The sequence below is a fragment of the Staurois parvus genome, unplaced genomic scaffold, assembly GCF_062004578.1.
Source record: "Staurois parvus isolate SC_StPar_1 unplaced genomic scaffold, SC_StPar_1.0 ptg000137l, whole genome shotgun sequence".
Lineage (NCBI taxonomy): Eukaryota > Metazoa > Chordata > Amphibia > Anura > Ranidae > Staurois > Staurois parvus.
In genome coordinates this window covers 15,320,219-15,595,000 of record NW_028317933.1, presented here as the reverse complement: position 1 = coordinate 15,595,000, position 274,782 = coordinate 15,320,219, and the positions used below count along the sequence as shown (strand labels likewise).

The following is a 274,782-nucleotide window of genomic DNA, read 5'->3' as shown; positions in this document are numbered from 1 at the left end:
CATTGTATGCATGAAGATAAAACTGCTTTCTGTGTGCTGCTCCCCCCACAGCCCCACTAATACTCACCTAGCTCCCTCTAGATCCTGTGATGTGCATGGGAGCCTCGGCTGTCCCAGATCTCCCTTTTCTTTGGCTCCCACTGCTGTCAATCACAGCCAGTGAGCCAATGGGGAGAGAGCTGGGCTTGGGAGTGAGCATGAACCAGTGCCCCCTTAGCAAGCGGTTTGCAGTTGGGGGCACTGGTCAAGGGGGAGGAGCCAGGTGTGACTGTGGGGGACCTGAGAAGTAAAGATCGGGGCTGTTCTATGCAAAACCTTTGCACAACAGGTGAGTATGACATGTTTGTTATTTAAAAAAAAACAAAAAAACTTTAATATCACTTAATTGCTATGCTAAATTTTTGGTATAAATACACCCTATAATGGCCTTCAGGTTAAAGCATATCTGGGAACAAACATACAGTGTATTATATTGTTGCTTACTATTCCTTAGATGAGGAGGCTTTTTTCTTTTCGCCTGGTGATCCTGTCAATAAACACTTTCTGTTATAGGTGTTATGAAGTTCTAACACAAGGATTCTCAATTACGTGTTAGAACTGCATAACACCTCCCCTCTCCTAATCTCTGTAACATATGAGAGAGATACTCTGTTGTTCACAGGAGAAGCCTGTGCAGGGCTTATAAGATAATTATTGGAATAACACTGCAGAAGCTACAGGATGTTACATGCGCTCTGGTTTTATAGCAGGATCAACAGATTCTTTTTTTTTTTTTTTTTCCAGTTCTTGAACACATATGACAAAGCACTTTGAATGATATATTAAGCCAAAAGGGGGCAAAAAAGAAAAGTTCTTTGTTAGGGTTTACATATGTTTTATGAAATGTTCCTTATCAAATGAGTACATTTGCGCTATATAATATTAATCTGTATGAAAAGAATTAAAATGTCCTTCAGTCAAGTGGGAATTATTAGTAGAAGTAGTTATTGAAAGCATTACTGAATTGAAGGTTGAAGGAATGTTTCAAGTGAGCCAATCACTTTCCCATTTAGGGCAGAAAAAATGTTTCCTTCCCTTGTGGCCGGGAAGGTAGATTCATTTTTCTGGTGACCTGTATTTTTGCAGATATGGGTGCTCTTTTGCAAATCCTATGCTAGTTGCCTGGCTGTCATGTTGATATGGTGGCTTCAGTAGTTTGAGTCACTGACCCAAAACCCACACATTGGGGTGGTTACATGTGTACATGCAAACAGTTCACATCCAGAGCTGCTCATACATCCCTGTTTATGTGTAATCTCTACAACTAAGCCTGGGATGGGTTTTATGCATAAGAAGGGCAGGCCTATTTTGGAAGGCGTATTGCGTACCGTTAAACCAGTTGGGCCTGTGATACCATTGGAGTTTTCAGGCCCATTCATCTACAGTGGTGCTCTCAGATATGTGGTTACAGATGTACAGCCACAGCATCTGACAGCCTGTAACATTCAGGTGCATAACTATGCTGTATTCTTGTGGCTGACGCCCAGATGCTTCTGTATGCATGAGCCCTAAAAGAAAATAGTACCTTTTTAAAGGTTGTATTACAAATCTGAAAGGTTCTAGGGAATGTTTATTTAATAATAGAAAATGTTTAGTTAGATAATATTTCCTGTTTACCAACTCAATTTCCTGGGTATGAAATAATAGTCAACACCTGATTGCTAATCCTTCTTCTGAATGACCTGATCAATCTGTGTACTAGGCTATTACCAGAGGGAATGTGGGGGTAATACGGGCAATAAAATAATCTGTTACTGTCACATATCTTAAAGGGGACAGATGGAGGGGTCATTGATATAGGACAAATTGCATTGCCATAAATGAAATACATTCATATAGTAGAATGCAATCATACAGCTGCATTTGCTACACCCAGGATACTTCGGAGGCCTCGGAAGAAGAGCAGAAGATAAAGGATTGGGTGTTGACATCAGTGTGTAAGGCTCAGATAGCTAACATGAAGGGGCAAAGAAGGACTGCTTTGTTTGCTGTTCTGCTGTTAAATCCTAGGAACAACTAGGCAAATATAACCTATAAAATATGAATATTTTTTTATATACAGTTCTTGAAATGAAATCAGCAGTATATCCAGATATAAAGACAGCTAAAGATACAGTATCTCACAGGAGTGAGCACACCCCCCACATTTTTGTAAATATTTTATTCTATCTTTTCATGTAACAACACTGAAGAAATAACACTTTCCTACAATGTAAAGTAGTGAGTGTACAGCTTGTATAACAGTGTAAATTTGCTGTCCTCTCAAAATAACTCAACACACAGCCATTAATGTCTAAACCACTGGCAGCAAAAAGTGAGTACACCCCTAAGTGACAATGTCCAAATTGGGCCCAAAGTGTCAATATTTTGTGTGGCCACTATTATTTTCCAGCACTGCCTTAACCCTCTTGGACATGGAGTTCACCAGAGCTTCACAGGTTGCCACCGGAGTCCTCTTCCACTCCTCCATGATGACATCACGAAGCTGGTGGATGTTAGAGACTCATTGATAGGGAACATTTCATAAAACATATGTAAACCCTAACAAAGAACTTTTCTTTTTTGCTCCCTTTTGGCTTAATACACCATTTAAAGTGCTTTTTCATACGTGTTCAAGAAATGCAAAAAAACCCCTGTTGATCCTGCTATAAAACCAGTGCGCATGTAACATCCTGTAGCCTCTGCAGTATTATTCCAGTAATTATTTTATTAGCCCTGCACAGGCTTCTCCTGTGAACAACCGAGTATCTCACTCATATGTTACAGAGATTAGGAGAGGGGAGATGTTATGTAGTTCTAACACATGTGATTGAGAATTCCTTGTGGTCATCGCTTCGCACTCATAGTAGCACTGCCCTATCAGTACCAACCAGCAGGTAATCTAGTTGAGGGTGCATTTGGGTGGGGCCCATTCAGGAGGCGTTTGGGTGGCATTTTTCATCCACTGGTCTTCGTTTTTTCTTTATTAATTTTTGTTAAATCATTTTTGCCTAAGATATATGAGAAATCCATGGCTGTGTTCACATAACAATTTGTTCTTAGTATTTCCTGGCGGTTTTTACCTCATATAGAATCATGCAGCATGCTTTCTTGAGCACTTCTGAGGAAGAGATTTTTGTTGATCTCGAAACGTGTCAAGTGCGAACCATGCATGATCCATGATTAGATTTGCAATACCATCTCTGATGACACCGCCGCAATATGTATTGTAGCTTTGTTTATTTTTGAAGACTGTAAAATTAAAATTTCTTACTGTTTTTATAAAAAAATCTCTCTTGAATTGTTGAAATTTATCATACAACTAAATTGTGCCGTTAAAGTCCCACCAAAAAAAGAGGACTTTTCCCCCCCTTGTATTCGTTAGGGATGTTGGCACTTGGTGTATTATATCCCTTCCTCTCTCTAGTCTATTTCCCAAAGACAACCTCTGGATATGACGCTGAGCACGTGCACTAAACTTCTTTGGTCAATCATGGTGAGGCCTGTTCTGAGTGGAACCTGTCCTGTTAAACCGCTGTATGGTCTTGGCCACTGTGCTGCAGCTCAGTTTCAGGATCTTGGCAATCTTCTTATAGCCTAGGCCATCTTTATGTAGAGCAACAATTCTTTTTTTCAGATCCTTAGAGAGTTCTTTGCCATGAGGTGCCATGTTGAACTTCCAGTGACCAGTATGAGAGAGTGAGAGCGATTAACACTAAATGGAACACACCTGCTCCGCATTCAATAACGAGTCACATGACACCGGGGAGGGAAAAAGGCTAATTGGGCTCAGTTTGGACATTGTCACTTAGGGGTGTACTCACTGTTGTTGCCAGCGGTTTAGACATTAATGGCTGTGTGTTGAGTTATTTTGAGGGGACAGCAAATTTACAGTTATACAAGCTGTACACTCACTACGTTACATTGTAGCAAAGTGTCATTTCTTCATTGTTGTCACATGAAAAGATAGAATAAAATATTTACGAAAATGTAAGGGGTGTACTCACTTCTGTGAGATACTGTATGTATAATTTTTTTCCTGTAAAAGTTTAGCTTGGCCCCACTTCTAGAACCTTCTATTGGTCAGTGAAACCTCTCATTAAATTAAAATCCCAGTGAAGCTGGGTAAGATCAAGGTCGATTTGTAAAGGGAGAGTTCTTGTTTGCATAGAGCCTCAGATGTCTATATACCTAGATGGGCTGAATATTGTTGTTGTTTCTGCCGCAGGTAAATTCCAATTATGCTTTCATCATAAGCTCGGTTTGACTTGTTCAGTTTTGTGACAAGTTTACTTGAATTAACCAATTTGAAAGGAACACGTGTATTGTATTTGTGGGATTCAGAGCCTTCTGGTATGTTCCTCCTCCAGCAACTTGTTTTTGGAGGGGCCTTATTCTAGTGTCAGGGTTAAAAAGATACGTTCATCAATTTTAACATCTCTAAAACTTCCAGGTGACTGGCTACTTTGCTTTACCAGGAAAATAAAAAAAAATCTTACTAGTAGCAATGGTAGTTTGACCAATTTTCTGGATAAAATCATTAATATCTTAATATCTTTCAGTAGCTCTAACTGTGAATACCATTCATTGTGAGACAATCATTCAGCACTTGCTCCTTAGGCTTCATGCACACTGGGGGTTTTAATAACACTGGTAGCGTTCACTGTGTAAAGTCATGTTAAAAACACAAGTATTTCTGCAGTAGCCTTTAGCCACATCTTTCCGAGATTTTTTCAGGATTTGAGCATTTTTACACCAAAAAACTCCTCTAGAAACCTACTAGTTCTGGGTTTTTTCCTAGCCAAAAAACGCCCCTGCCAAAAAACGTTGATTAACCACTTGCCCTCCTGAGGATTTACCTCCCTTCCTGACCAGGCCATTTTTGCATTACGGCGCTGGGTTACTTTAACTGACAATTGCGTGGTCGTGCAAAGCTGCACCCAACTTAAATTTATGTCCTTTTTTTCCCACGAATTGAGCTATCTTTTGGTGGTATTTGATCGCTTGTGCGTTTTCTTTATTTTTTGCACTATAAAAAAACCTGACAATTTTGAGAAAAAAACAATATTTTTGACTTTTTGCTATTAAACATGTCTAGTAAAAAAATCACATTTCGTCATAAATTTATACCAAAGTGTATTCTGCTACATGTCTTTGCTAAAAAAAAAAAAAATCCCAATACCTGTAAGTTAATTGGTTTACGTGAAAGTTATAGCGTTTAAAAATGGCTGTATATATGCTGGAATCTTTTCTTTTTCCATTTCTACTAGTAATGGCGGCGTTCAGCGACTTATTGCGGGACTGTGACACACATTCTGACACTGGGCGGAACTGACATCCCCAGTGACACCAATACAGTGATCAGTGCTAAAAAAAAGCACTGACACTGTACGAATGGCACTGGGCAGGACGGGCTTAACATGAGGGGCGATCTATGTGCAGGGAGTATTTTACTAAGGGGTGGGGGTTGTGTGTTCCACTGTGAGCACACTGCTCTGGATGGCTTTGCTGTGCACAGCCATCCAGAGCAGTGTCCCCGAGCTGACAGGGAGGAGGACTGTTAGTAAACAAAACATTCCTCCTTCCCATCGGTGATCGTCGTAAATCAACGGGTGCCGGCGAGTAATTACGTGCCGTGAATGGCGGCACAGGTAGGGCACGCGTGGCTCACCCGCGCCCCTACCCGTTCGGGAAGGGGTTAAAGCCTATGTATGCATGGACACATAGGATAAAATGCTGGGGTGTTTACTTGCTGTAGAGTAAAATGCTAAAAGCCAAAAACAGCAGCTGTAAAAACATCCAGTGTGCATGAGGACTTATAGGTAGATGCTAGGCTGACGGCATTCTCATTTACAGAGTTTAGTGCATAAGGATTCTTTAAATATCTCTCCTCTCATGAAATTTGAACAAAGCATATCCTTCTAAGTGTGTACTTGTCTCAATTTAGAGCACTAAGGTGTTGATTTACTAAAACTGGAGAGTGCAAAATCTGGCGCAAAAGTGCAATGTAGCCAATCCGCTTCTAACTTCAGCTTGTTCAATTAGGCTTTGAAATAAACCCTGGAAGCCAGTTGGTTTCTATGCAGAGCTGCACCAGATTTTGCACTCTCCAGTTGTAGTAAATCATCCCCCTACTGTCATTTCTCTCTGCTGCTTTGTTCCTCTATCAGCATGAATCACTTCTGACAGGTTTTTCTGACACCAAGAGATAAATGTTGACAGGGAAAGAACCTCTAGTCGATTGACAGCCTAAGGTCTGTTCCTATGAGCTGTGTGGAGGGGACGGGGAGGGGTGTCCCTTTAATATCTAGCACTTGGAACTGATGTAGAGAACAGAAGACCGCAGATAAACAGGTACAACTTGGAGGCTTTCTTTTATCTTTGTATAACCTGAGGCCAATCACTTCACTGGGTATATGTAAGGGTTTACAACCACTTTAACACCTTTTGTTCTTATATAAAGTAGATCTCAACAAAACTCATTTATATTTACAAAGCTTAATAGACAGATTGTGTATCAGAATTGTTAGGCCTTTATACAAATGCTGTAGGTTTGATGTGTTTCTTTTTCTCAGGGCAAGCAATTAAAGCAACTTCTCAAGAGGCCACTAAAATGAGTCTGGCTTACTCCAAGCCTCCATTGCCATCAGAAGAGGTAAGCTAATCCTTGCGTGTATTAATGGAGATTGGAACAGAGTGCTAAACCTTCTATCTAGATGCTCATTGATCAACACCCATACTAGATCAAGTATACATTGCTAAGTCTCTGCTGGTGTAGTGAGTAAAGCCAAAGTGGATAGTGTCACAGGAAAACCTGTGTAACAAACTGTGCTCATTCCCAGGAAAATATCACCTGTTATTTAAATTGCTGTGATGAGCCCAATAAGGCTCCCCACTATCTAAGTGATTGTCAGAGCCTAATAAACAAATTGTGAAATGATGTGAAAAAGTCAGCGCTCCCAAAAAAATTAGATAAAGCCACATGCAGTGGGCATAGATATACAGCGAACCATCAGAACATACAGCAGGTAAAATAAGTATTGAACATGTCACCATATTTCTAAAGGTACCATTGACATAAAATATTCGCCACATATTGGTAACGACCAATGCAATCCATACATACAAAGAAGCCAACAAAAATAAGTTCAGAAATTAAGTTATGTGTAATAAAATGGAAAGACACAGGGAAAAAATATTGAACTTGCTAACTGAAATGTATGTAACAGTTCACACAAAATCCTTTGTTGGTAATGACAGCTTTAAGACGCCTCCTGTATGGAGAGACTAGTCGCATGCATTGCTCAGGTGTGATTTTGGCCCATTCTTCCACACAAACAGTCTTCAAATCTTGAAGGTTCCGTGGGCCTCTTCTATGAACTCTGATCTTTAGTTCTTTCCATAGATTTTCTATTAGATTCAAGTCAGGTGATTGGCTGGGCCATTGCAGCAGCTTTATTTTCTTGAGAGTTTCCTTGGCTTTGTGTTTGAGATTATTGTCTTGCTGAAATGTCCACCCTTGTTTCATCTCCATTATCCTGGTAGATGGCAGCAGATTTTTATCAAGAATGTCTTGGCACATTTTTCCATTCATCCTTCCTTCAATGACATGAAGTTTGGCAGTACCGTATGCTGTAAAACAGCCCCACACCATGATGTTCCCACCTCCAAACTTCACTGTTGGGATGGTGTTTTTGGGGTGATGTGCAGTGCCATTTGACCTCTAAACATGGTGTGTAATATGGCATCCAAGCGTTAAATTTTGGTCTCATTTGACCAGACTGTAATTTCCCAGTATTTCACAAGCTTGTCTAAATATTGTGCAGCAAACTTTAAATGAGCTTCAACATGCTTTTTCTCAAAAACGTCTTCCAGCCCCTTGAGAGACGTTGAGCTCCTCCCTCCGGGACAGGGAACACATAAGCCCAGAACCTTAAAAGGCGGACCTCCTCCTCAATCTCTGAGGTTTCATAGATAGTCTTAAAGAGGTAATCTACCTCATCATGGGCCAACTTGTACCTGGAACCCCTGGACCTTTTCAGTCATCCTCCTCTGAGCCAGACCCTGCTTGGGAAGAGGCAAGGGACCTAGGATCCTCCTCCCTTCTGATATTGCAGTACCAGCAGACTGGGTCCAAGACCCTAGTGGCATCTGCATTCTATCTAGCAAGGATCTAAATGACTGAAATGTAGTCGTCATGTCATCCTTAATGGAGGTGAGAACCTTATGGCAGGCTGTAAATGACTCATCCTTAACCAGACTATCCACACAACTGTGGCAGAAGTGCTTTTCCCAAACTGAACCCAACTTCGCAGCACAAACTGCACACTTCCTTTTGGGGGCCTGATTCTGTGTCTTGTCCTGGACTTTAAACTACAATAAGCAGAAACACAATACAGGAGACAATCAGCCTGGGCTCCCTATCCCACACACCACTGTGCTGGGGGAGAAACCAGAGGTGTGCCCCACTGTCACCTGGACTCAGAGACTGGGAAAAAGATCACACCCAGGAGTCAGCAATAGGGAACCAGTAAATCCCCAAGCCTACCTGAGAGGCTAGGAACCAGGTTGGAGTTTGAAACCAGTCCCCTTGCCAGGTATCTGATAACCAACCTTCTCAGGTATCAGGAGAAGGCACTGGCTCTATGTGGCCTGATTGGAGATCTGGTGGACCAACGAAACCAGAACGAGGAGGGGTTGGGATTTTATTCCCATGTTTTCGTAGTGAAAAAGCCCTCAGGCAAGTTTCACCTTATCTTAAACCTGTGCCCTCTCAATCAGTCCTTAAGATACAAACACTTCAGGATGGAATCAACCTTCTCTGTAAGAAACATCATTTAGCCAGATTGCTTCATGACTACGCTAGATCTGAGGGATGCGTATCCTCACATCCTCATACAGCTTGCATGTCAGAAACACCTAAGGATAGCGGTAAGGATTGGTGCAGAGATCCACCACTGGCAGTGTCGGGCCCTGCCTTCTGGTCTGGCTTCAGCACCAAGAATTTTTACAAAGGTGCTTGTGGAGGCCCTGGCAACCCTAAGATTGAGGTCTATTATGATCATTCCCTATCTGGACGATCTCTTCGTGGCCAGGTCTCGGCAAGAGTTGACAGAGGATCTGTGGATTGCCCAGGACTTCCTTCAGAGTCTGGGGTGGCTCATAAACAGAGACAAGTCATCTTTAGCTCCCTCCCAGAGAATCCCCTATTTTGGGTACGAGATTTCCTCGGTAGAAAGAAACATCTTCCTTCCACGTGAGAAGATTCTCAAAATAGATCAGGTGCTGGCGGAGCTTCAGAAAAATTTGGCAATTACAGTAAGGGATATCATGAGGTCTCATGACACCATGCTTGCCGGCTGTCCCCTGGGCAAAATTCCACCAGCGCCCATTACAGTCTTTTCTTCTGAGGGTTTGGAATGGGGACAGGTCTGCACTGGAACTTCCAGTCCTACTCCCTTCCAGAATCAAAAGATCCCTTTGGTGGTGAAGACAGTACAATCTAGCCAGGGGTCTGGAGTGGACCACACCATATCCGGTTTTCATCACGACTGATGCCAGCAGCTTTGGATGGGGAGCCCACCTAGGCGACAGAGCGACCCAGGGGTCGTGGTCCTTGGAGGAAGCTCGGAGATCCTCAAATCAGAGGGAGCTCCTAGCAGTCCAGCGAGCGCTGGATGCCTTTCAAGCAGATCTTATAGAATTCAGAATTTATGGACACATTGATATTTGCATTATTTTTATATGGTGACATATTGAAATATACACTATATTATTAATAATTTAGTGCTGCAATTTTTGTATATATGATTGTCAGCTCCTGATTAGGATTGTGAGTGTGATGAAAAAAATGAAACCCTAAAAATGAGCCTGAGAATAAATCAATCAATCCCAAGAGTACAATATACATCTAATATACAATAAAAATATACAAACTGTGAAAAGCAATATGGATATAATATCTAAAAGCGGGTAGCCCAGGTTAAAAAACAGTCCAAAAGCTGCTATAACGAAGAGGGTGCTGCTGCTCAGCTGCGTGGGCTGATGCCGCAAACCTGTGTGAAAATAAAAAGCAGAGGAGCGCACACCCCATAGTGTAGTTTGCATAAGGAAGTTTGTTGGACAAAATTAAATCAATGGTTGCACTCTCAAACAATGGTGGGGTAGAGTCCACAGTCAGTGTATGAGTTATCTCAGATCCCCACCTTGGCCACTGTCTACACTATGGGATGTGCACTCCTCTTTCTCCTTTTTTTTTTTTTCTGCTGGTGTAGTTACCAAAACCACAACACCTTAAACCGTCTTTTATCAACCACCAAGGTGTCAAACCACAGCAACGTGCTTGATCCCTTCCCCTTCAGTCATGCACCTTACCCTGCATGCCTTGTAAATAGCCTTTGTACAATCCATATATTAATGTGACCAATCGCCTCTTTGCTTCTGCACAAATTCTCAGCAGCCATGTGGAATAAACATGCTTCTATAGTGTGACATTGCTTAAAATCCAGTTTAATCATCTCAAAATTGTGCTTACATATGTTTTGGATACAAGCAGTTTGGTTTTCCAATACTCAAAATGGCCACCGCGGCACTTCCGGTTGCATCCGACGCCACATCCAACTGACACGTTTCATCATTAGATCGACTTCCTCCCGATCTCCTTGTCTCTCATGACAATCTACTTGTCTTGAAAAAAAAAAATTTTTTTTAACCAAAGACGTATTTAAATCTGAGGTGCTATTAAGAATGTTTGGAGCTTTCAAAAACTAAAGGGGCTTTATGGCAGCTTAAAATTTTAATATTTTTAACATTGCACTGTTTATCTCCTACTCACTTCCCTGCCTGTCTCCAGCACTGCACTTGGGGACTAGCAGGGAGGGGAGAGAGCTTGCAGTGTGACGAGCACAGATTGGGTGCTCGTCAAGAAAGGGGAGTGTCAGGCTCTCTTAACGCTCATCAGAAGCGCATCTGCTGAGTGAGTAAATGAGGCACTGACCCAATGAGGGAAAAAAAAAAGATTCCTTCAGGTTACCCTCGCACACAGAAGCACTCGGGTGCTCAGTACAAGTGGTTGATGAGCAGTGAAATCAGGCACCGGTGTTCACTCTGTTAAAGTATAAATTCACCTTTTTAAAAAATTATTAAATGCACTTTTTTCAGGTAAAAAAATGTGCATTTAATTTTTTTTTTTTTTTTAGGAGCCTGGAAGGCATTTGACCAGCGATCAGCAGATCATGGGTGAAATGCAGGACTCTTGCACACTGTCAGTGTAATCTGTCTGTTGGGACCTCATATGGGCAAGCAGTTTCACACTGACAGGAAGAATCAATGAAGTACCAGAATGCTGAACAGCACCGTGGTAGTTCATTGAGAACTACAAGCTAAAAGTGGGTGGAACATGTAACGTCTTCCCAAAGGCAAAAGTATTCTTTATCCCTTTCGCTGCAAGAGTCCTTTTTGCGTTATGTACCATACATTACCCGTACTTAACTGGTGCAACACTCATGCTATGTCCAACATACATTACCTGTGATCTGCTGGAGCTGTGCTAAAATTATGTCTACACCACATGGCTCAGACATGGCACTCATACTAGATCCACCACCCAATACATAGACTCTGCTGGTTTAATTACCACCCATTGTCCACACTGCATTGGAAGAGCATTTAGGCCAGTTTCACAATATATTATCCAGAAAGTGGACTACCCATAAATGTACATACCCAACAATGTCGTTGGCAGATTCTCTATGAATCCTTTCTCTGGTGATCCTGCATACCATCTCCTGTACAGTAAAATGATTTATCTCTGTTCTGTAGAAGCAAGAGACTTTTGTATTGGCTGTATTACTGGTCTTTTTCAGGTATGTGTTAATGAGTCAATAGGGAGATTGAGGTGCTGTATTTATATATTATTTCTTGTACTATAAACAGCTTGATTATGCCTACAGTATACATTTTATATTTCACTAAATGATGCGTTGACCCAAAAGTAATATTTTGGTTATAGGTTGATGAAGTCACTCCTTTGGTGGCTTACAGCCCACGGTCACTAAGGCCTTGTTCACACCGGTGTGCAGGGATGTGGCTTTTTCTGCACACGTTTTGCAAGGGCACAAAGAAAACATTTGGTCTCTATGTGCTCTGTTCACACTACAAGACTAGTATCACATTCAGTTTTTCTGTGCAGGAATCTGCAATGTGTATAAAACTCATTGAAGCATGCATGAAAACTGATGTAAATTTGTGTCTCTGCAAGTGAAATCTGCCCGTTTTTTTCCATCTGTTTTTATGCACATGTGGTTTGAACAATGTCGTAAGTGAAGTCAGTCAGTTTCACTTGTTCAACTCCTCTTGTATACTGTAACGATTGAATAAATAAGTCCAGTAAGGATATTCAAAATGTCTTTGGCAGTTAGGTGAAGCTGAAAGCTGAGCTGCAGATGTATCCGCTGAAGACCCCTAAAAATACTTGTAATATACAGAAAATGTTACTTAATATATAATGATCTCTTTCTTAACTTCTCTAGCCATTTTTGTTCTTTTCCAGGACTGCCAGAAGCTAAGTGATGGGCTTCTCAATTCTGTTTTGGCAGCTTCAACTTTATATTACTCGCTCCCTAAAAAGCAAGGTGAGTAGTGCGCCCCCTAAAGTGATGACATTGGGGCATCTTGCACTGAAAGTGGGGTGGAATAATGTCATAAATGTGTTTTCAAAATGTAGTTTTGCTGCAGTTAGCAATATTATCCTTGGAAGTCATGAAACAAACTGACCAATAGAAAACATACCTAAACCACTGCATGAAAAACTGTATTTGTTTGCTTTTTTCTAAGAAAACTTTCTACTACTGAATTTTATTTAGTGGAGGCCCATAAAATCATAGAACAAGAGTGAGTGAACTGTACAAAATATCGAATATAGATTTCATACATGGCTATGATAAAAGGTAAAATTAGATTTACTGACTGTCAGGGGATGAAGCCATTATAGGTAAAGGTAATCCATGTACCTTGTGTCTTACCAAACCTCTTGGAAGGCCCCTATTCACATAGGAGAGGTAAAATAGAGGAAGGGATGTAATAATCAGGTTTTTCTGTTTTAATGAGAGAAGGGAGGACCTTTTCCATCAGTGAAAAATATAAAACTCTCAGTAGTTTCTTGGATAAAGAAGGGACCTGTAGGTCACTCGTCAGCCCTAGAAAACACATTTTAGTGCAGCTAATATTTGGTAAACCTAATGCAGACTCAAATGATTTTTTTGCCCAACATTTTACATGTTTTACATGAGGACAAGTCCATAGCGTATAATATACTGTAAATCAGCCACCTGACCACATCTCCAGAAGCAGAGTGGAGAGTAAGGCTCAATTCACACTAGTGTTGAAAGCAGGCATTTGAGGAGCGTTTTTAATGCTCCTCAAATGCTTATAAAAATGATACACTTGGCAGCACACAGTGTTGTTCACACTGAAGCATTAGCGTCGTGTCAAAATTGACGCCTCATGTCCAGTCAGGAGGAGTTGAAGCCTTTCAACGCCACCCATTCAAGTCTATGGTGACGCTGACAGGCGTTTGCAAGGCATTTTCAGGGCGTTAATACCATTAAGTTCATTATAGGCATTTGTGGTGAGGTTTTAACGCTTGTAAACCGCCTATAAAACGCCTCAAAACCATGCATAGGGCATTTTGGAAGCGTTTTTAACGCTTGTAAAATGCCTGTCTAACACTATAGTGGCGTTAGGGAAGAAGTCAAGTGTGAACAAGCCCTAATATAGTTTGTTTTAAAGCGTCAGAGACATGTAAAAGATTTAATGATATAGTTTGAATTGTAATAATGTGTCTGTAGATAAATTAATTGAAGGCATACAGTGCCTTGAAAAAGAAGAATGGGCAAAAATGTCACTTTCTAGATGTGCAAACCTGGTAGAGACTTGCAGCTGTAATTGCAGTGAAAAGTGGTTCTATAAAGTATTGACTCAGGGGGCTGAATACAAATGCCCGCCACACTTTTCAGCTATTTGTAAAAAATTTTGAAAACCATTTATCATTTTCCTTCCACTTCACAATTATGTGCCACATTGTGTTGGTCTATCACAAAAAAAATGCCAATAAAATACATTTTTGGTTGTAACATGACAAAATGTGGAAAATTTTAAGGGGTATGAATATTTTTTCAAGCCACTGTATAGGTCTCTTCAAAATCCCCCTCAATCCTCTGAACTGTGCCGTTCTTGTTGCAGTTTTGCTTGTACTCAAAGTAGTACTCAATCTGTGCAGCAGAGTTTATACTGCATCAGGGCAAACAAAAACATTTCTTATAATTATTCACCTAATTAGCAATATTCAGTTGTTTCACTAATGTAAACTGTGTTCTCTCTAATGCTGCTAAAGAACAAATTAATGTATAAATCAGCAACTTGAAGATGCCTGCACATATGTTCATATAACTTGTAGAGTGCTGAAAACTGGGATACTCTGATGTCAGTGTCAACTTGAGGAAAAGTGTTGCTGCTGTACCTGTCCTTTTGTTGGGTCCTTTTTGTAATAAATAGACTCAGTGGCCAATAACAAGAAGCCAAAAAGTTTGGAAGAAAGCAAAACTTGTAAGTGCAAATTTCAGTGCGGCTGGTACTGTAGCAGCAGCTCCATTACTTTAACCACTTCATGTCCAGACACTTTTACCCCCGTCCTGTCCAGGCCAATTTTCAGCTTTCAGTGCTATCACACTTTGAATGACAATTTTGCGGTCATGCAACAGTGTACCCATATGAATTTTTTAGCATTTTTTTGAGACAGATAAAGCTTTATTTTGGTGGTATTTATTCACCACTGTGATTTTTATTTTTTTTGCTATGTAAATGAAAAATTCCAAACATTTTGAAAAAGTGTTTTTCTTATAAAAATTTTGCAAATAAATAATCTTTCATCATAAATCTTGGCCAAAATGTATTCTTTTATCTTTTTAGTAAAAAAAAAAATAACCCAAATTAGTTTATAACCATAAATTTTATAATTTTTAAACATATTTTTTTTCTTACATTTTTATTTTATTTTTTTATAATATTTGTTTTTGTTTTTTTACATACTGTCACCCTAGCAGTATAGTGTCACCATGGTGACACTGTCATACTTGTGGGGGGTGATTGAAGATTTTTTTTTTTTTTTTTTTTAACACTGATTGGTTTTACACCCATACATTTTGAAAAACAATCATTTCTCCTCTCTGGCTGCATTCTTGCATCCATTGAGAACTACTGTGTGAGCTGTGATTGGGCACAGCTTGTCACATGGTACAAGGCTGTTGTGAATAGCCTTGTACCATGTGACCTCTGTGATCATTCACAGATTTCACACGTAGTAAGCAATGATGTCAGAAGTATGACCAATCACAGCAGGTCACATGACAGTTGTATACAATGGATGGCTTCATTCATGCTATCCATTGTATACTAGTGTGTCTAGCTGTGAATGGTCACAGCGATCACATGCACAAGCTGGGCCAATCACAGCCCAGCTGTGTCATGTGATTAGCCGTGGCCAAATCACAGCTAAGCACATACAAAAAAAAAAAACCCTGAATAAATCGATGTCATTCAGGTAAATGTTTGCTTATAGCAAAGTAATTCTTTGCTATAAGCAAGTTGTGTAAAAGAAAAATAAAATGCTGATCACTTCCCCAAAGTAGTACAATGTTACTATGGTATCATTGTACTACTTTGGTCATAGTGAAATATGAAAAAAAAAATCTTAAAAAAATAAAAATAATAAAAAAATAAAAATAAAAAAAATTATAATTTTTTTTTCATACTGTCACCAGTGTCCCTGATTACCGCCATGCCAGTTATATGATGACGCTGTACTGTACTGGTGACAGTATGTAAAAAAAAAAAAAATAGTGAAAATAATTTTTTTTATTTTTTCATTTTCTGAAAAATTATGACAAAAAAAATACAACTTCAAAAAACTCGCCATGCCTGTTATGAAATACATCAAACTGTCTACTTTGCAAAAAGGGGTCATTTGGGGGATATCTGTACTGTTCTGACATTTTTGGACCTCAAGAAATTAGATTAGCTGTCAGTACTTCAGGATTGATCAATATTCAGATCTATACCATGGTTTGTGAACTCTATAACTTTCCTACAAACTAAAAAATACATCCTAATTTGGGTTATTTTCCCCAAAGACATGTAGCAGAATACATCTTGGCCTAAATTTATGAAGAACAATTATTTATTTGCAAACTTTTATAACAGAAACAAAGAAACACGTGTTTTTTTTTTTTCTCAAAATTTTCTTTTTTTTTGTTAATTTAGCAAAAAAAAAAAAAAACCCCAGCGGTGATTAAATACCACCAAAAGAAAGCTCTAGTTGTGTGAAGAAAATTATAACATTTTAGTTTGGGTACAATGTTGTATGACCGCGCAATTGTCATTCAAAGTGTGAGAGCGCTGAAACCTGAAAAATGGCCTGGGCAGGAAGGGGGTAAAAGTGCCCTGTATGAAAGAGGTTAATGAAACATTAAGTGATGTATTTGTCATGCTGTATTGTATGTACCTTTTGTGTACAGGTATAACACTTCGAAAGACAGTTAGAGAAGCTGTGGCTGACGTGATAGAGGGCACCATGCAACTCATAGAAGTAATCTTAAATTCTCGTATACAAAGGTATTGTGAGATCTGAAAATCTATACTATGACTGGTGTTTATTATTTATTGTACATACCATATGTAACTTCTCATGTTTCTCACTTGTAGTCTGACACAGGCACAGCTGGTATCTACAGGCAGTGTGTGGGAGGCTTGTGACCAGTTTGAGCAGATTCCTAAAGGTTTGTCTCATTGCCTTTGTAAATGTTCTAGTTTCTAGTTGTTTCATCTGATTTGTTTTATCTACTTTTTAAATTGGGTTCTACTTTTGAATACATGATTATACATTTTACAGTGGGGAAGATAATGATTTGCTCCCCTGCAGGTTTTGTAAGTTTGCCCACTTACAATGAAATGAAGATGATAGAGACATAATATCAACTAAAAATCCAGAAAAAACACGATACAAATGTTATGAATTGAGTTGTAGTTCAGTGAGTAAAAGAAGCATTTGATCCCCAAGCAAAACATGACTTGGTACTTGGTGGAGAAACCCTTGTTGGCAAGCGCAGAGGTACAAGACATTTCTTGTAATTGGTTACCAGGGTTGCACACATCTCAGGAGGGATTTTGACCCACTTTTCTTTACAGGTCTTCTCTTTGGCTGTCGCTTGGCAACTGGAAGTTTCAGTTTTCTCCATAAATTTTTTTATAGGATTAAGGTCTGGAGACTGGCTATGCCACTCTATGACCTTATTGTGCTTCTTCTTGAGGCTTTCCTTTGCTGCCTTGGCGATATGTTTTAGGTCATTGTCATGCTGGAAGACCCATCCACAACCCATCTTCATTGTTTTGAGGGAAGAGGGTTCTCATCTAACATTTTACATTACATGGCCCCGTCCATTGGCCTCTCAATGCGGCAAAGTCGTCCTGTACTTTTAGCAGAGAAACGTCCCTAAAGCATAATGTTTCCACCTTCATGGTTGACTGTAGGGATGGTGTTCTTGGGGTCATAGTCAGCATTTTTCTTCCAAACACGGCGAGACAAGTTAATGCTAAAGAGCTCAATTTAGGTCTCATCTGACCACAGCACTTTCTTCCAGTCCTCCTCTGAATCTTTTAGATGTTCACTGACAAACTTCGGATTTGCCTGTACATGTCCCTTCTTGAGGAGGGAGATCTTATGAGCGCTGCAGGATTTGAATCTATGGCGGCGTATTGTATTACCAATGGTTTGTTGACTCTGTCCCCAACTGTCTTGAGATCATTCACAAGCTCCTCCCGTGTAGTTCTGCGCTGATCTCTCACTTTTCTCATGATCATACTTATCCCATGAGGCAAAACCTTGCATGGAGCTCCAGACCGAGGGCGATTGTTTTTTTTATATTTCTTCTGTTTGTTAATAATCGCTACAACAGTTGTCTCTTTCTCGCCAAGCTTCTCACTGATAGTCTTGTAGCCCATTCCAGCCTTGTGCAGATCTACAATCTTGTTCCTGATGTCCTTTGACAGCTCTTTGATCTTGCCCATGGTGGTGAGGTTTGAATGAAAGAAATGATTCTGTGGACGGGTGTCCTTTATACACATAATGAGTCGTCATTAGGAGCACCTTCCTAAATTGACAGAACTAATCTGTATACCACATGAGCACATAGCCAGTCTGTGGGAGCCATAATTATTTATGGTTGGTAGGGGATCAAATACTTATTTTACTCACTGAACTGCAACTCCGTTTATAACATTTTGTGAGGTGTGTATTTTTTTTCTGGATTTTTGTTTGATATTCTGTCTTTATCATTTAAAATACACCTATGATAAAAATTATAGACCCTTCATTTCTTTGTAAGTGGGCAAACTTACAAAATCTGCAGGGGATCAAATAGTTGTTTTTGCCACTGTATATTGCAGTACATCTTATATTAGCTGTAATGAAAGTACAAGTGTATCATTAATTCCTGGAGTTGAACTTTAGAAAAAAAAATCTATCCTTGCAGAGATCCTACTCCACCCTTCTCTTCATTGCAAGGGTAAATGCTCATTATGTCTAGGTGGTACAGGCAGGATTATTCCCCAATCTAGCACTGCCCTCTTCTCCGCAGAGCTCCAGTCTGTTGGTGGTCCCCCAGAATCATCATGTACAGTGCAGTGCTGTTAACCGTGTAATCAACGTGGTGGGGGGCGAATGTGTGCTAACGGCCAGGGGCACCTTAGACAGGAGGCTGAGGGACCGGCTGTACCTCTGAAGGGTTCCAGCACCCCTAGACTTAAGCATTTTACCCTTGCAGTGCTGGGGGCCCTCACAGCAAGGGTTGATTTATTTTCTGATTCCTAAACTTGAGCTTTAATAAAAACTACACTAACCCACCCTTCCCTGTCCTGTGTTTGAAAGTTGATCACTACAAATGTACAAGTAAGTTATTACAAAGAGTGAGAAAAAATTTCAGCCCAGAGAAGATGAAGGCCAGAAGTATGCAGTGACAGTCCTATTAAGGTAGGTAAGCAGCTGAGGAAGGGATTTTCCTGTTCAGGAAGATTTAGGCCTCTTGCCAACAGTACTGATGTTTGAGCGTCAGCATTTCTGGCCAAATTTTCAGGCATTTATTTTGCCCGTATTCGTGCATATTATTGAGTGCATTTGTGTGCGCGCTCATTCTCGCACACAAAATATTCCTAGGCAAAACAATTAATATTTATGCTCATATGTGCATATTTGTGCACACTGGCACAAACTACTGACCAGGAAAGTACGGTACATTTTTTAGTTTGTTTTTTTTTTTGTTTTACTCAAGAAAATGCAGAGCTTGTTTACACACCTGTGTGTACAGGCACATTGTAAACAATGAGCTGCATTTTAGATCATTAAAAAACCCCCGTTGTACTGAGCTTTTACAAGATGCAGTGTGCAAGAAGCCTAGGGAGGGTATGTTAGTGTAGTTTCTATTGAAGCAGGATGCATTGTACTGCATTGGCAGTGCTGTGGAGCACTGGAGGTCAGCATTGGCCTGCAGTTTCCCATGCAGTTAAAGAACTATTCCACTTTTGTTGAGAACCCCCCCATTGCAGATTCCTACTGTTTGTTATTCTGAAGAATAAGGGTTAATCAAAGGCACTTTAAATGATGGCAGGTGTGTACTGACTCCTATTTAACATGATTTTGAATGTGATTGATTAATTCTGAACACAGCTACATCCCCAGTTATAATAGGGTGTGCATACTTATGCATCCACATTATTTTATTTTTTTATGCTTACTTGCCCCCCCCCCCACCCTAAAAGATTTCAGTTTGTTGTTCAACTGAGTTGTACAGTTTATAGGTTACATTAAAGGTGGAAAAATTTCTGATATTATTTATGTTTGTCTCATTTTTTACATCACAGAAACCTGACATTTTAACAGGGGTGTGTAGACTTTTTATATCCACTGTGTATACTATCCTTAAATCTGTTCACAAATTCATATATTGACAGATAACCAGGCTGCTGTTGTAGCTATTGTATCTGGATATCTGGGTGTAGTCAAGGATGCACTAGAAGAGATGGAACAGGTAAGATCTACTTCATACAATCAATTTAACCCCCCCCCCTCAATAAGACCTACATGATGATATAATTACTTTCTTCCATGCTCAAAACTTTTTCACTGTGTGGCCCAGCATTTGCAAGCAAAACATCTTGGCTGGATGTTTCATGGCCCCATTCCTATGGATTGAACATACATCTTGTGGCTTCCAACCACCCTACATATTATGGCCCATCCATAAGAACGTTTGGAACATGGCTCACACCACAGTGTCCTTTTTAATAATTAGAAATGTCTTTAAAGGGATGTTATGATTTGGGTCAAGTCTATTTTTTGTGTACATTTTTAAACCAATTAGTTCTTACTGTACGAATATAGTCCCTAGCAAATGGGAAACTGCACATTAGTGGCTGCCTTCCTTTCAGTTCTCATTGCCTGACTGAAACTTTAAAGTGGTTGTACAGGCTCAAAGTTTTTAACCTTCATGCATTCTATGCATGAATCCAGCGATGTGCATCGCAATCCAGTGATGTGCATGAGAGCCTCGGCTCTCAGGGGACTCTTCCTCCTCATTGCCTGAGACAGCAAGCAGCAGCCATTGGCTTTCGCTACTGTCAATCACAGCCAGTGAGCCAGAGGAGAGAGCAGGGGGTGGGGCCAAGCCACGCTAGTGTGTGGAGACACAGAGCAGCAGCTCAGGAGCGAGCCTGCTTGAGTGCCCCCATATCAATCTGCTTGCTCTGGGAGCACTTGGTAAGAGGGAGGGCCCAGGAGTCTGTTGGGGGACCTGAGAATAGGAGGATTGAGGCTGCTCTGTGCAAAACCACTGCACAGAGCAGATAAATATAACATGTTTGTTATTTGGAAAAAAAAAACTGCCTTTAATATCACTTTAACTGGAGCTGTCCAATAAGGGATATGACTTCCTTGTCATTCCTTTATATGTTTGCTGACAAAATTACCATTCTTTCACTTACCATGTTACCAGTTTAACTCTTGGAAAATGTTCTCTCACTGTACAATATACTGTGTACAAAATAAAGCATTTTCTCTTATTAGCATTAAGCAAATCATATTAGCATGCTGTCATTTAGTGACGATCATGGAAGTAGGTGAGTATGTTCGTTAGTGAATAGAAAATCCTTAAGTGGGGTAAACACTATGAGAAAATTGGAAGAAAAATTCCATACGAAGAACAATCGTTTGATTTTTGTATAATGTGTGCACAATGTTTGACATCTGATTCCAAGAAAAATCAGATACGAAAGACTGCGCATGATCAGAAACAATAAACAACTATATGCTACGCTACAACGTTTCTGCATCAAACAAAAAAAAGCCTTTGTCATTTGAGAATTTATCATACAATTCGTACCATCCTCGGGTTTGACTTTCTGTGAAACATCGAGGAAAACCGGATGATCGTTTGCTTGATTTTCCTATAATGTGTACCCAGCTCTAAACTCCAGCTGATTCGATAACAATCAACACTTTATCGGTGTATGACATAGCCGACAGTAGTATGACACAGACATAGCATAGTATGGAACAGCCGAGGTTGTCATTCATATTGCTAGATCTGCATGGTGCTCTGGTAAGTACTGAGGGGGTTGGGGGAGCTGATGCACACAGAAAGTTTTTTACCTTCATGCATAGAATGCATGAAGGTACAAAACCTTGAGCCTTTAGCACCACTTTAAGTATAATGGTAGTCTTTTAAATTAAAAAACAATGTAAGGGTTCTGTTATCCACACCAAGTTTTTTATTTTTTTTTTCTGCTCTGAAAACTATACTTAAAATACTGCAATGTGACAGGCTTTGGCAGGTGGTGAGGACCCTTTCAGTGACGTCCTAGAAGATGAAGAAATGGGTGTTCGTGGAAACCAGGATACTTACTGGTCCGAGGCAGACCACAGGGTTATAGCTCCATGCTTGGGTCTAATGAAGGCCTCTAAAGCCTGTCTGAAGAAGGTGCTGGGAGCCCTTAAGACTCATGGGAAGGTGGAGACAGCAGATCAGGTGGCACAGCTGGATGACCTTGCTGATATTACACAGGAACTGAGCCCCAGGTATAAGCTAAGTGCACTTTTCATATATTATTAGTAATGAAAAACTCCATATATTTACAAGACACCAACACAATGGAAGTCTTGCACATAATTCTTTGTATATGTTCTTACCACTCAAATCTTTTGTGTGGTAATCGCATCTTAAATGACTTATGACTGATTTCTATGACTGATTTCAGTTCTTCTCCAATATATGGCTACCATTGCCATCCTGTCCGGTCCTGCCAATTTATAAGTCCTAAGGAGGACATAAACTTTGAAAGCTGTACCTTAAAAAATAAATAAATATATAAATGAAAACTCTCCTTGTGGCTGATATTTACCCATTACTGATATACCTTGTCTTTTTCTGTAGTATGTGTCTGTTTGAAGGCAGCCATCTTGGTAGAGACAGTGCTTTGCATTCTCATGTCAGAGCTGTCCCCCTGATGACTGCCTATCTGATGGCTTGCCAGTGCATATTCAAGAAGCAACAGGAGAGGTGCAGAAAGCACTGATTCCCAGAATGAATGAAGCAGAAGCAGGGAGATGAATGCACTACAAGTCCTCAGGTACAGCTTCCTCTAAAGTAAGGAGGACAATGAGCATCATAGTAGTAATATGACCAAATCTCACTCCAGACACAGTGAAACTAGCAGCCAGAGGCTCAGTGTCTTTGATGATCTCATGTTACAGATGTACAGATAGGAGGCTGAAAAGCACAGGAATGCTTAGATAAGGAAGTGCACTGTTATTTTTCAGGAGGAATTTAAGACAAAAGATGCATTTTTCAGGTTATTGCTTAGGCAAAATTAACGTTTCCAGATGTTCCCTATAAAAGTTGTCTTTAATTTCAGGTCTACTTTAAAAACACAAATGATTGTTATATTTGTCTTAATATATACATTTTTTTTTAACAGTGTGGATGAACTGGCTCTAAGTATGTATCCTCCAATGAACCAAGCAGCTGTACGCCTTAATGTACGTATCTTCCTCCTGATTTCAAATCTGTTGAAATGCGTTGGTCTCTCCATTGCTTCAGTTCATCATGTGATTGCCTGCTCATAAGCCATACTTTAATGTGCTTAAAGGGTCACTCCATCTAAAACTGATATGAGGAGTTAAACCACCTAATCGTTACCTATATCTCTTGGAAACTCTTATTGGTGGGATATGTGTTCTGTTCCTAGGTCTTCACACTTGGCGTTCAGAGTGGTGGGCCGAACAAAGTTCCTAGGTGGTAGTCCGGAAATATTTTTATTATACAGGATTTATATAGCGCCAACAGCTTGTGCAGCGCTTTACAAAGTGACGGTAGTCATTACAGTTACAATACAATTTTGTACAAGAGGAATCAGAGGACCCTGCTCTTTAGAGTTTACAACCTAAAAGGGAGGGTCATTGACATTGAGATCTCTTATGTCATAGGCTAAGCCAGAGGCTGGCTTAGGCTATCAGGCTCAATTTATAACTCAGATACCACTTTTGGATATATTGACCATTTACAGCTGAACTCCAGCCAAACATTTTTGAAGGAAGGTTTAGATTTTCGTGTGTGTGTTTTTTTTTTTTTATTTGTCATGCTGGGGAGTTTTCTCCGTTGTTCCTATCTAATTATTGAGTGTCAGGCAGAACGGGAATTGACGGCAAATTTCCCCAGCAGGGACACAGGGGACAATACATAAATATTGAGATCTCCCCTCACAGATGTCCGACAGGACAGGAAGTGAGGGGAAATCTTTCCAACGTGGACACAGAGCATTTAAATCCTGACTGAGGCTTCAGCTGTTTTCTGAACCTAAAAATAAACATTGGCTGGAGTTTGGCTTAATCATTGTTCATGCTTCTGTCCTATATTTTATGTGTCCTGTTCTTATTTGTGGGCATGTATAGACTCATCACATTCCAATCTGTATTTTAGATTTTTTTTTTACTTATCCCTCCCCTACTATGTACCCTTCAATAGTATCTTTGTCAGGAATTCTCTGCTTCTTCGATCTGTTCATTTGCCATTAGACTTGTCCTTTTTGCCTGTTCCAGTATTGTTGTTCTTCAGTGTGTACCTTCAGTTTAAACCAAATATTTGATTATCTTAAATTTTTCCTGTACTATGTTACAGGCTGCAAAGCTATCCTCTGTATTGAAGAAAGTGCTGGAGATCACAAGGTTTGTGAATTTTTCATTGTTGACTATGGACCACCCACACATACTGTCTTAAATGGGACCAAAACGTTTCAGAAAAATACTGAGCCATTAGGAGGTAGGGTAGTGGATGTGCAAGTGTAAAAAAAAAAAGTATTCAGATGATGCCCCAAAGACATAGGTGCAATGCAGTTGGGTTCTGGTATCAACAGGAATGTCCGGAAAGTGAATGCTGGCTTTGATGACCTTTCATTTCCACAGGACACGTGACTGACAAGCTGTGTGTCTCAGAATAAGATCCCCTTGGCACATGCTGTCTTAATCAGATAGTGCATGTTGCCTTTCAATATCCAGCCATGCTGCCTCCCTAATGGCCATGTATTTTTATATTTTCCTGAAGCGGACCTAAAGCTTCGGTGTGTTCCTACAATGCATGTCATAAAAGTGAGTTTGAGGCAGGCGCGCTAGTCCGAACTAGGTAAAGCTTATCTCATATGATAAAACAGAATTTCACTTACGGGAGAAAGAACATAAATGATTCAAAGGTATTGAGTACTGAACTCCAGTTAAGAAGACTATTAATTGCAAGGAAATTAGATACAAGATGTAATACTTCATAATATAAACGATTTCCAGCAGAGACATTTCCAGACATTTTTGTCTAAGCTCTGCCTTCTCAGCTGTGCAGAAATCTATATATTCCTTATATAATGACTATCTAGCAAAGGGGTTGTAGAGGAGCCATACACTGCTGACTAGGTGCCTGTCCAGCACAGCCCTGTCACTACAGCTGTGCTAATATCAACCCTTCACTTACATTGTGCTTCAGCCATGCAGATATCAATATACTGTTCACATTATCCAGCTACGTCCCACCCCCTTTGCAATCTCCAGTTTTAGTAAATCAACCTCTGCTTGCCTGTATATTCTCCTAATGGTTGCTTTGTTTTGCCCAGGATCCCAAAAAATACTGGCCCTGTAGCCTTTAGGTTTGATTGTATGACTGTGGGAGGAACATAGGATTGGGAACTCCTCAGGGCAAGAACCAAATGCTATTTTATTGTTCTGCCAAGAATACATTTGTTATTGAGCCTTACTTCTGTTGTTTGCTTATAGGTCAAGCCATGTGTGTCCTGAAAGTGAAACCAGTTGGGTGCAGTTTCTCAACAATGCCATTGACCACAACATGAATAAAGTTAAATCTTTAACCCAGGAAGCTCTTTGAATAAAGAACTCCATACTCCTAATTCATGGATACCAAAGCTTGGAGGTGCAACTTCAGCAAATTTCACTGTAGCTTGTGAGGTCAGCTTCCTATGTAAGGATGAGACAGATTTTCAGAAATCCTTCCCAGGGCACAAATGATTCTTCTATTCTAGACTTGTTTATCCAGCAGGCATTGCAAACATGTTTTCTTTGGATGAATAAGATTTCTGTCTACCCAAAACTAATATTTAAGTTGAGGTGTGATCTCTGCACCTGATTTCCTCCTTTTTCAGCTCGCTGTTGCCGTTTAGACAGAGCCTTTCTTTGTTGGATATTTTTCTTTGCTTATACAGTACTCAGAACACAGGGGCAACAGTGCTTCAGCAGTTGTGGGTGGATCAACTCTATATACAGTTAGGTCCATATATATTTGGATACAGGTACAATTTTAGTTTTTTTCAGGTATTTACCAAAACATATTCAAGCTATAGTTATATAATCGATACGGGCTGAAAGTGCACACTCTCGGGTTTAATGAGGGTATGTACATCCAAATTGGAGGAAGGGTTTAGGAATTACAGCTCTTAAGAATAGCCATCCCCCCTTTTTAAAGAAACCGAAAGTAATTGGACAATTGAATATAATCATAAATAAAATGTTAATTTGTAATATTTTGTTGAAAATCCTTTACTGGCAATAACTGGCTGAAGTCTGGAACCCATGGACATTACCAAAGAGACTGGGTTTCCTCATTTCTGATGCTTTGTCAGGCTCTAACTGCAGCTGTCTTTAGTTGTTCTTTGTTTGTGGGTCTTTCTGCCTTTAGTTTTGTCTACAGGAAGTGAAATGCATGCTCAATTGGGTTGAGATCAGGTGATTGACTCGGCCATTGCAGAATATTCCACTTCTTTTCCTTCAAAAGCTCCTGGGTTGCTTTTGCAGTGTGTTTTGGATCATTGTCCATCTGTACTGTGAAACGCCGTCCAATCAACTTTGCTGGATTTGGCTGAATCTGGGCTGACAGTATATCTCTAAACACTGCAGAATTCATCCGGCTGCTTCTGTCACATCATGAATAAAAACCAATGACCCAGTGCCACTGAAAGCCATGCATGCCCATGCCATCACACTGCCTCCACCATGTTTTACAGATGACGTTGTGTGCTTTGGATCATGAGCTGTTCCAAGCCTTCTCCACACTTTTTTCTTCCCGTCATTCTGGTACAGATTAATCTTAGTTTCATCCGTCCAAAGAATGCTTTTCCAGAACTGGTCTGGCTTTTTTAGATGTTTTTTTGGCAAAGTCTAATCTGGCTTTTCTATTCTTCAGGCTTATGAATGGTTTGCACCTTGTGGTGAACCCTCTGTATTTGCTCTTGTGATGTCTTCTCTTGATTGTAGACTTTGACAATGATACACCCACCTCCTGGAGAGTGTCCTTCACTTGTCTGGATGTTGTCAATGGGCTTTTCTTTACCGTAGGGTGTTGTCCTCCATGGACGTTCATGCCTTTTTATGTTGCTGAGCTCACCAGTGTGTTCTTCTTTCCTCAGAATATACCAAACTGTTGATTTGGCCACTCCTAATGTTGCTGCTATCTCTGATGGATTTGTTTCATTTTTGAAGCCTTGCAATGGCCTGTTTCACTTGCATGGACAGTTCCTTTGAACGCATGATGTAGGTTCACAGCAGTAGATTCGAAATGCAAATACCACACTTAGAATCAACTCCAGATCTTTTACCTACCTAATAACAAAGGAGTAGCCCACACCTGGCCATGAAACAGCTTTTGATTCAATTATCCAATTACTTTTGGTCCCTTGAAAAAGGGGGGTGGCTATACTTTAAGAGCTGTATTTCCTAAACCCTTCCTCCATTTTGGATGTACATACCCTCAAATTAAACCTGAGAGTGTGTACTTTCAGCCCATATCCATTATATAACTATAGCTTGAATATGTTTTGGTAAATACTTGAAAAAAACTAAAATTGTGCTTGTGTCCAAATATATATGAACCTAACTGTATAAATAAATCAAATATAGTGGTGGACAGAACTTAGTTAAGGCGCTCCCTGTTTTAGTGTATATATAGGTGAGTTATGCAGGAAAACCAATTTTTTTTTCTTTTTTTTTTTGCATATGCCATATTTTTGTGTCTAGTTTAGCTTCATTGGCAACACAAAGTTCTAAGCTCAAGCAGAGAGGAACACTAAGCTCTGCAAGAGAGGAGTGGTCTCCCTGCTGCAGGGTTACTTGCCCCTCACTGAGTCAGGCAAAGAACTCTGCAATCAGGAAAGCCCAAGCACTGCTACATAGAAACTGCTGCCTGACCCTAGGTTCACACCGTTTTCTGCAGCGTTTTGTGTTTTGCAGAAACGTAGTACAGTCCATTTAACATGATTTCCTATGGGACATGTTCACACCTGTGCGTGTTCACTCGGTGTATTTTTTGGAAAGGGTCAGGGACTTTTTTTGAGCGCAGAAAGTTGCGTTTTTGTCTCTATAGACTTCAGCGGAAATGCTGCAGAAAAGCATGTTTTCCCACGTTTTTGATGCATTTTTAAATCTGCCTAGCAGCAAGAAAAAAAAAAGCGGCAAAAACACAAAACTCAATACAAAACATAATGCAGAAACGGCTCAGACGCAACCTGCTTAGGTGTGAACCTAGCCTTAGTGGTCCTCTCTGCAGCATGCTGTTTGGGCAAAGAACTTTGTACTGCCACTGGAGCTGAACTAGGCGAAAAATAGTAAAACATGCAGAACACTGTTTTTCTACACATTCCTATACTAAAACATAAACCTCAACTGGGCTCCATGGCTTAAATAAAACTGAAGTGCTGTTCACCAGATTTATTGGGGTACTATGTCGCTTGCCTGACTAACTTAAAAAAAAATGTCCATCTGCACAAAGTCACAGTGCTCAGAGATGACACCCAGCCAGTGTGTTTTAACATCTCAAGAGGGAGGATTGGAGCTGCTAATCAGGCCTCAGCAGATCACCTCATCAGATCACACCGCCTAAAGCAGACCTACAGACATACTGCTAAATACTGTACATAGCTGCAATTCATATATGTAAACTCCTTGACCTGCCAACATAATGTGGTTCTGTTTAGTCAGTCTTTTGATTCATTCTTCTTACACTGCATGTGCAGGAGGGTGACCCCACAATATGTTTTAAATCTGCAGCTTCCCTTGTCACCTGCTGGCTCAATTAACTGTTTAAGGGACTTCCTCTACTCTCTACTCCTGTAAATTGTTAAATATCTCTCCCTTAAAGCTCCTGGTGCTTCAGAGCATGTAAGATTGGCAGCACTGTCTAATGCAAAACGTTGCAACAGCTGCAGTGATTTGGCTCAAAGTGCATTACTCAACCTCATTTCTTTTATGCAGGGGATTGTTGGAAGAAACCTTGCAGATGCAGTGCAGGCAGATTTGCTTCCAGTTATTTAAAATAATACATTTTTAAATGTGGATAGAAATGTACAGGCTGCCATTATTGGCTTTCTGCTGAAAAGTATGTCTTTCTTGCTGTCTTTGGCTTCAATGCCTTCTGAGTCACTGACCTGGAACAAACATGCAGTCAAAGTAGATCTAAACCTTAAATAGGTGGCAGTTTGCTAAAGCAGTGTGTATCAGAAACAATATTTTCTTTTCTTTCATAAAATACAGTTGATGCCTTTTTGGCATCTCATTCGAACACATGCCTCCTTCGGCTATTTCCTGTGTACATTCTTTTTTCACAGCATCAGCTGCACACCATTGCTGTAGACTAGCTTCTTCATTGGCAAAACTGGGAGCCAGCTGTCACTTTAACCACTTTCCTACCTGGCACTTGTACCCCTTCCTTACCAGGCCAATTTTCAGCTTTCAGTGCTGTTGCACTTTGAATGACAATTGCGCGGTCATGCAACACTGTACCCATATGAAATGTACTCGCCGCTGGGTGTTTTATTTTTGTGCTATAAACAAAAAAAGAGCAAAAAATTTGAAAAAAACCCCGTTTTTTTTCTTTGTTTCTATTATATAATTTTGCAAACAGGTAATTTTTCTACTTCACTGATGTGCGTTGATGAGGCTGCACTGATAGACAGCACTGATGGGCTGGCACTGATGATGGGCACTGACTGGCAGCACTGCTGGGTGGCAGTGACTGATGGCACTGACTGGCGACACTACTGGGCACTGATGAATGGCACAGGTGGCACTGGTGGGCACAGGTGGTTGGCACTGGTGGGCACCGATCATCAGGGCACTGATGATCGGTGCCGATCCCTCCTCTGACAACTGCCGCTTCTTGGCAGTACTTTCCTCACACTGTGACAGCATGAGGAAAGTGCAGCCGATAACCAGCAATTGCATTTCATGGTGATCAGTGTGTCATTGGACACGGCTGATCATGTGATAAAAAGCCGCTGTGATTGGCCTTTTACCATACTACGTGATCAGCTGTGTCCGTAGGACACAGCGATCATGGGAATAGCCGGGTATGCGCCCTCGGGGGCAGAGAGAGCATTCTAGAAGGATGTTTTTATGACGTCCACCCAGAACTGGCCAGCCGCAGTGAAGCTGTCATTCAGCTATGTGCGGTCGGCAAGTGGTTAAAGCAGGAAGGACCTTCATGGGAGGATCACTGGGTATCATTTTAATACAAGCTTCAAATTTAATAGGATTGAAAACAACTCTTGAAATTACATTGCTATTTTAAAGCATATATGAGATTTTGATTGGGTATAGTCTGCATAACTGTTTCAGGTCGTTGACTCAGAAAGCATTGAAGACAGTGCATTGGCTTGACTTCCAAGAAACTCGTAGAAGACAGCAATGACATCCTATTTATTTTTACCAGTACAGGTTTAATTAAGCAGGACTTCATTGTTAAGTCTTTGAACATTGGTGATAGTTTACACATATGTGTTGGTTGATTCTTCTTTTCACGACTTCATGATTAAGCAGCAGCGGTGTGAGACATGATAGCCATACTGGACAACTACATCAAATATATTTAGAAGTGCATTTGGCTTGTAATGTATCTATGCAGCTAATATTGGTTTATGTAATATCAAATAAAATATTTATTTTTTAACCTTCTGATTTATTCATTTTAACATTCAATCCCTCCACTGCTACCATTTATTATGAAAACTCCAGAGTTCTTCTAGACTCTCATTTAGAAGTCCAAAGAGCAAGAACTGCAGTGTACATGCTGTTACCACTATGGACCTGGAATCCCTCCAGTTGGGTCACTAGACCTCTCCAGCTTTGGAGCTACAGTAAGCCTTGCCCACCCAGTATCCAATCATAGCAGCCTAATACCTCCTGTCTACTGGGTATTGGGATAGTGTATGCACAATATCGCCCAAGGCAAAGAAGTGAGGCCACCAGTAGCAAAGTTAACCCAAGATCAGGGTGCACAAGGGAAGGCTTTCAACATAATGTAGGTAATAAACCATGTGCTTCCTGCTCTTTGGAAAACTTTTAGCTTCAAATGTTTCAAAGGGCTGATAGCTTTTACCAGTAATCCAGCTACTTCACCAGTATTTTAAGCACAGAGGAAAACACATGACACTCCTGTTTTTCTACAGTTCGTATGATTCAGCTAAGTAAAACGTATGCAGGACTTTCAGGCTGTTGATCAGGGCAATGGGAGAGTGCAGGAAAGGTAAATAAGTGCTGAGGAACCTCCTCTAAAGCATACTTCCTGTACACAGTATGGGTAAAATACAGATTCACTTTAAGGAAAAATAGTTATTGGTACAAATGGTAACATCCTCCAAGTGTGTAAATGGATCATAATGAAAATAAAATAGTGGCTCTATATGATCATATGCTCATAGTTTGTTGAGAGTATCTCAAAGTAAACTCATTTGCATCACACCTACCAGGCTCACTGAATAGAAGAAATACAGTAACAAAAGGGATAACCTTAACCAAGACAAGAAACCTTAACCAAGACAAATAAAACTCAATTTACCTGCAAAGATTGTTTATTAAAAGCCAACCCATACCACATCACAAATGTAATGCTTATCCACATAAAAAGACCATATGGCTAGAATGAATGTGTACTTGTTAAAAGGAGGACTATCACCAGACGGAAAAAAAAAATAATTTCACCAGGGGATCCTGTGTGCACTTGTCCACATAAAAATCTGAGCAGTAGAATTTAAAGCAGTAATAAACCCAAGAGCATACATTTATTATATTGCCTCGTACCAATTCCTTGATGTAATGGCTGCATTCGTTTTTTTTTTTAGGTTCTCTTTTCTTTATTTTAACATGGTGATCTGGCCAGTATGTCTGGTTTTTATATTTAAAAGGATCAGCTTTTATTCATGTAAAATCTTTATCCCAAAAGGAAAATAAAACTGTTGCTACAACTGCTTATGACGGAGTTCAGCTTCAATTTGTTAGTGTGTCTAAGTATGCTAGTACATCTAACAGTTCCCTCCCCCCAGACTGACAATGCTGCTGTCCAAAGGAACCCCTGTGCTCCTTCATCCAGAGTGGATAAAGGAGCCATCAGAGACTGCTCCCAGTCTGTGAAATCGGGGTAGGTGGGTTCCTGATCATGTGATTACTGTCACAGCCAATCACCATGTTCATGTGCTTGGAAAGTGCACCCCAGCTTCTGGTGTTAAGACCCAGTTAAAAGGCTGCCAGGAGTGGGCATGAAGAGGTTTAATGTCTGTAGTCTGGGCACTATAAAGCAAATATATGCATTAGGCTCTTCTAGCACCGCCATATTGCATTTCTCTAGGAGACTCCAAGTCTGGTGATAAATTTAAGTCACTATCCACTCTCACTGAATGTTGTGACTGTCCTTTTATTCTGCCCTTGGTTCTAAGTAGCCATTAACACAGATTTCTGATAGGATATAGTCACTGTTCAGCAGACAGTTTTCCAGCCAGCGCCTTTGTTATTTTCTGTTAAATTTGCTGAGCCTGGTGGGGCCAAACGGCAATGCATGATTCAAACTTCATCCAATTTAGCAAGAATCCTCCAACATTTGGCATATTATGTAGCCAGAACAGATCACAGGTGCTATTTACATTCCAAAGGGTGTCAAGGAGATTTGTGAAGATTATAAGCGGACTGAGATTCTGCAGACTCACAGCTGGCAGGGGGGATGAGCAGGTATATAGCAAGCCAGCCAGACAATGTGAATGCATCTTTAGGGGTGCAATACCAATTGAATTACTGCTCAGTGTTCGAACAGTTTGGAATTAGGGATAGCTTGCTTGAGAGGTATTTTTGTTCATCAGGCACATGTAATTCCAAAGATGCTGGTAGGTGAATTGGCTCCTGTCTAAATTGGCTCTAGTATGTATAAATGTGAGTTAGGGACCTTAGATTGTACGCCGCTTGAGGGTTAAGGACTGATGTGAATGTAAAATATATACGTGAAGCACTGCGGAAATTGACGGCGATATATAAGTACCTGCAATAATAATGTAATTAATTTGATGCCCATAGCTTAATTATGGGTTTAGCTTGATTTTTTTTTTTTTTTTTTTTCTAATGACACGTTTGATTTAATAAAAGTTGAAATGTCATTTCATCCCACGCTAATAAAATACGTCCCTAATGGAGTCACAGACAGCAATATAAACTAAAAAAAACACTATCTTCCCAGGTTTATCCAAATCTAAAAAAAAGGTTTTGGCAGGATTTGGCTTTACAGTACTGAGCCAGGGTCAGAAAATTGCATTGATACTGTTAATCTATTTGAATCTCTTAGTGTAGAGTTAGAATCTGTCAGGTTTTTTTTTTTGTTTTTTTATTGCTGTCCCCACTGATGGGAAGATTTCTCTACACATCCTGGTTTCTAGTGCTGCTAGGGACAGGAAATGAAGGGAGGTATCTCCAGCGGAGATCCAGACAACAGTAAACCCACATTAATAGTAGGTTCAGGTCTCAGATTTTTGTTGCATTGTCACATTTTGCTAAATTTTCCTTACTTCCTGTCACGTAGACTGGTATCATGTATCAGGAAGTGGAGAAATATTTCCCTAGAAAAACCTAGCCGGTGGCAAAAACTCCAAAGTCTAACCCTACCCCCTCCTTCTAGAAGTTCTGGATTGACATCCACTTTTAATTCCATATGGCAGTAAAATCCAACAGTTCAGTAGGAAGCACATAGTTGGCTATTTGGATGTCACTGATTTGTTTGTGGCTGTAGCCTAGTCCTGAACGTTTGTACAATATTTATTTTTGGGACTTGCTTGTGTTTTTTTGAATAAATTACTTTTCCTCTTCACTTGGTGAAGAATAATTTAAATGGCTGGACCTCCACACTCTGGCACCGTGTTACTTCTCTGAACTGCCTGCAGTTGAATTTCATGCAAAATTTCAGCAGACCCGTTTGAGTTGGAGAAAAGCTGATGCGGCAATCTCTTTCACTTCCTGGGTCAATGTTATCACATCTGTAATGAAGATAAAAGGTACATTTAGCTCAAGGCTTGCTGTGTTTACTCTGAATTCCAGTCATATATGAAGAAAATAATATTTAAAGTGTTTAAGACGGAAGTTTTTTTTACTTTATTGCATTCTATGCATGAAGATAAAAAATCTTCTGTATGCAGCTGTCCCCGCAGTCTACCTAAATTTATACCTGAACCCAATCTCGATCCAGCAATGTGCATGAGAGCTGCGTTTCTCTCGCCTCTCATTGGCTCTCGCTGCTGTCAATCAGAGCCAGAGTCGTGGGGTGGGCGGGGCCTAGACCTGCTCCTGTGTGTCTTATGGACACACAGAGCAGGGTTCGAGAGCAAGCATACATGAGTGCATGGGGATGGAGCGTGGGACCTGGGAAGCGGAGGATTGGGGCTGCTCTGTGCAAAATCATTGCACAGAGCAGGCAAGTATGATGTGTTTATTTTAATAAAATAAAAAAACAAAGCCTTACAGTCACTTTTAATAGGGTATTAGTCATTACAAATATTATGTACTGTAACTGGGGCTGCACAGTGGCTTAGTGGTTAGTACTTCAGCCTTGCAGTACCAGGATCATTGGTTTGAGTCCCAATCACAACTCTACCTGCCTGGAGTTTTCATTTCTCTCTGCACTTGTGTGGGCTTCCTTCGGGTATCCTGGTTCCCTCCCACACAGGTAGGTTAAGTGGCCCCTTCCTAAATTGGCCCTAGTATGTGTATGAATGAATAGGAGTTAGGGTCCTCAGATTATAAACTCCTCGAGGGCAGGGACTGATGTATGAATAGGAGTCGGGGACCTTAGATTATAAACTCCTCAAGAGCAGGGACTGATGTATGAATAGGAGTCAGGGACCTTAGATAAACTCCTCGAGAGCAGGGACTGCTGTATGAATAGGAGTCAGGGACTTTAGATTATAAACTGTTCGAGGCCATGGACTGATGTATGAATAAGAGTTAGGGACCTTAGATTATAATCTCCTCAAGGGCAGGGACTGATGTATGAATAGGAGTCAGGGACCTTAGATTATAAACTCCTCGAGGGCAGGGACTGATGTATGAATAGGAGTCAGGGACCTTAGATTATAATCTCCTCAAGGGCAGGGACTGATGTATGAATAGGAGTCAGGGACCTTAGATTATAAGCTCCTCAAGGGCAGGGACTGATGTATGAATATGAGTTAGGGACTTTAGATTATAAACTCCTCGAGGGAAGAGACTGATGTATGAATAGGAGTCGGGGCCCTTAGATTATAAGCTCCTCGAGGGCAGGGACTGATGTATGAATAGGAGTCAGGGACCTTAGATTATAAACTCCTCGAGGGCAGGGACTGATGTATGAATAGGAGTCAGGGACCTTAGATTATAAACTCAAGAGCAGGGACTGCTGTATGAATAGGAGTCAGGGACCTTAGATTATAAACTCCTCGAGAGCAGGGACTGCTGTATAAATAGGAGTCAGGGACTTTAGATTATAAACTCTTCGAGGCCATGGACTGATGTATGAATAGGAGTCAGGGACCTTAGATTATAAGCTCCTCGAGGGCAGAAACTGATGTATGAACATGAGTTAGGGACTTTAGATTATAAGCTCCTCGAGGGCAGGGACTGATGTATGAATAGGAGTCAGGGACCTTAGATTATAAACTCCTCAAGAGCAGGGACTGATGTATGAATAGGAGTCAGGGACCTTAGATTATAAGATCCTCGAGGGCAGGGACTGATGTGAATGCACAATCGATATAAAGAGCTGCATACATTGTCAGCATTATATAAATACCTGTAATTAATAACTAATATTAGTACCTGGTCTTAATATTCACCTCCTGTGATCACATGCAGAACATACTGGGAGAGGGAGGGGCAAGCAGCATGAGCCAATCAGGGCGTTACTTATCACAGTAGACATGTGAATGCACTTACAGAAAAAGAGCGCAGGGATAATCATCCCAACCATGTACTGTTCCTTCAATCATGGGCAAGGATGGGTCCCTGGCAAGATTGTAAAGTCTGTTCCCATATCCTGTATGCATTTGTTGTGTATCGTTTGTCTGAAGTTCAGCTTTCCTTTTTATCCCTTGGTCCATCATCGGGAGTGAAAAAAGGAAGCTGTGTGTAAGCTCCCAGTTGCAATTTAGAGCTTACACAGGGCTGAGTACTCTCTTGTACCCCAAGTGTCAGTGCTGTCCTGTTATTTCTCATCATGACACTGAGAGATTTACTAAAGCTGGAGAATGCAAATGTGGTGCAGCTCTGCACAGAAAGCAATCAGCTTCCTGGTTTTATTGTCAAGCTTAGTTAGAAACATAGAAACGTGATGGCAGAAAAAGAGACTGAGTGGTCCATTGAGTCTGACCATTATTTTTTGTTTATACATGTTTTGTATTTTTTTTTTTTCTATTCATGTTTTTGAGTATTAATTGAACAAACTGAACTTAGAAGCTGATTGGCTGCCATGCACCACTGCACTAGATTCTGAGTTCTCCAGTTTTAGTAAATCTCCCCCTGAATGTCCTGGCATTATACAATGAGATGGATTGTCTGGTTCATGTAGCAAGTTTTATGAAAGTGACTGATTTTTATTTAGATTTTATTGTCATCCGGAAATACTCACTTGTAGGATCTCTCTTTGTGTATAAGGCCTTCTCCAGACACTGTTACAGTGCAGTCTTCTAGCTGCTTGTCAAGGGGGTTTGTGATTGTGATTATGGCTGTTATAGGCTTGTACAGCGGTGCTTCTTCTGGCATCTGTAAAAGTGATACAAATATATTTGTCACAAACATTAAAGTCTGACTCCAGCTTTTTGAATTGTTTTGGTATGGGAATGATCAGAGCCTCCACTGGATTATTATGGCTGTGTATATTCCAGTAGGAGAGATTTACCTTCACTTCCTGTCAGCACATACATTGATGGCATATCTCTCCCAACAGGGACGCAGACAAAAACAAAACACATTTTCAGTACAACAAGGTATGGTTAGACTTTCTGTGCTTTTATTGCGGTGTATGCCTTCCTGTCCTGGTGACAACTGCACCCCCAATTTTTTTGTATGGGTGTCACAGGAACAAGAAGTAAGGCAAAATCTTCCCACTGGGATGACAAATATTCATTTTTATTCTTCCTCTCTCTATTCAAAACAGAGTTATAAATGCAACTCCAGCCAAAGCAGCATTTTCTTCTTTTGGCTCGGGTAAGGAAGGGTTAGATTTTTGGAGGCATTGTGTACAGATCACCATAGAATGTCATATTGCAAAAAAACATGCCATTTGAAATTTTGGACAGTTTTAAAAATTACAGAGTCTGCAGACTGAAATGAAAAGATCATCCAGCTGAATGGATAGGTTAACTTTTAGGTAATGTTGTGAACACCCAAAGATAGACATTAATGCCCAAATTCAACTGAAGTCTGCAAATTAAAACAAAATCCAGCAGCCTCCAAGAAAAGGGGTGTCATTTCCCTAATGTGTGTTTGCCATTTTTTTCTGACCAATGCTCTAAAATGAAAAACTGTATATCATGCAATAAGAGTCAGTTTATACTTCTTGTAGTACTCAGAGTGAACCCTTCAATGGTCCCCCTATGGTAGGACCCAGATGTTTTAGAGTTCCCCTTTAAACTCTAACATTTCTAGCAGCCTGTGTTTGTAGAAGAAAGGTTTTTGGCTCATCTTCCCCCCTCCCTTATTTCCTGTGTAGGGGTTTGCAGCTGGTATTTTCTTATCTCTAGTTGCTGCTCAAGGTTATTCTTTAGAGTTTACTTGAGGTGATTGTAGCCTTCTTTCTGCTTTTTTTTTTCTCTCATCTCCTACGTCTAACATTTTGCTAAACATATTGTAATAGTACTGCTCAGACCTTGAAGAAGGGGACATAACCTGAAAGCTTGTCATCAAAATTGTATGTTAGTGCAAATAAAAAATGTGTCACAGACAGTGCTCAATTGTTTCTGTCTTTAGAGTTTAGGAAGCCTTTTGAGTGTATAGAAAGTAGGAAAGGAATGTATACCTTGTAACATAATCATTGGTATATACGCTTGTTTTCTACAACTCACTTAGCAGATGAGAGCGGCTTGCCGTCTGCTGGGTCACTACAGCGCTGTTTTTAATAAATTAGTTGCTTCCTTCAGAACTCCAAGTCTGGAGTTTTATCTGGTTTTGTGGAAATTGCCACTACACCCCTACAAAAGAGAATGCTCACCCAGTAAACTGACATGGAATCTGCCTTCCTATCTAACAGCTCTTTCTAGTCCTGAACCTCTCCAGCCATTACTTCTACAGGTTTTTTTGCTCTCTATGTCCCCAAATGGCGAATTTCCTTTCTGTCAACCCTCCTAGGACACTCAGGAATCATCCAGTATTTGTGGGTCGTCTCTCCATCTCCAATCTCCAATTTGATGCAGTGAATCTGCAAAGTTCTGAGATGAACTCCAAGCATGCATTGTGCCCTGGGTTTTCCTACCTAATGCCCATCTCCTTCTTTTGAAATATATTCCAGGTGCACTAAACAAAAGGTATGAAAAGTCTCACACTTATTTGCAGAGGTCACAGCTTTTAGGCCTTGTTTACACTTGTGTTGACCTCTGAAGAGTGATCTGCATTCAGATCGCTCTTCAGACGGCATTTGTCAAATGATGATGAGATGGTCTATTGCCTCCTCGATGCCCGTTTTAACCCCTTGAAGCTCGCACCAGCGAGCAGCAACTGTGTACATTGCACACAGTTGCAGGGTGTCACCATTCACGTGAGCAGGTCACGCTCAGCAGGCAGTACTTCCCACTGAATGTGAATTTTTGATCTGCCATGTTGCAAAGCATGCAGCTCTGGCATTTGTACACTCCTTTTGCAGCTTAAGGTGGAGCTGTCGCGAGGCTATACAAATGTGATGATAAATTAGGCTTTACATACAGCACAAGCTCCTTCTCTACAGTATGCTGGCAGGGGACAGGCATTTCTACTCAGGCTGATGCTGCTTCTTAAAGAAAATAAAGTGTAAGGCTGGCCATACACTATTCAATTTTCTGTCCAATTTCTACCCAATTTCCTTTAGATTTACCTTCAACTATGTAGTGCAAGAGCCTGTCTAATTGGATACAATTGAAAGTGTTGTTAGGTTTGACCTCCTATTATATGGTTTTTGGTAAATCTAAACCACAAATCTCAAGAAAATTGTATAATGTATGGCCAGCCAAAGACTTTGCACACCATTTGTTTTGGTGCATGTAGAATGCATACAGCTGAGTTACACAGAAACTTAAACTGAGCTTTAATTGTATAGTCAGGGTTACCTTGATGGCAATCTGGGGTTTGTACAGAATCACCATCCTGCTTGAGCAGTATGTACTGGTGATGTCTTTCACAAGACCGGTGAGTCTCACCATGTTGCTCTCCACTGGGGACACTGCGTACTGCAGTCGTGGAATCTGGGTTTTGAATATATGGCCTGATGGCAGAAACATATAATTAATTAATAAAATACAGCTAATCCACAAACCTGGCCTTTAACTTGTTTAATTTGTAAATCAATGAAAAAAAATTATAACATTTAGACAAGTCCCATACAATAAGTATGGCACTGTCATCCCAAATAAATATATGTAGGAAATTGCATAGATGTATTGAACAAAATCTAACATGTATCTATAATTGTTCAGCATTTTATTTGATTCCGTAAAATGTTTTTACTAAAAGAATCAGTGCAATACATTGTGTGCTAATTTCGGAGTAATTCTTGCCACATGCATGTATGAACTCCTGCCTCTGCAGCTAAAGGGGGTAGTGGTGCGGAGGGGGTGACAGCAGGAGTAGACTGAGAACTCATGGGGCCCACGGGCAATAGGGGATCATGGGGCCCCTGTGTCTTCCCCCACACTCAAACCACAACATAAAAAAAGCCTGTGAAAGGTACTAGGGGCATCTCATGGAGCCCTCTACTGACCCTGGGCCCTCGGGCAGTGCCCGAGCGCCCAAATGGTCAGTCCGCCCCTGGGAGACAGGAACACAGCTCAACCCCAGCCTCACATGTGAACAAGCTCTTAGAGATTTCAATCTTTGATTTGTAGACACTTCTGGGGTTATCAATGTATCAAACACAGGACGTTTCCCCTTTGACCCAATAACTTCCCTCCAGATTTGATGTATTCTGTAGGATCAGAACGTGTGACCTTCTCCCTGCAGAAAAGGTCTTGTTATACCCGACACACTTCCATCGAGCAAACAACTCAGGATGCAGAGTAGAATACAGAGGACTGGAGTGACCCATGGCATGGTACAGAGTGGAGACAATCCCTGTGTACTGAATGCAAGAACTTCCTGCGCTAGAAATGGGGCCCTATTCACCAAGCTGCTGACACAATACTCCTTACCAACATGAGTGAATACATATAAATATAAGGTGCAGCGCTATACCTAAGTGCACTAAATAAATAAATATAAAGTGCAAAATAACTTTTCAAAGTGCTCTAAATATTACCACAAGGTACTATACTTTATGTGCAAAAATACTGTGCAACCCGTGTATTACAAAATAATACAAATAAAGTGCAATTAGTGACAAACCTAATCACTGCAACATTTGTTATACATATTAATGAATCCAAATAAATAGTTTTTATTAATAGTTTTTATAAAACTATTTTTATAAAACTATTTTTATTTATTTATTTTATAAAAACTATTTATTTGGATTCATTAATATGTATAACAAATGTTGCAGTGATTTGGTTTGTCACTAATTGCACTTTATTTGTATTCTTTTGTAATACACGGGTTGCACAGTATTTTTGCACATAAAGTATAGTACCTTGTGGTAATATTTAGAGCACTTTGAAAAGTTATTTTGCACTTTATATTTATTTATTTAGTGCACTTAGGTATAGCGCTGCACCTTATATTTATAATCCCTGTGTACTATACCTGTCATTGTGGAATATGGTGTCACCCAGCCACGCTTTGAGGTTCTAGTTATGGTCTATATCAGTGGTGGACAGCCTGAAATTATAAAGGGCTTTCACTATGGACTCCTCCAGCATGCCACACAATAGCAGCATATTTTTGCACCTCACAGTCTAAAAATGTTGGTCCTGCTGAATTGTTTTGCAGTGTATCCCAATGTACACTGTAATATACTGTACTATAGTACAGGATTTATATAGCGCCATCCGTTTACACAGCACTTTACAACATAAGGGCAGACAGTCCAATTACGATACAAACTAATACAGGAGGATTCAGAGGGCCCTGCTTGTTAGAGTTACAATCTAAGAGGGAGGTTCGAGAGATACAAAAGGTAATAACTGTGGGGGATGGGCTGATGGTTGTTAGGTGGGGGCAGGATAGGCCTCTCCGAAGAGCTGAGTTCTCAGGGATCGTCTAAAAGTGGAAAGAGATGGAGATAGACATATTGGGGAAGGGAGTTCCAGAGGATGGGAGTGGCTCTGGAGAAGTCCTTGAGGCAAGCATGGTAGGAGGTGACAAGGGAGCTAGAGAGCAGGGGGTCTTGGGAGGCACGAAGAGAAAAATTTGGTTGGTATTTTGAGACCAGGTTAGTGATGTAACTAGGTGCTGAGTTGTGGATTGATTTATAGTTTGTTGTAAGTATCTTGAATTTTATTCGTTGGGTGAGTGGGAGCCAGTGGAGGGACTGGCAAAGAGGGGTGGCAGACATTGAACAGTTAGGTGGATTAGTCTGGCAGCAGCATTCATGATGTACTGGAGGGGGAATAGCCTATTCAAAGGTAAGCAAGTGAGGAGGGAGTTGCAGTTGTCAAGACGGGAGATAACCAGGAAGTGAGTTAGAAGCTTTGTGATGTCATTGGTTAGGAAGGGGCGTATCTTGGAGAAGTTGCAGAGGTTGAGGTGGCAAGCTTTGGACAGTGATTGGATGTGGACCTGAAAGGAAAGTTCAGAGTCCAGAATTACACCTAGCACCCTGGCATGTGGGGACATATTGATGGTTGAGCCGTTGATTTTGACAGAAAAGTCAGTGGAAGGGGCACAAAGGGGAGGAAATATTATGAGCTCTGTCTTGGGTAGATTATTTTCAGGAAGAAGCGTGATATCCAGGCTGATATGTCTGCTAGTAGATTAGTGATGTGGGAGGAGACTGATGGAGTGAGCTGAAGGGTAGAGAGATAGATTTGGGTGTCATCAGCATAGAAATAGTATTGAAAGCCATGGGAGGCTATCAACTGACCCAGAGAGGAGGTGTAGATTGAGAATAGGAGGGGTTCCAGATGAGAACCTTGGGGAACCCAAATGGAGAAAGGAGAAGAGGAAGTAGAATTGTAACTGACACTGAAGGTGCAGTGGGATAGGTACGATGAGAACCTACAAAGAGCACAGTCACAGAGACCAAAGGAGTAGAGTTTTTTTTTTTTTAGGAGGAGGGAGTGTTTCACTGTGTCAAAGGCAGCAGAGAGGTCCTGGAGTAGGAGTACAGAATAGTGTCCATTGGTTTTAGCTGTTTGTAGATCATATGTAAGTTCAAGGAGAACAGTTGCCGTGGAGTGCTGAGAGAGAAATACAGACTAAAGGGGATCAAGAAGGTTATTCTCTGTGAGGTGGTTGCTCAGTTGGTTGTAGACCAGGCGTTCAAGGATTTTGGCGGAAAAGGGGAGTTAGATGTCTTGTAGGTTGTTAAGATTGGTGTGGTCTAGTGAGGGCTTTTTAAGCATGTGGGTGACTAGTGCATGTTTTAGAGAACTGGAATACCCCAGTATTAGTGCCAGTGAGTGCAAATTAACCCCAGCACTGGTGTTGGTGGAAGCAATAATAACCCCCCCACCCAGCACTGGTGTCAGTGAACGCAATGAAAACTTCCAGAACTGGTGTCAGTGGACACAATAACCGCCAGCATTGGTGTCAGTGGAAGCAATAATAACCCCCAGCACTGGTGTCAGTGGACACAATAATGACCCCCAACACTGATGTCAGTGGATGCAATAATAACCCCCAGCTTTGGTGTCAGTGGATGCAATAATAACCCCCAGCATTGGAGTCAGTGGATGCAATAATAACCCCCAGCATTGGTATCAGTGGATGCAATAATAACCCCCAGCACTGGTGTCAGTGGAAGCAATAAAACCCCCCAACATTGGTGTTAGTGGACACAATAATAACCCCCAGCATTGGTGTCAGCGGACGCAATAATAACCCCCAGCTTTGATGTCAGTGGACAATAATAACCCTCTTCTATCACCTTCCCCAAAACTCAAATCACACCCCTCATTCCCAAAATATCAAAATGTCCATAATAAAGTCCAAAATCCGAAATAGTCCACACTATCCAATCTTCCAACTGTGAGACAAATACACAGCCCATGCCTACCCCTTATATGTGTATAAAACGATTGTTAAATAATAATAATCCTAATTAAAATGATCTATTATAATATATAAAATGGCGGCGGGGCTGTCCTGACAGTAGTCTAAGCAGGACAAGAGGAACCGCCGTCTGGACGTCTGGATCCCTTGAGAAAAAGTCGGAAGTGACGAAAGAGGAAAGCCATCTGGCATATGGGGATTTGTGAAACGCCTGTGCAAGTTGAAAGAGGGTAATAGTATGATATCCTAACGCAGAGTGGTGTTACTTATCTGGTCTTGTACACTTTTTCACTGATCACATACTTTGAATTTGCTGTATTTCACGGATTGGAGTGATTATTTCACTAGATCACTAGTGGAGTTGTGTGGATTCACTTCACATGTTGATTTTAATATTGTTCATATTATGGTTTACATCACCAGTGCTTTTGCATGATACCACATAATATTATATTGTGAAAGATAATGCACTATATTTAGTTTATATTTTTTGAGGTATCTTGGATTGGAGTAAAGAATCGGATATACAAATTTGTCTCATAGTTGGAAGATTGGATAGTGTGGACTATTTCAGATTTTGGACTTTATTATGGACATTTTGATATTTTGGGAATGAGGGGTGTGATTTGAGTTTTGGGGAAGGTGATAGAAAAGGTTTATGTTATTTGCACTTTCAAGGGTGAAAGATTTACTTTTCTTTGGGGGATTTATAGAGATTTTGATTTGAATAATAACCCTCGCCATTGGTGTCAGTGGAAGCAATAATAACCCTCGACCATTGGTGTCAGTGGACACATTAATAACCCCCAGCATTGGTGTCCGTGAATGCAATATTAACCCCCAACATTGGTGTCAGTAGCTGCAATAATACCCCTTGCCATTGATGTCAGTGGATGCAATAATAACCCCCAGCATTGCTGTCAGTTGAAGGAATAATAACCCCCAGCATTGGTGTCAGTGGACATAATAATAACCCCCAGCATTGCTGTCAGTTGACGGAATAATAACCCCCAGCATTGGTGTCAGTGGATGTAATAATAACCCCAACATTGGCGTCAGTACTATTTACCCCCCCCTTCACACACATTGTTAGTCAATGGCATTGAAATGTAACCCCTCCCCCCTGTTCATTGGCTGTGAAAGTTAACCCCTCCTATCCCAGGCACTGGTAGTCATGGCAGTGAAAGTTAACAGCACATCTACACACACATGGGCCCCTGGCATGCTTCCTGAACACACAGATATCAGCTTTGGAATGACATCCTGATCCAGGGAGGGTCTGTGTTGTACCAAATACCTTCCACCTCTTAATGCTAGACTTCAATATGCTTCTAGGCATTGATAAAGCTGTTTGATGTTTTTTTTCATCTCCTGATCTGTGCCTGTCAACAACTCCTGTCCTGGAGATCTTCTGACATTGCCACCCATAGTTGATTGTTTGCTTCAGTTTCCATTATCAGGAACTGAAATGCTCCAGGAAAGCTTTTTTCATGCTGAGCTAATAAAAATGATCACAAGTGGAAGTCTAATGGCTTTGTGTGCATTGAGAAGGTGATTATCTACACCTGATTGAGTTTTCAAGTCATTTTTAGGCGGGGGGGTGATCCTTTTTCCAACTCGATTGTTTTTGAATTAAAAAAAAAAAAATTCTGACATGTTGGTGTTATATCTTTTACTTCAGGCATGTCCAAAGTCCAGCCCGCGGGCCATTTACGGCCCGGGGCTCGGTTTAATACGGCCCTCCAACAGCCCTCCCTGCTCTGTGTAATGTGGCACTCCCACGGCCCTCCCTTCTATGGCAGGAAGTCTTCTGCTTGAGAGCAGAGGGCAGTGCGCATGCCTGACTGCGGCGCGTTCTCCCTGGTCTGTGTAAATGCGGCTGTCGCACGGCCCTCCCTTCTGTGGCAGACAGTCTTCTGCTTGAGAGCAGTGCGCATGCGTGACTGCGCCGCGCTGGGAGCGACAGAGGGTGGTGACGTCAGGGCCGGGCTTCCAGCGTGAAGTGTGTTTCTCTTCCCCTCCCGGCTGCTGAGCAGAGACTTCAGCTCCAGCTACCTTTTTCACCCTTCACATTAGTACAGGGAAGTTTTTTTTAAATTTATTTTCAATACATTGTGAAAACTCAGCTGTCAGTTGATCTTAATGTTATGAAATGAAAAGTATGTCGTTTGCAATTAACTTGGCATAAAATAATTTATTTGCATTTAATTGTAATGGTTCAAAGAATGTTTGGAAAAATGTTCAGCCCTCCACCATGTTCACTTCATCCAATCTGGCCCTCTTTGAAAAAAAGTTTGGACACCCCTGTTTTACTTGGATGTTATAAGTTGCACTGAGTAAATACAGCTGGATAAAAAAAAACGTGCCTGCCTTCATTACAGGCTGCAAGGCAACAGAATGTGATTATTTTAAAGGGGTGATTCTTTTCTATACCCGCTGTATATTCTAGTCTTATGAATGGCCCACATCTGTAGAAGGCTCATAGAAAGTGGTTTTATATGTTTTTTGATACTCCATCCATGGCCCATTATTTTTAATTGCTAGCTTTGTTGCTAAAAAAGAAAGTGATTTGTTAGTTCACATTGATCATCCTTGAGGCCAATGGTCAATCTGTGCCATCAGCAACTAACACTAACCTAAATGTTTTATATTGTTTTCCCTTTTTTACGTGCTTGCTCCGTGTTTTGAATATTGCATCTCATATACAAAAGAATAGCTGCTCCTTGTATAAGTTATATACAGCGGATATAAAAAGTCTACACACCCCTGTTAAATGTCAGGTTTCTGTGATGTACAAAAATGAGACAGTTGAACAACAAACTGAAATCTTTTAGGTGGAGGGAAGTAAAACTAAAATAATATGGTTGCATAAGTGTGCACACCCTTACACTAATACTTTGTTGAGCATCTCTCCAAATCTGTCAGATTGTGAGGGCATCTCCTGTGTACAGCCGTCTTCAGATCGCCGCACAGATTTTTGATCGGGTTCAGGTCTGGGCTCTGGCTGGGCCATTCCAAAACTTTAGTCTTCTTCTGGTGAAGCCATTCCTTTGTTGATTTGGATGTATGCTTTGGGTCATTGTCATGCTGAAAGATGAAGTTCCTCTCCATGTTCAGATTTCTAACAGAAGCCTGAAGGTTTTGTGCCAATATTGACTGGTATTTGGAACTGTTCATAATTCCCTCTACCTTGACTACGGCCCCAGTTCCAGCTGAAGAAAAAGAGCCCCAAAGCATGATGCTGCCACCACCATGCTTCACTGTGGGTATGGTGTTCTTTTGGTGATGTGCAGTGTTGTTTTTGCACCAAACATATCTTTTGGAATTATGGCCAAAAAGTTCAACCTTGGTTTCATTAGACCATAACACATTTTCCCATATGCTTTTGGGAGACTTCAGATATGTTTTTGCAAAATTTAGTGAGTCTTGGATGTTTTTTTTCGCAAGAAAAGCCTTCCGTCTTGCCACTCTACCCCATAGCCTAGACATATGAAGAATACAGGAGATTGTTGTCACATGTGCCACACAGCCAGTACTTGCCAGATATTCCTGCAGCTCCTTTAATATTGCTCTAGGCCTCTTGGCAGCCTCCCAGACCAGTTTTCTTCTTGTCTTTTCATCAATTTTGGAGGAACATCCAGTTCTTGGTAATGTCATTGTTGCGCCATATTTTCTCCACTTGATAATGACTGTCTTCACTGTGTTCCAAGATCTAATGCCATAGAAATCCTTTTGTACCTGTCTCCTGATTACCTTTTAACAATGAGATCCTTCTGATACTTTGGAAGCTCTCTGCGAACCATGGCTTTTGCTTTAGGATGTGACTAAGAAAATGTCAGGAAAGAGCTACTAGAACAGCTGAACTTTATTTGGGGTTAATCAGAGGCACTTTAAATGATGGCAGGTGTGTACTGACTCCTATTTAACATGCTTTTCAATGTGATTGCTTAATTCTGAACACCGCTACATCCCCAGTTATAAGTGAACACTTATGCAATCACATTATTTTAGTTTTTTATGTTTACTTCCCCACCCCCCAAAAAAAGATTTGTTTGGATCTCAATTGAGTTGTACAATTTATAGGTCACATTAAAGGTGGAAAAAGTTCTGAAATGATTTATCTTTGTCTCATTTTTTTACATCATAGAAACCTGACATTTTAACAGGGGTGTGTAGACTTTTTATATCCACTGTATATATTGGGGAATGTTAAAAGCTTAAATTCAGGTTTACTCATCAGTGATGCACAGCCGTTGTGCAGCAGCAAGCAGAGCCTGCAAATGTGTGTAGCAATTATGGTTGCACGTCATTCAATGATCTTGTGAGCGTCAACTTATGTCGGAGAGAAGCCTTCAGTCATAAGAATGTTATGCTGTCAAGAAAATGCATATTATATAGAGTTCAATGGTAATGCACATAAACACATGTAAAACCCACCTCAAACGTGCTGCACAGATGTGTACCAGCCCTTAAACAAACAGTCAGGTGTTCACAATGCTTGACAGGTACAGCACATCTATATTACACAGGCCGATAAGTCCCTGAAGCTTTTTTCAAGAGTCCTGATTCCCAGTCTTATAAAGATTTTAAATCCCAGACAAAGGGCGGCTTTAGCAACCCCTGAAATGCTTTGGCTTTAAAGGATACGATCAGATCTAATAAATAAATACACATTTTTATGCAGGTTAACAAATGTGCATTTACGTTTTTTTTTCTTAGGAGCCTGTAAATCATTGCGCTGCGATCAGCAGATTGCGCATGCAATGTCAGAATCTTGCAGACTGTCAGTGTAGCTGTCTGTCCGTACTTCCGATATTCTGATGCAGGCAGTTACTTCAGTCCAGGAAGCTCAATGGACTATGAGAGCACTTACCTGCACCTTCACAGTTCATTGAGGATTGCAAGCTGTCCCGTGGCTGACGCTGCTTGTAGGTATTCATTCACAGAACCCTGTGAATGAATGACACAGCTGTCTGGCCCTGCAAGGCCACCTTCTTTTCAAATTCTGACAGCGGGTACAGCGAGAAGATCCCCCTGGCCCACTGTCACTGCGAGGGGGAAATCAGGGGGAGGCGGTGGGAGCGGGAACATGTTACATATTCCACCCTAAAAATGAATGGTACATGTAATGCGTTCTTCAAGGTGAACCTATCCTTTAGGCTCCATTTACACTATAGCGTTTCAAATCGCGGTGGAACGCCCGTGTGAAATGGACCCGAAGTGTGAAAATGCTCGATGGTGTATTCAGGTGCTATTCATTTCAATGGCACCTGAACACACAGGGTGTTTTTGCCGCTATCACGGCATATTTTTCTGAGCGGCAAACGTGCGGCGATCGCGTACAAAAACTATCAGGATGCGCGACGCCCAAAAAAGGTTCCGGAACCTTTTTTAGGCATCGTGCGTCTCACGAATTTGCACAATCATGGTGTTTGCCGCTTGGAAAGATGCCCTGCATTTTCAGGAGCCATTGAAATGAATGGAAGCTGAGCACACAATTATGCATTTTTACACTTTGGGTCCTTTCACATGAGCGTTCCGTTTTTTCTTTGAAAAAATTTGACTGATTTGATGAAAAAAACAGATCAGTTTACATCTGTTTTTTCATCAGCTTTTCATCAGTTTTTTACATCCTTTACCAATGCAGAAAGGGACCGTATGTCTGTTTACATCAGTTTTTCATCCGTTCCGTTTTTTTTATGGAAGAAAAATAGTTTTTTTTCAACAGAAAAAGCCTAATGTTAACGGATGCGGACATTAATGGATGTAAACAGATGACAATGCGTTTACATCCACTAGTCCATAGAAATGCATGAGTGTCTGTTTTTCATCTGTATGGGCAGATGGAAAATGGACATACGGAACGCCCATGTGAAATGACCCTTTCACAACACATTTTCAAATCGCGGGCCGAATCACGGCGATTCTGTCTGCGATTTGAAACACCCTAGTATGAATGGAGCCTTAACATCTTGTGTTTTCTTAACTAAGGAATATTACATTTAGATTTCGAGACTCCAACAATTGGTGTGGCACTCACTTTGTGTTTCTAGCCAGGTCCTGCGTGGCAAGTGTAGCTTGAATATTTATGTAAAATTTTATGTATGTTAGGCATTGAGGAAAGATACTGGAAACACTAGAACACATATCAACTACTTTGAAAGTACATATTTGCATGTATCAGGATAATATTATCATAGAGTACCAAACGGTCCCTATTTAACTAATGACAATGCCATGCAGATTTTTGTTTCCTTACCTCCGTTTGCCTGCAAAGACACATCAAAGTTTTCTTGCCAGAAATGTATGCTACCATTCCCATCCTCATCAACATACTCTGCTGTAAGACAAACATAAAGGCTTTTCTGCACTTTGCTTTTGTTAGAGACTTCCAGTGAAAAGGGGATGTCATATCCATAGAATGCTTCGCTTTCCGTGTGGATGCTGAGACTGATGGACTCTGTCTCTTCTGAAGAAGAAGTGGCTTCTGAAAACTTCTGGAATACCTCCCAGTGATGGACAGACCCTGCCAGGAATACAAATGTTTGCTTAGTTATCCCTTCACAGTAGCCCAATATCAATACTTTAAATTATAATTTTGATAAATATATTTTATGTTGCCCAACTGCATTTTTCCTTTTATTTCTCAAATATGAAAATATACAAAATTGGGCAAATGATGGCAAAATATATAAGCAAAGATTTAGGAAAACGTGGTTAAACATTTTTTCTTCCAGATGCAAACATTACCCCTTTGTCATTTTCAGTGACCTTTAAGCAGTATTAAATACAAAAGCAAACATACATTCTCCAGCCACTTTATTAGGTACACCTTGCTAGTGCCAAGAACATATCCGCCACACCATGACACCACCACCACCAGCCTGAACCATTGACACAAAGCAGGATGGATCCATGCTTTCATGTTGTTTACTCCAAATTCTGACCCTACCACCTGAATGTTGCAGCAACCAGTTTGCCCATTCTCTTCTGACATCAACAAGGCATTTTCATCCATACAACTACTGCTCGCTGGATATTTTCTCTCTTTCCAGACCATAGGGACCATTCCAGACCCTAGAAATTGTTGTGTGTGAAAATCCCAGTAGATCAGCACTTATTGAAATACTCAAACCAGCCTGTCTGGCACCAACAACCATGCCACGTTCAAAGCCACCTAAATCCCCTTTCTTCCCCATTCTGATGCTTGGTTTGAACTTCAGCAAGTTGTCTTCACTATGTCTAGATACCTAGTTGCTGCCATGTGACAAGAAGAATAAAGCAACCGAATGCATGTGCTCCTGCGCTGGACAGTGGACTCCACAATGTCAATATCCCCACATGAGTAAGAAAGGAATGCAAGCCTTACTGCCCTCAATGGACCAGGGAAATCCAAAGAGAACTGTATATAAGAAACAAAAAGAGGGCGCACGGGCCTAGTGCATTACCTTAAAAATGAGATTTATTTATAAATTGTAAAATACAAGAGAAATAAAATCAGATCAAAATGAAAAGCATATCGCAAGGGATGCAAAGTGTTCCAGGAACCCCTGAAGGTGGTCTGGTGGGGCACTGTGAACCTCTGGATAGGTGGCGGCTGACGCATTTCAAGGTTGTGTCTCTTCCTCATCCTTGAAACGTGTTAGTCACCAGCTATCCAGAGGTTCACAGTTCCCCACCAGACCACCTTCTTGGGTTCCTGGACCACTTGGCATTCCTTGCTTTTCATTTTGATCTGATTTTATTTCTCTTGTATTTTGAAATTTATAAATAAATCTCATTTTTAAGGTAATGCACTAGGCCTGTGTGCCCCATTTTTGTTTCTTATATACAGCTGCCATGTGACTGGCTGATTAGCGATTTGTGTTACCAAGCAATTGAACAGGTGTACCTAATAAAGAGGCTAGTGAGTGTATATTATATTGCAGCTTACCAATTCTTAGATTTGATGGTTGCATTTGTTTCCTTTTTTAGGCTTTCTTTCTTTCTATTTTTCATCTAGTGATTCAGTAAGAAGCTCTGCTGTTTTTCAGAGGTTCTAGTTCAAACTGCTTGCTTTAACTGTTTATAAAGTGGTAGATGGAGTTTGGCTTCAATTGGTTATTTTATTCAAATCTGCTAGTACATTTACCACTCCCCCCCCCCCCCCCAGAATAACAATGTTGCTGTCTGCTGTGTCCTTTGCTCAGTCCTCCAAATTGGTGTCTCACTAATACAGGACGTGTGTTACTGGCCAGATCACCAGCTGAAAATACAGGGAAAAAAGCCAAAGAAAAGAGAACTGATGCAGCAACCACCACATTTAGTGATGGGTAAGCTGCAATATAATACATTTTTGGTTTTGCTACCGCTTTAAAGTGAACTTTTCACCAAGTTTACTTTATGGACCATTTATGTATTTATATAAGTTGCTCAAACTGTTGGTGCTATATTCTGTAAATCCTTATAATGATAATATTAATAATAGCTCAACCATCCCCCCTTATTAATTTAGTTGCCTTTCAATAAAAATATCCCCAGTTCCAAAACATCCTTTTTTGTGAACTGCTGCTGCTGCCCAAAACTGAACTGTGTATTCAAGAAAAGGTCTTACAAATACTTTGGACATGGGGAAGTTATATGTCTACTTCCGTTGTCTCTAGTTCATGAGGCACAAAACTAATTTGCCAAGCTTAGAAGCCTCCCACTCAGTACCCCAAATGACTTACATTCTTCAACATTGTTAGGTAACACCTCCAAATTCTGAAAGCTGGTGATGAGCTCAAACTTGTCACTCTGAAGCTGCACACAAAGTCTTCTGTCACCCACTTGTGTTGGAGTGAAGGTAAGTGGGTAGATCAAGTCACCTTCTGGCAGAACATTATGACATCTGAAAGCAGCAGTGGAGAAGTCAGTAGACCACATGCAATGCATTATATGCATTTACCATATTTTTAAGATGCATTTGACATGCACCTAAAATATACATAAAGTACGAAGTGTGACAATTTAATTCCAGTAATGCCCATGGCATAGTACTGTGGTTGTGTGTCACCCAGCTATTCACACAAGCCTGTTCCGACATGTTCTAACTTGAGCAGACCAGCTGACTTTCTTTATGGGGTTTCAGAAGAAATGACACGTATGTGGTGAACATTCCATGAAAAAATCAAGTGTTTTTGAATGGCATGAGCAGTTTAAGGAGGGAAGGAAAGATGTCCACAATGACCCAAAAAGTAGGCAGCCAAAAACCCAAAAGACATATACAGTCATGGCCGAAATTGTTGGCACCCTTGATATTTCTCCAGGAAATCATGTATTTCTCACGAAACGTATTGCATTAACACATGTTTTGCTATACACATGTTTATTCCCTTTGTGTGTATTGGGACAAAACAAAAAAAGGGAGGAAAGAAAGCAAATTCGACATAATGTCACACAAACCTCCAAAAATGGGCTGGACAAAAGTATTGGCACCCTTTCACAACTGCGGATAAATAAGAATGTTACAAGCATGTGATGCTCCTGTAAACTCACCTGGGGCAAGTAACAGGTGTGGGCAATATAGAAATCACACCTGAAAGCAGATAAAAAGGAGAGACGTTCACTTAACCTTTGCATTGTGTGTCTGTCTGTGCCACACTAAGCATGGACAACAGAAAGAGGAGACGAGAACTGTCTGAGGACCTGAGAACCAAAATTGTGGCAAAATATCAACAATCTCAAGGTTACAAGTCCATCTCCAGAGAACTAGATTTGCCTTTGTCCACAGTGCGCAACATTATCAAGAAGTTTGCAACCCATGGCACTGTAGCTAATCTCCCTGGTCGTGGACGGATGAGGAAAATTGATGAAAGATTGCAACGCAGAATAGTCCGGATGGTGGATAAGCAGCCCCAAACATGTTCCAAAGACATTCAAGCTGTCCTGCAGGCTCAGGGAGCATCAGTGTCAGCGCGAACTATCCGTCGACATTTAAATGAAATGAAACGCTATGGCAGGAGACCCAGGAGGACCCCACTGCTGACACAGAGACATAAAAAAGCAAGACTACAGTTTGCCAAAATGTACTTGAGTAAGCCAAAAGCCTTCTGGGAAAACGTCTTGTGGACAGATGAGACCAAGATAGAGCTTTTCGGTAAAGCACATCATTCTACTGTTTACCGAAAACGGAATGAGGCCTACAAAGAACAAAACACAGTACCTACGGTAAAATATGGTGGAGGTTCAATGATGTTTTGGGGTTGTTTTGCTGCCTCTGGCACTGGGTGCCTTGACTGTGTGCAAGGCATCATGAAATCTGAGGATTACCAAAGGATTTTGGGTCGCACTGTAGGGCCCAGTGTCAGAAAGCTGGGTTTGCGTCCAAGATCCTGGGTCTTCCAGCAGGACAATGACCCCAAACATACGTCAAAAAGCACTCAGAAATGGATGGCAAAGAAGCGCTGGAGAGTTCTGAAGTGGCCAGCAATGAGCCCAGATCTAAATCCCATTGAACACCTGTGGAGAGATCTTAAAATTGCTGTTGGGAAAAGGTGTCCTTCCAATAAGAGAGACCTGGAGCTGTTTGCAAAGGAAGAGTGGTCCAAAATTCCGGGTGAGAGGTGTCAGAAGCTTATTGATGGTTATAGGAAGCGACTGATTTCAGTTATGTTTTCCAAAGGGTGTGCAACCAAATATTAAGTTAAGGGTGCCAATACTTTTGTCCAGCCCATTTTTGGGGTTTTGTGTGACATTATGTCATATTTGCTTTTCTGCCTCTGTTTTATATTTGTTCCAATACATACAAAGGGAATAAACATGTGTATAGCAAAACATGTGTTAATGCAATACCTTTTTTGTGTGAAATACTTGATTTTCAGGAAAAATATCAAGGGTGCCAACAATTTCGGCCATGACTGTACATTTCAAATATACTTTATGTCTTTAAAAATATAAATCTTCATTTTTGGAATGCATTTACAAATATATGTAAAAATATATGTTAAAATGACTTTTTTATATGTTAAAAAAATCTGAAGAATATTTTTTAAAATTTATATTTTTTAAATATATTCTTCAGGTTTTTTTAACCTATAAAAAAATAATTTTAACATATATTTTTACATATATTTGTAAATGCATTCCAAAAATGTAGATGTGTATTTTTAAAGACATACAGTATATTTGAAATTTATTGTTTTAAATATTTTTCATATATTTTGTAATAAAAACGCATTTCAACATACAGTGTGTGTATGTATGTGTGTATGTACAGTTGCAAGAAAAAGTATGTGAACTCCTTGGGATTACGTGGAGTTTTGCATGAATTGGGCATAAAATGTGCTCTGAACGTCATCTAAGTCACAACAATAGAAGAACACAGTCTGCTGAACATAATACTACACAAACATTAGATGTTGCCATGGTTTATTGCACATAACATGTAAACATTCACAGTGCAGGGAGGAAAAAGTATGTGAACCTTTGGACTTAATAACTGGTTGACCCTCCTTTGGCAGCAATAACCTCAACCAAGCATTTCCTGTAGTTGCAGATCAGACCTGCACAACGATCTGGAGTCATTTTGGACCACTCCTCTTCACAAAACTGTTTCAGTGTAGCAATATTCTTGGGATGTCTGGTGTGAATCGCTCTCTTAAGGTCATGCCACAGCATTTCAATCGGGTTGAGGTCAGGACTCTGACTGGGCCACTCCAGAAGGCGTATTCTGTGCTGTTGCAGCCATTGTTTTGTTGAATTACTTGTATGCTTTGGGTCATTGTCCTGTTGCATCACCCATCCTCTGGGGAGCTTCAGTTGGCGGACAGATGGTTGTACGTTTTCCTGCAAAATGTCTTGATAAACTCTGGAATTCATTTTCCCATCAATGACAACAATCCGTCCAGGCCCTGAGGCAGCAAAGCAGCCCCAAACCATGATGCTCCCTCCGCCATGTTTTACAGTGGGGATGAGGTTTTGATGTTGGTGTGTTGTGCCTTTTTTTCTCCACACATAGTGTTGTGTGTTCTTCCCAAACAACTCAATCTTGGTTTCATCTGTCCACAGTATATTTTGCCAATAGTGCTGTGGAACATCCAGGTGCTCTTTTGCAAACTTCAAACGTGCTGCAGTATTCTTTTTGGACAGCAATGGCTTCCTCCGTGGTGTCCTCCCATGTACTCCATTCTTGTTTAATGTTTTCCTTTTTGTAGATGTGTCCACAAAAATGTTAGCATGTGCCAGAGATTTCTGTAGGTCTTTAGCTGACACTCTGGGATTCTTCTTTACCTCATGCAGCATTCAGCGCTGTGCTCTTGCAGTCATTTTTACAGGACGACCACGCCTAGGGAGAGTAGCAACAGTGCTAAACCTTCTCCATTTGTAGACAGTCTGTCTTACCGTGGACACATGAACATCAAGGCTTTTGGAGCTACTTTTGTAACCCTTTCCAGCTTCATGCAAGTCAACAATTCTTGATCGTAGGTCTTCTGAGAGCTCTTTTCTACGAGGCATGGTTCACATCAGACAGTGCTTCTTGAAACCAGTAAACCCAAAACAGGTGTGTGTTTTTTAAGGGCAGGACAGCTGTCAGCAAGACATCCAATATCATCACACTGATTGGAGTCAAGGTTGGCTCACTCCTGGCTCCAATTAGCTCTGGGAGGAGTCATTAAGCTAGGGCCTCACATACTTTTTCCTCCCTGCACTGTGAATGTTTACATGTTATGTGCAATTAAACCATGGCAACATCTAATGTTTGTGTAGTATTATGTTCAGCAGACTGTGTTCTTCTATTGTTGTGACTTAGATGACGTTCAGAGCACATTTTATGCCCAATTCATGCAAAACTCCACGTAATCCCAAGGGGTTCACATACTTTTTCTTGCAACTGTATGTATATGTATATATGTGTATGTATGTGTGTATGTATGTATATGTATATATATATATATATATATATATATGTGTGTATAGATATGTATATATATGTGTGTATGTATGTGTATATACAGTTGTGGCCAAAATTATTCAACCCCCACTGAAATTGAGTGTTTTGGCCAGTTTGACATTGCTTTTGATCATTCAGTCATCTTGCTTACATTTACATTAAAGAGGCACTTGTAGGTCAGACAAATATAACATAACAGTTATAATGAAATAACCACAAATGTCTTTTCTGTGCTCACAGCATTATCAGTTTTATTCAACCCCCAAGTGACATTCAATCTTAGTACTTAGTACAGCATCCTTTTACAGTTATAACAGCTTTTAAACGTGAAGCATAGCTTGACACAAGTGTCTTGCAGCGATCTACGGGTATCTTCGCCCATTCTTCATGGGCAAAGGCCTCCAGTTCAGTCACATTCTTAGGCTTGCGCACTGCAACTGCTTTCTTTAAGTCCCACCAGAGGTTCTCAATCGGATTTAAGTCTGGTGACTGCGATGGCCACTCCAAAATGTTCCAGCCTTTCCTCTGCAACCATGCTCTAGTGGACTTGGAGGTATGCTTGGGATCATTGTCCTGTTGAAAGGTCCAACGTCTCCCAAGCCTCAGGTGTGTGACGGACTGCATCACGTTTCCATCCAATATCTCCTGGTACTGAAGAGAATTCATGGTACCTTGCACACGCTGAAGCTTCCCTGTACCTGCAGAAGCAAAACAGCCCCAAAGCATGATTGACCCTCCACCATGCTTCACAGTAGGCAAGGTGTTCTTTTCATCATAGGCCTTGTTCTTCCTCCTCCAAACATAGCGTTGATCCATGGGCCCAAACAGTTCTAATTTTGTTTCATCAGTCCACAGAACACTATCCCACAACTTTTGTGGTTTGTCCACATGGCTTTTGGCATACTGCAGTCGACTCTTCTTATTCTTTGGAGACAGCAAGGGGGTACGCCTGGGAGTTCTGGCACGGAGGCCTTCATTACGCAGTGTGCGTCTTATTGTCTGGGCTGAAACTTCTGTACCCACATCTGACAAATCTTTTCTCAGTTCCTCAGCAGTCACACGGGGACTTCTCTCCACTCTACGCTTCAGGTAGCGCACAGCAGTCGAAGTCAGCATCTTCTTTCTGCCACGACCAGGTAGCGTTTCAACAGTGCCCTTTGCCTTGAATTTGCGAATGATGCTTCCTAAGGTGTCTCTTGGTATGTTTAACATCTTTGCAATCTTCTTATAGCCATTGCCCTTCCTGTGAAGAGAAATCACCTCTTCTCTTGTCTTCCTGGACCATTCTCTTGCCTTCACCATGTTTGTAACCACACCAGTAAATGTCTAGAAGGAGCTGAGTATCACAGTCATTTTAAAGCTGCCTAATTGGTGCTTATTATGCTTGATTGCTGCTCGGTGACATCCACAGGTGTTTTCAATACCTGATGGAAAGCACCTGTATGAACCTCTGTTCTTCAGAGTGGTAGTCTTTAAGGGGTTGAATAATTGTGGCAATGAAGAAACCACATAAGAACCATTTACTACTGTATTACATAAACAATTGATGTCATTTTAGTTGCATTTGGGTAGTTACAACGTCCTTGTAGGATTTGATTCTGAATACAATTCCAAATGTACACTATAGTCCCTAAACCCCTTTACAGCATTGGGGGTTGAATAATTTTGGCCACAACTGTATATATATATATATATGTGTGTATGTATGTGTGTGTATATATATATATATATATATGTGTGTGTGTATGTATATACAGTGGGGATCGAAAGTTTGGGCACCCCAGCTAAAAATTTGTATTAATGTACATAAAGAAGCCAAGGAAAGATGGAAAAATCTCCAAAAGGCATCAAATTACAGATTAGACATTCTTATAATATGTCAACAAAAGTTAGATTTTATTTCCATCATTTACACCTTCAAAATAACAGAAAACAAAAAAATGGCGTCTGCAAAAGTTTGGGCCCCCTGCAGAGTTAATATCTTGTACTGCCCCCTTTGGCAAGTATCACAGCTTGTAAACGCTTTTTGTAGCCAGCCAAGAGTCTTTCAATTCTTGTTTGAGGTATCTTTGCCCATTCTTCCTTACAAAAGTCTTCCAGTTCTTTGAGATTTCTGGGCTGTCTGTCACGCACTGCTCTTTTAAGGTCTATCCATAGATTTTCAATTATGTTGAGGTCAGGAGATTGTGAAGGCCATGGCAAAACCTTCAGTTTACGCCTCTTGATGTAATCCCCCGTGGATTTCGAGGTGTGTTTAGGATCAGTATCCATTTGTAGAAGCCATCCTCTCTTTAACTTCAGCTTTTTCACAGATGGCATCAAGTTACCATCCAAAATTTGCTGAAATTTTATTGAATCCATTTTTCCTTCTACTCGTGAGATGTTCCCTGTGCCACTGGCTGCAACACAACCCCAAAGTATGATTGATCCAACCCCATGCTTAACAGTTGGACAGAGGTTCTTTTCATTAAATTCTGTGCCCCTTCTTCTCCAAACGTACCTTTGCTCATTCCGGCCAAAAAGTTCAATTTTAACCTCATCGGTCCACAGAACTTGTTTCCAAAATGCATCAGGCTTGTCTATATGTTCATTTGCAAAGTTCAAACGATGATTTTTGTGGTGAGGACGTAGAAGAGGTTTTCTTCTGATGACTCTTCCATGAAGACCATATTTGTACAAGTATCTCTTTATAGTGGAATAGTGTACCACAACTCCAGTGTCTGCCAGATCTTTCTGGAGGGATCGTGCTGTCAAACGTGGGTTTTGAATTGTTTTTCTCACAATCCTGCGAGCTGTTCTGTCTGATATTTTTCTTGGTCTTCCAGATCTTGCTTTAACTTCCACTGTTCCTGATGACTGCCATTTCTTAATTACATTCCGAACAGAGGATATTGACATCTGAAAACGCTTTGCTATCTTCTTATAGCCTTCTCCAGCTTTGTGAGCGTCAACTATTTTCAGTTTCAGTTTTCTAGACAACTGCTTAGAAGAACCCATGGTGCTGATTGTTGGGGCAAGGTCAGATGAGTCTGGGCATTTAAAACCTTTGAGATTGACATAACCTGGTCTTCCCAGACGATGATTGAGAACAATCCATGACACTGGCAGGTCTCAGCTTGGCAAAGGGGGCAGTGCATGCTATAAATTCTGCAGGGTGCCCAAACTTTTGCAGACGCCATTTTTTTGTTTTCTGTTATTTTGAAAGTGTAAATGATGGAAATAAAATCTAACTTTTGTTGACATATTATAAGAATGTCTAATCTGTAATTTGATGCCTTTTGGAGATTTTTCCATCTTTCCTTGGCTTCTTTATGCACATTAATACAAATTTTTAGCTGGGGTGCCCAAACTTTCGATCCCCACTGTATATATATATGTGTGTGTGTGTGTGTGTGTGTGTGTGTGTGTGTGTGTGTGTATGTATGTATATATATATATATGTGTGTGTGTGTATGTATATGTGTATATATATATATATATATATATGTGTGTGTGTGTATGTATATATATATGTATATATATATATATATTTATTGAAATATAATTTTAAATATATTGAATATGGCTAAAATTTTAGTATTTCAAATATATGTCAATATATTTGGGAAGAGTATTTTTAAAATATATTTGAAATATATTTTTCGTCCATGTGTGTCAGCAAACGAAGTTCACAAATTTCAGACCATTATGAATCAGCAATAGGCAGTTACTGCGTGTCTCCCAACTCACCCACATTCCTATTGGAGGAGGCAGCCCATCATAGTGATAAGCCAATAGGAATGCGGGAGCGGTGAGAGCAGGCAAGCGTAACAAAGAATAAGCGCTACTACAGGTGTGTAGTGTTTTCACTTGATACCTGCTAGCAGCTCTTATTATTTTGTAAGTATTCCCTTAAAGATGTTATTACTGGCCACCCAACCAATTTATAGTTGCCAACTGATTGCCAATGGCAGCTATGATGTGGTTGCCTGCAAGAGGCAAAGGAGCCAAAACAAAGTATAATACTATTAAAATAAGTTACTGTTCTAGTTAGAATGTACCTGTATATCCTGTCCTTATATATTAGACCCTTGCCTGTTGCTCTGATCACAATTTTCTTCAAGGCCTCCTTCAGAGGGTTGGTTAAAGTCAACAATGCAGTGACCGGCTGAAACTCCACAGCGACCTTTGGCATCTGTACAAAGTAAAAATTTTGGGTCAGTTGTCACCATCTTCCCAACTGGATGACTAGGCTTCTCAGTATTAATTAATATCTTCTAATAATCATCCACCCCAGTATAACCTTGGAGCAAATAGGAGTTTATCCTAATCAATTTTCCACATCAGGCTATCTCTCCTAGATGCCTTTTCTCCTGGCAGCGGTATTTTGGCCAAAAAAATGCTTGAAGCTTGTGAACCCGTATGATGCGCTCAGGCACATCAAATGCTTGGATGTTAATTATTTCAAAGGCTAGAATATTAATTTATTCTGGTCATTGAAATTAATTAACGTTCAAGCATTAACACTCATTTACATGCATTTACAGCATCAAAGGGCTTTCCTGCCAAAACACTGCTGCTCCTTGATGCGCTGGCAGTGGTTTTTTTTTTTTTTTGGCCTCTAAACTCCTCTAAGGCTGCATTCACACCTGAGTGTTTTGGACCTCAAAGCTCCAAAACTCTCAGGGAGAAAAAAAATCAATATTACTCTAAGTAGATGGTTCACATCTCCACTTTAAGTCGCCTTAAGCAGAATGCCCTAAAGCTCCAAAAAATTTTTGAGCTACTTTTGTAGCTCAAATTGGTGCAGATTTGCACATTTTTGGCTCATTTTTATTCCCATAGAAAAGAACAGAAATGCGAAATTGGTGCATTTTACTCGATTTTCTGCTCAAATGAAAAAAAGAAAAGAAAAAAGTAATAGTATATGAATAAATAAATGTAAAATAAATCAAATAGAAAAATCATGATAAATAAATAACCTTAAAAAGAAAAATTAAATAAATCAATAATTATAATAATAATAAACACCCAAACAAAAAAATACAATAATCATAATTAAAATAAAGGGTTAAGGTTATGGATTAATTATTATTAATTGATTATTACAAGTATTTATGATTATTTTAATATATTTGTGTATTTATTTTACATTTATTCATTTATTATTATCATTCTTCTTATTATTAATAATAATATCACCCTAACCCTAAAAAAATGAATAAATAGGAAAAAAAAAGAATATAATAAATAAAATACTATAGATAAATAAATAATAAGAAAGAATACATAAAATACAAACCCCAACCCAAGCCCTAACTCTAACCTAACCTTAACTCTAACCCCTTACCCTAACAAAAAACAAAATAATAATAAATGAATAATAATAATAAAAAAACTAACAGCTGATGGAAAAACAAAAAAAACCCAGAAAAACCCAGCAACAAATGATGCAATAGATGATATTTTTCTGTATTGGCTAAAAAAAAAAAAAGCCAAAGCTCAAAAACGGCTATAAACGCAGTAAAATCGCTGTAAATTATGCGTGAAAAACCACTGAAAAATGCTACACTCAGATATGAATGGAGCCTAAATGCCTATGTGTGCATGTACATGCAGGGGTGTTTAGAGGCAGAATAAAAAACATCAGATGTCCATAACAGAAGTATTAAAAATGTCTTTGGTCTTGCCCATGGTAGTAGTCGGCGTCTGACTGACTGTGGGGTGGACAGGTGTCTTTAAAGAGCTCAGACAGGTGCTACTAAGTTAGATTAATGAGTGGAGTAGAGGTGGACTTTTTAAAGGCACAGTAACAGGTCTTTGAGAGCCAGAATTCTTGCTGTTTCTTAGGTGTTCAAATACTTATGTTCAGAAGTGCAAGGCAAATTAATTCTTTAAAAATCATACAATGTGATTTCCTGAATTTTTTTTTAAATTCTGTCTATCAGAGTGGGAATGCACCTACAATGTGAATTTCAGACCAACCATGATTTCTAAGTGGGAGAACTTGCAAAATCGCAAGGTGTTCAAATACTTCTGTTCTTCACTGTAAGTACCTGACCTCACAAATACTCTTTTAACTGAATAGGTATAAATACCTTCAAACAAATTCCAAGCTTTTGTAGAAAGCTCTTGAAGATGTTATCCCTACACAAGGTGGCCAGCTCCGTATTAATGCCCATGGTTTAGAAAGGGATGTCCATCAAGATCATTTAGGTGTGATGGTCAGAAGTCCACACATTTTTGGACATATAGCTTATATATTTTGATACACAGATAAGTGGATGGTTATAGCATGACTATGTTAATTAAAGGGGACTTAAAGGGGACTTCAGGCATACAATCCAGTTATGTGTTCAATAATAAAATATTACATATTTTTAAACAGCTGATGTAATAATGATTTGCACTTAAAATCATCTGTATGGCAGCAATTAGACTAGAAGAGGCAGTACTAGAAGTCTATTAAAAAGTGCAGCGCTCAAAAGATAAAGTTCTAATAAGTCGCATACTATACAAACTAGATAGTAAATACAAATGATTAGATATTCCATAAATATGAAAATCTCTGGTGATAACAGTCCATATAATATCAATATACTGTAAAATGGGGGTGCAGCGCTAAAAAACTCAGTAAAATAAATATATCTCCAATAAATAGTTTATGAATAAATCCTTGAAAAACAGTTCATAAAGAGACTCTTGTGCTTTTGTTATTTCTGGAAGCGGTGTCCGTGCAGTGATATTGTACGTAAGGCGCACTCACCGGACGCGCATTTAAAATGCGCCTTTAATTCAATATTCCAGATGTCATCCAGTGGAGTCAGGAACTAGGTGGTCTACCCTCTAAGGGATGGTAGGTCATCAGACAGGATCCTTAGGGCTTTAAGAATGATCCACATCCACCAGAGTTCCCCTTAAGGGGTTAAACTGGCATTGCTCCCTGGGTGGGAGATTCCCTTTCTGGATACAGGGGTCCATCCTGAGGCAGTGTATCTGAGGGTTAAAGACTCCCCCAGGGGGTTAGAACAAAGGTACGCCCATAGTGTAGTAAGGTTTAATAGACTTAATAAGGCAATTTTATGATAAAATTAAAATGATGCATCAAAAGGTGATTACAATGAGTATGCCCTATGTAAGGGACTGACCGTCCGGTGTTAAAGATAGGCGCCGAAGCTCCACGTTGCTCCGGCGGCGTGACGTCACGGCGTGATATGGCTCCTCCTGACGCGTATCGTGCACACGCACATCTTCAGAGCGGGGTCGCCAACTAAAATTCTTCAGTGTGTCCCACCACCAATCCAAATGCTCTCACCAGAAAGAATTGCTGCACAGATTATAAGCAGCAAACTGGGCTCAATAACCTCCTCCAAGGTTGATAAAACCCTTTTCAGTGGTTCATTTAGGGGAATGACTCTTTGATGATGGCAACAACCAGACTAGTCCCTCAGTGGAAGTAGACAATATGGTAGTGTGACAAGAGCAGCACCACCCAAAGAAAAGAGGTTACTTAAAGATCCACGCGGAGTAATATAGGTTCAATAGTTACAAAGAATACTTTATTTGATCACATAGATCATGGGGAGGTTAAGCATAAGCACGGTGAACATATCAAACAAATAAAATCATTTAAAAGCACTAGGCGTCATAATGATTTCCTTAGAAAAGAGATAGAAAAATACAAAAAAATCTGAAATTTACTAATCAACAAAAGTTCAGAAGGGACCTAGAGGATTGGGAAAAAGGTGAAATATTTGATCTATCTAATAATAGAGGAAGGAGTCGTTCTAAACGGAAGAGATATTTCTCTAGGAATAATAGACAATATTCGTCAATGAGTGAGGATGATGACGAAACTAACGAGATCTGTTAGTTTTTTAGAGGAAAAAACGGAGGGCGAAAATCAGGGTATATTAAAACAGACAAACAAGCAAGTAATTGGGACAAAGGAAGAAAGAAGTGCTATAGTTGCCCTGAAACCACTCAACCAAAATCGAACCAGAAGTCACAAAAGGTAAAAGATAACTTAGAAGAGGGAAGCAACGATCTGAAGGTAATTAATTTATCTAAGTTCGTGTTGAAAAAAAGACATCATGACTTGTTACGTAAAGGCTTGACCTTTTCCCCTACGGATAAAATGGACCTCTTCGAGGTCTATAAAGATCGAAATTTATTTTTGAGAAAGATCCTTCTAAAAATCCCGTATCTATTTAGAGATGAACAGAATCCCTATGGCTTAGACTCAGAAAGGGAACAACAGGCACTAAGTGACCTTCTAAGTCTTTTGGAGGAGACCCCTACTGTGGGTGTGACTGGGGAAAAAGGTGTTTCTAATAAGTGGAAAAGACACACTAGACTAAAAACTTCATCTAGAAGGATGCCTAATATCAGGGAAAATAAATGGCTAAGCACTTTCTTAGACTTGGTACATGAGGACCTTAGTAAAATTAACTGGACAATGAGGGATCCCGATAACCTCACTCAAGGTGAAAGACTAGCACTTAGGGAACTTAAAAACGCTAAAAATATTGTGATTAAAAAGAGCAACAAAGGGGGAAACATAGTACTGCTAGAAAGTGATGAATATGAGAAGGAGGTACTTAGACAGCTGAGGAACCCCAACACATATTGTAAACTCTATACGAATCCCTTTCCTAAATTGGTTGCGGCTCTGAATCAAAAAGTGGAGTTGGCACGTGAAGCAAACCTTCTAACCAAACAGGAAGGTGATATGTTGAAAGTAGATGTTTACCATATTCCCACCTTTTATGTAATCCCAAAAATACATAAAAACCCTACCCAACCACCGGGACGCCCTATAGTATCTGCTATTAAAGGCCCGCTGGAATTAATTGGTAGGTTTGTTGATGATCTTATTAAGGACTTGGTCCTTAAACTGAGATCTTATGTAAGAGATACGGGAGATGTGGTGAAAAAAATTGTAAACTTTAAAGTACCTGAGGGGGCACTTTTGGTGGGCATAGATGTGGAATCACTGTATACCTCTATTCCACATATCTGGGGTCTGAGAGCTGTGGCTTTCTTCCTGGAGATATATTTTCCTGAAATGGAAGCTCAGAATGAATTCATTCTGGACCTTCTGGAATTAATGCTGACCCATAATTGTTTTCAGTTCCTGGGTTCCTTCTATCAGCAAATATGTGGTACCTCCATGGGAGCACCTTGGGCCCCTGCATTTGCATGTCTGCATTTAGGCCTATGGGAAGAAGATTTGGTATATCCATCTACTCCCTTTAAGCAACATGCGGTGAAATGGCTGCGGTACATTGATGATGTCCTCATGGTGTGGGATAGAGGTATCGACCAGTTGGAAAATTTTATGGGATTCTTAAATGAGAACGATAGAAATATCAGACTAACTTATACAGTAGATAGAGAGGTAATATCCTTTCTGGATCTATCAATTTCAATATATGAAAATAGACTAGTCACTAAAACATTTAGAAAGGAAACAGCGGCTAATACACTCCTGCATGCTAGTAGCTATCACCCAAGGAGTTTAAAACAGGGTATACCTATTGGTCAGTTTCAGAGAATAAAAAGGAACTGTACAGAAGAAGCTCAATATAGAAATGAATCTATTCAGCTCTATAAGAGATTTAGGGAAAGGGGGTATTCACATAGAACCCTAAGGAGAGCCAAAAGAAGAGCCTCAGGTAGAACGAGAGAGGAATTAATAAATAAGTCAAAATCAAAAATAGAGGCGGACCCCGTAAACCAACCCGTAAGATTCATAACTAAATTTGGACAACAATGGAGTGAAGTTAGGAAGGCCCTTGACTCTCATTGGCATCTATTAACACAAAATCCACAGATAGCAAGAATTGTAGAGGAGAGTCCCCAAATGGTAGCAAAAAGAGCTCAGAATTTAAATGATATACTAGTACGGTCAGAGTTTCAGAGGACTCCACAAACAAATTGGTTAACTAGGAAGACACGCCTGCGGGGTATGTTCCCCTTTGGCCACTGTCAAATTTGCCCATTTGTGCATAAGACCAACCAGTTTTCTAACAAGGATAATTCTCAGGTGTTTCAGATACGTAGCTTTATTAATTGCTCTAGTAATAGAGTAATATACATGATAGAATGTCCATGTAAGAAGATATATATAGGAAAAACGAAAAGGAACCTTAGAACCAGGATTGGTGAACACCTGAGAGACATTAGGAATGAAAATAGAAATGGAGGCAAGTGGGAGAAAGAGAACCCCCTGGCGCAACATTTTAAAGAAGTACACGGGGGAAGGACAGAAGGCTTAAAAGTCAAAGGGATCTTCCTGCTGAATATTTCAGCTAGACGAGGTGACTTTGACAAAGTCCTTCTCCAAAAAGAGAAATTTTGGATCTATACTCTGGGTGCACTTGCCCCATACGGACTAAACACAGAACTTAATTTCAAAGTCTTCCTGAATTAAGTTTTTCTGTATTTATATCTTTTTTGTGTTATATTGCCCATATGGCTATCTCTGAACTAAGGGAATATAGATTTCCCTGGGTAAAATATAACTTGGGTATGACGGCCCTGAGGGGACTAAATAGAGAACTCAACCCGAGATGGGTTTCTCCTTACCTCGGATTGAGTTTCTATAATAATTAAAATAGTATTAAAACTAAGATTCCTTGATTGACTTTGATGGTCCCTGTACCCCCTCCCTCCTGGTTGCTAAAATCATATTTATCTTCTCCTTTCCTCTATTCTATTTAAGGATATGTTGTTTATTTAAATACGGCCTTCCTCGATTTGCCAGCAGTCAATATATGTCTTTTTAAACTCACTTTGGATTTTTTAATGTAGTGATATCTTTTCAACACAAGAGGGTGACATGGAGATTGTTCTTGGTATGCAAGTGGTGCACTATATAAGGCAATGGAATGAAGTCCCCTCCCAGTTCTGACGAAGTCCGCGGTGATTGGCGGACGAAACGCGTCAACACAATGACGGCACTACGCTCGGTGTCTTCATAGGGTGCGGTGCGCACGAGGAGGAAAGGAGCGGCGTTGTTATAGCTCCATGCTAGGAAGGCACGTGGCTCTGGAAAACTACCATAAGGCTACTATTACAGCAGTCCGCATATGGCAACTTTAAATAGGAGCATACCTTCCACCGGTGGCAAGTTATCTTTGGCTATTTTGCTTAGTTAGCGGCAGTTGCTGTTTAGACTCATAGAGCCTACATGGAGCTGATAGGGAACGCTATAGGTGCTTAGTACTCCTGTTTTTTCAGGGAATTTTTTGGAAATCCTCTTTGGAGGAAGGTATATACTTTTTGTCACACCTGTGCTGTATGCTGTGATATAGCTATATCCTTAAGGAACCGCTTTACTAATCTCAGTTTGAGCAATTTTTGGAAACCCTTCATTGGGTATATAGACTCAGGTATAAAGTGCCTGCTACATATATAATACTCTCTTTGAAATTAATGTATTGAGACCACCTGGCTTCCCACCTATATATGCACTATAGAACAAGCATTAAGGACCTGATCTTATTTCAAGTTGACGTGAGTCCTCTTGATCTTCACTGATGGTAATATATACCTTTATTTTGTCATTTCTTACTATTCAGGGTTTTGCTTGATGTTTATGATCTATTTAACTTTATATATATCTTTAGAATCACCTGTTACTGTGGACTTTGTTTCACTTGGGGTGGTTACCCAGGAAGTCTCTACATTTATCTTGCTGGTATGACAGCTAAGTTACTGAGAAGGTAAAGATAAGTACTAATCTATCTCTGCATGGGGCAGCTATGGTGTGATTTATGTGCTAGTTAAGCTTTTCTATCATTATATATTTTTGTGTTCCAGTTTCCATTTACCAGGGAGCTATTCTACTCATCCTGGCTTATATCAAGAATACGTCTGAAGAATTTATGGCGAATCTAAATACAAGTTTGAACTATATGGAAATTTAGGATCATAGAGCTACATAATATACCATTGCCTTATATGGTTCCCTATGTGCAAAAATCACCCAGATATGAGGACGCCTAGTGCTTTTAAATGATTTTATTTGTTTGATATGTTCACTGTGCTTATGCTTAACCTCCCCATGATCTATTGATCAAATAAAGTATTCTTTGTAACTATTGAACCTATATTACTCCGCGTGGATCTTTAAGTAACCTCTTTTCTTTGGGTGGTGCTGCTCTTGTCACACTACCATATTGTCTACTATGCATTTTTCGGTTTATGAATCCACACTTTTATGATAAGTGAGTCGGAGATAGTATTATGACACAAATTACTTGTGCTATTACAGGTGGCTTTTTTCTATTCTATTTTTGTAACCTCAGTGGAAGTAGCAGATGGATGGCGAGACTAGAATAGGAACAAGCGCTCCCCATAAATCAAAATAATGTACATAGTGTAGTATATTATAAAAGAGATGTGAAATAAATGTGACCTTATGAAAAATGTGTCTATACAAATCTCCACAATGTGCACCACCACCAGTCCAATGTACTCACTGTACATCATGAGAACAGCAAATGGGCTGGATGCTGGTGCATGACATCATTTATGGTCGGTGCTATATCAAGAAAACTTTTCCTTGAAGAGGTGAATTGCGGAGATCTGGTGATTGCTATTGTGCCCATTTACTGTATTGATATTATATGAACTGTTATCACTAGAGATTTTCATATTTATGGACTATTTAGTCATTTGTATTTACTATTTAGTTTGTATATTAAGACACGTATTATAACTTTTTTGAGCACTGCACTTTTTAATCTATATCTTTACAAAGGTTTGGGCGTAGTCACCTTTTAGTGCCAGCAGTTGTTTTATTTGAGTATTAGATGTCTGTTAGTGGACTCGTTATAGAGGTATTCAGTTTAAGGTCATCACAGAGGACAAGGGGGAACTCTACATCTGGAGGAAAAGAAATTTAATCTTCAAATACGGAAAGGCTTCTTCACAGTAAGAGCTTTGAAAATGTGGTTCAGACTCCCTCAAGAGCTAGTTCTGGTCAGCTTAGTAGATTGTTTTACAAAAGGCCTGGATTCTTTCTGTACACAATATAACTGGATACTAATATTTATAGGCAAAGTTGATCCAGTGAATATCCAATTGCCTCTTGGGGGATCAGGAAGGATGTTTTTCCCCTGCAGGAGCAAAGTGGATTGGAATTTTTTTCTCTTTTAATGGTTGAACTAGATGGACGCATGTCTTTTTTTTTTTTTTCAATTGGACTAAGTAACTAAGTTGTATTGCACATGAGATGGCAAGAAACATTCCAACAGGATGAGAGAGCAGAGTGAGCACAGAAAAAGCTCATAACCCATATGGAAGAAAAATATATTTGAAATATATTTTAAAAATATTCTTCCCAAATATATTGCCATATATTTGAAATACTACAATTTTGGCCATATTCAATATATTTCAAAATATATTTCAATAAATATATATACTGTAGGTTGAAATGCATTTTTACTACAAAATATATGAAAAATATTTTTAAAAATACATTTCAAATATACTGTATGTCTTTGAAAATACAAATCTACATTTGTTGAATGCATTTACAAATATATGTAAAAATATATCTTAAAATTAATTTTTTATAGGTTAAAAAAAACCTGAAGAATATATTTAAAAATATATATTTTAAAAAATATTCTTCAGATTTTTTTTAACCTGTAAGATATACAGGTACAAGATATAATATACAGCCACAATTGTAGTATTTCAAATATATGTCAATATATTTGGGTAGAATTTTTTAAAAATATATTTTAAAATATATTTTTCTTCCATGTGGGAAGCACTGCTCTCACATCGTCCATTTACCGGCTGTGGCAAGAAAGTGACCAGACTGTATTGCTTGTCTGCAGGAAAGAAAAGTCAGGTCACCAGTCTCTGCTCTCCTACATTGTTCTGTAAATTTCAGGACTGAAAGGGCAAAAATGTAATTCCTTTTTGCAATTAAAGTAGCCCAGAAATTGAAGTCACAGCTACACATCTAATGGCAGGGCCAGGACAAGGGATGGGTGGGAGGGGGCGGCTGCCCTGGGTGCAATGATTTATTATAGGGATGGAGGTGCCTTTCTTCTGTTACAAGGCTGAGTAGTGACAACGGCAGTGATTTTGACAAGTGAGTGACTGCTGGGCGTGGGATCCTCTAAGCTTGCACATCATGAATGGAGGAGGGGGGTGGGACAGGGGGCATAGTTTGTCATCCAGGCCCTGGGCGTTGGATAATCTTGTTCAGGTACTGTCTAACGGTTTACATAAACTTAAGCTTTGCAAGTACAGAGCACCTACAGATTTCAGATTTGCCTATCACTGCTGCAAAGTGTTGATATGAGAACCCTGAATGACTGCCATAGTTTCTTACTCTTTACACATCACTACTGATGTATGCACTTATGTATGTCTTATTAAACAAGCATGTGTCACCCCTGTGACCACCTCTGCATCTTGTATGCAGTCCTGGCCATTCTAGTAGAAAGCATATTTTGCTGGAAATTGCAGCAAGTGGATTTTTTGGATGAAGTCACAGCACTAAAATGCTTTTTAAATATTTTAAAATTACAATATGTCTGTACAAATCCTGTATAATCTACCAACACCTCTATCTTTATCACCACTTAATTAATATCCAGTCAGCTAGATCCTTGTGCATCAAAGTTGATAGAAAAACTAATGGAGAAACTTAAAGAATAAAAAGAGCAAATAAACTATCCTTTGGGAGTATTGGACTTTATTTTTGCCGACAAAACACTATACAGGGTGGTAAATAATGTTTTTTTCTGGACAAAATCAATTATCACTGAACACACTGGAAAATTTATGAATATTTTTTCATCACTGTTTTCTTTCTATATTGGAGCACTGTACTTTTATTTGGGACTTTTTGGACTTTCATATATATATTTTTCGAATTCTGTATGATCTTTTTTGCATTGTGTTTTATTATGATAATTTTGATGTTTTTTTCTTTGAGCAGCGCATTTATTGATTGTTTTTTATTATTCCTTTGACACTAGTTTTGACATCTACTGATTTTTTTTTTTTTTTTACGTTTGTAAATTCTGGATAACTGTAATTTTGTAATGGTATATACATGATATTCGCATTTGAAGATGAGATCATATTCATTGCTATTCATATTATCAATCTTTAATAAAAAAAAATAATTGAAACAAAAAATCTAATGGAGATTGGACAGTTGCATTGCATTGCATAATACTTGCAACATAGTTCTCTACTACCTGTATCATTAGGGTTGGTTTGCACACAGCCACATCTTGTTCTGCCAAGGCAAAGCTGTTGGTTTGGCCCTTTGGTTCCTTTAATAGAGCAGTCACTCTTAGCAGGTTATTGTCCAGCAGAACCTTCTCATACAGCAAAGGATTAACCTTGCCAGAGACACTTCTCTCTGCAATGGATCAGAAAGGTCAGTTAGGGTCTTTAGTAATAGTGTAATACAGTATTTGTGTATAAGGTATGATGGTGCTTGGCGTTCAAAATACTTTGGAGGTGCTCAAACAGCTTACTTAACTATCCTTAAGCTGGCCATACATAGATCAAAATTCAGCTGGTTGAGCAGGGACTGACGAAATTTCAGTCAGTCTGTGGCCACCAAACTCGACAGAAGTCTGGCAAAGGAACATGTTGGAAAATTTGTCTTGATCAGCAGCTGCTGCCCCTGATCAGTGTATTCTGACATCAGTGGGTGCCCGGGTGGGGGGAGTGGTGGATTCCCTATTCACCCCATTTGGCTGAAAGACATCCACACAATGAGGTGGATGGAGGAATCTCCATCTGGACATTGTATTCTGAGTACACTGAGCAGGGGCTGCAGCTGATTGGCTGTAGCTGCTGATTGAAAAAAAAATATTCCCAGTGTATGGCCAGCTTAAAGCGGAGTTCCACTCACTCAGTAAAAAAATAAAAGTCAGCAGCTACAAAAACTGTAGCTTCTGACTTTTAAAAAACAGCCACTCACCTGTCCCACGATCCCGCATTGCCCGTGCCGCAGCCCGTTTCACCGGCCATCCTGTATTTCAGGCGTCGGCATCTTTAGTGTGGGCACCCGGCTGTGACAACTTGCGGCTTCACAGCCAGGTGCCCACTGCGCATGCGTAAGTAGCGCTGCGCTTCCTGAATGGCCCCATCGTCTTTTGGGACCTGTTACGTGTCCCACAAGACTTCGGGGAGGGAGGGTAGGAGCAGGGGCGGACTGACAACTCATGCGGCCCCCGGGCAATAGGGGATCATGGGGCCCCTGTGTCCTCTCCCAAACTCAAACCACACCCAAAAAAGCCTATGAAAGGTATCAGGGGCATCTCATGGGGCCCCTTACTGATCCCGGGCCCTCGGACAGTGCCCAAGTTTCTGAATGGTCAGTCCGCCCCTGGGTAGGAGAACAAATTCCGCTTCCGATCGCCTAGGCAATTGCAGTGGGAGCGGGGGACCAATCTTTAAAGCGGAACTTCCCCTTTTGGGTGAAACTCTGCTTTAAGTATGCTGCCAATCTGCTGGACTGGGGAAGCAAAGTGACATGCCTGGTACTAATGGGTTTGGGTTACTATGTGACTCTTTTCTACGCAGGTGACAGGTATCGTGATTGGCTGCATGGGTGCCAACCCTGCCACATGAGGGGGGTCCTTAGCAGTGTGTAATCTCAAAGTCTGAGGGCTGATTTTGCAGGAAGGAACCCCCATCCAGGTCCTCTTTGATTATCTGTTCTGTTCCACATACTCTATGGTTTTATTCACAAAAACGAATTACCTTCTCCTGAATTAAGATGGAAATAAAACTTCTCACTCCAGAACTGAGTTCCAGTTATGCCATAGTCATGTACAGGCTGGGCACCAATAACCAGCTCTAGGTCCTTCTCCTCTTCACTCACATTGGTCACTGTCACACTGACATTAACTTCATGCCCATACAGTTGGCCATTCTGGGGTATAATGGATACTACGAAGGGGGATAGGGTCATAGGGTCCTCACTACTGTGCTCGGTTTGCAGCATCAGCTGTTTGGCTCTCTGAAAAGTTTCATATTCTTCCTGACAGCCTGTTTGGGAAAAAATAAGCAAAATAATTATGATTAGGTATGACATTTTACAATATTTGGGTTACAGGACAGCAGTCCATAAAATGACCAATACACATTTATAGTATTTGGAGAGACATACTTGATGTTACCTTTTTATTGTAGGCAGTAGCATTGAAGGTGACAATGTATAGATTGGTTTCTCTCAGTTACATACTGTTGACAAGAATTGTTTTGCTTGTAATGGACTGTATGTTGTCTAAGTTATTGAATCCTGCTACAAGCTGAAAGTGAACATGTGCCCAGATCATGCATACTAACATACTGTATATACATGTTCTGAACAAGCAGTAAAAGCACTTTAAAACAAGTCCTCATTCATCTCTGTTGCTATAAGCATTGTGGAGATATTACTTTTTAGGGCCAGTTCACGCCAAAACTCGTTGAACAGCTTTGCCCATCGCATAGACTAGCCAAAACTTATGTCTAGTGTGCTCATTTGACGCCACCAATTTGAAGTGGTCTGCACTGAAAAAGGGTAGGACATGCACCGAAGGACAGTGGATTTGCGGGCACCAAATCACATGGTATCACAGAGTGTTTTTTAAAAGTAGTGCATGCATTGGCTCCTGCTGCTGTTAGTCAAAACCAGATGCAGAGAGCAGGGGGTGGGACCGAGATGGACTTTGTGCCTGATTAGACAGGAGCAGCTCAGCTCAGGAGCAAGCCCGCATGACTGACCACCATAGGAGGTAGCTTCCTATGGTGGGCACTCAGCAGGGGGGAGGAGCCAGGAGCACCGGCAGGGGACCTGAGAAGAGGAGGATCGGAACTGTTCTGTGCAAAACCACTGCACAGAGCAGGTAAGTATAGCATGTTTGTTATATTAATTTAAAAAAAAGGGAAGCTTTACAACCACTCTAATGCATCGAACGCATTAAAGTAAAAGCCTTCTAGATTTACAACCACTTTAACGCATTAAGGTAAAACACACCCCATTAACTGTTCACCCCCCCCCCCATTCCTAAAAACTCACTTGACTCCTCTACTGATCCAGAGCTGTCCTGTCTGCAGCAGTGCCCCCTCTTCTTAGTCTCAGAGAGACTCTGAGAACAGCGGGGGCCATAGGTTCTGGCAGTCAAATCCAGTGAAGAGGGAGAGGGTGGCGTGGTCAAACTGCCTGGCTTGGAAGTCGGAAGCAAGTCCGCCTGGGTGCCCCCTCAGCACACAGCTTGCTGTGGGGACATTCAAAAAAGTGGGCAATGCCAGTGGGGGACTCCAGAAGAAGAGGTAAAGGCACACTCTTTGCAATGCCATTGCACAGAGCAGGTACATGTAACAAGTTCCCTTTACAATCACTTTAAATGCATTTCTATGATATTTCTAGGATATCTCAGCCTACTATTCAATGTTCAAGGGTATTTCATTACCCTTTGGGTGCTTGTATTCATGGGTGATATCATCTTCAAGGTTGCATCCCACACTCTTTGTGCTCATTCCATCCCCCACTTGTCTTGTGCTGCTGAAAACCTTCTTGAAAAATCCATCTGTATTTCGTACCCAATTCACAGTCTCTGTGACCACCTTGGAATAGATGAGGTTTGTATCATAATTTAAGTCCACAATGCCTTCCTTGATGGCTCTCACCGGAGCTGGTCCATTACAATAAAGGGCTCCTAGAATCAAGAGTTTCATTAGACAATGGGACTTTTAAAACAAGCTTTACTTAAAGTGTTACTAAATCCAGGACCCTGGATTCACTATATCTGGTCTCCCACAGTACACACAACATGGAAATGCAATTATTTTTGTAACAATAAACTGCTAAATACCTTTTCTCATCAGCAGTATATAGCAGTCTTGTGACTTCTATCAGTGCCCAGCTGAGCACTAGTTAAAGCTTGTAGGAGGAGTTTTCATTCTCCTCTGCTTGTCCTATAAGTCTGCATAACCCCTGACCCTCTGTCTGGTCAGTGCCGATTGGCCCTGTGCTAATCACATCCACTCCCTCTAGCACCACACACCAAACTGAGCATGTGCAGCTTGCCCACAAGGATCTGTTCTATTGGCAGATGGATTGGGGACAGTAGAAGGGAAGGATCAGAGAAGACAGGATCAAACATCCTTTTTACACAATGCAGAGTATTAACCCCTTAGGTTCCACAGTGAGTATAGCAAGCATGCTTTACTGCATATACAGACTAATTTTACTGTTGTGGGTTTTGTAACACTTTAGGACCTTATTTTCAATAAACAACCTCTCCTATAATTTCTAAAATTAATATAATCTTCTCTTGGCCACCCTGACCTCTCATACTGTATGTGGCACCAACAACTATGCAGGCTTAAAGTGTAAATCCAGTCAAAATATTATGATTTTCTCTGGCAACAGTCAGTCAGGTAATATTTTTCCACACTTTGAGACAATTAGGTACCACATTTTGTGTCTCTTTGAAACGATGTAAAGGGAAATCTCAAATACAATGATATAAACAGCAATAAACATGAAAACAGTTCCAACCTTACCCATGCCAAAAACATAAGAACTTAAAAAAGCTGCAATAAAACGTTGTTAGAGGTTCTAAACCTTCTATGACATATACAGTGTAGAAAGCTTTGAAATATTAAAGGAAAAATCCCTACAAATAATTATCATTATTTATGACAGTTGAGGAAACCATTGGGGAAGCAGCCTGGAAAATGAATAGGAACCAGGGGCGGACTGACCATTTGGGAACCTGGGCACTGCCCAAGGGCCTGGGGTCAGTAGGGGGCCCCATGAGATGCCCCTGGTACCTTTCATAGGCTTTTTTGGGTGTGATTTAAGTGTGGGCGAGGACACAGGGGCCCCATGATCCCCTATTGCCTGGGGGCCCCATGAGTTGTCAGTCCGCCCCTGATAGGAACTTGACACTCATTTCAGGGAAATATATATATATATATATATATATATATATATATATATATATTTACAGTATCTTATCTTTCATCATTTAGTTTATGTTTCACTATCACTTAAGAGGCCTGAAGAATTGTCAGGTTACCATTGTATTTCAACTGTGCAGTGGCATCTAGGACCTGCCAGCCACCAAACCCCTTATAGAGATCATTTCTTTCCATCCAGCACTCATTCCATACATGGAAGTGCCTGCAATAAAACAATATTCAGTAAGATATAGGAAATAGTTTATCAGAATCAAGTTTGAACAGTTATATGGGACATCACTCATTTATATATAAATATTTAAATCTGAATTCCAAGTTTTTGTTCTTTTTTTTAGTCCAGCTTGGACCAGTGAAAGTATGCATATTCCATACCTGTCCAATCCCTGTGGACACAGTCTCCGCTACTACAGTGATCCTAGTTGTCTTCCAGGTCCTGTGTTGAGCGGCTGGGGTCACTCGCTGGGCACGGGCACCATTAAGAGAATGACTTGCATTTTTCTCAGTGAATACAAAGCATTCTCTGATTGGACAAGGTGGAAAAGCAGGTAGTTCAAGCAAAGAACACCTTGTTTTCACTGAGAAATATACAAGGCAATCTTGCACCCTTGCTAAGCCAGTGAACCGCCTAATTATCAGGACCAGAAACTCCTGATTCACCTGACTGACTAGCTTCTGATTTGCTAGCACAGTGATCAGTCACTGTGAAGCCCGCCCCTGTTTTTTCTCTCTCTGGATGGAGGAGATATATTGCATCTCTCTCCTTGCAGAGAGGAAAAAAAATAACAGTGTGTTAAAAAAATCCAATAATAATAATAATATTAAAAGATAAAATAAAAACAAAGTTTTAGGTCAGTGCCAGAGTTAGTGTTTGGGTCAAGGTCAGAGTCAGAAATTATTTTAGGCAAGATTATTATTATTTTTTTTATTGTTATTTTTATTTATTTTATTATTATTTTTAATTAAAAAGGGCACTAGTGTTTCTGAGCTGCACTACGGGTACAAACAGCAACTAACATACACATATGTGGCATTGCTGCAATCTTCAGTAGCAGGAGGATTTTTTGGCTTGTTCTTTGGTGGTAGGTTATGGTAGTAACAAGAAATATACAGCTATATTTAAAAAATGATTTTTCTTTTTACTATTTTGGACCAGTTTTCCTTTGATAATAAACAAAAATCTGGAGATATCCATTATCATTTACCACCAAATGAAAGCCCAGTTTTTCCTGAAAAAAAAAAAAAAAACAGGTATAATTCACCTGGATGCACAAAGTAGTTTTGATGATATTTATGGTTTGACTAACACATGTTTCAGAATTGTGCTTAGGCACAAATTCCCAAATCCCATTAATTAGCTTTGGATAAATTAAGGATAAGAAAGGAATTCGTGATAAAACCTTTTGATAGGAGAGGTAATGTTGTAGTAATGTCCTGTGATCAATATAGTGCCATGTGCCAGCAGATTCTGCAAAATATGAAATGGTATAAAAAGGTTTCCCAACATCAAGTGGATAAGGCAAAAATAACTTACTATAATATTATCAATGATGCCCTGCAGAAAAATGTCATTCCTAAGAGTACTTGGGAATTCATGAATACTGAATGGACACGTCTCCCTACCTTTTATGCCCTTCCAAAAGTGCATAAAAATTAAAATAAACCCCCAGGTAGGCCCATCATTTCTGGATGTGGTGGGCTTACAGAAAATGCAAGTATCTTGGTAGACATACATTTAAGACACATGTTACTAGTTTGCCATCATACACTAAGGATACGATTAATTTATTATAAATAATCAAAGATATGCAGGTCCCTGCCAATATCTTACTAGTGGCAGGGACCAGATGGAATTCAATACTTTTGTCTTTGAAATTCTTTGATACATTCTCAACAATAACTACTTTACTTTTGACGGTTCCCACTTCCTCCAGGTGCAGGGCGTAGCCATGTGGACTTGTTGTGCCCCATCCTACGCCTATCTGTACCTGGGCGGTGGGAATGCCAGATATTTGGGGATGAGTCTCTCTCAATGTACCTGTGCCATGGTTTGTCATGGCACAGGTACATTGATGACATACTCATCCTCTGGGATGGCACCAAAGAACTTTTGGATGCCTTCATTACGCATCTGGGACCTATTTACTTCAACCTGTCTTTCACAATGATGTGTAATCCTAAATGCATCTCTTTTTTAGATGTGGAGATCTTTATACGGGAAGATTATACTTTAGGGTCTACTCTATACTGTAAAGCCACAGCTGGCAACACCATCTTAAGAGCCAATAGTGGCCATCCATATAATTTAATTAGATCTATACCATATAGCCAATACTTACGCCTTAAACGAGAGGCAGATGCATTAAGAATTAGATTGTTAGCTTGTGGATACTCAAACAAAATGTTGAAAAAAGCATACTATCGAATAAATTTACAGTCACGTACGGACCTGATTTTTCAGACGTTCCAAATACAATAACAACCACTAAATGAATTATGTGGTATAACAAACAACAGCAACAAATCCGTCATATCATCAATAAATACTAGTATCTATTAAAAGCTGATCCTGTTGTAGCTATGTGCATGAAGGACAAAACTGAGATTACTTATCACAGGAATAGGTCAATTAGAGATACCTTAGTACACAGTCATTTTACCAGATCAGGAGTGGCAGATCCATATCACCATAGGGGTACCTTCATTTGTGGTGGCTGTGCATACTGTTAATATATCTCCCAAGGCAGAAAATATGTTCTGCCGAATGGGGAGATGCATGAAGCACGACACTATGCTAACTGCCAAATGGCAGGTGTTGTTTATATGATGGTATGCAGTTGTGGCAGCTTCTTTATTGGTAAAATGCAAATTTTGGAAAATAATTTCTGACCATGTTTCAGCCATCCAAATGAGAGATATCTCATCCCCTATAGGTAGACATAGTACCTGGTACCACTCTAAGAATCCACAATGTGTTAGGTTCTTTGCTCTTGAAAGAGTTCACTTAGACCCTAGGGGTGGTGATTGGGACCGTCATATCTTTCAAAAAGAAGCAAGATGGATACACAAGCTGGCGGCAACACAGCCTCCGAGTTTGAATGACTCACTGAGTTTTAAACTATTTTTGCCCTGATTTATTATTCAATTTTCTTTTCTCTCTTTTTTTCCAGCCATCATATAGATTTATATTGAAATTAGCTATATTTGGTACTTTTGTATAATTTTGTATGTACTTCAAAACGTTGTACTTTATTATTATATTTTTTGATGGATTATAATTTTGGTTATGTATATTTACTGTATGTGTAATTTACATGTTTGTGGTTATCGAAATAGTGAACTGTAAAAGTTAGCTGGTGATCGAAAACTGACTGAGGAGGACGTCTGGAATCGTGAACGCTTGTTTTTTTTATAACACTGTAATCTGGATATATGTATAGATATTGAATCTGGATAGTTCTTATTTTTTTTGTTTGCTAATCCCTTTGTTTGGTATTGATGGTGCAGATTCGTGTCCAGTATTTGGTCCTTCTGTATGGTATTCTTAAAGATGGCCGTGATCACACGACGTCTGGCATCATGGCACATAACGCACTGAAGTCGGGTGCAGGGGCGGACTGACAACTCATGGGGCCCCCGGGCAATAGGGGATCATGGGGCCCCTGTGTCCTTGCCCAAACTCAAAAAAGCCTATGAAAAAGGTACCAGGGGCATCTTATGGGGCCCCCTACTGACCCCGGGCCCTCGGGCAGTGCCCGAGTTTCCAAATGGTCAGTCCGCCCCTGGTCGGGTGTCATGATATCATGTACGTACCTCTATGACTTGGCTGCGCATGCGTTGTATGGTGGAAATGCCGGCAATTTGGCGGCTTAGTCCGCTATTTAAGACATGTGAACTGAGGCATTATTTCAATAACTATATTTCTTGAGAGGACTGTGAGAACTGTTATCACTGGACAAAGGATTGGCTTCTCATTATTAATGCCAAAATGACTCTTGTCTGCTTGGGGCTCTTTTGGACCATATAAATATCTTGTCTGATGCGGTATGTATTTGGGTGATATTTGCAAATGGACCCATATACTATGCTTTTTCCCCTTTTCCCTTGTTTTTGAGGGGATAGTGAGGATTAAATGTAAAATGCTTTAAAACAATTTAAGTATACGATACAGTATTAAGTGGATAGTCTGTTTAGGGATATAGTATATACTTTGTCTTTTTTCTTTGTTGTCCCATTTGTAGGGTTTCAATATATAACTTGTTTGGGGAGCAGGGGTAGAGCTTGTAATGCCCTAGGACACTTCAAACATCCTGATGTGTTGATAATTTTTCAGCTTTCCACTGTGGATTTGTAATTCTGTCCAATTGGTGGACATCTACATTGTTGATTGAGGGACCTCTTCCACTTTTGGAATCCGCTTGGATTCAATGCTCATGCTTTCTCATGCTTTCCACTGGCCTTCTACAGAGTCATTGATGTTACCAATGGGTAAATGCTAATAGAGCGTTTATTAGATTCATCATTACTTTTTTCATCATGCTATATGTTTATCTTTATTTCTTTGGTCTATTTTTGTATAATTTTAGAACTATATACTTTGTCTCCCTGAAGAAGTGGGCTGCGTCCTGTGAAACACGTCGGAGAAACAAAGTATCAACCTGGAATGATGATGCCAACTATGACATTCATGCCATTAAAGGCTATATTTTGCAATATATATTGATTTTGTTTGTTACAAGCAAACTATGTTTTTTTAAAATGAATGTGTTATTTTCTAAAATTTCATTACCACAAGTGTGGTTTGAATTTTAATAATAAAGCTGTAGTTGTTATATTCTTTGAGTATTTAATTTTCTGGTATGCTGCCTTCAAAACCCTGTTAGTTTTTTCTGTTAGAGTATATATTTTTTCTTGTGCTTAGGCATTAACATTTGTTTTACCCTTAGGTGTGAAGGGGTTAACCTTTCTACTTACTGTATGTATAACTTGTCAGTTCCCTAACATGTGTGATTGTGGTTTGCACATAAGATTGTTATCTCCTCTAATTTAGGGACTGGTGTTAACAGATTTATTTTCTCCATAAAACACTGCAGAATGGGATTGTGCTATATAAATGATTACTGTTGGAGACAGATTGATGACTCAATTTCATGTTGTCATACATTTCCAAGGATTAAATACTTTTGAGTGTTTACCATATGCTGTCATTCCTGGACCTGTGAATCCGTGCCCCATTGTCATTGTAATACAAATCCTTCCTGAGACTCTCTTCTGTGTTATGAGCTGAGTTGTAATTTGTGACAATCCGAGTTGGTATCCCCAGACAGCGCAATACTGCAGAAAAGTGCAAGATTTATATTCAGTGTTCACAATCAGGTAAAATATGAGAATTATGTAATAATAATACTTTTATCAGCTTTTTTAATTGACTGTAATACATTCCCCAATTTACTGCAAATAAAATAATATAAATTAATATGTATGTATATTTAAAGTGAAGCCATAGTTTGCCCTATACAGGACAAATCAACAGGTTCACTTTAGTGAGACCTGATGAAACATCATGCTAGTTAGTAAGTCGATGCTGAAGAAGGTATCAAACAGGAAATACTAAGGGAAATGCTCAGTAAAGAGGAGCCATGGCTTTTTGCACCTGACAGACCAGGGAGAGAGGAAAAAATAGTATTTGTTGGCCGTAAGAAACTTTTAGAAAGTGATTTCAGTTTTATGTATTTTGTACTACGTAAGATGTACTTCTGTTTCTATTAGAGTTGTTGTAAAAAAATAGAGCTCATGCATCCACTAAGAGAAACAGACACTAGAGGGGACTTTGGAATGTAGGACATGGACCTTACAAGGAAGGCACTGAAATATGTTCTATGGAAGATCAGAGAGAGTAAAAAGAAAGAAAAACCTCAACGCAGGGCTGACATGACTGGGTGAAAAGGGGGTTTGACATAGGAGGGGTTTTAGTCAGAGGAGAGCTTGCATCAGGACAACTTCCTGCCTTCCCTCCCTTCAGGTTTCTGAAAGCTGTTTTTGGTATTTTGGGACTGATATGGGATTTGTGTAGATATGTCATAGCAGCTGGCTCTGTATGAGGTCCTTAGATGTGTTTTTATGATGGGCAAAAAGGTACGTTTGTAGGGAACTATCTTGGGTATGGCTCCCATTATGCTGGTTGGTGGTACCTCCTTATTTGTCTGTCTCCAAGTTGGTGTTTCTGCAGCTGGAGGCCTAATTTCATTTACATAGGTACTTGAAGTAGATGCCTACAAGGATCTGGTGACCCAGTAATACTGTACAAAATGTCAATATGTTGATATGTCACTATATTATTTAAAATTCATTAATAAAAGGCTGCTATGGCCAATAAACTCCAACCTATGTTACACGTGGTTACTTAGCTGAGAGTAAAGGGTGGAGTGGTGGTCAGGCAGTGTGGATGTCAAGGCATGTCAAGGAGACAGAAATTAAGGCGAAGTTGTGTAAGACAAGTTACTGTGCTTTTCATCTCAGTGATTGATGTTGTTCATGCTCACTCAGTCACTATGAGGTCTGTTTTTTATATTGTACAAAAAACCTGGTTGATCCTGCTGTTCTCTATCTCCCTTGTCTGTTTCATGTCCCCAATGCAGCTAGGGATTTTACAGAGCAGTGTTGGCAGCTCTGCACATGCTCAGTTTTCAGTGAGTTTCTGTGCTGAACATTTCCTCCCCATTACATCTGAGAAGCCCATGTGACTATAGAATCAGACAAGTGGGTGTATACCCAGTGGTAAATGATAGCCCCCTCCTCCATGCCCACTAACCAACCAAAAACAATGGGGGCAGGGTATTACATGTAGTTTGATGGGGGCTTCACCTCCTTCTTATTCTAAGACACAGACTGGAGGAGTGTGACACAGCCTCTGACTAGCAGAAATCCGCCCACACCATGTTGTTGCCAAAAAATAATAAAGATTTCACTTCCAATATGTATCTGTATGACTATTTGAAACTGTTTATTGATATTATTTATTTTTACTATGGATTCCAAAGGCTGTTTATTTTTTTTATTTTGAACATGTGATCAGCAGCAGAGGACTAGAAGCTCCTCCTGCTTATGTTTCCCTGCAGACAGACTGGGAAAGAGCTGGATCATGTGATTGATGTATAACGATTAGGAAAAAGGTACTTAGATGTTTTCTTTTATTAAAATAATTACAGTGCCATCATCTATATACAAAAATAGAAGGGAGAATGTAAATTAAACATGTGCGTACACAGTGTACACTTTAAAGATGGCTTTGGTAATACCTGTACACAGAACTGCTGCAAACACCCAGTGATGTCCGTATACTGTCTGACTCCCCTCTTGGAACCACTGGCGCAGCACCGGGATGCTGCTTATCCATTCATAAGACGGTCTTCCGTTTTCACACATAAAGGCAACTCTGTCCTCATCATCCCTTAGGCCAATCTGCACACAATATATACATATAGCAATGATACAATTTTAGTAGCAAGGGAAATTAGGAATTAATCTTTTTCACTTTCTCACCATGTCTCCTATCATCTGGCAGATGTAGACAGGATCACTTCTCTTGATGTAGTGCTTTTCTGGTGTTTCCTTATAGCGTGGGTTTATGTCCAGGAACTTAATGCCTATTTCAGGTATGTCCTCCTCAAACTATAAATTGAAATTCACCAGATTCAGCTCAGCATCAGCACATACAAAAGTAGAAAGCAAATATATATATATCATCTACAGGAAAATTTACAAGATGGCATCTGTGGGCCTAAGACTTGGGCAAAGGAGGAAATGGGACACCACCAATAACAGCATCCAGTTTTTGTTACATTTTCCATCCACATTCTTCTTATAGGGGAATTTAAATAACAGAACCAAAAAAATGAAGAAGAGCAAGGTCTAAAAAATGTACTATTCAAAGGATACCATGATGTTATAATTACTAATGGATGTGTTGACCAGCGGGTGTTACTAAAGGGCATGAATTATTGTAACACACCTTTTTACATCTTCCAGCATCACACTTCTTTGTGGCTCTTGGCATTTGGTTACATGACATCTCAGAACTGCAAAGGAATGTAATGCTAGACAACGTCCTTCTGCCCTATACTGTGAGTGCATGTCTGCAAGTGGGGCGGGTGGCTATATAATGCCCATCAGGTGTCACTGACTTTGATCCCAGTCTGATTGATGTCTGAATCTTTACTCAGGGCCACAAGCCCATAAAATCCTATTTATACTGTCCCAGGGGGCAAATGCCCCCAAATCATGTCCTACCCTGATAAGACTTGAACTTGAAACCATCTTTTTTTTTATTTGCTGAATATTTCCAGGCAGACATAAAGATCACCAACCAATGTATAAATAATTTGGCGTTGTTTATTAACACACCTATCTGACCAAATTGCCAGGGTGGGGACTGAGCATGATAGCATGCTACATTGATACACCTACCTGACCAAAGTGCCAAGGGTGAGGCTGAACATGACTCTCTGTGCCCAGATAGATAATGCCATCTTCACTGAGAACATACTCTCGCCGTTCAGCTTCATTGTGCAAGTACACTGGATCATCTAACAGACCAAAAGACCATAAAAAGTTTCAGCCAAAGTCAATATTTTACAGGGGAACAATATTCTTTTTATAGGAAACCTGACTTGAGAGAAATGCTGGGCCTGCAAAAGCTGACTTCTTTTAAAAAATGATAGCTGCCTGGCTGCAATGCTGACCTTCTTACATAGTTAAATAGTTAGTCTGGCTGAAAAAAGACAAAAGTTCATCCAGGTCAACCATTAAAAAAAAAAAAGTTATAATCCTATACCCACAGTTGATCCAGAGGAAGGCAAAAAAACCCAGCAAAGCATGATCCAATTTGCTCCTGCGGGGAAAAAAATTCCCTGGGAGGCAATTGAATATTCCCTGGATCATTCTTGGGTCAATGAGTTTGAATCACTAACTCAGAATAAGTATGTTAATAAGTTCTTATGATTTTTTTTACTTTCCTAATCTGCAAATTGATTTTGGATCATAAACTCCAAAAATGAAGCCAGTGGGACTTTACTAATGGATACACATGTACGATCACACATTGGTGCAGCACAAACAAGCAAACTGTATAGACCCAATTACATATCCACAATGTGTGCAAACACACACACATGCATAGACTATAGCAAATATACATGACATTTACTAACAAGTTTGCTATAGAATGTACACCAGATGATCTGTGGTGTGCCTAAAATAAATATGTGATTTTCCCTAATGTATTTGGGTCTATCTATCTGCTGTTGACATTTTGAAATGTTTGTACCGTATAGAAACAAAACTGGATCAAGTGTGCACAGGCATAGCTAAAGTAAACTTTAACTAAACAAACAAAACTAACTTTAAATTTTTTATAATAAAAAGAAAGAATAGGCAAACTGTATATCAAGCTCACATGTGGCCAGAAAGCAAAACCAGGCTTCCCCTTTGTTACTTGTCATTTAACTGGAAAGTTGCAGTGTACAGTTTAAAGTGGTTGTAAACCTTAACATATACCCAGTGAAGTGACTGGCCTCAGATGATACATAGAGATGAATCAAATCCTCCTACATAAGTTGTGCCTGTTTATCTATAGATGTCTTTCTCCTACATCCATTCAAAGTGCAGAATTTACACTGTATCTCTTAGCTATGAAAAGTAGGGGGCGGGGAGCTGAAATTACAGAGAGAGCTCTGAAAGCTGATTGGAGGGAAGTGACACCCCCTCCACCTTCACACATCACATAGGAACAGGGCCAAGGCTGTCAGTCACAAGCTGTGCCCTCCCCATCCCCATTTTTCTCTTGGGGTCAAGAAAACACATCAGAAATGACTCATGTTGATAGTAGAAGAAGGAGGCAGCAGACAGAAATGACACTTAGTACTCTGGATTGAGACAAGTACACTCTAGGATATGCTTTGTTCATATTTCATGTCTGTAAGTTGTCACAGAGCAGGACCTTCTGGTCCTCAGACACATTGTCCTTGTTTCCATGCTGACCTAGCAACTGAGAGTTGTGCTTCCCTGCTTTATGGCATATTACAAGATACATGATGTATTACAAATCTGAGATTCGTGTGTTATTTTTATTGTCCTAAGTTTTAGTCAAGTGTTCTTTACTCAAGCTTTCATAGTTTTAATAGTTCTGATTTGTAGCAGAATCACAGACTGTAAGGCCATAAAAATCATTTACATTCTATTATAAGCCTGAGAGAGCCCACAGACCTTAAAGTGGTATTAAACTCTCATTAAAAAAAATGCTGACAGGGTTTTTATGACAGAAGAGACCCAATCAGTCTCTTTTGTCATAAATGCTTTCCCCTTTCTGGCAGCTGTAATGAACACTGAGCCACGCATGCGCTGCTCAACATTCATTTATGTGACTCCTGTGGGAATGCACGACATTGTGGTCTGGCCATTTAAGCTGCCAAGCGAGTGAATCCAGAAGGAAGACTGGTGGAAGACAAATATGCCTGTGACCAAAGGAGCAGTGACAGTGAAACGCTGGAGGGCTTTGTTTGACATATAAGCCACCTGGGAGCCCAGGTATATTATATATATATATATATATATATATATATAAAATTGATTTTCTTTCTTTATATAGCTATTGATTTAAAGTAGGATAGGGCCAGTGTACAGCTTGAATAAACAATTCTGTCATCTCATAATGCAACCAGAGAATAAAGACAGCTATTAGTAAAAGAGTCTTTATCTCTAACTGTTTATTTAAAAAAAGAACAGTGAAAAAGCTTGTTAATTCCAGATACACACACTTACAGTACCCACACATAATATACACTTACCCTCACACCAAGGGTTAAATAGTATCATGAACTCCCCCAAGTTTTCAATGACTCCGCTGGAGATCTTGATTGACATTGTATAGTATCCAATGATGGCATTTGCTGGTGAGTTGACACACACTTTCCACAAGCCTTGCTTGCAATCAGCTACCCTGGCACTCCATGTCTTCCTGTCACTAAGGCTGGATATGGGAAAACTGGTCTTAGTTCCATCCTTTTTTGAAGGTTTGGGACCTGAAAAACAAAACATTCTGTGTGTTTAAATAATAAGCTCACCCAAGATCATTTGAATCAGCCATTGGCTCAAACTGGTTATACCATGTGGCTATTTGATCAAGAAATTGAACTTTCCATTATATTTTTGGACAAAATTGCAAAGCAATCAAAGATATAAAGCAGTGGTTTTGATCAATTGTGAGGTGATAAAATTGAAATTGAAAACAGTAAAGATTGCTTTTGGTGAAATTTCCTGCTTTTTAGGTTTTGATTCTATTTCAATTTGATCACAATTGAAATTTTGGGCATTAAAAAGTGTTCTCCATTGATACAAGGCCACAATCGAATTCACACTCAACCAAATTCTAGTGGTTGGTCAAGCTCATGGGTGATATATTGTTTAGTTTCTGGCAATTACTTTAGATCATATTTGTGATTCCTGGTGGCCTAAAAGTGGTTGAATTTGACTGAAAAGTGCCACATATATAGGACAATGGTAAAGTATCTCCTGATCAGTGCTGGACTAATGCAGCAATTGTGATGTTGACCAAGGCATTCTTGCTGCATTTTCAGCTTTGTAATGCAAAACAAATAAAAAATACAATGATTCTGAATTGCTACAAATGTTGTTAAACTGTTTACACCCAGTGAATAATAAGACCAATAATAATGAAAGGAATACTTAAGGGTACATATCACCAAAAAAAAAGATACAGATGGCTGTAGATCATCTCATATCTCCTCTGCTGCTTAGTCTTTCTGGATTGCATTCAGTGAACTGTTAGAGCTCATTCACACTGCCTGTACGTTTAGTACATCATTTTAGTGTGTGGATTGCTGTCAGTTTTATTTTTAGTGAGTTGCACTGAGGGGGCGAGATGGTGTGATGCATGTTTCATTGCTTTGCACTGTTTTCTTTTTAAACTTTCTTTATAAACTATTTATACAAAGTGACACGTCATTTGTGTCTCCGCACAGCAACATGCTGTGTGGTGACATGCAAAACCTCTTAGCGAGAATTGGGCACATACAAAACAGCTATATTCTAGGCGCTCTAGTGGTAACTGCCATTTATCCAGTGCTGAAAAACACCAAGCACCAAACTAGGTGTAATCGAACCCTTAGTGTTATCCATAAAATTACAATTATGCCAGAGGTTAAAAGCCCTCCAGCTTTACTGTACTTTGAAATTTATAATGTTTTCTTATTATTTATTGCTTCTAGATCCACTATGGTTTAGATGGGGTCTCCATAAGGAGTTGCAGCATTTACCACATTTTAAGCAGTATTCTTGATGTCTCTAAAGTGGGCCTGAAATTGAAAGGTAAAGATTTGCTATATGATAGGGAACACTGAAATATTAACATTTCCTTTTTGATTTCCTCCTCAAGACTAGCAGTACACTTCCTGTGCCTAGGCATTGTTGTGCCTTGAGCCTCACAGATCTGCAATGTGAGATAATCTAAGCAGCCATTCTCAACCAGGGTTCCACAGAACCCTAGGGTTCCTCCAGAGGTTTCTAGGGGTTCCTTGAGCTTTGGTGGTTGAATAGTTCAAGGTTCAAAACCATGTCCATCGTGGCATGACTGCAAGGGTGACATTCTGAGCACCACCGTAGGAAGAGTAGTCTTCCCAATACCTAGCACCAATCTAAATGGCATTTTCCTCAATAGAGTAATCCTATCAGGAGTTCCCTGGAACCAGACAATTATTTCAAGGGTTCCTCTGGGGTAAAAAGGTGAGACAAGCTGATGTAAGGTATCGTGCCTCTGATTGCTAGTATCACGACATTTGGAGTGAGATCTGGTGATATCACTACTGTGTTGATCACTGTTCTACTTCCTTGAAATGAAGTTATATCTGAAGACCTGCAGAGCAAGTACTCTTCCTGCTTTTGCATCATTCAGTCTGTGGATCTGTGTTTTCTGAACCTTTACTGTAAGGATGAGTTCAATGTTGGTTCAAACACAAAAGCAAACCAAACTTTGGCTGTTTGTCTGAACTCCCGACTTTTTGCTCATTCTGTAGGAACATGTATAGTAGCAATATTTTTACTTAGACTTTAGTAATGTTCACCTGCGTAAAACTGAACCCAGGCGTGCCTGGCTATTTTCTATTCTAATGCTGCTTCCTTAAGTGGAACTAAACTTTGCAATACTTACCATTCCTTCAACAGTCCATTATCACTTGCTGGCTCTGGCATCTTCTACCTGGCTTCTTCTGGGTTCTTGGGCAGTCTTCATTGACTGTCATGCACATGCGCAGAAGATCAGTTATCCCGATACGTAGGCACTGTGAATGTAAACTGAGCTGCGCTTGTGCAACCAATGGACATTCTAAAGAAGACTGTAAGCAGACGGGTATATTTCTCTTATTGCAGAAGAGAAATTGTATGTCTCTTCTGTAATGAAGAGCCTGCCTGCTTGCAGTTTTTTTACAGTGTGACTTTAGTTTTGCTTTAAATATTTTTCCCCCGAGTCGTCCACATAATGTGGGGTAGCTCTGACATGAGGATGCAAAGCCCTGCTCCTCTACCAATGTGGCCACCTCCACACAGTGACACAATGTTGAACAAGACATGCAGGGGCGGACTGACCATTTGAGCACTAGGGCACTGCCCTAGGGCCGGGGTCAGTAGGGGGCCGCATGAGATGCTCCTGGTACCTTTCATTGGCTTTTTCATAGTTTTTTTTGGGTGTGGGGGTGAGCACAGGGGCCCAATGATCCCTTATTGCCCGGGGACCCCATGAGTTGTCAGTCCTCCCCTGAAGACATGATAAGTCAGTAATAAGGGAAAGACCAGCTGCAGGGAGCTTACTGCCATAAATGGTGACTAAGTCTTTGCCCTCTGGTTGTGTTTTATGAACACAGCTTCCGTAGTTCAGGTCCTCCTATAAAACAGACTGTCTGCGCTTTGCCCCAAACGTACTGTTAACTTTTGTTTCATCTCACCTGTTTTTACAATGAGGTTAAATCTGCTCAAATCCTCCTGTCTTAGGGTCTGGTCTCGAAACTGTAATGTGATAGTAAATTCCTGCCCCCGTCTTAGGAACAGACGTGCCTCTTTGCTTAGGCCAATGGTACGATGCTCCCTGTTGTTTCTTGTAACTTGGAAATCACATCTAACAGGTGGTCGACCTGACATATAGATCAAAACATATATTAGCCTTTATAGATCGGAAATAATAACACACCCTCCAAAATAGTTACATTGTAAAGTTTTGCTTAATTTTAAACAAAATAACAAATAAGTTATTGATAATACATATTCCATATTACACAATACAAATGTATCTAGCACCTTAGAGGATAACTGAAGGAAAACATTTTAAATCCCTTACCCTGCTATACTATACGTTCAAAGAGGTCTGCAATGACAAGCCATGGGAAGTCAACACTTTTTTAAAATTTTATTTACATGCATGTTCATATCTTGAAAAAAAAATGTGTAACTGTATGCAGTTTATTATATATATATATATATATATATATACCTAACCAGGGGCGGACTGACAACTCATGGGGCCTTCGGGCAATAGGGGATCATGGGGCCCCTGTGTCCTTGCCCAGACTCAAAAAAGCCTATGAAAAAGGTACCAGGGGCATCTCATGGGGCCCCCTACTGACCCCGCGCCCTCGGGCAGTGCCCGAGTTTCCAAATGGTTAGTCCGCCCCTATACATTGTATGTTCCAGTACTTTTTCAATAAAGCTCTTTGGTACCAGAAAGTGTTCAGTATATGAAATCCTTTCTAATCATGGTGTCTATGATCACCGCCATGCCAGTCCCAGTGTCACTGACCACCACCACAATATTCATATTGCCCCTAATCACTGCAATGCACTCACAGTGTTGCTAATCACCACCACACCACTCTAAATGTCGGAGATCACCGCCACAACAGTCATATTGTCCCTGATCACTGCCACATCAGTCATATTGTCCCTGATCACTGCCACATCAGTTAACCACTTGCCTCCCAAGGCTATTTTGACACTTCTCATATAAATCAGGGTTTTTTTTACTAAATAATTACTTAGAACCCCCAAACATTATGTTTTCTAAAAGCAAAGGTCCGGTGGAAAAAATGTTGGTTGTTGCAATTTTATATGTCACATATTTCCGCAGTAGTTTTTCTAATGCAAATTTTTGGGAAAAATTACACTTTAACTACTTCAAGTCCGGACACTTTCACCCCCTTCCTGCCCAGGCCAATTTTCAGCTTTCAGCGCTATCACACTTTGAATGACAATTGCGCGGTCATGCAATACTGTACCCATATGACTTTTTTAGCATTTTTTTGAGACAGATAAAACTTTATTTTGGTGGTATTTATTCACCACTGGGATTTTTATTTTTTTGGTATATAAATTAAAAAGTCCAAACATTTTGAAAAAAAAAAGTGTTTTTCTTATAAAAAAAATAACCCAAATTAGTTTATAACCAAAATGATAATTTAAAAAAAAGGTTTTTACATTTTTTTTATTTTTTAATATTATTATTTATGTCTTTTTTTTTTAACATACCGTCACCCTACCAGTACAGTGTCACCATAGTGACACTGTACTACTTGTGGGTGGTGATGAAGATTTTGTTTTCTTTTTTTACACTGATTGCTTTTACACCCATAAAGGCTGTAAAAGCAATAATTTCTACTTCTCTCTGGCTGCATTCTTGCAGCCATTAAGAAATACTGTGTGAACTGTGGTTGGTCACATGGTACAAGGTTGTTGTGAATAGCCTTGTACCATGTGACCTCTGTGATCATTCACAGATTTCACACGTAGCAGGCAATGATGTCAGGAAGTGACATCTTGTTTACTAATGTTCCTGTGATCACTGATTGGCCAATTAGTGATAACATAAATCCGGACCTCACACAGAGGTCCCATACAGCAATCGGTGTTCCACTGTGTCCCAGGGAGCGCGCACAGGCAGTGAATGTGGAGGTAGTTTATAAACGGCCACCCGCTGCTGCCCTATTCCCGTCTGGCTGTTTATGTACATGGGCTGGACGGGAAGTGGTTAATGAATTGTACTGAACACAAACACAATATAATACAATACCCTATTATTTGTTAAATAGAAAAGATGATGTTACACCGGGCATAGATACCAACATATCACGTTTTAAAATTGTGCGTGCTCATGAAATAGTGACATACTACGATACTTAAAGATCTCCATAGGCAATGTTTAAGAGCCTTTGCAGGTTACCAGTCTAGAGTTCTGGTGCTAGAATTTTTGCTCTTGCTGTGATGTTCGCAGCAATACATCACATGTGTGGTGCAATCAGTGTTTACATATGTGCGTGGGACCAACGTACATGTTTGCATTTGCGCATGAGCATGGGGAGACACGGTGCTTTCTTTTTTTTTAAACGTTATTGTTTATTTTACTTATTATTTTTGATTTGGTCTCTTGATTATTTTTATCAACTTTGTTGCTATCACAAGGGGTGAACAACATCCCTTGTGATAGCAATAAGCATGACAGGTCCTCTTTATAGAGATATCTGGGGTCTACTAGACCCTAGGTTTCTCCTCTGCTTTCAAAAGAATCTGATTAAAATGATATCGGTTTGATCAGATGCTTTCACAACCAGAAACAGCTTGTAAACAACAAACGGAAACCAGAAGTGACAAAATGCTTGTTGCTTCGGTTTCATAGGCCATGGAGATAAATGGAGAACTTCCATGTACCAGTAGGCTAGGCTTGCTTGGCTTATAGGAACTGAGGCTGCTATTGGTGATACTACACTAAGCTATATTCCCTAACCACTAGTATGCCTCTTAATAAATACCTTGGACTGTCTGCTTTCGAAAAAGTAATTTGGGGGTATTTGTACTATCCTGGAATTTTTACGGCCTCAAGAAATGAGATAGGCTGTCAGTACATTAGGACTGATGAATTTTCAAATATATATACCGTGGTTTGTAGACTCTATAACAAAGACTACATAATATGTAGCCCCCTCCTAGTTTAGCTAAGGGGATCTAAGAGTCTGATTATTAGCTAGGAAGGCTGAGTAGCAGCCCAGGTGCAATAGTCAGAAGGTAACATTTGGGTCAGGAGCTGAGAGGCTGTGCAGACTAGCCTTCGGGAATTTCTCCCTACTCTAGATCTTTGGGGAAAGGTCTAGAGGCAGTGGGTGGATCTGAGGAGTTGCTGATCTGCACTTTTGAGGGATACTGGCCAATCCCCAACAGGAGGCTTGACAAGGGGCCTCGGCAAACCCTTAACAGTGACTGAGCCTGATCAGCAGCAGGAGAGTTTAGGTGGAAGATGGAGAAGTGAGGTTGAGGTACAGGAGCCTGGGAGGGAGCCAAAACTGAAAGGGGCAGAGGGACCTTTAAAGGAGGGAAGCTGTGGACTTCACTGGCCCCCTGAGAGAGGACCATTTGGCAACAGGGAAGGAGCAACCAAGCTTAAAGGCCTGGTAGCAGCCACTGACCAAACAGCGGCACGGGAGAAGGACTCAGTGAATACACCTACGCATCCTTGGCCTGAAAGGGGAGAGAGCATTTGGGTGGGAAACCTAACTCACTCTACAGCTGGGACTATTGCCCTTCTAGTAGTTAATACTGCATCCCTTGTCTAGGGATTCCTCCATACAACTGAATTGAGGAGCATCTGGGGTTGAAGAGATACATTGGGAGATGGTGGATAGCTCTCCAGAAGAGAAACTTTGAGAATATAGAGACTTGTACATAGTTGCTAAAGAGTTTGTCCTCAGTTACACTCCCATTGGGCATCCCGTACACCCCTTACCCAATCCAAGTTCTATATCCTCTAATAAAGCTCAAGGACTGGTTACTGTCTCCGAATGCAAGTCTGAGTAAAGGAAATGTGTGTTGCTGACTATGCGGGACTACAGGGGGACCCAAATCTCTAACGACTCCTAAGGGGGTAGTGCTACAAATATATACTGATTTTGTTTTTTTTTTTTACTAAAAAAGTAGCAGAATACATTTTGTCTTGAATTTATTTAGAAAGATTATTTATTTGTAAAATGTTATAACAAAAAGTAAGAAAAATTTTTTTTTTTTAATTATCTGTATTTTTTAATTTATATAGCAAAAAAATTAAAAACCCACTGGTGATTAAATATCACCAAAATAAAGCTCTATCTTTCTAAAAAAAAAAATGATACAAACTTCATTTGGTTACTACATTTACTACATTATTTGTTCACTACACCATGGGACTAAAAAAAAAAATAAAAAAAAAATGTGTAGATAGGAAGTCGCTGCAAAGAGGATGCAGGGAATTAGCCACGCTGATGTGCAACAAAGGATACTAAAATATGTTAACCGTATTTTATTTATAAAATGGCAAATGTATATGAAACATAGTAATTTTGCAAATGTCATTTATTCTGGGCCCATTTACTTCTTCGTGGTGTGTTAATGTGTTAAGGCAACTCATTGAAATGAATGGGCTGCTACTGCATCCTAATGTGCTGAAAAATAGACGCAACATTTTTGTGCATTGTGGTACGTTGTTTTATTGCCTTAGTGCCTTGCAGTACCAGTAAAATGAAGCATCACCACATGTTGTGGCTAAATGGTTAGCACTTCCGCCTGGCTGTACTAGAGTCGTTAGTTTGAATCCCAACCATGGCACCACCTGCCTCAAGTTTGCATGTTCTCCCTGTGCCTGTGTGGATTTTCTCCCACACTCCAAAGACATGCTGGTAGGCTAATTGGCTCCTGTCTAAATTGGCCCTAGTACAGTCAAGTCCATAAATATTGGGACATCGACTCAATTCTAACATTTTTGGCTCTATACACCACCACAATGGATTTGAAATGAAACTAACAAGATGTGCTTTAACTGCAGACTGTCAGCTTTAATTTGGGGGTATTTACATCCAAATCAGGTGAACTGTGTAGGAATTACAACAGTTTGCATATGTGCCTCCCACTTGTTAAGGGACCAAAAGTAAGGGACAATTGGCTTCTCAGCTGTTCCATGGCCAGGTGTGTGTTATTCCCTCATTATCCCAATTACAATGAGCAGATAAAAGGTCCAGAGTTCATTTCAAGTGTGCTATTTGCATTTGGAATCTGTTACTGTCAACTCTCAAGATGAGATCCAAAGATGTTAAAGCACATCTTGTTCATTTCATTTCAAATCCATTGTGGTGGTGTACAGAGCCAAAAATGTTAGAATTGTGTCGATGTCCCAATATTTATGGACCTGACTGTATATGAATGTAAGTTAGGTACTTAGATTGTACGCCCCTTGAGGGTTAGGGACTGATGTGAATGTACAATATATATGTAAAGCGCTGTGTAAATTAATGGTGCTATATAAGTTCCTGAAATAAATAAATAACATGCGCAGTACTGCGACGTATTAGTGCAAATGGGCCCTTAGAGTTTGCTTCTATTTTAAGTAATATCAATGCCCTATAAGTATAGCACACATGTTGTATTATATTTACTCACAAAACAATACCGAAGCAAGCTATAGTCAAATATAAGTATATGTACATACTAACATCCACAGTTCACTCATCAAGCATGTTACGTATCCTTCCCAGTATCCCCCCTGGTAACAGGTGCCGTCTCACCTTGCCCCATGTTTCCTATGGACTCCGCACTGGTACCTGTCGTCCTTCAGCTGATTGTCAATGCTCTGTCAGTCCTTAGAGCCTTTTCTGAATTGCTATCTATCCCTCACACTGTGTTATCAGCCAGTGCAGCTTCCTCCTGGTATAGCCGGCATAGTACGGAGGTATTGGTGGGGTGTGTGCTCATAAGTGTGTCACAAGGGATTCTCTATTTCAAATGTTTAAAGAAAATAAGATAAAGATGTATTTCTTGTGTCTCTGGAATGTTCACCTCGTTGTAAGAACTGACACCATGGAGGCAATCTTCTCCTTCCGTTTGTGTGGAACTCACTTTTTGGAGGCAATGTTGCTCACTGGGTGGTCATGCCGTGTCGGGCTGATTATTCTATATATTACTATATAGCTGGCATTTGGGTTTCAGTTATATAGTTCTAACCTTAAAGGCCAACTCCTGGCTCAGTACCCCCCCCCCCCCCCACACTTGTTTGCCTCTTCTGCCCATTGGAACAACTCTGCAAACTAAAACAAAATGATGATAGTTTTTTCCAGGTGTTTTCGGTTCACTGACGTTTCGGAGCCTCACAGGACCCCTTCATCAGGCATGTGAAGTGGTGGTCACATGTCTGATGAAGGTGTCCTGCGTGGCTCCAAAACGTTGCTTTTGCTGTAACAATGTGATAGCTAATTAGCTTTAGACCCATCCAGCTTGGAGATCCGTGCTGTGTTGGTGATATTCTTTCATTCTGATCATCTTCAGTTGTAGCTGATGATCACTGCAGCACCTGGCTACATACACAGCCATTTCTACAGGAACATGTGCGTTGGGAATAATATGCTGGAATTTTTGGTCCACTGATGTCACAGGTGCCATTCACCCTCTGCTTCTTTTGGCAGTTGGCAGATCCAAAATGGTGCAGCATCATGTAATGACTGCAGAGAGTGGCATTATTCCATAATAATGCCACTTAATAATTCCATGGGGACATGGGGGGGGGGAGGGAGACCCCTGCTCTCAGGCTCACAGGAATTTTAATGAGGCTGGGTATTATTCAAAAGATACAAAACAATAAAGAAGAGGGCATAGCGGCCCATTAATTCATTTTGATACCTCTTTTCTTCTTCCCTCCCTTCAGGCGGGTGGAGAGGAGTTGAAGGGTCCTTAGGGTATGGCTAACAATATGGTATGGTATATGGGTAGGTGACTGATCATACATGAATATGGCTTTGTAGAAGAGGGTCTGACGCATCAGTAATTTATGGACATTTAGAGGTCTTCCCATATCCTTGTATGGTGGATTTGGAGGTGGTCTCATTAGTATCTGTTGATATCCTCGTACACAACATGTGTTTGTGAATACGCATCTGCTTTTATACATTTTAATAAAAATTAATTTATGGTAATGCATAAGGTCGGTGGGCCCTCTTCTTTATTGTTTTGTAGCTTGTGAAAGGATACCCACAGTTCTAAGAGGGCAGCAAGATCCACATTTACAAGAGTAGCTGAGAGGAGAGTCTATTCTACCCCTAAGCACTACACCTGAGCACAGGAAGTTTTGTCTTGAGTTTCATTTTTTAAAAGAACCAGCTGCGGGGGGAAACAGTTCAAGAGATCTGTTACATACAGCAACCAGAGCTGCTTTTTTGCTTTGGAAATCTGCTGGGGAATACTTATGTGCTTTGCCCAGGGGCGGACTGACCATTTGGAAACTCAGGCACTGCCCGAGAGCCTGGGGTCAGTAGGGGGCCCCTCGAGAGGTGCCTGGTACCTTTTTCAAGGGCTTTTTTGAGTTTGGGCAAGGACACAGGGGCCCCATGATTCCCTATTGCCCGGGGGCCCCATGAGTTGTCAGTCCGCCCCTGGCTTTGCCCCAACTAAAATTGGGCTTTAAATTAGATCTAAACTCTAACTCAATGAAATTTAGTTTGCTAAACCACTATGTAACACAAGCAATTGAAATGCATTTTTATTTCCATAATGTATTGCTTTCACCTGTTTTGTAGCTTTGTTTTGCATCTCAGTGCTGCTAATCTCCTTTAGCCTCTTTTAGCCACTTCATGTCTACATGCACTTTCAGTGTCAGTTGCATGTCATTGCTCTGAGAAAAAGGAGAGAAGCGCCTCTAAGTGCAATAAGTCTTTTAATTCAAGTCTAAATGTAGAAACACTCACATGTGTGAAGTAATCATAAGCTTAAAAACCGTGGTTAACAATAGTTAACGGTGGGGTGGTAACCCGGGTGAAGAGCCGTCATCTTACTGCGATGTGGGGAGGTCAGCTCTCGGCTGGAACAGCGTGGTGGCTGGAGGGGAACAGCGTTGAGGCCGGCCGGCGTGCACGTCCTCCCTCAGAGCCGGATGGAACGCACGCTGGAACGTAGCGGCGAGTGGCCGTGATGACGTCAGATCCCAGGGTGCACTGCAACGCGTTTCGGAGCATGCACTGGCCGTGGCAGGCAGAAGTGCACTCCTTTTTCAAGCAGGGGGAGGTGGATGAACAGGGGTGAATATATAGGGAACGTGAGTCTAATTGATCAATTAACCAATTAATCAGTGATTGACCATTGCTGTCAGGTGAATAGTGTAAAGTCATGGATGTTAAATGGGGGGGTAACGGAAACCAAATGGAAAAAAGAGAGGATGTAATAAATAAGAAAACGGAAGATGAAAGAAAAATGATAAAATGAAAAAAAATGATGAAAAAATGAAAAAAAAAAAATAAATTAATGAAATGAAAAATTACATCCATAAAAGATTTTTGAACAGCTGAAAATCGAAGAAGCTATGTGAAAAAAGTTGATGGGGGTAATAAAAATACAAAAGGAAACAAAGGAAAAAAAAAAAATTATATTCTGGGAGATTAGTGGGGTAAAAGGTTCACCTTGCAGCACTGGCACATCAATTATGTAACAGTAGTGAGCAGATATTTAGTGGTAATACAGCATGATTGCAAGGTGGGATATGGTTATGGCTCTACAGGAGCTTCATAATAATTATAACATATATACATGTTGCTAGCGGGTATATTGACAATGGGTGTTCTCATCTACAGAAGCTGCTACAGCTTATTTAGAAGCCTTGCCCTCAGTGCCACACGGAATCCTACGCTCTTCATACAGTAGCCACGAATACCATGATCACCCCATACTACCATTTCCCAGGACTTTGCAGTGTTTGTGCTGTTACAACCCTTCCTCATTTTTTCTGAAGCATGTCATTGCTCTGGCCCAGCTTCCCCATGGAGACAACAGTGGACCATGTCTTTGAAATGTGTGTCAGACTGACCATCTGTGGTTTCCAACGAGGGAAAATAAGATGGGGTGACAATACAGGAGCACAACTAAGAGGCTGTTGTCATTCCAATACAGGAAGTGCCTAAACAAGGACCTTCCTGGTAGGATGACAAGGTATCTATTTAATAATAACTGCAGATTTGTAAAATTCAGGTCTGGTTTTCACCAATGCATTGTGCCTTTTGTTCGTTTTGCAGTGCTTTTTGCATTTTTGAATCCCTTTTTTGCATGCTTTTACCGCATTTTGCGGTTTTTCTAATTATTTTTGTTACAGTGGAAATTTTTTTGGTTGCTCGGCAGAATATAAATGCAAAACGTGGCAAAAAACATGGCAAAAATGCACTACATGTGTTTCAGCAGCTTCTCCATTGAACTCTATTGTAGCATGTGGTGTATGGGGTGTGCAGGGAGGGGTAGCACCTCTGGTGTTAGGGTAGGTTGTGTCCTTCCAGGGCAGCTTGTCCACCTTTGGTCCCCACCTGTCACTTAGCTCTTAATTGTGGCTCCTAGTAGCTGTAGCATGCGCAGCGGCCACACCCCAGGCAACAGTTTTGACAGGCTGGCCAAACCAGGCTGAGAATAGTCGTTGGTTCATTGACCTTTGGTGAGATAGGGACTTGTTTACCCCGAGCATGTGAAGACAGATTCCGGTGGATTGAGCGCACAAAGCCTACTGGAATAGGACAAAGCTCATGAAGGCAGTCTCCGCAAGTGATGTGGTATGCTAAGAGCATGGCAAGACACAAAAGGCGCCCTGGTCAACTATTGTACCCAGCCAATCTCCAACTGTCTCGATTCTTGTCCTGCCATTGGAGCAAGATGGAATCTGGGAAGAGAGAGTGTGGCTGACTATGCGCACCTCTCTCTCACTTTAATCCAATTCTAGCGCAAGTCTTGACATCCCCCAACACACCGTGGACAGCCCACTACCTGTTAGATGTCAAGGTCCTCTTCGAACATGATAGACAAACATCATCATTGTAGCAAAAACGCTGCTTTTTTGCTTTTGAAAAAGTCCATGACCCTTCCAAAAATGCAGCAGCTCAAAAAACATAAATAAATAAATAGTGTGGCGCTCTAAAATAGATATAAAAATATATATATATAAATATAACCGTTTATAATACGTGACCAAATAAATAAGTGACCAATTCATAAAGTGAAATAATTAAAGTATATCAAAAAATATAAATAAATACCTCAAGTGATCTAAATAATATACCTAGTGTCTCCAAGTCATGTTGGTGCATAAAAGACATTCCATAAAGTGATCATATATAATTATATCCTATATAAAGTGAACAACGTGCTAAAGTGCCAAAAAAGTGTACAAAAACATATATTTCAATTCTTGAATATTCTCAAAACACTCAGTCCATCCAGTGATAACCGAATCATGCGATGTGTAGTGATGAAAAATGGAGATTTGTGCCAAACTCCTCTCCTACAGGTGGCTAAATTGCCTCCTCACCTCCTCCCGGTGACCACTAAGGGCCAGCAGGCTTGCAGGATCACCCTGGATCCTTATTCCACAAAAGACCAGCAGCTTTTCTCCTTCTTTTTTTTGTGAGACTCCTGTTTCTCTCACTCCACCAGGATATTTCTGAAGGACAATGACTCACCAGTCCAGTGAGTCAAAAAAGAGAATGCCCTCTAAGTGCAGTAGTTAATGACTCCTTTATTTTCAAAAAAGTATAGAGTGACAACACTCACATTTTCTGCCAGTCCACCCTCCTCACCGATGTGTGGGTGTACTCCATGTGCATGGGACTTCCTAGGTGTAGCAAGATGGCGTCAAACGCCGGAAATGCGTCACCGCGCACCGGAAACTGCGGACTCGCGAGTCCGCAGTTTCCGGTGCGCGGTGACCCATTTCCGGCGTTTGAGGACATCTTGCTACACCTAGGAAGTCCCATGCACATGGAGTACACCCACACATCGGTGAGGAGGGTGGACTGGCAGAAAATGTGAGTGTTGTCACTCTATACTTTTTTGAAAATAAAGGAGTCATTAACTACTGCACTTAGAGGGCATTCTCTTTTTTGACTCACTGGACTGGTGAGTCATTGTCCTTCAGAAATATCCTGGTGGAGTGAGAGAAACAGGAGTCTCACAAAAAAAAGAAGGAGAAAAGCTGCTGGTCTTTTGTGGAATAAGGATCCAGGGTGATCCTGCAAGCCTGCTGGCCCTTAGTGGTCACCGGGAGGAGGTGAGGAGGCAATTTAGCCACCTGTAGGAGAGGAGTTTGGCACAAATCTCCATTTTTCATCACTACACATCGCATGATTCGGTTATCACTGGATGGACTGAGTGTTTTGAGAATATTCAAGAATTGAAATATATGTTTTTGTACACTTTTTTGGCACTTTAGCACGTTGTTCACTTTATATAGGATATAATTATATATGATCACTTTATGGAATGTCTTTTATGCACCAACATGACTTGGAGACACTAGGTATATTATTTAGATCACTTGAGGTATTTATTTATATTTTTTGATATACTTTAATTATTTCACTTTATGAATTGGTCACTTATTTATTTGGTCACGTATTATAAACGGTTATATTTATATATATATATTTTTATATCTATTTTAGAGCGCCACACTATTTATTTATTTATGTTTACACTGTATCAGGTATCAGCAGGAGAGTGCTGGCAGCTTTAAGGTTGTTTTTTTCACCATTTATAGCGCAGGAGGAACTTTGATCACTCAAAAAAACATAGATGCCTTAGACGAGTGTACCACTCAGTACAATATTCAGCCCCATCCAATAACAGCCTGCCTTAAGGCCCACACACACAACAAGAAAATCATAACAAAATTTTTGTACGTGGAGCGATCGTATGATAATCTGATAATTAGTATACAGCTTTTGAGAGCCAATCACGACAGTTCATGCAACAATAATCCAAGGGACAAGCACGAAAATGTTTCTTCTACAATACCAGATCCTATGATTTTTGTTTAGTCAGTACAGTTTTCATCCAAAAATGCAATACAATTACAATTCAATACATAATTTCCAAAATTCTATTCAGTCGTACGAGACTTTTTGTACGTTGAGTAACCTTTTTATTTTCAATATGGAGACTAGCATGCAAAAAAAAAAGGACAATCATTTGTTCAATATTCTTATCGTGTGTACTAGGCATAAGTCTTCGACCACCAGGAGGGATGCAGAGCAACTAGTTGGCTCCATGTGCAGGAGGCCTTATGCTTACATAAGATTTTACTAATTGTGTTTTGGTCTACAGGCATACCTCTGTTCATGAATTTAATGCATTCTCCGGGACATTTCGTATTGTGCAAAGTTTGTAAACCAAAACACGGTTTCCCATAGGAATGCATTGAAAACCAATGAATCCATTCCGGAGGCCAGAAAAAAGTAAAAAAAAGTCTTATCTGTTCAAAACTCTTTATAAAGTGCACTTTAAAGGCACGGGGCCGGCGCTATAAACCTCCCAGGCACAATGCATCCTGGGGAAACTTACTTAGTATTGCGAAAAAAATTTGTAAACCGAGGCATTATTTTCAATGGATTTTCATTTATAAACCGAAAATTACGTTAACCAAGATATTCGTAAACCGAGGAGCGCTTGTACTTTTAAAGTTTTATGGTGTTTATAAACTTGATAACATTTTAATATTGATTTGAAATTGATTTTGTGCGGTGCAACTAAACTGTTCATAAATGGCTTGAAGCTTTACTTGCCTTTTTTGAATATTTTCTTTCACCTTTGTTTACAGAATTTGGGGTAGAAATCGTTGAGGACTCATTCATACCATGGTGCAGAGATGTCAGTTTTTCTGCATGCATTCTGCAAGAGCACAACAAAATCGATTTTTCTCTAAGTGCCCTGTTCACACCACAATACTAGTATCACATGCAGATTTTTTCTGCGCAGAAATCTGCAACATGTATAAAACTCATTGAAACATGCATGAAAACCGATGTAAACTGCTCTCTCTGCAAGTGATATCTGCGTGTCAGTTCCCATCAGTTTTCTGCACGTATGGTGTACGCCTTAGCCCTGGGTTACACTGGAGCAACTTGTCATGCGATTTGACAGTTTCAAATTGCATGACAAGTTGCAATTGTCACCAATGGATCCATTCAAATTGATGTGACTTCTGCACTATTCTTTGCGATTTCAGGTGTGACATGCATAGACATCTGTGCATGAAGATATCTGCCAAGTTGCACTGATATGCGACTTTGAAATCATGCTACTTCAAGTGAAATTAAACCCTTACAGCCAAGAAAACGGCCATCATATTCTGTTCTGATCTGCAGGTGCCATGGTGCTGCACGTGATCATTTATGACTCCAGCCAATTGATGACTTGACAGTTCAGTTAAGCGTACAAGCAATTGTGCCAGTTTTTATTCAAGGCATGACTTGTATGGAACTCTTTTGGCAAACATTAAAATCAATGGATTTAGTTCCTCTTTAAACCTTTCAAGTAGTTTTGACTGTAAAAGTTCCAGTATCTATGGATTACTGTGATGTCCCTGTGCATCATCGCTGCCTCAAGGGAATGCTGAGTGCATGATATCCCACAGGAATGCGCCCCAGCACTGTGAAGGGATTTTTCATGCAAGGTTTACATTAACTTCTTGCCGACCGCGCATAGCCGAATGACGGCTTCACCGCGGCCGGCCAGTTCTGAGTGGACGTCATATGACGTCCTCCCAGAACGCGCTCTCCTGCGCGCCCCAGGGGGCGCGCACCCGGCGATCTCCGTGATCGCTGTGTCCTACGGACACAGCTGATCACGTGATGTGGTGAAAGGCCGATCCCACCGGCCTTTTACCACGTGATCAGCGGTGTCCAATGACACGCTGATCACAGGAAAATGCAAGTGCCGGTTCTCGGCTGCACTTTCCTCACGCTGTCAGATCGTGAGGAAAGTACTGCCGAGAACCGGCAGTTGTCAGAGCGGGGATCGGCACCGATCATCAGGGCACTGATGATCAGTGCCCTGATGATCGGTGCCCAGCAGTGACACCCGCAAGTTCTGCCCAGCAGTGCGCCCACTAGCCCCGCCCACCCTTTCCCAGCAGTGCCCCCACCTGTGCCCAGCAGTGCCCCCACCTGTGTCACTCTGCAGTGCCACCTACCTGTGCCCAGAAGTGCCACCTACATGTGCCCAGCAGTGCCACCCACCTGTGCCCACCCACCAGTGCCACCCACCTGTGCCCACCAGTGCCACCCACCTGTGCCCACCCACCAGTGCTGCCCACCAGTGCCACCCACCAGTGCAGCCCAGCAGTGCTGCCAGTCAGTGCCACCAGTCAGTGCCCAGGGGTTGTGCCAGTCAGTGCCGCCAGTCAGTGCCCAGAAGTGATGCCAGTCAGTGCCGTCTATCAGTACCCATCATCAGTGTCACCTATCAGTGCCGCCTATCAGTGCTGCATATCAGTGCCGCCTATCCGTGACCCCTAATTAGTGCTGTCTATCAGTGCCGCCTATCCGTGCCACCTCATTAGTACTGCCTATCAGTGCCCATCAGTGCCGCCTATCAGTGCCCATCAGTGCCACCTATCAGTGCCCATCAGTGCCGCCTATCAGTGCCCATCAGTGCCGCCTCATCAACGCAAATCAGTGAAGGAGAAAAAATACCTGTTTGAAAAATTTTATAAAAGAAACAAATAAACTTTTTTTTTTTTTCAAATTTTTTGCACTTTTTTTTAATTTATAGCGCAAAAAGTAAAGCGCCCAGTGGCGATTAAATACCACCAAAAGAAAGCTCTATTTGTGAGAAAAAAATGATCAAAATTTCATATGGGTACAATGTTGCATGACCGCGCAATTGTCAATCAAAGTGCGGCAGCGCTGAAAGCTGAAAATTGGCCTGGTAAGGAAGGGGGTATAAGTGCCTGGTAGGCAAGTGGTTAAAATAGAACTAAAGGCAATTTTTTTTTCATTTTGGAGAGAGTAAGGGAGGGTTATAACTCCTGTCAGTTTATTTTTTGCCAGCTGTGTCCCATTGGGGAGATTTACATTCACTTCCTATCCCATAGTCAAAACAGGAAGTGAGAAAATCTCTGCAAATTAAGGGAATTCCTTGTGGACCCCCAGGTCAACAGAACTAGTGTCCCCATTGGAAAAATTCACTTCTTTTACTTTTCTGGGAACAACCCAAAATCTGATTTTTTTTTTACTTTCACTTTTGATAATAATGGTAAACAGGACAAATAAAGAGGGTGAATCTCCCTAATGGGGTCACAGACAGCAATAAAAACCTGACAGGTGCTCCAGTTGCTCTCTACTCTAAACAAAACTACAAATAAATGTTTTACCTTTAGTTATACAGTGGTACCTCGGTTTTACAAATGCCTCGGTTAACGTAATTTTTGGTTTACAAATGATAATCCATTCAAAATAATGTCTCGGTTTACAAATTGTTTTTGCAATACGAAGCAAGTTTCCCCAGGATGCATTGCGCCTGGGAGGTTTATAGCGCCGCTGGAGTCTGTGGGTAGCATGTGACGTTGAGTGTGGAGGGTTTGATGCGGTTTTTGCATCGAGTTTTGGAGCCATTCTGGAAATGTTTTAATCATGTCCCTGTACAGTATGTATGCCTTTAAAGTGCACTTTATAAAGAGTTTTGAACGGATAAAATACTTTTTTTTTAACTGTTTTCTGACCTCCGGAACGGATTAATTGGTTCTTAATGCATTCCTATGGGAAACCACATTTCAGTTTACGAATTTTTCGCAATAAAAAATTTCCTGGAAATGCATTAAATTCGTAAACTGAGGTACCACTGTACTTTAATTTAAATTACATCACAAACATCTGTTTCTATTTCTATATATCTCCATTGATCAGTGCAAAAAATAAGTCCATATGATACTGCTTCTTTTATGGTATTGTATGATGTTAAAGGTATAAGATGTCTAATGAAAACACTGTAGCCTGGATTAAGCTGATAACATTCATAGAAATTCAGTTACTCCAGCAGAGCGACTACCAAGTAGTAAAGAGAAACTCCCACTGATAGAGCTAGGTCATACTTTTGCAATGTGCATAAGGAAGATAAGATGCAAAAGCATAGTTCAGTTAGGACAGACAGACAACACGTATGCAGAGGTGTTTTCCAAAGTGTCAGATACGTCATACTGGTCACAGCCATCTTCAGTGTAGGTGGTGCCTGGCAAAAACTGGGATCTACACTATATGGCCAAATGTTTGTAAATAGCAGACTGTAACATCTATATGAGTTTTTTGCATATCACATTTCAAAGCCATGAGCTGTAACAGTCTCTAATCTTCTGGGAAGGCTTTCTACAAAATTTTGAAGTACATCTGTGGGATTGTGTCCGTTCGGCCAAAGAGCATTTGTGAAGTCAGGTACTGATGTTGGACCAGAAGACTTTCCAATCACGCCAAGGTGATCAGTCATACAAGATAAGGGCTCTGTGTAGGCCACTCAAGTTCCTCCACACTATAGTCATCACACCATGTCTTCATGGAACAGGGGCACAATCATGCTGGAACAGAAAAGGGCCTTCTCAAAATTGTTGGACATGCACAATTCTCTAAAATGTCCTTGTATACTATGCTGTAGTATTACAGTAACCTTTACTGGGAACACCAGAATTTATTAATTTGTTTATAACTAAGATGTCCAACAAGCTGAAATACATAGGGGTGATGGCCAGTTGTCCCCAAACTTATTGTATGTGCAGAAAAGCGCTGTTGGAATAAAATGAGTTAGCTGCAAGTATCAGGAGTTAAATGAAACTTTTGCAGATTTTCTATTTATATATTATATTGAATGTCTTTCTTTTTTATTGTAGTCATGATTAATAAAAAATAAATTCCTTAAAAAATATTCCTGTTTAGTCAAGTATATATTATACACTGCATATGAATACTGTGTAGTCCTCTTTTCAGCCAACGGGGTCTTGGCTCCATTTCTATTTTGTTTTCTCCTGTCTGTCATTGTCTTACTATGTGTTATAGAAAGTCTGTTTATTTTTACAGAGGTACAGTTCTAAATGAAATTTTCATACACAAGTGAATGAGTCAGAGGAAGTGCAGTCCACAGTTTTAAATGAGAGACTGTGTCTAAAAGGAAGCTTCGTTTGCTGTTGTTACGCTTACCGCTAACGCAGGTGGCCAGACACTATAGCAGGCTTCTGTGTTCTTCACCTATAGCAGCCCCCTTTCCCATAAGGCAAGTAGGCCTACCAGTTCTTGGTTGCCCCCAGAACTTGCTACTGTGCCTGGCTACCATGAAGGCAGGAATGAACTGAGCACAGCAAACAGGCACTTGTGGTCGGCAGACAGGCAGAGTGGTTCAATGACAGTGCAGGTACAAGGAACGCAAGGTAGTAGTCAGGTCCAATCAGAATCAAAAGGCAGGCAGACTTCAGAGAATAGTTGATATCCAATCCGAGGTCATACACAGGAAAATTCAAGCAGCAGGGCAGACAAACAGGTTGCTTTAGCACACATTACAAATGCTATCACAAGCATGAGACTACAGGATTGGCTGGCTTAAATCAGGTTTGGTCTCCACCCAGAGACTGGCTATATCAATCACCTTGCAGGAGGACATAAAGACAGGGAGAGTGCATCATAGCCAAAACCAGGATGATATGATATAACCAGCAGATATGATGAAGCCGGAACACTTCACGCTCCTGACAGCTGTGTTCTCTCTTTAGCTAAACCATAGTGCTCTGGAAATTCTTTTTAAGTAAAAGTAAACTAAGTAAAACAGATTGTGTATATATAGTTAAAATATGAATCAAACAGTTTAAAATGTAGAAACCTTAGAATTAAAATGGGATTGACTATTACAATTTCCCTTTGTAGAGTTGTTTCTGTGACTATGTCTGGCTGTGTATTTTTGGGAGGCAGTGGTTTTCAACACTTCCTTACTTGAAAATGCTGCTGGTGTAGAACCACTTGGTGATTATCCAGAAGCAGCAGAGAGGGTTTTTCTGGAATGTGAACTCTGGAGGGAAAAGCTACTTGCACTTTCATATTGCTCCTCATCATTTCATATAAAGTATTCTTTAATGCCTTTAGGATATCTCTGGCATGTCAGGATATGTTTTGTCATCCTTGTAGCATTTGGAAAAGAATATTTATTATTACTTTGTGAAGATCCCCACACATTTCCTTCCTTGAATTCTGTGACATGTATTCTATGTGAGCAGGCACTACTGTGTCACATATTTCACAGAGCCTGTCTTCTGAACTACAAAGATGCTGAAAGGAGGGGTTTCAGGAGGCGGAGTCAGTACAGGAATCACTACTTTACAGGCAGCAATGTACCATGGGATATGTAGTCCTTAGAAGTCAAAGATAATTCAAAGGAATGAGCAGAAGATAAGCTGCAATGCATGAAGGGAATTCAGAACGTATTGGAAAAAGATGGCTAGTTTTTCCAGTAAGTGCCAAAAATAACTATTGTTTGTATTGCTGTTACAATGCTGATGTTATAAAATTAAAGTGTATGATGTGACTATATTTTTTTTGTTTAGGATGCTTTGCATGAATCAAGTAACCTTCACATTGATGATGTGAATGTACAATATATGTAAAGTGCTGCATAAACTGACAGCGCCATATAAGTAACTATAATAAATAAATAAAACATTTTACCAATTGGAGTCATATAACAAAAAACACATTAACAAGTGGGACTGTGTAATGGATATTGCTGATTATGTATATTATATATGAAAGAAATGTGTATTACATATATGATTCATTAAAATGTGGGTGCTGATTCACTGGAGGAGATTTACTAACGCTGGTTCTCAGAATCTGGTGCAGCTGTGTATGGTGGCCAATCAGCTTATAACCTCAGCTTGTTCAATTAGGCTTTAGCAATAAAACCTGGAAGCTGATTGGTTTCCATTGAAGTAGTGCACGAGATTCTGAGTGAACCAGTTTTAGTAAATAAACCCCACTGATTCATGAAAACTAGAGAAAAGACAATAGGCACAAAAGTAGAGTTGGTATGCATGTCTTAGCTTTGCCATTTTTTTAATTTTTTTTGTTTGTTTGTTTTACCTTTTTGATTTCTGCCGTTCTTCCCTAGGTGAGAATGATATGTCCTTCACCTGCAGCCTCCTGGGATATCCCCTTCACATATCCCAGGAGGCTGCAGGAGTCCTTTCACAGAGCTGTGGGCGGGTGAAACTGCCGCACATCCTTCAGGCTTGATTGCCTGAACCTGGAAGTGGCAACCAGGTTCCTGATGACAAAGTGCACCAAGATGGGACACAAGCTGTGAAGCTTGATCAACAGATCACAGCATGACAATGCTTGATCTTCTTGGCAGGTGAGTTTGCTTTCTAGGATGGGGGGAGTAAAGTTCCTCTTTAAAATTAAATACTGCGTGTAGGGGCGGACTAACCATTCAGGCACTGCCCTAGGGCTCGGGGTCAGTAGGGGGCCCCATGAGATGTCCCTGGTACCTTTCATAGGCTTTTTTGGGTGTGGTTTGAGTGTGGGCGAAGACACAGGGGCCCTATGATTTCCTATTGCCCAGGGGCCCCATGAGTTGTCAGTCTGCCCCTGACTGCGTGTTAAAGTGACCCGACCCAGCTGTGCCACTGAACACCGCTCCACTGAAGAGAAACTGTCTGATGAAGTTTCTTTTGATACCTCCAGGAACGCTGATCTCCTATGTCCTCTGCAATTCTCAGGGATAGGGATCAGTGGAAGAAACTGATAAAGAAACTTTATCTGATTCCCCATCATTGGAGCCACTTTTGGTGGCATGTGTGGCAGTAGAGGTAAGAATTCCATTTACATGGACAGCTCTTCTTGGGGAATTAAGTTAGGTGACAGGGTCAAATTTAATGCATGTGCATTAATGCAATTTATCACAGCAATCTAAATAGGCCCTATATGTTTTCTTCCATTCTTCTGAGTCAATAAAAGCATAAAAAATGCAATAACCAAACATGTTTATGAAGTGGCCACTAAATAACGCACCATGTTCCCAAACCGATGTTGTCTTTGGGGACAGGGCTTCTTCACACTTTTTGGGACTGCTAATTCAACACAGAATTCTCATCATTTGGGAACCTTATACTGTTTGATTCCCGATAAAGAAAAACACAAATAAATAGAATTATTTTATTTCTTAGAATACTAGAAAATCATGCAACTCATCATTATATTTACAAACCATCTGCAATGTTTGCCTGCAGTATCAATTATTTAATGCATTTTCTTCAAGAGATTTACAGGAGTTTTAGAAATTTTGTGCAAGCATTTTTGCTCATGTATCAAGCTTCAGACATTTGTTTCCTGGGCTGGGCAAGGTGTGTGTCTGCGTGTGTGTGTGTGTGTGTGTGTGTGTGTAGGGGGGGGGGTCAGTTCTTCATGTATGAATACATGCGTGTTGCATATTTACAGGCACTTCTATTGAAGTCTATAGGCCAACAATGCCTGAATATGCTGAAAAAAAACACATGTACTTTCAGGTTGAATGAGTGTAAAATACACTAGTGATGCATTTCATGAGTTGTATAACGTCCCAGTTCTTTATTTTTTTGTGCTTGGAATCCTTATGTATATCAAATCAGAACTGTGTAAGAAAACATTAATCTGCACTGGTCTCTCTGCAGAGGTCAAACATGACCCCCCCCCCTGCTGAATCAGATCTAGAGCTCTCCAATTGGAAGGGAACATGAGCTTTGCTGACTGAAGAGCTGTGACTCAGCAGGGGGTGTGTTTGGTGTGTCTGCAGAGGGACCACTGCTTCCGCATAGAGATCAAGCTTGCAGGGGACAGACATTCTTGTTTTACACAGGCTATTGGCTGCTTTACAAATGAAACAAACTGTAAAACTTTGCATGCCTTTTGTTTTGATTCACCTGAAATCAGGGGCGGACTGACAACTCATGGGGCCCCCGGGCAATAGGAGATCATGGGGCTCCTGTGTCCTTGCCCAAACTCAAAAAAGTCTATGAAAAAGGTACTCGGGGCATCTCATGGGGCCCCCTACTGACCCAGGGCCCTCTGGCAGTGCCCGAGTTTGCAAATGGTCAGTCCGCCCCTGCCTGGAATGCATTTAGCTGACTTAAACTGAAAGTTCAGTTTGGCTTTGAAGATGCCTTTAACTGGAAGCCGACTGAGAGGAACATTTGTCTTACTTTCTCTACTCATGTTTACCATATTGTATCAGCAGTTAACAGGATAATTTTACATCTAGTGCTTGCTTTTTAATCATATGAAACACAAGAAGAAACTCATTGTCTTATATACAAATCCCATTCCATACTGTGGTTCATGTACCATACTTGTCATATAATACATTCCTATCAATGTATCTCAAAGATCTAGAGGGCTTTACAAATTTCCCACTCCACCCAACCCCACCAAACAAGTCCTGTATAATTCCTAAAACTGAGGCTGAGCAGATCAAGGGTTGACTATGACAGTCTTGTAGCCTTTCAGGACCTGGAACTTGCTGCTGCTGAAGTTGGCTTGAAGCTGTTTGAGGCCAGGCTTGCACGGAACCAAGTCAAATTCCACAATTGATGTTTCCTTACTCTTCATGGTACCCACACTGATAAAAAAAAGAAAGTCAGCGTATGTAAATGATACAACAATATTTACAAATAAACAACAAGAATCTATTTCTGTACATATACTGTATGCCACCGGGCTGCTGTTATAAACCACAGGGTCCTATACAACCAAACTGACAGCCCCTTCCCCCAAAAGACACAGTTTAGTATTCTTTAGTTATGAATGAACACAATGATCAGTACTGATCACTCATTGTGTTCATTCATGAAAGGAAGGGGTTGGTAAATGTGACATATTTACTGAACCCCTCCCCCAATCTCCATCCTGAAGGATCCTATTGTGTGCTTGCAGCTTCCAGTGGGAAGGAGAGGAGAGAATCCGGCAGCACTGCAGGGTGGGGGCACACAGGAGAGCCTGGGCAAGAAGGGGAAATGTATGGCGTACAGAGCAGGTAATGGGTGTGGCGGGGGGCAGTTACTGGAACCAATGGTACAACATGAGCACTACTCCATGATGACCATTGCTCACTAGAAGTCAACAGTGGAGATGCTGATGTACCAAGAAAGACATAGTGGTGCCACTAATGTGCTTACTGTATCTGATAATTCATAACACTTTTCCAGGCTAAACTGTCACACAAAGAAGTTTGACCATCATAATTATCAATAGTTTGATCTATAATGGTACTTTCCTTTTATCTGGTATCACACACATTCTACAGCCAGTTTCCCAGTGAAGATGATGTTTGTGCAGTCACTTACAGTAATTTAAGCTGAGTCTTCATCAGACCACTGCCCTCGATCACCAGGAGACAGTCCTTTACATCTTCTTTGAGGGGATTGGAGAACATCATACGCACCTTGCATGGTTTGTTCACTACAGGAGATCCCAGAAACTGCATGTAATAAAAAGTAATTATTACAGCAGTCTTATTTTATTTGTTTCCAATATTTCTAAAGCATTGTAATAGTAAGCAGTAATTTACAGATCTGTAGGGCAGTCCATATCAGTCCCTGTGCCCTATAGAAGCTCAGAAATGTCCTTAGCACATATGTAGGCAGGTGCAGTCTATTTTCTCCACTGCAGGTGGCACTCAACTGCACAGCATTGCAGAGGGAGAGGAAGTCAAGAGGAACCTAGTTTCTCTATAGTTTCCTGGGTCACAGGGGACAGCTATCTGTTTGGATGCTGGCACCCCATGTGACTTTGGTGGCCATCTTGGGTCAGGCAGAGTCTATAAGACCCTGGCTCCTGGGCTTGGCACTCTTTTCAGATGTGACTAGGGTAGTGACAGGTCTCCCGTTTGTCAGGGACACTGCATAGCATCAGGGAAAGGCTCTAGAGGAGTAGAGAAAGTGTAGGGACACACCATCCTACATGGAAGCCCCCCCATATGGTATACACTGGTCAGGTCACATTCTGCTCCTTGAGACAGATGCTGTCGGCACACATGAGACCTTCTGCTACTGATACATTGCTGTTACGTTCAGTGAGTGCTCCCGGTTGGGTTGACTTCCCAACAGGCAATACAACATATTCCTGTTACTCTGCACCTGGACTCTGAGTGTTTTCTGCCACTGCACCATGCTGCACACCCTTCTGCATACTATGAAATAATTTGGTAGGATACTGTTGTTGTATTTCCTCTGGCTGCTCCTGACTTTCCTTCAATTATGTAAGTATGGATGTGGTGGGTATGTTAGATTTTTAAGGCTAACTTCACCTTTTCCAGAAAGGCTTTTCCACCTTTTTCTGGTATGTATTGTTAAACTCTTCAGGTTAGCACTAATGCTGGGATTCACGTCCAACGGTTTTCACATTCTAGCAACAAGGCAGGACGTGGGGACTGCTAACTGAAAGGTTTTTGGCAAGGCTTCCAGGGGGTATGACAGTAAAATTGACGAATGCTTTAAAAAAAGTTCCATAGTTTTAGATATCTACTGGGGCCCCTTGACTGCATAGGATACTTTCTGGAAAACGTGAACCTAGCCCTTTAACTCATTTTGAAGACTGATATGAATAGTTGTGTTTTTTTTTAAATAAAGGATTAAGTGGTATAAAGGAGCAAAATTATGGAAAAATCTGCTTCATTTGCAATTTAGTAGACTACACCATTCTTTCTGATGAATATACAGCTGACCAAGTAATATTAGTAAATTGTTAATAAAGAGTGGTCAAAAGGATCACTACTGACTCTGCAAACAGATTAACCACAAACAGCAATGGGTTGAGAGGTGTCTGGCTACTCAGTGGGTTCCATGCAGCAGGTCTATCTATATAGGATAATAGCCATCTATGGCCTCTAGCTTGGCAAATGCATACAGAAAGGACATTATTTTATAAGTGGTCCCAATACATATGTGACCCACTCAGTGGGTTCCATGCAGCAGGTCTATCTATATAGGATAATGGCCATCTATGGCCTCTAGCTTGGCACATGCATACAGAAAGGACATTATTTTATAAGTGGTCCCAATACATATGTGACAATTTCAAAGGTCATTGGGTGCCAAACAGGATATTTACACTGCTTTGTTTCTGGGCAGGTTGCAGAAGGTAAGGTTTGGTTTATCTACACGTACAGCCTCTATGCCACTAAGAAGGTAATTTAGTGTTAAGGATAAATAAGGACATTATAGTAAAAGTTACAGTTATTTTTTAGTGTCTAAATATATAGATTAATCTTACATTTATCATGATTTGTGGAACAGCCAGGTTGATGTCTTTCTTCACGAGAAGTTTCTCCCAGGTCACATTCTGCTCACCAACAGCTGTCACTCTTACCAAGTTGTTGTCATCAAGATACTTTCCATATTGTGAATATGGGATTTGTAAAAAGATCCATTTCTCTGCCGGGACAGTTGGTAAAGACTTAGTTATTCATATGTTCATTTGTTTACTATATATACAGTATATATTGCTCTTACCTGTACATTTATATTTAAATCAATTCACAGCCTAATATCCCAGCAGTTCTTTATTTGGCTATGGGTACCAATGTGTATTGTGTGTGTTTTAAAATAGTTCTTTGTATGCATTGCAACTATGGCATAGTCTAAGTTGTTACCTGATTTGTGTTTTTTTTTTTTTATGGTCAAGATGTTCTTTTACTTTTTACTAATTAAAAGCTAAACTACAGTCTTATATCAAAACATAATTTATGTAGTCATTAAAATAATTAAAGCCCAAATCTTTTTTAAAAATAAAATGGGCCTCCAGCCAGTCTACAAAAAAGAAAAAAAAGCTTAAGGAGGCAAAACTCACCTTCAATTTGGAGCTGTCCCCAACAGTATGTCCTCAGTCTACCAGGATAAATAGTGTCCAACTTCACTCAACTTCAGGGGCAGAATGACCATTCGGAAACTCGGGCACTGCCCGAGGGCCCGGGGTCAGTAAGGGGCCCCATAAGATGCCCTTGGTACCTTTTATAAGCTTTTTTGGGTGTGGTTTGAGTGTGGGCGAGGACAAAGGGGTCCCATGATCCCCTATTTTCCGGGGCCCCATGAGTTGTCAGTCCGCCCCTGCTCAACTTTACTCAATGGCCTGAGGAGATACTGGCAATGCAGCGCTCAAGGAACCTACCCTGATGGGGTCATCACCACTATGTCTTTCATTCACAATGTATTGATGCAGAGAGCAATGCTGACATGTCAGGAGCATGTAGCACTCCTGTTCCATGTTAGCTGCTCCTGCTCCCTGTTAGCTGCTATTCTGATTCCAGCATCCTGATTTTGGCTGAGCTGCATTCTCCCTGTCTGCGTGTTCACCTGCAGGATGATTGATGTGGCCAGTCTCAGGACCAAACCTAATTTAAGCCAGCTAAACCCTCAGTGTCATGCTTGTGACATTGTGTTTAACACATGCTGCAAGCTCCCTCTTTGTCTGCCCTGTTCTGCTGTTTAGGTTCTGCTGTTTATGACCTTAGATTGGACTATTTTCTGAACTCTGCCTGCCTTTTGACTATGGATTTGATGCTGACTACTCTGAACCTTGCCTGTCTTGTACCTGGACTGTCAATGAACCACTCTGCTTGTCTGCCAACTGCCAGTATCTGTTTACTGTGCTCAGTTCACGCCTTCCCCGGCATGGTGGCCAGGTACTATAGCACTGTGTATAAGACCTAGGAGCAATCGGTTTGGTCTGCTTGCCTTATGGGAAAGGGGGCTGCTATAGGTGAAGAACACAGAAGCCAGCTATAGTGCCTGATCACTGATTTTAGGGGTAAGCCTGACATAATGTTATCACTTCAGCACCACTCTTTGAAACATCGAAGGACTGCTTGGAGATGAAGAAGAGGCAAAGAGGAGAAGGATCCAATGCATCATGTTATTGGCATTAACACATCTGAAAAAGGTAAGTATGAAAAAAACAAAGCTAAAGCTAGGGTTGAGCAACTAATGAAAGTACTCTTGAAATTTCCTGTATAGTGGAACTCTGACAGGGAAAGGTCAGTATTTTTGGTCAATCATACACATGTGCTAACAGAAGGAAAGAAGAGAATGATGACCCATCAGTCTCTTCCTGCTCCTTCACTGTCCTGTCACTGGCTGGGCACAGGGACCTGACATTGCTTATGACAGATTTTAAAAGCAAGGTCATCAAGTTGAGATTAAACTGACTTGCCAGACAATATTACAAATCCATCATCAGGCATTACAGTTCTTATACACTCACTGGCCACTTTATTAGTTTACCTTGCTAGTGTCAAGAAAATATCCCCCACCCAATTACACCACCACCACCACCACCAGCTTGAACTGTTGATACAAGGCAGGATAGATCCATGCTTTCATGTTGTTTACGCCAAATTCTGACCCTACTATTTGCAACCAGCCTGCCCATTCTCTTCTGACCTCTGACATCATTAAGGCATTTTTGTTCACACAAATGCCACTCACTGGATATTTTCTCTTTTTCAGACTCTTCTCTGTAAACCCTAGAGATGGTTGTGTGTGAAAATCCCAGTAGATCAGCAGTTATTGGAATACTCAGACCAGCCCGCCTGGCACCAACAACCATGCCACGTTCAAAGTCAACTAAATCCCCTTTCTTCCCCATTCTGATGCTTGGTTTGAACTTCAGCAAGTCTCCTTCACCATGTCTACATGCCTAAATGCATTGAGTTGCTGCCATGTGATTGGCTGATTAGCAATTTTTATTACAAAGCAATTGAACAGGTGTTCTAATTAAAATATGAAGCAGCGCCAAACCCAACAAAATTATAGGCAAAACAATAAAAAAAATATATAAAAACAAATAAAAGCAGCTGCCCTTTTAAATGAAACAACACTTTACATAAATGTGCAATTAATAAAAGTAGGCGCTCACCAATATAGTGTAAATGTGACAGTCATATAGAATAAATAGAAATCAACATAACATGAATAGAAAATACTGTGTCACAAGAAACGTGAAATCCAAGATCCCAAAAAGTCTATTCTAATGTGACAGTCTAACTGATGTCTAATTCTTTCGACTCTAAACTGTTCCACCACTGCGCATGGCTAAAATGGGAACTCACCAAATCAACTTGGCCAACAAAGTAGCCAGCAAACCTGTAACCACAGATCCTGTATGCCTTAGGTATGATGCACAATCCTGCAGAATCCTTCAACCTCATCCAATCACAAGATATTAACCACCTTCTCCATGTCTCAGAAAAAGGCCAAGAAAAATAATCATAGTGCAGCAAATTCTTTATTTAAAATGTGTAAAAATATATATATTCCACTCACATATTTTAGGTGCGACAGGGAGCACCAACCCAAACAGCTCACTCGGTGTGCGTTCCAATGCCTGGAAGTGATGTCAGAGGAACCAGGAGTGTGTGCGGCTCAAGCCTCAATGCATTTCGTGTGTAGCACGTCCTCAGGAAGCTAAGATTAGCTAAGATTCTGCATGACTGTGCATCATACCTAAGGCATACAGGATCTGTGTTTACAAAATTGCTGGCTACTTTGTTGGCCAAGTTGATCTGGTGAGTTCGCATTTTATTTTTTTTTAGCAAGCTCTAATTATAAATCATCATATTTGGCAATCAACAAGTCTATACTGGACGAGGATGCATGTTCCTACGCACCAATTTAGCCAATTGATAAATATAAATTTTACCTTTATTAGGCTTTTTATAAAAAATGCATGTACTGAACGGCATTAATTCAAAACCTTATAGACTGCAAAGCACTGTGCTACAATCTCCTAAATGAATTAATTACAATTATTAACCAGTGAACCCAACCCTTGCATCTACATGGTTGCCAGCACCATGTCAAGTTAGATTACTTACCATTTTTGGATTAAGTTGTGGCCAAAACAATTGCAGTTTGATCATATGCCTATCAGGTAAGATGCACACACTCTCTACTGAAGAGATAAATTTATCCCAGGAAAGGAATCAATAGGTAATGATCTATCTTGCTACAGATATGTAACACGGGTACACTCATCCACAGGCTTCAATGTGAGCCGCTAATGGAAAAACCCCATACATCACCATATCCAGTCAAAAATACCTCACTATCTTGAGGAATGCAAATAAAGCATTAATAAGCGCAGTGCAACCAACTCCAAAAAAGGGGTGTAAATACCATGTGCATTCAAAACGTGCTGTCAAGTGACCCAAAAAAGAAAAGAACTCTACTTTTGCTCCGATTATAGCTCCCATTGAGTTCTCATGTTAGCCATACATGGTGGTAAAACACAGTTTGGAGTCGAAAGAATTAGACACCAGTTGGACTGTCACATTAGGATAGACTTTTGGGGATTTTGGATTTCACGTTTCTTGTGACACAGTATTTTCTATTCATGTTATGTTGATTTCTATTTATTCTATATGACTGTCACGATTGCAGCATTTTGGTGAGCACCTACTTTTATTAATTTCAGAACTGAACAGATGTACCTAATAAAGTGGTTAGTGAGTGTATATGTTTAAAGCTTTAAGATTTAGGATTGGGTGTGTGGTCCCAGTAGTAGCTGCTATTATTTGTACATAATTTTTTCATACTTGACACTTATAATGTACATTGTTTTATAAATTTCACGAACACCGTAATTGATATTCTAAGTAGATAAATGATACACCTTACCTTCACTGGGCTCTAGATCAATGTACATGGATTCCTTCCACAACTGGTGTCCAGGTTTGCCTGTGTGCCTAATAGCCTGTGCACTAAAACACAGTTTAAGGGTCTTGGCAACAGAACGCAAGTTACCAGCTAGTAACGCTAAGTTTATTGCTTGTCCCAGCTGTGGAGACTCCACCAATTTAAACCTTAGAATCAGTTGAGCATCTTGCACTGGGCGATTTAGACGTTCATATTCATGAAGAGATCCATTCTGAGTTTCTTGATCAGGGAAAACATCATTAGCAGCGAAACCATTGGTATGGTCATGGTGTACACCACCATTAGAGTGCACCATAATGTTTGTCTTTTGTAGTCTTCTCAGTGCTTTCAGGTATGCTTTTCTTTCTTCACCGGTTCCTTGATAAATGACAAACAAATCTTTATGCAATAAAACAAATAATAAAAGACAATCAAACTTGCAGCTTGTTGACCTATGTATAACATGTGTTGCCTGGTAATTGTCTACGCAGGAGCTTCATGAAAGGAAAACTCATATGGTTTTGGTTAGATTCCATTTTATTTTTTTAGGTGTATATGTTTTTAAACATTTTTTTACCCGTTATTATATATGAATGCAAAGTGCTCTCTGATTGAACAAGTTGTAGATTGTGACATCACTGCCCTGCCTCTACACCTCATCCAATAAGAAAACGCTTTGCAGCAGGCATGTGGGAGCTAGTTGAAATCAATGTAGTAGTGGTGCCAACTACAGTCATTTTTCAGCTTCCATGGAGATCCCACGGGTATGGCACATACATACTTACATTGGTCCAAGCTGAACTAAGATAACTATGTACAAATTGAGATACTTCAGCTTTAAGCATTGCATAGCGTCCAGCATCTCCACTGTAAGAACATGCTCTCTAGCAGTGAGAGATGGAATGCTCATTTCATCTAGTAAATGTCTTGGTAGACCAAAACAGTGATGTGAGGCTATATTCTAAATTAGGAATACAAACCATAGTATGTCATCTTACACAAAAAATTAGAAGAATTCACAGAATTATTAGAAGTTACGGTATATAGCCAGATGTCTACTACATGATTGAGATATTTTTATGCAAGTTATTAAATACATGAGCTGCTTCCGATCTTTACATGTGCATCATCTGAGGCTTGTCTTCTACACATTACACTTTATGGTGATTAGGAAACATTTACAGAATCTGCATTTCTATAGTGATGGGAACATAAATACAAAATTGGGAAATGTTGCAGGATGATCAAATACAATCTCTTTGTGATTTTTTGGGGGGAGAGCCTCAAATGCTGTGTTCAAGTTACCTACCAGCCCGCCTATTTACAATTACTAGTATAGGCACCATGTGCTTAATCATTGCATAACCATAGTTTAATTTCTTGTTTTATTTTTAATATCGTACTGTAATATAATAGATTGCCTGGGTGTGGTGTGTAACCTTTGAAAAGCACCACTTATTTATATCCCCAGTTTTACCCCAACACAACACTGAAAACATGAATACATCCCTAAAGGGCAGTTCCCCTTTTTAAAGAAATAAAAAAATCCTTAGGCACCACAGCTTTTTCTGTACATTAAAACACTGTGCCCCATTTTTTATGCATGTGCAGGAGTGCAGTCATCTCGGTACATTGAAAGCGTGCTGGAATGTACACTGAACTATGCATGTGCAGCTCAGTGTACATTCCTCATACAACTGCATATCAGGGTTGACAACTGTCAGCAAATGTCAGGTGTCAGTAAATATCAGTTAGAGAAATTTTATGTCAGTAAAAATACATCCTTTATTTTCTGGCAGGTGTTGGCTCAGCAAGTGTAAGAAAGAACCCCTTGACAGCTTGATGCAGCGCCCGTAGCCACTTATTCAGGCAGAGTTTGAAGCCATTTGGGATTATTTTTGAATAGAAGCAGGCTGAAGCTGATGGTGGAAGGAGCAGGCGGACACATTTTCCGATCCTGCTCCTCTAGTTTTGGCTGTGGTGTGTTCTCAACTGTGCTCTTCTTGCCGACTCGCTGCATAGATATGGCCACATTTGGCCCACAGGCCACAGTTTTGAGACCACTGCTGTAAAGGATAAACCCTGTACAGGATGTAAAATAGGGCTACACCTGCCTGTGTTACTGAACTGCGGGAGAAAGATCAGGCCTCCTGTCCTGTCAGGAAGGGCTGTACTATTTAGTAATGCTGTGAAGATCTTGCGACTGGATGAACAGAAATACAACTTATTTGGCAGTTAAAAAAACGCCAATATGTTTTTCACCTTTGTATGTAAGAGGAACCTTACTGCCTCTGCTCCATCCATCCCCTATTACCTGGTATGCTAAGTTCTCTTTAAAAAAAACATACTCGCCTGCCCAGCATTGTCCTGCAGTGATCTACTGTTCAGGGGTGACAAGTGATGTCCCACAATGCCATCTTATTCCGGTTCAGCTTGCTGCCTTTCTTGGGTTCAGGCATCCTGGCCCCAATGACACGTGGGGCTCTGCCCTCCCCAGTGGCTCTGTGAATGGCCTCCTGAGATGCATAACAAGATTATCCCAGGGGGCTGCTGAAACCTGACATGTCATTCTAGCCTAGGCCAGAATGGTGGGCCAAAAATAGCCCCCCCCCACCAAAAAATGATGGCTGTTATAATTGAGGAGGGGAGCAGAGCTATGGACCCCAAGTCAATTCGTGAAGTAAAGTTCCACCTTAACTAGCTGAAGTTCAGCTTTAAACTGATTTGTGGGTTTATGTAATTATTTAATCACTTTATGACGTGAGCAGGACTCAATAACAAAAAAAATGCATATCTGATATTTACAAAGATATTGGGTTTACCTTCATCATATTTATAGTTGTCAGTGATGTCTTCTCGTTCGTCCGCTCCAACACACTTTGTGCTAATCTGATTTCCAATCAAATGTGGATCACAAAAATGCTTTTCTTTTTTTGTTCCATATAATGTCCATGACACACAATCTGCATTCACCATGGAAAAGACGAATGGGGAATCATAGTTCAGGTGGACCTCCCCTTCTCTTATGGCTTTCACAGAGGTAGGGCCACAGCAGTAAATACCTGGAGGAATGTAATATGTTTATGTTGAGAGGCATGCTTAGTATGTAAAGCTGGCCATACATTGATCAAAATTCAACTGGTTCAATGGGAATTAGAGAACATTTTATTGATGTGTGGCCGTTCATGTTGATGAGAAGTTGATCTATCGATTGACTCCTCCTGAACAGGACTACTGGTATATATTCACTTGATTAATGCTTTTCCCGCTGTCAAAATACAATGGTTCAGCAGGGAGGATTCTTTCATTCACCTTGAACTTGTTGATGGGGGACCATGCATGACCAGTTTAAGTGGTAACAAACAATTACAATATATGTTCCTCATACCATCACTTGTCTCCTGTGGAGTTGGATCTAGAATTTGCCATCCTCCATGGCCTGGAGGTAAATCTCTTCTTGCCATCCAGCACTCACACCACACATGGAAGTTCCTAAGTTAAAAACACAATTGTATAGGGCCAAATGCTTTTGCCTTTTCAAAAGTTATACGACTTAAAATTGAACTGCGGAATCTATTTAAAGTCTAAGTGAAGTCATGGTATACAGCGGGAATCTCCAAATTTGTGAAGAAAGCAGACAGTTTACTGTCCTTCAGACTTTGGGGGGGTGTTGGAGTAGGCATCAGTGTGAATAAACAATGTCCCATCTTTGGTATTAGGAGAATTATTGGTGCTCCATCGTTTGTGCCAATGGGAAGAATAGTGCCCCATTGTTGGTGTCAGTGGGAAGAATAGTGGCCCATCCTTGGTGTCAATGGGAGGAATAATGCCCCGTCATTGGTGTAAGTGGGAGGCAAAATGCCCCATCGTTGGTGTCAATGGGAGGAACTGTTAGTGTAAGCGCAGGAATTATTGCCAAATTGTTTGTGCCAGTGGGAAGAATAATGCCTTGTATCAGGGAGAAAATTGTCCCAATGGCACACAAAGGGCCACATTTGGCCCCCCCCGACCGCAGCTTGGAAATCACTGGTATACAGTATATCATTATGCAGTCACATTTCTGAGCAGCATTACTGATTGGAGCATTGTGTAGGGGGCCACTGAAGATTCCGGGCTTGTGTACTTGAGCAGAAGTCTGGCTCTCCAGTGTGCTCGACAAACAGGACAGTTCGATATAGTTGTAAAGCATTGACTCATAACAATATCAAAAACCTGACATAATCTTTACTTATTATACAGATCGACTGAAAAACAATAAAAAAAAACATGACTTCATGAATAGGTGTCCCTTGTTCCCATCTCAGAAAATTGGGAGGTATCCATTGGGGAGATTTGCCTTTACTTCCTGTCCCAAATCCAAAGTGAAGGAATCCCTGGTTGTCACCAGGGTCACCAGAATTAGTGTCCCCATTGGAAGATTTCCCCTCTGCTACTGTTCTGGGGACACCTCCAAATTTAGGATTTTCTTTAACTTTCACTCTCTGTGCTAATGGTAAACAGGACAAATAGAGTGGTTTAATCTCTCCAATGGGGGCACAAGTAGCAATAACAACCTGACAGATGTTCTAATTCCTCTCTATTCTATCCAGAACTAAAAAAAATGTTTTTCCTTTGAAAATTCTTTAACCTCTTCACGCCGACTGATCGCAAATGTGCGGCCTCCCGGCGTCTGGGCCTAGATGCCGAGCGGCCGCACATTTGCGTTCTATTAAAAAAGAACATATGTGCTGAGAGCGTGCACCCTGCGCACTCCCAGCACACATGCCCGGTGCTTACGGAAAAGGTCCCAATCTCCTCTTTCGATCGGGACCTTTCCCAATCATGTGACCGCCGTGACGGCGTGTCATGGCGGTCACATGACCCTAAACCCCGCCCCGCCTCCCGGCTTCTGAAACCCTTAAAGCCCTGGTGCGAAGGGGTTAAATAACATTCAATGCTGTTTTTTTTGCTTTTGACCTTTATATCACTAATTTGTTACCACAGAACACAATCTCGCTTCGTGGATGCTGTAATATTATTAGACCACCCTATTGTTTGGTTTTGTAATATATTAATATTTGTTAACAACTGCAAGAAATTTAAAAACTGAACACCAGGTAGATTACAAATCAAATGTATGTATTTTCACATAAAGCTACCAACCAAAATAATTAGATTAATTTTTATATGTAAATAACGTAAGCGCCTGAATCTGTCCTTCTGAATGTCTTATTCCAATGCAAAGCAAAACTAGTAGAGAGGGGCAGCACTCTGATCTCTATAACTTCACATAGTGCTGTTGATCAACAGTTTGAACATACTTAACCTCTTCACGCCCTTTAAAGGGTTTCTGATGCCGGGAGGTGGGGCGGAGTTTAGGGTCATATGACAGCAGTCACATGATCGGAAAGGTCCCGATCGCAAGGAGAGACAGGGAATTTTCATATGGACATGGACATGTACTGGGAGCAGGAGCGGACTGACCATTTGAGCACTCGGGCACTGCCTGAGGGCTTGGGGTCAGTAGGGGGAGCCATGAACTGCCCCTGGTACCTTTTATAGGCTTTTTTGGGTGTGCTTTGAGTGTGGGCAAGGACACAGGGGCCCCATGATCCCCTATTGCCTGGGGGCCCCATGAGTTGTCAGTCCGCCTCTGAGTGGGAGCGCGCATGTTTATTTACAAATGGTATACAAATATGCGGCCACTCGGCGTCAAGGCCCAGCCGCCGAATGGCCGCATATTTGCATACTGTCGGCGTGAAGAGGTTAACAAGACCTTGTCAAAGATCACAGGGAAGCACATACTATACCTTTAGATAAGCCGCATAATATTTGCCTTTCTCATTGACTGTGCTGCTAAACTCTGCACTGTTGCTGAGAAATGGTCTGCAGGAAAACTGACACTTCTGGGAGTGTCGATATCCTGAGTGTTCCACAGCTCTTACTGGTTTCCCCTGATAACCTCCACTTATTAAAGGAGACAGTAGTGAAGGGAAGGTGAGCTGGAGATATAAGTGAAAGCTTCCAGGGAGAACCCAAGAGGTCAACACTCCAGGAAGTGTCAGTTTCCTTAAGGACCATTTCTCAGCAATGAAGCGTAGTTTAGCACCGTGGGAAGTGGAAAAAGTAAGCATTGAGTTTCTTCTTTACAGCCATGTGTTTGCTTGAGATCTTTTTTTTTGATTGATGTGATAAGGTCACTTTAAAGGGTGCCCTTATCAGTGTACCACTTTTCCTACACTGACCCATCACGGGCTGGGGACAGGTTGATAACAAGTTGCTTTGCACTTCACTGCAGTAGAGATAAGTGAAGTCACAGACCTGGTTGTGTAGCAGAAGTGTCTAGATCGCAAAACTGGCTGTTACAAAACCAGGCATTTTGAAAGAGAAAAAGTCCATAGGCTGTGCTACTGTAACAATCCACCTGTGGGTTCACTTGTAATGGCAGATTGCACATGACTACAATCTGGAGATGTTGGGTTTCTGGAATTGCTCTTCATCTCCTGATAGTTTCTGCCACTACAATATATGCACAACTAACAACTGTTACCATCTACAGTATGTAAGGAACCTTGTATTCCCACCCATTGACCGATTAACAGGTTCTGTCTGTTTAAATCTGCCTGGCATCTGTACCGTCAGCAGCTCTGGAAAAGACCTGGATCCTGAGTTGCAGCTTATATCTGTATCTATATCTGTGACACAGCTGGTACACTCACCGTCCACTTTATTAGGTACACCCACTGGCCACTTTATTAGGTACACCTTGCTAGTACCAGGTTGGAACTACGTTTAGCCTTCAGAACAGCCTTAATTCTTCATAGATTCAACAAGGTGTTGGAAATATTCCTCAGGGATTTTGGTCCATATTGACATGATAGAATCACGCAGTTGCTTCAGATTTGTTGGCTGCACATCCATGATGAGAATCTCCCATTCCACCACATCCCAAAGGTGCTCTATTGGATTGAGATCTGGTAACTGTGGATGCCATTGGAGTACAGTGAACTCATTGTCATGTTCAAGAAACCAGTTTGAGATGATTTGAACTTTATGACATGGTGCATTATCCTGCTGGAAGGAGCCATCAGAAGATGGGTACACTGTAGTCATAAAGGGATGGACATGGGCAGCAACAATACTCAGGTAGGCCGTGGCGTTAAACGATGCTCAATTGGTACTAAGGAGCTCAAAGTGTGCCAAGAAAATATCCCCCGCACCATTACACCACAACCAACCTGAACAGTTGAGTTGATACAAGGCAGGATGGATCCATGCTTTCATGTTGTTTACACCAACTTCTGACCCTACCAGCTGAATGTTGCAGCTGAAATCGAGACTCTTCAGACCAGGCAACATTTTTTCAATCTTTTCTTGCCTAGTTTTGGTAAACCTGTGCAAATTGTAGCTGCATTTCCTGTGCTTAGCTGACAGAAGTGGCACCCGGTGTGGTTTTCTGCTGGTGTAGCTCATCTGCTAAATGGTTCAATGTGTTATGCATTCAGAGATGGTATTCTACATACCTTGGTTGTAAAAATGGTTATTTGAATTACTGTTGCCTTTCTATCATCTCAAACCAGTCTGCCCATTCTCCTCTGACCTCTGACATCAACAAGGCATTTTCGTCCACACAACTGCCGCTCACTGGATATTTTCTCTTTTTCGGACCATTCTCTGTAAACTCTAGAAGTTGTGCGTGAAAATCCCAGTAGATCAGCAGTTTTCAAATAGACAGACCAGTCCGTCTGGCACCAACAACTATGCCACATTCAATGTCACTTTAATCCCCTTTCTTACCCATTCTGATGCTCGGTTTGAACTTCAGCAACCGCCTTCACCACGTCTACATACCTAAACGCATTGAGTTGCTGCCATGTGATTGGCTGATTAGCAATTTGTGTTACTGAGCAATTGAACAGGTGTACCTAATAAAGAGGCCGGTGAGTGTATAATGCAGCTACCTGTCCTGGACTGGGGTATGAAGGGCCCACCATTTGAAGCATATGAAAAGACTTTGTCCTGTCCAATAGATTTAGCGCACTATACATAGCACACGGTAACCAAGGATCAATGCTCCCTCTCTTCTTGTCTAACTTAATTAGAGTAAGCAAAATCATTATTTTATGATAGAAAAAGCCACATAAAATAGGGAAAAGAAGCAACATTTACACTACAAGGCTCTACATCAGGGGCGGACTGACCATTTGGAAACTTGGCACTGCCCGAGGGCCCGGGGTTAGTAGGGGGCCCCATGAGATGCCCCTGGTACCTTTTTCATAGGTTTTTTTGAGTTTGGGCAAGGACACGGGCCCCATGATCCCCTATTGCCCAGGGGCCCATGAGTTGTCAGTCCGCCTCTGCTCCACATATTTAGATTCTTCAATGGACTGTGCACTTCTATAAGTGTCTTACCAGATGCTGTCATGACTTTCTTGAGGGAGCTTCTTTCCAGTTGAATCATAATACTCATCAATAACAAGATTACTGTTGGTATCGTGAGCAGAGTTGAAGATAGTTACGACCCGACTTGCAATTCCTAAACATCTCATCACTGAAAAAAAAACAAGAGAACTGCTAAGGTACTACAAAACAATGTCTAGTGCCCATGAATCTCAGCAGATGCTTGTCTATAAAAAGCTTGATAATCTTGTAATGATTATTATATTGCTAGACATTGTATATACAGTATTTCATGATATAGGTGTTTATTCTTGAACACAAGTTGTTGACTGGACAGCTGAGATTGTCCATGGATTGAAAGAAAGAGAACTTTATTCCCTACAGTCATCCCTATGAGTCTTAAATGATAAGTTAAATGATTCCTTATTCAAAAGTGTTAAAGTAAATGTGGAACTCCAAGATAATTTTTGGATAGATTGGGGAAGGGATAGAACCTTTATCAGGTTTTTACTGTGGTCACCTGAGAAGGAGAGATTCATCAGCATATATATCAGAGATACAAACATCAGTAAAACACTTTTAAAGGAAAAGGGACGTGCTAAAACAGTGTTTCCAAGACTGCAACCCTGAACTTGCCTTTAATTGGCCCTTGGGGCAGGATTGCTCCCTATGATGGAGCACTATTCCACCCACTGAAAGCAACCAAGGGGCACAATTTCTCCCAATAACACCAACGATGTGACACTATTCCTCCCTTTGACACCAACGAAGGGGCACTATTCTTCCTCCTGACACCAATGATGGGGCACTATTCTTCCCACTGGCACCAAAGATGGGGTACTATTTCTTCCACTGACTACAACAACGGGCACTATGTACTCAGAGTTTTGCAAGTACAATTATTAAAATGCTAAAAATAAGCACTTGTATACATTCATATAAACAAATAATTGAGTATATGCCACATAGGTCTAAATAAAGTTGTCTATGCCATGACCTGTTACTTTATGCACTATTAATGCACTGACACCAATGATGAGGCACTATCCCTCCCATGGACACTAATGAGGGGGCACTATTCCCGCCACTGTCACCAACAATTGAGCACTATTTCTTCCACTGACACCAATGATGAGGCACTATCCCTCCCATGGACATCAATGATGGGGCACTAGTCCTCCCACTGACACCAACAATGGAGTACTATTCCTTTCACTGACACCAACAAAAGAACACTATTTCTCCAACTGACCCAACAATGAGGCACTATCCCTCCCACGGACACCAACAATAGAGCACTATTTCTCCTACTGACACCAACAATGAGGCACTCACGGACCCCAACGATGAGACACTATTTCTCCCACTGACACCAACAATGGAGTACTATTCCTTCCACTGACACCAACCATAGAGCACAATTTCTCTCACTGACACCAACAATGGGGCACTATTCCTCCCCCTGACACCAACCATGGGGCACTATTCATCCCACTGACACCAACAATGGGGTACTATTCCTCCCCCTGACACCAACAATGGGGCACTATTCCTCCCCCTGACACCAATGATGGGCCACATTTTCCCACTGACACCAACATACGTGGAAATTATTCCTCCTTTCACCTACCATAGGGGCTAAGCCATTTTTTTTACTCCAACTGACCACTGATACCGGCATTTTTTACACTCTTCACAGTCTGACCCTATACTTGCTTTTACTTGGTCCTTGGGGAATTATTTCATTCTCTGACAGGAATGAAGCAGGGAGCAACAATGGAGTACTATGCCTCCCCCTGACACCAACAAAGGGGCAGCTATTCCTCCCACTGACATCAACAATAGGGCACTATTCCTCCAAATGACAATATTGCTGTCTATGTCCATGCTGGGGGATTGTGCCCTGTTTCATGAACTGCTGTCTCTGTGATTGAACATTTGGGAGAATGTCCCCAGTGGTGCCACAGACAGTAATTAAAACCAGTCAAGAGTTTTAACCCCTCTCCAATACACTAAAAAATTTTTAATGATTGTGATGGGAGTCACTTTGGGTGGGGGCCCATGGAACACAGCTCACTTTGGAGAGGTGGGGAGACCTCTGTCTCAGCTCCCCATATCCCTCTTATGTATAAGTCACCCTGTGCCTGTTAGGGGTGCAGGGTGATATGTCATAATATTGTGTAGACATGTATAGGTGGGGTGGGGGTTGTTCATTGTTTAATGCCAGGTGGTTGTATCCCATTGTTCTATTGTGTGTCTTGCTTGGGAGCAAACTATTATGGGATGTATGTGTTTGTGTATTGGCTTGGTGGGGGGTGTCTGCTGATGTGTCTCTTGTTGCTAGATGTGGTTTGCCCTGCCCTGTGTAATTATGCAGAGAGGGGGAATTGTTCCTTGAATGTATATATCTTGTATCTGTGTTAAAATAAAGTAGTCTATTTCCTGATTTATTTCAAGACTGGTCTTGTCTAGTCTCGTATGGCCAGCGGTGGTGTCCGTGAACGGTGTTTGGACAGGAAAGCGGTATTATAACGGAAATACACAAGGGCAGTTGGGTCCGGTTGCGTTACACTGATGTCTGTGTCCCTGTTGGATGGTCTTTTCCTAATGTCTTACCAAGCAGACCACTATAAATAAGCCATTTCCCACTCTATCTAAAAAGTTTTGGTTGCTATGATAAAGAGTATGGTAGAGTAGAGTCTGTAGATCAGGATGGTTACGATATGTCAGAAATGTCACATGGAATGATTTGCAAGTGGTAAAGTTGAGAATGAGCTCAGATTTGGTCCAAACTTGGGTTTGGATCGAACCCAGAAGGAAAGTGCCCAATTAACCTTGGCTAGGGCATTCCATACCCCACATCTTTACGTGTACAAAGGGGTGGGGATGCTTGTGACTAGAGATGAGCGAATCGAACCAGGCGAAGTGGAATTCGTTTCGAATATCGGGAAAAATTCGATTCGCATCGAATCCGAATTTTAGCCAACTTCGGGTGCACGAATCGAATTTTTCCCAATCAGCCGGCAAAAGTGTCACTGCAGAGAGCTCCGCTATTTCTGACAGTTCTGACAGTTCATTTACAGCGGTTGAAACATTGTATCTATTTGTTTCCATTTAGGATACAGATGTTTTTATTCGGAAATAAATAGATACAATGTTTCAACCGCTGTAAATGTGAAGGAACTGTCAGAGAACTGTCAGAAATAGCGGAGCTCTCTGCAGATACACTTTTTGCTGTACTGGAATACTTCTTCTTTTCATTCTTCTTCTTCTTTTCATTCTTCTTCTACTTCTTTTCATTCTTCTTTTCATTCTTCTTCTTCTTCTTCTTTTCATTCTTCTTCTTCTTCTTTTCATTCTTCTTTTCATTCTTCTTCTTCTTTTCAGTCTTCTTTTCATTCTTCTTCTTCTTCTTTTCATTCTTCTTCTTCTTTTCATTCTTCTTCTTCTTCTTTTCATTCTTCTTTTCATTCTTCTTCTTCTTCTTTTCATTCTTCTTCTTCTTCTTTTCATTCTTCTTTTCATTCTTCTTCTTCTTCTTTTCATTCTTCTTCTTCTTTTCATTCTTCTTTTCATTCTTCTTCTTCTTCTTTTCATTCTTCTTCTTCTTCTTTTCATTCTTCTTTTCATTCTTCTTCTTCTTCTTTTCATTCTTCTTCTTCTTCTTTTCATTCTTCTTTTCATTCTTCTTCTTTTCATTCTTCTTCTTCTTTTCATTCCTCTTCTTCTTCTTTTCATTCTTCTTTTCATTCTTCTTCTTCTTCTTTTCATTCTTCTTCTTCTTCTTTTCATTCTTCTTCTTCTTCTTCTTCTTCTTCTTCTTCTTTTCATTCTTCTTCTTCCTCTTCTTTTCATTCTTCTTTTCATTCTTCTTCTTCTTTTCATTCTTCTTTTCATTCTTCTTCTTTTCATTCTTCTTCTTCTTTTCATTCTTCTTCTTCTTTTCATTCTTCTTCTTCTTCTTTTCATTCTTCTTTTCATTCTTCTTCTTCTTCTTTTCATTCTTCTTCTTCTTCTTTTCATTCTTCTTTTCATTCTTCTTCTTCTTTTCATTCTTCTTCTTCTTCTTCTTTTCATTCTTCTTTTCATTCTTCTTCTTCTTTTCATTCCTCTTTTCATTCTTCTTCTTCTTTTCATTCTTCTTCTTTTCATTCTTCTTTTCATTCTTCTTCTTCTTCTTTTCATTCTTCTTCTTTTCATTCTTCTTTTCATTCTTCTTCTTTTCATTCCTCTTCTTTTCATTCTTCTTCTTCTTCTTTTCATTCTTCTTTTCATTCTTCTTCTTCTTCTTTTTATTCTTCTTTTCATTCTTCTTCTTCTTCTTTTCATTCTTCTTTTCATTCTTCTTCTTCTTCTTTTCATTCTTCTTCTTCTTCTTTTCATTTTTCTTCTTTTCATTCTTCTTTTCATTCTTCTTCTTCTTCTTTTCATTCTTCTTTTCATTCTTCTTCTTCTTCTTTTCATTCTTCTTCTTCTTCTTTTCATTCTTCTTCTTCTGCTTTTCATTCTTCTTCTTCTTCTTTTCATTCTTCTTTTCATTCTTCTTCTTTTCATTCTTCTTTTCATTCTTCTTTTCATTCTTCTTTTCATTCTTCTTCTTCTTTTCATTCTTCTTTTCATTCTTCTTCTTCTTCTTTTCATTCTTCTTCTTCTTCTTTTCATTTTTCTTTTCATTCTTCTTCTTTTCATTCTTCTTCTTCTTTTCATTCTTCTTTTCATTCTTCTTCTTCTTCTTTTTTTCATTCTTCTTCTTCTTCTTTTCATTCTTCTTTTCATTCTTCTTCTTCTTCTTCTTTTCATTCTTCTTCTTCTTCTTTTCATTCTTCTTCATTCTTCTTTTCATTCTTCTTCTTTTCATTCTTCTTCTTTTCATTCTTCTTTTCATTCTTCTTCTTCTTCTTTTCATTCTTCTTTTCATTCTTCTTCTTCTTTTCATTCTTCTTCTTTTCATTCTTCTTTTCATTCTTCTTCTTCTTTTCATTCTTCTTCTTCTTCTTCTTTTCATTCTTCTTTTCATTCTTCTTCTTCTTCTTTTCATTCTTCTTCTTCTTCTTTTCATTCTTCTTTTCATTCTTCTTCTTCTTCTTCTTTTCATTCTTCTTCTTCTTCTTTTCATTCTTCTTTTCATTCTTCTTCTTCTTTTCATTCTTCTTCTCCTTCTTTTCATTCTTCTTCTTTTCATTTTTCTTCTTCTTCTTTTCATTCTTCTTTTCATTCTTCTTCTTCTTCTTTTCATTCTTCTTCTTCTTCTTTTCATTCTTCTTTTCATTCTTCTTCTTTTCATTCTTCTTTTCATTCTTCTTCTTCTTCTTTTCATTCTTCTTTTCATTCTTCTTCTTCTTTTCATTCTTCTTCTTCTTCTTTTCATTCTTCTTTTCATTCTACTTCTTCTTCTTTTCATTCTTCTTCTTCTTCTTTTCATTCTTCTTCTTCTTCTTTTCATTCTTCTTTTCATTCTTCTTCTTTTCATTCTTCTTCTTCTTCTTTTCATTCTTCTTTTCATTCTTCTTCTTCTTTTCATTCTTCTTTTCATTCTTCTTCTTCTTCTTTTCATTCTTCTTCTTCTTCTTTTCATTCTTCTTCTTTTCATTCTTCTTCTTCTTCTTTTCATTCTTCTTTTCATTCTTCTTCTTCTTCTTTTCATTCTTCTTCTTCTTCTTTTCATTCTTCTTCTTTTCATTCTTCTTTTCATTCTTCTTCTTCTTCTTCTTTTCATTCTTTTTCTTCTTCTTTTCATTCTTCTTTTCATTCTTCTTCTTCTTCTTTTCATTCTTCTTTTCATTCTTCTTTTCATTCTTCTTCTTCTTCTTTTCATTCTTCTTTTCATTCTTCTTCTTCTTTTCATTCTTCTTCTTCTTCTTTTCATTCTTCTTCTTCTTCTTTTCATTCTTCTTCTCATTCTTCTTCTTCTTCTTTTCATTCTTCTTCCTCTTCTTTTCATTCTTCTTCTTCTTTTCATTCTTCTTCTTCTTCTTCTTTTCATTCTTCTTCTTCTTCTTTTCATTCTTCTTCTTCTTCTTTTCATTCTTCTTTTCATTCTTCTTCTTTTCTTCTTCTTCTTCTGGCAACTCCACCACGCAGCTCATTTTTGTTCCAGTATTACTGTATTTTGCTCCTTCAAAATCCTGAAACTTTCTTTTGGCAGGTGTACAGACTCAGGTACTCAGTGCAGGAATGGTGGGAATCCCTCACAATGGACACAGCAGGTGTACATACAGACCCAGGAATTCAGCACAGGGATGGTGGGAACCCCTCATAATGGGCACAGCAGGTGTGCATACCCAGAACCTCAGCACAGGGATGGTGGGAACCCCTAGTAATGGGCGCAGCAGGTGTGCAGACCTGGGACCTCAGCACAGGGATGGTAGAAACCCCTCATAATGGGAACAGCAGGTGTACAGACCCAGGAATTTAGCACAGGGATGGTGGGAACTCCTCCTAATGGGCAGAGCAGGTGTACAGACCCAGGAACTCAGCACAGGGATGGTGGGAACTTCTCATAATGGGCGCAGCAGGTGTGCAGACCTGGAACCTCAGCACAGGGATGGTGGGAACCCCTCATAATGGGCACAGCAGGTGTGCATACCCAGAACCTAAGCACAGGGATGGTGGGAACCCCTCATAATGGGCACAGCAGGTGTTAGGGGGTTTAACTCTCCAGCATCCATTAGAGACTGATATAGTAATATAGTTCATTCTTCTTTTCATTCTTCTTTTCATTCTTCTTCTTCTTCTTTTCATTCTTCTTCTTCTTTTCATTCTTCTTTTCATTCTTCTTCTTCTTTTCATTCTTCTTTTCATTCTTCTTCTTCTTCTTTTCATTCTTCTTCTTCTTTTCATTCTTCTTTTCATTCTTCTTCTTCTTTTCATTCTTCTTCTTTTCATTCTTCTTTTCATTCTTCTCATTCTTCTTTTCATTCTTCTTTTCATTCTTCTTCTTTTCATTCTTCTTTTCATTCTTCTCATTCTTCTTTTCATTCTTCTTTTCATTCTTCTTCTTCTTCTTTTCATTCTTCTTCTTTTCATTCTTCTTCTTCTTTTCATTCTTCTCATTCTTCTTTTCATTCTTCTTTTCATTCTTCTTCTTTTCATTCTTCTTCTTCTTCTTTTCATTCTTCTGCTTCTTCTTTTCATTCTTCTTTTCATTCTTCTTCTTCTTCTTTTCATTCTTCTTCTTCTTCTTTTCATTCTTCTTCTTCTTCTTCATCGTGCCCCGTGACTGCCCAAATGAGTGAAGTGTGCGGTGATTCTAAGATCGACGGCACTCATCTGCATGTCATACTGACTGACAGTATTATTTCTCTTCCCCAGCAGACTCCAAGGGCATTTAAATTAAAGGTACAGTGTTCTGCACTAATATAAAGGCTCTCTGAAGCCTAGAAACCCTTTAAATAAGTTAAATTCGCGGCAAATAAATTCGCATCGAATCGAATTTCTCCCGCAAATTCGGCGAATCAGCCGAATCGAATTTTTGAATAATTCGCTCATCTCTACTTGTGACAATTGACAAATCTGAACTAAATCCAAGCTTATCCTTACTTATGATATCTGGGCAGTGAAGGACATCCTTGTGGGAAGAAATAAGAACTTGCACATACATACATCAAAGAAAAGAGAGTCACCCTCTATTTTAAGTCAAGGTACATGGTAAGATAGTTATACCCAATTTGTTTGAGTTTCAATTTCAGCCTTTTTATGGACAGCTTTTATTTGACTAAGCTTTGGATCTCCTCAACTAGAATCTGGTAATCAAATTATCTCCCACCAATCACCTTCTTACTTAGGTGTCTGAAAGCCCCACAGCTTGGGGTATCTTTAACATTATTACATGAATATACAATACAAACCCATTACCTGTGCACATGACTGCAGCAAAGACCCAGCACTGCCCATATTTAACTGGGCGGCAGTCTCCTTTATACCATTGTCTTAAAATGGCAATACTCCCATTCCACGAGGAAGGACTGCTGCCATTTTCATAATTCTCACTCCAGTTTCCTTGAAGGACTCCATTATCATCATTAGAGTTAATCTAAATATTAGAAAAATAACAGTCATTGCAAAACAGTAAAGAATATAACAGAATATACCAGACACTCAATCTGGTATATGAAACACATAAATGGTCCATATTTGCTGAACACATTTTATATAGATTATTACATAGCTTTATTTGCATTAACATTTTGAAAAATGTTATGTTGTAGAATAAAGAACTAATCTTAGATTGTTTGGCCAAAATATACCACATGTACCACAGTTAAAGATAAGTTCACCTATTGTAACATCCCACTGGCTTCCAATTGCGCAACGGATCAAATTCAAAATCCTAACACTGACGTACAAAGCCGTCCACCATACTGCCCCGAACTACATCACTGACCTAATATCCAAGTACCACCCAACACGCACACTCCGCTCCTCACAAGACCTCCTTCTCTCTAGTTCCCTGGTCTCCTCCTCCCATGCCCGCCTCCAGGACTTCTCCAGGGTGTCACCCATCCTCTGGAACTCCCTGCCCCAACCCATCAGATTATCACCTACTCTCCTCTCCTTTAGGCGCACCCTGAAAACCCATCTCTTCAGGGAAGCCTACCCCACCCCCTGCTAACTTGACCGACCTCCTCCACTCTTCCCACCACTCCATCCCTCACAGCTATCTCCTCCTGTACCACTATCCCCTCCCTCCTAGATTGTAAGCTTGAAAGAGCAGGGCCCTCAATCCCCTCATGTTTTGCATTGTATTGTTATTGTTCTGTCACATGTTCTGTCCCACTTTGTAATGTACAGCGCTGAGCGAACTATTGGCGCTTTATAAATACTGTATAATAATAATGGTCAGTCCGACCCCCGCTCTCCCCTGCTTTGACAGCTAACGGGGATCTTCCCCCTCCTCCCGCTAGCTGTCAAATTTAAGAAAAAACATCCGTGTGGGGTTCCACTCACCCAACCGCATTACTCATTCACAGTCCTTAGCGACTGTCAGCTTGTAGTCCTCAATGAACTACCACGTCACTGAGGAGCCCATATGAATTTTTTTTTAGACAGATAAAACTTTATTTTGGTGGTATTTATTCACCACTGGGATTTTTTTTCTTTTTTGCTATATAAATAAAAAAGTCAAAATTTTTTTTTTTAAAAAGTGTTTTTCTTATAAAATTTTGCAAATAAATAATCTTTCTTCATAAATATTGGCCAAAATTGATTCAGTTATCTTTTTAGTAAAAAAAAACCCCAAATTAGTTTATAACCAAAAATTATAATTTTTCAAAATTTTTTTAATTTTAGATTTTTTTTATATTATTATTTATGGTTTTTTTTAACATACTGTCACCCTAGTCATCCTTACTACTATTCATGTGATCACTGATTGGCCAATCAGTGATCACATGATTGGGACCTCATACAGAGGTGCTGTACAGCGATCGGTGTTCCGTTGTGTCCTCTGGACACAGCGGGCACCGGATCGCGGTGTAGCACGCTCCCAGGGAACGTGCACAGGCTGTAAATGTGGGCACCATTTATGAATGGCAACCCACTCCTGCACTGCTCCCGTCCAGCCGTTTATGTACATGAGCTGGACAAAAAGTGGTTAAAGAGTATGTCAACCCAAAATTTCATATTCCTGATATATGCCTGCTGTACCATGTACTTGTATGCAAATGTATCCTGTTCTCTTTGTATGACTTCCTTTTTGTGAAATGCCTGGTGTTCCTGTCAGTCCCCCTGCTTTTCTATTAAAAACTGGCCATACTAGTCAGGGGAGCACAGCATGGTCAGTTTTCTGACCATGAACTCAGCTTGCTCTCCTCCAATGATCAGGGCTGCTACTCCCTCCCCTCTCCCCCCACATACAGCCATTCACTGGGAATATCAGTGTGCTACTGCTTCTCCTTCTGCAGCTCTCTAAGATCCCTATGCAGCGGAGAACAGAGGGTATATATACAGGTGAAACTCGGAAAATTAGAATATCGTGCAAAAGTTCTTTTATTTCAGTAACGCAACTTAAAACTAATGAAACTAGTGAAACTAATATATGAGATAGACTCATTGCATGCAAAGCAAGATAGTTCAAGCTGTGATTTTCATATGTACACACAAATGTTTTGCCTTTCATATCTATTTTCAACTGAATGGGTTGTTTTACAAAGGTGAGGATTCACATATACTTTAACTATTTCACAGCTAATAAAGAATTGATTATTTACGTATTTATCTATTGGCGCACTGAACAATCAGCAAAGTGCTGGAATCCAAGTACACTGAATTGACAGTATTCTACAATATTTCATTATAGCTGAGTAGTACCACATTGGGGTACCAGAATCAACTTTCTAAAAGTGAACTCCAAGAATCCTTACAATCCTGCTATCCCCCTTCCACTGCAAGGGTCTAATGTTTGTTTTTTCTAGTTGGTTTGGAAGAAGCACAATACTAAGGGCTCTTTCACATGGGCAGCCAGAGGTTAGTAAATACAGGTGGTTGAGCCATGATTTAACAACCCCCCCAACTGCCCAGCTAAATTCTGCTATTGCCGCTGGATGGGCTTTACACATGACGCAGCAATGACAACTTTAACTTGGCTTGCAGATGTCACTGTCTGCCAAATGCACCCATTAAGGTCAATAGGGTCGTGTCGCAACCATGAGCTAAATGTGTGGCTCACAGTTAAAATGCAGTATATTAACCACTTGCCGCCCTGCCACTGTAGAAATACGGCGGCAGGGCGGCACGGGCAGGCAAAACCATGTTTTAAAACGTGTGTTTTGTAAACAGATAGGGGGCGCGCACGAGGTGCGCCGCCGCCCTATCTGTCCCACCGAACACCGCCGCGGATGTCAGTCGCCGGGTCACAGCCGCTCCTTACCAGCTGTTTCCCGGCGATCGGCGGCAAACAGTGACAGACAGCACAGCTGCAGTAGCTGTGCTGTCTGTCACTTCCCTGACAGCTTGAGGACGAGCTGATTGAGAAAGAAGAGTTTCTCTCTCTCGATCAGCGGTGTCCCGTGCAGCACACACCCCCGCCCCCTAGTAAAACACTCCCCTCACACAGATAACCCTTCCCTGCAAAATAAAGTTAACCCCTTCCTCCCCAGTGCCATTAGTACAGTGTCAGTGTTTTTTTTTTTTGCACTGATCACTGTATTAGTGTTTTTGGGGATGTCAGTGACCCCAAGTCAGTACCCCCCAATGTCAGAATGTCCGCTGCAGTCCCGCAGTCCCGCCATAAGTCGCTGCCATAAGTCACTGATAGACGCCATAATTCACTGATCGCCGCCATTATTAGTATAAAAAAAAACTAAAAATCCCAGTATCTTTCCCGCCATTTGTAAACGCTATAGCTTTCACGTAAACCAATTAATTTACACGTATTGGGTTTTTTTTTTTTAGCAAAGACATGTCGCAGAATGCATTTTGGCAGAAATTTATGACTAAATTTGATTTTTGCATTTTTTTTTACTGGACATGTTTTATAGTAAAAAGTCCAAAATATAGTTTTTTTTTCCTCAAAATTGTCAGCCTTTTTTTTTTATAGCGCAAAAAATAAAAATCGCACAGGCAATAAAATACCACCAAAAGAAAGCTCAATTTGTGAAAAAAAGGATGTAAATTTCATTTATGTACCGTATTGCATGACCGCGCAATTGTCCGTTAAACTAGCGCAGCGCTGTATAGCAGAAAAATGGCGTAAATTGCAGTATTTATACCATAGTTTGTAGACGCTATAACTTCCACACAAAGCAATCAATATACACTTATTGGGATTTTTTTTACCAAAAACATGTAGCAGAATACATTTTGGCCTAAATTTATAACCAACTTTGAGTTTACTATATATTTTTTATAGCTGAAACTAAAAAATATTGTTTTTCTTTAAAATTTTTGGCCTTTTTTTGTTTATAGCGTGAAAAATAAAAAGCGCACAGATGATCAAATACCACCGAAAGAAAGCTCTATTTGTGTAAAAAAAGGACGTAAATTTTGTTTGGGTGCAGCATTGCATGACCGCGCAATTATCAGTTGAATTAGTGCAGCGCCGAGTAGCAAAAAGAGGCCTGGTCATTAAGGGGGGTAAATCCTCTGGAGCTCACGTGGTTAATAAAAAAATCTTGACATTAAAAAAGGCATTCGGGAGGTGGCTTGATGGCCTCCCAAATGTCTGGCAGCCACTGCCCTACCACCCTCTGAATAGCCATCCACCACAGATCACTTTTTGTAGGGTGGTAGACACTGCCGCCCATGTGAAAGAGCCCATACCCTTTTCCTTGCTCCCCCAGCAGCCAGCACTTAATTCCAAAGCTCCCAGGATGTGGAAGGGTGACATTCCAAGGACAGGTTGACTGGAGAGAAGGAAACCAGCAAGAGCAAGGAACAATGTAAGTATTTTACCTTTTTCCTTACCCCTAAACAAAACATACATTAAATCCCATGCACTGTGGGCGCAGCGGGGGGTACACGGCGCTGCAAAGCGACATTTTAGCAAGACCTGGACTTTGGCTTCAAGTGTCCACTGAAAAATGCTATTTTAATTATAGGAGGGGGTCAATTATAAAGGACTTGAACATCACGCTCCTGTAATGCCAGCATTCTTGTCTATAAATATACACTTAATAAGGAGCCTTGAAAATGCGAAGGCATAATAACTGTGCCTCATGATCTAATAAAATAAGCCATTGGTCATTATATAATGTTAACAAACGTAAATTCCGCAATCCAATCCAAATTTCAAAGGTTTCTGTTCATAATCTCTATACTTACTGAAATTGTATACTCACCATGGCACACACTACTCGACTTATGTATACTGCACTATTTCTACAAGATAAATCCTTAAAAGCATCTTGCAGGTAGTTTAAATTCTTGTCCAGCAGCTTTAGGCTTATATCCAAGATGTCTTCTTCAAACTAAAATGAAAGTTCGGCTTAATATTAATATGTGGTGCAACATAATACAGTATATACAGTGGATATAAAAAATCTACACACCCCTGTTAAAATATCAGGTTTCTGTGATGTAAAAAGATGAGACAAAGATAAATCTCTGCGGACCATGGCTTTTGCTGTAGGATGCGACTAAGAAAATGTCAGGAAAGACCTACTAGAACAGCTGAACTTTATTTGAGGTTAATCAGAGGCACTTTAAATGATGGAAGGTGTATATTGACTCCTATTTAACATGATTTTTAATGTGATTTCTTAATTCTGAACACAGCTACATCCCCAGTTATAAGAGGGTGTGCACACGTATGCAACCATATTATTTTAGTTTTTTATTTTTACTTCCCTCCACCTAAAAGATTTCAGTTTGTTGTTGAACTGAGTTGTACAGTTTATAGGTTACCATAAAGGTGGAAACAGTTCTGAAATGATTTATATTTGTCTCATTTTTTTACATCACAGAATCCTGACATTTTAACAGGGGTGTGTAGACTTTTCAAATCCACTGTATTTGTAATGTTATTCAAGAGAACACCAAGTATCTATTTTTCTAGAATCCATTTGAATTACAGGCACCAAAAGAATATTCTGAGATCTATTGAAGGCACTTTTTTTTAACATGTTTGCAAATAGTTTTTCTCATTTGCTGAAAATCAGGACATAGATCAGTAATCTTTCTTTTCATTAACAGCTGAATAGCAAGGAGTTGGGGGGGCATAGGCGGTGCAAATGTATTTCCTGCAGCCAGGGGAAAGAAATTTGCTTGATTCCCCAACAAAGCAGACAGTCGCATCCCTCCTGCCGAGCCATTGTGTTCTCCCGGCGGGGGACGGGGGGGAAGCTGTCCCCACTGGGAGAAGATAGTGATTATTGCTAGTGGCTATACTAGCTGCTAACGATAATTGCATGTAAAATCCATCAAGCTGGTTGTACCCAAGTTGATCGATTCAACCTGCCCATATATGTTTCGAATCTTGGCTGGTTCAGCAGATTCAAATCGTCTATGGCCGGCTTTTGATTGTGCAGTCAATGGCCCTTGTACAGCTGAGTTTATGAGCAAAAAGACTCAACAGGGACAGTGTAATCAATTTGAAGACTAACCCTGACCACAGAGGCATCCCTAGGGTTGGTGTCACCCGATGCGGTAACACTTGGTGACACCCCCTCCGACGCTCCCCGCAGAATGGATCGGATCTGTGGATTGAGCATAATGGATCGGACTCCGATCCATTATGCTCAATCCGCAGATCCCATCCATTCTGTGGGGATCGTTGGCTTTCTTTACAACTTACCTTTTCTTGAAAAGGGTCCGGTGTCAACCCGTGCGGTCGGTGTCACCCGGTGCGGACCGCACCCCCCGCACCTGCCTCGGGACGCCACTGCCTGACCATACACTACTCAAAGTTTGGCGGATTCTTACTGGCTCAGCTGAATTTCGAGCACTGCATGGCCCTGCTGGTATTGCACCATCTGACAAAAGTTTATTTTTCAACGGATTTTTGTTAAATAAACCGTTCGGAAAATTGCTAGTCAAACAGTACTTGCATCCAATCAAGTGCAGGCACCGTTCCTGTGTTCTGACAGGTGGCAGGGAAGATATGTCCATCCATGCTGTTTGTGCCGATGGAACAATCTGATAGATGATGACGTCATTATGTTAGCGCCACACTCTGCATCTTTGAGGATTTCCTACCATTGGAGAAGATCAGAAGAAAAACAGGAGCCTGCATGTTTTAACCAGGACTCAAAGTTGGGCTTTAAAGAGACAATGAGGTTGACTTACTAAAGGCAAATAGACTGTTCACTTTGCAAGGGAATTATCCCCAGACCTAAGTGAATGAGTTGCCTTACTAAAGGCAAATAGACTGTTCACTTTGCAAGGGAATTATCCCCAGACCTAAGTGAATGAGTTGCCTTACTAAAGGCAAATAGACTGTTCACTTTGCAAGGGAATTATCCCCAGACCTAAGTGAATAAGTTGATGTTCAGCTTTCTTCCATCATCTAATCATGTGACCAAAAAAAAAATGCTAATTTTTAAAATTATCCCTTGTGTGTGATTGGGTATTCTTGGCAAAGTGAAATTTCACTGCATTAATTAAGCTCTTACAAATTGAACATACTATTTGCCATTTGAAAATCAGCCCCAATGTAAATTTACTAATGCAGTAGGTATTATATTTGCTGCTCAGCAGTAAAAGGAATAATGAAGGAAGTTTTTTCATATTTCTTTAAAGTGTTACTAAACCCACAATAGTAAAATCAGTCTGTATATGCTGTAATGCATGCTTGTTATACTCACTGTGGAACCTAAGGGGTTAATCCTCTGCTTTGTGTAAAGAGGCTCTTTGATCCTGTCTCCTCTGATCCTCCCCTTCTTCTACTGTCCCCATTTGCCTATGGACAGAGCACAGTGGCAAGTCTGTACCTGCTCTGTTTGGTTTGTATTGCTAGAGAGTTTATTTTTTTCTTTGGGAGGGTGCATGTTATTAGCACAGAGCCAATCAGTGCTGTCTGGACAGAGGGTCAGGGGTCTTGCAGCCTCATAGCACAGTCAGAGGAGAATGAAAACTGCTCTTACAAGACTAACCAGTGCTCTGCTGGACACTGATAGAAGTCACAAGACTGCTCTAACTGCTGATGAGAAAAGGTATTTAGCAGTTTATATTTACTAAAATAATTTCACTTCCATGTTCTGTGTACTGTGGGAGACAAGATATAGTGAATGGGTCCTGGGTTTAGTAACACTCTAAGTGTTTCTTGTTAGAATATATAATAGTAAGAGCATAATAGCTATTTTTTAAATAAAGAGAGTTAACCATTTACCTGCCCAAAGTTCCATGGACAAAGAGAAATCCACTTGTGGTTGCCTTGATAAACAAACCCATAGTCATTAATGATGTATTCCTGCCGCTTGGCTTCATTCTCCAGGAAGACGTCATCATCTGCCAAGTTCAGACAAGACATAAACTTCCAAATTTCTGGCAGACACTAAAACAAGTACCATCATATATATGTAATTGTCTTCAGTTTATATTATTTTGTTTTCAAGACAATCCTGTAATTTTCTTAATCCAATATTTTTTGGATGTTTGCATTCTCATCAAGGTTTCATCAGAACTAATTCAAGTAAAGGTGGTGAGCTTTTGTGATGTATTTCAGTACTGTATTTCCTTTTGTAAAGCATATCTAAACCCAAGAGCAAAAATATAATACATTGCGGCTTATCAGTCCTTAGCTGCAATAGTTTTCTTTTTAATGCCCTTTATTTTCCTGTCCTAGGGTGACAATGCCCACTCCCTATATTCTATCTAAGGAGCTCAGTCACCGTAGAATAGGGCTACAAACCTCTCTCCTTCTCCTTAGAGGGGGCTGGATCTGCAGACCACAATGATTACTGGGAACAATATATCTGATGAGAATGCAGCACAGGCAGAGAGCACGGGAAATTACTAACCCACCTTATTTCTGGCAGGATCAACAGGTATTTTTTTTTTGCATGTATTGAACAGATATAAAATGCTTTCAATGGAATATATAAATTAGCAAATGTGGGCCCCTCTGGCCTCTGCCTCCTTGTCGCCATAAACTCCCCTATGGTTCAACCTGCATCTCTCTGCATTCTTAACCATCCCTGATCCTTCTCTTTGGGCCTCTAGGGGGATTAAATATTTGAAAGATATCTGTGACAGAGGTAATATTATCACCTTTGATGAATTGAAACAACTCCATGACCTCCCAAATTCTTTGTTTTTCTGATCTCTGCAACTCCGCTATGCCTACTCTTCACAATTTGGGGTTGACCGACTCCATTTACTTCCTCACGAATTTGGAGACCCTACTACAGGCTGATGACCTAACTAAACCTCTATCTACAGTCTACAAAGCTATTCTACCCTCCATCCATACTGGTCTTAAGTCCCTTCAACAGAGGTGGTGGGCAGAGGTGCCGTAGCTGGATGGGGAAGATTGGGAAGACACTTGAGAATACCCCTTTATCCACCTGGTAGCTATGAGAGATATGCTAAATTAGTTCAAAATACTTCATATGGCAAATTTGATAGAATTTACCCTACTGTAGAGCCTAACTGTTAGAGGTGTGGAGATGCCCCTGTGGACACATCTTTTGGTCCTGCCCCCCGTATTCAAACATTTTGGACAGATGTCCTCTGCTTCTTTTGCTCAGTCACCACAATTTCTGTCCCCTCAGCCCCTCAGCTGTGTCAGTTTGCCTACTGGGTCTGGTCGACCAGCTGGATTTCTCTAGGGAGTCCAGAATATTACTAAGTCTACTCCTTTTTTATGCTAGGAAGGCCATTGTGTTAACGTGGAAATCTGATAGCCCTCTGCCTTAGGACACTGGAAGAAGCTGGTGAAGGCAGTGATTCTTTTATATAAAATGACATACCTCTCCCGACTTTGCCCAAATAAATTTCACAGTTTGGGATATCTGGTTGGAATCCTCCTCTACTGCCAATGAAGAGCATATTGTTTCTGCTTAACTGCTTCTAAATCTTTCTCCAAAGTTCTAGAACAGGGGGGCATTCCAGAGGGCTGGCCTGCACAGCCTCTCAGCTCTATCCACAATTTGACCCCTGCTACTCAGACCTAACTAACAATTGGAGTCTAGCTCCCCCTAACTGACTAGGGGGGCACTACATATACATAGGCTATTCCCCCTTCAGCCTATGAATGCTGCTGCCAGACTCATCCACCTTCCCAATCGTTCATTGTCTGCTACTCCTCTCTGCAAGTCTCTCCACTCTCTTCGGTCCTCTCAAAACCTCTTGCTTTGTAGCTCCCTTGTCACCTCCTCCTATGCTCACCTCCAAGACTCCTCCAGAGCCTCTCCCATCCGCTAGAACTCCTTACCCCAGTCTGTCTGACTGTCTCCTAATCTATTCATCTTCAGGCGATCCCTGAAACCCCTTCTCTATGCCTACTGTATGTTTCTAATAAACTGTGTTTTTACTTTCTCCATCAGCTTATCCTCCAGAGTTATTACCTTTTGTATCACTTGCTCCTCCTTCTTAGATTGTAAGCTCTAACGAGCAGAGCTCTTTGAGTCCTCTTGCTTTGAATTGTTTTGTAACTGTACTGTCTGCTTTCATTTTGCAAAGTGCTACAAAACGTTTATAATCTGTAAAGGCCTAGAGCAGGGGTGCCGAAGTGGCCTTTAACTGTTTTTTTGGGTCACTATTCCTCCCACTAACACCAACAATGGGACACTATTCCTCCCACTAACACCAACAATGGGGCACTATTCCTCCCACTGACACCAACAATGGGACACTATTCCTCCCAATGACACCAACGATGGGGCACTGTTCCTCCCACTGACACCAATGATGGGGCACTATTCCTCCCACGGACACCAATGATGGGGCACTACTCCTCCTTCTGACACCAATGATGGGGCACAATTCCTCCCACTGACACCAATGACGGGGCACTATTCCTCCTTTTGACACCAATGATAGGGCACTATTCCTTCCACTGACACCAATGATGGAGCACTACTCCTCCCACTGATATCAATGATAAGGCACTTGCCTCCTATAGACGCCAAGAATGGGGTATTTTTTTATTCCCACTGACCCCCAACCCTGGCACATGTTTGTAACAACCACTCACCACCAAGCCAGGTAGGTTGTTTACTCTCACTGATGTCAGGGCATTCCGTACTCCCACTTATCACAGTGTGATCCTCTTAAAGTCTCAAGCTGGCCGTAGATGGTTCGAATCTTGGCCTGTTCAGCAGGGACCAGCCTGTTGGATTTTGTGCATGTGATTATAGCCACCAGCAGTAATCATTGTGTTATGCTGGCAGAGGAGGCTGTGACCAGTGGTTGCAGCAAATAAAATTGCATCTCGTGGTTGCAGCAAAGATAACTGCATCATCTACGGCTTGCATTAAGATTTGTGACCTGACCCTTTCTTTAGAATGTTCTGAAGGTTATTCACTGCTATTGCTGTGTGGTTATTTGTTCAACAGGTGTAGTTGCTCTAATCAGCAATTAAATCGGTATTATAATTAGGTTCGCATAGAACAACAGTTGCCCTTTGTTCACTGTTTCGCCTGACACTAGTGTGACAGAGGCCCTGGATCAGCATGCTTCTGCTGTCTAAATAGGGCCACACTCACTCTCTAAGTAACAGAATGCTTTTTGGCCATCTGTTTAAACTGACTTAGGCTGGCCATACACTATACAATTTTCTTCATAGTTTTGGTTTAGATTTACCAATAACCATGTAATAGGAGGTCAAACCTAACAACACTTTCAATTGTATCCAATTAGGATGGCTCTTGCACTACATAGTTGAAGATACAGCTAAAAGAAATTGGGCAAAAATTGGACAGAAAACTGTATAGTGTATGGCCAGCCTAAGGGCTCTTTCAGACTTTTCAGAGGGCGGTATAGCAGCCGTTGGCAGGTGTTTAGGAGATGCTACCGTCTCCTCCCGATGACTGTTTTTTTTAACTTGTTTTTTAATTGCCAAATGGCAAATTTACATTGTGAGATCGCTCTGCAACAGCGAGCAAGTGTTTGGCTCGCAGTTGCAGCACTGCCTTATTGATCTGAATGGGTGAGTTTGACAGAAGGTGCTGCGTGTTAAATTCTGCAGCAATAGTTTGAAATGCCTGGTGACTGTGGCATGTGTACAGCACTGTCAGGCTGTAATGTTAGAATTCTCGTGGGTGGCTGGGTACGGTAAAACTGCACAGCAACTGCAAAAAGAACTTGCAGCAAGCTTGTGTTGTTGCATAGCATTTGCCCCCTACTGTCTGCAAATGGTAAACATGCAATATCAATAGGTATTTTTCCACTTGATTAAAAAGCAATACATACAATTAAAAATAGTATGATTTTATGTTTTAGTATTTAAGGAAATTAAAATTATGTAAAAAAAGAAAAAAAAAAACATGTTTCCTTAAAATGCTTTTGACATACCTGCACACCAGGGGTTGAATAGGAGCACAAATGTCCCTATCTGATAAACCGCAACTTTACTTCCCGTGGAAAGTTGAACTTTTAGAGTGTATTGTCCAATAATAGCATTTGGTGATGGCAAGATGACGATCACCACTGAGTCAGATTCATTGGACTCCAGAGTGGCACTCCAGGCTCTTCTGTTTAATGCCTTTGTTAAGGGGAATATGACTTTTGTTCCAGAAGGCTGGTCAGGCCACGGTCCTATTACCACAAAACAGTAAAAGTACAGTATATGAATAAGGGTGGATCAAAGAGAAGACTCATTGTAAAAGCTTGGTATTAGTCAAGATGTTGTATTAAATTTTTATTTGTTATAGGATGTTATTGTTTATTTTACTGATCTTTCATGGTTTCTTGGAGAGGAATCACTTGCCTGTTTCAGCAATGCAGAGAATGTTGTCTCTCCCTTCTTCAAATCCTCTTGCTTTGAAGTGTAAGACGAAAGAAAACGGCTGTCCTCTGCGAAGGAGAAGACGCCTGTCACTAAATTCTATTGTATGGTGCAAGGTGTTGTTTTTCTGGTATTGAAAGTCTGTGTAGGCCACATCCAATACTAGAAGAAGAAAACATAAACATACTGAGAATACTTGATACTAATGTTTTTGGAGAATTCATATAGAAAGTTTACATTAATGTCTTACCCTGAAAAACTAACCACTGACCATCTGTGGATGTAGGCTGCCTCAAATCCTTCTGTCTCTCCATGTAATCCCAGATGAACTCGGCGATGTCAAGATCAGGGCTCTGTGGGGGGCCAAACCCTCACTTCCAGGACACCTTGTTCTTCTCTATGCTGAATATAGTCCTTAATGTCATTGGTTGTATGTTTTGGGTCATTGTCCTGCTGCAGAATAAATTGGGAGCCAACCACACGCCACCCTGATGGTATGGCATGATGGATAAATATCTGCCTGTATTCCTCAGCATGGAGGATTCCATTGATCCTGACCAAATCTGCAACTCCATTTGCAGAAATACAGGCCCAAACTTGCAAAGAACCTCCACCAAGCTTCACTGTTGTCTGCAGACACTCATTATCGTCCGCTCTACAGCCCTTCGGCAAACAAACTGCCTCCTGCTACAGCCAATTATTTAAAATTTTGACTCATCAGTCCAGAGCAACTGCTGCCATTTTCTACATCCCAGTTCCTATGTTTTTGCACATAGGTGAGTCTCTTAGCCTTGTTTCCATATCAGATGTATGGCTTTTTGGTTGAAATTTTTCCATGAAGACCACTTCGGGCCAAACTTCTCCAGACAGTAGATGGGTGTATCTGGGTCCTTCTGGATTCCGCCAGATCTGTGCTGATGGCACTGCTGGACACCTTCCAACGTTGAAGGGAAGTAAGCATGATGGTTCTTTCATTTGCTGTATTAAGTTTCCATGGCAGACCACTGCGTCTACGGTCCTCAACGTTGCCTGATCAGTGGCGTCCTCAATGCTGAGAAATACAGGCAGATAATTATCTATCATGCCATACCATCAGGGAGGTGTAGAATTGGCCCCAAATTTATTCTGCAGCAAGACAATGACCCCAAACAAACAGCCAATGTCAATAAGAAATATCTTCATCGTAACGAAGAACAAGGGGTCCTGGAAGGGATCCTTTGGCCCCCACAAAGCCTTGATCTCAACATCACTGAGTCTGTCTGGGATTAGGGGAAGAGACAGAAGGATTTGGGGCAGCCTACATCCACAGAGGATATGTGGTTAGTTCTCCAAGAAGTGTAAAACAACATATCTGCCGAGTTCCTTTAAAACCTGTGCGCACCTAGAAGTATTGATGCTGGTTTGAAACCAAAGGGTAGTCGCACCAAATATTGATTTGATTTAGATTTTTCTTCTGTTCACTCACTTTGCATTTTGTAAATTGATAAAAATGAACAATTAAAATATTTATAATGTTAACCATTTGTACTTTACAGCATTTCTTCAACCTGGCCTATAACATTTGCACAATACTGTATATATCTGTGGTGGTAGACAGTCCGTTCTGTAAGTTCAAGTGGGTGCAACCAGGGCCAGGACAAGGGCTGGGCAGAAGGGGTGGCTGCCCTGGGCACTGTGGTATCATGTGAGGTGGGGGGAACCATGAGGAGATTGGGGAGAAGAGATTTGTGTTGGGAGGAGGAATATGGGGGGGGGGGGGGCGGCAGGGGGTAAGAATTTAAGAGGGGTAGAATCTCAGAGGGGACATTTGGGGAGGTGAGCTATGTGCTAGAAGTTGTGATTTGGGGAATTTGTGTTGGGAGGGGGAAATAGTATTTGTGCTAGTAGGGATGATTGGGGGGTAATTGTGCTTACAGGGGAAATTTGGGGAGGAGGATTTGTGCTAGGATGGGGAACTGTTGGAGGGGAATTTGTGCTGGATATGGAGTGGAGAGGGAAGAGGATTTGTGGGGTAGTTGATTTGTACCAATAATGGAATTTTTTGGGGGGGGATTCGTGATGGTGGTATATGCGGAGAGAGGATATGGGCTGGGGGGGATGAAGGGGCAAATAGGGGATTTCCATGGGGGGGGTGGATTTGTACTGGGAGGAGGGGGAATTTATGCTTAAGGGAGTAAGTATGCAGATTAGTGCTCAAATTGTTTTGAGGTTGGGGGGGGGGGGGGGGGTTGCTAGCACAAAATGCTCATGCATCTTTAGGGGGGTGCAATTTGGCACATTCGCCCTGGGCTCTAGATGACCTTGTCCCTGCACTGGGTGCAACACAACAGAGGTTGATCAAGGTAATCCAAATCATTCAAGAAATCTGTCCAGCGTTGTAGCACTCCAATATAGGACTATTCATATCAGTCGTGTATCAAGCAGCGTTCATTTCCGGCTTACTTCACTCCTTCATCAGGATCCCAACACATCTATTAGCAAAAGTTCAAACCAATACATTTATGGAAGTGAGACCATAGTGCATGTGAACAGACAGCTTAAACAATTGCTTCATATTTCATTTCCAGTCACCTGTATAAATGTAAGGTTCTGTACCTTTGCAATCAGAAATATTTGTAGCCTGATAAGGGGTGAAGTAAGCCTGAAACTGATGCTGCTTGATAGCACATGTTACTTGCTAACTGCTTTGACTAAACTTCTTGGAAGTGTTTATGTTACTTTCCTTCTGGCCCTACTCACCATAACCTGACTACACGGTTACTAGAAATAGACCTAAAAAAATCACATGCACAGGAATACAGGGGTTTAAAGTTGTAACGCTGTAGCAGAGTGCCTCTTCCCATATGGAAGAAAAATATATTTAAAATATATTTTTAAAATATTCTATCCAAATATATAGATATATATTTGAAATGCTACACTTTTGGCCATATTCAATATATTTAAAAATATATTTATATATATGTATATATACTCTGCATGTTGAAATGCGTTTTTAGTACAAAATATATGAAAACTATTTTTAAAAATACATTTCAAATATACTGTATGTCTTTAAAAATAGAAATCTACATTTTTAAAAATATATTTTTTAAAATATATTCTTCAGATTTTTTTAACATATAACAAAGTAATTTTAACATATCTGCATGTTGAAATGCGTTTTTAGTACAAAATATATGAAAACTATTTTTAAAAATACATTTCAAATATACTGTATGTCTTTAAAAATAGAAATCTACATTTTTAAAAATATATTTTTTTAAATATATTCTTCAGATTTTTTTAACATATAACAAAGTAATTTTAACATATATTTGCAAATGCATTCCAAAAATGTAGATTTGTATTTTTAAAGACATACAGTATAATTGAAATGTATTTTTAAAAATATTTTTCATATATTTTGTAATAAAAACGCATTTCAACATGCAGTGTATATATATATATATATATATATATATATATATATATATATAAATATATTGAATATGGCCATAATTGTAGCATTTCAAATATATGGCAATATATTTGGAAAGAATGTTTTAAAAATATATTTCAAATATATTTTTCTTCCATGTGGGTTACTATGTGCAGGTGCAGGCGTGGGCTCCTTACTAGTTCCTCCTAACTCCTTTTCCAGAATCCTTTGGGCTCCCACAATCCTCTAGATTCTTGGACACACCCAGTAGGAATAAATTGCACACCTGATTAGAAAGCAGTCTCTGGGCATGGGAGCTGTCACCAGGTCTGGTTTGGTCCTCTTACATTAATTCATGTGCTCAGACTACCTGGTTTGACCTCAAGTGCACACAGCTTCCTCCCAAGTCTCAGTTACTACATAGAGCGCTGGTTCATAAGTGCTGAGCCTATAGTGGGGAGGTTCTGTGCCTGCAGCCATTTGCTTGTGACCAGGGGCGGACTGACAACTCATGGGGCCCCTGGGCAATAGGGGATCATGGGGCCCCTGTGTCCTTGCCCAAACTCAAAAAAGCCTATGAAAAAGGTACCAGGGGCATCTCATGGGGCCCCCTACTGACTCCGGGACCTCGGGCAGTGTCCGAGTTTCCAAATGGTCAGTCCGCCCCTGCTTGTGACACACCTTCCTGCCGCTACCCAGAGGACCAGGTCCATAGATCCCTTCAGCTGCCCACCTGGACTACCAGAAATGTCCCACCTCCATGTCAGAGGGGTGTTGGTCCAAGGGAAATTCAAGTTTGCCACCTAGTGACCTTTAGGGAAACTACTCCTGAGCAGCCCTGTTTTTGCGGCATCTTCATTCTCTGCTATACACTTATATTGTGTTATGTGCATATCTTGTTGCCACTTTGACCTTGTTGGCATTGTCATTTTCCACTCTGCATCAGTTAGGTAAAGTTCAAGTTAAAGCCATCCGCTGCCTGATAATTCAGCCAATCGTGAATCTTGTTACACTAGAGCACTGTTTTACTAAGGAAAAAAGCAAAAAACGGCGCACTCTCCTCGTGCATTACCGTGATAAAAAAAAATTTATTGAAAATGACAAAAGTGTATACTCACAAACCAAGAGTCATAAATAAAAGCAAGGAACCAATGTGACTGTCCCAGCAAGTGATGGTCTTGTGACGAGCTCCCTTCCTCAGAGCTGAAACAACTAGACATGTTTGAAGCCTATATAGGGGAGCAGGATGAAATGTGAGGCCAATGGGGTGGATCATGTGAAGTCCCCCTCTAAGTCACTTTGGGGGATCAGGAAGGAATTTTTCCCCCTGCAGGAGCAAATTGGATCATGCTTTGCTGGGTTTTTTGCCTTCCTCTGGATCAACTGTGGGTATAAGATTATAACTTTTTTTTTTTTTTTTTAATGGTTGAACTGGATGGATTTTTGTCTTTTTTCAGCCAGACTAACTATGTAACCAAGGATTGTAGCCCTTCTAACTTCGGGAGCTAAATAGACAATCCTAGCTTTTTATACTCACTGTAGAACCTAAGCAGATAATCCTCTGCATTGTGTCTTCTCAGGTTCCCCTCTTCTTCTACTGTCCCCATTTCATATCCTGATAGAACAGAGCCTTGGGGGCAAGCTGCACATGCTCAGTTTAGTGTGCATTGCTAGAGAGTTTTTTCTTTTTCTTGGGAGAGTGCATGTGATCAGCACAGGGCCAATCCGTACTGGCCAGACAGAGTATCAGGGGTTATGCAGCCTCATAGGACAGTGAGAGGAGAATGAAAACTCCTACTAGCTTTAATCAGTGCTCTGCTGGACACTGATAGAAGTCATAAGTCTAACCGCTGATGAGAAAAGGTATTTAGCAGTTTATATTTGCTAAAATATTTGAATTTACATGTTCTGTGTACTGTGGGAGACCAGATATAGTGAATGCAGGGTCTCGGGTTTAGTAACACTTTAAGTGCATCAGCGCTCACATAAAATCCAACATATATGTATTGATCCTGCAAGTGGAATCTACCTATACCAGCTTCCTGTGATGGTGTGGCAACAATGCTGAACTGCTCTTGCATTCTAATCAGAGTTGCCAGTCTTAAATAAGCTGTGCCTGATGGAACTCTTGTGGGATGGAATATATTGCGGGGGGCATGGGTATCAGCATTGTCACTGCTTGTGATTCAGCACCAGGCCACACCTAGTCCTGCCCACTGCCTTTTGGATTGACAACCTCTGCTGCTGAAATCCTCCCACTGTTAGCTGCAGTGTCTGGGAGGGGGAGTGTGTGAGACACAAAGGAAAGAGGCATTCAAGCGAACCTGTTGCTTTGCACAACAGTAATAACTATAAAACCTGTAGGCTATTAAATGGAACTACACAATAAATCAAAGAAACAATCTGTAATGTCACATTAATTTTAATTAAAGGTATTAAACAATTATGTATTTTAATTTTGTATATTATATATTTAAAGCTTGTGGACTCCAGGCTTAACATTTTTTGTTATCAAACTGGGAAACTGTATGCAAGACATATAATTAGCAGTTAATTGGTGCATTTGGATAATACTCAGTATACAGCTATCTAGTCAGTATGAACAATGATTTAGGCAGAATGATGGCAGATAGCCCTTGTTTTATGGGTTTAAGCATGTAGGGGCAGCTATCTCTCACAAAAGTTTAAGAAAAATGCCAGTCTGGCCAGCTAAACATTTGCATCCTCTTCTTAAATTGTACATAAAGCCAATTTTTTTTTTTTTGTTTTAAATAGACTGGAAAGGTTTTTGTCCTGTGACCATTGTCTTCAGTACCAAAAGTCATGAGTAATTCAACACATTTGAGTTGTAGCAGGAAAAGGAGATACCAGGGAAATATTCCATTGGAAAAAACCATTCTAGTAACAAGAAGAGAAATCCTTTCCCTTCAAAGAGATATCCATTCCTGATGTGTCCTTTTAACAGAAAGTGAAGGGAAATCTCCCCAATGGGACACAAAAAGCATTACATAAAATAAATAAAAAGCAAACGGGGTCTTAACTTTTTCAACCAAAACTTGGAAAACCTTTATGACTTTACATACACTTTACTGAAGAGTACTGCATTATGTGTCTTTTTAGATGGTATTTACATTCACTACTATATAATATGCACTATATTACCAAAAGTATTGGGACACCCCTCCAAGCCATTGGATTCGGGTGTCCCAATCACCTCCATGGCCACAGGTGTATACAATCAAGCACCTAGGCATGCAGACTGCTTCTACAAACATTTGTGAAAGAATGGATCACTCTCAGGAGCTCAGTGAATTCAAGCGTGGTACCGTGATAGGTCGCCTCCTGTACAGTAAGTCCATCTATGAAATTTCCTTGTTACTAAATATTCCACAGTCAACTGTTAGTGGTATTATAACAAAGTGGAAGCAAATGGGAACAACAGCAACTCAGCCATGAAGTGGTAGGCCACATAAAATGACAGAGCGGGGTCAGCACATGCTGAAGCGCACAGTGCACAGAAGTCACCAACTGTCTGCAGAGTCAATAGCTAAAGACCTCCAAACTTCATGTGCCCTTCAGATTAGCACAACAGTGCGTAGAACTTCATGGAATGGGTTTCAATGGCCGAGAAGCTGCATCCAAGCCTTACATCACCAAGTACAATGCAAAGCGGCAGATGCAGTGGTGTAAAGCACACCACCACTGGACTCTAGAGCAACGGAGATGTGTTATCTGAAATGATGAATCATTCTCTGTCTGGCAATCCGATGGACGTGTCTGGGTTTGGCGGTTGCAAGGAGAACGGTACTTGCCTGACTGCATTGTGCCAAGTTTAAAGTTTGGTGGAGGGGGGATTATGGTGTTTGGTTGATTTTCAGGGGTTGGGCTTGGCCCCTTAGTTCCAGTGAAGGGAATTCTTAAGGCATCAGCATACCAAGACATTTTGGACAATTTCATACTCCCAACTTTGTGGGAATAATTTGGGGATGGCCCCTTCCTGTTCCAACATGACTGCGCACCAGGGCACAAAGCAAGATCCATAAAGACATGGATGAGCGAGTTTGGGGTGGAGGAACTTGACTGGCCTGCACAGAGTCCTGACCTCAACCCGATAGAACACCTTTGGGATGAATTAGAGCAGAGACTGTGAGCCAGGCCTTCTCATCTGCCATCAGTGCCTGACCTTACAAATGTGCTTCTGGAAGAATGGTCAAACCTTCCCATAGACACACTCCTAAACCTTGTGGACGGCCTTCCCAGAAGAGTTGAAGCTGTTACAGCTGCAAAGGGCGGGCCAACTCAATATTGAACTCTATGGAATATGACTGGGATGCCATTAAAGTTCATGTGCGTATCAAGGCAAGAGTCCCAATACTTTTGGTAATTTAGTGTATCTTTGGATAGAGGTTTATGTGTCTCATTCATGATTTTGTATGCTCACTTAGGCTCCGTTCACATCTGAGCGTTTTGTAGAATCACTGCAATTCTGCCTGCGATCCCAGAATGCTTTGCAAAACTGATAAATCGCACCACACTGGTTCAGGTGCCATTCCTTTTTTAATGGCACCTAAACGCTGGTGCAAATCCTCTGCGATTGTTGTGCAGTAAATCGTGGCACACTGCAACGTGCAAAGCATGCTGCTCAAAAAGGACGACAAGCTTCACGCGGTGCAGTTTGCCTCGATTTACTGTGCAACAATCGCGGCTGAATTGCACCAGCGTTTAGGTGCCATTAAAAACGAATGGCACCTGAACAAGTGCAATTTTACACGTGACAATTGCATCAGAATCGCACCTGCATTTAGGTGCTATTGAATATGAATGGAACCTGAACAAGCGTGGAGCGATCTGTCACTTTTGCAGAGCATTTTGGGATACAAAACCCCTAGATGTGAATGGAGTCTTAAAGTTTATATAAACCCTTAATCCATGCTTCAGTATATTTGGCATCATGCCTCACTCCCTGGAATTCACAGAGTGTTGCAGACACTCATTAGAAATCCTGTCTGGTGATACAATTTGCTACAGCATAGAAGAGGTCTTATTTATTGCCACTGTTCCAATATGGCAGCATTGCTTAATAAATTGTTGCAGCCATAGCACTGGAATGTAAAAGTGTTGCACATAAGAACTGCCTGGATTTGCCGCATGTCTCGCGCCTTTCAGAAATTTGATGTAGGGTTTTCTAATATGGCTACAAAGCTAGGAAAATGTTGCAAATGTTTTACTGAATCGCAACCCCCCCCCACCTTACTGTATACCAGGGGCAGACTGACCATTTGGAAACTTGGGCACTGCCCGAGGGCCCGGGGTCAGTAGGGGGCCCCATGAGATGCCCCTGGTACCTTTTTCATAGGCTTTTTTGAGTTTGGGCAAGGACACAGGGGCCCCATGATCCCCTATTGCCCAGGGGCCCCATGAGTTGTCAGTCCGCCCCTGCTGTATACAGTTTTCTTAAGGTGATTTTTTTCTACCTGAGATCCATCCAGTGACAGCTCTTCATTTTGCAGGCTGACCCCACTACCCCTGAATTAGCAGCAGCGTTGTCAGCCTGCCTTGCAAACTGATAGGTAGCCAATGGCCAACCAAAGGAGCGTGCACACAGCAGGCTGACATCACTGTTGATGATTGAAATGCAAAGCCTTATGCCGGCCATACAGGGGATTTATCATCCGAAAATCGGACCTAAGAATATTCGGACGATTTTCACTCTGTTAGTGGGTCAATGGCACCGGCTGATTTTCTTGGTTCCTCCCCTTTTCAGTGATCGGGCATGTTGGAAAATTCGTGAAAAACTACTGATTTTTGACTTGATGGTCAAATCATACGATCGTTTTTCCGAAAAGAATATGCACATGAGCCGTGACCTTTAAGGAACAGAAGTTTCACCTGTTATATGGGGAGAACTTTAGGACTTGGTCGGCTGATTTTTGAAATCAGTGATGGCACCAGATTACCGAGTGAACGGCGTTTTCGATTTTCGGATGAAAAATCATTCGGAATTCAACCCATTAGGCCTGGTTCACACCTATGCATGTAGCGATTGATGCATTTTTCCAGTGCATTTTGTGTTTTTTGATGCGTTTTTTCTTTTGTCGATAGGAAAGTATTGAGTGTGACTTTGATGCAACTTTACACTCTCTGGCACTCAAAGTCACATCAAAGTCACATCAAAGCAGTGCAGGAAGCTTTTCAAAGTTGTTGCAACTTTGAAAATGTTCCTGCACTTCTTTGATGCAACTTTACACTCTCTGGAACTTAAAGTCACATCAAAGTCGCATCAAAGTACTGCATGAAAGTCTTGCCACAACCACCACAGCTTTTTGAGAGTTAAAGCAGGTGATATGTCACCTCGCCACCTCCTGCCAAATGCTTCTGAAAAACGAACCAGCAATAGCTTATCAGAAGAGTGGAACGCATGTAGTGCGTTTTTGCTGTGTTTTGCATTTTAAATCTGCCTAGCAACAAGAACCCCCCCCCCCAACAAAACGGATCAAAAATGCAGCAAAAATGCAGGTGCAAAAATGCAAAACACAATGCAGAAATGCAAACTACATAGGTGATAGGTGTGAACCTTGCCTTATATGAAGAAGCCCTTGGTTCACATTTGTGTAATGCGATAATGCACGCAAAACAGGGGCGGACTGACCATTTGGAAACTCGGGCGCTGCCCGAGGGCCCGGGGTCAGTAAGGGACCCCATGAGATACCCCTGGTACCTTTTTCATAGGCTTTTTTGAGTTTGGGCAAGGACACAGGGGCCCCATGATACCCTATTGCCCGGGGGCCCCATGAGTTGTCAGTCCGCCTCTGATGCAAAATCACATGCATTCCCACAGCACACATCCATTTTGCAGAGGTACGGTGCTGCCATTAATTGTAAGTGGAACCCCAATGAACCTTGAGTGCTAATGCAAGCATGAAAACGCACTCCAAAACGCATGGTGACAACCTACTATGCAGTTAAAAAAAAAAAACCATGAACTTCTTTTGTGTAGGTTTTATGTGTAGCGCAGCCTATTACAATTAATGGGCTACCCTAAACACAACATGCAAAATTGCACAAGAATGCACACACACCATCACACCTGCATAGGTGTGAACACAGACCTACTGTCTTGGATCTTTACAGGGAATGCGACTGTCTCAACAGCGAACATTGCAACATCGGACAATACGTAACGAAACCAAATTCTTATTCTTGGCATCAATTGCTTCATGAGACTAACCACAAAGCTGGTTGAGTCATTTGTCTGCAAAAAGTGAACTGATATACATTTATACACATTTCAGAGCCAAAACAACAATTAGTACTGAAATTAATTTAGAAATAGAAAATTATATTTAATCTATTACCCTAGGTTCACACCTAAGCATTTTCTGCAGCGTTTTGCAGAAACGCAGTACAGTCCAATTAACATGATTTCCTATGGGACATGTTCACATCTTTGCATTTTCACCCGATGCGTTTTTTGGAAAGGGTCAGGGACTTTTTTGAACGCAAAAAGTTGCATTTTTGGTTCTACAGACTTCAATGAAAAAGCTGCAGAAATCATGTAATGCGTTTTTGCTGTGTTTTTGCCGTGTTTTTGATGCGTTTTGCATTTTAAATCTGCCTAGCAACAAGATAAATTTACAAAAAAAAAGCAAAATGAATAAAAAATGCGGCAAAAAGTGTCAAAAAGCAGGTGCAAAAACCCAAAATGTCATACAGAAACTTGCCATAACAGCAATGTACGTTAATGCACCATACATGTGTTAGTATGTTGCATGTGCATTCCGGAATTGTTTGTTTAATTTCGGATGCATTTGTTAATTGAAGAATTTCGTCTTGTCATATTCTTTATATTGAGACGATTTGTTTTTAGGATTTGTTTCATATTAAGGCATTCATTTCGTACAGTATATTTGTTGATCCCAGTGGTAAATTTGCCCCACCCCTTCCTGTTTAAGATCCACCCCTTCATCTGTAAACCACACCCTTCCTCTTTAGGCTCCACCTCTTTCTATTTGAGCTCCACCTCTTATTTTATTCCATTATCTGTGTCATTTGGAGGAATAGTGCCCCATCACTGGTGGCAGTGGGAGGAATAATGCCCCATTACTGGTGGCAGTGGGAGGATTAGTGCCCCACCATTGGTGTCAGTGTGGGAGGAATAGCTCCCCATCATTGGTGTCAGTGGGAGGAAAAGTTCCCCATCATTGGTGTCAGTGTGGGAGGAATAGTGCCCCACCATTGGTGTCAGTGTGGGAAGAATAGTGCCCCACCATTGGTGTCAGTGTGGGAGGAATAGTGCCCCACCATTGCTGTCAGTGTGGGAGGAATAGTGCCCCATCATTGGTGTCAGTGTGGGAGGAATAGTTCCCCATCATTGGTGTCAGTGGGAGGAAAAGTGCCCCATCATTGGTGTCAGTGTGGAATAGTGCCCCATCATTTATGTCAGTGTGGGAGGAATAGTGCCCCATCATTTATGTCAGTGTGGGAGGAATAGTTCCCCATCATTGGTGTCAGTGGGAGGAAAAGTTCCCCATCATTGGTGTCAGTGTGGGAGGAATAGTGCCCCATCATTGGTGTCAGTGTGGGAGGAATAGTGCCCCATCATTGGTGTCAGTTGGAAGAATAGTGCCCCATCATTGGTGTCAGTTGGAGGAATAGTGCCCTATCATTGGTATAGTATAACAAAGTGGAAGCAACTGGGAACAACAGCAACTCAGCCACGAAGTGATAGGCCACGTAAAATGACAGAGTGGGGTCGGTGCATGCTGAAGAGCACAGTGCGCAGAAGTTGCCAATAGTCTGCAGAGTCAAAAGCTAAAGACCTCCAAACTTCATGTGGCCTTGAGATTAGCACAACAGTGCGTAGAGAGCTTCATGGAATGGGTTTCCATGGCTGAGCAGTTGCATCCAAGCATTACATCACCAAGTGCAATGCAAAGCGTTGGATGCAGTGGTGTAAAGCACGCCGCCACTGGACTCTAGAGCAGTGGAGACGTGTTCTCTGCAGTGACAATCTGATGGACATGTCTGGGTTTGGCAGTTGCCAGGAGAACGATACTTGCCTGACTGCATTGTGTAATGTTTGATGGAGGGGAGATTATGGTGTGGGGTTGTTTTTCAGGGATTGGGCTGGGCCCCTTAGTTCCAGTGAAGGGAACTATTAAAAGCATCAGCATACCAAGATATTCTAGACAATTTCATGTTCCCACCTTTGTGGGAACAGTTTGGAGATGGCCCCTTCCTGTTCCAACATGACTGCGCACCAGGGCACAAAGCAAGGTCCATAAAGACATGGATGAGCAAGTTTGGGGTGGAGGAACTTGACTGGCCTATACAGAGTCCTGACCTCAACCCAATAGAACACCTTTGTAATGAATTAGAGTGGAGACTGCAAACCAGGCCTTCTCGTCCGACATCAGTGCCTGACCTCACAAATGCAAAACCTCCAAACGGGAGCCTCAAGGTCCTTGGGTATATTAGTTAAATTGAGTGAACCAGGGGACTGCCTCTATTGCCATTCACCTCTGCCTAAAACATCATTTTGATATTTCTATTTCACCTAAACTGGAGCTACTTTGTTTTCAGGATTACCAAACCTAATAATTTCCCATGGATGTGAACTTGGTTATGTCCCGGACAAGGACTTTATTCACTTTATGAGGGAGGTTCTCTTGGTTTATGTCCTCCCCTGGATGGTGCTTTAAATAAAGGCACCAGAGGGAGGTGAAGCCATTATCTTCATCATCTCCGTATACAGCCGCTATTATAGACTTCCTCCTCTGGACTATATACATATATCAATGTATTGTCTGGGACTCCCCATAGTCATCCTCAATATGACATGGTTGACTTAGGGCTCATTCACACTTGGCTGTTTTACCAACGCTTGCCAAATGCCCCTATAGCGTTGCATTGCAGAGCTTTTTTTATAACGCTCGTCAAACGCTCCGCAAACGCCACATGCGTGGTTTAGCGGGGGTTGCTAGGAGTTTGCCGAGCGTTAAAAATGCCCCACAAATGCCTATAATGCAGTTTGAATGGTGTTACTGCTCTTCAAATGCCCCACAACTGCGTCGCAACTGCACCGCAAACGCTGGCCGGGCGTTTGCAGAGCGGCACCATAGACTAGAATAGGAGGCTTCAACGCCTCTTGACTCGACCAGAGGCGTCCGTTTTGCCGCGACGCAAACGCTCCCATTAGAACAGCACCATGTGCTGTAATGTGCAGAATTGGCAGGGGCGTTTGGGAAGCTGTAAAAACGCTTCCCAAACGCCTCTCTGCCGCCTGCACACAACGCTAGTGTGAACGTAGCCTTACAGTCGAGTGTAAGAGGGGGGTTTATATAGTCTGCAACATCCTTTTCTGGATTGCACAACTATACTTCTATATGGGATTCCAATTCCTTTTCCATTCATAGTGATTTCTTCTGATTGACAGATTATATATATATATATTATAGAGCATATTCCCTTCATAAAGAGGACTGTGAATAACAAACTTCTAAAGTTCTATATATAGAGCACAATGTAATTTATATGGAGAGAGATATAATGTTACCAGCTTGTTTGTCCATTGTTCAGATAGGAATTCCCACCCTCTTTGCTGGGGGATGTCACCTGAGACCTGTGGAGTGTGGTATGATTTCTTCTGTTTTTAGAAATGTCTATGTTTAATAAAGAAACTACTGTGTGCTATTGCCCACCAGCCCATTGCAATTATTAATTTTTAATATGAATATGCACAAAGAAACCTATACCCTGGTTGAGTCCATAGCTAATCGAGTTTTTATGCAGTTTTTCATTGTGTTGGTGATTAGGGACTCCCGGTTCACTCAATTTAACTAATATACCCAAGGACCTTGAGGCTCCCGTTTGGAGGTTTTGCATTTGTGAGGTCAGGCACTGATGTCGGATGAGAAGGCCTGGCTCGCAGTCTCCGCTCTAATTCATCCCAAAGGTCTATAACTGATCGTGTTTTTATGCAGTTTTTCACTGACTTCACAAATGCAGTTCTGTAAGAATGGTCAAACCTTCCCATAGACCAGGGGTGGGCAAACTTTTTGACTTGAGGGCCGCAATGGGTTCATATATTGGACCCGGGGGCCGGACCAAGAGTAGATGAATGATGTGTATGTGTCATCCATAGTAAGTATAGTAATATTCCCCCATAGTAAGCATAGTAATTAATCCCCCATAGTAATTAATCCCCCATATAGTAATTAATCCCCCATATAGTAATTCATCCCCCATAGTAATTCATCCCCCATATAGTAATTCATCCCCCATAGTAATTCATCCCCCATATAGTAATTCGTCCCCCATATAGTAATTCGTCCCCCATATAGTAATTCGTCCCCCATATAGTAATTCGTCCCCCATAGTAATTCATCCCCCCTATAGTAATTCATCCCCCATAGTAATTCATCCCCCATAGTAATTCATCCCCCATATAGTAATTCATCCCCCACATAGTAATTCATCCCCCATATAGTAATTCATCCCCCATATAGTAAGTCCCCCATATAGTAATTCATTCCCCATATAGTAAGTCCTCCATATAGTAATTCATTCCCCATATAGTAAGTCCCCCATATAGTAATTCATTCCCCATATAGTAAGTCCTCCATATAGTAATTCATTCCCCATATAGTAAGTCCTCCATATAGTAATTCATTCCCCATATAGTAAGTCCTCCATATAGTAATTCATTCCCCATATAGTAAGTCCTCCATATAGTAATTCATTCCCCATATAGTAAGTCCTCCATATAGTAATTCATCCCCCATATAGTAAGTCCCCCCCCTGTGTCAATTCACTTACCTTTGGTCCGCGCGTTCCTCTCGTATTCCCGCGCCGTTCTGGTCTTCAGGGAGGACTGTGAGAGGAGTTCGTCACGCTGCCCCGCCTACATCCTGACAGCTGCAGAGTCCTGACGTCCGAGAGGAGGGAGGGGGGCGGCCATCCGAGAGGGGGGGCGGCCATCCGAGAGGAGAGGAGGGGAGGGGAGAGGAGGAGAGGAGGGAGGGGAGAGGAGGAGAGGAGGGAGGGGAGCGGGCGCCCGGCACACAGGAGAGCCGCATCTAAATTTGTAAAGAGCCGCGGCTTGCCGACCACTGGCCTTGCGGGAGCCTAGCTCCGCGGGCCGGATTAAAAGGTCCGCCGGGCCGTATGCGGCCCGCGGGCCGTAGTTTGCCCATTGCTGCCATAGACACACTCCTAAACCTTGTGGACAGCCTTCCCAGAAGAGTTGAAGCTGTTATGGCTGCAAAGGGCGGGGCAACTCAATATTGAACCCTACAGACTTATGCAGGCCATAGATGGGTCGAAAATCGGCCGATTTTTCGGGCGAAAATAAAATCGGCCGATTTTTGGATTGTTAGTGGGTTAATTGTTCCGCCGTTTTTCGGTATTTTGGCAGATTTTTTTTATCGGTAAAGTTGGAAAAAGATTGGCCGATTTTGCCGATCTTATGGGCAAATCGGCCGATCTTTTTACCGATAAAAAATCTGCGCATGAGCAGTGACCTGCAAGAGGAAGACAAAAAGAAGAAGAGGATGAAGAAGAGGATGAAGAAGAAGAAGAGGATGATGAAGAAGAAGAGGATGATGATAAAGAAGAAGAGGATGAGGAAGAAGAGGATGAAGAAGAAGAGGAAGAAGAGGATGAAGAAGAAAAAGAAGAAGAGGATGATGAAGAAGAAGAGGATGAGGAAGAAGAAGAAGAAGATGAGGAAGAAGAAGAAGAGGATGAAGAAGAAGAGGATGAAGAAGAGGATGATGAAGAAGAAGAGGATGAAGAAGAAGAAGAGGAGGATGAAGAAGAAGAGGAAGAAGAGGATGAAGAAGAAGAGGATGAAGAAGAGGATGAAGAAGAAGAAGAGGAGGATGAAGAAGAAGAGGATGAAGAAGAAGAGGAAGAAGAAGAAAAAGAAGAAGAAGAAGAAGAGGATGAAGAGGATGAAGAAGATGAAGAGGATGAAGAAGATGAAGAAGAAGAAAAGGATGAAGAAGAAGAAGAATTCCAGTCCGGCAAAAAGTGTCCCTGCAGAGAGCTCCGCTATTTCTTTGACAGTGCTTTGACATTTATAGCAGTTGCAACAATGTATCTGTTTCCGAATAAAAACATCTGTATCCAAAATGGATACAAATAGATACATTGTTGCAGCCGCTATAAATGTCAAAGAACTGTCAAAGAAATAGCGGAGCTCTCTGCAGGGACACTTTTTGACGGCTGTAGACGGGCTGAAAATCGCCCGATTTTTTTTTACCATTCCTGGTAACGTCGGCCGCTTGAACAACTGATTTTTTCTTTTTTTAAATAAAAATCGGCCGGTTTTCTCCCCATCTATGGCCTGCATAAGACTAGGATGCCATTAAGGTTCATGTTTGTGTACAGGCGCCCCAATACTTTCGGCAGTATAGTGTATGTTGTGGTGTGTTGTGTTGCTAACAATGGTGCACGTCCATTCTGGTGTGTTGGCTGCTTTATTGCAATGGACATTATTGTGCAACATAATGCATCTTAACTCCAGAAACCAGAATGGAAAAGTGTGTGTGGTCCCCAAGGTGTAAACTATTACTCAAACTCTTTAAGTCGAAAAAAGGGCAAATTCTTTTTCATTTTGGACAGGGTAAAGGAGGGTTATATCCAGGGGCGGACTGACCATTTGGGAACTCGGGCACTGCCTGAGGGCCAGGGGTTAGTATAGGGGGCCCCATGAGATGCCCCTGGTACCTTTCATAGGCTTTTTTTGGGTGTGGTTTGAGAGTGGGCAAGGACACAGGGGCCCCATGATTCCCTATTGCCCGTGGGCCCCATGAGTTGTCAGTCCGCCCCTGGTTATATCCCATCAGTTTTTTTTTCTCCCATTTGGGGAGATTATCCTTCACTTCCTGTTCCATAGCCAAAACAGGAAGTCAGAGGAAATCCAATCAAAGTGAGAGAATCCCTTGTTGTCACCAGGGCTACCAGAGCTCCTGATTGAAAGATTTCCCCTCTATTCCTGTTCTGGTGACAACATAACATTTTGGATTTTCTTTCACTTTCTCTCTTGGTGACAGTAGTAAACAGGACAAATAGAGAGGGTGAATCTTCCTGACAGGGGCACAGACAGTCATAAAAACCTGAAAGGTGTTCTAATCCTTCTGTACTCTATCAAAAAAAGTTTTGCCTCCAGTTATTCTTTAACACTGAACCTCTGAGCTCCCCTTTTTACCTGACGCTAAGCCCTGGTTCACACTTCTGCGGTGTGGCATGTCGCATGTGATTCGCACAGGAACCACACTGCATTCCTGTGCAAATCACATGCCATTTCTGTGCTGTGCAATTTGAGCCAATTTGCGGTTTTGAGGCATTTTAGTGGATTCCAGTGCAGTTCTGTGCAGAAAAAATGCAGCATGTTCTACTTTTTTTTCTGTACCTGGAACTGCAAGCACTGATGTGAACTGTAACATTGATAACCATATAACCTACTTTCTGTGCATTTTTTATGCGTTTTTGATGTGTTCCAGTGTGTTTTTATGCATTCCCGTTCATTTTTTCCCCTCTCTTTTTCTTCAATTTAAATAGGGATATGTGCATTCCAGTGCATTTTTGGTGTGTTCCGATGCGTTTTTGAGGCATTTTACTGCATTCCAGTACAGTTCTGTGCAGAAAAAATGCAGCCTGTTCTACTTTTTTTTTCTCCAACTGGAACTGCAAGCACTGATGTGAACTGTGACATTGACAACCATATAACCTGCATTAGTTTGCTTTTTTGAGTCTTGTTTTCTTTTATTTTCAGCTGGTGAACCTGCCAGACTTCCTGTCCTATGGTGACAACGCTCAGTCACTGTACTGTATCTATGGAGGAGCTGCGTTGTCACCCTGGGACAGGAAATGTATTAGGGCCGCAATATCCTTCCCCGCTTCTCACCTCCATAACATACAGGGGAGGTGTTCTGTAGTCCCCAGAGAGACTTGAAAACAATGCTAACTGATAAGAGTGTAGCACAGGCAGTAAGCACAGGATGTTATTAGTTCACAAGATTTCTGGCAGGATCAACAGGCATTTGTTGCACACATTGAACATATCGATATATTAAAACACTTTCAGTGGTATAGTTAACTGGCAAAAAGAGAGCAAATAAGAGACGTTCATTGTTAGGGTTTGCATATATTTTAAGAATGGCCCAGCATTTGGGTGCTGAGGAGGCAATGAGAGATTCTGTAGGTATGTCCAGGTATCTCCAGGTAAAATAATTCTCATATATGTATTTAAATTTTAAATGTAACTGTTTCACCTTAAAGTGGTTCTAAAGGCAAAACATTTATTACTTTAATGCATTCCCTACATTAGGAAAAAAAAGTTTTGCCACTTGCGGTGCCATTCCCCTTTCCAAATATGTACGTGGGTCCTGTATCAATCCAGGCTTGTGCTGGTCTTCTCTTCCTGCTCTCACAAGCTTGGCTGAGAGCAGCAGGAGCCATTGGCTCCTGATACTGTCAGTCAAATCCTCTGAGCAGAGAGCAGGGGGCAGGGTGGGGCTGACCTGTCCTGTGTGTGCCAATGGACACACACAGCACAGCTCAGGATCGAGCCCACATGTCAGCTATGAGGGCAGACACAAAAGGGGAGGAGCCAAGATCACCGGCGTGGGACCCCAGAAGAGGAGGTTTGGTGCTATTCTGTGCATTACCATTGCATAGATCAGATGAGTATAACATGTTTTTTTTTTTTTTAATGCCCTTAAAAATGCTTTAACCCTTAAACTGAACCTTAAAAATGTAGGTGAATTAGTGCAGAAATCAAAAGTCACATCATCAGAAGGTATATGACAGTCTAAAAGAGAGGTGGTCAACTCACTTGATATAGGGGGCCTCAAGTTTGGCCCTTAACATCACCAGGGGACTGAACATGGTATTCATTGAATGTAATGCTACAGAAAGCTGTCAGAGACTGCTGGCATGCAACAAGAGATAGTCAGAGACTGCAGACCTCTCTACAAAAGTTATGGGAAACTGGGGTCATGCTTCAGGAGACTGATAGACATCAGCAAAACATACCATGAGGCTGCTAGAGACCACTACTATTACAGTCCCTTTACAAATCAGTGCTTCCACATTTGTGCTCCCTACAGGCCCCTGGAAATTACTTTTTATTTCAATTGATATTTCTTATTGGGAGTTTTTTTTTAATAAAAGAGAAAAGACACAACTGAAAAGGTAAGAGTGTTAGGAAATGTAAGGAATTTTTATCCCTCTTCCATTGAGAAAATTCAGAAACAGCTATATTGCTACCTTCAGGAGGTTGGGACCCTTTCAAACAGAAAACCTGCAAGCCACCCCCTTATCTACAGAGCATGCCTCAGTTTTTTTGTATTGTCTTAGGATGTTTTTTAATGCTATCCTTCTTCTCCTCATGAAGAATTGTCTTTCATCTGTGGCTGATCTGCAGTCTTTTGCGGAATTCTCTCAAGATCTCTTTTGAGGTCTTTACCTTTGTTTAGGTGAATGTTCTTAGCTGTTGAGCTAAGGCTCCTGCTCCTTTCTTGCTGTGGACATTTTACTGAATCTAGGAGGGTCGTATGACTCTTAGTATTGGTTGTGAATCAGGCAGGAAGACTCTGCAGGATTTCCTTGCCAAGCTCCAGTGACACTGTGTGGTACTGCTTATTCTCTTGCCTTCTGGTGTCTACGTTGGTCTTCAATGGTAGTTCGTCACTATTTCTGCCTTCATTGGTAGGTGTTCCTCTTTTGCACCCTACTTCCCCCTTTTCAATCTAAGGTTGGTACCCTTGGGGTTGTTCTCAACCCTTAGGGTTCTTAGACCTTAGATCTGCCTTCCATGCTTTCAAGGGATGGCACTATGAGGCTTGGGTCTTTTACTTTTAGATAGGCTGGTCTTCTTTTTGTAAACCTGTTCTTGTTTTAACGTGAGGGACCTATTTTATGTCCTGAACTACATTCCCAGTGTTTTTTTTGTTGACCACATCCTGTTTGGTCTATTCTTCCTAGTTAGTTAGTGTGTCGTTCTACCTGTTGGGCAGTTGTTTTTGGCTCACAGCTGTTGCTTGTGTGGGCTCAGTGTCCCCTTGGGTGAAGCCATTCCCCTTGGCAATGATCTCTCCTGTCCTGGTATGAGCATCAATATGATGCTCTGTTACCTTCTTTTTTCGGTAGCAGTTTCCATTGTCCTGAAGGGGATTTCTTCTCATCAGGTTAAGATTTGAATTTGGTCCTTCTGGTTGTCCTCTGTTCAGATCTGTCAGTGGCTGTTGCCCACTCCTCAGTTGCTCTTTTTCAATGTCCTGTCTATTTCTGAAACTCAGAATGTGTTCAATGGACAATGGAAAAAAAGATCCATTTATTTGAATCCATTTAGGGGCAATGGTCCCAGCTCTCTGTGCTGTTTGTCCTGTGTTTTGTTTTCTGTCAAAACTGAGGAAGTGTTATACAGGGGCTAGCTTACAACGTTTCCATTTGCCAGAGTCCCAGCATCCTGGTGGTGGCACTATAACGCAACAGTTGCTGTATTCCCGTGTCCCACAACTGGCTTGAAAAAAAAAGATTTTACGATAAGTACAAAAAGGTGACCTGATTAAGCATTTAGGTAAGAAAAACCACAGAATAGCATCTGTAAGGGGCCTAAGAGCCACACAATAAGTGCAGAAGGGCAGCAGGTTGGGTACCAGAGTCCACAATAGCACCACATACAGTAGCTGTTGCAACAGAGTTAGTGCCACTCATAGACTCTCAAGTTGGATATGCAAATGATACATTTCTCAAATGAGGTCCAATAAATGCTAGCTTATCATTTTGCTGTGCTCTCTGATACCTTCTCTTTGGGCAGATATAAGGTGTCTCTCCAGCTTCACAAGATTAGGAATGTCCTTTATATCACCTACCTTGTGCCATGTCTTATTATTTCTCTTCCTCTTCACTCTGACACTTTTTGCTGTGTGCTTTCACTGCGTCTACTGGAAAGAGTACAGGATGTCGCTGGTTGCTTTGTTGTCTGCAGGATGAAACATAAAACAGAAAAGTCAAGGTGGGGCGGCTGGAGTCATTACTGCATTTCTGATTTTGTAAATCACAACTGGTTCGCTCACTTGGAACAGTTTTTTTCCTACTTGCCAATGTTGTTTGAAAGTAGGCGTGGCTACAGATTTATAGATCTTGTCATTATTTCATCACTGCTTGGAGAAGCACTTTCTTTTGTGTTGCCTGGCTGATATTATTCAGATATGTTAATGCGTTCTTAGGAGATGTCAGAGAATTTTATCTGTAGAAAATCATTTGAGCACCAGACACTTGCCTCCCCAGTTTTTAGTTTTAGGCAATTTTTATTATTAATATTATTATTATTATACAGTATTTATATAGCGCCAAAGGGTATGCTCAGCGCTGTACAATAGCAAGGGGGACAGAACATGAGACAAGACAGTAACAATACAATACACGAGGGGTTTGAGGGCCCTGCTCTTTCGAGCTTACAATCTAGGAGGGAGGGGAAGGTGGTACAGGACGAGATGGCTGTGGTGGATGGAGTGGCGGGAGGAGTGGAGGAGGTTAGTTGTTAGGTGAGGTCGGGTGTTAGGTGAGGTTGGGGTAGGCATCCCTGAAGAGGAGGGTTTTCAGGGTGCGCCTGAAGATGAGGAGGGTAGGCGACAGTCTGATGGATTGGGGTAGGGAGTTCCAGAGGATGGGGGAAGTCCTGGAGAAGTCCTGCAATCGGGCGTGGGAGGGGGAGACCAGGGAGCTAGAGAGTAGGAAGTCCTGTGAGGAGCGGAGGGCACGGGTAGGGTAGTATTTGGGTATCAGGTCAGTTATGTAGTTTGGGGCTGCATTGTGAATGGCTTTGTTATTATTATTATACAATGGTTTGCTCAGCGCTGTACATTGTAGTGGGGGACAGTACATGAGACAATACAGTAACAAAACAATACACGAGGAGTTCGAGGGCCCTGCTCTTTCGAGCTTACAATCTAGGAGGGAGGGGATAGTGGTACAGGAGGAAGTGGCTGTGGGGGATGGAGTGGTAGGAGGAGTGGAGGAGATCGGCTGTTAGGTGACGGTGGGGTAAGCTTCCCTGAAGAGATGGGTTTTCAGGGTGCGCCTAAAGGTGAAGAGGGTAGGTGATAGTCTGATGGAATGGGGTAGTGAGTTCCAGAGGATAGGGGAAGTCCTGGAGAAGTCCTGCAGTCGGGCGTGGGTGGAGGAGACCAGGGAGCTAGAGAGTAGGAGGTCTTGTGAGGAGCGAAGAGTACGGGTTGGGTGGTATTTGGGTATCAGGTCGGTGAGGTAGTTTGGGGCAGTGTTATGAATGGCTTTCTATGTCGATGTTAGTAGTTTGAATTTAATGCATTGGGCAATCGGGAGCCAGTGGAGGGAATGACAGAGGGGGGTGGCAGAAGCAGAGTGGTTGGTAAGGTGAATGAGTCTGGCCGCTGAGTTCAGGATAGACTGAAGCGGGGATAGCCTGTGTTGGGGTAGGCCGGTGAGAAGGGAGTTGCAGTAGTCCAGACGTGAGATAATAAGGGAGTGAATGAGTTGTTTAGTAGTCTGGGGTGAGGAATATACGTATTTTGGAGATGTTGCGGAGGTGGAGCCTGCATGAGTTTGCCAGCGATTGGACATGGGGTTGGAAGGACAGGTTGGAGTCTAGAGTGACACCTTATTATTTTTGAACTGTATTTGACAGTGCCTATAAAAGTCTGAATAATGTCACAGCCTCATGTATTAGCATCAAACCTAACATCAGATATAATATATTGTATTGTGTGCATGCAGAGATCACAGTACTCATCCTGACAATGTCTTTATGTTGCTTTTTCCCAGAGGACCAGTACAATAATTGTTACTCTAAGGCAGTGGTCTCCAAACTGTGGCCCGGGGGCAAGATGTGGTCCTTTGCTTGCCTTTATCTGACCCTTGGGGCACTATTGCTCCAACTGATTTGAGACACTGTTCTGCCCACTGACACCAACAATGGGGCATAATTCTTGCCACTAACATAAACAATGGGACACTATTCCTCCCACTAATACCAAAAATGGGATGCTGTTTACTCACACGGATGCCGGAAAATAATTCCTATTACTACTGGCCACAGTCTGGACCCCCTAAAGGAAAATAAACTGGCCCTTTGTTTAGAAAGTTTGGAGATCCCTGCTCTAAGGCAAGGGTCACAAACTTTTCAGTACAAGGGCCACACTGTATATTTTATAAATAGTCAAGGGGTGAAAAAAGTCCCCATCAGCGTCCTCATGAGATTACCCCCTTACATAAAGGTCTCCATCAGAGTACCCCCTTACATAAAGGTCCCTATTAAGAGTCCCCCCTTACATCAGTATCCCCATCAGAGTCCCTCTTTACTTCAATTACTCCATATGAGTCCCCCTTTACATCAATGTTCCCTTCAGAGTTCTCTTTTACATTTGTAGCAGGGGAAATTAATCCTATCTGTGACTGCTGTAATCTGCTGACTGGCATCTCCTTTGAAACCTGACACTTGCACTGACCACAGACAAGGAAGTGAAGGATTTCAGCCCCTCCCTTCTCCTCTCAGACTGTAATAGAGAGAGAGCCAATCAGAAGAGCCATTAAAGGAGCCAATGACAGGGACTTTCTCAAGCAGGAGGTGCAGCTGCAAAGCATTGTGGAAGATGCAGTCTTGAACAGAAACAGCCTGATAGGCTGATAAAGAAATAGAACTACAAAAGCCATCATGGTTAGTGAGAGCAGAGTGAAGGGATCCATCTGGCTTTTTCCTGAGGGGAGGCAGGCTGCATGTGGCAAGGTAACAGTCTGGACCTAGCAGAGGAGTGATTGGGGTCAGTTCACAGCATGCTGGGTTGTCTGCATCAGTCGGGGGAACATCCAAACTGGGAGATGTGGACCTACAATACAGAAGTGCTCATCGTGAGGTGACCAGAGGAGCCGGTCATTTCCAGGACGTTCGTTTGGGTCTTAGTCACAGGATCTGGTGAGAGGGATTTTGCCCACTGGCAGATGACAGGAACACTGTACACATACAGAGACATTACACTTGCCCATACTCACCAGGCACTGGTTTGTGTAGATGACCCTGCTAAACAGACACAGTATTTGCTTTGCTATACAAATACTGCCATGGGATTACAATTATACTTTACCATAGGAGTTTAAGTGCGCCAACGAAAGTGGCTAGCTGAAGATCCCAAGATTCATCCTGTTACCAAGAGACTGAAGTTACTGGTGCCATACGGGCACGCGCATGCGTATTCAGGCCTCTATATTGCATGGTGTGTGAGGGAATAGCTTTACCTTGGAAGGTAGCTATTAACCTCCTCGGCGTTATGATTCTTTCCGATTTTTTGTGCTGAAAGCGGTACCATTTTTTGTATGGAAATATGTAGTTTTTTATTGTAGGCTGTAATTTTTAGGAATAACTCACTGAAATCTGTACGAACAAGAGTCTAGTAAACATCCCGGGTAGGATATAATTTGAAACACGAAATCATAAATTATAATTTAATAAATAATCATAAAAAATAATAATATAATAATAATACATTTAATTCAATAATATAATAAAAACAAAAACACTGAAATTTGAAATACAGAGGCAAATTCGCACATCGCTGAGCAAAGTCGCAAAAACGTTTTCAGTGTCTGATGACGAATTTCCCCCATGAATCATTATCACTCAATTCTGCAAGTGGTTCTCATTTACTATCGCTGTTCTCTAGCTGATCTAAAGCCGCATTTGACATAAAGGGGTTTATTTACTAAAGCTGGAGAGTCCAAAATCAGACTCCCTTCTGCATAGAAACCAATCAGCTTCTAACCTCAGCTTGTTCAATGAAGCTTTGGCAATGAAACCTGGAAGCTGATTGGTTTCTATGCAGAAGGGAGTCTGATTTTGGACTCTCCAGCTTTAGTAAATAAACCCCAAAGGGACGCTTTTTGGACGCCATGGACTTTTCTAAATTTCCAGGCAGAAAGAACAGTCAGGGCACAGGACAAAGCAGTAGGGACAAAATGTATGTTAAATGCATTGAAACAGCAATGTTTTACTATGTAATAATCATTTTTAAAAAAATGACATTTTTTAAAAATTTCAAATTTGCCGCCGGTTTCCGGCGCCCGTACGTCCTGATGTCACAGGGACCGGAACACGGAAGCCGGATGCCGGCATCGGCCGGAGGAGATGGCCGGGGACGCTGCAGGGGACACATCGCGGGAGCGAAGGACAAGGTAAGTGCTGCAGGGACTCCCTGAGCAACGCCGCATGGTAAGCCCCAGTGTAGCTCGGGGTTACTGCTCTTGGTGCTCAAATTTTACCCCGAGCTACACTCGGGAATACCGCCAGGGAGGTTAAGCATCAGTTGGGTACAGTGTTTGCCTACTGGGCTTGTGGCGTCGGGTTAGAAGGGAGAAGTCTGACACAACAGAAAGTCACTCTTCTGCTCTCCTGCTTGGACATCATAGAGCAGAATTTATGTAGAGGAGTTAAATCCACTTTGAGGTTGCCATTTAAGTGTTTCCTCTGCTCTTGGGGTTATTCACAGTTGGAATCCCCTGAAAGCAGCCTGATTGTAAAAGTGAGCTATATTGCTTTCAGTCACAATATTTGCTGTTCTCTTGATTCACCTAACGAATACCTGTTGTTAATGTTTATTACTTCCCATAGAGGTCTTACAATAAAGCTGATCTCTGTGTTTTATTATAAAGTGTGTGCTTTTCATTGGTCCTTGCACTTACACTATTGCCAGGTGTGTCAGTTGGGGCTGAGACAGTTCTTGGGGTTGAGAGGCGGAGTGGCGGAGTGAACAAACTTAAGCAGCCCCTTCGGGGGTATCACTGAACATTAGTATCCCCATCAGTGTCCCCCCTTACATCAGTGTCCCCATTAGAATCCCCTTTGCATTAGAGTCCACCTTTACATCAAAGTCCCTGTCAGTTTCCCCCATTAAATCAGGCTCCTCTCTTTCATCAGTGTACATATCTGAGACCCCCTTTTACATCAGTTTCTTTATCAGAGTCTCCCTTACCACTGTAAACTATAGGCATGGCTGTAGCTGTGTAGCAGCAGGGTGGGAGCTGGTTGGTAGAGTTTGTCTGAACAGGAAATATGGTCCTCATGTGAATGCTGGGGCAAGCACATTATTTGATGCTAGGACACTGGTGAGTTGGGGAAGATGCTAAAGTGGAGACAACAGGCAGTCTTTGATGACCTTAATCTTTAATCTCTGCACATTGAGGATACTCCACTTGTAGGCAGGTGCAGTTGCTATCTGAACCGTAGGTGGTGCTTGACCGTACTGCTGCTGGAGAGAAAGTCAGGAGAAGCTTGGCTTCTCTATAATATTCTTGTCCGCAGAGGCAGCGTTCTGGTTGGCTACACTGCATCCATGTGACCCCTGGTGGCCCTCTTGGGTCAGCAGAATCATTTTAAATCCCTGCTCCCAGGTTTTGGTTTTTACGCTCTTGGCTATGTCTCACAAATATCAGCTCGCCTGCTGTTGCCTCTTTTTGAGAGATGCAACAAGTCTGATTGTATTTATGAAATTATTACTGCCAATGGCTGTCCCGCATCCTAAACTGTTACATAAACCAAAAAAAAGAAAAAGAAAAACAATGGACTTTACTGGTACAGAGGGAGACACAAATATGACAGAATTTCATTAAATTTATTACATGAATAAAAGATAAAAATGTTAAAATATCAGAGAATAAATTCCAAACATATGGTCACATCTCTCAAGTATACATGAGTAAACCATTCAGAAGATTACATAACAATAAACCAGTAAAGTCTGAATAATCACTGGTAATGCTCCAGTGAGAACTGATGACAACACTCTCCTGGACTCATCTTCTCTGGCAGACATTGAGGGAGTTTTTTTAGGCTGAAACAAAAGAACCACTTTTTATATGTAGTGCAGACCCGAGACTGGTCTGGCTGTTTGGTCTCAGATTCTGTTCCCTTATAGGCACACAGCAGCCAGGCATGCAGTATTTCCCAATCACTCAAGCCAGAGAACAGACTGTGCATGTTTTTTTTTTTTTTTTTGTTAGAGAACTGGGAAAGGGTGATGGTGAACCTAGGAATATTTCAATAAACTTCACAAGGCACCCTCTTGTGAAATGTAGTCAAAATGGTAATAAACAGGAATTCCCTCCACAGGACTACAATCCTGAGTACACTAGCAGTAAAGCAAATCTCCCAAAAGAGGCCAAAGAAAGTCTCTAAGTCCAGAAGGCTGTTACTCAATGTGTCCGTAACACTGCGTAGCCGCATGCGGTATCAGTAGTTTTCTGTACTCAAACTGCCTGTGTCCTGGATCCTTAGGAGGCTTTCTACAATTGCTTCAATTGCAGTAGTCGGGACCCCATAAAAGATTCTTGCAGCTGTAGGTGGATCTCCCAGTGATGCCACAGCCCTCATGCTGTGTCTTACTCCACCAGGAACAAGAGACCTCTGCTCTGGGTTCCAGCTTATTTATACCTCACCCAGCCCCCTGCTAGTCACTGTCCATATTGACCAGGGATTGGCTGGAGAGGCATTGATATGCAGCTGGAGTCTGTACTCTTCCACCCACTATGTTCCAGGATCCCCTGAGAGAGGGGGAAATAGCCGAGTCCACATCAGCAAAGCCCAAAGCAGACTTTACTCAACAACTGCTGCTCACTCTGAGTACAGTGAGGCTAAAAACTACATTCAAACAACAGTAGCCTAATGGGGCACTACATACAACCTCCCCCCCCCTAGAAAAATAGGTCTTGTCCTCATGGGCTGCCTAACAAAACCTCTTAAGCCCAGGAGCAGCATATCTCTTGGCAAAAAAACCCCTAAACAAACAAGGGAGGAGTTAGGGTAAGTAACGTTGTACAACATAACGTGTGGCATTCCACACAATAAGCAGAGAAGTAGAAATTTGCAATAAATAGACATATATAATCATTAAAGGGGCCTTGTGCTTGGCCAATGCAAAGGGGACTTTGCAGCCTATTTATACTACAACAGTTGGAACACCCCCTCCGGAAAGATGATCCTCCAGTAAGCACAGAAAACACTTAATTTTAGCTGTAAAACATTCTAACATTACATCTTGGTGCGAACCCTAGGGGCTAGGAACTTTTGACTTGTTGTCCTCTCCAGAGACCTGGAACGAGAAAAGAGACAAGCAACCTAACTACCTACACCTGTCTACACTTAACACAACAAAGAAATAATGGTCCTTGGACCAAAAAATGGAGCGATCCCTGTGATACCCAGGCTCCATGTTCTTGGCAGAGTCCCAAAAAGAAAGGGCCTCGCAATAAAGAAGGTCTTGAGCTGAAGTGAAGGCTGTTTTATATACTTTCTTGGCCTCCATCAGCATAGTGGACAAGACTTTGTGGGTGATCCTTACCCACATACAGCAGCAATTCTGTTGAAAGGGATGCAGAAGAACCAGAAAAACTTGAAGGGTCCTCTGGGTTCATAGGACAAATTCAACACATCCTTTACTTCCATTTTCCCTGCCTCAACATCAATATATCTGCACAGTGCAAGTCCAGCATTTTCAGAGGATTCTTCCATTGTACTTGGTGTAGTCGGCAGGATAGGGTATGTCACCTGAGGAGGATGTGTCCGCCTTGCCGGTTGGTAGCAGAGGAATCAGTGGTCTTTGCACAATTGGGGACAGTGCACTAGTTGCTCAGCATGTGTGAACAGAACACAGGTAAACCACAGCCCTGCTAACATACAGGAGGCCAAAATAAAGAGGTATTCTGCTGGGAAATGACTGGACATTGTCAGCAATTGGAAAATATCACCCACAAATTCATTTAGAATGTAGAATTTTCCCCTGGAGTCCCCGTGCATTTTAAATTGTTTTGTACATTGTTAGTGTGAGAAGCAGACACATTCATGATCTTTGTCATGCTGGGATTCTCGGGAATGATCCAATATCAGCCTCATAATTTTACTGTCTGGATGCCAAGAGAGTTGGTTCATGCACAGGGTGTGAGGGAGCTCTCATGTATTGTTTTCAGTGGTAACAGTTCCCTGTGACATGCTGCTTCCATCCCCACCAAAAGCCTGCAGGGAAGGGACTCGTTCTGTTTTAACACGTCCAATGACTATTTCCCTGCTTTTGCACTCTGTGTGGACCAGCTATTGCATAGTGATTCACAGTATCATTAACTTCCAATTTCAAAACCACAGAGAATTATTATTGAGGTTTGTCTGTAAATGTAAACCTTTGCTCTGTTTAATCTGCAGCTATAACATATTTTAAAAAAACAGCTTTGGTACATGTCACTCAGGTCAGTGCCACTATAGTTTTTAATATTGGGCTTCCATTGACTTCAATGGGTTTTGGATTCAGCACCCGAACTTTATGTTTGCTGAACTTGACTTGAACCAAACCCCGGTATGTTCGGCTCATCGCCACTCTGGAGGAACTGCAGGGTTCCACAGAATCCTAGTTGAGAAATCTATTTTATGTAGATATAAAATAACTACAGGCTGCAGTGCTGTAATTCCACAAGTGCCAATATTTTAAATACTTTTTGCTGAGTCCGTGTTTTAAAATGTACATGTATCATGAGATGCCATTGCCTGTCTCATTTTGAAAATGCTGGGTGACTGGCTGTAGCTGGCTACAATCTTTCTAAATCATGGATCCAGAGCAAGCAAACATCAAATGAAAGTCAAAACTCCTTATCAGTACACAAGTTACATGTAGCTTCTTCCTCTAGTGAAGTTGCTAGGCTAAATTTATTTTTTTGCCCTTACTGCAGTCAGAGGAGCAGTATTCTATTGCCTTCGTCTGGTCAGGGTTTCCTAGTTGGGTGTTTGATTTCTCTCAGCTTGTTAGAGATTCTGTATATAGCCCTACAGAACAGACTGTGCATAGTCCACATGTGTTTACCTGCTTCTTCTCTACAAACGGGAAACAGGAACTTTTACTCAGGAAGAAGGCATAGAATATAACCATAGATGCAGCTAAAAACTCAAAAACACTGACATCTACTGGTTGAAGAATATATCTCTACTGACTACTAAGGTGTAGCTGTTGTACAAAATACATGAACATTGTATTCCAACACACTTGCTTCTGGAAGAAGCTTCCAGAATATAGGGCAAGGAGAGTCAAATATCCAATCTGAATAGTTATCATGTCCTAGCCAATCCCTGGAAGGAGGCATCCAGAAGGTGATGGAGGAGGTGATAAATGTTTGGGAGGCCTTTTCAGAGTGTTCTTTCTTCTCCAGGGAGGATTCCAGTTTTCCTAGTGCTGCTGCCCCCGGAGATAGATACTGAGACAAGAAACTTCAGTCTGAGCCTCTAGGCCGAGGATCTGGAGATGATTGCTTAAGGATTATTTGCTGGAGGGCATCATCCTGGAGTCCTGGTTTCGATAAGGATCTTTGATCTCGCTCACTGAGGAACTACTTGTGGATGCTGGGTGGCAGACGACTCCGGGGACATTGTGAGTAAAACCTTGCTATGAACTCTTGGGTGTGCAAGTGCTAGAAGGGATCTAAATGCCAGAGGATGTTATAAGGACTGAAACTGCTCTGAGATATATTGGCCATTCCCTCTTACCTCCAGGAAAGACTGGTTAGAGAAGGTTATGGAGAAGTAGTGTTGGGCTGAAACATTGACCATTCATGTTTGCTGAACACACGAACAGTACGGGTGTTTGGCAGGCTATTCGCCTGCTGTGCCCCACAATGCACTGCGCCCTGACATTGCATTGTAATTGGTCAAAGCATTGCACTTGACCACAGGTCAGGTGCAATGCTTTGGCCAATCACAGCACAGGATGATGTCACAAGGGGGCAGGGCGAAACCACCCCCTTGTGACATCATGGCAGTATCTGCTTCAAGAGACATTTTTTAAATTTTTAATAAAGGACTTGTCAAAGACTGTCTCCTGTATTTTTTTTACACTACATTTTTTTTTGTGAATTGTTAAAGATCTAATTCTGTAGGTTCGAATATTTGACCATGAATCGAACAGGGAGGTGTTTGGCCCATCACTCATGAGAAGCTGTCCTCCTATTATTTCTGCAATTGTTTGCAGTCTCCTGATCCTTGAACCCATCTACTGTTTCATGTTGTTCAGTAATAAACTCTAAAAAGAAATCTCCAAGACTAAGCCTGTCTTTTCGATGTGCATGGAACTGTGTCTGTGGCAGGCATTCTCTGTACTAACTAGGAAGACCTGGGTGTATTCTCAGCAGCCCCTTTGAAGCTAAGCTCTTCATACAAATAATTTATTCACAGAGCATTGAAGCCAAAGCATCAGCATAAAGGCCAGGCAAACAACACCTCAAAGAGGCCAGTCATAAAAGTCTACATATACTGTATTTCATATGGCATGTTTCCTTGGACCCCGGTCATATCGGTGCGACTTGTCAAGTGATTTGATACTTTCAAATCACATGACAAGTTGCATCCTATTAGATAAAATCAGAGTGCAGCGCTAAAAAATAATAAATACAAACGAAAAAAGTCCGTAATAATTAAATAGATGTATATATAAACGAATCCCAAGGAATAGCTGGTAAAGCCCGGAGACAATGGAAAGAGTGCGCACTTACCGGACGCGCATGGGAAATGCGCATATGATAAATATCCCCTGGAATATTATGGAAGTGAAGAGAATAAGCTCCAACTCTGTAAATCATTCAGCCTGGAGATGTATGAGAGAAGTCCGGAGATCCCCTTTACAGATGGTATGGTAATCAGCCAGGATCCAGAGCTCCGTCCCTCCGGTGGTGGTGAACACACACTACAGGAATCCTGCAAATGGATTTAGCTTTTCCCTGAGGTTATGTTACTCCATGTGCTGGCGTCCATCTTGCAAGATGGACGCCAGCACATGGAGTAACATGGAGTAACATAACCTCAGGGAAAAGCTAAATCCATTTGCAGGATTCCTGTAGTGTGTGTTCACCACCACCGGAGGGACGGAGCTCTGGATCCTGGCTGATTACCATACCATCTGTAAAGGGGATCTCCGGACTTCTCTCATACATCTCCAGGCTGAATGATTTACAGAGTTGGAGCTTATTCTCTTCACTTCCATAATATTCCAGGGGATATTTATCATATGCGCATTTCCCATGCGCGTCCGGTGAGTGCGCACTCTCTCCATTGTCTCCGGGCTTTACCAGCTATTCCTTGGGATTCGTTTATATATACATCTATTTAATTATTACGGACTTTTTTCGTTTGTATTTATTATTTTTTAGCGCTGCACTCTGATTTTATCTGTTACTTGTGGGTATACTGTGATTACCTTTAGTGCCATAGCTGCTTACTTAGGAGCGCTCACTTTATACCATTTACATTAAGTTGCATCCTATTGTCTGCAATTAAAGTGGTTATATCAGTGTGATTCCGACTTTGTCGAAGTCACACCAATTTTGAAAGTAGTTCATGCACTACTTTTTGCAAGTTCAGGTGCAACTTGCATAGATATCTGTGCATGAAGTCCCACAGATGTCTTGCAAGTCGCACTGCCATCCATCTTTGAAATCTTCGGATTTGGTGTGACCGAGCACTTAAAGAGAATTTGCCATAATGATTAAACCTGTTCAAGGTATAAACTGCAGACCAGCACACACCGTCATCAGCCTCTCAAACTCACCTTCCATGGTGGAACCCTCAACCGTTCTGCACCCGCCAATCGGCTAGTAACACTGCTAATCATAGTGATAGGCCAATAGAAGTGCATGGGGGTGGGGTTTAGCCGCAAAACTCTAACGGCACTAACGGAAGTCTGAGATCTTTATACTCTTTACCTGCAGAAGATATTTTAATTGCTATAAAACCCCATTGCAATAAATAATTAGGGGAATTTAAAATGTTTAACCTCCACATGCAGAATATTTTTTACAGGTCATCATATTTTGATGTGATGAAGAAGAGAATTTATCACATGAGAATCATTCTGATGCTTTTGAGTCAGTGAAGTGTAAGTCAGTAGAGAGAGCTGTCAGTGCCATTCAGTATGCTTACTGACTAAAGGCATTCCCCGAAAAAACAATGTGTATAGAAGGCAACCTATCAATTCTTCTAAGACACAACTACACTGGTATGTACAGCTAATTGTATTTTCAGCATCAGCGCACATTCTGTATTATGTCAGCTTCACCCTAAGGTACATGTACTGCCCCTTTCACACTAGTGGACCCAATCAGACCCTCCATTCTCCTCTATGGAGCTGCGGGTGTAAACGGACATGTGTCTGTTTACACCCGCTTACATCCAATCTGATTCAATCTGCTAAAAACAGACAGATGGGAATCCATTCCCCTTCTGTCTAGTGGATCGGATGGCAGTTGGGTGTAAAGGGACAGACAGACCCTTTATATCTGACAGCCCATAGAGGAGAATGGGCTGTGTCTGTGTCCTGTCTTCATATGCGGAGTAGATACAGACCAATCATCCACCTGCTCAGCAGGGCTCAGTGGACAGATCCCCTGTTAAGTCAGTGCACTCCTGTTGAAGTCCCCCCATGTGAAAGGGGCCTTATGGTACTGAAATATTCCATAAACATGCACTACCCAATGACCTTGTAATCTACTGTATTTTTCATTGAATTTTCTTACTGTGTTTTTCTGCATCTTTGTGATATGCTTCGTGAGCTCTCAAACCTCTCCTTTTCCCTCTCACTTCCATTTATTTGGAATGAGCAGTGCACGTTAGTTGCAGTCATATATACTGCTCTAGGCACAATACATATCCCATAATCAATAGTCCATCTCAGAGGCGAGCAAGAGAGTGTATCTATGCTTCTACATACAGTGGGACCATGAAGAATGAATGTAGCCTAACAGGAAGTCAGATCATAGTAGCAAAAAAAAGAACTTGGAGATTTGGAGGAGGCTGAGCAAAATAGAAGGGACTTTTCTGAGTTAAGAAAATATAAAAGATTTTTTTAAAACTAGAATATAGAGCACTGCTAGGGATATAATTCACAGTTCAATGCAGTCCTTTCCCTCCTTGTCAGGAAACTTTCCCCACTGCTAATCACTCTTCTTACTTAGCAAGCGGGGTCTATCTCCCTGCAATAGCCACTTGCAAAAACCCGGGGGCAGGGACTTAAATAGACCTTGCTGACCCAATATTCCCAAGGGACACATGGCTGCATTGTAGCCAACCAGAACGCTGCTTCATTGACTCAGAAAACCATAGAGAAATCATTTTTCCCTTGGACTTCCTCTCCAGACTGTGGTACCACTCGAATTGAGCGCCACCCACAGTGGAGAAAGCAGGCTGCACCTGCCTACATATAGTTACATAGTTAGTCTGGCTGAAAAAAGACAAAAGTCCATCCAGTTCAACCATTAAAAAAAAAAAGTTATAATCCTATGCCCACAGTTGATCCAGAGGAAGGCAAAAAACCCCCCAGCAAAACATGATCCAATTTGCTCCTGCAGGGAAAAAAATTCCTTCCTGATCCCCCGGGAGGCAATCGAATATTTCCTGGATCAACTGTACCTATAAATGTTAGTATCCACTTATATTCTGTGTATCTAAGAAGAATCCAGGCCTTTTTTAAAGCAATTCACTGAGCTGGCCAGAACCAACTCTTGAGGGAGTCTATTACACATTTTCACAGCTCTCACTGTGAAGAAGCCTTTCCGTGTTTGGAGATTAAATGTCTTTTCCTCCAGACGTAAAGAGTGCCCCCTTGTCCTCTGTGATGATCTCAGGGTGAATAGCTCTACACTGAGTTCACTATATGAACCACCGATGTATTTATACATGTTGATCATATCCCCCCTTAATCTCCTCTTCTCAAGAGAGAATAAATTCAGTTCCTCTAATCTTTCCTCATAGCTGAGCTCCTCCATGCCTCTTATCATTTTGGTTGCCCTTCTCTGTACTTTCCCCAGTTCCCCAATGTTCTTTTTGTGAATTGGTGCCCAAAGCTGAACTGCATATTACAGATGAGGTCTTACTAATGATTTGTACCGGGGTAATATGATATCTCTCTCTCTGGAGTCTATACCTCTTTTAATACAAGAGAGGATTTTGCTCGCTTTAGAAACCGCAGCTTGGCATTGCATGCCATTATTAAGCTTGTGATCTACCGGAACTCCCAGATCCTTCTCCACCATTGATTCCCCCAGTTGTACCCCCCCCCCAGTATGTCTGATGCATGCATATTCTTAGCCCCCAAGTGTATAACCTTACATTTATCAACATTAAACCTCATTTGCCACATAGTTGCCCAATTAAACAGTGCATTGAGGTCGGCTTGTAAGTTGAAACAGCTTGGTGTCATCTTCAAAGACTGAAATGGTATTTTTAATCCCAGACCCTATATTTTTATAAATATATGAAAAAGTAAAGGTCCCAACACTGAACCTTGGGGTATACCACTGACAACCCTAGACCATTCAGAGTACGAATCATTAACCACTACTCTCTGAATATGATCTTTTAGCCAGTTTTCTATCCATTTATATACAGATTTTTCCATGCCCGTAGACTTTACCTTACACATTAGCCATGTGTGGGGAACTGTGTTAAAAGCTTTTGCACAATCCAAGTATTCCACGTCCACCGCCACCCCTCTGTCCAAGTATACCATGTCCACCGCCACCCCTCTGTCCAAGTATACCACGTCCACCGCCACAACTCTGTCCAAGGTTTTGCTCACCTCCTCATAAAAAGAAATCCAATTTGTTTGACAACTTCTGTCTTTCATGAATCCATGCTGTCTGTTGCTTAAAATATTTTTTTTCCAGCAAGAACTCATCTATGTGGTCTTTTATTAAACTCTCCAGTATCTTCCTAACTATAGAAGTTAAACTAACAGGTCTATAATTACTTGGTAAAGATTTTGACCCCTTTTTAAATATTGGCACAACATTGGCCTTACGCCAATCCAGTGTTGCTATGCCAGTCATTAAAGAGTCCCTAAAAATTAGAAACAATGGCTTTGAAATGACAGAGCTCAATTCTTTAAGGACCTGTGGGTGTATGCCAATTGGTCCAGGTGCTTTATTCACCTTTATTCTGTCTAAATATTTTTGGATCATATCAATTGTGAGCCAATGTGGATCATCTGGAGAGCCAATGTGGATCTGGTCAATACCATGCCCATTAAGGACAAGAGCTCCCCCATGCTCCTTTGTATACACAGAGCTGAAGAAGGCATTTAATAAATTTGCCTTCTCTCTGTCCCCAGTCACCCACTCTAGATTATTCTGTAAAGGGCCTACATGCTCGGACAAGATCTTTTTACTATTAATATATTTGAAGAATTTTTAGGGGGTTGGTCCTGCTATCTTTTGCAATCTGTCGTTCGCTTTTAATTTTTGCTGCCTTTATTTCCTTTTTGCATATTCTGTTATATTCTTCGTAATGTTTAAACGATGACAGCGTTCCTTCATTTTTATATTTGATAAAAGCGCTTTTCTTATTATCTATAGGTCTGTTTTTTAGCCTTTTAAACTTGTTGCCCATGGTAATATATTTGCAGTGTGTTCACATACAGTCTTTTCGAAGAACTCCCATTTCTGTGTTCTGTTCATTGATGCCAATATTCCCTCCCGGTCTAAGTCTTGGAGAGCAGCTCTCAGCCTTGGAAAGTTAGCTCTCTTAAAATTTAGTGTTTTTATCTTTCCCATATGTGCTTGCTGTTTACAGCTCACAATAAATGAAATCATGTTATGGTCACTTCTACCCAGATGTTCTTCTATATGGACATTCTTAAGAAGCTCTGAATGGTTTCACATTACCAGGTCCAGCAGAGCATCATTCCTAGTTGGGGCCTCTATGAACTGTACCATAAAATTGTCCTGTAGTAAGTTTTAAAATGTTTGCCCTTTAACTCTTCCTACAGTACCATTACTCCAGTCAATTTCTGGGTAGTTGAAATCCCCCATTATTATCACTGTCCCAGCCCTTGCAGCCCTTTCAATCTGTGCAAGGAGCTGAGTCTCCACCTCCTCATTAACACTGTGAGGCCTATAACAAACTCCAATTATTTCCTTTGTAGTACGCACCCCCATGTGCAGTTCCCTCTATAGGTTCATAGTTAGTAGGTAACTGGGCCTCTTTATATATCTAGCTGAAAGGCTTTACGATCAGTGGTGGGGGACTGGAGCCAGACTTTGGAGATTGGAGCAGAAGTGATGTAAACGCCCAGATGTGCCAAGCTGATGGACTCCCCCATGAGTTTCCATAGAAAGAATAGCTTTCTTCCACGTGTTAGAAGCTGAGAGCTTGTTCATTAGCCAGGCATAGCTCCAAATAGGCTGTGCGTGCTCCACTTATGCAGATTGAGAAGGTGAACTTAAAGCTGAACTCTACAATAGTCACAAAGCATATACAGTAAATTCACTTTTTGTGCACCATATACATTTGCTAACCCAGTCATTACCTTGTAAATGAAGCACTGTGCTTACCCATTTAGAATGGTTTGAACATGACTGTATGCTTTTTGAAAACTGCTGGAAATATGTCTTCCTATGCTCCATGTATGAATGGAAAATACAGAATGGTGCATGGTGACATAAATATTCTTGGAGTTCCTCTTGCTGCTGGAGGGGAGAGGACCAGGCAGCTATTGTAATGTATTGACAATGCACAAGTCCATTAGTGCATAGCCACCAGAAATGGCTCAAGAAAGATAAACTCTGTTTAGTAATGGAGCCAGAGGGGAGCAGAAAGAAAGGAAACCAAATGTAATCCTGCTTCAAATGCTTGTCCTCCACATTTGCTTGAAGGGTCAGCTAATGCTAGGGGCTAACCAAGTGTCCCCATGGGATTTGTCACCCTCTACAACCAATCTTTACTTTCCTTCCTGTATGGTCTTCCACGGTTCACAGCTTGAATTTTAGCTTTTAGCTGGGACCTCAATGTCTTCTTAGGGGCATCTCCATCAGTTCTGCCCCAGGGGCACAGCCCCTGCACGGGGGTCTCCTCCAGTTCCTGTAACCGGGAACTGTGCTGCTCCTAACTCAGGCCCAAGACTATTTATGGGCTTTCCGACCACCTACTGGGCACATCTCCCCAGAGATTGGCTGGCTCCCCGTAAATATTCAGGCTGCTCACTCTGTTCTTCCTCCCAATAAACTTCTAGAATACAGGGGGAAGCAATCAGCACTGTGTGAGACACTGAGCAGGTCTGAAAATCAACCCCTGCTCCACTGATTACAGAGGAGTTAACTAAATTTACCTAACAATCTATATAACTCTAGGAGGGTGCTACATAAACGTTCTCCACTTTATAAAAACTAAAAAATTGGGATGAAGTTACATTTTAAACTGCATCTTTTTCAGAGATAGTATTATATTCACTTAATTTGCGGCCCAGCATATACTCACCTTTCATCATATATAAGTACCTGGAATAAATAAATAAATAATAAATCATCAAGGGTCCATGCTATCACGTGGATGAAGGGGATTGAGTTACATTCTCTTTCAGGCTGGGCGGAGCAGTTAAAGATAGGTGAGTATGTGCTGTTGTTCAGTGAAGGATAGGTATACAGTATATGCTGTTGGGCTGTGAAGGATAAATGAGTACATGTCGTTGGGTAGTGGGGAAGTTATGTGAACTTGTAAACCCCAATTCCATTGATTGTACTCATTTAGATGGTTGCTGAAACTGTTATGAAAAAGGGGAAACTTTACTATACTGAACAAAGCAATATGTCAGTAAGGTGTGATGGCATCACCATTGCAGTATCATGACTGCAAATTTTATGAAATTGGAAATTATAAAGGCTTGTTGAGCTTTTCTCTTAAACATTCATTGGGCCTTATAATGGTGGTACAATAGTATCTGATCTTATACAACACATGAACCCTTTATTAGCAAGCATGGAAAAAAAGTCAAAATGATGTGAAGTAATTCATACTTTATTTGATAATTTAAAACACACATTATTCAGGTTAAACATAGCCATAGGAGAAGCATTTAGGTAGTATAGATGTATGTTACACTATGTGATTTTATTTATATTTAAGATGATCCACGGGACAGGGAATAAAACACGTCTACAGCAGCTGGGCCGTGGACATAGCCAAGGTGTGCTGCATGGCATTCTGGGAACTTTACTCTTGTCAAGCAGCACAAGATTACCACAATAGGCCAGACTAAGATCTGCTTGAAGGGGTATATCCTAACATTACGTGCTGGGAACACGGAAATACCTATAGAATCTAAATGATAAATAACCTCATATTGTCAAACTGATGGTGCTGCTGCTGATGCTGATTCTGATGTTGAATTCTTTTCGACTGGCTTTTGGACTTCCACCTCTGTATATCCTTTAGCATTCTGGAACTTGTTAGTTGTTACATCAACTAATAAATGTCTTTGACCAGCTTTATATGGCATGATTGTTAGAGGAATCTTTATGGTCTCGTTGGGTTTCACAGACCCGCCTCTAAAAAAACAAAACAACAAAAACATGATAATTAGTAGAAATTAACATTTAATTTACACATACACACAGTTCTACAGTATACCTGAGTACACGTACTACTGCTGGATCCTAGTGCTTATTGCTTGTATAAGAAATACTGTATATATGTTGCAGTATACTGTGATAGTTTTTTTAAGTGTGGGATTGCCTTGGAGTTATAGAGAAGTTAGATTAGATTTACACACATTTTCAGCTGCTCAGTCAAGTTACTAGGATTGAATCCCTAGGAGTAGCTTGAATAGCACTCTATGGAGCAATCTACATGTAGCTCCCTCCCAGGTAAGCTACTAGGTAACATTAGGTTTTAGCTCCTGCTGTAATCAGGGGAACAGTGATTGTTTGGTCTAGTCTCTTCAGGGCTTCACAGGCTAAGATTTTGTTAGCTTCCCATGCCTCTAGAAGAAGGAAAATTCAAATGACCAGCCTGAATATTGAGGAAGGCCTTTCCAATCCCTGGGGAGGTGTGTCCAGATGGTGGCTGGGTGCTGTTAAATAGTCTGGAGCCCTGAGAAGATTGTATTTTTACACTCTGAGGGAATGGATCTGTGAGCTGAGAGAAGGGGTGGGCTGCTTGCCCCTGGAGCTCCTTTGGGCGGGATGCTGGACTTCGCTACAAGGGTCTTCACCTATAGACTGACCCTGTTCCAGGATTCTGTGAGTAGAGCCTCCTTTCTGTTCTCAAAACCTACTTCATGGTCCCCAGCCTTTAACCTATAGACTGTTCCAGTCCAGGGGCGGACTGACCATTTGGAAACTCGGGCACTGCCCGAGGGCCTGGGGTCAGTAGGGGGCCCCATGAGATGCCCCTGGTACCTTTTTCATAGGCTTTTTTGAGTTTGGGCAAGGACACAGGGGCCCCATGATCCCCTATTGCCCGAGGGCCCCATGAGTTTTCAGTCCGCCCCTGTTCCAGTCTACCAGTATTTGCGCTACTGTTACTGTGAGAGAAGTGTCCTCTGCTATCAATACGCTAAGGGCTGCTTCACACCACAAAAACGTCCTCCAGATCAGTTCTATATGCATTTCTGCATGCACTTTTTTTAATGCTTTTTTGATGCTTATCCAATGTGTTTTAGCTGTGTTTCCGGAAGCATTACAGATACTTTTTTGTAGTCATTTAAATTGCAAAATCTATATTTTCATCAAGATGATGCTTTTCCTTTGCTTCTTTTTCACTGTACTGGGATCCGGTGCTTTTTTTGATATTTTTTTTTTATGCTTTTGACTGCTTTCCAGTACAGTTCTATGAGGAAAAAAACAGCATGTTGCACTTTTTTTTCTGAAAATGAAAAGCACTGGAATGCACTGTGCCGATGTGAACTATGCCACTGGAACTCATAAAACCTACTTTACATGCTTTTTTGATGCAGAAAAAAAGTGCTGCTCTTCATGTGCTGTGAATGGGCCCTAAACATTTTTTAGTATCCCACATTACCCCAACCCCCCCGCCCCCCATTATAAGTTACAACCAAATAAACTTAAAAATACAGCCCCTAGGGTTCCTCCAGAGGTTACTATGGGTTCCTTGAGCAATGAGCAATTTCTGCCTCTCAGTTAAGTTCCCACTGACACCATTGACCTTTCTAGCTTTCTGTAACTTTCTAGCTTTCTGTACTTCTTTCCATTGACCACAAGTGTACGATGCATTCTTCCCGCTGATCAGCACTCTAATGTATCATGAGTTATAGATATATTCATTTTTAGTAGGGGTTCCCCGAGCCGGAAAGTTATTTCAAGGGTTCCTCTGTGTTGAAAAGGTTGAGAAAGACTGCCCTAGACTGTTCAATGAGCCAGAGTGAGTGCTGTGTGGATTGCTTTGAAAAAGAAGCTGCTAATCTACAGTAGCCCCTATGGGGCTAGCACTACACACAGTGTCATGAAGAAGTCCAAAGCTCCAGTGCTCAGATGAAGGTACTTCCCATAAAACCATTATTGTAATGCTTTATTCGATGCAGCCCTCCTCAGACCGGGCCATCTTCAAATAAACTGCAAAAATACAAATAGGAGGGTGCAGGCGCCTAGCGCATTACCACTGTGGACATTTATTAAATCCCAAAACAATTATGTACTCAAAAAGACATATAAAAACAGGCATGTAAGTCAATAACTCCAGCCATAGGTGACATCATCGGGCAGCACAGTGGCTAAATGGTTAGCACGTCCGCCTGGCAGTACTAGGGTTGTTGGTTCAAATCCCAGCCACTGCACCTCCTGCCTGGAGTTTGCATGTTCTCCCTGTGCCTGCGTGGGTGTACTCCGGTTTCCTCCCACACTCCAAAGACATGCTGGTAGGTTAATTGGATCCTGTCTAAATTGGCCCTTGTATATGAATGTGAGTTAGGGACCTTAGATTGTACGCCCCTTGAGGGTTAGGGACTGATGTGAATTTACAATATATATGTAAAGCGCTGCGTAAATTGACAGCACTATATAAGCACCTGAAATAAATAAATGTATGTACCACTCAGTTGGAATGCGTTTCGGCATTAAACCCACTCCATCTGAGCGAAGCCAACTGCATTTAACACCACAATTTAAATAATCACATATTGGAAGCACTTCTCCTTTACAAGTTCATAAGTGGGACTAGTGATGCCTAAACATGATACGCTCTCCACCATTAATCACACGAAGTCCATTATATATACAACATATCAGGAACCCCAAAAGTAGAGACTTCTGCAATCTGAGTGTTGTGTATTAACTAACAGAATACAGTGACCAAGATATATAACTGTTTTTGGACTTAATAAATGTCTATGGCGGTAATGCGGTAGGCATTTGCTCCCTCCTTTGTGAATTTTTATACACACATGTCATGCATGAGCATCTTGTAGTGATCTTGAAGCATTATGCAATCATGCAGAACTGGTCACCTGTACATACTATTGCGTAACTTAATTCACAGATCATTAGTTCAGTCTGTTTAGTGATCAGACACTTGTTGTTGCAATTGTTAGTAATTTTAGTAGCATGACTGAGCTACTAAAATTTTCCTATGTAGCCCTAGCCAAGACACCAATGTTCAAAATGTTGAGGCACTTTGCTCCACTGATGCACACATCTGAGGGTCTATAGCTACTGGGTTGATCCAGGCAGCATCCAGGGGTCTAATTTTGCCTGGGAGACCCATGCTTGGATTACCCCTGGTATATTCTGTTATTAAACGTGAACTAAGGGCCACACCTTCAGAGTGGGAGCATATGCTCAGTACCTGGCACAGTTTCCATGCAAGGAATCTTGGATGTAGTAATCTGCTTTTAACTGGCATCAGCTTAGTTCTGAGACTAATGATGGCAATGATCTGCCATTTTTCCTTCCACTGACTGCCGTCATACTTCCTTACTCTTCTTGTGTACATACTGTCCGTGGTCATACTCCTCTGATGCACCTACTGCTCACCATATTCCCTGCACTCCTCTCCTGTACATAATGTCTGCTGTCATACCCTTTGCTCTGCACATACCCTCATACCTGTCATACCCTCTTCTGCACATACTGCTTGCTTTCATACCCTCCGCACCTCTCCCCTGTACATGCTGCTTGCAGTAATATCCTCCTCACTCTTCTGCTCTATTTAAAATCTGCATATACACTTGTTATTTATTATTTTATTACTTCACCAATATTTTGAATAAGGTAGGTCCATAGATTTTTTTCTTTTTTGGAAAATTCACAAGTATTTTATGACATTACTGCCACCTACTGACACAACTGTGCATTGAACCTGAAAGAAGAATAAGTGTGCTCCTGTATTTATTAACATAGCTTTTCTATGAGTACTAGAAGTGGATAGGCGGAGCGCACATATTCATTCATATGACTATTGTAGATGTCCTTTCTGAGACAAGACCCCTGAAAGGAACCTATTAAGGAAGTATTGGCATTGCCATTGCTCAGTGGTAGGAGAGAAAGCGGTGGGGATTTGAAATCCCCGTTGCTTTCTTTTCTCTCCTTGCCATGATGACAGTTCAAGCTAGATGGCATCTGATTGGCCAGCACCGTCACATGGATCATCACACAATCAAAAGTTATCTAGCCTGAACTGTCATTGCTGCAAGGAGAGGAAAAAAAGCAGCGGGGATTTCAAATCTACACTGCTTTCTCTCCTCTCCTACAACTGAGATTCAGCATGGGATGCCTGCAGGGAGGTTTCCTGCACCGCTCCTGTGTGAAATCAGGCTTTAACAAGCCTAGGTTCACACAGAATCAGTGGTGAAACGGCATGAGATTTGGACATGAATCACAGGTTCGATAGAACCTGCATAAACGAGAACTTGAATGTCCTTTTCATTTTGTTGTTCCCTCTTCTGTAACTATCCCTGTTAAAAACTCAATAAAGAATCAGTGGTGAAACGGCATGAGATTTGGACAGGAATCACATTCCTGTTCAAATTGCATGCTATTCTTTGCGGTGCAATTTGTATCCATTAACGCAAATCGCAGCGTAAAGTACCGGTAATCGGTATTGGCGAGTACTTGACTGAAAGTATCAGTACTCGCAGTCGCCGATTAAAAAAAAATGGTATTGGCGAATGCCTACTGCAATCCACATTCCAATCTAACCGACATGCTTCAGTACCAGGGGCGGACTGACAGCTCATGGGGCCCCTGGGCAATAGGGGACCATGGGGCCCCTGTGTCCTCACCCACACTCAAACCACACCCAAAAAAGCCTATGAAAGGTACCAGGGGCATCTCATGGGGCCCCCTACTGACCCGGGCCCTCGGGCAGTGCCCGAGTGCCCCAATGGTCAATCCGCCCCTTTCAGTACCCTTACTTTTATTTCAGCTGATGTTTTATTTCTTCTGATGCTGCTCAAGCCGGCACCAACTTTAGGGACTCCTCCTGATGCCATTCCCAACCTAATTTCCACCCTTCTACCCTTCTACTACATCAGCTTAGAAAACCCATTCGTGGTACAATATAGCAAAGTCTAATGAAAATATTGTGATAGAAATGCCAGGAAGGGAGGACTATGTTACTACGGCACATTGTGATGCACATCGACAGCACAGTCAGTATCAGTCAGCATGTCGTCAATGCTGCACATGTGTGAGTGATGTAATTATGCAGAGAGCAGGACAAAATCTCCTAAACGGTTAATCTCCAAAAGTATTTATAGGAACCTACATGTAATTCTTATATTAAAGTTTTAAATGGAGCTAAGTAAAGAAGTAGAGTTTACTTTAAAAAAAGATTGTGCCATCGGATTGTAACAATTATGGTTAGCTGTAGTTATAAAAAAAAAAGCAAGCAGAAAGGTAAAGCTGTAACCATATAAGGATTAGGAAAAAATAAGAAATGGAAAAGATTTAACTTACTTGACTGTGATCGGATCATGAAGAAGACCGCTGCCTTCTGCTGTCACCACTATATCAGATACAACTTGGTTCAGGGGGTTGGTGAATACTACTACAGCCTTAGCAGGCTTATTCATTTGGATTGGTCCTTTCACCTGAAATAAAAAGTTGATCCAATGTTGACACTGCCAAACATTTCGATGGAACCTGCATAAACGAGAACTTGAATGTCCTTTTCATTTTGTTGTTCCCCCCTCTGTAACTATCCCTGTTAAAAACTCAATAAAGAACATTTGAATAAAAAAAAAAAAAAAAGTTGATCCAAATAACTGTTATCAGGCTAAAAGTGGAATAACATGGAACTGAGCTACAAAAGCAAAGATTTACTATGTTACAGGGAACATCTAGAAGTGTTACTTGTGCCTTAACAGTATCCTTAAAATTCCTTTAACAAAATAACAGTTCAGTTCCTGGTATGTGCAGTGGGAGATTTAAGGCACTACTTCCTCTGACCTAAAGTCTCATGAGCTTTGAAGTGAATTTTGGTGATGTCACTTCTGTGCTGCTCACTGTTCTCTTTGCTGGAAGTTCTGACATGAGGAAGTAAAACCCTGTCTCTACCAAGATGGCCTCCTCCACACAGAGACACAATGCAGAACAAGACAGGGTAAGTCAGTAATGGGGAAAAGATCAGCTGCAGAGAGACCACAGGCAATACCTGTGACTAGTCCTTTGCCTTCTGTCTTCCTTTTATTTTTTGGGCACAGCTTCCAGAGAGCTGTTCCTTTTTAAAGAGAACTTGTGTGATAGAAATGCTGGAGCTGTCATTAATTCCTTTTTAAGGGACTGTGATCCTATACCCGGCTGCATTAATTTGTGGAATCAATTCACTTAAGAAGTAGAGAATGTTCACTCACTTTGTATGTTAAATACATGTACTTACCTTTCTGAGAGCCCATTTGTTGATATGTCATCTTGCTTTTCCCCAGCTGCTGCAAGTATTACACACTTCTGGGTGTGAGGAATACCTGCTCCTCTATACAAGTTGTGGTAAGCTGTGGTTTCTCCCAATGGTTGCCCCCAAGACTTACATGATCCTATATTCTATAGCCAGATGGCAACAAGAGGCTGAGTAAAGGTACAGCAAGAATACTTCTGAAATAGGAAGATACAAATGTCCACAGAGGATGGTGGGGACAGGTGCCTCGGCTGGAGAGTAGTCAGAAGGACGCAGCAAGAAATTGGTCTAGGCAACAGGCAGAGAACTTGCAAAATGTCGGTCCAAGTAGCAGACAGAGGTGTGGTCAGTAAACTGGAAAGAAGTCAATCCAGGCAGCAGACAGAGATGTAGTCAGTAAACTGGAAAGAAGTCAATCCAGGCAGCAGACAGAGATGTAGTTGGTAAACTGGCAAGAGGTCAATCCAGGCAGCAAACAGAGATGTGGTCAGTAAACTGGCAAGACTTCAATCCATGCAGCAGAAAGAGGAAGTAGTCAAAAAACCGGCAGGGAGTAGCAGGCAAAATCATGGTCAAATTACAAGCAAAAAATAGTACATGGGCAGATCAGATACAGACAAAGGCAACTAGCAAGCATGTTGGAAAACCAATTAAAAGTGCTGTCCATAGGGCTTGTGGCATTTAAACTGGATGCCATTAGTCAGAGGACCAATAGTAAGCAAGGAAAAAGAAAAAGGCTGTGACCATGTAGCCAGGCAACATCCTGAAACCAGATGCCACAGTTGATGGGGGATAAAAAGAAGAGGCATCGGGAAAGTGACAGAACGCTGATCAGCAAAGATGGTAGGACCAGCAGTGATGCAATAGGAAGTATGATACACAGCAACAATATAGGAGATGCCCAAGTTGCCAGTTGAGTACTGGGGAGAAGCAAAGAGGTGTTATATCAATAAATAGTCAAAGGTTAGTAAATTCCCTCTTTTATTACAAGTATGTTTGACCAAAAAGGTAACCTTGTGCAGATAGGGTCACTTAAAAAAATGACATGAACCTATGTTCACTTCAGTAATCCAGTCCATGTGTGTTTATTTTCCTTGTATATGACTAGGTATCCAAAGTGAATTTAACTCCATTTTATTCATTAAGTTTAGTGAACATTCTCTTCTTTAAAGTGTGGCCAAAGCGCTTCCCCTAAATAAATCTTTAGTTATCACTAGAGGGATCATTGGCAGGAGAAAGGAGGTCCTGATTCTCCTATATAGATCTTCAGTTATCACTAGTTGGATCACCCGCAGGAGGATGGAGGTCCAGGTTTCCCTCTATAGATCTTTAGTAAGCCCTCATTTAGAATAATGTGTCCAGTTTTAGAGACCTTACTTATAAAAAAATAAGATAAAATGAGCCTAAAGATGGGCAACAAAAATGGTGAAAGGTCAAGTGATAATACATATCAGGAGAGACTGCAGGAACCTAGAATGTGCAGTGTTGAGGAAAGCATAAAAAGAAGGACATAGCTGAAACATTTAACTGTGTAAATTGGATTAGTCAACAGTTGGCTTTCAAGTGGAAGCTTCCACAGACCCCAGGTACGTTCGTGCCCCCACCCTAGGACCTACATGACAAGTGTCAGTCACCAAGTAGAGGGGAGGGACCAAGCAAACTTCTGTTTCAAAGTAAAATTGCTATCACATGGGAGCTTTTGGCTCCCTATGCGATAGCAATAAAGTTAAACTTTAAAAAATTGAAAAGCAGAAGCAAAGTTCAAAACTAACCTGAAAAAGTATTTTTTTTTACCAAACGAGTGGTTGATGCTTGGAACAGACTTCTGGCAGAGGTAGTGAGTCAGTCAATAGTAAGTGCATTTAAACATGTTTGGGACAAATATACTGTAGATCTATACTGTATCTACAGATAAAAAAGTTACAAACATTTTTTTAAATAATGTCCACTTTATTGCTCCTTTATGAGCAATAATTTCCGATTGAGCTGACATTATGGGAGTCTTAAATGTAAGGAAGATTTGTCTTTCCTGATATTTGTTGTATTATTATACCTTAATTTCAAATTTTGGATTATCCAGGACAACGTTGGTTTGGATTATGAGTGTCCCTTCAACTGGTTCATACGAGTAGACAACTGTCACCTCTATGGTATTATCTGCAGTTAAGAGGCCATCATACTGGGCGTAGGTTATGGTCAATGGTTCTTCTTTCTCTGAGTAAGCAAGAGAAACATTAAGATTATTCAATAAAATGATGTTATAACTAATAAAGCAAAAATAAAGTACGTTAAAGGATAACTAAACCCAATAAAAAATTTTTATATAGTTTCCAATCGTAAAATGTGATGGCTGCATTTTTCTTCTTTTTTTTATTCAAGGTAAGAACATTTTCTACAAACACAAATAATACCTGTTGATCTTGCAAGAAATGCAGTGTCCTTGTCACTTCCTGTTAATTGCACCAAAGAATATCTTCCTTCCTAGCTATCTTCTCTCAACTACCATTTGCCGTGCCCCCTATGTAATGAAGATGAAGAGATACTGACACCTTTGTAGTCCATCTCAGGTGAGTAGCTAAGGTTGACAACCATGGCTCACTCCATAGATACAGTGGGGTATTATAGTAGCCACCCAGGTACAGAAATTGTTTTATTTACAGGATTGCCAGTTAAAAATAAAGCAGGAGAAGCTGGAAAAAAAAGAAAATGAATGCAGCCACCACACCAAGGACTAGAATGCAGTATATTTCATTTTTGGTTTTGAGTTTAGCTACATTTTAATGATCCATTTCCTATAGCATACATTATATTATATATATATTATTATATATAGATACATTGTTCAGCCTATCTTTTCACTTTGCCTTCGGAGTAAACCTATCATGTGGAGGCAATATGTTGTAAAAAAGCAAGGTTGGGAAGACAGACCTCATCCTTTTTTTGCTTTTGAGTTTTAGTGTATTTTGAAAGTATGAATTTAAAGTGAACCTGGGGTCAGGATATGGACAGTCAAGTATTTAAATATTCTTAACAAGCAGTAAGCAGGTTTAAGCACAACACCTCACTGACCTATGTAGGGCGGCCAATAGGGGGTACCACCGGTCCTCCTGTAGGGCACCCGGACAGGGAGGGGATCAATGTGGCAGTACAGGAATGATACAGCTCTCTGTAGCAGCTGAAAGCTGGCGGGAGAAACCGGCTTTCAGCTGCTGGAGGGAGAGACACACAGGGCATAATTCTGTAATTAACCCCCAGGGTCGGCAATCATATGCAAATTGTCAGCGAAATGTAAATTGTGCGGGCATTTGTATTATGCTGCCCACCTAGAGGATATAATCAACCTCTTCTACTCCCCAAGCATGGAAGCATGGTGCTGTTTTCACTGCATAACCTTATTTTAAACTCTGTGATGTCATCACTGGGTCTCTTTGCTTCTCTATGCATTGCAGGCAGATCATGGCTGGTAGGCGGGCCCAGCAGGGTGCTGTACATAGCTTCCTGAAAGCATCACAGCCCCCTGTCTCAGGACTCCCTGAACAGCCCATAGCCCTGATGCAAGCAGTGGGTTGGTTCTTTGGAGGAGTTATGCAAATATCAAAATGCATTGATGGAAGGTATCAGTCTGGAGGAGTGTGTTTTCCTAAACTTGCATGTGGTCTGCCCTAGGCTAACTCTGAAAGAACTAAAATCTAATGAGTGAAAGGGATGGGCTTGGGACAGTATGGCTGAGGCGGAAAGCGATAGATGATGCTGGATGTCCAGCCAGGACATGAGGCAGTCTCTATCTGACTTGCTGCAGCTTCCTTTATATACTGAAAAAGCTCACAGTATGCAGAGAAATCAGAAAAAGCTATTTTTGTACAGGAGAGGTGCCAACTGTGCAAGACTACTACTAAAACCAGAGTTCAGGTTTTGGCAGTTTTTTATTGATGTTTTTTATTTGATTTTTTTTCTTGCAATTATAATACAGTAATTATTTTTTGTAAATAAGCCAGGATCTGTCAGACTTATGTTTTTTTTAAATAAAAAAAGAAAATTCCTGTATGTTACCTTCACAACCTCGAAGTCGTATTTTCCTGGTCTCCTTGTGCAGTTCATTGATCTCCTTTTTTGTATACAGGATGGAACATACCTTGATGTCAGCAGTGATAACCTTGCACTTGGTTGTCAGGTTTCTGATCAATAGCTTAACAGTGACATCTTTGCCAATAGCTTGTACTCCAACCACTTTCACATGACCCGATATCTCTGCTTCAATGCAGGGAGATGTCTGAGTTATCATTTCTGCCATGATTACCTGTAAGCCAAAAATTCAGAGATTTAAAAAAAAGGAATTTTGAATGACTGTGCTATAGTACAGGGGTATTGAATTAAAATTCAAGGAGGTCTGGTCACTAAAATCTTCTGGCCGAGATCTGAAAATAAATGCCCCCATTAGTGTTCCCCCTTAAATGAGGTTCCCCCTCCAGAGTAATTTGTTACATTGGGTGCCACCATCAGACTTCCCCATAAATCAGTTGCCACCGTCAGAGTACCCCACCTATTATATCAGGCGTTCCCATTAGAGCGCCCCCCCTTAGTTAATGTGTTCTCATCAGAGTGCCCCCATACATCAGGCATTCCCATCAGAGTGCCCCCTTACATCAGGCATTCCCATCAGAGTGCCTCCTTACATCAGGCACTCCCATCACAGTGCCCCCTTACATCAGTCATTCCCATCAGAGTGCCCCCTTACATCAGGCACTCCCATCAGAGTGCACCCTTACATCAGGCATTCCCATCAGAGTGCGCCCTTACATCAGGCATTCCCATCAGAGTGCCCCCTTACATCAAGAATTCCCATCAGTGTCCCCCTTACATCAGGCATTCCCATCAGAGTCCCCCTTACATCAGGCATTCCCATCAGAGTGCCCCTTTACATCAAGCATTCACATCAGAGTCCCCCTTCCATCAGGCATTCCCATCAGAGTGTGCCGTTACATCAGGCATTCCCATCAGAGTGCCCCCTTACATCAGGCATTCCCATTAGAGTGCCTTCTTACATCAGGCATTCCCATCAGAGTGCGCCCTTACATCAGGTATTCCCATCAGAGTGCGCCCTTACATCAGGCATTCCCATCAGAGTGCGCCCTTACATCAGGCATTCCCATCAGAGTGCCCCCTTACATCAGGCATTCCCATCAGAGTGTCCCCTTACATCAAGCATTCCCATCAGAGTCCCCCTTCCATCAGGCATTCCCATCAGAGTGCGCCCTTACATCAGGCATTCCCATCAGAGTCCCCCTTACATCAGGCATTCCCATCAGAGTGCCCCCTTACATCAGGTATTCCCATCAGAGTGCCCCCCTTACATCAGACATTCCCATCAGAGTGCCCCCTTACATCAGACATTCCCATCAGAGTGCGCCCTTACATCAGACATTCCCATCAGAGTGCCCCCTTACATCAGGCATTCCCATCAGAGTGCCCCTTTACATCAGGCATTCCCATCAGAGTGCGCCCTTACATCAGGCATTCCCATCAGAGTGCCCCCTTACATCAGGCATTCCCATCAGAGTGCCCCCTTACATCAAGCATTCCCATCAGAGTGCGCCCTTACATCAGGCATTCCCATCAGAGTGCCCCCTTACATCAGGCATTCCCATCAGAGTGCCCCCTTACATCAGGTTTCTGTATCAGAAGAAGATATAGATTTTGGAATATTGTGGCGCCTATGTGACTGAATGTGCAAACAATAATATATTGTTGTTGTTTAGTTGTTTTCGTTTTTTGATGCACGGTTGTTGCAGCGCCTACCTATTCACGTATTCATTCTGCATCAAAAGGCCCCCTTACATTTGGTGTCTCCCATCAGTGTGCCCCCTTATATCAGTTGTCCCCATTAGAGTGCCCCATTATATAAGGTGCACTCTGATGAGCACATTTATATTAACTACTTCAATACCGGGCACTTATACCCCCTTCCTGCCCAGGCCAATTTTCAGGTTTCAGCGCTGTCACAATTTGAATAACAATTGCGTGGTCATTCAACACTGTACCCAAACAAAATTTTTATCATTTTGTTTACACAACCAGAACTTTACATTTTTGGTGGTATTTAATCACCACTGGGGTTTTTATTTTTTCCTAAATTAACAAAAAAGACCGAACATTTTGAAAAAAAAAACAAGTTTTTCTGTTTCTGTTATAAAAATTAAAAAAAAAATATTGTTCTTCATAAATTTAGGCCAGGATGTATTCTGCTACATTTCTTTGGTAAAAATAACCCAAATCAGTATTTATTATTTAGTCTGTAGGAAAGTTATAGAGTTCACAAACTATGGGATATATCTGGAAATTGATCAATCCTGAAGTACTGATAGTCATATCTAATTTCTTGAGGCCCAAAAATGTCAGAACTGATGTGGTGGTGATCAGAGACACTGACTGGTGACAGTACAAAAAAAAATTGATAATTTTTTTTCAGTTTTTATTTATTTTATTATTATTTTATATATGTTTTATGAAATTGTTTTCTCTTTTTTTTACGATTTTCTTTTCATATTACACTATGACCAAAGTAGTATAATGCTACCATAGTAACATTGTACTACTTTGGGGAAGTGATCAGTATTTTTTTTTTTTTACACAATATGATTGCTTTTATCAAAGAATTTCTTTGCTATAAGCAAACATTTAACTGAATAAAATCAATTCATTCAGGTTTTTTTATTGTGATTAGCTGTGATTGGCCACGTCTAATCACATGACACAGATGGGCTGTGATTGGCCCAGTCTGTGCATGTGATCACTGTGACCAATCACAGCTAGTGACACAATTGTATACAAAGGATGGCATGAAAGGAAGCCATCCATTGTATACAACTGTCATGTGACCTGCTGTGATTGGTCACAGCATGTCATATGGTATTGGTAACGGGACAGTACACAGATCTGTCATCGGCCGTGTCCGAGGTACACAGCTAGTGACAGATCTTGCTACAGTGTGGCCCTGCAGGCATGCGCAAGGCGCAATCCGGGAAGGACATCATATGCTGCCCACCCGGATCGACAAGAGTCCCACCCGGCCGTCATTTCCCTATTGGCCAGGCGGGAAGTAGTTAAGGGGCACTCTGATGGGCACATTTTATGTTATTAAGGGGCACTCTGATGGGTACATTTTATTTTAAGGGGCACTCTGATGGGCACATTTTATTTTAAGGAGCACTCTGATGGGCACATTTTATTTTAAGGGGCACTCTGAAGGGCACATTTTATTTTAAGGGGCACTCTGATGGGCACATTTTATTTTAAGGGGCACTCTAATGGGCACATTCTATGTTGTGCTCATCGGACTGTCCCTTAACATAAAATGTGCCCATCAGCATTACTCTTTAACATTAACTGTACCAATCATAGTACCCCTTAATATAAATGTGCCCATCAGAGTGCTCCAGAAAGAACACACCCTACCTTGAGAGTAGACAGGAGCGGGAAGCAGGAGCTTGCCGGGGTCCTTGCTGAAGGGGGCGGGGCATGCACTTGTGGACAGGCAGGGAGCCGGGAGAAACAGTGAGCTGCAAGGGGTGGGGTGCACACGTAATGTCATGTTGCAGGAACGACCGCCCTGATGAGCGGCGGATCTGTCATTCTAGTTTGGCAGGCTAGCGGGAGTGCTGCTATAGTGTTTGGTAAGAACATAGGGATACCTTTGTTACTTGGTTAACCAGATTGTACTGCCAAGTATGCACCTGTGTAAGCTATTTGACATGATCTCATCCTTCATTGGTCTGTTGTATCTGCTTTCTTGCAATAAATAGTTTAAAAAAAAGATATTTAAGCTTTAGTTCACCTTTACCAGAAACGTGCCTAAGCAGGTAATTGGTGTCTGTGGATAATAACAAACTGTGTCTCTCTGAGTAAAGTTGAATATTCAGGGGTGGACTGACCATTTGGAAACTCAGGCATTTCCCGAGGGCCTGGGGTCAGTAGGGGGCCCCATGAGATGCCCCTGGTACCTTTTTCATAGGCTTTTTTGAGTTTGGGCAAGGACACAGGGGCCCCATGATCCCCTATTGCCCGGGGGCCCCATGAGTTGTCAGTCTGCCCGTGGTGTAGGCCATTTATGTACCTCTTGAAGCCTGACTGGAATACCACCAGGACGTAGCTAACTTAGGTCTAGTCATTACTGCTCACCTCCACCATCACAGGATTGAGCTCTTTCTCTGAATCAAAATCCCTCTTTCTCTCCCCTGATGCAGCAGCTCAGCGTCTGAGAGCTCACTCCTGTGATGGTGGAGGTGAACAGTAATGACTAGGCCTCACCTAGCAACGTCCTGGGAGTATTCCATTCAGGCTTCAGAAGGTATGTAAATGACCTACACCTATAGCAAGGGCATTATTCAATTTAGGCAGAACTGCGCATTTTGTTTCTATCTACACCCCTTATCTGCAAAGGCAGCTTTTTGGTAAAGGGGAACTATCCCTTTAAAAACCTAATATTCTACCATATAAAAACCCAATAACTAAAATCTCATAAAAAGTTTTAACATATTAATGCAAACTCAAATATAATTAAAGATATTTTAAATATGCAGTTTGTAGACAGACACATATGCGATGTGGCTTTCAAGTGGTATACCATCCTAGCGGCTAGTTAGCCACTGAATTGCTTTTACAGGTGGCGAAAGGGGTTACCCCTCCTGTTAGTGCCTCTCCAGGTTCTCTGTCCCACCGGAAAACCTGGAACTGAAGCTTCGAAGACTGGAAGGTCCTTGATGAGCTCTATGGTATAGGAAACCAGATGCAACAAGCATTTTCATCACTTCCAGTTTCCCTGAGCAGAGGCGACATCAGGGGTCTAATAGACCCCAGTACTCTCCATAAAGAGTACCTGGCACTGCCTACTGTTGTCACAAGGGATGTTTACATTGACGACACTGACTCTGGTTTTTTAAGCACTGATAATGTCACTGGCTTGTGATACTTCTAGAAAGAACTGTCTCACTTTGGTCAAAGTGTTATGCAGATTTGGCCATCGGCCTCTCACCAATTTCTTCTGTTAGCAGGTGGTTTCCCTCTATATACTAGGTGAAACACAGCCAGTTTGTGTACAGTGTCCTTCCCTCTTGATCAGGCAGTATCCTCTCCAACATCCCTGGTTCTCTCCAATGTTCCCAGATGTCTGTCACTGTGCCTTTCTTCCTTTCTCCCTCCCAGTCACAGCGATCAGTGGTATGTAAGCAGCCAAATTTGCACACAGTCCTCTTAGAAAGGTTGTCTTTCTTCTTGGCCCCAAGGCACTGGGGGATCTGCAGTTTACGTCTCCCAGCTCACCAAGCCAGCTCAGTCTATCAGAACTACACCTCCCACAATCCACATCCGGTGTGCCTACCTATTGGGTAGAGGGTGGACTCAACACTGGCTGTACACAGCTCTACAATAAGGCCTCATACACACTGCAGCTCAAAAAAAGCTGCTTCTTTGAATGTTTGAGCTCATGTTATCCTATGTGTCCATGCACATTATAGGCATTTTCAGGAGTTTAGTGGCAAAAGAGTTTACAGACAGAAAAAAAACATCACTTGTGCATTTAGGAGAGGAGCATTTAAGCATAAAATACACTCAAAAGTGCAAAATGTGCATTAGTGTTCATTAAAACGCGTTAACGCGTGTGCCCATGTTAATGCATTCTGCTGACCAAAATTTTGGCCAATAGAATGCATTAATGCCAGATGCTGATGTCATTGTTCTTTATTTTAAAGGAAAGGAGAGTAGGTGATAATCTGATGGGTTGGGGCAGGGAGTTCCAGAGTACTCTGGCCTGCGGGGCGGGTTTGATGGTAGCGTTGTTCGATGTGATAGAGAAGTCAATGGGGGGTGGTGTCCGGGCTGGGGGGAAGACAAGAAACTCTGTTTTGGAGAGGTCCGAGGACAGAGCCTTGAGGGACACCAACAGAGAGGGGGAGTGAGGGGGAGGTGGTAGCATTATAGGTAACGCTGAAGGAGCGTATAATCTAAAATGTAACTCTCATTGTACCACCTGCCCTCATTGTTAGTTCGCCTCTTTTGCTTATTTCCTTCAGTAGCATACATTCATACTTTCAATCATACTGCAGCTGAAACCCATCCTGTAGAGCACCATGGGCATTTAAAGTCACCAATATAACTGCCTTCTCATACCTGACATATATGAGGTTATCATCATGTAACAAATTTATGGGAATGGTTGTCAACATCCTTAGATTGTACACCCCTTGAGGGATAGGGATTGATGTGAATGTACAATATATATATGTAAAGCGCTGCGTAAATTGACGGCGCTATATAAGTACCTGAAATAAATAAATAAATATTGGTCTACAAAAACAGCAATATTGGGTATATTCATAAAAAATGCACATTCATCAAAACTGCGTGTAAATTTGCTTTGTGTGAATAGGGCCAAAGCTATTCTCTGCAATTTGAATGTGTGAATGCAGAAAATTCTGCAATATAGCCACTACTGTAGACGGCACAGAGGAGAATTCCTATGATAGATCAATTTAGCTTCCATAATGCTGTATTTTCCACATTCACATGTTCTTGATCTGCAGAGACTATAACCTGAAAACAAATGATTTTGCCCCACTTGCACAGAACAAATTTACATGCAGTTTCAATGGAGGAATGGCTGTGCACATTTTTATAAATACCTCCCTATGTGTGAGCGTAGGAGAACACATGTATAATATACAGTTTGCAGTTTGAGAATGCAGCCTGTATTATAATGGTAATTAAACTTTTTTTTTCCTTCAAATTATTGACAGAGTATTTATAAATGCTTCCTCCTGCCTATCAGCTGTCATGTACACTGAGCTGCGCATTTGCAGCTCGGTGAACATTTACAACCCCGATCAGTGCCATTGTAATGTGACTACCGTGCTCCCAGTCACTAAAGTTGAAGGCAATCCAGAAGGAAGACCAGGCAAAAATGGAAGCGCCCGACCCACCTGATTGTTCACAGTGCAGTGCTGGGGGTCTCAGTTTGACAGGTAAGTCTGTCAAAATGTGCTAATATGAGGTGCATGCTAGCACATTATGACATAACTCACCTGGGGGCCCCTAAAAAGAAGAAATGAAAGCAGATTATACTACTGCTTTAATGCACTTTTAGAATGCCAGGAGTCTGAATCAAATTTCTATAAATGAATCAAGTGATTCACAGAATTTATATTATATTAAATTATATTATACACTGCTCAAAAAAATTAAAGGAACACTTTTTAATCAGAGTATAGCATCAAGTCAGTTAAACTCCTGGGATATTGATCTGGTCAGTTAAGTAGCAGAGGGGGTTTTAATCAGTTTCAGATGCTTTGGTGTTAATTAAATTAACAACAGGTGCAGTAGATGGGCAACAATGAGACGACCCCCAAAACAAGAATGGTTTTACAGATAGAGGCCATTGACATTTTTTCCCTACTCATCTTTTCTGATTGTTTTTTACTAGTTTTGCATTTGGCTAGGGTCAGTGTCACTACTGGTAGTATGAGGCAATACCTGGACCCTACAGAGGTTGCACAAGCAGTCCAACTCCTCCAGGATGACACATCAATATGTGCCATTGCCAGAAGGTTTGCCGTGTCTCCCAGCACAGTCTCAAGAGCATGGAGGAGAATCCAGGAGACAGGCAGTTACTCTAGAAGAGCTGGACAGGGCCGTAGAAGGTTCTTAACCCATTAGCAGGACCAGTATCTGCTCCTTTGTGCAAGCAGGACCAGGATGAGCACTGCCAGAGCCCTACAAAATGACCTCCAGCAGGCCACTGGTGTAAATGTCTCTGACCAAGCAATCAGAAACAAACTTGAAACCATAGAGCTCGACTAGCATTTGCTATTGAACACCAGAATTGGCAGGTCCGCCACTGGCGCCCTGTGCTTTTCACAGATGAGAGCAGGTTCACCCTGAGCACAGGTGACAGATGTGAAAGGGTCTGGAGAAGCCATGGAGAATGTTATGTTGTCTGTAACATTATTCAGCATGACCGTTTTGATGCTGGGTCAGTGATGGTCTGGAGAGGCATATCTATGGACTGACTGCCATTAGGTATCAGGATGAAACCCTTGGACCCCTTGTCAGACCCTACACTGGTGCAGTGGGTCATGGATTCTCTTGGTGCACGACAATGCCCGGCCTCAAGTGGTGAGAGTCAGAAAAAAGACAATGCCTTCACCAAGGAAACTACCCAGAATAGTAAGGCTATCTCTAGCAGCATTACAGTGCTGTGGTGAATGCACCACAAACTACTATCAGTGTAAGCAGTTCTCCAGTAATACAGGCCAGAGCCTGTTAAACACAAACTCTTGCATTGCCCTATATCATTGCCTTCAAGAGCTGTCAACACTCATTACCGCTAACCTGTATGTATAATAATACATGACAATTCATAACAATCAAAGACTATGTGTGATCTCTCCCACTCTGAGTACCTTGGGTCTAGGGTGCTCTTACAAGCGGTTTCCATTTTGGGGAAGACCAATATCACTATATTTATAGTGTAATGTCTCTCTAAATACTTTAGCTGATTGCTGCAGGGGTCGGGTCATGCGTGACTTCTTCCTCTGCCGATGTGTTATATCCTGTGTATTTGGGTATAAATACTTCTGCAGAGGTCTGGCTAGGGTTCCGCCCCTGTTGACCCATGGGAGTTTGTTGGTCAGGATAGATTGCTGCAATGTGATTCTTTCAATGCTACCATTACTCCCTTAAATGGGTCCATGTTCAGGGACTACAGTTATAATGGACTTTGTTGCTATGGCGATTATCCGATACAGGTATGCACTATGTTCTTTATGCACCTTATCTATTGGGAAAACCAAGGACAGGGATATGTTCAGCAGCACAGCCAATTCTACCTCTGCTGAACTATGTTGAATCATTTGTACATGTATGTGAAGATTCATGTCAGATGTTCCTGTAACTTTCAAGTTCATCAGTAAAGGGAACTTTAATCAAGTAAAGAAGTTGTCAGTGTTTTTGTCTAACAAAAGTGTCTATCATGGGATAAGTATAACCTTGGTATATTGGAAGAACCTCATGTAGCACCCATGTGGTGGGGCTAGTGTAAGGTAAATGTATTTTTGGCTGGATGACTCAGCAAGTTAGGACTGTTTCACCTCCACCTGGTTCTGGAGGTCCATGGAAGCTTCCAGAAGCCAGTAGACAGAAGGGTGGAGACCTCAATCTGCATATTCATGGTAGTCCGACCAATCCCAGGCTAAGAGGCCCTGGTAGTGTGGTAGACTAGCCCATAAATATGAGAGAGCCATGCTAGCAGCTGTGTTGGGTGGAAGATGGATTGCTGACAGGTATTGCTGTGTAGAATGGGAGGGAGCCCTGAAGAAGGGGGGATTCTGCTTCCAGGCTGGTGGCTGGAAGCTGAGGAGAAGCTTAAAGCAGGGGAAGGACAGCCTGCAAAGCTTGGAGGGGAACCATTCCAGCTGAAAGCAGTTCTATCCACAGCTGCAGTGTGAGTACCTCTTCAATCCTAGGGCCTAGAAGGCAGAGGTCTGCTGGATACAAATTCTGGCAAGTCTTCAGGGGACAGTTCATAGCTTACCCAATCTCTTGTCCTGGGATCAGATACTATGGCCAGGTGGGCTGGTATTCTGTGCACCAAGGGAACAAGAGCTCCTACACATTGTCGTGCTACCAGAAATCCACTCAGGGGACACAAGCTCCTAGAAGGGGACTACTTTACTAAGGCCTGTAATGGTTCCAGCTGAGAAGCAGTCAAGTGTCTGTCATTGTTTTACTAAGTGTGCTAGAGCAGAAAACATCCTCATTATGCTATTTCTTGAATCAAATTGGGCATCCTATTACCCCTATACCCTATCCAAGTTCAATACCTTAATAAAACAAAAAAACCCAAGTCCATGGACTGTTTGTTGACTCTGAGGGTACAAGTGTGGAAGATGCATGTTTCCTGGCTGTGCAGTGCATAGGGGGACCCAAACCAAATCCAGCGGCCCTTCCAACTCGCATTGGAAGTTAAAGCCATTTACCTTCTGGGTCAAGCAGCCGTGGGCTGCTGTAGGACATTTGTATTAGGTAACCTTTGTGCTTGAGTACATTTGACAAACTCCCACTTTAACCTTTAAGGTTGGGATAGGATGGCAGCAAGTCTGAATGGGAAGCAGGTGACTGTGGTGGGAGACGGTAGCCCTGTTGGGTTGGAGGACAGGTGTGCTTTATGTTTCTCACCTTGCAGTGGGATATTCATCTTAGGACCCGCTGTGGCACAGGGTTGACCTAGGGACATGGCCTGGGGAGTCACAAGAGCAAGACCTTACGTTAGTTTTAACGCGTCAGCTTCCTGTAGTGTGAGGCTTTTGTGGTGAAGAGAATCTCTAATACTGAGTACCAGTATGTGTCAAGTGTTGTGTGTCCAAGTAGGGACATGGGAGGCTGACATGCTCTGCACCCCATCATGAAACAGTTGATCATCTTGATAAAGTGAGAGTGGTTCCAGGTGTGAAGAGGTTAAGTACCTAGGAACACTTTCTTTAATAATCCCTTTTTGGCCTAAGCTTTAGTGCCCTTAATCATCCTGGCAACACCGTGCTATATTGTTTAGACTCTTGTGTGTAATACCATTTAATCCTGGCGTATGCTAACTCCTAGCAGGATCTTTGTAGAAATGGTTTTCTATATCATATCCCTTTTAGTCCTCTATGTTCCCATGTACTCTTAGATCCATTGGTAGGCATCAATATCATTTCTTGAAATTATGTATTTTCCGTGGCATTGTTTTGACCTCTCACGTTTCCTCGATTGGGTCATTATTATGTACAATGTATAATTTTCTCTTTGACTTTTTATGATGTATCTGTTTCTTGATAACCAATAAAGAAATTACAAAAAAGTACCTAGAAATTGAAATATGAAAAATTCCTGTAATGGCTGTGGTATTCTAACCTGCCCTCTACAGAGAGAATTCCCTTCATTAAATCCCCCAAAAGGGCAGGTCATCATTACATGAAAGGAAAGGACCCATTCAACCAGTGGTATTTGGTAATGCCTAGACAATGTAATTTTCACTTTATTCCACTAGATGGAAATCACAGGCCAATTTGTATATCTGAATAAACGCTACTAAAAAAAAAAAAAATTAATACAATGAATTTGGGAAAAACAACATAAACAGAGGTGCACTAAGGCTGGAGTTTCTATACAAACATTCTATCCTTAGTGCTGTTGAACTCCCTTCCCATTTATGCAGGCGTCACATAGACAGAGCAACAGTAGAGAAGTTTTTCAGCTGGCTGGGCAGAGCCTGGTGGGGATTCAGAGACTCTAGTTCCCCTTCAGGTGACATCACTGGTGCTCGGTCAGGTGTAAAGGACTGGCTGTTCATTTACACTCAACTGCCCTCTGATCCGATCTGCTAGACATAAGGGGAATGGATCCCCTTCCATTTTTTTTTTGCAAACTGTATCAGATTGGATGTAGGCAGGTATGTCTATTTACATCCACAGCTTCATATAGGAGAAGTGAGGGTCCAATCGGATCTACATGGAAAACGGACAGGCGGACCCGATCGGACCTCTAGTTTGAAAGGAGCCTTAGACTGATAACACACAGGCAATTTTCTTGTAGCAATTAAATCCCCTCCCCCACCCCATCTCCTCCTTGTTTAGTTACAGCAATTTGTTGCTAAGAAAGTCAAAACGCTATTCTATTGCTAACAGTGAATTTTTTGCATCAGTGGTCGAGATAAATCAACATTTTGGCTCAGTGGCTTTTCTATGAAATGTTTCAGCAATTGCTATGTCTGGCTAAAAAATCCTGAAGGGGAGAGATTTGTAGCACAACACATAGAAAATTTGCTCAACAGGCCACATACAGTAAAGCAAAAAAAAACAGTTTTTGGTTTTAACACTTCCCAGTTCTTGCTAAAAATGACTGAAGGGAAGAGATTTGTAGCACAACACAGAAAATTCGCTCAACAGGCCACATACAGTAATATAAAAAAAGCCTCTTTTTGGTTTTAACACTTCCCAATTCTATTTATAACAAAAAAAATTTTGTACTCCACATAACTAATGGAATTAAAGTATTGAATTCAGCAGGGGAGGACAGTAAAACTTTGGCCTGTGAGGCACACACAACATATTGGCTTTTTTTTCATGCGAACAAAAGAAAGTGTACTGTATAGAAGGACTCTTGTTATCTGTATGGAGGCAGTGGTCTCTCTGCAGCGGTCCAACACACCCCCTCTGAGTTAGAGCTACAACTATCCAATCAGCAGGAAATATTGACATTTCTGATTACAGGTCTGACTCAGACCACTGCTTCCAGAGAACAGGAGTCCTTCTCTACAATATGAGGGCAGGGGACGGACTTTTCTATGCAGGCTGTGGCTGCTTACTAAAGAAAATGATTGGTAAAACTCTGCACACCTTAGTGTTTTTGTAGTTGATTTAAATTAAAATTTCAGTTGGGATTTAACATGTTACCCCAACATTTCATATTCCTGATACAGTAGGTGTTTGTTGTACCATGTACTTGGTGATCCTGCCAGTCCTCCTGCTTTCCTATGTTAACCTGACCATGCTAGGCATAGAAGCAGATTCATCTCAACGTGGTAAGTTTTCTGGCTGTGCAGGAAGCACAACCTGCCTGTAATCCAATGATCAGACTTGTGCTGACAAATCTCCTTGCATAGCCATTCACTGGGAAGATCAATGTACTGCTCTTTCTTTGCCTCTCTGTTGACACATCACCCTGCTGTCTCCACCCCCACTTTTCTAACCCCCTTATGCAGCTGAGAACAGAGATTATGAAATCACTTTTAAAAAAAGAAAAAAAAGGTATTTACAATTGTTTTTAGATCAAATTCAAAATCCTAACACTGATGTACAAAGCCGTCCACCATACTGCCCCGTACTACATCACTGACCTAATATCCAAGTACCGCCCAGCACGCACACTCCGCTCCTCACAAGACCTCCTTCTCTCTAGTTCCCTGGTCTCCTCCTCCCATGCCCGCCTCCAGGACTTCTCCAGGGTGTCACCCATCCTCTGGAACTCCCTGCCCCAACCCATCAGATTATCACCTACTCTCCTCTCCTTTAGGCACACCCTGAAAACCCATCTCTTCAGGGAAGCCTACCCCACCCCCTGCTAACCTGCCGACCTCCTCCACTCTTCCTACCACTCCATCCCCCACAGCTATCTCCTCCTGTGCCACTATCCCCTCCCTCCTAGATTGTAAGCTGGAAAGAGCAGGGCCCTCAATCCCCTCATGTTTTGCATTGTATTGGTATTGTTCTGTCACATGTTCTGTCCCCCTTTGTAATGTACAGCGCTGAGCGAACCATTGGCGCTTTATAAATACTATATAATAATATCTATACACAAATGATTTGCCTTTCATTTCTATCTTCAACTGAATGGGTTGTTTTACAAGGCAAGGGTTCACGTATACTTTAAGATGTACCATTATTTAATAAGAGATTGTTTTTTTCAATAAGCATGGGCAGTACACATGATTCATGCCTTCTCTAAGAATGCGTTATTCATATAAGTATGCAGGTTTGCAGATATTTATAGACCAATCAACTATGACAGTGTTCAGAGTGTTGGAGAAATCTTATTTCAGTTGTATGATTGTACAATTGTGTGCAGTGTGGTTTCTACAGACCTTGTTGCACTTTACAAGCTCTATGCATTGTTTATAATTGTCATAGCCTATCATCTAATCCAGAAGGGCATGTAATTATAAGGATTACGATGACTGCCCAAATGAGAACTACTTATTAATTAAACAAACTATAAAATATTTTCCCAGAGGCAAGTTTGTGGCTGGAGATTTGCCACACAGAATTGAGAACGTTGATAGACTGAATTATCTGTTCATTGTTTGCAAAGTCATTGGTTACCCGTAGCAACTTTTCTCTTCTCCCACACCTTCGATTGAATTAACCCTTTGTAGTGGCCTTGCTTCATACCGTACATGTGCTTTACTTTCTTTCATACTCCAGAAACCATCATGCACCCCTTTGAATGACTTCAGACCAGGCTTTGGAACAGTTTAACAAACTTTACTGTAGCTCTCCATGGCAGAAAAAAATTACAAAATAACCGTAGTCCAGGCCCTAACTAACAGAGCTGTCTGTCCTGGCATACCTTTACAGGTGTTAGTCCATAACTGGTGTTTTCAAACAATTGGTAGTGTCCTCCCGAACCCTGGAATTTTGTAGGGCTACATGCGGGCTCTCAAACTCCTCCGCTCTATGTTCTTGGTGCATTCTCTCTCCAACTTTCCTGGGAGCTCCCTTCCAAATTGGACCTTGCCCCCTTATTTATGTATGCCACAGTGTGGAAGGCCGGCCCTAGACAAAAGCCTGGGAACTGAGGTCCTGGAATAAACTCCTTCCCTAGCCTGGGCATACCAGCGAGCTAAACTTAGCATACAACTCCCTGTAGGCACCTTCCTTCACATGGACTTCTCAAATCGGTTTACCTATGTCTCTTGACAAGGGTCCCTGTTTTGTGGAGAGCTGATAAACACAAGCTATTTAGCTTTATAAGGACTCTTCTTATTATACATCAGGGATCTGTATCCTTCACTTCATCTTCATCCCAAAGATCTTCCATGGCAAAGCTGCAAATTAGAAGCTGTCGAGCACCAGCAGTAATGCCTACCTATTCATATCCTGCACATGGTCATTTGACATTACATATCATATGACCAGGTTTGGTGGTTTTATGGGAAAGCATCACTACATGCGTGCCTTCAAAGGGTTAATTCAGTAGAAGTTGTAGAGGAAGAGATCAGTTACTTCGGGTAACCAAAGACTTGTGGGAAGGATGTGCAGCAGCCTGTCATGATGTGTGGTACCTGACATGGCGGAGGGTCCTCCAATAGCGAGGGAGCTGGGGATATGGTTTCCTCCCCAGTACCCTGATGGTATTGGGACTGAACTCGTGTTACAGAGACCCATGACTTGGCTGCATGGTACGAGAGAACAGCAAGAGTTAACCAAGTAAAAGCATGAGGTCCGCACATGGTGGGACCCCATTCTGTCTTTGGGAGTAAGATGGTACGCTGAACAGGTGGAGAGGGGCACAGGCTCAGTGGTGTCCCTCCTAAATGCAACATACTACGAGGAAGGTGTGTAGTGACATGGGATGCAATACTTCACGAAGGGACTCTGTAGGTCACAAAGCTACTCACAGATCAAAATGTAGTTCTCCCAACGCACACGTTCCTGCAAATGGCTGTAAATAGTGTTTGGGTGCTGTAGTGACCACAGGCTGGGAACCACAGACAATCCAGAAAGAATGTCACCAGCGCACCAATGAATACTCAAAAGGGTCCGAAACTTTATTTAGTGGTCACATACTGTACTATCAACAGCGGCAATGTTTTGGAGCCATGCAGGGCCCCTTCGTCAGGCATTTGTACGGCTCATATTTAAGCTGGGGTATCACCATAATCTTGATGTCACATGAATGTGGCCCTGCCTGGTCCTGGGCACATTCAAAAAGTTACCCCTACATGCATGGGTGAGATGGCCTGCCCACATGTATATTTCAATCAAAGAGGGTGCCAAACAAATACCTACAGTCCAAAGTGGTAGTTTTGTGAACTGACAACAGGAAAAAAACACCAGGCAGCCAACACATTTTGGGAACTCAGCACTCCCCTTTCATCAGGGCTCTAAGATAAACTAGATATTGGTTGAACCTAAAGCAAAGCTCATGTAAAACTCTAACTGGACCTGGAGGAAAACCTTTAAAAAGGTGCCTGTGTCAGTGGAAGAGTAGCATACTGACAGCTGTGTCATTTAGGGGTGAGTTATACATGTCAGCATGCTGCTCTGCAACTAGCACAGGTAACCATTTAAACATTTTAAAGATTATCCTCCTGATTTGGATTGCATTTTTCCAGGAGCTTTGTTTTGGGTCCAACAGATATGTGTTTTAGAGCCCTGATGAAGGGTAAATGTTGAGCCCCAAAACCTGTTGTCTGCCTGGTATTTTTATCCTGTTATCATTTGTAGAATCGATAAAATACCATTTAGAACTCTAGGAACCTTTGGTTGAAATGCATATGGGTGATTTTCAAATAGTACCTATTATCGTGGATTGCTCTGCCTGTTCTCTGCAGGGTAGTTATTGAAGGGGGCATCAGTAGGGTCACCACCAAGCCAGGGTGCAATACAAGGGATCCTGTAAAGAGCCTTGTCTTGTAGTAAGTTGCACAAAGCAACAGGAGGAATTGCAGTCAGTGCTGGATTACCAAATAGGCAGAGTAAGCACTGTCCTATCTGCCCCGATAACGGATTAAAATAATATTGATTTAATCTTGAAAGAAAATTACAATGAAGCTTTCTTAATTTGTTTACAAAGGATAGAAAAAATTAATCAAGCCAAAGAAATTAAAATTTTACATTAAAGACTCAGTAAAGAAAATATTGTATCAATGTAATGTACCCAACAAAAACTTAAAGTACATAAACCATAGACATCAGGTTCACATTACAGTTTGTCTCTTAAAAGCTCATCTTCTTTAAGCTGCTAGTTTGTAAAATATTTTGGTGCAACCTACTTACGAGTAATGTAGAGTAGTAATGGTCATCTCCATCTAGCGGCTGATGTGCACACTACTTCGTTCAATGTTATCCTACTAGAAACACAAGAAACCTCCAGAAACTTGCAAGGGAAGTCCCAAGATTTCAGCTGCCTAGGGGCCTTTAGTCTGGCAATGAGGACAGTTTTTCAACTTCAGAGCTGAAAATGCTGTTTGCATTATTGTAAGGGCCTCCTGGTATACTCTGGAAGATTTTAGCACTTCTGAGTACCTACCTGATGACTCTCAGGGTGGATTGACACTGTTCTGTGTGCATGCAGCACATGTGTAGATATGAATGGGACCATAGAGTTTCCCTTTGTTTTTCATGCTAAACTGCAGTGCATAAATGTGATCCAGCCATGTAGGAAAGAATAGGATTTCTAATGGGGATGCACTTTCAAGCAGCAGTTTTGCTGCATCGAATCAGACAAGTATGAATAGGCCCTCAAACTAACCGTTTACAGCTTTTTTAGTCAATACAGGTTCACATAAAAAACGCTATACATCATAAGATTCTAAAATAGATTTTTCACCTGCAAAAACAACATATTTATTTTTCTTTACTTCTCTGAGATCTTGGCTGAACTGAGACCAGGTAAGACTTGAGGGTATTGCTGTAAAGGTACCTAAAGCTGTCCATATACTCTACTACAGGGGCGGACTGACAACTCATGGGGCCCCCGGGCAATAGGGGATCATGGGGCCCCTGTGTCCTCGCCCACACTCAAAGCACACCCAAAAAGCCTATAAAAAAGGTGCCAGGGGCATTTCATGGGGCCTCCTACTGACCCCGGGCCCTCGGGCAGTGCCCGAGTGCTCGAATGGTCAATCCGCCCCTGCTCTACTAATCAGTTGTACAATCTCTGCACAATTCCCTTTACTAAAACTAAAATACTAAACTAACAATCCGTTCAGTTTGTATCAACTCAGGCAGGTCTTCCGCTACATCGTTAATAATGAATCTAAAGGAGATTGCACAATCTGATTGTATACTTCTAATAATGCAATAGCCTCATTCACAACATCTCAGACAGCCACAGTGTAACATCTGAATGTGGATGATGCTCTACAATCACCATATACCATACTGAATTAGTTTTCGGTCACACCGAATCCTACTTTGAAATTGTGCGATTTCAAAGTTGGATATCAGTGCGAATTCAGGTGCGACTTGGAAGACATCTGTGTGACGGCATGCACAGATGTATAAGCGAGTCGCACCTGGACTTGCAAAAAGTAGTGTATGAACTACTTTCAAAGTCACTGAGACTCTGACGGGAGTCAAAGTCGCACCGATTTGACCCCTTCCATAATAGGGTGCAACTTGTCCTGCGATTTGAAATGATCAGATTACATGACAATTCACAAAGGTGGACAGGGGATGGGGCAGGTGCAGGGGCGGACTGACAACTCATGGGGCCCCCGAGCAATAGGGGATCATGTGGTCCCTGTGTCCTTGCTCAAACTCAAAAAAGCCTATGAAAAAGGTACTAGGGGCATCTCATGGGGCCCCCTACTGACCCCGGGCCCTCGGGCAGTGCCTGCGTTTCCAAATGGTCAGTCCCCCCCTGCTCCGGTGTGACCGGGGACTAAGGCTTAAAATATAACTTTTATTACAACATTTTACTACATTGTAACCAACATTTCTCATTTGGCTTAATATCTGCAGGGAGAGCAAAAATAATTCCAGGGAAACTATCCTATCTAACATCTCTTAAAGCCCAATACACACGATGAGAATATCAGACAAATGATCATCCGATTATTTTTTTTTCGCATGCTAGTCTCATATCGAAAGTGAAGAGGTTACTAAAGTTACCAAAATTCGGAAGTGATGTAATGTATTTGTATTGTATTTTTGGCTGAAAACTGTACTAATTAAACGAAAATGGTACGATCTGGTATTGTACGAGAAAAATTTTCTTGCTTGTCTGTTCAAATAGTTTCAGACAAAAGCTGTGTACTAACGATCACATTATCATACGATTGTTTTGAAAGCGGTATTTTTCAAATAATTTTCTGGTCGTGTGTAGTAGGCTTAAGTCCAGTCTCCAATGAGTTCTGACATTGTTCACTAATCTGAAATTACTCTGATTTCCAGAATCTGATAACTAAGTAAAATATTTCTCATTATTGCTCCTCCCTCAAAAAAGTACAAGAATAAAAAGTGCTCAACTGATTCCCCAAAATAACTCAAAACTCAACATGTGTCGCCTTACATCAGAGTTTCAGCAGAGGTGAGTATGTGACATAACAAAACAATGAAGGTCAAAAAAGCCATATGGCTAATACCAGTTTTAATCAGTCACAACATTTTTTTCCTTTTGAAACCAAGTATTTTTTTTTAGTATAAATTAATAAAATCTGACCATTGTAAGCATACAAAGGGGAGGGATTAGAACCCCTCTCAGTTCTAATTGATAGCTAGGACATCATTAAAGAGCTTTTTTTTTACCAATTTTTTCCTTGTATCTCATGATTTAACAGGCAGAAAGTAAGGGAACATTTGCAATAGGAACACAGCCATCAATACATATCTAACAAGGGTTCTAGCTTCCCCCTACTCTACTATAAAATAAATTCACTACAATCTTTTTTTCATATATGTTGCTGTAGAAAAGTGCTCCTCACTTCTTTTCTGGTAAAGTGTTGTCAGCTGAACAGGAAATGAGGGAAAATTTCTGTAACAGAGCTCAGGTAGCAATTCAAATCCTAAAAGAGGTTTTTCCCCACTCTATCCAAAACAAAAAACAAAACAAAAAAAAAGGGTTTTTGCCACACAGTTAAAAATAGAATTCGCATATTTCATAGGCCTCTTCCATGAAGTAATTATTGATTGGATGAGAAACTGGCCATTAAAATAGAGTGAATCATGTACCATTTTATTATTCAATCAGCTGTACCAAATTTTACTAGGAGAGGTATGATTAATTGTACCAAGAAAGCCCAGCAGCTTCAGGATTGGAAGAGGAGAGAATCCATATCAGTGAACAAGCTATACGAAAAGATGGCAACCATCCCAAAATATAACTAGCCTTTGCAGTAAGGTGCACATGGAGGGGCAACACATATCACAAATAAATAAAAAAACTAAGTGACCCTGTCTTACAATTCACATTAAAAACAGAGGTTTTAGTTGCACACATTTGCAAATATATATGGAAGCTGCCATGCATAAGTCAAGGCTCCTCTGTATACTGCGGATCCTAATTCTATAATTTGAGAGTCTCCAAGCTGGAGCATTTATAGCAGTGGATATATTAAGGGATGGTTTGCCACTCCTCCTTAAAGACACATTGAACACAAAGCAAAAACATAATGGCAGCAGAAAGCATCCAACGTGTCCCCACACCAAGTCCAATGAACAAGCTATATAAAAATATGGCAACCTCCCCTAGCCCATAGGTTAGGTATAGATTGGGGTGATTGCCATATTTTTGTATAGCTTGTCCAATGGAGTTGTTGTGGAGATGCATTGGATGCTTTCAGCTGCCATTGTGCTTTTGCTGGGTGTCCAATATGGCCCTGTGCCTTTAAAGAGTTAAGACCGCAGTATACAGCAGAGCCTTGATGTAGGCACTGCGGCTTCCACATATATTTGCAAATGTGTACAACTAAAACCTCATTTTTTTTCTTGTGAATTGTTAGACAGGGTTAATTTGTTTTGTTTTTGTTTTTTTTGCAGGCTAGCTGATAAGTGTGCTGGGAAATGTTTGTGTTTGTGAAGTCCACATTGGTTCCTTAAAAACCAGGATAACTGTAGTTTGGAGTAGAATCTCTGTCTGGAGATATGTTTAAGGATAGGTCCTCTTTAAATGACTTTTCCCAAAATTAAAACATTTTCTCATTGCAATGGACTTCCCACCTGTGGAGGAACAGTGACTAACCCCCTACTTTCCTCCATAGCTTTCATAGGGGGCCCATAGAAAGTTTTATTCAAAGAGAAAGAGAGAGTCGAAAAGCAAACAGCTTCTGCTGTGATCTCTTTGGAAAACTCATAGTGCTCTGTAAAACAAAGATGTGTCAGACTTATACTATTGATCCACATACAAGCCCCTTGCCTTTGCTTTTTTGTCTCTTGGCCAGTTTTGAGACATAAAATGTAATGAAACCTCAGCTTGTTCTGTAGTTCACAAGCACTACATTTCCTTACATAATTTTTCAAGTTGAGCACTCAATAAAATTTTTTTATCCTGGCTCCTTTCACAGTAATAAAATGTTGAAAGTGGTAGTTATGATTATTATATTAATCACTGAATTGCGGTAATGCTTTTTTTAATTTTAGCAGGAAGTAGGTGTGACCCTCTGTAGACCTAATGTGAATTATACTTAGTTTGACCTATTGTTTTATTTGATTTTGTTTTTAAAGGTATCTGTAGGTACATAATAGCAAAGTGGCACTTATATAGTGGGTACCTTTAAGGGCATGCACATCCCCCTTGCTTCTTATAGAGTGCCTTGAACTCCAGTATACATTGTGATGTAGATATCGACAAATAGAGTTGTGGGCGCCTTCATAACAGTTATTGGTCAGTAGTGAGGCATTTGAAGTTGGAGGTTATTGGCCATAGGCCATGACCTTTCGTTGCTATTTGCATAGCAGAGTGCCCAAGGTTTCGTAGCTCCTGGTGTGCTCTAAAATAGTGGGTTGGTTGATGTACAAACACCCAAATTTGCCTACTATGCAATGTTGTAGCCATTTTACTATTTTATGCCCACCGGGCAACTTTTTGTTTGGTTTTGAATAGAGTGTAGAATTGTTAGGTTCTCTGTCAAATTTTTAATGCTGCCTGTGTCCCCAATGGTGGGATTGACCACTCTATTTGTACCGGTGACCATTGTTACTCATAAAGAAGTAACAGCTGGTACCAGAACAAAATGTGAGGGAAAATCTTCCAATGAGCAGACCAATTCTGGTGACTACTCTCTAGGAGGGGAATTCCCCATTCTTTGGGAAATTTACTCTAACTTCCTGTTGGGCCTCTGGGACAGGAAGTGAAAGGAAATGTACCCACTGGTATACAGACAACGAAAAAATTACCTGGCAGGAGTTTTAACCCTTTCTCCTCTATCCAAAACTAGGAAAATTTCTGGCTTTAAATACACGTTAAAGTTCAATCAAAGAATTTCAGTGTACAGTATTTACTTTTTTGTTGGCATCATAAAAATTTTGAGCATGTCAACCTGAAAATTTCCGCCTGAGATCCTTGCCCCAACTTTTTATTTTAGCTGACTCTAGCAGGTTGCTTTCTATTGGCATTAAACAAATTGAAAAATATTCTGCCTCAATAATGAAGAATATCGACTATTTCTTTTGAAACCCATGAGAAATTCCTCAAGATCCAGTCTCTGTGGATCTCCTACTCTTAACAAGGTCAGCTGGCATTACATCTATGAGATGTGCAGGTGTGTAGGAGGGGAACTTATCTACTTCTTCTCCATCCTCCTCCTTCTTGGTCTCTTAACCGCTCCCCCTCCTTCTTCCACATTATCTTTCTTTCTCCTTTTTATATTTTCACGGTCTCTTGTCTTTACTTTCCTAAGCATTACAAGACCCGAGACTCGACTATTTCACCACCTTCCTGCATAGGCCATTTTTCAGCTTTCAGCGCTGTCACACGTTCAATGGCAATTACTCAGTCATGCAACACAGTGCCCAAATTAATTTTATAAACTTTTTTTGAGACAGATGAAGCTTTCCTTTATTGGTATTTAACCACCACTGATTTTTTTTTAAATGTTTTGCCATATAAAGGAAAAAAGACCAAAAATTGTGAAAACAATTTAAAAAAAAAGTTTCTTAGTTTTTGTTATAACATTTTGCAAATGAATAATCTTTCTTTGAAATTTGAGGTGTATATTTTATGTCTGTGTGAAAGTTATAGTACTATGGTATATACTGTATATTTGAAAACTGTTTCTGTTGTACTGCCTGCCTATCTTATTTCTTGTAGCTTCAAAATGCCAGGACAGTACAATTACCCCCAAATGACCCCTTTTTGGAAAGTATTTAGTAAGAGGCATGGTGAGTTTTTTGAAGTTTAAATATTTTGTCACAATTTTTTGGGAATATGAAGACTTACAAATACACTCCAAAACACAATCTAGTTCTCTATGTCTAGCCACAAAATCTGAGGAGCACCTTCAGACGCCCCAGGGGCATAAATTATACGTACTGTATAATTTCCTAATTACTGATCACATTTTTGGAGGCCCTGAAGAAGCAGGACAGTAGAAAATTCACATTTTCTACACATTTTCTACACCCTAAGGTATTTTCTTTGAGGCATGTCTTCTGAAGACTTTTTTTTTGCAAATGTGGAATGAAAATGAAAATTATTTTTTTTACACAAAGTTGTCAATTAATAAGATATTTCTAACATACTTAGAATTACACCCCAAAAGACATTTTGCTACTGCTTCCAATATGGCAATACCACTCACAGTTTAATCACTTATAGAGAGGCCCAAAATACAAGGAGCACCTTCAGACTTTCTAGGGGCATAAATTACACATCTAATTTTATCCTAGGGTATTTTTAAGAGGCACAGTGAATCTTTTAAAGAATTTATTTTTTGCCAACAGTTTTTGACAAATGTGGAAAATTAGTTTTCCAAAGTTGTCAATTTAATAAGAAATTTTTCACATAAAGCAAGGGCATACTTAGAATTACACCCCAAAACACATTCTGCTACTCCTCCTGAGCATGGCAATACCATATATGAGACTTTTTCACTATCTGGACTGATTATGTACCAGACATTGTATCTTGTGTGTGACACATATCAACCAATTGTATCAAAACCAATGTGCTGTATTGGTCACCTCTGTATGAGTGGTCCGAGAATATAGCTTAGTGTAGCGTCACCTATAGCAATCCCTGTTCCTATATGCAAAACAATCCTAGCCTACTAGTACATGGCTACCACCAGGAATGCCATGTTCAGGGGCTAGGAAATACAGGAGGCTGAAGAAAGAAAGAACAAAGAGTTCCTGTGATTCCAGGAGTGTGATTCTCCCCAGGGGATGGCTGTGACAAGTGTTTCGCAGAAACTCAGTCAGTTTGACATTCAGATGGGTCAGTTCAGGCAGCAGAGACATGTTCAGCAAACAGGCTAAGGATTGGTCAAGGCATCAAGCAAAAACGTGGTCAATAAACAGGTCAGGGTTAGAAGAGGTGAGAGGTGGAGACAGCACTGCACTGGTGTGGCGGTAATCAGGAATACTGTTGCTTGCTGCACTGGTCTAATGACACTGGGGACTAGTATGGCAGTAATCAGGAACACTGCTGTTGACTTTTATTGATCAAGTGACATTTGGGATGGGTATGGTGACAATTAGGGACACTATTGACATTGCAACTGTTGTGGTGGTGATAAGGAACACTGTTGCTCACATACACTGGTCTGTTATGGTGGCAATCATGAACACTGATTTTAGCTGGTTTGGTGGTGACACTATGACTGGCCTTATGGCTGCACAATTAGGGCTCATGCACATGAGATTGGGGGGAAGTAAAACCTTGTGGTTGGGCCGCTGTTTTACAGCCCCTCAACTGTTACCCTATTTAGCTGAAGAGGCAGTGACTGGGGGTGTATACATGGCATGGCTGCTATGTTTTGCTTTGCAGCTGTGGCAGGAATTGTATCCATGTTCACCCGCCAATCTCGACCCATTCAAGTGAATGGGGGTGCTTGTGCAGGGTCCAAGGGGTTAAAGGAGGTGGTAAGCAGATGATAGAATGCCTTCGGACTGCCTGTAAATTGCTCTCTGAAGAGTGATCCAAACACAAATGGTTTTTCAGAGAGCATTGCATACATGAACAAGTCCTTATAGTGACAGTATGACTGGTGTGGTGATTTGGGACACTGGGACTGGTGTGGCGGTAGTCAGGGATACTAGGGCAGATGTGGTGGTGATTAGGGACCATCTGACTGGTGTAGTACTGATCAGATACACTGGGACTAGTGGGGTGGTGATCAGGGATACTGTAACAATTTGTTTTTTACATACTGTCATCAGAACAGTGCAGTGTCACCATAGTGGCACTGTATTGATCTGGGGGGGGGGGGGATGGGGAATAGTTTTTTTTTTTTACGCTGTAATTGCTTATATAGCCATGCAGGCTGTATAAGCAATCATTTTTGTGATCGCTGTGATTGGCCACAGCTATCACATGGTATAGGTTCACTGTGATTGTCCCTGTACGTACTAACATACTGTATGATCCAGTGTCTGTTCACAATAAAAAAAATATTGCCAGAGCGGCATGTTTATGCTCCTAATTAAAGCAGGGCACCATAAGGGTATATCGAAAACAATTGTTTACCCCACAATGCAGTCGTGATGTGCAATGCAAAAGAATGCAGAATGTTGCTGTGGATCATTTATTTGCATATCCATGGCGATTAATTTATGTATAAATTCAATGGTGATTCATTATAATACAAATACTGTGGTAAATTGCATATGAATGCACCCATTCTCCACATGAAAAGACTGTGCCCAGGGCCAGTCAAACCTTTTGCCCTCCTAGTCCCAGACCTGGTGGACAGCACACTACTGGAGATGCATCAACCATAGCTGCCAAGCCCATAACCGTCAGTAGTCCCTGCTGGGTTAGTTTACGAATACTTGTGCCAAGTGAAGCATTACCTGGAGGCATATAGTACTTAAAAGAAGCTTTTGTAATCTAAAATTAACCATATTGTGTGACGTATGTGTTTGTTTGTTAGATATTGATCATATTTTGAATGCTGGGCCCTGGTTTACATCCCTCATTAGTATATCCCTAGTAAAAAAATTTGCAAAATGCAAATAAACCCTCAAAATACTACCTGTCTTATATAGTTAATCCTAATCAATCCACCACAACACAAATAATATACAGTAATAACTTGAAAATTATTGAAAATGATTGAAAAATACACGCAAGTTAATGGATGTGAACTAGTCAAACTAAAAAACAAATACATAGTACTTCTTACCGTATAGTTGGAACTCCTTCAAGGTGTAAACTCTTATTTATCCAGCATAACCCTGTAGACGTGTTTTGAGAACTGGTGACAGATCCAAGTGTGAAGCTGTGGCTGACTCAAACCTTTGTCTTCATAGGTGTCCTCATCTCAATCAGTAACAAATTAATAATAAACGTTAGTCAGAGCTGAGCATCTTTTAGTGAGCCAAAACACGCCCTGTTTAACCAGAAACTCTAGTATGTGACGGGATCAAATCTAGAACATCTTGATTACGCTCAGAGTTTATTTCCCTGCGGTTTTTGGAATGTATCATGTGACTTTTGTAAGATCTGCTTTGTAAACCTAAGACTTTATTCAGCAATAATTATATTATGGAGAAAACCGGCCAAACTATTATGTACTGTAGGTTGATGAAAAGATAGGGTAATTTGGCGTAGTTTGCACACTCCTCCTGCCACCACTTCTTCTTTATGGTGAAAATATTGGAAAAATTTAAATTGACATATATGATGTAGTCTGAGGACAAATATAGATCTATAGGTTAAAAAAGAAAAAACTACAAAAAGGGACAAACACATTTGACGCTGCCATCGCTCTTCTCATCAGTCTTAATTTTTCTATAGGTTTCAGAGAACAGAATAAAATTGAATGTAAGTAGGTTGCACTTTAGCTAGCTAGGTGCTGGCCCAGATGAGAGGGTTAGGGTTAACGTTAGCTCCCGGGATTTCCTCTTGGCAGGCTTTTTGGGTCCCACCCACTGCTACTGTGTAAAAAGGGTCAGAGGCCGAGATTAAGAGAGGGAAAAAGGGGGAAATAAGTCTTGAGTCTTGCTTTTGCCTGTTTTTGCTGTCAACCCTTGCTACATCCCACGATGTAGAAACCTGAGGTTCACCCCGAAGACACCATCTCCTGGACTCTGCCAATAACCATGGACTTTATTTCTGATGAACTCCACTATTGCAGGTATGCCGGGGCAGCACACACTCTTGAGTTAGTGTTTAGTTATGTAGGGAAGAAAAAGTAAAGCGTTGAAGCTTTGTTTCTGCCTGGTGTAAAATTATTAAAGGAAGGCCCTGACTGGCCATAGGGCACATTGGGCATTTGCCTGGTGGGCCGGGGCTGCCTGGATAGGAGAGATGGATGGGCGGCACATAGAGCTCCTAAAATTGGTCTTAATTTGGCCTACTTTTTCCTTTCAGTTTGACATGGCTGCACTGAAATAAATGTGCAATGGCCGCATTGGGGTTGATTTACTAAAACTGCAGAGTGCAAAATCTTGTGCAGCAGCGCATGGTAGCCAATCAGCTTCTAACTTCAGCTTGTTCAATTAAGGTTTGACAAAACACAAAAAAAAAACCAAAACTGGAAGTTGATTGGTTTCTATGTAGAGCTGTAGATTTTCCACTCTGCAGGTTTAGTAAATCAACCCAAATACGTCTACTGAGGGCCACACCTACTTAAAGTGTATGTCCAGCAAAAACCTTTTTTCTTTGTTTTGGATAGCATGGGGGAAGGATTGGAAGCCTTGTCATGGTTTTACTGCTATCCGGGGCTCCTTTATAGATTTTCATCATTTCTGATCCAGTTGACAGTTGTTTTGTGTTTGGTATGTTCCACAGTACCCCCTCTTCCTTCTGTTTTGTTACCAGCAGTACAGTCCCTCAGTTAGATAGTTCTAGCGTTTCCATGTTCAGTGTAATTTACGGTTTGACCCTCACTTAGTGGAGCTTGTGGATGGGCCAATCACTCTGGACGTGGTGGTACCTTTTGCCTTGCACGTGCTCACCAAGGCGGAGACTGCATTAATGTGAGAATCAAACATTATTGCAGTTCCTTGAGATTAACCATGCACTGTGTGTAGGGGTGTGAAAATGTATTGTGCTGTATGCTGGGTGTCCAGTGCACTCCTGTACCTTTAAGGAGAGGCGGGCTCCCTCAGGTTTACCTGCCCTCAGTCTATCCATTAGGGGGTGCACTGGACACCTTACCTGCCATTGTGCTACATGCTGGGTGTCTAGTGCGCTCCTGTACCTTCAAGGAGGGGTGGGCTCCCTCAGGTCCACCTGCCCTCAGTCTATCCATTAAATACATGTGCCTCTACTATGGGGGCTCTCAAAACTTGTAGAGTTAGGAACTGTAGAATATCAGGGTGCTCTGCAGCTTACGCATGTGTTTGCAAATGTATGCTAACTAAACCCCTGTTTTTAATGCATACTGTTAGACAGGCTAATTTGATTTGTTTGCAAGCTGGTTGGTAAGTTGAGCTGGGAATTTTTCTCTTTTATTGTGTGAAAGTGCACAGTACAGGAGCCTTCTGTCCCATGTCACTACACACCTTGTCTTCATGACTGTTGCATTTAGAAGAGGCCCTGCCCAACCTATTCCCTCTCCACCTGCTCATCTTCTACAGCTAGTAAACCCCCCAGCATGTTATCCTATGTGTTCATACACACATAGACTGTAATCAACGTTTTTTGGTTGGGACGTTGTTTGGCTGGAAAAAACCCAGAACTAGTGGGTTGCTAGAGGAGTTTTGTTAGCTGTAAAAACGTTCTGGAGCTGAAAAACGCTGTAAATCATGGTAAAAACCGCAAACCGGCATTTTTGGACTTTTTTTGACCAAGAAAAAACTGCTATATAACGCAATAGTGGGAAATCGCTGCTAAAACCGTCAAACCGCTGCTAAACGCTAATGCAAAAACACTGAAAAACTCATGTTTTTAACGTGACTACACAGCTAACGTTACCAGCATTATCAAAACATTATCAAAACAACCCAGTGTTGTGAAGCAATCAGCTGAAAGGATACAATAAAGAAGAGTAGCCTTTATCAGTCTGAACCTTGTTGAGTGTAAATTCCTAAAATGACTGAGGGCCACAAAAAAAGAGTGAGAATGCGGCCCAAAAACACCAGTGTGATTGTCCTACTAATTGTCCTTGTGTATATGGTATCTCGTTTATGCTGGACTGACTGGATCAGTTGCTATTCGCTGGTGGGTGGTTGTGTTGGCAAGGTAGGAAGGAGTTCCTTCCGCAGGTTGTGCCCACTAATAAAGATTGGCAATGAAACCAAGTTTGGGTTGCTGCCATTTTGGTACGGCCTTATGGTCGTTTCCACGTGTAGACTTGGAAAAGTAGCTTAAAAGGTGCTTATTGAAAGTAACAACAAAGACATTGATCCAACGCGTTTCAGGGGAACGGCCTTAGGCGTGACGGTGCGGTGAACCGGAAGCGACGCGGATCCGTAACCGGAAGTGACGTGATGGCGTTCTGTCTGGCAGTTCTGGAGGTGGTGAGAGCACCATGCATCTGAGTCACTGAGTGATATGTTTTAAAAGGCTTATTGAGTTTTTAATCGCTGTAAGTGCAATATTTGGCCTATTAAAGTTGTTTATCTTGGGTAATACACGATTGGAGCTAAATTTTTTCTCTTTCTATGTAACAATGGAGTGGAGTGTTTACTATGATCCTGGAAACCATTCATGATAAGGGTGATTCTTGGAGGAACCTCTTGATCTCAACATTTGGATACCTTTATGATCAAGCTAATTAAGGGCTTTGTTCTGGTGAGTGCACACCTGAGAGGGGGTGCATGACGGGCACAGCATGTGGTTTCAATGTATTGATATAATTTTTTCGCTGGAAATTATTTTTAAGTGGACTCACAGTGTGGAAATTATATTGGACTTTAATTTTTAATTTTTCATTATGGGACGTATTAATATTTATATTATATTTATTGTTTCTTGGGAACATCACTGTTTATGGTATCAGAGAATAGACTGAAAAGTGACAGCTGTTGTTGCACGTGCAGTGTTGGCTCCATGTACAAGTCACTACTTTCAAAAATTACCTTTTAACTTATCTTATTTGCATTCTTTTGTTTACAGGGCACTCCTTCTTTCCTACTTTTCCTTGTGTATATGGTAGGAATTTAGGTTGTAAGTTGCTTCCAGGATGGGGATTGATGTGAATGGTGCAATGTTCTTTGTAAGAATATGTTGGTGCAATCTGAGTTGCACAAGTTCAATAAATATTTTTCTCTGTCTCTGAAGAGCTGCTGGACCATCCTAAACGTCAGCTGTTGTTTTTGTGAGTTGGCTGGTTGTGATATTTTTCTCATGCTTTGATCCATCTGTCTCAAATCCCTTTTTGTTTTTGTTGTTGTAGTAATTTGCTATAATTAATATAGTTTATATACCTTGTGCTGTTATCACAGATTGAAATCTGGATAATGGAAAATAGTCCACCCCAAACTGCTGATTAAATGCTGTTTTGGTGAATCACCTGCTGGCTCTCTATATCTTGTTGAGATTTTGGTGTTGAAATTTATCAGGTGCATTCATGATCCTCCATGTACAAAGGCTGTTACAGAGAAGTCTCAGTCTTCATTTATTTGCATAGCTGGGAATTCTCCGGATCTGGCTTATGGAAAGCTCCCAATAGTTCTGCCTTTATAGAATGATAGGAATAGTGATAACAGTGTCACTTCTGCTTTCAACTAGAAAATGGAAGTGGTTATAAGCAGGTGCAGACTGACCATTTGGAAACTCGGGCACTGCCCGAGGGCCCGGGGTCAGTAGGGGGCCCCATGAGATGCCCCTGGTACCTTTTTCATTGGCTTTTTTGAGTTTGGGCAAGGACACAGGGGCCCCATGATCCCCTATTGCCCGGGGGCCCCATGAGTTGTCAGTCCACCCCTGGTTATAAGGCAGTTGGGAGGTGAAGAGAGCTGGGAAGAGGTGCAGGCTATGCTCTCTGCTCTGCTAGCTCTTTACTCTGACCACAGGTGGTGTAGAATTGCAGCATCTCCTTGAAATGAGGAATGGTCTGGAATAAAGGTGATTGAAGGGGAGAGGAAGGGACTGAGCTCACTGTTATCTGAGTTATTCTGTTATTGTTACCATTATTATCACTATTGTCATTCTCATTGTCACTCTTATTGTGTCCAATATTTTTACAATTGCTTATTTGTTGCTTGCATACTGTCAAGATTGTCTGTTGCCTGAATATTGCCAGGATTTGTCCATTTGTTTCCAACAAATTCAAACATTTGCTCATTTATAGTCAATCATTTTTCTTTTGGCTTCCCTGTTGTCAATTAACGCTGTGTGATTAGAGGGCCATATTACTCCACAATTTTGTTTCTATGCAGGCTTATCACTACCAAATCGCAACACTATTAGCTCTATATTTGGCTCCAGTGCACCTAATTCTGCTAATATTAAACCATTGTAGCTATTAGCCTTTTCCCTGCTCTGCCTTTCATTTGCTGCAGGTTTGTCACTAACAAACAACAATGTTGTTAGACCCACATATGGCCACAGTGTACTACGTTTGCCACTGTTAAACCATTGCCTTCATTTAAATCAGATTCATTTCTGTGGTCTAGGCATCATCAGGAACGTGCCATAATATTGTGTCTCCGTATTGTCAAGTTAGTGCTGTGTCATTAGAGATCTTTATATCACTGTATAATATATGCCCCTGCAGGCAGGGCTGCTGTTAGAAACCACAGGGCCCTATACAGCCAACCTGACAGGGCCCTCCCTCAAAAAAAACAAACAATAAAAAACACAGTTTACGAGGCTTCAGTTATGAATGAACACAGTGAGTGATCGGTACCAATCACTCATTGTGTTTATTCTGAAAAGAAAGGGGCTGGTAAATGTGACATATTGCGCATTTGCAGCTGCTGGTGAGAAGGAGAAGAGGGAAGATGGCAGCAATGCGGGGGGGGGGGGGGGGGGGGAAATGACACTCAGGAGCAATTACTGGAACTGATCCCCTGTATGGCTCCCACTGCAGCAGCCGATAGCCAGCAAGAAGGAGAGGAGAAGAAGGCAGCTTTAATCTGCTGCAGAGAGAGCCATACAGGGGATCGGTTACAGTAATTGACCCCCCCATGCCCACATCTGATGCACCCAGCTGCCTGGGCCCACCTGCTGGCCTGGGCCCCGTACAGGAGGTCTGGTGGTACCCCCTTATCCACGGCGCTGCCTGCAGTCCTGTCACTGTCAAACCACAGAGCTGTTAGCTCCACATTTGGCCATAGTGCACTACGAGCACTGCTTTTAAACCATTCCTTTTTATTTTGATCAAATAAATGTTTCCAAGCCAACATTATAGTTTATGGAACAATCTATCATTTCTGAGGTTACCCTTTCTGATTTGGCTTGCCTTTCCCCATAAACCTTTCACACTTACAATAATAAGGTTGACGTAGGCAGCCACTTGTGTTGCAAATGACAGTTATATAAGAACTGATGCATGTATGTTCTGCATAAAGGAAGAAGGATACTTCCAAAAACACTAGATCAGCACGTGTGTCATCAAGTTCATACACAGGGCATCTAGTAATTGTGCCATGATTAATTCAACCATCAGAAGAACATTTCACGGCTTTCAAAAAGATTAACCTTATTAAATTTAACGTGTTCTACCACATGATTATTTCACATCTTTCCTGATAGAAGGAATTTTGCCGAGCTTGTTTATTACATATTGATGGGCAGGTTTGACAATTATAAAAGCTTGTCATGCTGACATGCCTTGCTTGTTTTCTGATGACCTTAAAGTTCTTCATACATTTTATTGATTGTGTTGTGTGTTAAGTCTAGCACTCACCTCCTGTCTTCATGCAGTATATCCATTACCGATGAATCACGGAAGTTCTTCTGTGCCCCTTCTTGTGATGAATGCAGCTGTTGTGTTATGGGGGAACGCCTTTTGAAACCGCACCAGAGCAACTAAAAATACAAGTGTGAGTCAGATTCCTGTTCCAACGTGCCACACATGCACAGTATTGCTTTAAGGATGAACTCCAGGGAAATAGCTACATAGTAAACTGAAAAATATCAATCTGAAGGATTTTACGTGCCATATATTTTGTCATCCAATAGTTAGACCCAAGCATTGTTACATGATCAGGGGAGTAATGTCATAGCAGGGGCGGACTGACAACTCATGGGGCCCCCGGGCAATAGGGGATCATGGGGCCCCTGTGTCCTTGCCCAAACTCAAAACAGCCTATGAAAAAGGTACCAGGGGCATCTCATGGGGCCCCCTACTGACCCCGGGCCCTCGAGCAGTGCCCGAGTTTCCAAATGGTCAGTCCGCCACTGTGTCATAGCTACCCTTAGCGCCCAACACCAGCTGTCGCTAGGGATTTTAGTAGAGGCTGTAACAGATGCAGGAGCAGCAAAGGAGCGCTGGCAAAGTAAGTACACTGCTCAAAAAAGTTAAAGGAACTCTTTTGAATCAGAGTATAGCATGAAGTCAATTAAGCTCCTGGGATATTGATCTGGTCAGTTAAGTAGCAGAGGGGGTTGTTAATCAGTTTCAGCTGTTTTGGTGTTAATGAAATTAACAACAGGTGCATTAGATGAGCAACAATGAGACAACCCCCAAAACAGGAATTTTTTTACAGGTGGAGGCCACTGACTTTTTTTCTTTACTCATCTTTTCTAACTGTTTTTCACTAGTTTTGCAGTTGGATAGGGTCAGTGTTACTACTGGTAGCATGAGGCAATACCTGGACCCTACAAAGGTTGCACAGACAGCTCAACTCCTCCAGGATGGCACATCCATACGTGCCACTGCCAGAAGGTTTGCTGTGTCTCCCAACACAATCTCAAGAGCATGGAGGAGATTCCAGGAGACAGGCAGTTACTCTAGGAGGGCTGGACAGGGCCTTAGAAGGTTCTTAAGCCATCAGCAGGACCGGTATCTGCTCCTTTGTGCAAGGAGGAACAGGATGAGCACTGCCAGAGCCCTACAAAATGAACTCCAGCAGGCCACTGGTGTGAATGTCTCTGACCAAACAATCAGAAACAGACTTCATGAGGATGGCCTGAGGACCCACTAGAGGGGGCCCTTTGCTCACTGCCCGGCACCATAGACCTTGATTGGCATTTGCCCTTGAACACCAGAATTGGCAGGTCCGCCACTGGCGCCCTATGCTTTTCACAGATGAGAGCAGGTTCACCCTGAGCACAGGTGACAGACGTGAAAGGGTCTGGAGAAGCCGTGGAGAATGTTATGCTGTCTGTAACATCGTTTAGCATGACCGTTTTGATGGTGGGTCATTGATGGTCTGGGGAGGCATATCCATGGAGGGACGCACAGATCTCTACAGGTTAGACAATTGCACCATGACTGCCATTAGGTATCAGGATGAAATCCTTGGACCCATTGCCAGACTCTACACTGGTGCAGTGGATCCTGGGTTCCTCCTGGTACACAACAATGCCTGGCCTCATGTGGCGACAGTATGCAGGCAGTTCCTAGAGGGTGAAGAAATTGATACCATTGAATGGCCCCCATGCTCGCCTGACCTAAATCCAATAGAACACCTCTGAGATATCATGTTTCAGTCCATCTGACGCCACGAGGTTGCACCTCAAATTGTCCAGGAGCTCAGTGATGCCCAGGTCCAGATCTGGACACCATCCATCGTCTCAGTAGTAGCATGCCCCGAAGTTGTCAGGCATGCATACAGCACTTGGGGGGGGGGCCATACAATCGACTGAGTACCATTTTGCAATGATATTTCAGCAAAATGGACTAGCCTGCTGCATCATTTTTTCACAGATTTTTGGGGTGTCTTTGAATTCAGTCCTCTGTAGGTTGATTATTTTCATTTCCATCAAACGATGGGGTATTCTTACGCTCCTAACACATTACCCAGTCCATATCAGTATAGATATCCAGCATGATATTTTTCCCCATTGAGATCTGATGTGTTTTCAAAGTGTTCCTTTATTTTTTTGAGCAATGTATAAGGGATTTAGGGACATTTACAAAAGCTCTGTCACTTTCCCCTAAATGGGGAAGGTGACAGTACCTCTTTAATCCTGTTAGATGGTATGGTTAGGTTGGACCTCACTGTTCTATGCTGCAGTTAAGCTATTCAGCTTGATCACCAGCCTTCCTTGACAGTGATTAGACAGTAAAGGAGCAGACTCACACTGATGAGGTTACCTTCTGCTCTTCCTGTGAATATGTGCACTGAACAAAACTGTACATATTCAAATATTTATACTAGTGTAGCACCCTCCAGAATGCTACTACAATAGTATAGGCAAATCTATTGTGTATGACTTATGATAACTGTGTGAGTCTGTGATTAAGGTCGGGATACTGCAGGTCAAGCTGGATGGCTTAACAGGTTGGGACTCTATTGCCTCCACTTGGTTCTGGAGGACCATTCCAGAAGCCAGTTGGAGGAAAAGGTGGAGACTTAAACTCATGTTTATGGGAGTCTAACTAATCCCAGGTTTGGTAGCCCTGGTAAAGTGATGAACCAGCCCATAAATATGTAAATATAGGATAGTCAGGCTGACTGAGGGAGTCGGGTGGAAGATGGAGTTCTGAGTAGACCGTCGGTAGCCTGGGAGGGGTCCCCCAGGTCTAGGGGGGGCTAGCCTCCAGGCTGGGCTCGGGATGGCTCAGGAGGGTCCATTCAGCAGTACAGCATGAACAGGATCAAGGCCTGGGAGCAGCGGGAGCAAGGAGGACAGAGTGAGTACATCAGCACACCCATGGATTCACAAGGGGAGAGACTGCCACATGTAGGAAGCTTGCAAAGGACAGAGCTGTGCTTAAACCATTATCCTTGGCTTGGGAGATCTTCAGAGCAGCCAGGAGGGCTGGTAGTGGCTGAAGGGTGTGGAGCTGGAATCAATTCTACAGGGAAGAGGAGACATATCTGCATGTGATTTACTTGATTTTCAAGGGCTGCAAGTTCCTCGCCCATAAAGGGTTGATGCTACTGATATGCAAAGACTTACGGTTTTCAAAGAGAAGAACAGTCCAGGGTCTGTTTCTGTAAATAGGAAGGAAGTTGTCCCTGTGCATTGATTCAGTCAAGTTGGGCATCCCATAATCCCTATGACCCTATTCAAGTATATTTTCCCCTAATAAAATAACAAAAACTAAGCTTGTGGACTGTTCGCTGAGTGTAAGTGCAAGTGTAGAAAATGCATTTGTCTGGTTGTGCAAAGCTTAAGGGTACTTAGAAACACAGCGGCTCTCATGAGGGTAGCGCTACATTAGATCAACTTGCCAGCCAGCTTGCCAACAACTGACTTAACCTGTCTAACAGTATGCGTTAAAAACAGGGGTTTAGTTAGCACACATTTGCACATACATACACAAGCCACAGAGCCACGTAACAGCATCCCCTGATATTCTGTGGTCTAACTCTACAAATTTGTAGAGTTAGGACCACACAATATCAGGGTGCCATGGACAAGGGGGCATTAATTACATCTGGAGGAGAAGAAATTTAATCTCCAAGTATGGAAATGTTGCTTCACAGTAAGAGCTGTGAAAATGTGGAATAGACTCCCTCAAGAGTTGGTTCTGGCCTGCTCAGTGGATTGCTTTAACAAAAGGCCTGGATTATTTCTTGGATACACAGAAAATAACTGGTTACTAACATTTATAGGTAAAGTTGATCCTGGGAATATCCGATTGCCTCTCAGGGGATCAGGAAGGATTTTTTTTCCCTGCAGGAGCAAATTGGATCATGCTTTGCTGGGTTTTTTGCCTTCCTCTGGATCAACTGTGGGTGTAGGATTATAACTTGTTTTTTTTTTTTGTGGTTGAACTGGATGGACTTTTTTCAGTCATACTAACTATGTAACTATGTAAAGTAGAGAGAGCCTGGTGCACTCCACAGAAGGATGAAGAGTGAAGTAGAGAGGGCCTGGTGTACTCCACAAAAGGATGAAGAGTGAAGTAGAGAAAGCATGGTTCTCTCCAGAGAAAGATGAAGACTGAAGTAGAAAAAACATGGTTCTCTCTAAAAAAGGTGGAGATTGAAGTAAAAAGAGCATGGGCACCTCAGAGAAGGACAGTTACTAAAGAAGATAGAGAGTATGGTGAACTCCACAGAGGGATTAGAATTGATGAAAAGAGAGCATGGTACACTCTAGAGAAGAATGTAGATTGAAGAAGAGAGAGCATGTGCACTCCAGAGAAGAATAAATACTGAAGCAGAGAGCATGCTAAACTCCAGAGATGAATGACAACTGAAGTAAAGAGAGCATGGCAGACTCCAGAGAGGGAAGGAGACTGAAATAAAGAGAGCATGGTGCACTCCAAGCAGCTTTACAGACATAAAAAGGGTGTGCATCAGCTGTTGGCAAATTATGGTACTGATGTCTATGTATCCACATATTGCATGAACCACGATCACAAGATATTTTTTGCAATGTTTCATGGTCAACACAAGCCCCTTACCCAGACAAAAAGTGACAATGTCTACTAATAAAAGTGTGACTATTAAAAATTGCAAGAGCAGCATATAAAATGCTGGTCATTTATGCAATTAATGAAAATTGCTTCCCAGGTTTTAAAGTATATGGCCAGTGCAAAGTAGTACACAATATAGGCGGCCAAGGTACAATGGACGATGGTGGAGCTCAGTCCCGAATATATGAGAACTCTCAAACAATTAAATTGACTATGGGACTTTGCAAGAGTTGCACCCAACCACAAAAAAAAACTAAACATTTTGTTAAAAAATGTACATTTTTATTCAAATACATGATTAAGATCATCTTAAAATTACATATATCAGAAAATGATGAATAATTGTATGGTCACATATATGCATAGAGGTAGACAATTGATATCTTAATACTCAATGGCTTTCTTCAGGAAACAGTGATAATTTGTAGGATATCTACTAACCAGACAACATATGCCAAAAATATACATATATATAAAGTTCTTCTCTGACAGAAATAAATATCTGAAAAGTGTGGTGTGCATTTGTATTCAGCTTCCCTGAGTCAATAGTTTTCAGAACCACCTTCCTCTGCAATTATAGAGGCAAGTCTTTTTGGGTATGTCTCTACCAGCTTTGCACGTCTAGAGAGTGAAATGTTTGCTCATTCTTAGCAAAATAGCTCAAGCTCTGTCAGATTGGATGGAGAGCGTCTGTGAACAGCAATTTTCAAGTCTTGCCATAGATTCTCAATTGGATTTATGTCTGGACTTTGACTGGGTCATTTTAACACATGAATACGCTTTGATCTAAACCATTCCATTGTAGCTCTGGCTGGATGTTTAGGGTAATTTTCCTGCTAGAAAGTAAACCTCTACCCCAGTCTCAAGTCTTTTGCAGACTCTAACAGGTTTATTTCTAAGATTGCCCTGTATTTACATCCATCCATCCTCTCATCAACTTGAACCAGCTTCCCTTTCCCTGCTGAGGAAAAGCATCCCCACAACATGATGCTGCCACCACTTTGTTTCACAGTGGGGATGGTATGTTCAGGGTGATGTGCAGTGTTAGTTTTCCGCCAAACATAGCACCTTCTTCCACATGTTTGCTGTGTCACCCACGTGGCTTCTCGCAAACTACAAATGGGACTTCTTATGGGTTTTTTTTCAACAATGGCTTTCTTCTTTGCCACTCCATAAAGACCAGATTTGTGGAGTGCATGACTAATAGCTGTCCTGTGGACAGATGCTCCCACCTGAGCTGTGGATCTGTGCAGCTCCTCCAGAGTCACCATGGGCCTCTTGACTGCTTCTTTTATTAATGCTCTCCTTGCCTGGCCTGTCAGTTTAGGTGGACAGCAATGTCTTGGTAGGTTTGCAGTTGTGCCATACTCTTTCCATTTTCGGATGATGGATAAAACAGTGCTCCATGAGATGTTCAAAGCTTGGGATTTTTTTTAATCTAACCCTGCTTTAACCTTCTCCACAACTTTATCCCTGACCTGTCTGGTGTGTCTCCTGCCCTTTGTGATGCTGTTTGTTCACTAATGTTCTCTATCAAACCTCTGAGGGCTTCACAGCAGTATTTATACTGAGATTAAATTATACACATGTGGACTCTATTTACTAATTGGGTGACTTCTGAAGGCAACTGGTTCCACTAGATTTTAGTTAGGGGTATCAGAGTAAAGGGGGTTGAATACAAATGCACGCCACACTTTTCAGATATTTATTTGTAAAAAAGTTTGAAAACCATTTATCATTTACCCTTCCACTTCACAATTATGTGCCACTTTGTGTTGGTCTATCACATAAAATCCCAATAAAACACATTTACGTTTTTGGTGGTAACATGAAAAAATGTGGAAAATTTCAAGGGGTATGAATACTTTTCAGGGCACTGTACCTAACAAGATGTCAGAACAAACAGAGGCGGCATAGTCTGTGGCACACCACTTGGAAAATGGTGGATCAGGGTTAAAAATATCAGGGTTATTCTTTATAAGCGATTTGTGCAAATAATACCCATTTCAAAAATATTGGAAGTATTTTCTCAAATAGGTTTGTATATCTGACACCAAAACAAGAAAATTGTGAAACTCACATGAAAGTGCTATGCTATGACAAAAGCACTTGTAAAACTAAAGTATACATTGTAAATTCATAGCCTATAAATCGTGTAATAAAAAGCCACAAATGTTTTATGTAAATTGTTCTTCATTCCACAGCTGTTGATCATTTTCCATACAATTAGGCGTTTGTTTTTAAAATGCTGTAAGAAGCAAGCAGCCAAAAAATGGAACAAAAAGGCTTTGTGCTACTATAAAAACATAAAAGAACAAATGTATGGAAAGGCGGAGCTGACACCAAATGATGGGAGCAGATATTCATTACTTTGCTTTGGTGTACACATAAAACAGGGGGTTCAATATTATTACCAAGAAAACATAATTCAGTTTGCTTATATTTTGCCTTCCCCAGTTTTTCCCTCCATCTTCATCACCATGTTGATGACGTTTTTGATTAAAACCTTTCAATTTGCAATACATACTTTAATTTACACCTAGTGATGTCTACGCAAGGTCTCTGTGGTACTGTATTCAATGCATGCAGATCATAGCTGGTGGGGGGGTCAGCAGGGTGATATGTATAGCTTCTTGCAAACATTTCAAAATGCCTTCATAGGCGGCCATCAAAACGCCCTCATAGGCAGATGTCAATCTAGAACAGTGGACATTCCTAAGCAGATTGCATTTGCATGCAGACCTCCCTAGGTAATGTCCACATGTGATGCTGAGCCTCCACAATTAACAGAATGGAAACCCAATGAATGAAAGGGATGAGACAGGGACAGTAAGGCTGAAAAAAGGGCTAGATAATGCTGGATATCTGCCAGCTAGCAAATGATGTGGACTCTACCTGACTTGCTGCAGCTTCTAATGCACACTCTAAGAAGCTAAAGCAGTACAGTGAAATCAAAGCTAGCACTTTCAGTATTGGGGGGGATCCTTTACAACTGTGAAAGACTGAAGGGAAGGCTGGAGATCAGCTTTCAAAAAATGTTTGAATTCTGTTCATGGTCTGAAAAGTGAATCCAATTTTTAGAATTGATATATAACCCACGGCTCACTACTTCCCACAAAATCCATCTGACAGCTCAATTGCTCACTCAGTTGGGCTGCAAACTCCCAGGTAAAAGAACCCTCAGCTCAATGTATGTGCCTCGTAAAGCCCCTTGATACTCCGCCATACGCGTTACGTCAATTTGACTTTTTCAAGGGTGGGGCATATCCCACTCTGCCATAGCAATGCTGAGCCTCAGATTGTTTACATCTTGTGAGTGAGATTCTTTGTATCATTAAAAGACAACTATTATTTGTATACAGAGAGCACTATTTATCCCATTTTTGTATCCTTATGCATGAGCTATGGAGTGGACCTGTCATTGCCAGTGATTTAAGCTGTTCCTTGTTCCTAAGGGGGAAAAGACTATAGGTGCATGACCTTTTATAGTCTAAAGGTCTACTACAGTGATGATGAACCTTTTAGAGGCCGAGTGCCCAAACTGCAACCCAAAACCTATTTATAGCAAAGTGCTAACACTGCAATAAAACCTGAATACTGAGGTTTTAGTTTAGTAAAAACAAGCCATACATTAACATCTCTGGTCTTAAAAGAAAAACACAATATCAGAGCTTCCACTGACCACCAGCAAAGGGGGCAAAGTTCCACTGACCACCAGCACAAGGGGGCAAAGTTCCACTGACCACCAGCACAAGGGAGCAAAGTTCCACTGACCACCAGCACAAGGGGGGAAAGTTCCACTGACCACCAGCACAAGGGGGCAAAGTTCCACTGACCACCAGCACAAGGGAGCAAAGTTCCACTGACCACCAGCACAAGGGGGGAAAGTTCCACTGACCACCAGCACAAGGGGGCAAAGTTCCAATGATCACCAGCACAAGGGGACAAAGTTTTACTGATCACCAGCACAAGGGGGCAAAGTTCCACTGACCACCAGCACAAGGGGACAAAGTTTTACTGATCACCAGCACAAGGGGGCAAAGTTCCACTGACCACCAGCACAAGGGGGCAAAGTTCCAATGATCACCAGCACAAGGAGACAAAGTTTCACTGACCACTAGCACAAGGCGGCAAAGTTCCACTGACCACCAGCACAAGGGGGCAAAGTTCCACTGACCACCAGCACAAGGGGGCAAAGTTCCACTGACTTCCAGTGATGTCATTATCTGGCACCACTACTCCTTTCCGAGCATGTGCATGGCCCCTATGTGCACCGTTATCTGATGCTCAGCTGCTGGGTAATGCTAGGGTGACTTGGCTCAAGTGCTGATAGAGAGGGTTGCAGCACACATGCCATAGGTTCGGCACCACTGGTCTACTATATAAGGTGAGAATCCATCCTTTTGCCTCTAGTGGTTGTTGAAGTTTTTGCACAAGCACACTGGAAGTTTTGTGATCTTTAGTTAGAAACATCTTCACAACGTTTGACACGGACTGTTAATCACATGCATTATTATTCTATTCACGGTTTTTCTTGATATTAGCACTGTGCTTTTTTTACATTTTGTGGTTTAGCCCGGCACAGTTGGTGAATATGATTTACATAGAAGGTTGGTCAAGTTTGAGTGCTGCAGCTTTTCTTTTTGTTTATTGTTTTATGTGTTATAGGTGAGCACAAAGATTTTTAAGGTGCGTATTATCCATCTTAGTTCCCAGGATTTTCTGGAGACTGCTATACACGTTTGGTACACCTACTAAAGCTTGATATGTGATCTGATGGCCTTATACTTCCACTTTTTTCCCCCTGGATGGGAGTCAGTCTTTGGTTCATTATATGGCTGGTTGGTTGTTCTCTGATATTCAGTATATATACCTCCTTTATCTCCTGATGAAGCAGATCTTTTATCTGGGAAACACATTGAGGCTCTATGCACATTAGGAGAGTTAAAAAATACCTGAAAAATGCTGAATGAAAAATGCTAATTTGAGCATTTTTTCCCCCAGTTTTTTTCCATTTTTGTGTTGGCCTTTAGTAGTGTATAGCTGGTTGTTAAGCAGCGGGAGGCAAGCTGGCCACCTGTGTCCTTACAAACCAAAGACTCATCAGTTGTCAGCGGGATTTTCTGCTGACAAATGAATGTAAACAAAAAAATTGCTGGAAATGGAAATTTGAGAAAAAAAAAACAGTGTGGGATTTTAAGGTGAACTGCCAAAATAAAAAAAACAGTGTGTGGCTCCTCCCAAATCCATACCAAATTCTCATTTCTGATGTGTATTTTGAGTGGAACCCCATCTTAGTTTTTTTTTATAAATTGTCACGGAGTCACCCCCAAAATCCATACCAAACCCTTATCTGAGCATGCAGCCTGGCAGCTCAGGAAAGGGGGAGGAGAGCGAGTGCCACAGTCCTGAACCATACCAGGCCAAATGCCCTCAATGTGGGGAGTAATCCTCCCCTAAAGCACCTTGTCCCCATATTGATGGGGACAAGTGCCTCTTCTCCACAACTTGGGGCGGTGGTTGTGGGGTCAGAAGGCAGGGGGCTTAACTAGGGGGACCCCAGATCCCACCCTCCCCATGTATATAAATATGGGGTATATTGTACCTCTACTCATTCACCAAAAAAAGTGTCAAAAATAAATAAAAACACAGAGACAGTTTTTTTGACAAGTCCTTTATTAAAAAAAACAAAAAAAACCAAAACTGATGTCCCCCAAAAGTAAATCCAGCGTCAATTACATCAATAATGTAATTTATTCAATGGCTTATTGGTGTATAAATAAGGATTCTTCTTAGTAAATATTAATCTAATTGGGATAAATATAGAACATAGTACTGGTGGAATTTACAATAATTTTGGGTTACTTCCTCTGATATTCTGTTGTGTCTCTTGAACAGAAAGTGAGGATAAATCACCCCTACGGAGGCGCAGGTAGAGGCTGTAATCTTTCCTCATTCTAGCCAACACAAATAAAAAGGTTTGGCTGAAGTTCTGCATAAATAGACCAAGCAGTAGATTTTTCACTAAAGACCACACCTCTATAATACATTATGATTGATAGATATGGCTTGCACAAAGACCTTCATGAAATACCAAAGTGATGATATGGCTCAGATTATGATTGAATAAACTCCCATCAAGACAACAAGATTTATAGTTGTTGGCTATACACCCAGTGTTGCTGGGATGCAGTATAAACCAACAACAAAAAATATCAGTGACACAATTAGAACAAAGAAAATTGTGGGAAGTGTAACATTTTTCCAAAATTGTTCATTTATAATGCAAAAAGAATTAGTCCTATGTGTCAACCGTGTTACAGTATACCTCCCAGCTAGGGATGAGCAGAGTGTATTTGTTGAGATCAATTTAGCCTCAAAATGAAAGATTAGAAGTGCTTAGAAAAGTGACAGCAGAAAAAGACCAAGTAATCCATCGAGTCCGCCTATTTTTTCTTTTCGTTAACTTTTTTTGTCTGAGCATAGATGTATGCTTGTCCCAAGCATGTTTGAAGCTATTTACTGTTGACTGGCTCACTACTTTTGTTGACAGATGTCAACATTACTGAAATTTTGCTGATGTAGGAAAACTCAGTTTCACTCACTGAGCTGCTTAGATGTGTAATACAGATAAGTAAATAAGTATTTGATCCCCTACTGATTTTGAATGTTTGTCCACTGACAAAGAAATGATCAGTCTAAAAATTGAATGGTAGGTGTATTTTAACACTGAGAGACAGAATAGCAACACAAAATTCAAAAGAAATGCATGTCTAACAAATTATGCACTGATTTGCATGTTCATGAGGGAAATAAGTATTTGATGCCCTATCATTCAGCAGGATTTCTGGCTACCAGGTGTCTTTCACACAGGTAACAAGCTAAGATTAGAGGCAGTCTCTTAAAGGGATTGCTGCTAATCTCATTTTGTTACCTGTATAAAAGACACCTGTCCACAGGAGCACTCACACAATCAGATTCCAAAATCTCCACCATGGCAAAGACCAAAGAGCTGTCCAAGGATGTCAGGGACAAGATTTTAGATCTACACAAGGCTGGACTGGGCTACAAAACTATCACCAAGCAGCTTGGTGAGAAGGTGACAACAGTTGGTGCAATCATTCACAAATGGAAGAAACACAAAACAGCTGTCAGTCTCCCTAGGTCTGGTGCACCATGCAAGATCTCACCTTGTGGAGTGTCAATGATCATGAGAACAGTGAGGAATCATCCCAGAACTACACGTGAGGATCTTGTCAATGATCTCCAGGAAGCTGAGACTACAGTCACCAAGAAAACAATTGGTAACACACTACACCAACGAGGATTGAAATCCTGCAGTGTCCGCAAGGTCCCTCTGCTCAAGAAAGCACATGTCCAGGCCTGTCTGAAGTTTGCCACTGAATATGTGAATGATGCAGAGGAGGACTGGTTGAAAGTGTTGTGGTCAGATGACACCAAAATCGAGCTCTTTGGCATCACCTCAATTCGCCGTGTTTGGAGGAGGAGGAATGCTGCCTATGACCCCAAGAACACCATCCCAACTGTCAAACATGGTGGTGGAAACATTCTGCTTTGGGGGTGTTTTTCTGCTAAGGGGACAAGACAACTGCACCGCATCAAAGGAACGATGGACGGGGCAATGTACCATCAAATCTTGGGTGAGAACCTTCTTCCCTCAGCCACGGCATTGAAAATGGGTCGTGGATGGGTGTTCCAGCATGACAATGACCCAAAACACACGGCAAAGGCAACAAAGGAGTGGCTCAAGAAGAAGCACATTAAGGTCCTGGAGTGGCCTAGCCAGTCTCCAGACCTTAATCCAATTAAAAATCTGTGGAGGGAGCTGAAAGTTTGAGTTGCCAAATGTCAGCCACCAAACCTTAATGACTTGGAGAGGATCTGCCAAGAGGAGTGGGCCAAAATTCCTCCTGAGATGTCTGCAAACCTGGTGGCCAACTACAGGAAACATCTGACCTCTGTGATTGCCAACAAGGGATTTGCCACCAAGTACTAAGTCATGTTTTGTGAAGGCGATCAGATACTTATTTCCCTCAAGAACATGCAAATCAGTGCATAATTTGTTAGACATGCATTTCTTTTTCAATTTTTTGTTGGTATTCTGTCTCTCAGTGTTACAATACACCTACCATTCGATTTTTAGACTGATCATTTCTTTGTGAGTGGGCAAACATTCAAAATCTGCAGGGGATCAAATACTTATTTCCTTCACTGTAGGTGCATTAAAACTGTTTAAAATTTAACACCTGTGTGAATTCATGTAGGAAAACACTTGCCTGTGCCTTGTGTCAGTGCATTTGGTTCTGTTTTTGTGGGTTAAATCTAGCATGCTGCTGACTGATTTGTACACTGCTGTATCATCTAATGGCTGACCTGTTCTTGAGGGTTAAATCTGCTGTGCCACTGGCTGATTTTTTTATACAGCTGTATCATGTAATGGCTGACACTTTTAATTCTTGCAGGAAAATGTTTGCCTGCCCCATGTGTCTCTGAATTTGAGTCTGTTCTTGATGATTTAAACTCTCTATTGATGTTCACATTTTACGCACCTTTGTCTGATAGTTTATTAGAAAGATGCAAATCTTCCAATGGAAACCACTGTTCTAGCGACAACTGTCCACAAAGGGAATGCCACTCCACTGAGATTCCCTCTCATTTCCTTTTGCTGATTCAGGAAAGGAGACAGAGATTAATCTCCCCAATGAGACACAGACACCAGACAGTTTATACATTGGCTTTACATACACTTTAACGCATGTTAATTTATTAATTTTGATGTCCTTTAATATTAAGAGATGAACCACTCAATATTAGCTGAAAATGTTTTTTGTGTCAATTATATTTATTAAATATAAAATTGAATTTGAAATTAAAATCAAGATTTAAAACAAGATACAGAGGAAAACAACCATTTGTTATATAAATGTATCAGAATTCTATAGTCTTATCAAAGACATCTAAGGGAACAAGTAAAGAAGAAAAACAGGATAGGTAAGGGATTTTGGGGTATTTATCATGAGTTCAAACATGTAATGCTTAAGCAAATATATATATTTAAACCAGAACTTCCAGAAAACATCTATTTTAGAATTTAAAATAACCAAGAAATTTAATTTTTTTTACAGTAACATTAATGGTGATTTCTTTAAAAGATTTGTTTTTAGTCTCTAAGATTAGAAATCAATCACATAGCCCTTGCTTGAATACATATTACAGATATCTAAAAACAAATTTATAATATGTCAACAACTTAACTTCCTTTGTTGGAGAGTTCCAAACTCATCCATCATATATTTTTTATTGTAATAGCTACAAGAGCCATGATTCAGAGATCTTTACAAAACATGTTGCTGTTCATACTGTAGAGTTGGGTATGCTGGGTTCAAGAGATAATTTTATGTGCTGTGCAGATAATAATAGAGGACTAATTGTGGGTAATCATTCCAAGTATTTATTGGCTTAAATAAAATCATGTAGTGCTTAGGTGACCTTAAAGTGCAACTAAAGGCCAAACTTTGTTTTTTTTAAGTTGATGATTGAAAAAGATAAGTAGAGCTTCTAACAATTCCTACCACAATTCCAGTGAATACGGTCCCAATAAATGGTAAAATAAATCGCAACGTCCTCTAATCCTTTGCACTGTGCTTCAGCCCAAGAGTTAGACTGCTCTGTGACACACTCTCCACTATCAAAATTACCACAAATGCTTGCCAGATAGTTGGAACTCAAGACAAAGGAGGCCACACCACTGTGTGCATGGAATTATCCCTATACAGGATAGGTGAAGTCTTCTGCCATGCTCCTTTTCATACCACTCAATATTTCAGTACCCCTCTGAAAGGTACAATATGTAAAAGAAGGAGGCTCCAAATAGTGCAGAAAATTCAAGTGTTTGATAAACCAACAAAGTAGTGTTAAAAAATGTACAAAGTACTACTAAAAATTTCATACAAAGAACATCACCATAACATTTCGGTATAGGACGTAGAGCGTGGCTTCCGTCTAGCCCCTATGCCATAATGCCCAGATACTGTAGGTCAGGGGTGTCCAAACTTTTTTCAAAGAGGGCCAGATTGGATGAAGTGAACATGGTGGAGGGCCGAACATTTTTCAGAACATTCTTTGAACCATTACAATTAAATGCAAATAAATTATTTTATGCCAAGTTAATTGCAAACGACATACTTTTCATTTCATAACATTAAGATCAACTGACAGCTGAGTTTTCACAATGTATTGAAAATAAATTTAAAAAAAACTTACCTGCACTAATGTGAAGGGTGAAAAAGGTAGCTGGAGCTGAAGTCTCTGCTTGGCAGCCGGGAGGGGAAGAGAAACACACTTCACGCTGGAAGCCCGGCCCTGACGTCACCGCCCTCTGTCGCTCCCAGTGCGGCGCAGTCACGCATATGCACTGCTCTCAAGCAGAAGACTGTCTGCCACAGAAGGGGGGCCGTGCGACAGCCGCATTTACACAGACCAGGGAGAACGCGCCGCAGTCAGGCATGCACACTGCCCTCTGCTCTCAAGCAGAAGACTGTCTGCCATAGAGGGAGGGCAGTGGGAGGGCCACATTACACAGAGCAGGGAGGGCTGTTGGAGGGCCGTATTAAACCGACCCCCGGGCTGTAAATGTCCCACGGGCCGGACTTTGGACATGCCTGCTGTAGGTGGAGGGCTATAGTGATGGTTGTCTTTCTTAAACTTTGTCCCATCTCCACACAGAATCTCAGAGTGACCATCGGGTTCTTGGTCACCTCTCTTACTAAGACCCTGCTCTCACTTAGACTGGGAACCAGCTCTTGGAAGAGTCCTGGTTGTGCCAAATGTCTTCCATTTGGGAATTATGGAGGCAACTGTGCTCTTGGGAACCTTCAGTGCAGCAGAAATGTTTTGGTAACCTTCCCCAAGACCTTGCCTTGCAATAAGCATGTCTCTGAGTCCTGCAAGCAGTTCCTTTAACCTAATAGCCTTTGCTCTGATACAATATGCATTGTCAGCTCTGAGGCCTTTTATAGGGAGCTGTGTGCCTTTTCAAAGCATGCCCAATCAATCTAATTTACTACAGGTGGACTCCAATCAAGGTGTAGAAACATCTCAGCAACGATCAAGAGAAATGGAAGGCACCTGAGCTAAATTTCAAGTGGTGTTGCAAAGGGTCTGATTACTTATGCCAATGTGATATTTCAGTTTTTCCTTTTTCATAAATTTGCAAACATTTAGAAAATTCAGTTTTCACTTTGTCATTATGGGGTACGGAGTGCCGATTACCGAGAGAAAAAACGATTTAAACAACTGTAGTATCAGGCTGCAGTATATATATATATATATATATATATATATATGTTAAAAAAACTATGGAAACTTTTGTGCATGTTCTTGTGAGAAAGTATTCATACCCCTTGAAATTTTCACATTTTGTCATGTTACAACCAAAAATGTGAATGTATTTTATTGGGATTTCTTTCAGATAGACCATCACAAAGTGGCACATAATTGTGGAGTAGAGGGAAAATGATAAATGGTTTTCCAACTTTAATTAACAAATTAATATCTGACAAGTGTGGCGTGCATTTCTATTCAGCCCCCCTAAGTCAATACGTTGTAGAACCACCTTACGCTGCAATTACAGCTGCAAGTCTTTTTGGATAAGTCTCTACCAGCGTTGAATACTTTTTGAAGGTGCTGTACATGTTTTTGCAGATAAAACAGGCATTTTTTTTCAGAAACCTGCAGAGCATTGCACCTACGATCAGCAGATTGCAGGGTGAAACGTCAGGCCCCTGCAGACATTGACTACAGCTTTCTGGTCGTAACTAGATATGGGTGTTACAGGTAACAAGGCCAAAAAGGGTAAATGAACATAATTCCAAAATCCACTTGTTCTCCAATCTAAACATTTTTCTTTTTTTTGTTGCACCCCCTCCAAAGCAGCATTACCTTATCTAACCCCATATAAACTTTTTCTTAAATATTTTTTTGTCTGTGCCCCACTTCTCCCGATCACTATTGTCACTGGGAATGAAAGTGAGGGTAGATCCAAAATTATGAGTTGTCAACAGAAAAGGAATAGAGGAAAAATCTTCCAATGAGGACACTTGTTCTTGCAACATCTGTGTAAAGGAGGATTAACCTCACATCGGAAAGATTTCCTCGTTTTTCCTGTAGCCTGTTGGCAATAAAAAAAGACAGTCATTTTACCCATTCTCTACTCTTTATATACTCTTTATATATACTATCTTGTAGGATATCTTATAGCTTAAGGCTACATGAAAGATGTAATTTCCTGAATGCAACACTTCTGCGTTCCGTAAAGTACATCACAGGTACATGCATTGGTAAGCGCCGCACACAGGTGCGCACAGCTATTCACTTCTATAGCCAGCTGTAAATCCCACCTGAAACTCCCTAGCCATGGAAAAACGTGTTTTGTAGCCTCCCTAGTGGTCTGATTATGTCAGTATTTCTGTGCTCAAAGCGGTACATTTTTTTTGCATGGAAATATGTATTTTTTTTTATTGTAGGCCTGTAATTTTTAGGAATAACTCACTGAAATCTGTCCGAACAAGAGTCTAGTAAACATCCCGGGTATGTTAAAATTTGAAATACGAAATCATAAATTATAATTTAATAAATAATCATAAAAATAATAATATAATAATACATTTAATTCAATAATATAATCAAACCAAAAACACTGAAATTTGAAATAGAGCACCAAGTTCGCACATCACTGAGCAAAGTCGCAAAATCGTTTTCAGTGTCTGATGATGAATTTCCCCACGAATCATTATCACTCAATTCTGCAAGTGGTTCTGATTTACTATCGCTGTTCTCTAGCTGGTCTAAAACCGCTTTTGACCTAAAGGGACACTTTTTGGACGTCATGGACTTTTCTCAGTTTCCAGGCAGAAAGAACAGTAAAAATGCAGGCAGGGCGCAGGACAAAGCACTCGGGACAAAATGTATGTGAAATGGTTTGATATAGTAATGTTTTACTATGTGATTTTAGTGTATTTTTTGAATGTCACTTTTTCATTTTTAAATTTCCCGCCGTTCCGTCCCCCGTACGTCCCGACGTCGCAGGGAACGGAACCCAGAAGACGGATGCCGGCATTGGCTGGAGGACATGGCAAGGGACGCTGCAGGAGGGACATCACGGGAGCGCAGGACAAGGTAAGTGAAGAAGAGATCCCGGAGCAGCGCTGCAGGGTATTCCCGAGTGTAGCTCGGGGTTACCGCTTGTGGTACTGAACCTTATCCTGAGCTACATTCGGGAATACCTCCAGGGAGGTTAAGTGAAGCATATGTTTTTATGTCGTATGTCATTTTTAAGTATGTCCCGAGGCCCAAGACCTAAAACTGAACTCTAGGTGTATGTAAAAATACTGATTAATGGAGCAGGGTATGCCATTTTCATTTAGCATACAGAACGAGCTCAATTCACTAAGCTGTGACTACCGCTTTAAGTACTGTAGTAAAATACTGCTTAGCAGTTTTCTAAACTTCTTTTGCAATTCAGTAAAAAACGCTACTAAAATACCACATGAGCTATTTTATGAAGTGATGCGGTATTGTAGTAGTGAAAGCTTGCGGCACTTTAATGCCGGTGGTAGCTGGTGCCTTTAACAGGCAGAAAGTAGCTGGTTGTGAAAGAGTGGGTGGCTGTTGACATCCTTAACCACCAGTAACTGTCATGGTTGTTAAGGAGTGGGCAGCCTCCACGTCCTTAGCAACCATGAGTCATCTGCTGCCATCAGAATATAAATAAAACTATTGTTGGCATTTAAAAATTAAGAGAAAAAACAGTGTGAGGGTTCCCTCCCTCCAATCCGTACCAGGTCCTTTGGGTCTGGTATGGATTTTACGGGGAACCCCACTCCAAAATTAAAAAAAAAAATGACATAGGGCCCCCCCCCCCCCAAATCCTTACCAGATTGTTATCCAAGCATGCAGGCCAGGAAGGGGGGGAGGGACAAGCAACATGCATTTTTTTACTTGTGCGGTGAATACCGCATACATTGACAAGTGAATTGACATTGTGAATATTGCATGAGATAATTTGAAAAAAAAAAATGTCATGTGATCCATTTATCTCATGCAATATCCTTTAGTTTACTGAGCCCAAACTGTTTTGTTTTCAGCTGCTGGTCACCAGCTGTATTACAGCAATCAGACTAGTAGAGGGAAGAAAGGAGGATACAAATTGTCTAAACCTAGGTTCACGCCTAAGTGTTTTCTGCATCATTTTGTGTTTTGCAGAAATGCAGTACAGCCATTTAACATGATTTCCTATGGGACATGTTCACACCTGTGCGTCTTTTTAACCCGGTGCGTTTTTTGGAAAGGGTGAGGGATTTTTTTTAATGCAAAAAGTTGCGTTTTTGTTTCCATAGACCTTAATAGAAAAGTCGCAGAAAAGCATGTATTGCATTTTTGCTGATTTTTGCTGCGTATTGCTGTGGCAAAAACGCAAGTGCAAAACGCAATGCAGACATGGCTCAAATGCAACTTGCATAGGTGTGAACATAGCCGAAAAGGGGATTTAGTTTTTTTTTTTTAACAGGTTTTTTTCCTTAATTTTCACCTGGTGAAATAACACATTTCTCTTCCCTTTGTAGCTGTGCTTCATTTTTCTCCATTGTTGTGGCAACCATGGTGGTTACATGTCCATTACATGATGAATTGACTGAAGTAATAGTTTACACAATAAAGATAAGGTTCTTTGTGCATTCACTTCAGGTCACAGGAAGTGACAAGGAATCTGCATATCCGGAATTATCAACAGGTACTTGCTGAAATTGTTTTTAGATCGAAAAGTGAAAAGGAATGCAGCCACCATATCTAAGGACTAGTAAGCTGCAGTATATTACATTTTTGTTTTAGGGTTTACATACAGTTTAACAGTTAGAACATTTGTTGGGGTTTTATTGCAGTCTGTGTCCCTGTTGGAGTAATTTGCTGGGATTAATTTATTAACCCCTTGGCGCCAGGCATATGCAAATTAGCATACTGGGCAGGGCTTTTTTTCCTTGGGGACGCTAATTTGCTTTCCTGTCTTTGTGCTGGTAGACCGCCCCATGGCGTGCTCCCAGCACAAAGATTGGAGTGTCAGTGAAAACCCCGGGTCCCGTTCTAACGATCAGGACCTGGAACTCCCAATTTTGGGTCATATGATCGCTGTGAAAGCCTCTGATTGGATATCACAGTGATCAGTCACTGTGAAGCCCGCCCCCTTTTTTCCTCTCTGAATGGAGGAGAGAGATACATTGTAACTCTCTCTGTCCTTTCAGAGAGAAAAAAAAAATGTTTGTAAAAAATAAATAAATAGAATTAATAAACAAATAAAATAAAAAAATAAACAAAAATACCTCGATCAAGGTTTGATCTAGGTCAGGGCCAGGGGTAGTGTTTGGGTCAAGGCCAGGGTCAAAGGTAAGGGCAGGGTCAAAGGTCAGGGTAAATTTTTTTTTGGGGTGGGGGGGGGGTCAGGATTTTTTTTTAAATTAGTATTAGTGTCAGTTAGTGGCAGGATAAAAAAAGCAAAATGCGCACTATTGTTTCTGAGCCGTACTATGGGTACAAACAATAACTAACATACACATGTGGTATCGCTGCGATCATCAGGAGCAAGAGAGATTTTTTGGGGTTGTTCTTTGGTGGTTGGTTATGGTAGTAACAAGAAATATACAACTAAATAATAAAAAAAAAATTTTCTTTGATATTGTGGGTCAGTTTTCCTTTGATAATAAAAAAAATCAGGAGATATCTATTACCATTTACCACCAAACGAAAGTCCAATTTGTCCTGAAAAAAACAAGTTATAATCCACCTGGATGTACAAAGTAGTTTTGATGATATTTACGGTTTTACTAACACATGGCAAAGTTGCAAAATTGTGCTTAGGCATTAAGATTTGTTTTACCCTTAGGTGTGAAGGGGTTAAAGACAAAAAGGATGTTCACTTTGGAAAGGAACCTACATTTGTCAAGAGAATTTGAACCAGAGCTTAGTGAATGTGGTAAAAAGAATACCCGACCACATGCTAGGAAAATAAGCACATTTGAATGATGGAAGTGAGCAGAACTTCACATGATACACTTATCTCAGGAGAAAGTTCCCTTTGCAAAGTAAACAGCCTATTTGCCTTTGGTAAATCAATGCTGTGTCTCTGATTTTAACAGTAATTGTTGCAGAGAAAGAAAGTGAGCAAAGATCCAAAATTGAGTTTTCATCAGAACAGAAATAGAGCAGAAATGGGGGGGGGGGGGTAGCTTTATAATTAAATTGGGAGTATATTGGTTTTTATTTCATGTTGATTATTGTCTTGTGTTTTGTGTAGAGTGAAAAATACCTGGTTGACTCTGCTTTTAGCTGTCCCTTTCATCTTATCTTTACCCCCACTGTATCCTGATATTGTGTAGACCAGCTGTTGTCATCTACTGAGCATGCTCCAGTTTCAGTTCTTTTTAGGCTCATAATTTCCTCCTTTTTATTTTCTATGCAGCACATAGAGTCACAAATGTAGCTACATACACAGTGGTAAATGACACTCCCTCCCCCCTTCCTCCATGCCCTCCTATTGCTAAACACTATGGGGGCATTATACAGTATGCTGATTAATTACATTCACTAAGACACTCACAAAAACGCTTAGTTTTATTACATATCAGTAATAAATATATCAAATGTAATTGCTAATACCTATAAAGTAAAAAAAGAGCCTTGGATGCAGAACATGCTGTCGGAACAAAATGAAAGCTACATTACAAAGTTACACTACATTAATGCACAAAAATACACATTTGATGTTCAATAAAGGTTTGTAGGGAGCTGTAAAACTTTTTTGATATTAATAATTTAATTTGAATTGCTCTTCTGAAACTGTTTTTTTAAGTCATGTGACTGGCACAGCACCAATCAGGGCTGTGCAGACACAGATTCATACTACAGAAATAGTAGGCCCTCGCATAGATCTTTCCCTACAGATGACAAAGAGCAGGGAAAGACACAACAGCACTGCAGAACGATTTAAAAAAACAAAACAAAAAACAAAATACATTGGCATGATATACAGCATATGATTTATATGAATAGATTATGGCAATTAACACTTTAAATTGATTTTTTTGGTGAAAGGCTTCCCTTAAAAAGGAAGTGGGCTTTAGTTTCAGGGCCAGTTTACACCAGAATGTGGTGCAGGAATGGTATGTTTTCTAATACATTTTCAGCACCACATGGGAATGTTCTGCCTGTGTTAGATACATGCTCGTTAATTGTTACCGACACCTGAAACACATCTAACAAATGCACCAAAAAATCTGAAGAATATATTTTAAAAATATATATTTTTAAAAATATGCTTTTTAAAATATATTCTTCAGATTTTTTTTAACATATAAAAAAGTAATTTTAATGTATATTTTTACACACATTTGTAAATGCATTCCAAAAATGTAAATTTGTATTTTTAAAGAAATACAGTATATTTGAAATGTATTTTTAAAAATATTTTTCATATATTTTATAATAAAAACACATTTCAACATTCAGTATATATATAGTTATTGAAATATATTTTTAAATATATTGAATATGGCCAAAATTGTAGTATTTCAAATATATCTCAATATATTTGGGAAGCATATTTTAAAAATATATTTCAAATATATTTTTTTCCATGTGGGATTTTACAGTGCTTTGTCATCTGCAGTCGTACATCCTTGTTGTAAAACACCTGCGTTTACTTTTTCTTTTTTCCTAGTACATTTAAGCCAAATCTCTCTCATTAAAAATGTGCTGTTGAGTGACAATTTTACAGTGCTATATCATCTGCAGTCTTTAAATTCTTAATATGAGCTTGATAGCAATTTGGCAGAGGCATGATAATTCTGCTTCAGTGAGAATAAGGACAGCCAGTTTATCTATCAGTCAAAGTTGATCTATAACTGTCTGATAAAAAAGCACGTGTCGTTGCTGAAGCTACAGGGGTTGGACCAGGAGCGTATCATGATATCAGTGGACCTGTGTGTAAGATCAGAAGAGGGCCCTAGGAATTGAGAAAGATAAAAACAAAAGTGGGAGTGGTTTAAGGTAAGGGGAGAGGGGTACGGAGTGTATGGCGGTGGGTGGTATGTGCAGGAGAGGAGTGCACAGTGTATGGTGGTGGGTGGTATGTGTAGGAGAGGGGTATGCAGTGTATGGCGGTGGGTGGTATGTGCAGGAGAGAGGAGTGAAGTGTATGGGGGTTGGTAGTATGTGCAGGAGAGAGGTGCGGAGTGTATGGTGGCGGATAGTATGTGCAGGAGAGGAGTGTGGAGTGTATGGCATGTGCTGGAGAGGAGTGTATGGTGGCGGGTAGTATGTGTAATAGAGGGGTATGGCACGTAAGGCGGGGGGGGTATGTGCAGGATAGGGGTACAAAGTGTATGGTAGAGGATAGTATGTGCAGGAGGGGTGTGCGGAGTGTATGGTGGTTGGTGGTATGTGCAGGAGAGGGGTACAGAGTGTTTAGTATGCCTGCCTGCTGGGACAAGGTCATCCAGTGCCCAGGGCAAGGATGCCAAATCATGCCCCCCTTCCCCTGATGTACACGTGTGATTGTTTACACTCACGGTTCAGGGGAGCTAAAAACACAGAGTTGAGGCCTGGTCACTCATAGCTAAATGCTCATTTAATACGACCACACTGGAGGCAGCCTATAAGGTATTGTTTCATTGGTACTGGGTTCCGGCTCGGTTGGCCCGGGCTAACCCTGCCTGTAGTGATCAATGTTTTCGGGGTTGTGGTCATCGTGGTGATGTATTGCATATCTGGTGGTCATGCCCGAGACTGTTTCGTTTTTGGTCTCGTGTATTTGGCCTCCTTTTCTCTTTGTTCCATCTCTCCATACGCCGGGATGTTCAGTATGCTTTGCTTCATTGCCCCATACCGGGCCTCTTGGCTCACCAGCAGAAGTTGGCTTCCTATCTGTTTTTATCCGCCACTAGAACAATTGCTCAGGCCTGGAAGAGTCCGTTTGTCCCTCTTCAGGGGGTGCGGGATCGTATGACCACTATGATGCTCAACGAACAGATGTCGAGTATCCGCAATGACTCCCAACGTAAATTTTTGAAAATATGGGAGCCGTGGTTGCAATATGCCCTTCCCTCACTCTCCCCGGCTAGTCTGGGGATGTAATGGCGTTCGGTGTTGGCGCTCTTGAATCCCTGCTCTTTGCCCCCCCCCTTTTTTCTTTTTTTTTTTTCTTTTCCTTTTTCTCTCTCTCTCTGTTTTTGGTGTGACTAGGACAGCTGCATTTAGTTGTTATATTCAGTTACATTAATGTTTTGTAACTTATGTGCCATTGATAGCCCCTGCGTGGGCGTACCTTATGCCCTGTTGGCATTAGAGCATTGTTTTTCCCCCTTTTTTTTTTATTTTGCATTTTGTTTATCTGTGCAATTGATAGCCCCTGCGTGGGCGTGTTTTATTGCCTCTGTTTATACTGTTTAATAAAAACCATTGAAATAGAAAGTTAAACCCTGACATGCAGACAGGGAGAATAACTCATCTGCTCAGTAAAAAAAAACAAACAAAAAAAAACAAAACAAAAAAAAAAACAGAGTTGAGATGCTTTTATACTGCCCCCCCCCCCTTAAGCTGCAAAGGCAGCTGTATGGGGGTACACGCATGCTGCATTTGTGATGCTTTGCGTTGTGGAACAGCAAAAATTATCCCCACTGTTGCCCATTTAACCACTTCAAGTCTGGACAGTTTCACCCCCTTCCAGTCCAGGCCAATTATCAGCTTTTAGCACTATCACACTTTGAGTGACAATTGCGAGGTTGAGCAACACTCTACTCATATGAAATTTTTATCATTTTTTTGAGACAGCTAGAGCTTTCTTTTGGTGGTATTTGATCACCACTGGGTTTGTTATTTTTTTGCTATATAAATGAAAAAATACCAAACATTTTGAAAAAGATAATTTTGCTTAGTTTTTGTTATAACATTTTGCAAATTAATAATATTTCTTCATAAATTTATGCCAAAATTTATTCTGCTAAATTTTGAGAGTAAAAATAACCCAAAACAGTGTATATTATTTAGTCTGTGTGAAAGCTGTAGAGTCTACAAACTATGGGATATATATCTGAAAATTGATCAGTTGAGATCTTAAAATGCTGAACGCTAGTATGGCAGTGATCAGGACACTGCTATGGAGTATGGTGGTGATCAGGACTTTGGTATGGGGTATGGTGGTGATCAGGACATTAGCATGAGTTATGGTGGTGATCAGGATGCTGGAATGGGGTATGGTGGTGATCAGGACATTAGCATGAGGTATGGTAGTGATAAGGACGCTGGTATGGGGTATGGCGGTGATCAGGACGCTGGTATGGCATATGGCATTGATCAAGGTGCTGCTATGGGGTATGGCGGTGATAAGGGCGCTGGTATGGTGTATAGCGGTGATCAGGGTGCTGGTATGGTATATAGCGGTGATAAGGATGCTGATATGGCGTATGGCAGATATCAGGGTGCTGGTATGGCGGTGATCAGGATGTTGGTATGGCAGTGACCAGGACATTAGCATGAGGTATGGTGGTGATCAGAATGCTGTCTATGGGGTGATCAGGACACTGGTATGGAGTATGGCGATGATCAGGATACTGATATGGGGTGATCAGGAGATTAGCATAAGGTATGGCGGTGATCAGGATGCTGGTATGGGGTGATCAGGACACTGGTATGGAGTATGGCAGTGATCAGGATGCTGGTATGGGGTATGGCGATTATCAGGATGACAGTATGCGGTATGGTGGTGATCAGAATGCTGGTATGGGGTATGGTGGTGATCAGAATGCTGGTATGGGGTATGATGGTGATCAGGAAACTGGTGAGGAGTATGTTGATGATCAGGACACTGATATGGAGTATGGTGGTGATCAGAGCACTCATATGGGGTATGGGGTGATCAGGATGCTGATATGCGGCATGGTGGTGATCAGGATGCTGGTACGGCATATGGGGTGATCAGGATGTTGGTGTGGGGCATGGTGGTGATCACGACGCTGGTATGGTGTATGGCGGTGATAAAGGCGCTGGTATTGTGGTTATCATGACGTTGGTGTGGCATATGGTGGTGATCAGGGTGCTGAAATGGTAGTGATCCGGGCACTGGTATGGGGTATGGTGGTGATCAAGGCGCTGGTATGGAGTATGGTGGTGATAAGGGCGCTGGTATGGGGTATGGTAGTGATAAGGTCACTGGTATGGTGTATAGCAGTGATAACAACACTAGTATGGAGTATGGCAATGATTAGGGCACTGGTATGGGGTATGGTGGTGATCAGGGCACTGGTATGGGGTATGGCGATGATAAGGGCACTGGTATGGTGGTGATCAGGGCGCAGGCATGGGGTGTGGTGGTGAAAAGGGAGCTGGTATGGAGTATGGTGATGATCAGGGAGCTGGTATGGGGTATGGGGGTCATAATGCACTTGTATGGAGTATGATGGTGATCAGGGAGCTGGCATGGGGTTTGGTGGTGATAAGGGCACTGGTATGGAGTATGGTGGTGATCAGGGAGCTGGCATGGGGTTTGGTGGTGATAAGGGCACTGGTATGGAGTATGGCGGTGATCAGGGAGCTGGCATGGGGTTTGGTGGTGATAAGGGCACTGGTATGGAGTATGGTGGTGATCAGGGAGCTGGCACGGGGTATGGTGGTGATAATGGCACTAGTATGGAGTATGGCGGTGATCAGGGCGCTGGTATGGAGTATTGCGGTGATCAGGAGGCTGGTATGGTGTATAGCCATGTTATTGTGTGCACTTGGACAGGTGACAGGGCTGGCTGTATTGTTTACTATGGACTACAATGGGCATTGATCAGGGACACGAGGTTAGCTGGCACACCAGTTTGTCAGTGTATATGCACTGTGACAGGCTGATGCACAATCACAAACTGCTGCATCACTTTTCTGTTTTCACAGTGAGAGCAGAGAGAAGCAATCTTTACTTTCACTTTCAATGTTTACCATGTGAGTGCTGTGATTGGTCGCAGCAGTCACATGATAAAATACCATGTGATCACCTGGACACAGCAGAACACATTTGGATTGCCGGGCTCCTGGGTGCGCGCTCTGTGAGCCGATGCGTTCTGATGTACAGGTACATTAGGCCACATTGGCAAAGTCTATTCTCTCCATTGAATAGTGAATAATTAGCATAAACAAAAACAAACAAAACTGTGCTTAAAGTAACCTGCCAAAGAATACAATTCATGCTCAAATCATTGCTGCCACTTCTAATAAATCAATGCGACCAAAAAAGGAACAACTTAAAGTGGTTCAGTAGTGCAAAATATCATAAAGTGAATGAAACAATAAAACTAAATATCAAAATATGACTTTTGATGTGAAAAAGTTCTAAATAAAGTCTTTACTAAACCCACAAAAATCTTCAAGTTCTCCAAGAAAGTTCACCACGTTTAAAACATGAAATGTCCCCCTTTTCGGGTGTGCACTCACCAAATGAGTATGCCCCCCACTCTCATGGTTGGCCAAATCGCTTAGAGAAAACAATCACCATCTCCCATACACCAAGATGTCACTCTATGCAGGAAGCACAGGTATCATTCCATGGATTGGTTGGTAATGGGTATAAAGGCATTGAAAATGGTCACAGCCACCCTTCTTCCTCCTCAGGATTGGGTAATCCACTCTTTAAACAGGGAAGTAGAGTCAGGCCTCTGTAGGTGAAGGATTTATTCTAAAGTGGAAGCACAGCTTGCATCTCCTAGTACAGCTTTTAATCCAGACAGAAGTACCCACGGAAGTATCGGCTGCCGCTACAGCAGCACAAACGCCTGTCAGATTCCACCAGCAAGTATGCAGCTTGTTACAGCAATCAGTGTATGAAAAGCATCTCTTTTAAGCAGGCTCTAGCAAAATAAGTATTTGTAGCCTCTGCCGACACAGAAACAAGCAGCGGGGTGGCGTTAACACTGTAACTCCTCCCCGACGCGTTTCATCCAATAGGACGTTCTCAAGGGGTCCACAGGTGCATTGCTTTGGCCAATCACAGAGCATGTGATTACTCTGCCCCCTTGTGACATCATCACAGTATTTAAGAACTGTCATTGCGGTTCAGCTGTCAGACAGCCAGTATCCAGCATTGAGAGAAGAGTGTGCTTTTTTTTTTCTTTTTTTCAGGTCGGCGGTGGTGGGCATCCTGATTGACATTGGATCTACTTCAGGGGACATTTTTTCTATTTTTGTTTTTAATAAAGGACTTGTTAAAGACTGTCTTCTGTCATTTATTACTACAGTTTTTTTGTGAATGAGTAGAGGTACCATGTACCCCATACTGATTTACATGGCGGGGCGGGATCTGGGGCCCCCTTCTTAAAGGGGGCTTCCAGATTCTTATAAGCCCCCTGCCCACAGACCACCACAACCACTGGCCAGGGTTGTGGGGAAGAGGCCCTTGTCCCCATCAACAGCCCCCCAAAAGCACCCCCCCATGTTGAAGGCATATTGCCTGGTATGGTTCGGAGGGGAGGGCGCTTGCTCGTCCCCCCCCTTTCCTGACCTTCAGGGCTGCATGCTCGGGAAAGGGTCTGGTATGGATTTTGGGGTGGACCCCCATGCCATTATTTTTTTAATTTTGGCATGCCGGTTCCCCTCAAAATCCATACCAGATTTGAAACAAAGTGTTACTAAACCCACAACAGTAAAATCAGTCTGTATATGCAGTATGCTTGTTATACTCACTGTGGAACATAAGGGGTTAATCCTCCACTTTGTGTAAAAAGCCCATTTGATCCTTTTTCTCTGTTCCTCCCCTTTTTCAAGTGACCACCTCTTATCTCCAGACTGAACCGTAGGCATGCACCTGCTCAATTTGGTGTGTATTGCTAGAGAGGTTTTTTTTTTTTCTTGGGAGAGTGCATGTGATCAGCACACGGCCAATCAGCACTGTCCAGACAGAGGTCAGGGGATCTGCATCCTCCTAGAGCAGAATGAAAACTCCTCCTACAAGTTTTAGCTAGTGCTCTGCTGAACACTGATAGAAGTCACAAGACTGCTATATACAGCTGATGAGAAAAGGTATTTAGCAGTTTATATTTACTAAAATAATTGCATTTCCATGTTCTGTGTACTGTGGGAGACCAGATATAGTGAATGTGGGGTCTTGGGTTTAGTAACACGTAAAATAATGTCTTCACTGCTATAAGACCGCATGACTTAATAATATAACTCATACAGTATTTAATAACTGTGTGGTATCTTACTACATACTCATACCGCTCAGTAAATTGTCCCTGTTTGAAGTTCACGGTCGAACTTTCAGTAGGTTCGAAAATGTTTGACCACAAACCAAACGGGGGGGGGGGGGGGTGTTTGGCCCATCACTAATAGAGATGAAAAGTGCTGGGGAATCTCCTACCTTAACATGGGCCCATTGAGGATGCAGATAGTAAAGAAGGTGATTCACTGCTCTGCCGAGGCTGGCCCTGCTCCTCCTTCCATGGACAGTAGAGCCTCTCCCACCTAGTCTGCTGCTGTATTTCTGCTTCAACAGCTCCATAGATAACACTGCTAGCTCTGTACTCTCCTTCTTGCCGGACTGGAGCAGGTCAGCTGTGCCTTCTGTACTCACCAGTTATGGCCCCAGGCTGTCCTCCCTGAGGTTCGGGCAGCCAGGATCTAGAGCTGCTCAAATCTGCAACCTCCAAGGTCCTTTCACTGGCAGTGTGGCGCATCAGGGGGTGAAGTCTATGGCTGGGCAGGGATAGGACGGGAGAAGATTCAGCCTCCTCTGGCCACTCTGTGTAGCTCATTGCTTTGCCGATCCTGTGTGTCTCATTACACCCACCACTAGCTCCCAGGGAGAAACACCAAGAGAAGGCAAAGGCAACAGGACACAATCCTGCTGATAGGAGCCAGAGAGTGACAGGTGCAGCTCATCCATGGGTGCCCTGTGGGTCAGAGCACAATGGGCCCCCCTCAGGGCCCGTGTACAGTGAACACCTTGCACCCATGGATGATATGCCAGTGGGTTGGACAAAATATGGAAACACTATATGATTTGCAGGTGTGAAAGTGACAGCTTGTTTCGCGTTGAAAGCGGAAGTGATGTAGCACTCTTTTGCTTCCGCTGTGTGATGAGACACCTAGCTAACAGGTATTACTAGCTTCACTTTTGTGCTAGTAATACAGAGTCTTGTTAGAGCTTCCTGAGCTTCAAAGATGGTAAATTGTTTGTGCCTTGTTGTGAGGTACAGTATCAAAGATTATGACGGCATATACAGTTTCCAGGAAAACATTGTCTAAGGGGTGCACCGAAATTTTGGTGGTTGAAACATTTTGGCCAAAAACACCCCTATTGGCTTTTGAAAATAAGCACTGATATAGGTGCTGAAAATAACCTCGCCCACCCACCGCTGCCGCCACTCGCCACCACCTATCGCACCTCGGTGGTTCTCAGCCTTACCTGAGAAACCAACGAATGATCACGGCGCTGTGCATAGAGATAAGTGAAGGAAAGATGGCCTCCACTCTTCTCTATGCCCTTGGAGGACCAGAGCAACGTCACTTCCGGTTCAGGCGCCTTGTAAACAGGGGCATTTTTTTTAAAGCACTAGATCAATGCTTTTTTCGATCTAATTCTTTACATTGTAGACGACAGATGTGGGCTCTCTCTCTCCATAAAGAGGACCTATCACTACTTATTTCTATCACAAGGGATGCATGAATTCCTTGTGACAGGAATAAAAGTGATTAACATTAAAAAAAAAAAATTCAATAAATTAAAAAAAACTTTGTTAACCACTTCAAGTCCGGACACTTTCACCCCCTTCCTGCCCAGGCCAATTTTTATCTTTCAGTGCTATCACACTTTGAATGACAATTGCGCGGTCATGCAACACTGTACCCATATGAATTTTTTAGCATTTTTTTGAAACAGGTAAAACTTTATTTTGGTGGTATTTATTCACCACTGGGATTTTTTTTTTTTGCTATATAAATGAAAAAGTCCAAACATTTTGAAAACAAAGTGTTTTTCTTATAAAATTTTGCAAATAAATAATCTTTCTTCATAGGCCAAAATGTATTCAGCAGTCTTTTCATTTAAAAAAAATAACCCAAATTAGTTTATAACCAACAATGATAATGTTTTAAAATTTTTTTTACATTTTTATTTTATTTTTTTCTATTACTATTTATGTTTTTTTTTTTAACATACTGTCACCCTAGCAGTACAGTGTCACCATAGTGTCCCTGTACTACTTGTGGGGGTGATGAAGTTTTTTTTTTTTTTTACACTGATTGCTTTCACACCCATAAAGGCTGTAAAAGCAATCATTTCTATTTCTCTCTGGCTGCTTTTTTGCACCTATTGAGAAATACTGTGAGAGCTGTGATTGGTCACAGCTTGTCACATAGTTCAAGGCTGTTGTGAATAGCTTTATACCATGTGACCTCTGTGATCATTCACAGATTTCAATAGTAGTAAGCAATGATGTCAGAAGTGACATCTTGCTAACTACTATTCATGTGATCACTGATTGACCACTAGGGATCACTATGGATCACGCACAGACAGGGAAGCTGGGAGGACATATATAAACAGCCACCCGCTCCTGCACTGCCATAGTTCACATCAGTGCTTGCAGTTCCAGTGCATTCCAGTTGCAGAAAAAAAAGTAGAACATGCTGCATTTTTTCTGCACAGAACTGTACTAGAATGTGGTAAAAAAATGTACCGGAATGCACCAAAATGCACCATAAATGCACTGGAATGCACATGTCCCTGATTAGAAAGAAAAAGAGAGGGGGAAAAAATTAACTGGAATGCATAAAAAACACACTGGAACAGGTCAAAATGTATCAAAAACACACTGCAATGTGCCAAAAACATGTCAAAAACGCGCATGCAAAAACGCATCGAGAACGCATTTGGACTGCGCTTCAATAGAGTGAACTGGCCCTTAAGGAAGACTTTTTAACATTGCAGCCATATAAATATCACAGCTATAGAGAAATAAATTTTTTTAAATCTCTAACACTGCTGTGGGCAGTACGAAGGTCTGATTTCTGATCAATAATTTCTTAGAATGATGGGTGCATAACCATTCACACTTGTATTGGCTATACCGTGAAGAGGGTCCATATTTCTCGTAGAGGACCAGGGGCAGACTGACAACTCATGGGGCCCCCGGGCAATAGGGGATCATGGGGGGCCCTGTGTCCTTGTCCAAACTCAAAAAAGCCTATGAAAAAGGTACCAGGGGCATCTCATGGGGCCCCCTACTGACCCCGGGCCCTCGGGCAGCGCCCGAGTTTCCAAATGGTCAGTCCGCCCCTGTACAGGACTGATCTTGAGAGAACAAATACTAACCAGTGGAGAACACTGGACATATTACACATGCCCATAAAAAGTCATTAACGTACATAGGACATGCATAGCATGTTACGTGCTTCTGCTCCTCTGCCATGTAACCCCCTTGCTGGCAATGAAGCTGGAAGTTGCTGTGTATATGCAGCTGCTCTAGTAGCTGTGGTTGTCCAAAAAGAACCCTTTCAGTCAGTGTTTATCAACACAGTTCAGGCAGATAACTGAGAAGTACATTGTATACTTTTGTATCTACCCGGCTTCATTTATCTGCAGATCAAATGGAGGAGCTTCAATCTGCAGATGCTGTCAGTTAAAGCAACCTGACAAATGCGAAACGCAGTCCAGATGCGTTCCGGATGCGTTTCTGAATACGCATTTTTGGCACGTACCAGTGCATTTTTGATGCATGTTTGACACAATCTAGTGCGGTTTTTATGCATTCCAGTTCATTTTCCCCCCTTTCTTTTTCTTCAATTTAAATAGGGACATATGAGTTCCAGTGCGTTTTTGATGCGCTTTTGTGCATTTTTGATGCGTTTTACCGCGTTCCAGTACAGTTCTGTGCAGAAAATTGCAGCACGTTCTACTTTTTTTTTCTGCAACCGAAACGCACTGGAACAGCAAGCACTGATGTGAACTATGACATTGACAACCATATAACCTACTTTCTGTGCATTTTGGATGCAGAAAAAAAAACAACTGAAACAGATGTAGTGTGAACTGGCCCTTAATCAAATATTTCTATTTAACCCCTTATTACCCACATAGTTATGTACACAGATTATATCACTGATATTTAAGGCACTTTTGCACATGTGGTATGGTTTAATAATTCTAGTTCCCTAATAGGATTGCAGAGGAATTTCACAAAAGCACTTTTATTGGTATAGTGCTTCATAATAAGGTTACAGAGGAATTTTAGCATGCGCTATTTCTGGGTGTTTGCAATAAAGGATTTTTAAATATGGTTTATATGTCACACTGACATTCTTATTGTGGAAAGTGCTGTATATAATACATGGTCATTTGAAATATCTAGGCAATATTTAGAAACAGCAGCTGGGATGAATAGCTAGGCATGGACATATTATATATAGATAACCTTTAGTTTACAGTAATGAGCCCTCTTAACTCCTTCTTCCCCTTCTCCCTTGAACTATTCTTTTCCTATTTTTTTATTACATTTTTATTAACTACATACTTTTTAAACTTTTTTCTATTTTATTTATTTTTGTTTACAAACGTTTTTATTAGAAGATAAACAACAAAAATAGCACCACTTCATGAAGTATTGTATACAACAAGAAAAAAGGCACATAAGTAAAAAAAACTGTCATAGAAAAAGAAAGTTTGAGTACATCAATGAGGTAGGCAGTTAGATATACTGAACAGTTTCACAACCAACAAAAATTAATTAACACATATTGGGATTTTTTTTTTTTAGCAAAGACATGTCACAGAATACATTTTGGCCGAAATTTATGCCGAAATTTGATTTTTAAATTTTTTTACTGGACATGTTTTAGAGCAAAAAGTCCAAAATATTGTTTTTTTTCCTCAAAATTGTTGGGCTTTTTTTTTTTATAGCACAAAAAATAAAAAACGCACAGGCAATCAAAAACCACCAAAAGAAAGCCCAATTCACGGGGAAAAAAATATGTAAATTTAATTTTGGTGCAGCATTGCATGACCACACAATTGTAAGTCAAAGTAACACAGTGCCTTAACACAAACCGCTTATCTAAACGCTTCCTGACAGCCCTATAGCAGAAATACTGCTACAGGGCGGCACAGGTGTGCAAAATCACATATATATAAGTGATTCACGCTCCCATGGTTTTTACGCCCCTCCCAGATGGTGTCAGATTGCCAGTCAGTACACCAGTAATCACATTTAACCCCTCGATTGCCAGGAAGATGCTCATACACAATAAACCTCCATTGATTGCTAGTATAGTGTCTGAATGGATCAATATCTTTGATCAGATCAGCACTATACCAGCGTTCACATTAGTATAGCATCCCCAAAAATGCAGTGTTAGCGGGATCAGACCCGGCACCTGCCAGCACCTGCGTTTAGCCCCTACGCTTATCCCCCCCTTCTCCCCCAGCAAGTGCAGTGTCAGTAGGTCGCTGTCACTTGATACATTGTACACAAAACCGCAGCGTTCGCAGAATCAGGCCTGATCTCTCTTAGCGCTTGCTGGTAAATTTTGATGACTCTCATATGCAGCAGAGTGCCAGTACTAGTGCCGCGCTACCTTTTGGTGAATTGGCGAGCACCAGTGGTCTCGTACATCCTGGTCTTTCACATACCTCTTAGATTGTAAGCTCCCAGGATCAGGCCCTCCTAACCCTCTTGTATTGAACTGTATTGTTGCTGTATTGTCTCCCGTTATATTGTAAAGTGCTGAGCAAACTGTTGGCACTATATAAATCCTGTATAATAATAATAATACCAGCACTGCAGTATGACTTGGCAACGTGGCGAGTCCCATAAGTGCAGTACAAGCTGGTGCGGTGGAGAGCACAAGTATTGTCCCACATCCACCAAGAATTTGCACACAGGCCCATAGAGCTCCTAGTATCCTTCTGATTCGCAACCCACAAATTCTGCAGCACCCGTACTTCCCCCATTCACTGCCCAACCCGGAATTCAGGTGGAAATAGTAAATTTAACTACTCCCCTTGATTTTTTGGAGCTGTTGTTCACGGAAGATGTGTATGCATTGATTGTGGATCAAAGCATTTTATATGCACAACAATGTATCGCCGCCAACCAAAATTCAAACCTTGCCAGACAATTCGTATGGAAACCTAGTACTTTTTTCAAATTTATATTTTTTTGGGGCCTAACCCTCAACATGGGCATTACTAGAAAAAAATGAATTGTGGTTGTATTGGTCCACAGACCCGATTCATCATATGCCATGTTCACTGCCATGGCCAGGCATAGATATGAGAGTATACTGTGTTTTATGCATTTCAACGACAATACACTGTCATCCTTGAGGTGCCCCTGAATATGACCAGCTACACAAAATTCAGCCCCTCGTAAATCACCTTAACCAAAAATTTGCAGATGTCTATACTCCCCAGCAAAACATCTGCGTTGATGAGCCCCTCATTAATTTTTCTGGCCTCCTTGCATTCAAACAATTTCTCCCCAGCAAGCATGCCAGATATGGGGTCAAGATGTAGAAGACCTGTGAGAGGACAACAGGCTATACTTATAAGTTTCCGATTTACGAGGGAATAGATAGTCATGTGGAGCCCCCCGGATGCCCAGACTACATGGGGAGCAGTGGCAAGATAGTTGGGACTTGATGTCATCCTTTTTCCATATAGGGTACCACTTATACGTGGACAATTTTTATTCAAGGGTGCCACTATTTAGACATTTGTACAATCTTGGAACTGGCACATGTGGCAAAGTGTGACCTAATGTGTGCCCACCATTTGAAGTTGGTGGATGCAGGCAGTATATTCTAATGGTGGGCATACCACACACTTTTTTTTAGCAGAGATTTCTTCTCTTTTTTCATTCAGTCCACAGGCTGCATACAAAAAAAAAGAGAACATAGCATATATACCCAACAAGGACCAGCGATGTACTGGTACATCACTGGACTTTGAATGGTTATACCAGGATGATGCCTACAGCTGCAGGCATCATCCTGGTATCATTTTTTTCAGCTCGCAATCGGCTTTCATGTAAAATCAATCCTAGTGGCTAATTAGCTGCAGGGTTGTTTTTACAAACAGTGGGAGACAATGCCCCCCGCTGCCTTCAACGGCCTTCTCGGGCAGTCCTCTGCTATCAGAGGAACCTGAGAATGCAGTGTTTCTGCCAGCTTACCATAGAGCTGATTGAAGACCAGAATGGTGCCAATCATCTCTATAGTCTAAGAAATCAGAAGCTATGAGCATTTCATCACTTCAGTTTCGCAGGATATAAACAGCGCCATTTGTAAATTGGGAAAGCATCTGATCACACCGATCTTGGTTTGATTAGATAATGTAAGGGCAGAGGAGATATCTAGAGCCTGATAGAACCCAGATTTCTGAAAAAAGAATATAGGACAATGCCCATTGAAGTTATAGGGGATATTTGCATTCCCTGTGATAGCATTAAAAGTGATAAAAAAAAAAAAAAAAAAAAAAGACAGTGTAAAAATAATTTAAAAAGTCAAAATAACTTAAAAAAAAAGAAAAAAAAAAGTACCCTCACCCCCCCCCCCCCCGTGAACCTGCGTACGTGAGCCTTGACTCTGTGCCAGGTTGGAAACAGCAGTTGCACCATGCATGTGAGGTATCGCCACGAACATCAGATCAAGTGCAGTAATTCTAACACTAGACCTCCTCTGTAAATCTAAAATGGTAGCTTGTAAAGGCTTTTAAAACGTTGCCTATGGATATTAAAAATGTATGCAGTTTGTTGCTATTGCACGGGGCATGCACAGTTTTAAAGCATGTCATGTTTGGTATCTATTTACTCGGCATACCATCATCTTTTATATTTAAATAATTGGCCAATATAATTGGCCAATATATTGTGTTTTTGCACATTAAAAGTAAAAAAAGTGTATTTTTTTAAAACAAATTGCGTTTGAAAAATCGCTGCGCGGGTACTCAGTGGCATAAAAAATTTAAGCACCCACCATTTTATTTATTAGGTTGTTTGCTTAAAAAAAATATCTAATGTTTGCGGGTTTAAATTACTTTCCTAGCAAAAAATACAGATTTTTTTCATGTGAACAAAAAGTGTCAGAAAAGGCTTGATCTTCATGTGGTTAGAAGAGTGAGTGATATGTAGCATAAACTTCTAATGCTGGGCATAAAATGCCCCCACCCCCCCAAAACGACCCCTTTTTGGAAAGTAGACACCCCAAACTATTTGCTGAGAGGCATGTTGAATCAATAGAAGAATTTCTTTTTTTACCACAAGTTTTTGGAAAACTACAAAAAAAAAAAAGTTTGTTTTTTTTACATAAAATTGTCACTTAATTTGATTTATTACTCACACATGCCATGGGTATATATGGAATTACTCCCCAAAATACATTATGCTACTTCTCCCGAGTATGGGGGTACCACATTTGAGAGACGTTTTGGCAGTCTAGCCATGTACAGGACCCCAAAATCCAATAAGCACCTTCAGGCTTTTAAAGGGCTTTATTTCCTCATTACACTTCCTGACTACCTATCACAGTTTCGGAGGCCCTGAAATGCCAGGATAACACCTAACACCTATATAAGCACCTGAAATAAATAAATAAAATAATAGGAAGCATGGTGAGTATTTTGCAGATCTCATTTGTTGCCACAAGGTTTTGGAAAATGAAGAAAAAAAACCAAAAACATATTTTTTTTTTTTTTTTTTTTAAATTTCAAAACCTTGTGAGAAAAAATTAGATCTGCAAAATACTCAATATGCCTCTTTTTAAATTTCTTGGGGTGTCTACTTTTCAAAAAGGGGTCATTTGGGGGGGTTTGATGCTATCCTCGCATTTCAGGGCCTTCGAAACTGTGATAGGTAGTGAGGAAGTGAAATGAGGAAGTTACGCACCTTCAGGCTTTCAAAGTGGTCATTGGATTTCAGGCTTCTGTATGTGGCTAGGCTCCCAAAATGTCTCACACATGTGGTATCCCCATACTTGGTAGAAGTAGCAGAACATATTTTAGGGTGTAATTCCACATATGCCCATGGCTTGTGCGAGAAATATATCATTTAAATGACAACTTTGTGTAAAGAAAAAAACATTTTTTGTAATTTTCCAGAAACTTGGGGAAAAAAAATAAATCTTCCATGGACTCAATATGCCTCTTAGCAGATAGCTTAGGGTGTCTACTTTCCGAAAAGGGGTCATTTGGGGGTGTTTGTACTATCCTAGTATTTTAGCACCTCAAGAAATGTGATGAGCAGTCAGAAAGTAAAAGCTGTGTAAATTCCATTATCTATACCAAAGTTTGTAGATGCTATAACTTTCACACAAAGCAATAAATTTATACTTAAACTAAAAAATCAAGCGAGTGCTCATATTCATCAGCAGCTAGAACACTCAAAGGAATCGCAAAGACCTCACAAGATAAACTACCATATTTGCCGGCGTATAAGACGACTGGGCATATAAGACGACCCCCTACTTTTCCTGTTAAAATATAGGGTTTGAGCTATACTCGCCGTATAAGACTACCCCTCTTCCAACACACACCAAATAAAAATGAAAAAACATCAGATTTGATTTCAATATGGTATGCTATTTCAGTATGGTATTCCAATGATGGGGCACGATTCCTCACTCTGACACCAATGATGGGGCACTATTCCTCCTACTGATACCAATGATGAGGCACTACTCCTCTCACTGACACCAATGATGGGGCACTATTTCATCCACTGACACCAGTGATGGGGCACTATTCCTCCCACTGATACCAATGATGGGACACTATTCCTCCCACTGACACCAATGAGAATGCCCCATCATTAGTGTCAGTGTGTAAGGAATAGTGTCCCATCATTAGTGTCAGTGGGAGGAATAGTGTTCCATCATTGGTGTCAGTGGGAAGAATCGTGCCCCATCATTGGTGTCAGTGGGAGGAATAGTGTCCCATCATTAGTGTCAGTGGGAGGAATAGTGCTCCATCATTGGTGTCAGTGGGAGGAATAGCGCCCCATCATTGGTGTCAGTGGGAGGAATAGCGCCCCATCATTGGTGTCAGTGGGAGGAATAGCGCCCCATCATTGGTATCAGTGGCAGGAATTGTGCCCCATCATTGGTGTCAGTGGGAGGAATAGCGCCCCATCATTGGTGTCAGTGGGAGGAATAGTGCCCCATCATTGGTATCAGTGGCAGGAATTGCACCCCATCATTGGTGTCAGTGGGAGGAATAGCACCCCATCATTGGTATCAGTGGAAGGAATAGTGCCCCATTGTTGGTATCAGTGGCGGGAAAAGTGCCCCATCATTGGTATCAGTGGGGAGAATAGTGCCCCATCATTGGTGTCAGTGGGGGGGGGGAATAGTGCCCCATCGTTGGTGTCAGTGGGGAGGAGGAATAGTGCCCCATCGTTGGTGTCAGTGGGGGAGGAATATTGCCTCATCGTTGGTGTCAGTGGGGGGAGGAACAGTGCCTCATCGTTGGTGTGAGTGGGGGAGGAATAGTGCCCCATCATTGGTGTCATTGGGGAGGAGGAATAGTGCCCCATCGTTGGTGTCAGTGGGGGAGGAACAATGCCTCATCGTTGGTGTCAGTGGGGGAGGAACAGTGCCCCATCGTTAGTGTCAGTGGGCGAGAGGAATAGTGCCAAGAGTGTCACAGCATGGTGCTGCTGCACACTTACTGGCCGCTCCCTCACTCGATTTTCGCGGGGCCGCTCGGCTCCGCCTCCTCGCCGGTGATTGGTCGCCTGTGTACCGCCTGTGTACCTTTCCAGTGCTGGCGCCCAATCACTGGTGAGGAGGCGGAGCCGAGCGGCCGAACTGAAAGAAGGAGCAGCTGCGCTTCCTGGACCGGATCGTCGTGGGACCGGGATCGGAGCCAGGTAAGGTACAGCAGCCCCCTGCCCGCCCCTGTACTTAGTGTCCCTTCCGCCACCGCGCCGCCCCTTGAAAAAGTGCCGCCCTGACACCGGCTCGCCGTATACCGGCGTATAAGACGACCCCCGACTTTTCAGAAAATTTTCATGGGTTAAAAAGTCGTCTTATACGCCGGCAAATACGGTATATAAAATTATAGTGCAGCGCTGCACTATAATTCTATATAACAAATTTATACTTATTGGGATTTTTTTTACCAAAAGCATGTAGCAGAATACATTTTGGCCTAAATTTATGACAAAATTTTAGTTTTTTGGGTATTTCTTATGACAGAAATGAGAAAATATTGTTTTAAAAAAAAAAAAAAATTTTTCTCAAAACCTTTTTTGTTTATAGCACCAAAAATAAAAAGCACACAGGTGATCAAATACCACCAAAAGAAAGCTCTATTTGTGTGACAAAAGGACAAATTTCATTCATGTACTGTATTGCATGACTGCGCAATTGTCAGTTAAACTAGTGTAGCGCTGTATAGCAAAAAAAAGTAAATTGCAGTATCTATATCATAGTTTGTAGACGCTATAACTTTCACACAAAGCAATCAATATACACTTATTGGGATTTTTTTTTTACCAAAAACATGTAGCAGAATACATTTTGGTCTAAATGTATAACTAACTTTAAGTTTACTATATATTTTTTATAGCCGAAAGTAAAAAATATCATTTTTCTTCAAAATGTTCGGGCTTTTTTTGTTTATAGCACGAAAAATAAAAAACGCACAGGTGATCAAATACCACCAAAAGAAATCTCTATTTGTGTGAAAAAAGGACGTAAATTTCGTTTGGGTACAGCATTGCATGACCAGTTGCAATTATCAGTTGAATTAGTGCAGCGCCGAGTAGCAAAAAAGGCCTGGTCATTAAGGGGGGTAAATCCTCTAGAGAGCAAGTGGTTAATTCAGTAACAATGATTGCAAATATCAAAGAAATACATTGGTATTAGCAATCATAATGTGCTAAAAAAAAAATCCTGATCACTTGCCCAGAGTAGTTCAATGTTACTATGGGAACATTGTATTGCTTTGGTCACAGTGTGCTTAAAAATAAAATAGTAAAAAAAGAAAAACAATTTAATAAAAAACAAAAAAAAATTGAAACATTTGAGAAAAAATACAAAATTCAATTATTATTATTATGTTCACTAAACAAATGTAGCAGAATACATTTTGACTTAAATTTATGAATAAATGTTATTTATTTGCAAAATTTTGTAACAGAAACAAAGAAAAGTGCTTTTTTTCAAAAGTTTCAGGTGTTTTTGTTTTATTTAGCAAACAATAAAAAACTCAGTGGTGATTAAATACCACCAAAAGAAAGTTCTATTTGTGTGAAAAAAATTATAACAATTTCATATAGTGTTAGGGTACAGTGTTGCATGACCGTGAAATTGTCATTCAAAGTGCGACAGCACTGAAAGCTGAAAATTGGCCTGGGCAGGAAGGGTGTATAAATGCCCGGTATTGAAATGGTTAAGCAATAAAAAATGACTGCCCCTTTAAAAACGGTACTTTTTGAAATGTTCTTTTTCACCGATTCATGTCCCTCAGCGCAGTACCCGAATCCCCATACCCCTTTTATGGCCAATAACTTGCATATAAGCCTTCAAAATGGGCACTTTTCGAGTCCCATAGACTTGCATTATGTTCGATGTCCATGGTAGAACTTTCTTTAGGTTCAAATGTTCGACCGTGAACCGAACAGGGGGGCGTTCAGACCATCACTAATTAGGACACAGGTAGCCCCAACAGAGAACCACAATAAGGTCCCTTTCACATTAGGAACTGCTTGTGAATCGCACAAGAACACTGTGCAGTTCCTGTGTGATTCACATGCAGTTCTGTGCATTGCGTTTTCACCACACTGCACCAAAAGTAATGCATGCACTACTTTTTGAAATGCATAGCGACCGGATCACATGGTACTTTTGTACCATGAGATGCGGTGTGGGCAAATGCACCGTGTTAGCATCTTGTATTTGCATCCTGCTTTTGGGGTGTTGTTACCTTTGCGAAGATACCCACAGCAGATCGCAAGGGTATCAAATGTATGAAAAACTCTAAAACTGTGAAGCAGTCCTATATAGCCTGGGATGGTGTAGCAGAGAACTCTCTCAGTTCCCGTTCACATGTGCGTTTCCTGTACTGCCCTTGCGATCTGCAGCGGGTGTCAGTGCAAAGTTCAGGATACCCCAAACACAGGTCTCAAATGCAGGGCATTTGTCTGCCCCGGATTGCATGAAAAGTACCATGCAATGCAGCTGCAGTGCATTTCCAAAAGTAGTGCATTATCTATTTTCGGTGTGGTGCAGTGTGATTTCAGGCCATTTGAATGGGCTGAAAATGCACTGCACCCAGATCACATGTGATTCTCACAGGAACGCACAGTGCGTTCCTGTGTGATTCATAGTGTGAATGAGCCCTTAGGCAGTGAAAAATAAATAAGGCACACAGTGTAAAAAAAAGAGCCTCTAAATGTAGCATAAAACAAAGAATTTATACTAAAAGCAATAACTAATTGCACTCACAAAAGGAGAAGTGATCAGCCATTAAGGCTAGGTTCACACCTATGCAGGTTGCGTTTCAGCTGTTTCTGCATTGCGTTTTGCGTTGCATTTTGCATTTTTGCACTCGCATTTTTGATACATTTTTTATGTGTTTTGTTTTTCATTTTTTAAACATTTTTCTTGTTGCTAGGCAGTTTTAAAATGTGAAACGCATCAAAAAGTGGCAAAAACACATAAAAATTGCAGCAAAAACGCAATACATGCTTTTCTGCAGCATTTCCATTGAAGCCTACAGAACCAAAAACACAACTTTTTGTGTTACAAAAAGTCCCTGACCCTTTCCAAAAAGCGCACCGGGTGAAAACACACAGGTGTGAACATGTCTCATAGGAAATCATGTAAAATGGACTTCACTGCATTTCTGAAAAGCGCAAAACGGTGAAGAAAACGCTTAGGTGTAAACCTAGGGTAAACAAAATTGTGAGGAAGATGAAACACTACACCGAGATCACAACCTGAATCGGGAGGAGAGCCAGCCGCATCACACAGACAGATGATCTCCCGCTGTGGCACAGCTCAGGGTTGAGATGCCGGCCGCTGTCAAAGGTCCTGCCTCCTGGACCAGCTCCCATGATAGACGTCACACTGGTTCAATTTCCTGGCATTGGACCAGTCTGGCTCTGATCCTGGTGCAGTGTTTCATCTTCCCCACAGTTTTGTTTAATGGCTGATTGCTTCTGGTGGAAGGGTTACGGCCTCTTTACAAGCCATCAGAGTGGCCGGGGGGGGGGGGCAATTGCCTCTCTGCCCCCTGGCCCATTCTGCCCCTGATAGAAAAGGACATTAGCCATGAGCTGCAGAGAGATTCTGGGAAGGAGGAGACGGTGGCTGTGAAACATTTGAAATATATACTTTTATTCAAAAGTAATATTTTTTTAAAAATGAAGTGTGCTTTTCCAATTTTATTTCTTTAATTAATTAGGGATTTAATTAAAAATCATTTTTGCAAGACAATATCGTGGAAAGAAAGCCTTGTTTGTTCCTAAAATTGTTATGTTAAGTAATGATGTCGTTTTTTTGCCAAAGTAAAAAGATCGATAGCCACCATATGTTTTGGGAATGTACAAAGCTTTTCTTCTATTGGGTCGGGGTGCTAGATACTATTGTTAGTAAACTGTCTATTCCCATGGATCCGCTGATAATGTTGTTGGGTCTCCTGGACCTTGTAGATACGTCTAAGCATAATCGATTGTTCTTCTGCTATGCTCTCTATCATGCTAGAAGAGAAATTTTGTTGAAATGGAAACAGTCAGCCCCGCCAACAGTCTCGGGCTGGAAATCGGCAATCAACGGAGCGCTTCCATTGTATATTCCATATACTTTTATGAGTCGCAACTCTCCGGCTAAATTTGATAGAATATGAACTGGGTGGGTGGAGTCTCAGGGCCTTACGGCCTAAAACTTGGGTTTTTGTCTTGTGGGTATGTCTACTGTGTATTGTTTATCTGATTAGCTAATGTTTTATGTTTATGGTTTGTTTTTCCTCTTTGCCCCCTCCCTTTGGTTCCCTCCTCTTCCCCCTTTTCTCTCTCCAGCCCCTTCCCCTATTTTTATTTTATCCACTCTTTTCTTTTTAAAAAACAAAAACAAATAACCTGTGCTTAGGTAAATAAACTAATCTTAAAAAATAACATAGAAAAGCAGCTTGCATATTAGGAAATAAACATAATATTAAAAAAATACAATCAAAAAACATATAGTCCAATAAAACATAAAAAATTCCAATAAAAAACGTCCCAAAAAATATTACCACGGTCCACCATCACCAGGACATCCAAATGGTTCAGCCTCTTACCAGAAATTCAGACTGAAACATACCGGTCAATAAAGGCAACTCAAATGGAAGACGAACATGTAAATCATGGAACCAGCAATGCTCATCCAGGTGGATATCAATCTTCCCCTTTAAAGATCTGAAGTTGGTCCTAAAAGAATACTCTCATCCAATATTTAGATACAGGTTAAAAGAAAAAGGCCACTCATAGTGTAGTATTTCAGTAATAAAATCACCCTGTTTTATTTCAAGTTACTTGTACATTGTTTTGGATGGTTACCAGCATTTGAATTAAGTTTCCAACCAAGAAAATGGCCACCGTCCCTCCAAAAAACATGATGACATTGCACGCCGAAGCTCCAGCCTACGCGTTTCGTTATCCAGTTTATGTCATCAGGGGACTCTTTTCTTTTTGGCTCCAGCTCATGCCCTTAGATCTTTTCCCTAAATCTTATTTGGTGGGTGATGGTTATCTACAGCGTAATATGTATCTTTCTCCTGATCTGACTCAGGATGACCGGTTGACTCTGTATGATCTTTAGCATTGGAATCTCATGTGTAATGTGCATCTATTGACTGCCATAAGCTTGCTTGTTCTTATGTACCTTCATTTGTTATACTTTTGTACGATTTCAATAAACTCAACTGTTAAAAAAAAAAAAAAAAAAAAAAAGATCGATAGCAGAAATGTAAAAACTGCAATTGTCCATAGGGGTGTACAATGTTCAGAGAGCTGAAGTGGTTAAGGTGTATCCAGCATAGTCAATAGGCTGTCCAGCTGTAATCAGTCAAACTGTATGACTGTCTATTAGTTTTGTGGGCAGCTTTCATCAATCCTAGGTACACTGTGTTTACATGCCAAATTACACCGTTTCATCTCTCACGTTTGTCATCTTAAAATGACAGATGAGAAGCTTTCTCTTTAATTATACAGTCTGTCACATCCTTTACATATTGTGTAATTAAACTACGAAGGTTGTTTTTAATTCACAGTCAGAGATGTGCTCTAACCCTGTAATTACCAGGTTCCTCTTCATCAATCTTGTGTCTCTCTCCATGCACTGAGACTATAAAAGTAGCTCCAGCTCTAGTGCAC

General features: G+C 41.2%; 4 protein-coding genes across 6 annotated transcripts in view; 1 reads left to right on the top strand and 3 right to left on the bottom strand.

Moving 5' to 3' along the window:
* CCNDBP1 (cyclin D1 binding protein 1) overlaps positions 1-30,611 on the top strand; it is a 44,600-nt gene extending 13,989 nt beyond the window's left edge. The window contains exons 3-11 of the mRNA XM_089673394.1: positions 6,594-6,673; positions 12,569-12,650; positions 16,590-16,686; positions 16,777-16,850; positions 20,077-20,153; positions 21,945-22,198; positions 23,098-23,158; positions 24,297-24,343; positions 25,436-30,611. Coding sequence (XP_089529520.1) covers positions 6,594-6,673; positions 12,569-12,650; positions 16,590-16,686; positions 16,777-16,850; positions 20,077-20,153; positions 21,945-22,198; positions 23,098-23,158; positions 24,297-24,343; positions 25,436-25,544 — 881 coding nt within the window. The 3' untranslated portion in view covers positions 25,545-30,611. The remainder of the gene's footprint in view (positions 1-6,593; positions 6,674-12,568; positions 12,651-16,589; positions 16,687-16,776; positions 16,851-20,076; positions 20,154-21,944; positions 22,199-23,097; positions 23,159-24,296; positions 24,344-25,435) is intronic.
* Positions 30,612-31,494: 883 nt separating this feature from the next.
* On the bottom strand, positions 31,495-95,932 carry LOC149465861 (protein 4.2-like). Of its 2 annotated transcripts, XM_089673392.1 has the most exons (17): positions 95,774-95,932; positions 90,149-90,334; positions 86,981-87,214; positions 84,603-84,721; positions 83,679-83,807; positions 83,435-83,597; positions 81,332-81,470; positions 76,238-76,341; positions 74,624-74,869; positions 72,927-73,214; positions 71,405-71,571; positions 60,227-60,360; positions 51,985-52,145; positions 49,536-49,802; positions 39,241-39,395; positions 36,573-36,706; positions 31,495-33,951 (listed from the first exon to the last, which is right to left on the bottom strand). In XM_089673392.1, the coding sequence occupies exons 1-17, from the start codon at positions 95,781-95,783 to the stop codon at positions 33,783-33,785; spliced, it is 2,805 nt and encodes a 934-aa protein (XP_089529518.1). In that variant the 5' UTR covers positions 95,784-95,932; the 3' UTR covers positions 31,495-33,782. The 2 variants fall into 2 exon arrangements, with proteins under 2 accessions (XP_089529518.1, XP_089529519.1); XM_089673393.1 differs by lacking the exon at positions 95,774-95,932 and having other exon boundaries at positions 90,149-90,341.
* Positions 95,933-110,171: 14,239 nt separating this feature from the next.
* LOC149465860 (protein-glutamine gamma-glutamyltransferase 5-like) lies at positions 110,172-168,834 on the bottom strand. The gene is made up of 13 exons (XM_089673391.1): positions 168,698-168,834; positions 147,377-147,556; positions 146,962-147,204; positions 142,835-142,953; positions 139,848-139,976; positions 134,926-135,103; positions 127,084-127,222; positions 122,081-122,184; positions 121,515-121,754; positions 118,675-119,070; positions 114,275-114,435; positions 112,348-112,481; positions 110,172-111,623 (listed from the first exon to the last, which is right to left on the bottom strand). The coding sequence occupies exons 1-13, from the start codon at positions 168,705-168,707 to the stop codon at positions 111,476-111,478; spliced, it is 2,181 nt and encodes a 726-aa protein (XP_089529517.1). The 5' UTR covers positions 168,708-168,834; the 3' UTR covers positions 110,172-111,475.
* Positions 168,835-186,647: 17,813 nt separating this feature from the next.
* LOC149465859 (protein-glutamine gamma-glutamyltransferase E-like) lies at positions 186,648-229,830 on the bottom strand. Of its 2 annotated transcripts, XM_089673389.1 has the most exons (6): positions 229,703-229,774; positions 223,085-223,221; positions 197,545-197,791; positions 195,548-195,708; positions 192,558-192,691; positions 186,648-187,193 (listed from the first exon to the last, which is right to left on the bottom strand). In XM_089673389.1, the coding sequence occupies exons 3-6, from the start codon at positions 197,783-197,785 to the stop codon at positions 186,992-186,994; spliced, it is 738 nt and encodes a 245-aa protein (XP_089529515.1). In that variant the 5' UTR covers positions 197,786-197,791; positions 223,085-223,221; positions 229,703-229,774; the 3' UTR covers positions 186,648-186,991. The 2 variants fall into 2 exon arrangements, with proteins under 2 accessions (XP_089529515.1, XP_089529516.1); XM_089673390.1 differs by lacking the exon at positions 223,085-223,221 and having other exon boundaries at positions 229,703-229,830.
* Positions 229,831-274,782: the final 44,952 nt, after the last annotated feature.

Bases quoted from the DNA above. Each gene is read 5' to 3' on its own strand.
- LOC149465861 (XM_089673392.1), bottom strand. The intron at 81,471-83,434 runs GTATTACCAAAG...ACTTTTCTGCAG, and splicing joins TGCAGCAGTTCTGTGTACAG to TATTGCGCTGTCTGGGGATA. The intron at 60,361-71,404 runs GTAGTAGAGAAC...TACTTTGTACAG, and splicing joins AACCAACCCTAATGATACAG to ATGCCAAAGGTCGCTGTGGA.
- LOC149465860 (XM_089673391.1), bottom strand. The intron at 135,104-139,847 runs GTGAGTATACAA...TCTAATATTTAG, and splicing joins GTCGAGTAGTGTGTGCCATG to ATTAACTCTAATGATGATAA. The intron at 121,755-122,080 runs GTATGAGGAACA...ACATTCCTCCAG, and splicing joins TCCACAGGAGACAAGTGATG to GTATTTACTGCTGTGGCCCT.
- LOC149465859 (XM_089673390.1), bottom strand. From the start codon at position 197,785: ATGGCAGAAATGATAACTCAGACATCTCCCTGCATTGAAGCAGAGATA. The intron at 195,709-197,544 runs GTAACATACAGG...TTGCTTACTCAG, and splicing joins ACGACTTCGAGGTTGTGAAG to AGAAAGAAGAACCATTGACC. The intron at 192,692-195,547 runs GTATAATAATAC...TTTTTATTTCAG, and splicing joins ATCCAAAATTTGAAATTAAG to GTGAAAGGACCAATCCAAAT.